Source organism: Bemisia tabaci, chromosome 2 (genome assembly GCF_918797505.1).
Source record: "Bemisia tabaci chromosome 2, PGI_BMITA_v3".
Taxonomy (NCBI): Eukaryota; Metazoa; Arthropoda; class Insecta; order Hemiptera; family Aleyrodidae; genus Bemisia; species Bemisia tabaci.
The window spans coordinates 65,565,537-65,836,952 of record NC_092794.1 but is presented as its reverse complement, the minus strand read 5'-3'; the positions used below and the strand labels follow the sequence as shown (position 1 = coordinate 65,836,952).

At 38.7% G+C, this 271,416-nt stretch overlaps 11 protein-coding genes across 29 annotated transcripts; 6 read left to right on the top strand and 5 right to left on the bottom strand.

Moving 5' to 3' along the window:
* Window positions 1-36,649: 36,649 nt before the first annotated feature.
* On the top strand, window positions 36,650-109,865 carry LOC109039805 (dynein axonemal heavy chain 3). Of its 13 annotated transcripts, none has more exons than XR_011899139.1 (68): window positions 36,653-36,845; window positions 38,709-38,945; window positions 39,499-39,626; window positions 40,526-40,664; window positions 41,701-41,786; window positions 42,502-42,771; window positions 43,341-43,466; window positions 43,996-44,191; window positions 45,317-45,530; window positions 46,931-47,145; window positions 48,141-48,331; window positions 48,835-49,019; window positions 49,412-49,556; window positions 49,886-50,024; window positions 50,447-50,591; window positions 51,434-51,645; window positions 52,232-52,431; window positions 52,804-52,981; window positions 53,329-53,591; window positions 54,068-54,269; window positions 54,767-54,970; window positions 56,329-56,443; window positions 57,585-57,783; window positions 58,729-58,897; window positions 59,446-59,639; window positions 60,142-60,270; window positions 61,053-61,254; window positions 62,190-62,420; window positions 63,167-63,317; window positions 64,174-64,334; window positions 65,128-65,403; window positions 66,898-67,018; window positions 68,312-68,526; window positions 68,944-69,182; window positions 70,011-70,194; window positions 70,662-70,847; window positions 71,539-71,765; window positions 73,057-73,234; window positions 73,776-74,012; window positions 75,039-75,278; window positions 75,841-76,001; window positions 76,630-76,770; window positions 77,559-77,721; window positions 78,560-78,682; window positions 79,744-79,935; window positions 80,990-81,183; window positions 82,197-82,404; window positions 83,956-84,076; window positions 85,259-85,398; window positions 86,968-87,169; window positions 87,891-88,049; window positions 88,891-89,039; window positions 89,567-89,803; window positions 90,855-91,046; window positions 91,605-91,766; window positions 92,115-92,251; window positions 93,236-93,410; window positions 94,249-94,455; window positions 95,680-95,887; window positions 97,567-97,817; window positions 99,239-99,396; window positions 99,798-99,954; window positions 100,219-100,407; window positions 101,208-101,416; window positions 101,779-101,950; window positions 102,795-103,070; window positions 103,844-103,891; window positions 105,489-105,577. XR_011899139.1 is itself a non-coding variant. In XM_072296083.1 (68 exons), exons 1-68 carry the CDS (start codon window positions 36,714-36,716, stop codon window positions 106,909-106,911), a joined length of 12,207 nt encoding a protein of 4,068 aa, XP_072152184.1. In that variant the 5' UTR covers window positions 36,653-36,713; the 3' UTR covers window positions 106,912-109,865. The 13 variants fall into 13 exon arrangements, 8 of the variants coding, with proteins under 8 accessions (XP_072152190.1, XP_072152184.1, XP_072152183.1 ...); XR_011899140.1 differs by having other exon boundaries at window positions 103,847-103,891; window positions 105,489-105,574; XM_072296083.1 differs by lacking the exon at window positions 102,795-103,070 and adding an exon at window positions 106,732-109,865 and having other exon boundaries at window positions 103,847-103,891; window positions 105,489-105,602.
* A 137-nt stretch (window positions 109,866-110,002) lies between these two features.
* LOC109039799 (phosphatidylinositol glycan anchor biosynthesis class Q) lies at window positions 110,003-128,222 on the bottom strand. 2 transcript variants are annotated; one of them, XM_019055467.2, is made up of 7 exons: window positions 127,051-128,222; window positions 126,360-126,495; window positions 125,491-125,635; window positions 124,588-124,780; window positions 123,995-124,109; window positions 121,725-121,956; window positions 113,638-113,811 (listed from the first exon to the last, which is right to left on the bottom strand). In XM_019055467.2, exons 1-6 carry the CDS (start codon window positions 127,840-127,842, stop codon window positions 121,763-121,765), a joined length of 1,575 nt encoding a protein of 524 aa, XP_018911012.2. In that variant the 5' UTR covers window positions 127,843-128,222; the 3' UTR covers window positions 113,638-113,811; window positions 121,725-121,762. The 2 variants fall into 2 exon arrangements, with proteins under 2 accessions (XP_072152195.1, XP_018911012.2); XM_072296094.1 differs by lacking the exons at window positions 121,725-121,956; window positions 123,995-124,109; window positions 124,588-124,780; ... (1 more) ...; window positions 126,360-126,495; window positions 127,051-128,222 and adding exons at window positions 110,003-110,131; window positions 112,141-112,230; window positions 114,985-115,133 and having other exon boundaries at window positions 113,642-113,811.
* LOC109039797 (uncharacterized) lies at window positions 115,259-125,637 on the top strand. Its single transcript, XM_019055465.2, has 5 exons — window positions 115,259-117,345; window positions 118,658-118,857; window positions 120,160-120,289; window positions 120,582-120,704; window positions 123,970-125,637. Exons 1-5 carry the CDS (start codon window positions 115,515-115,517, stop codon window positions 123,981-123,983), a joined length of 2,298 nt encoding a protein of 765 aa, XP_018911010.2. The 5' UTR covers window positions 115,259-115,514; the 3' UTR covers window positions 123,984-125,637.
* Window positions 128,223-128,644: 422 nt separating the features above from the next.
* Window positions 128,645-149,269, top strand: eIF3b (eukaryotic translation initiation factor 3 subunit b). Its single transcript, XM_019055466.2, has 13 exons — window positions 128,645-128,829; window positions 131,290-131,485; window positions 132,599-132,718; window positions 133,473-133,591; window positions 134,431-134,650; window positions 135,550-135,742; window positions 136,232-136,374; window positions 142,004-142,142; window positions 144,596-144,791; window positions 145,658-145,875; window positions 146,465-146,668; window positions 148,109-148,217; window positions 148,867-149,269. The coding sequence occupies exons 1-13, from the start codon at window positions 128,718-128,720 to the stop codon at window positions 148,962-148,964; spliced, it is 2,067 nt and encodes a 688-aa protein (XP_018911011.1). The 5' UTR covers window positions 128,645-128,717; the 3' UTR covers window positions 148,965-149,269.
* A 1,139-nt stretch (window positions 149,270-150,408) lies between these two features.
* Polr3E (RNA polymerase III subunit E) lies at window positions 150,409-161,490 on the bottom strand. 2 transcript variants are annotated; one of them, XM_019055439.2, is made up of 10 exons: window positions 161,302-161,490; window positions 160,280-160,381; window positions 158,892-159,043; window positions 156,954-157,147; window positions 155,554-155,738; window positions 154,629-154,836; window positions 153,934-154,038; window positions 153,087-153,187; window positions 151,766-151,929; window positions 150,409-150,726 (listed from the first exon to the last, which is right to left on the bottom strand). In XM_019055439.2, exons 1-10 carry the CDS (start codon window positions 161,335-161,337, stop codon window positions 150,429-150,431), a joined length of 1,545 nt encoding a protein of 514 aa, XP_018910984.1. In that variant the 5' UTR covers window positions 161,338-161,490; the 3' UTR covers window positions 150,409-150,428. The 2 variants fall into 2 exon arrangements, with proteins under 2 accessions (XP_018910984.1, XP_072152196.1); XM_072296095.1 differs by lacking the exon at window positions 161,302-161,490 and adding an exon at window positions 160,998-161,048.
* A 41-nt stretch (window positions 161,491-161,531) lies between these two features.
* On the top strand, window positions 161,532-166,295 carry Sirt4 (Sirtuin 4). Of its 3 annotated transcripts, none has more exons than XM_019055442.2 (4): window positions 161,532-161,607; window positions 162,084-162,326; window positions 163,502-163,820; window positions 164,906-166,295. In XM_019055442.2, exons 2-4 carry the CDS (start codon window positions 162,154-162,156, stop codon window positions 165,251-165,253), a joined length of 840 nt encoding a protein of 279 aa, XP_018910987.2. In that variant the 5' UTR covers window positions 161,532-161,607; window positions 162,084-162,153; the 3' UTR covers window positions 165,254-166,295. The 3 variants fall into 3 exon arrangements, with proteins under 3 accessions (XP_018910987.2, XP_018910986.2, XP_072152198.1); XM_072296097.1 differs by lacking the exon at window positions 161,532-161,607 and adding an exon at window positions 161,622-161,638; XM_019055441.2 differs by having other exon boundaries at window positions 161,598-162,326.
* Window positions 166,296-166,445: 150 nt separating this feature from the next.
* Window positions 166,446-181,187, bottom strand: Arc42 (Activator-recruited cofactor subunit 42). The gene is made up of 9 exons (XM_019055440.2): window positions 180,821-181,187; window positions 179,236-179,414; window positions 178,638-178,747; window positions 177,300-177,451; window positions 176,647-176,835; window positions 174,613-174,756; window positions 173,432-173,559; window positions 171,412-171,507; window positions 166,446-169,919 (listed from the first exon to the last, which is right to left on the bottom strand). The coding sequence occupies exons 1-9, from the start codon at window positions 180,840-180,842 to the stop codon at window positions 169,710-169,712; spliced, it is 1,230 nt and encodes a 409-aa protein (XP_018910985.1). The 5' UTR covers window positions 180,843-181,187; the 3' UTR covers window positions 166,446-169,709.
* A 553-nt stretch (window positions 181,188-181,740) lies between these two features.
* LOC140223857 (uncharacterized) lies at window positions 181,741-196,201 on the top strand. Its single transcript, XM_072296092.1, has 6 exons — window positions 181,741-183,162; window positions 185,046-185,196; window positions 186,012-186,163; window positions 187,159-188,744; window positions 189,384-189,647; window positions 192,136-196,201. Exons 4-6 carry the CDS (start codon window positions 187,160-187,162, stop codon window positions 192,447-192,449), a joined length of 2,163 nt encoding a protein of 720 aa, XP_072152193.1. The 5' UTR covers window positions 181,741-183,162; window positions 185,046-185,196; window positions 186,012-186,163; window position 187,159; the 3' UTR covers window positions 192,450-196,201.
* Window positions 196,202-196,339: 138 nt separating this feature from the next.
* Window positions 196,340-204,054, bottom strand: LOC140223858 (uncharacterized). Its single transcript, XM_072296096.1, has 4 exons — window positions 203,135-204,054; window positions 201,483-201,842; window positions 200,123-200,438; window positions 196,340-199,101 (listed from the first exon to the last, which is right to left on the bottom strand). Exons 1-4 carry the CDS (start codon window positions 203,136-203,138, stop codon window positions 198,372-198,374), a joined length of 1,410 nt encoding a protein of 469 aa, XP_072152197.1. The 5' UTR covers window positions 203,139-204,054; the 3' UTR covers window positions 196,340-198,371.
* Window positions 204,055-204,212: 158 nt separating this feature from the next.
* Window positions 204,213-214,087, top strand: LOC109039781 (U3 small nucleolar RNA-associated protein 6 homolog). 2 transcript variants are annotated; one of them, XM_019055438.2, is made up of 7 exons: window positions 204,213-204,361; window positions 205,217-205,336; window positions 206,123-206,249; window positions 207,034-207,174; window positions 209,226-210,173; window positions 211,472-211,739; window positions 212,488-214,087. In XM_019055438.2, exons 2-7 carry the CDS (start codon window positions 205,245-205,247, stop codon window positions 212,649-212,651), a joined length of 1,740 nt encoding a protein of 579 aa, XP_018910983.2. In that variant the 5' UTR covers window positions 204,213-204,361; window positions 205,217-205,244; the 3' UTR covers window positions 212,652-214,087. The 2 variants fall into 2 exon arrangements, with proteins under 2 accessions (XP_018910983.2, XP_072152194.1); XM_072296093.1 differs by having other exon boundaries at window positions 204,219-204,357; window positions 205,216-205,336.
* A 4,766-nt stretch (window positions 214,088-218,853) lies between these two features.
* Fbl6 (F-box and leucine-rich repeat protein 6) lies at window positions 218,854-243,196 on the bottom strand. Of its 2 annotated transcripts, none has more exons than XM_019055444.2 (9): window positions 243,022-243,196; window positions 238,920-240,358; window positions 238,170-238,336; window positions 236,117-236,286; window positions 235,085-235,228; window positions 233,701-233,865; window positions 231,278-231,500; window positions 229,400-229,556; window positions 218,854-226,682 (listed from the first exon to the last, which is right to left on the bottom strand). In XM_019055444.2, exons 2-9 carry the CDS (start codon window positions 240,038-240,040, stop codon window positions 226,424-226,426), a joined length of 2,406 nt encoding a protein of 801 aa, XP_018910989.2. In that variant the 5' UTR covers window positions 240,041-240,358; window positions 243,022-243,196; the 3' UTR covers window positions 218,854-226,423. The 2 variants fall into 2 exon arrangements, with proteins under 2 accessions (XP_018910989.2, XP_072152192.1); XM_072296091.1 differs by lacking the exon at window positions 243,022-243,196 and adding an exon at window positions 242,727-242,950.
* Between the last annotated feature and the right edge of the window lie 28,220 nt (window positions 243,197-271,416).

Here is a 271,416-nt window from a genome sequence, read left to right as displayed (position 1 = left end):
TTCCTTGTTCACGATATTTTAATTCCTACAAAAATGTCTGACCTGCCACTCAGAGAAAATTTAGAACCCGAAATTAATTTGGTATAAGATGCAACTGGTCGCGGGAAAAGCAAACGAAACATGCATGCCTCATTGCAGTTTACAGGAAAGAAGGGAGAGTATTGCGGCCCCGGAAGTTTCAGTCCCTTCTTCACGATAATTTCATGCCTATAAAAATGCCTTCCTTTTCATTCTGGTAAAGTTTCGTGTTTATAACTTGGAAGAAGATGAGACTGGCTAAAAAAAGATAGAAAATCCATACCCCCTTCTCGTTGACCACGGGGGAGCATAATGACACTGGAAGTTACAGTCCATTTTTTACGATCTTTCGTTCATTGCCGTGATATTTATGAATTAAGAGAAACTAACAGTCGAGAAGTCGATTGTCAGCTACTTTAAAGATCACAATCTGTTGCCACGATGAAAACTAAGAAATATAATAAAAGATTGATGAAATTGTTCCATTGAAAACTTGTTAGTAAAAATTGAAAGGTTAGTCTCTTAGAGAAGGTGTGAACCCCGAAAATTTAAATTACATACCATATGAGAGTCTCGCGGCTATCAATCCTGAAACACAAGAAAAGGAGGTCGTTAATATCACAGGTTGCATTGAAATGAGGAAGGACACTAGTCGTTAATTATATGTAAAGGACACACGCAATAAACTTCGATTCGAACGAACTCTGAAGATTTCTTCAATTTTTAACTGCTGTACTTCAGGAAAATAGAAAGGGAAAGGCTGTTTATACATAAATATACAGTAATTTTCCCAGATTTTGTTAAATGAAAGTAAACCACAAAAAACGAGTCCGACTTTGCGTACGCGAAAAAACTTCGTGCATGGGACTCGCAGTTGAGGTCATATGGATCTCTAAAGTTTTCTGATCACGCTTCCGAAAACTTGAGGTCGAGCTGCCGAAGTTCGGGTCAGACATCGAGGCACTTCGGAATGTACTGGAGTACTTCAGATGTGTGACCCAAACCCTTCGGTATAAATCGAAGTACTTCAGATGCCTGACCCGAACTTCGGCAACTGGACCTCAAGTTTTTAGATACGTGATCCGAAAACTTCAGAGATCCATAAGACCTCAACTTCGGGTCCCACGCACGAAGTTTTTTTCTCCGTGTATGTTGGGCTCCCATTTGCACGCACATCCCCCCGAAAGCTTACATGACGTCCGAAAATATACCTACTACCGTGTTGTCACTTTCCACCCCTCAATCGCAATTTATGGTCCGCACAGTCGCTAACATTGCGTGGCCGCACGAACCATGGATCGCGGGAGAGGCATCGCCCGGTAGCAGAAGAAATCGCGGTGGTACGCCAAGGATATACCAATATCCGGACGCTGTATTGGCTTCCGGTGAGTTTAAACGGCAGTTCAAAGTATGCATCCATGAGCAAAGCAATGAGGATGGGACAATGGGCCTGTTGCATGCAAGAGATACAGCCGCGCGAATAGACTTATTAGAGGTTAAATGATACGAAAATTACGATGGTCACATTAAAAAAGTCTGAAATACACTCCTTACTGCGCAATTTGCGTTGTTAGGAACGCGCTTTTTCAAATTTCCCGCGTCTGGGGGCAGTTTTCTAATCACCGGAAACGAGCAAACGGCGGGCTCGAAGATTTCCGGAAGATGCCGAGTCGTTGTTGTTGTTGTTATTTTTTTCCTTCAGTTTGTTTACAAACCCAACGTGATCTCTTATAGTGGTCCATATACGCTTTATGCGGTAACCAAATCGATCAACTTTTAAATAACCAACGCAATCCTTCTACATTTCCTTTCACGATATCACGAGCTCCGATTTTTAGGTTATGTTGTCAGTTTTAGTTGACCGGAAATAGCCGCGAGTTGCCGTTAATTGTTTCCGTAAGAAAACTGCCCCCAGACGCGGGAAATTTGAAAAAGCGCGTTCCTAACAACGCAAATTGCACAGTTAGGAGTGTATTTCAGACTTTTTTAATGTGACCATCGTAATTTTCGTGTCATTTAACCTCTAAAAACTCTATTCGCACGGCTGTATCTCTTGCATGCAACAGGCCCATTGCGCTAAAAATTGAATCGTGTTTTGATGGTTAATGCTCGTGAGATTTAAAACAAAAATCCGAACATCCAGTTCGTGCGTCCGAACGGAAATGATGCCTCATCAAAAAACACGGCATACGACGTCATCCACCGTAGTCGTGCCATACGGCGCGCGCCATGATCGATTTCTAAGGCGCATTTGGCGCCTGTGACTCACAGGCTGTGAGTGAGTCTCGTAAATATTCGAACAGCAGCGTTGGTATATGATGTGGTATCACACCGCTTGGAAGGAAACTCCTCTTTTCGGACTCCGGAGTAGGTACGTGATGTGGTATCGCGCGGAAATGAAGGGAAGTATTGGCGTTCCACCTGTCACACATTACTGACGTTTAAAATGTATGCATAATGCTCTTGACGTTAAATTCTGAAATCAAGCGCGTAAATATTGGAACAGCAGCGTTGGTATGTGATGTGGTATCACGCCGCTTTGAAGGAGAATCTTACCTTTTCACCTGTCTCGAATTACTAATATTATAATGTAGGGCCTACATTGTAGACATGATGCGCAACTTTACTTGAACTCCGGCTTTGGTATGATTTGTGTTATCACGGCGCTTCGACGGAAAATCTTAAGCCTCCCATCTGTCTCAAATTACTGAGGCTTCGAATGTAGGCAGTATGCCTAGCTGAATGCGGCGTTCAAGTATTAGAACTTCGCCGTTGGTATGATATGTGGTATCGCGCCGCTCTGCAGGCAAATCTTGGGTTTTCACCTGTCTCGAATTACGGACGTTCATGATGAAGCACATTTTATTAGTGGATGCGAGTGGATGTGCATCCAAAATCGGCGACGGATGCGAAATTTCCCTTATTTTACTTTTCGTATCCAGTGCCGTATCCAGTTTCCAGTTTGGTAATGAGTTTGGTAATAGTGAAAGGGGTGGTAATTTGATAATTGGTTTGACAGATAATGTATAAGGTAGAAGCGCATAAACACATTGCGGTGAATATCACGTTAATTCTCATTTTCCTTGCAAAATTAAGCGCATTTCCTGCGATGGCGAGATGAAAATCACATAATTTCTCAGGATTTTTATTCCAGGCAAATAAGGAAAAGAGCCTGCAAAAATCCTGGGTAGCAATGTTTACATTGATTCCTCCGTAATTTTTGACTCTGAATCCGAATTTCAACTTTGCACCAAAAAATTCGGACCGGAAAGTTGCCAAATTTGGCAAAAATGGCCTAAAATCGGCATTTTTCCGGATTATGGCCTGTAACTTGCTAAAAATTGATCTGACGATAAAATTAGTTATTTTCAGAAAAGAAACTCGTTAAACTTCCTATAAATAAGTTCCTATACGTTTTTTGCTCAAGTCAAAATCAAGCGCGCTGGCGGGCGAAATTTGAAACTTTTTAAAGCTAAGATTATCCTTCATTTTCGCGTGATACCACACCGATTACCTACTCCGAAGTCCCAATTCCATTGAACGATGAGAGAAGAATGCCTGCGTCTGGACTCACCACAAACGTCAGTGATTAGGATTACAGATATCTATGACAGGCTCACGATCACCTTCATTTTCGCGAGATACCGGACCACATACCAACTGCGTATTCCTATTCCATGTGCAATTAATTTTCGCATTCAACGATGCGAGCAGTGTAACTACATTCGTTAACATTAGTGGTTTGGGATGGGCGAAAAGCTAAGATTCTTCTTCAATTTCGCGTGATATCACATTCCTACTCCGGAGTTCGAATAGTTGCTCGCTGGATTTCTGCGTGTTAAATAGTAACAAATTACGCGCGTTTCACCTCAATACGGCGTGAAGCACGTGGCATTTCCAACAGATCCGTGAGATTCTATATAATTACGCGTTGTTCATCTCTGTGTCGCGCGGGATGCGTGTTTTTTTTCTTTCTTTCTTTCTTTTTTTTGCAACTTTGCAAGAGGAAATGAGAGATTACGCAAGAATCACACTGGAAAAAAAACACATTCGCTCTAGAGTCCAGACTCTTGAAAACATTGACAAGAATAAGGACTCTTGATTCAATCAGATTTACCTAAGCTTAAATCAAAAGGAAATCCACTCAAATTAAGGGGCTTGGTTCTTAATTTAAGCTTAAATCTGATTGAATCAAGAGTATTTTTTCTTGTCAATGTTTTTAAGAGTCTGGACTCTAGATCCAATGTGTTTTTCTTTCCAGTGCACCCAGTGTTCGAAATTCACATTTGAGTTTTAGGAGCTATGTGGCGCATCAAGCCCGATTTTTAGGCGCCATTGAAGATTTTTTAGGGATCGAATTGACTTTTTGCCTATATATTATGGCGCATTTAGTGAAAAGTTAGACGCAGGCTGTTTTCGTAACAGAACTAGAAAGTGGCTGTAACTTGGGGAAGACATAAGAACTAAGGATGAAATCGTGAAGAATAGAAAAAGCTTTCCCTTGTGATGCTGAAAATTTTGAATAATCACCTAAAAAGAAAATTCAGATTTTTAGGGGGCAATTTTTAGGGGCCACGTTAGCTCGGAGCCTTCATATTTTAGGCGTATTGGCGCGTTGGCGCCTGTGAGTTTCGAACACTGAGTGCACCGCAATGTCGCGGCGTGTACGAAAATTTTACAGCAGTTGAAAAACATTGAAGATTCCACAATTTTCACCTCAATCGCGAAAAAAACGCGAATTTAATATCGACGCGGGCATTATTTTCATGACCGTAGTAAATTCAGTTCAGAAAAACTCTATGAATCTCCTTCAATTTCGCGTGATACCATCACTCGATGGCCTTTCTCAATTGACTTACGTCTCAATGATGTGCGAAGTACGCGATATTTCCAACAGATTCATTAAATCCTGAGAAATTATGCGATTTTTATCTCGCCATCGCACGAAATGCGCTTATTTCCAGTAATTTTGCAAGAAAAATGAGAAATAACGTTATATTCACCGCAACGTATGTATGCGCTTCTGCTTCATACATTATCTGTCAAACCAATTTTCAAATTACCGCCCCTTTTATCAAACTCATTACCAAACTGGAAACTGGATACGGCACTGGATACGAGATATAAAATAAGGGAAATTTCGCATCCGTCGCCGATTTTGGATGCACATCCACTTGCATCCACTATTAAACACGCGAATCATGAGCGTCAATAATTCGAGACAGCACTGGAAAAAAAACACATTGGATCTAGAGTCCAGACTCTTGAAAACACTGACAAGAAAAAATACTCTTGATTCGATCAGATTTTCGCTTAAATCAAATCCGCTCAAATTAAGAGGCTTCGTTCTTGATTTAAGCAGAAATCCGATTGAATCTAAAGTATTTTTTGTTGTCGATGTGTTTTTTTTTTCCAGTGAGGTAAAAATCCAAAATTTGCCTGCAGAGCGGCGTGATGCTACATATCATACCAACGGCGTAGTCACACTGCAACATTCATAGCCTCAGTAATCTAAGACAGGTGAGAGGCTTAAGATTTTCCGTCAAAGCGGCGTGATATCACAAACAATACCAAAGCCAGAGTTCAAGAAAAGTTGCGCATCATGTCTACAATGTAGACCCTACATTCATAATTTTAGTAATTCGAGACAGGTGAAAAGGTAAGATTCTCCTTCAAAGCGGCGTGATACCACATCACATACCAACGCCGCTGCTCTCCAATATTTACGCGCATGATTTCAGAATTTAACGTTGGGTGCATTATGCATACATTTATAAACGTCAGCATAGGCGTAGCTAGGGGGGTCCTGGGGGGGGATCTCGTGCCCCCCAGAAATCTCGTGCCCCCCCCCCCCCCCCCCCCCAGAAAAACGGGATCCTCCATTCCTCACCCACCCCCGCTCTCTTCACCACGAGAGGTGGTCCCATGCCCCCCCCCATAAAAATTTCCTAGCTACGCCCCTGAACGTCAGTAATGTGTGACAGGTGGAACTCCAATACTTCCCTTCATTTCCGCGCGATACCACATCACGTACCTACTCTGGAGTTCAAAAAGAGGAGATTCCTTCAAAGCGGTGTGATACCACAAACAACGCTGATACCAACGCTGCTGTTCCAATATTTACGAGACTCACAGGCGCCAACACGCCAGATGCGCCTAAAAAATGGATATGCGCAACGTGGTTCCTTAAATGTTGCCCCCTCCCCTCTCAAAAAAATCCTAATTTTTCTGTTGGGTGATTTTTTTAAATGTCGACGCTCGGCAGCGGATTCTGACTTTTCATTAAATGCGCCGTGATACATGGGTAAAAAGTCAATTTGGTCCCTACAAATTTTCGATGGCCCCTAAAAATCGAGCTTCATGGGCCACATGGCCCCTAAAACTCAATCGTTAGTTTCGGACACTGTTAAGGAATGATACGAATGGGTCAGTTACCCTAGTCTCAGAATCGCATGTTCTTAGTTTCAGCTTAGAGATTAGCAAAACTCGAGTTAAGATCTTTTCGAACACCATGTTTCTACGTTCTACGTTCATTATTAACGGAGATAACGCCCAGTCGCCCATCGAAGGATATACGGTGTATGACGTCATCAGAGTATGAAACTTGCCTCCGAGTTTCAGGAGCCATGTGGCGCATCAAGCTTGATTTTTAGGGGCCAAGTTTACTTTTTGTCTATATATCAAAGCGTATTTAGTGAAAAATTAGACGCAAGGTGTTTTAGTTACAGAACTAATAGCTGTAACTTGGGGGGAAATTTCGAAAAATCACTGAACAGAAAAATTAGGATTTTTTTGAGGGGGGGGGGGGGGGTGTAATTTTATAGGGGCCACGTTGGCGTAGAGCCTTCATTTTTTCGGAGCCATGACCGATTTCTTAGGCGCATTTGACGCGTTGGTTGGCGCCTGAGAGTTTCGAACAGTGGACGTCATACACCGCGTTGATGCGTATCATGGTTGCATTTCCCTTTTAATTTCATAAAGCAGTGATATACATACACATTTGTACTGTTTACTGGGTTATTCTTCCTCGCAATTTATTTGGCTATTATTTTATGACTGAATGCACTTGCGCAGTGGATAATGTTATTTTACAGCATGTTTCTTCATAGGTGATATTTCTGCTGATACTGGACGTAAACAATTGGCTCCTGGACAAAATTTGTCCACGTTTGCTGTTGAATAAGCTGAAATCATCAAAATACGATTCTGTCAAACGCAACTGACCCCTTATTCAGGCCCGCCACAAGGCGTGGGGGGGAGGGGATATTGGGTCCCTGGTACCGGGGCCTCTGTCGCCCGCAACACACCACTTCGAATTCACCTATTGCCTTTGTCTCGTAAGGAAAAGTGAAAAATTCACCCTAAAACTTTCGCAAAATAAGAATAACCACGGCCCGAGCTGGGATGTGGCAGGCCTTCCCTTATTGTATCCTGCGACAATTGTCAACTGCAGAGGGAAAATGGATAACATTTGAAGACAAGAAAGGAAGAACTTTGACCATTTTTGCTGATAAATAAGCTGAAACCATCAAAATACTATTCTGTCCAACGCAACTGACCCATGTTGTATCCTGCAAAAATTGTCGACTACAGAGGGAAAATGGATAAAATTTAATGACAAGAAAGAAAGAACAATTAGATACGTACCAGAAGAGAGAGATGAAATTGCCCGACGCCAAGCTGTAAGCACTCACGACACCACACTTTCACTGGAATCGAACCGCGCACTAAAAAATTGGCCAAATATCGTTTAGATAGAGATAGTTAAAAAAATTCCAGATTCACCAGGAATTGAATCATGTGTGGTTAACTTACTTCAATTCTGCTCAGATAAGGCGTTTACAATAATACATGACATGAAAACAAGATAGGAAAAATCATGAAAATAAAATGATGATAATGATAATAAACGGCGTATCTTGAAACCAGAATAATACAACCACGAGAAAAGTTTCTTGTGGATAGTCAAAAAACGAAAAAGGGGAAGAAACCAAGCATACTTAATGCATGTTCTTCCAGCTCCAATATATTAACTTACAGATACAGATGTAATAATTTCCAATTATTTATGTTTTGATTTATTTGCTTGCTTTATAAGTCCGACATAAGCAACGTATGCTTCGTTTTTGTATACCTAATAAAACATAAATTGAATAGTTTAACGTTAAACCAGTATCGTAGATGCTAGCCATTAGCCGCATCAGCGCTTATAATTCATCGTTCGACTTGACGTGAGATTTTGATTTCGAAGCGAAAATCCGTGATTGTACATAAGAAAACCTACCAACAATATTTGCTGCCAAGTTTCATGTTTGGACATCAAATTTACTGCATCAATGAGGACTGAAGATTCGACAACTATTTCAAGGAATATTACAAGAAGCTAGAATTTTTCTGCCCCCCCCCCCCCCCCCCTCCAACCCGGATTTATCGGGGCATACTGAAAAGTGTCTTCACTGCCGTGCTTTCTTAAATCTAAAATTCCAGGACTTAAAGGCGGGATTTGATCTTCGTCGGCATGAAAGGTAAGTACTGGACTGGAGGAAAGAATTTCGAAGTTCCGCAGTGAAACTCACTGACTTTTCAGTGTTGGGCGAATATCCCTGACTTTCCCACGTTTTCAACGACTTATCAAAGAGCTATTCACCCTGGGATGTACATCTTTATCAGGGCTGCCGAAATTCTTACGTTTCCCATATTCCTCACTCACTTGTTCCGCATCGTTATAAATTTTCTCACTTGCTACTCATCGTTCTCCATTTTTCTCACTACGATTCACAGTTCTTCATTTGACTCACTTATCGCTCAATGTTTCTCGATTTTGTTCTCTGTTCACTCACTGGGTCTCGATTTTACTTCCCCTTTTCACTCTGTTCTCGATTTAACTCGATCTTCATTCTCCGTTCTTGATTTTACTCACTCTTTACTCACCGTTTCTCGATTTCACTCACATTTGGCTTGCTGTTTTTCGATTTTACTCACATTTGGCTCGCTGTTTTTCGATTTTACTCACATTTGGCTCGCTGTTTTTCGATTTTACTCACATTTGGCTCGCTGTTTCTCGATTTTACTCACATTTTGCTCACTGTTTCTCGATTTACTCACATTTTGCTCACTGATTCTCGATTTTACTCACATTTTGCTCACTGTTTCTCAATTTTACTCACTCAGTACTCGCAAATCGTGCGAGATGTGAATTCTTTTATAGGATCGATTATGACTCCATTGATCGCTCATCACACCGTGAGACACTACGGTGGAGAATTATTCTTGAATTATTCACAGATCATTGGATTACTCTCAAACTACTAACATTACACCCATTTAACTCGTCAATGCTTAAATTACTCACGAGTCGGCAGCCCTGATTTTCTCACTGAGAAGAATTGGATACATAACTCGCAACAAAAACAACAGTTTCCGTGACAGTTGGTCGTTACGCTGAGAAAAATAATTAATGTGTTAGAGAACAGCAATTACTGCTGTTATTAGTAATTCTGCTGCTGATTCTTCTCTGTCTGCTACGAACTGCGAATACTTCTTCCTCTCCTGCTGCCATTACTAATTTTTGAGTCCGATCGCCAGTTTGCTAATTTTCTCAAATCAAGGAATTTTAGCAGCTGCTGTGACTACTGTTGTTGCTGCCTATTGCGTCCTCCTTCTGCTGCTTCTTCTCTCTGATTTATTTCTTCAACTCCTTTCGCGTGAATGAGCATTTTGAGTAACAAGAAGATTTTAATTTTTCTAGTGTGACAGAAGGAACGATGGGGAGGATGTTACAGTTCTTCATGTCCCACATTCTCTCAGTCTTATCTGTGATCTGAAGCAGGGTGGTGGGGCGTTCCTTTACCTTATGGCCTGTGATTTAAGCAAGTGTTTCCATCATTGTGAATCTGAATTTCCGTAAAAAAGGTGTGTTAGATGCATAGAATGAATTGTGACTATGAAAACACTGACGCATCAATCTAGCTAAGCTCGGGAAAGGCGTCATTCACAGAAAACAGCAAGTTGCGTAGCTGTAATCCCACGGCTATGGCTGAAATTCGACGATCATCATCTTGAAATGGGGGACAGGAAGGAGGGATTGAGAATGGCACAAGATTCGAATAGTATTTACATAAAAAAAAGCAGAACAGATTAATTAATTAGACAGAGAAAAGCAGAAGATATTATTAATTACATAGGGAAAAGCAGCAGATATTAATTAATTAGATAGAGAAAATCAGGAAAGATGCATTAATTAGATAGAGAAAAGCAGGAAACATGCATTAATTAGATAGAGGAAAGCAGGAAACATGCATTAATTAGATAGAGGAAAGCAGGAAACATGCATTAATTAGATAGAGAAAAGCAGGAAAGATGCATTAATTAGATGGAGAAAAGCAGAATATATTATTTAATTAGATGAAGAAATCAGAAAAGAAAATGAACGGTACTACTCAAGAACTAACTGAACAAAAGGTTAGCTACTTTAATAAACTACTAAAGAAGAAAATGTAGAACACCTGAGAAATGGAGCTCTTGCATGTGTTAGGGATTTGCGACTGAAGTACTTATTCCTAAGTAATATTTCGCTCGAAACACGATGGTGCCACTAGTTTTCTCTAAAATCGATTCCCAAGCTCAAAAAAAGCTCTCAAAGTTGAGGCCGTAATGGAGGGGATGTTTAACACTGCCCTCAGAGTCTACCTTTATATCCAGTTAAATTTTCCATGCAAAGATAGGGAGCAAATACATTAGCAGGTTTGCCACTTTATTTGGAGACTCCGAAGTTGTAACCACGGCAATTCTGCTAATGTATTTGCTCCCTATCTTTGCATGGAAAATTTTACTAGGTGTAGAATTAATGGACTCTCAACGTTGCGTGGAATATCCTCTCCATTACAAACTGAACTCTGAGAGCATTTTTGAGCTTCGGAATTGATTTCAGAGAAAACCAATGGCACCATCGTGTTTTTCACGAAATTTTACGAATGAGAAAGTTGAAGTACTTGAAACGCAAATCCGTGACACTTGCAAAAACTCCACCGTGTTGGTTTTTTTTTTTTTTTTTTTTTTTTTTTTTTTTTTTTTTTTTTTTTTTTTTAATTTATATTTAATTTTTATTTTGATTTTGAGTGGGTGAATGTTGATCCCTTCTTCGTGGATGTTGCCTCAGAAGAGGGATGGAGAACCGGAACTGAGAGTGAGTTCGCGTGGTTTGTAGGACTTCAATCAATCCCGCATACAAATCAACCAATCCCCCATGCAAATCAGTCAATCCCGCGTGCAAATCAGTCAATCAGTATACAACTCAGTCAACCCCGCATGCAAATCAGTCAATCAGCGTACAAATCAGTCAATCAGCGTACAAATCAGTCAATCAGTCCAACAGTCAAAAAGAATATAAGGAGAGGAAGGAGTGGAAGGAGAGGAAGGAAAGGTGGGAGGGAGAGAAAGAAAGAAATAGAGGAAGAGGAGACTGGTGAGCATGCCCAGCCTAGGCATCGGGAGCCAATCCCGAGGTCACCGACCAAGGGTAAAAGGGCACCTCCATGGTGCCCGCAACCATCCACCGGGGTAGACGTGCGGCCGGGGCGGTGTCTGCAGATCGCTCCTCTAGCGCCCCCAGACGGTACAAGACGTCCGCCGACCGGATGGACGACCGCGCGCCGGGCGCTCCGACGAGTGCTCGGTCGGACGACAGAGCCTCCAACTCAACTTCACTTTCAGGCCGAGGTTAAAGGCCTCAGCCTGAAAGTGAAGCTGATACGGAAGCACTATCATCACGGTAGAGCAGTCGACGGAGCGTCCAGCGGGTGTCCACCCGCTCGTCGGACATCAACGACGTTCGCCGACCGGGCGGACGACCGCGCGCCGGGCGCTCCGACGAGTGCTCGGTCGGACGACAGAGCCTCCAACTCAACTTCACTTTCAAACCGAGGCTAAAGGCCTCAGCCTGAGAGTGAAGCTGATACGGAGGCACTGTCATCACGGTAGAGCAGTCGACGGAGCGTCCAGCGGGTGTCCACCCGTTCGTCGGACGTCGGACCGTAAGGAAGCACTATGACCGAAACTGACGGCCGTCGTCGTTGTTGTGCGTCACGGCTGTGAAATGCACGTCGCGGCTGATACGGAACTTCCGGGACCTCTTAAGGTGATTTGATGGACGCCATATTTTGTGTCAGAACGGCATGCGATACATCGCATCAATTAGTTCCATTTTTTCAGCTACTCGTCATTTTCCTCCAATTTTGAGATCGCAATTCTGTTGTCAGGAGACTAAAGCACTCACTTATCCAATTTTAACAAAGAAATTCAACGTAATAAAGGCGTGGTTTTTTCAGAGAGAAAACATCGCATTCGATACTGATATCGAAACGGCACTCGAATGCGATATTTTCTCTCGGAAAAAACGACGCCTTTATTACGTTGAATTGCTTTGTTAAAATTGGTAAGTGAGTGCTTTAGTCTCCTGACAACAGAATTGCGATCTCAAAATTGGAGAAAAATGACGAGTATCTGAAAAATGGAGCCAATTGATGCGATATATCGCATGCCGTTCTGACACAAAATATGGCGTCCATCGAATCACCTTAAGCTCGGGTCAAAATCACAGTGCGGAGCCCGGTTTCCACCATCAAATTGAGCCCATCAAAATTGATCACCGGTGGAACTGTGGGCTCAATTTGATCGTGGAAACGGAGCTCCACGCTGTGAGTTTGACCTGAGCACATACGCCGATTGCACAAGTCCCAAATGGGGACCGAGACGACAAGTCCCTCATCGTCTCGACTCCCATTTGGGACGTGTGTAATCAGCTCTTCTAACCTCTGCACCCTCCCTCTAAAAGGCACTCACCCTCGAGATTTTCTTCAAGTTGATGCTCAAATGCTGAAATACATTTTTAATTTTTACTTCTATTTCAAGTAACTCAAAAATTAACTTTCAATTATGACTTAACTCATTAATATTTCAATTACAGAGGTGTGAGTGGCCGAAGTTGCTAAGGCACCTCTTAAAAAAAAACAAAAAAAAACTACTAAACTATAAACTAACTACTACTACTACTACTACTACTATACTACTACTACTACTACTACTACTACTACTACTACTACTGCTGCTGCTGCTGCTTTTACTACTACTGCAGAAGATGTACATAGGAAGAAAGAAGAACAGTCGGTAGTGATGTCATATATCGGAGTTTCAGGCACGCAAGTTTACATTACGTCAGTCAAATGCATGTTTTTGCTTCTGTTAACACTGTTTCCGTACGAAGAGAGCGCATCCGAGAACCTACTTCTTTCAGATGCATTAGCTAAGGAAGTTGTTTAAAATTTGTTTGTTAGAAAAATATTAAGGAGAAAGAAAAGAAAAACCGCAAATTTTATAAAAAAGCACGACTAGTTGCAAAAATTAAGTTAGAAACCTTAAATTAATGTAAATACTGATAATCTGAAAACGTTCTCTTAGATAGCTCGAGCGAAAAATTGCGTTGGTTTTTTAATCGGGAGCTTCAATGATAATTTTATCCATTTCACGAATCAAGAGTAACATTTTTGAGCGATTTTACTCCCTAGAATTACAAATCATGGGGACAGGGCATCAATAGGATTCGAAAAGATAACTATGATAAAAACAAAACTGAAATATTGAATGAGAGATCAGCATTATAGCTACTTGAACTTTCACAACGACATGAAATAATGAGGCATTACAGTACTACGGGGGAGGGGGTACTGAGAGTACTAGGAACCCCCCTCTCCCCGTCAGAGAGTTTGAATTTATAAACTTCCCCCTTCCAATGAAAAATTTCTGGCTATTCCACCGCGCGGGTATAAAATAAAAACTACGACACAAGGACTCAAGTGAACTTTTAAAAGATCTCTGCAATGGAGCTAAAAAAAAAAGCTTATTTTCCCATTATATTGGCTTTTGATCTATTGCTACAGTGATGTGCGACAAGACACATGTGGACATGAAAAAAAAGAGAAGAGAGAAAGTTGAGTTCCAGGTGATCATTAGAGCGCGCAACCACTAGCGACTTTCTTTATGCACCGAGGGGGGAATAAGTGCCTCCTTTGATCAAGGAAAAATGAAAAAAATAAATCGATAAAAAGCCGCGATAACGGTAGATACCTAACTCTAAAAATACTGTTGCTAACTTGACAACTAAATTAAGAAGAGGTCACCTACCCACCAATAATGTTTATAGGACAAAAAATTCCCCCGGCTCCAAGAGCAAGTAACAACTGCCGTGATAAGGCTACTGAGAGATGGGACTGCTCGAGAGCCAAAGCGCTTCTCACCAAGAAAAGATGCGAGGAAAAAAGGATCAAAATTCGGAGAAACTACAATGACTTTCACGGCAAGAAAAAGTTGGGTTTCTGGATTTTACATAAAGATCAGGGCGATAATGGGCCAGGGCCACCTAGTGAATGCAGATTGTATGTTTCTGCAATCCAGAATTATCATCGTTCATCTACCCCACCGTTACTAATAGCAATAAACCTTTTGGATAAAATTGTTTTTATCTCTGAATCCCAAGTTGTTTGGGTTCACAGAGAGGGATTTTACATTGTAAAACTATAGCACTCCGATGTCAGTCAGGATCCAAACGCAACACGTAGCAGTTATGCATAATACCAAGCTTTAGGAAGTCCGTGAGAAATCAAGAAAATACCGGTTCTAATCGGTGCAGAAGTAAATGCGGGGAAATACAACAAATAATTTCATAAATTTTCGAAAATAATTCATAGAATTAATCAAATAATATAAATATGCCCCATTTAAAGTGAGTCAGCTCTTGAGAACACTGCTAATTTCCTTTTCTTTTTCATTTTTGAAGCATCCTGGTTTTTAAGACTTCTTGCGGTTCAAGGGTTAGCTTTTGCGCATTCTTAAATTGGACTGCATTTCGCAATTTGGAAGTATAATTTTCTGGCTCAGTTTAGAAACAACATACGTACAGTTAGTTTCCTTCTGCACATAAGTGTTTCTACAGATGAGCCAGAAATTGTAGTTCCAAATTGCAAAATGTAGTCCAATTACAAGTTCAATTACTCTCACTGACTGTTTCGTCTCTGCCCGCACACAGTGCGGCGATTTCGGCCAGACAATGAGAGCAACAACCGCCATTAAAAGTACAGTTTTTTACACTTTTCACAAGATTAGAAAAAATAAAAATAGGCAGTTTTCGCATGAGCTGATTCAGTTATGATGCATAATTACAAAAATACTTAGACACTCAATATATTCTGTTTAAATTCTTGTTTATTATCCTTCTTTTTTTCTTCTTTTTTCCTGTTATTGTTCTCTTAGCTCTCGCTCTCAGTTTCTGAAAGCCGCTGCGAGACTCAGACGCCACAATCCTCAGGGAGTGTATCTCTATGTGCCAGAAATGCGAAATCACTTTAGAAGAAAAGTACTATTCTAATCTAATGTATGTTGATGGTGTATGCCCTAATGACATTTACTTATCTAAGTAAATATAATTAAAACCCTAATACTGTGGCCCAAATACTGTAAGTTACAGGATCATAGAATAAAGCTGGGTCCACACTGTCCTGCGGGGAAATCGAAGCAAATCAGCAGTAAAACCTCGAACACCTATTCATCCTTTTACCAGGGATTTTATTTATTATTTAAATTTAATTTCAAAATTTCATTTTCATGTTACTGAACTCTTAATTTTTGTACATGAGAAAATTTAGTTTTTTTTTTAACTAACCATATAAAGATATTGGAAAGTAAAAATATATAATGATCCGTATACACTGCTAAATATATTGGTAAAATACTTTAGTATTTCTATGCATCAGCCTGAGCTGATAACTCTCCCACCTCCTTCTAGCACTATTACTCATTAGAGTTGTTTTGGTGACTTTCGTGCTAGTTTTTGGAATTTTTGGCCTTGATTTCCCCGCAGAGCAGTATCTTACCTAATTACTCCCATCGACTGTTTCGTCTCTGCCCGCACACAGTGCGGCGATTTCGGCCTGCCAATGAGAATAATACCTAAACTTTTACATTGCATATCTAAAAACGCGACACTTTATGTAATTTAAAACATGTCATTATTCAATAAGAAATCGCACATGGCAGCATCAAAGATACACCGAAGGTCTCCCAAAACGGTAGATATAATATGCAGTGGCAAAATATGAATTATCGACTATCGACATTCTCCCATTTAAAGATATGGTTAAGAATCGATTATTGAGGTGTTCATAACCCTCTTGATCGACCCTTTTCCATAGCTTTAAATAGCATAATAATCGATTAATCACAATGAACGACACGCTATTTGCCACTGCAGAGTGAATGATGGTGCGGCTGATGTAGATACCACACACCACACCCCCTAAAACTTAATCCCTATCGTAAACTGACAAGCGTGGTTTTGGAAAAACCTATGTGTAGAGATCCGGAGGTCCGGATAGGAGAAGAAAGTCCGATGTGTTAGCAACGTTGGTGATGATGAATTTCTCAACAAAAATCATTAATTCGCATGCACTTAACTTCAAAAATTGTACTTACAAAATTTAGCAGTAGAGAAACATATTGCCTTACAGTATAGTTTAGTGGCGTGGCGTGAATGATCGATTAGCGATAATTCTCCATTTGAAGCTATGGTAAAAGAATCGATTAATAAGGTGTTCGTTGCGAACACCCTGTTTATCGATCATTTTCCATAGCTTTAAATAGCAGATCATTCGACATATCGCAAAGCACGCCACGCCACTGTATAGTTCTCTAATGCTTTACAGATACTAACACACAACTGCAGATATGAGCCGACCGACCGGGATTAAATTTACAAAAAAAAGGTCATTAACAGTTAGCTCATTAGTATATAATTTGAAGCAATGATGATGTTCGATAATTTTTTTATTATTATTATTATTATTATGTTGAATGCTTCGTTGCAAACTTCCTCTCTCTGGGAGATTTCAAAGTGGCAGAATGCGCCTTTTGGAGGTAGAAATCAAATCACTACGCGACGTACTATCTCTTCAAAATTTCACGAGGAAAACACATCACTCAATGGAAAGTCCGGAAATCAAACATTAAACTACATATAAAAAAACAATTAAATTAGTTGAAAGGCAAGAATAAAAATTACACCTTTTTCATCAACTAATTTTCATTTGATCTATGTAAGAAGTACTTGTTATTTTTTCGTTCAAGATTTGATATTCGAACTTCCCGTTGTGTGAATATTTTCCTGCGTACGATTTTGAAGAGGGTACATGTGTGGCGGCCGTTCGGCTTTTTACTGCAGACTTCATGCAAACGGATAAACTTAGAACAGTTTTTTTTTTTTTTTTTTTTTTTTGTTTTTTCTTTTTGTTTTTTTGTTTTTTGTTTTTTTTTTTTTTTTTTTTTTTTTTTTTTTTGTTTCTTTTTGTTTTTTTTTTGTTTTTGTTTTTTTTTTGTTTTTTTTTGTTTTTTTTTTTTTGTTTTTGTTTTTTTTGTTTGTTTTTTGTTTTTTTTTTGTTTTTGTTTTTTGTTTTTTTGTTTTTTTGTTTTTTTTGTTTTTTTGTTGTTTTTTTTTTTTTTTTTTTTTTTTTTTTCGTTTTTTTTTCTTCGGCAAATTCACTTCACTTATCGGGTTCCACGCTGTGTTCATCCGCAGCACTGACCATCCAAATCCAACGACCATCCTCTTCTCCTTTTCCCATCTTGAGTGTACGACTAGGGTGTTTTTCTTGATTCATCGTTGACATTCGTTGCAGAAAAGTCACAGTCCTGACTGTTAACATTTGAGTAAAGGTGCTTCTGACAGAAGTAGGTCCTTACAGGCTACGAAAACTCTCCATTCCAGCCGTCGAATTCATCGACAAATTCCTCAGAAAAGCATTAGATATGCTCATCGAATTGATGGCTCTGCATCAAATATTTGTAAAGTGAAACGCTCATGATGACATGTAGTCCACGGCGAAGAACGCCGGTCTTGCTCAAATGACGAATAAAAGGTCCATGGACGCTGAAAAGTATCGGTGGGTGTGCATTTTTCTCCAAGCGAATAAATTGTAAGGTCTTTGATATATATGACATAAGTTAGCGAGCTGATGTTATTTGTCTGAAAAAACGCCGCGATTCCATTTATTGTGCTATGTTGATTTGATCAACATGCGTCACCAGTCGTTTCTACGAACCATGTTGGGCCCATGTTTACGGGGGCCCTTTGCAGCCCACTTGCTTGTTCCTTGAAAGTAAGAAGGAAAGGCCGCAACACTCGGCTTGCCTGTGGAAAACAGAAAAAGGCCACTATTCTAAGTCAGCATGCCTGTTGACAGGGAGAGGCTGCTTCAATTAAGGGACCAGCATGCCTGTCAACGGGGAGAGGCTGGCTTAGCGAGTAATGCCCAGACGTTTCTGTTGTAGTTCTGTGTTGATTAGATCAATGGTCCATGTGTCACCAGCCGCTGCTACATCCCATGTTGAGGCTATGTTTACGAGGACTGCTTGCTTGTTCCTTGAAAGTGAGAAGAAAAGGCCGCAACACTCGGCCTGCGTGTTAAAAGCAGAAAGAGGCCACAATTCTAAACCAACTTTCCTGCTGACAGGGAGAGGCTGCTTCAATTAAGGGACCAGCATGCCTATCAACGGGGAGAGGTTGGCTTGGCGTACAATGCCCACAGGTTTCTAGACGGTTATGGCTGCGAGGGCGCTTCTAGAAATTGCAAGGAAGAAAGAAAACAGGATCATATCCAAGGAACTTGATGAATGTTTGTAGATGTGCGGAGCATTTTTTCCGAGTGATGAAATTGCGGCGTTGATGAAATTTTTGACGAAAGTCGGCGAGCTGACGTTCGAATTCAGGAAATAACGTGCGTTGATTTCAATCTATTGTGCTGCATTGATTTGATCAACGGTTCGTGCTGCATTGATTTGATCAACGGTTCGTGTGTCATTGGTCGTTAGCTACGGCCCAGTCAGCTGAAACCTCGGGCCTAGAATTCAGTAGACTAAAATTCTTGGACCAGTTATATGTATTTTTCAGCGCACAGAGAGTTGGCAAATGCGAAATTTCAATTTTCAAATTGACAATTCAAAAAAAAATTTGAAGGACTTGAATGCCTCGAGAAATGCATGATGAACAATTTGATGAAAACAAAAAAATCTCGAGATGAAGTTCGGGACCCGTCTCGTCTCCTGTCCGGATGCCGGGATTTTGCACAGTCATGCAAAATACCAACGAAGTGAAGTCAGCATGAACTGTTCGGAGCGTCTGCAACATCGTATGAATACTTCCAACATTGCACCATCGAACGCGAAGATGCGCCAATTGCCTCACCATCGAGGCTACGTCAGCATGTACCGTTTGGAGCGCCCGCAAAGTCTGATGAATACTTCAAGCATTACGTCATCGAACGCACAGATGCGCATCGAGTAACGCCATTACCGGCGAAGGCTGCTATCCCAACAGGATATGTTCACAAACTTGTGAATTTTTTGCCACATCTATGATTTTCCGCGACAAATTGGCTTTGACTTGAACAGAATTTCACATTATTTAGGGAGAAATTCAGCCAACTGGAGATCAGAATATATCCTTGTATTCACATGAATTTTGTATGAAACGTATTTCGTGAATGTGTGAACGAATGTGATCTTACGACCATTACTTCTACTAAGAGTTTGATGACGGAAAATATCTTCTTCAGGATACGTTCATTGACCAAATTGAATCCAGTTGCCTTCTTCGAATAAAAATTCAACTAATGGTTGCAACGAAGTCCGGTTGAAACTCCCGTGAGCACACGTCAAGAGATGGGAAAAGGGCTGGAAACGTTGCGACGATAGGGATGATTAGCATGAAACCCACGGACCGAGAATAAACGACACTTATTTATATACAATTTACAACATTGCCATGGGAAGAGAAAATAGCCGCATGACCATTCAAATGTTGCCTCACCTCTCCCTTTTTTCCAACATTTATTTTCGGGGAAAGTTGTCGATAATTTTGTTTGAAATTTTCAGAGAGAATAGATTAAAGTTGCAAATGAAATTCCCTGAGGAATTGGAAGAAAAATATCAACAAGTTTCCTTGAAAACTGGTATTTTAACAAAGGAGATTTGGCAACGTCAGAAGGCACATACGGCGTTATTCTTCAGCAAGGCAGAACAATGAAGCTGCAGACAGCCCCTGCAGACTATAGGCATTTATACACTTCCGAAACCACGAGTACACGAGAATGGAACTTAATGGGCCTGTTGCAAACTTTTGCTAGAGCAAAACTAAGAGTTGTTTCTTATAGATAATGCCTCAAAAATCACGATGAGCGCATTGGCAAACTCTGAAATGCACTCATAACTTCACAAACTGCGTAAGAAATTTGCGGTTTTTTGAGCTTCCCGCTTCAAAAACGATACTACGGCACAGGTGAACATTTTGTAAGAGGAGTCGTTCCATCGTCGGCAATAATCATCATAGCCGACGCCAATCCGCCAAAACACGTTTGATGGGACGAGATAACACCTGAACTGGATTAGACCAGATAACAATCGGTGTGTTAACGTTCATATTTTCCACGCCCGAATTGATTGACCTTGAACTCTCCTTGAATTACGCGCGGAACTGCGTGCAAGCGTCGGCCATGATGAATATCGCCGACGATGGAGCGACTCCTCTAACAAAATGTTCACCTATGCCGTAGTATCGTTTTTGAAGCGGGAAGCTTAAAAAAACGCAAATTTCTTACGCAGATTGTGAAGTTATGAGTGCATTTCAGACTTTGCCGATGCGCTCATCGTGATTTTTGAGGCATTATCTATAAGAAACAGCTCTTATTTTTGTTCTAGCAAAAGTTTGCAACAGGCCCATTTTGGGAACACGAGCTAATTTCTGGCTTTTTTCAAAGACAACGTACGTGCCATTATAGTTCCCTCATCTAGATAGGTGCATTAACAAAATATTTAGAGATATTGATACTTAGTAATTGCAATCAAAAATTATAAACAAAGACTCTTCCTTCCAAAATTAATTTTAGCAATTTTTTCAAGCTAGCGGTAGAAAGGTCTCAAGTTAAGTTTGAGCTAAAACCCTCTCTGGTTGTCTTAAAAACGATCAAAATCGCTTTCAGTATTGTTTGTATCAGATGGTATCTTCGATCTGGGAATTACGTTGCTTTACTTGGGTACTACTTTTTTTTTTTTTTTTTTTTTTTTTTGCCATAAAAATGTAGCGTTTTGGAGAGAGCAGGAAAGAAAATTTTTCCATTTAAAAAAAAAAAAGAGAAAAAAAAAATAATCTTTCTTAAAACAGGAAGCAATTTTGATCATTATAAGACTAATCCCTTGTCCTTAGCTCATTCTGAACTCGAAACATTACTCGCATAAATTACGTCTAAAACATGATCAAATTTTAATTTAGGTATGTCTATGTACTGCGTCAGGTTGCGACCAGTTTTGACCAAAATTCCGGCAAATTTTAATTCATAGGGGTTTCATATCAAAAGAAGAAGAAAAAGAAAAAAAGCCAGCTATCTGACAAAAAACAATTAAAATTGATTAAAAGCGGGAGAAAGTAACCCTTAAACGCTGCAGATGGGGAAAATTAGCTTACAATTAGAGGAGCAGTTATCAACCTTCACTGAATGCGCGAACAACTGAACGTACAAGATGCGTTACATAATGTACAACTTTGACGCATTTTTATTTCAAGTAGAAGAAAAAAACTTATAGCAAGTTTTCATCGATACTTCAGTTAAAATCATACATTATAAACATTGCACACATATTTTAAAATCATAAACATAATCAGTTTCAGTAATGCCGCTCCGCGGCGGAGAAATTCATCATCACCATACGAAACTTGTTTAAACGTTTCCATTTGCATTACTTGCCTGCCGTCTACTCTACATTCCCCTCGATATTTTAACAACCGCGTTTGAGTATAAACACAGAAACATACTTATAGCTGATGTTTGCATTAATTGCAGAGCGAAAACATGACGAGGAAAATTAGGCGTCTAAGTCAGTGTCAGGCTTGCCATGTCGGAACAAAATGCAATACTTAAAAATAAATTAAGAGTCTATTCATGCACAATGTCACTTACATTACGATTACCAACAACGGTGTGATGTAACACGATTATATGGACTGCATTTTGCAATTTGGAACTATAAATTCTGGCCCGGTTTAAAAACAACGTATGTGCCATTAGTTTCCTTATGCACATACGTGTTTCTTCAAATGAGACAGAATTTATAGCTCCAAATTGCAAAATGCAGTCCACATGATTATGAGTAATTTTCTTGCAGACCGAGTTGCAATAATTTTTGACAGCGAGGCGTCATTTAACTAAAAGAGTTGCTAGCACCGAGAGGATCCTGACAAACATTAGAGTTGCTAAACAAGGGCTATAGTGGGAACATTTTGCGGGGGGGGGGGGGAGGGGGGGGTGCAAAAGGACACCTCGTAAGTCAAGGGACCTTAAAAAATGGGTAGGATTCCGCAGATCTATAGAGAAGCTCGGGGGATTTCTCGAGCTTTAAAGGGGATCTGGGGGGCCTCCCCCGCAAGATTTTGAAAAATAGAGTCGTCTCAGGAGCAATTCTGAGCTGTTCTTGCTATCAAATTACACAACACCCGATCTTATGTAAGTTCAGCTCATGCTATAATGATTTCTAAACAACGGAAACGCCTTCCGAATTGAGAACTAGGAGGGCAGGGAAGGGAGTAAATTTTTTAGTATCAAAATTCTCAGATTTGAAAGTCTAGAAAACCAATGATATTAATAACGAAAACCCCAAAAAACTACCCTCTGTCAAATCGACAGCCGATCTATGTTTGTTTAGATTCCTAAGCTTAAAAGTCATGTTCAAATTGAGGATGTCCTTCCTTGAAGAGCTTGATCCATATAAACTTTACTCTTAAAATAATTATTCCCACCAATTAAGTTCAAACTTCATACTGAACTAAGTGAGTTCCAAACGCAAGAAACCTCGCAAAGAGTCTAGTTTCATGATGCAATTTCGCAGAACTAAGTTTGAAATGAAATTCCTGATTCACATTAAACCATTGACAGAACAAAGGCGCAGACACCGATGACACGAAATACTTCATAGTAATCTAGAATACTTTGAGCGTAAGAAGACGCGTGACCAAAAGTTAAAGGCGGCTGAAACTAAAAGCGGCTAGCAAGTCGAAAAATCACCAAGAAAATTGTCCCGTTCTAAAATAAAAGTATTGAAGGGAGAAAATGCTGATTTTCTTAAATTTGTGACTCATTTTTCCTTGATAAAAGGATGGACTTAGCCATTTTACTAATATTTCCAGGGGCAAAATGCTGATTTTCCTTAATTTGTGACTGGTGTTTCCTTGATAAAAGGATGGACTTAAGTCATTTTACTAATATTTCCATCCTAAATCATGAATTGGGTTTAAGGCAATAAAACGACAGCTGATCGAAATCAGAACCATCCGAGTGATCAAAGATACCTAGAAGCTTTTCTCTTCTCATTTTTTTTAAAAAAAAACAAATTGAAACTTTCCGATCCCTCCTACACAGGCGACCTTGAATGATACTACTTGGGATTTATTCCGGCTTCTTTGAGCCTCAAGATGTTTAAGTTCAATGTTTTTAAGTTTGACAATGTTCCGCTTATCTATGCTTTCCTTAAACTCATATATTGAAGTCCTTATAGTGAACGTCCATTAAGCATCAGGACGCAAATCGGTGTGATACAACAACTCCTCAACAAATTTTCCAGTCTTTGGGAGCGTTTATACATTTCGTAACGCTATGGGGGGGGGGGGGGATCAGTGCCAGCGTTACGTAACCCTCTCAGTTGGTTAAAAACACAGAGAATTCGAAATGTATCATTCTCCATTCTTCACGGTACTGGAACGGTCTTCACGGTTTATCTTTACAAAAAATTCAAGAATGCAGCTATATATTCAATATCTCCCACAATTTTTGGGATATTAAAGGGATGTTAAAGAGTTACGTAATGATTAAGCGGGTCCGTGGTTGCGTTATAAATCTATATACAGGGGGAAGGGGGAGGGACAAAATGCCGGAAAAAAGCGTTACGTAACTTACGGACGCTCCCTGAACTACGACTCAAGATCATCGGTGAAGTTTCAAGTGAGCTATGATCTCTCAAATCAATTTAAACTGGTTAATTGAGTTAATTTGCTTTTAAAAGGGAAGAATTCCCGCATTTAAGTTGGAAATATGTTACCTACATGAGCTACTAACTTCATTATTACTATAAGTTCATGTAAATGTTTTTATCGCACTATTAAATTAGCAAACATTAAAATGACAAAATCAAACTTGTCTATATATTGATTCAAACTAGCAGGTACGCGTGTTCAGGAAATGCGTAGTGCTCAGAGACTCTTCGGTGGACAGTGCAAGAAGCAAAAAAAAAGTATGAACTGAAATTCTAACAAGGTCGTCATTGGTCAATATCCAGAAAAATGGCGAACCCAATAAAATGTCTTGAACTTGAATCTATGATAATGAATCTATTTACGAGGGTGGCAGACGACTCAAAAATTTGAAAAAACTTAAAAATTCTCGTAGAATGAAAAATAATTGTGATGATTTAGAGGAGCGATACTTCAGTCACCTCATTCATTCTCGACGACTTGTTAGATGGATATCACGAGAGTATGCGGCTTGAAAGATGGGTTGCATTTAAAAACTATGACATTCATTTTTAATTAAGCCGCTTCTTTCTTTTTAGCGACCAATATTTCCCGAGGAAATCAAGTGCCGGGAATGGAAAATAAGTAGCGAGAAAGATCTAGCAAACGTTTCCGGAACGTTCACAGTAGCCTGGAGAATTTGCACGAAAAAATTTTGTTGCTTCAACTGAGAGTGCTTAATGAGCGAAGCTCATAGTAATTTTAATCATTTATTATTATATGGGAAATTGTGAAAACGAGATTTAGAAGTGAAAAATTTAACGCTTGGTGTCGATGCCAGGCGGCAATTCCCATCAAAACACAATAATTTTAGCAGATGGGCCATCTGATAGTCATATCTCACCCAAAAACTGTTCAATTTAAGAACCAAGGGTATTCTCGTGCTTAGTTCGGTCAGTAGGTTCCTCTTTCGTGTGAAATTTATCAAATTTTTGATACCTGCAAATTCTCCACTACCGGTAAGATAAAAGAAGGTCGAGTCTCAGAGTAAGGAAAGCAGGGCTGCCAAAACACGAGATGGGACCCGGGACAAATTGAAGTGACGGGCAACTTGGGTGGGGGCAACCACCGCCTAGCAAAGGGAAGGTCCGGGAGGCTCCCCCGGTGAATTTTTGAAATTGAAGGTAAAATAGATGCATTTTTTAACTTACTCGATGTAAATTATTTCAAACCTTTTCGATAGCTCTAATTGCTGAATATGGCTTCCAAGAATTAAGAGAATAGATGCATCAGAGGGGCTCGTAAGACTGCAAGTGAGGACCCAAACTTGGTTAGTACGCAAAAATTGTGCTTACTCAAAAGGTCCAGAGACGGATGAACAAATTGCTCCGGTACCTTACCTCACAATTTTGAGCCACTTCGACCCCGGGCCCCAAGATTAGAAGACCAGTTTGCCCACCTCCCCCCCCCCTCCCCCTTCTGGGCGGCCCTGATTAAGACTCAGTAAAGTAATAGTAGTAGATGCTGCAGTGGAAGTAGTAGTAGTAATAGTAGCAGTAATAAAAAAATTGTATACATAATTATGTAAAAATCAATCTCTAAATAAGGAGACAAATTCAATAAAATGTTTTAAAAAACCATTTTTCCCATGAGCTGCATCCAACTTACGACTCATTTGAACCGATTATTTTCCAAATCACGTAAATAATTCATATTAAATAATTTAAAACAAAATACAAATGGAAGAATCAATATTAACTCTACTTCAAAGATGAGAAAAATGATTGACACAAAATAAAAGTGTAGAGAAAAAGGAAGTCGTAAGGACGTTATTAAATCTATTCCACATTCAAAAGTAGAGAATTTCTCTCGAGCATTGATAGACTTTTTGTTAATGACCTTTGACGAAGGGGTTGTTTTTTCTTCGTTCTCTCTGATGTTATCAATTATGTCCGATTTCAAAATAGCCTTCTACAGGAACACTCATTTTTTGGAATTCGAGGATTGTCAAGAAAGCGAATAAAACAGTTTTTCTTGTTTTTCTTGCATTCGCTATTTTGGCGCTAACGTAATTTGGAAAATAATCGGTTCATTGCATCTCGCGTTCAGAAGTACAAATTCGAGAAACTGCAAACCTACGTTTACCGCGTGACGCAGTGAGTCGTCACTTTTTTTCTTTAGGAAACAGGTGTGACATCTTAAACCACGAGACACAAAGTCGGATGCAGAGTTATTATGAAAGTATAATTTGGTGCCTTAGTAAAGGGTGAGAGGTGCATTCGGCCCCAGAAAAGTTCCGTTGGGTCCGGATTCCGTTCCGGATCGTCCGGAACGAAAACCGAACCGTCGTGCAAATCACAGCAATGAAGCCCAACCCAACGACCGCAGGCCAGCGTCGGCGGGAGTTCGAACGCAGACTTTGCCTCACGACAGCAGGTCTGCCCGCCCAAGGTGGATGGTATAAAAAATGAAAACGGCCTCCCAGCTCACCATCATGAAAAGCGCTCGTTGCATCAACAGGTTACGAGCACACTCCCGTCAAAATGAAGTCATCGCTGACCACACAATAATGGGAGTTTCTGATCGTAACCTGATGATGCGACGAGAGCTGGGTGAGGCCTCGCGGTTTGTCAGACCGTCAGATGAACAGTATAGGTCGAGCGATCTCTCGAAAGCTTTTTCCGGGGAAAAAGCGATCGACAAAAAGTTCGACCGACTGCCCACCCGACCGTCCAACAAACCACAAGCACTCACCGTTTGTTTGACCATCAAATGGACAGTAGGTCGAACGGTCTCTCGAAAGCTTTTTCCGGGGAAAAAGCTTTCGACAAATCGTTCGACCGACTCTCCAACCGACCGTCAAACAAACCACATGCACTCACCGTTTGTCAGACCGTCAGATGAACAGTATAGGTCAAACGATCTCTCGAAAGCTTTTTCCGGGGAAAAAGCGATCGACAAATCGTTCGACCGACTGCTCACCCGACCGTCAAACAAACCACATGCACTCACCGTTTGTTAGACCGTCAGATGAACAGTATAGGTCGAGCGATCTCTCGAAAGCTTTTTCCGGGGAAAAAGCGATCGACAAACCGTTCGACCGACTGCCCACCCGACCGTCCAACAAACCACAAGCACTCACCCTTAGTCCCGGTTTCCCACCACCCACCTTCGAAGACATCCACGCGGGAGGGATCAACATTCACCCATTGTTGATTTCCATAAAGTCATCTGATTGTACGAAAAATTTCGTGAGAAACACAATGGGGCCACTTGTTTTCTCTGAAATCAATTCCCAAGCCTAAAAAAGCTCTCCGAGTCGAGTCCGTGATGGAGAGGATACCCCGCGCAACCATGAGAGTCCACCTCCATATGCAGTCAAATTATCAATGCAAAAATAGGGAGCAAATGCATAAGCAGGATTGCCGTGGTTCCAATTTTGAGTCTCCAAACAAAGTTCAACTCTACTAATGTATGTGCTCCCTTATTTTCGCATAGAAAAGGCAGGATGTAGAGGCTGATTCTCAACGTTGCGTGGGATATCCCCCCCATCACGGCCTTAACTTCCAAGGCTTTTTTTGAGCTCGTGAATCGATTTCAGAGAAAACCAGTGGCATTATTGTGATTCTCTAAAAATTTGAAGTAGGTAAATAACAAAAATTATTCGACGGACGCCATTTTTTGTGTCAGAGCGGTGTGCGATAGATCGCATCGATTCGTTCCATAATGTCAGCTACTTGTCAGATTTTCCGAATTTTGAGATCGCACTTCTGAGTTGTCATGAGACTGAAGAATTCACGCACCAAATTTGGCAAATAAATTCAACTTGATGAAGGCGTGATTTTCATAAAAGAAAAATATCGCATTCGATACTGATATCGGAACTGCACTCGAAAGCTATATTTTTCCTCTAAAAATACCACATCTTTATTAAGTTGAATTTTTTGTCGAATTTGGTACATGAATTCCTCAGTCTCACGACAACAGCGGAGCGATCTCAAAATTCGAAAAAATGACAAGTAGCTGAAATTATGGAACGAATCGATGCGATATATCGCACGTCGCCCTGACACACAATATGGCGTCCGTCAAATCACCTGAAATCGCAAAACGCTTGCACATGCAAGAACTTAAAATTAATTAGGTAATTCAAAGGTTATTTTTAGTAAAACAGTTACAACACTAAAGATGATATAAGAAAAGAAAAGAACAGGAGAGGAAAGAAACAGAGTCAAGAACGATTTAGTTTTTTGCGATGCCAATTGCCATGCATTAGTGAGTAAAGTGAATAGGAAAAGTTAAAAATGACAACACTGAAAAGATAAAGTCAAATCGTGCTCCAATCTGCCTGTAGAAGCAAGGAAAAGGACGAGGGGCGAGGGGAAGGGGGGAGAGAGAGGGACTGAGAAGCGTCGAACACTTCTTATCTGACTCTTTGGAGACTAGAAGAAAGGTTGAGCTGGGGAAAACCTCGGCAAACGATGAACGAAAGATTCGATAAGGTAAGGAGTGGGGTCGCCAGTCTGGAGCCACTGGCTGAAATCTGCGAAGCCTGAAAGAATTCCGAGAAATTTTTGTCTGTGTGCGTGCCTCTGCGTCCGGTCCGGGCGGACGCAGGTCTGAGCTGATTGTGAGGGGAGAGGGTTTACCTCGCTTCCCTTCACCTTGACAAAATCACTTTCGCACTCGAACCTAACGAAAATCCTCTTTCTACTGAATTGTAAGATTGGAAAAGCAATAATCTGATGGAGTAACATTTCCTAGGGCCTTATCTCCTAGGGCATGGACGAATCGATGGTGTAAATCCGCAACTACGTTTCTCGTTTGCGGTGTTTGAAAATCTCCGCTCCTATTTGATTTTTTTAAAGAATAACAAATCAACATCATTGTTGAAATATAGAATTTTTCTCGCACATACAAAAAAAATCACGGCTGTTTTTAAGATTTGCCGTTGAGTAGTTCTCCATGTAAAAAATAAATTACGACAGGAGGTCTGTCACGTCGCAAACAGAGATACTTGGTTGCGAACTTACACCGTCGAAATTTACTGACAAAAATTAATTTTCCTTGCTACAGCAAATTATAATTATTCAAACGGGCGGGGCAAGGGGTGACCTCTATCGACCTTAGAATCATCAATTATAACATGATTTAAAAGTTACTTTAACTCACACTTTCTAGGGAGTCATTTGGGCTGGGGCAAATGAGTAAAAAGACCCCTCCCCTTTAAAGAGCAATTTTAAGAATTTGAGATATTTTCCGGAGATTTTTCTTGGCGCCAAATTTCGCCACCTCCGAACAACCTGCCCCCCCCCCCTCCCCTAAGGATTTAGTTGAAATGCCAAAGAAAATAAAGACTCACTTAGTCACACTTTAGTCTCAACTTACGGTAGAAATGTATTCAGAAATTTTCAGGAAAGATAAATATGAATATTGGTGTGTACCTAGATCAAAATTCGAAGGGGGGGGGGGTGCTTTTCAGGGAGCTCAAGTACCTAGTTTCAGCACAACGGGAAGTTTCGGAGGGCCTGCTCCGGGATGTCTAGGAATTTAGGCAATTTTGAGGCTTCTCTCACACACCAAAAGCCGTAAGCATAATTAAGGTTCTTGCGACATTGGAGGGGCACAGTTGTTCGCTTTTTCCCTCCGTCGCCCCCCCCCCCTTCATCTATCCTCTCACTCTCTTCAGTTTCACCTGCTGATGGGCCTAGTCGACAACAGAGGACTCTCACATGAGAAAATTTAAAAATAAAAAATAGGTAATAAAAAATCTAAGGATAAACTCTACCAATACTCATGGAACCATCTCAAGATTTTTCCTGTCTCTATATGCGATGAAATGAGAAGATATGTAGGGCCACTTAAAATAAAGCTACTTGCAACTGTGCAGATTATCTGATAATATCTGATATCTGATTATCTGTAATCTGAGGAGACTGAACACGATATTATTTTCATTAAAAGTACCTAGAAAATCTACTTTGAAACTTCCCAGATTAAAAGATGTTTTGAATCCGCGGAAACCATTTACAGGCATGAGGTGGCAAAAGAGGGGGGGGGGGGAGGGGAGGTTGAAAATCAAGAATTGGGCGCATGTGAAAATTATCAGACTCCAGTCTCAAAACAGGCTATTGCTGACTAAGATTATGCTGTAGTAAAACTTAACTAATTCAGAATTAATTCAGAGAATGAATCAGATTGATATATAGTTATGCTATACCTGAGTACATATTTTAGAAACGTGTTGGAAAAATGATCATGATAATAGTAAATCGCCGACTAGTCCGAAAATTAGAGGCATCAAGTTCTTTAGAGTGGAATAATTTCCGTTAAATAATGTGAAAAGAAGATTGAAAAAACCCAAAATTTCCACTTGTAAAATTAGAAAGTTAACAGACCTCGACTCAAAGCAGTTTAATCAGAAGTCTGGAACCCTCTCATTCTCGTGAATACATACCTACAATTCGCTCGGTGGCGTTGGAATTTTCGACTAATATCAGATCAGAACAATAATCTGTTGAGCTATGAATGTGCAAGAAGAGGTGCTAAAATAAGACGAGAAAATTCGGAGGACAGATCTTCGTAGATACCTACTTATTTGAATTTCGTTCAAGTCAAACAACTAAAAATGATTTTCTCAGTAGGTAATTACGATGCCTGCACGTACAAGATAATTATCTGCAGGCCTAGAAAAATGGAATACCAACAGTTGCTTCCGGATTAGAAGCACCTAGCTAAGGAACATAACATCAAGAGTTACCTATGAACTTGCTTTTAGCATTAACAGAAAAATAATTTGAACTTTAAAAATGGAGCAAAATAGACGTAAAGAAGACAGGACGGAAATGGATAGGTGAAGGAAGACGAGAAAGAGGTGAGTAAAATATATGAGCAACACACATATTTTGAAATCATGACACCAAATCTGAGCAGAATCTAGGTAAGTAATGTGCTAAATAGTTCTGACCTGAATCCAGACCGACGCCAAGACATACACACATCAAAGGAAGCTATGACCAGGTACCAGACTCCTTCTAAATGGTATGGAACAATTACTTAAATTAATCGTGGTGAGTAGATTGAGGAGACGCCGAAACACTTCTAACGCGAGGCCGATACTAGAAGTCCAGGAAATACCGCGAACACACACATAGAAATACGCGAACACGAGGGACAAACATTACTCCCGAATCACCGCCCCTACTCAACAGCACAACAGAAAATCCCGCGCGAATGTGTTCAAGAGAAAATGAAGAAAATCCCGCGCGAATATGTTCATAGGAAATGGAGGGGTTTCAGTGGTGTGGCGTAAATGATCGATTATCGATATTTCCCCCGAATCTGTGGTAAAGAATCGATTATTAAGCGAACACCCTGTCAATCGATCCTTTAAAATAGGTTTAAGTAAATGACAGATCAATCGATATATCGCAAAGCACGCCGCGCAAAATGTCTTTGACTCCACGCCGCACTGAGGGGTTCATTTAGAAGCACCGGAAATTGAAGAAAATCTCGCGCATATATGTTCAGAACTTCAGAAAAGAAGTGGTGAAATCCACGAGGGCACACCGAAACATCGGAAACTACGAAAATCGATGCAAATTTCAATGTACCGGATGTATCAAATACAGACTGCTGAAAATTCAGTTCACTCAAACGCCAGGCACGAATCACTAAAAATTTCGAGAAAAAACTCACAATGGCGGCAATCATTCAATTCAATGACACATTGATTGACACGTTTTCATGTACATTGCTGAGGAGTTATCGCGAAACACACGGGGCACCGAGCCACGCACGGCGAAGATAAATGCCGAAGACGACGAAACGAAATTAAAATACGAAAATCTATGGAAATTTTAGGCACCAGTTGCCTTCAATTCACTCCAACACCGGGCACAAGTTGGTAACTTTCGAGAGGATGAAGGTCTCAATTCAAGCGAAGAACTTATTCGCACGATCGTTTCCACACACGCACACCGAAGAGTTCTCGCAAAACAAACGGGGAAAGTAACGAGATGCGATGTAAGAGTTCGAAAGTCTTAAAACCTTTCATGAGGGAAAAATCACTTGCAGCCACGAGGACCTCACTCCGACCGGGCGCGAGACGTAAGGACCGACTCGAGCGAACACCGACAGAGCCGACAGAGAAGTGCCCCTGCCCAGCCGACGGGGACGGCCGAAACTTGATGAATCTGCATGGCACGATCGGCTTGGAGTGGGGCGGAGCGGAGTCGACTTCTCCCGATCACTGATTGTGATTGGCTCCCGCGAGGGTCGCACCTGCAGACTGAATCCTGTCCGTACGTCTCCGTCGGTTTTCGTTTTTCCTCCTTTCCTTCGAGAATTATCAGCGCGTGCCGCCCGAATTCAGACAGAGAGACGACAGGATGTCTGTAAATCTACCTTGATGTCTGTTACCCTTTCCCCAGATAGCAAGAACCCTGTTCGCATTCACTTTTCACTGCACGCCGCCCGATAGTGTGGGCAAAAGCATGAACATCCGGTGGAGGAAATCTTCTGAATTTGATCCGCTTATCTAGAATTTGACGGCAGGTTCTCTGCTGGAGGTCATCTTTAGAAGTTATCTGCTCTATTTTGCCACAAGAACAATGAGGATGTAGGATGCACTAATATCAATTGCGCTATTAATTTACAAAACATGCAAGTCAATTAATGGCTGTTCATAGTCGGAAAAATTCATAGGTAATACTAGTACCATAGGTATTTTAAAATATTTTATATTTTGAAAATACTAAGTAAAAATGCCTCTGATTTTTCTGTGAGCCTCTCGATGGGGGGGGGGGGGATGCACAAAAACTCATATAAAAACTAATGTCTGGTTTTCTCATAGAAAAATAAATTGTAAGCTGAGCACAACAACGTTGCAATCGGAGATAAATATAAGTACGCATTTTTTTTCTCTTTTTCCTCTTTATTTCAATCAATTGTATAGTTGGACTACGTTTTGCGATTAGGAAGTACAATTAATTTCTGGCTCATTTGTAAAACCACTTATGTGCACAGGGAAAACTAGTGGTCGTTATAATAAACCGAGCAAGAAATTTTAGTTCTGAATAATTGCAAAATGTAGTCCAATTTATGAAAATTCAGACGAGGGACTAGGAGAACAATAGACGCATAAGTGCAGTTCTTGATATTTCGAGGAATATCTGTACCTACGAGGTTTCAAAATTACATCGATTCTTATGGTGGTAAGATAAAGTTCAAACTGGCTTTTTTGATGCTGAAAAATTCGGAATTTGGGAGGGGATTTTTCATAGAATATCCACTACGACGAGTTTTACTTGAAATCATTAATATCTCAATTTTTTTCAAAAATTGCACTTGTGCGCCTTGTCCTCCTAGTCCCTTAAATAATATTGCGTTCATGTTTGTACATATTTATCTCTGGGTAAAGAGGCTAACACTTCCATTCGTGGGGGGGGGGGGATATATACGCTTGATCAACTCGGGGAGGTAGGGCTTGTCTATCACCTATGTAATGAATTCCGGGGAAAAAGATAATCTGGACCCGGGAGGGGGGGTCGTCGCCGTGTAACAGGTCTATACAGTGATTTAACTGTAAGTAGGTGGGTTCGATTTGCAAAAAAAAGGAGGGGTCCGGAAAAATTAATGGAATTTATGGCTCTTTAAAAAAAAAGCTTGCGCCAGACTGGGCTTGACGTCTGCCCCCTCCTCGCCCTCTAGGGCAAGCTAAGACCCGTTTCCCCAAGTAGCGTACGTAGTACTTAAACGGCACCTTAAGAATTTTCTACATAATATGTTCTTTTACCTTAGCGGCACAGACGGCCAATGTATACTTGGGGGGGGGGGGGGGTGAGGGGGTTTGAGCCCTCCAAGGCCCCCCCCCCCCCCCCCCGGCTACGTGCCTGATTGGTTTCCTCGTGAAACTTTCTTTAGTAGGCACCCTTATTTGAAATTTAAAATGTGACGAAATAATCATTAAAATTTGCAGTTTTAGTCAAAAATTAAATATCCGACCTGTCTTATTGTCTCGGTCCACTGTGCGACTGTGTTTTGCAGAATTGCAGAGAACTCAGCTTTATGTTTTTATATTTTTCAGCGGTGTCCACAGTGTCCGGAATGGCGCATTTGTGCTCCCCACAGATCGTTAGCCCCGTGATCGTGCAAGAAAGCTTGGCTGTCACATTTTTCGGGGTGCTCCTCGACGAATTTCAGTTCGCCAAAAAAAAAAAAATTACCGACGCAGAGCGAATTCCCGAACATAGATTGAACCCTGCCTACGTTAGTTTCCCTCTTTTCCCCGTGGGATCAATCTTTACTTTATCGAATGGCAGCCTTACACAATAATCACTGCACAAGTATTGCAATGATATAATACAGCCATCACTGCCACAGTAAGTCATTACTTTCAAAAAGTTTTCTTGATGACATTTCGACTCTGAGTAGGTAAAGGTATGAAGTTTCTGTGATAATTGTCGAAAGCTTCTTACCATTTTTCATGACTGAAATTGTTAAAAAGTGGGATTTTACGGGGTTAAAATCCTGAAAATTATCCGGGGGGCCCCGGGATTCCTCGCTGCAACTAGGGGGTATTCCATACCCCGCAGAACCCCCGGTGGGAGCCCCAGCCCCCTCCCCCGCTCCAGAACCTCATCCTGCATACGCCACTGCACACAGCTTTAAAATGAGACCAAGGGCAGGAAAATCCGACCAGCCTGTAGATTGTAGAAAATGTCGGCACGATAAGAATCGAAACCAGTGGTGAGGCGTGAATGATCGATAATCGATATTTCCCCATTTGAGCTGTGGTAAAGAATCGATTATTAGGGTGTTGCTAATAATCGATCCTTTTTCATAGGTTTAAATGGTAGCAGATCAATCGATATATCGCAAAGCACGCCACGCCGCTGATCGAAACTCGATATTTTACACAGTACTGGTTCAGCAGGGCCGGATAAAGCCGGGCCCCAAGCTTTGCGGGCCCCTGACGCTGGGTTTTTTTTTTGTTTTTTTTTTTTTTTTTGTGTAATGGGGATCGGGCCCGCAATTTGAGGAAGCCCGGCTTTCAAGGGGCCTAGCTTAGTTCCTCCTTTAGCAAAGATTATATTTCTGCATAAAGGAATTATGTAAGGGCTCCCGAAAGAGGGGCCCAGGGGTCAGAAATTAAATTGCAAAACCGCCGTAGTCACTATCAGAATCGGGCGAACAGATTCGTGCAATTTGTTGACAGCCCGGGTTCCGCGGAGTCAAGATTCGGTCGTTTCCGACTCGCAGGATTCGTTTCGTTCAGTCTTCCAGACTTGGCGACACCATGGCGCCGACCGCCGGCGAGTGCGACGGCCGGAAGGGGTGGAGGGGAATTCAAGAAACAGACAGATCCCTTATATGCTGTCCTTTGTTAGTCAGTTAATACGTGTTGGTCTAAACGGCTCTGAAGTTCTATTTTTTTGGAATTCAATATTTAACAGTTTTCAGAGGGTCTCGGGTCTCCTTTTTTCAGGGGAGGGGGTAACACCCCCGTCCGCATCTACGGTTGCATAATTTAAATGATGATAAAGTCAGTTAATTTCGTGAAATATTTCAAGAAATTTTGAAAAATTTGAGATATTTCACGGCCTCGACCTAATTGTTTTGCTTAAAAAATAACATAAAATGTAAAAAAAGGTCGTATCCTGCACATTCTAGGACTTGAAAATTAGCGCTCCCTGAAGCGTACAATATCAACAAAGTGGTGTAAAATGAAGCATTTACAGGTCAATTTTTTAAAAATTTTCCGGGGGAGTCCCCCCCCCTCCCGTGGGGACCGTCACCTTTTGGCCCTACGGGCCCTTCCGACTTCCAGCCGCCCGGGCCTTTTAGCTTCTATCCGGCCCTGCAACCCTGTTGGTTTCCGCAACCAGTCTGGTTGTGAAAACCCACACAAAAACTGTAGCGGACGGACAGAACCGCTGCGGGCTGCGGGTTTTAGACACGTGGATTACCCATTTGTTGTCCTATATACAGGCTACAATTATTCATTTTTCCACTTACATTTTCCAAAACATTTCTTTCAGCTGTCGTTACCTTAAAAATACGTTCATATTTCGTAATATTTTTTTTTTCTGTTATTTTATGCCTTTGTGCCAATTCCGTAATCATTTAGTGATCCAAATTCTGTCGTGCTACGGAAAAACGCCGTATGAAAATCCGAAAGTTGCCCAATTTCGTTCGATAAAATATTTATTTTTGAAGAAAGTTATGAATATTTTTCCTTTTTTTTCAGAAACTGTAGGTGGGAGGAAAGTATTAATAAGTTTACCAGAAAACTCACGTTTTATCAATGGAAATTTGGCAACGCCTGAAGGTTCATACGGCGTTTTGTTTTCCCTTAGCACGGCAGAATTATTCGTCAATCCTCAATCGTACTCGAATTCCTTTGGCCTTGTCAGACAAGACATGAAGGGGGAAGGGAGTTGTTGGGCGTCTGATTGGCTAAAAAAAGCGCGGGAAGATCAGATTGCATTGCTCAGACCAATCACAGACATGATACGACGACATAACCTACACCTACCCGTGAACATAAACAAAACAGCGTGTCGAGCCGTCGAGCGATGGAGCGACGTGACCAAAATGTATGTTCAAATCTCTCAATTCCATTTTTGTAGGGAGTTTAGTTTATAAATCGTCAACGAAAATCTGTTTTGATGATGTAACATGCAAGCTCTCTAATTCCTGGTTTCTGTGTTTGAGGTATGAGCACGCAAAGGTATGATTATATCCTGTAACTCCAGTTCCTCTCCTTCTAACAAGCCACTGAATTCCATGATTACTCATCCTAGCAACGGTTAAACATGCGGTAGGCCCGTAAGAAAAATCTTTGCACGGTTTGAGAACTGTACACATTGGTTACAAAATAATACTTCTAACTTCAATCACTATGGGTTGCTTTTATGTAACCAACTATAATAAAGCGTCTGTCGGTGCTTAATTCTCAGTGTGGTGTGTACTTAACTAGAAAATTAAACAAATTATGCGCTTTAAATCAGCAGCTTGCATCACATAATGGCAAGTGCTTCAGTGGAACGAAAGAGAACATTGAATTCACTCACAAATTGTGAGCGAAACGAAGAAGATGAACTCAAAAAGGAGAATCTCCATGATGAACTATTTCAGTCAGATCCATTACCTCCTCTTTTTGTAGATAAAGCCTGGACAAAATCAATTCCTTTCAAGGCATGTATTGCTTGGCGAATCAACTTATATCCTTAGTGTACTAAAGTTTGAACATTTCATGCTCAGTGTTATTGGACTCCTCTTGTTACCTATCCAAGTTACTTTTGTCCTCTGCTGCCCCGCCAAGGAAGAGGAACAATCTCGATGATGAATCATGAATAGCTCCCACTAAAAATCAACTTAAACTGATCACATGGAGTCTCATGGATCGGCCCTTTGTTTATCCTCCCTTTTCTCAAGTTTATTATTCAGTTATTCATAAATGTGACATGATATTGTTTCTCTGTACATGTAGAGTAAAGATTTAAAATGAAAAAACATGCGGTTAAAGTCTATCATTCCCCTACATACTTACTGCGCTCTTCCTTGGCAGGGCGGTACTGAAAACTGATACCGAAATGTGAGATTTTTTATCATCACTCAAGGCCTTGTCCCCCTGGGACACTCTCTTGAGATTTGTTGCTCAGAAGAGCTACACTTAAGAAGTCGAAGTGGTGAAAAATCTTGACCGAATGAATATCAATTCTCGTTTCAAGAGCAATTCCCAACTCATGATCCGACTGTCTAGTAGGATCATGGAGCAACTGAGAGAAGAAGAAGCAAAAGCCAACAGTATGTCAATTTTTTGTTCCCTTGCATGTTTTTTTTATCTGCATTCGGTTGGCTTTACTAATCATTTAATTTTGCTCAGTCTTCTACCGACATGAATATTGGATCTCCTATCTGGATTATCGGAATAGGAATTTCTTCTCTGGTTGTCTTTTTTATTTTTTATCTTTCTTTTTTGTCCTTTAATTTTTTTATCCTAGTTTAACCTTAGTACTTAATTGGTCATTTGCACATCTTGAAATAACTTGTTCAACTGAATCAGTGAGAACGAAAACACACCAACTCGGTATCTCGAAAATGCTCAATTTTCATTTAGGTAAGACAGCCAATTTTCATAAAGTTTAATAAAATTAGCGCATCTGTTTCAACTCGGACCTTTAAAGTGTCCTTCAGTGCTTGTCTTTCGGGACCAAAAATATTTTTCTTAGACTAACTTCTTCACCCACCGTGCAGTTTTGTGTGTGTCTTGAATACTGTCATTTTTTCGAGTCGGTGTGTTTTCGTTCTCACTGATTCAATTGTAAATTGCATTGTCTGTCGCAAGGATGTGAAAAGAATGTTCCGTGGAGATGGTAACAGTGACAAGTCCCTGTTGATTCCTTATTCAGGCAATTCAGTGCTCTGCTCAGACCAATCTCTTGATAATTGCTTGTGGAAGCAAAGCATTTTAGGTCATATCGGTCTCAATCTCCCCCCCCCCTCCCCCGAATTTTGTTTCTCCTTTATTTTCTTCACGTACCTATGCACTTTAATTAATTACATTGTATCCTTTTTCATTTTTTTTCAGAGGAAATATCGATTTTTCACTCCTGTAGAATTGATTTCCAACACTTATGCTCCAACTGCAAGTATGATTGGATTGCTTGATGTTCCACCGGTGAAGAGGAGACATAAATCGAAATCAGATGTGGTCGATGAATATGGAAAGTTACAGCATCCACCTCAATCTGTATCACAAACCAAGCATGATTCCTCAGCATCAAAAAAATCAAAAAAATATGAGCCTGGTGTCATTCCAATTATTGTGAGTATCTGTTGAAACATATATATTAATTAATTGAATCATATTGCTCCAATCGCTTTTTTTAGAAGAGGTTGGCGTACTTAATTTTTTAGAAAGCTATTTGCAGTCCCAAAGAGAATGCCAGATGCTAGAATAGATGTTATTACTTATGATGCTGCTCCACAAAGTCAACAATTTGGTTTTTTTAATTTGTGTGTCCGAAATGAAATTAGACTTAGTACTTGTCTGTCACATTTATCTCCATTTTTTAATCAATAAACTCAACTTTATTTTAACTATAGGAAATAAGTTGATGTTAAAAAAGTCATAAAAATGCGACAGTTAACAATGTTAATTTTGTTGCTAGAGCAGCAGTCTCGAGATTTTTTGGACAGGCTGTGCACTCAGAAATGTTGATCAATGATTTTTCATCGTGGTTTTTTAATCTTTCTTTTTTCGATGAAGTACCATGATCTATTTCATCTAAACATTCAAACTGTAAAATCATGCTGCCATCTCAGCCATCAGTGTTCTCAGGTATATTTTTAACATATTTTGTCTCATTCTTGCTCAGGACTTGCTCACTGGTGAATATGAAAGACAACAGTATGATCGCAAGCAATTAATGAAAATACAACAGAAAAAGAAAATATCCAAGCAACAGTCAGATGCATCTTTCAAAGCAAGAGAAAAAGAGATGAGGTAAGTTGATTGTGTGTGTGTGTTGTTTTTTATTGAATTTCTACTTCCAGAATGCAATTGTGGGAAGTGTAAATGACTAGGAATTCATTTCTGTGCATTTGTACTAATAAATATAAAATGAAAAACTGAAAGAGACAAGCGCCCTTCCGACCGAATCTTCGACAAGATATCCGCAGAAGTGGCAACTAACCAATCCATACATGTCAGCACAGTTACTATGATTGCTTTGTATAGGTCAGATGAGGGCTGAAATTGAATTATTTTATCAGTTGTTGGGATTTTTTTTTTTTTTTTTTTTTTTCTTCTTCTTTTATAGTAATGTGTGCACGGTATTGTGGGCTAATTTGAAGAAAGAAAAAGGCTTTGAAGAAAGTGGGCTTTTATTTGACTTGAAAAACTGTTAGTAGTTTGCATGCACCTTGTGAACACTGTGGCACTGCCGGAACTTCGTCCAATCTTGTTCAACTTAGCTGATTTTTGCAAGAGGTTTTTATGTTTCTCAACCATAATAAAGATCGCAGCAATGAGTAGCGTAGTTTTTAAGTTGCAGCATCAGTTTGGTCCTCTTTGGGATAGCCCTTTTATTTTTATTACTTTCTGGTCAAAGAGAGTTGTCTGTTTAATTAACTTCATTGAGTGTCTGCACTGATGCGTTCAAGTCATAGTTATTTCTAAAATCAGTAAAAGGAGTAGTTTTCTGGCCAGAAATTATTGATCTAGGTCCTCCTAAACTTAAGTAGGTTCTAGATTTGTTTTACAAATTTTCTTGGAGTTACCCCTTCCTTAAAAATATTTATATTTTGAATTATTTCTACATCTTTTTGTCCCTGCTCCTGTTTTTCTGACAATGGCTACCATTTATTTTTGAATATCATTATTATTCCTCTTAATTGCCTTAGGGGACTCAGAGAATTAGAAGCTGATTTACCTATGGATGTAGATTCGCAACGTTACATCCTCTGTGCTCAAGTAGACAAGGAACAAAGTAAACCGGTGAATAATGAAGATCTTGAGAAAATCCAATATTACACAAATGAGGTATGAAACTATTTTAGATGGTTGTTATAGTCCGCGCCATGAAAAGTGGCGGGTGAGGGGCGGAGCCAGTCGGCTGGTCCAGTCTATCGTTGAAGGGTTGAAGCGCAGGTATTGGCCCATAGTTGAGATGGAGTAACGACTAGGTCAGTACCTGCGCTTCAACCCTTCAACGATAGACTAGACTGGCTGACTGGCTCCGCCCCTCACCCACCACTTTTTGTGGCACGGACCATAGGCTAGTATAAATAACTGTAATCATCAAGTAGATGTACATCATATTTTAATGAGATAAGAAGCTGCAAATTATGCTGCTCTGTTGTGTATTTTTTGAGGCCCTTCAACACCAGTTACTGGGAGATGTTTCCAGTCAAATCTTTGATCTAACCAAGTCTTTGATGACCTTTTGTATTTGCTAGGTGTTTCTTGTTTGTTTTATTTGTGTAAATTTCCGCTGGTGTTAAGCTTAAAAAAGAAAGAATTCTGAGAAGACTCCCCACCCACTTCTCACTAAAGGGTTTTTTGGTGGAAAAGAGTTCCCTCTTTGCGTAATCTCATCATAAACTATCATTGAATTCAGTGCGAGTTGGAAGATGAGTGGACAGAGTGTTTACTTCTTGTGCGAAAGATTATGAATTCTTGTCCTTGAGTGATACTTTTTAGTTCGTTGTAATGAACATAAAAGTGAAAAACTATAGTGTGTTAGAAAGCTGAGCTTAATTATAATTCAATGCTGATTTGGTTTTTTCCCCAGCATTAATAGTTCTCAAGAAAAAAAGTGTCCCCCACCCCTCCTAATTTTTTCATCTTAAAATCCACAAAACTTTCTGTCGAACTAAGAAGTATTGAAGAAAAATTTTGAGTATTTTAAACTGTAGGCTCTGGACACTCTTGTCCGTAAACTAACTCAAAATCCACCCTCGTATATTGGTCTGCTATTTTTAAATTTATTTTCAGCATTTTTTACTTACAATTAACCACTGTATCTCGAGATTTTTATCTAAGAGTTGTAATACTGATGACAATGTGTAACTTCCAGTGTTTGGGAGATGATTTCATCGAGCCATACCCAAAAGCCTTACTAGAGAATGCCCTGCTTAAAGTATCAAGAAGCCTTTTTAAAAAGTGAGTATTTTCCTTTCTTTCGGAAAGCTTATAATTAAGTGATGACGAATTACTAAGGACTTCTTTCATTGGATGCTGATTCAGTCCCAATTTAGGACCAGTATATTTGACCCAAAAGAGGTGTTGCGGTTTATTTCTCTCTCACACAGGATTGCAACCAATTTGTGTAAACAGTAATGTACTCAGATGAAGGAGCGATGACTTTGGACTGCCAAAACATAGATGAGGTAGAGTAAGAGGTACGCAAAGGTTCCTCTATCTCCCCCTTACTTAAGCTGATTCTATTCTGAACCTGAAGACTGGTCAGATGACTCTTGATGTAAAACCCTATCATGTATGATGATGCAACAACTTAGTATCTCTTTAAACATTTTTGTCCCCCACCCCTCCTAATTTTTTCATCTTAAAATCCACAAAACTTTCTGTCGAACTAAGAAGTATTGAAGAAAAATTTTGAGTATTTTAAACTGTAGGCTCTGGACACTCTTGTCCGTACATTTTGTGCAAAATGTTTTGTGAATTAATTGGTATTTTAAACTTGCATTGTTAAAAAGATTAGTCGCATGATTTACAAGCTTCATCTACAGTTCACTTCAGGTTGTTATGTAACATAAGCAGAAGGTACCCCAAGGTAGTTCTACCCCTCAGCAAACAAAATGGCATCAGACAGTCGCTTGAAGAAAAGTTTAAACCGTATACCATTGCCTTTTTCTAGGTTCCACACAGAAATCATGAATATGGAAACACAAATTAGATCGGATTACTATTTCGTGATGCGAAAATTCATTTTGGATAACATCCTTCTGGATCCAAAAGAGTGGGAACGGCTGGGGATCAAAACTTATCCGATTGGCTTCCCAAGTTTAGTGATTCGTGGACCAGTTCCTTGGCATCAGAACACTGTGACGGCAAAACATCTCAATTTCCATAACCTCTTCATCGGAATGCCTGTTTTGAGAGCATTAAGAGATTTATGGGACAGTGAGTAAGTGAATTCCATCACTCATTCAACATTTTGTAACACACAACAATTATGTTCTCCTAATATTAAGCGAAAAAAACTACAACTACTGTCTTTCATTGCATGTTACAGTGGTACTAATACTGATTAGTCATGGCCAAGGCTGTGTAAGGTTAAATTGTCACCTCTCCAAACAGCAAATTTGGTATGCCCCTTTTTCATTGGGCAATGAGTGGAAGGAGGTTAGAAAAACACAGCAGTCTTCTACATTAAAAAGCAAATAAGTATAATTCGAATTATTTTTCAACGACTCAGTGTTGGAATGTTTTAGTTCAAAAACGACAGCATGGTCCAGCAAGGAGACGTGATGTGTTGAAAAATTCAAGTCAACCACAAGAATTTGTCAAAACTTAAAAAAATTAAAAACGCAAAGCATTTTGATGGCCCTACGGTAGTTGCTCCTCTCATTTGCATACTTTTTGTGCCCCTCTCAACAAGTCTAGTCATGATACATATGTATACATACTTTTGGCAAACCTCTCGATTACCTGGTTTTGCTCTTATGTATGTACTTTTTTTCTTGCTGATTTTAGATTCAAACATCTCTTGATCATATCAATTTCAAAATTGAAGCAGGTAGGATTCCCAATGCTTCCAGAAACTCTAGATGCAATTACTGACGAAATGTGTCAAGAAATACGAACACTATTAATAGAAATGTAAGCATTTGTTTTCATTAAATTAATCAGTGTATTTTTACCGCATTTTTTGTTAAAGTATGTTGAGTTTATCCTGTACCAAAGAAAGGATCGCATCAGTTAGGTTGCAGAGAAAATGAGGAAGTGCCATCTATCCATTCCAACCCCCATGGTGTCAGCGTAGGACAGTAATGCGGTTTTATAACGCTTTTCAGGGGACCAGTAAAAATCTTTGTTTAATGGAAGAAGTCTTTAAAGCAAAGGTTCATTGCGGCTTTACTGTAAATTTACACTGTTCAAGTTTTTTCTACTGTGTAGGTTAAACAATCCAAAATTTTTCCAACCATAGCAGAAAGGATAATTTTGATTCTCTGTTGTTTTTCTGTCACAGGGATCTGACTAACTATCCGCTATTTCTGTGAAGGATGTTGTTCATTGATTTTGCATTGTTGCATAATGCAATGTCATAGTTCATGATAGACTGGACTTTTGCTAAACATCCATACAAATTTAAAAAATTATAAGGAGTTTTTTTTTTCTTTACTTCCAGGTGGTTACCCAAAGTAGCAGATATTTTTCTATATTTACGTGATAGCTGGGCACCTATGGTACCACGTTCGAGTGAAGACTCTCTGAAGCAAGTTGAGAAGTTTTTCTCATGTGCATGCTCCATTATGTCACGTCAACTGCGAGCACTTGTCATGAATTCCCTTTACCACATGTTGGACTTCTTACTTCTCTATCAGGTAGTGTTGCAGCTCTAATATCTCACCTCTATATATAGGATGTTCATATTTATAAGTATAATTTATGGAGTTAGCTTGAAACAAATCCATCGGTCATAAGTGAATGAAAAATAAAATCGGAAATACTGCTCACTTTGTCATACATAATTTGATATCTAATTTTTATTAATATCAGGTAATATTATCTCTCCTCTCTTTTCACACCAAAGTACAATCTTTTTCTGTTATTAACCAGTAAAATTCATAAATCGAGTGCTTTTGACTTACTTTTGTGTACAAGCCAAGCGAATCTTTCAACCAAAAGGAAAAATATCTGTTTGAGTTCTCCTTATTTTGAAATAAGAGGAAGAAAAATCCCACAAGAAGTATGACACCAGCCGCATAAAAGGCTGTCCTGACGTTTTTGCCTATCTTTCGTTTGGAAATGGCTGAAAAGCAACATTTTTCTGGGATCTTACAAAATTCAGCTCTACTTTATTAAAATATGAGCAATCTGACCTTCCAGTGACAAAACCAAGTTACCAACAAAAAGTATGGATACCAAGTGGTTACAGTTTTTCTTTGAAAAAAACTTCATGGCACTTTCTCAAATTTTAAAAGTCTTGAGTTTTCTGAGACCAGCCAGGAGGAAGAAGTGGAAAATCTTCTTTTGACTCATTTTTACTCTTAGTATTAGGCACAAATAGATGAGACTAAACCTGCAAACAGAGTCTGGCCAGACTCTGCAATGCATTACGTTGACTCTTGACTTATTTATCCCTCCCCTTTTGAACCCTGATTTCTGTGTCCTGATTGCTCACCTTATCCACAAGTCTGTCCCTTGATCGGCAGTTGACTGGTCTGTTCTGCAAGTTGTTATCATGCCAGTGATGAATGTTGTCAGACCAGTAACCTCTGGGCTCAGTGACTTACAATCAATCATGATTCTTCACATGTGAATTATAAGATGTAATATGAGCCGAGAGAAAGAGCGCAGTACTGAGCTGTCCACGTCCCCATAGTATCCTCTTTAAAAGCCTTTAAGTAAGAGGGAAAGGAGTAAAAAGTATGAGAAACATGTTGAAGTGGCTGATAAGCTGATGGATGGTTGATGTCAAATATATTATTGATATTCTTGTTTTACAGAAAGGAAATGAAATTCAGGAAAATCACTATGAAGACATGATGTTTACCTTGAATCCAATGTTAATTGTTAAAGCAGTACCAGCGGTTGGTTCCACCCCTGAGATTCTGTTTGAGCCATCACTACTGGACTTAAAAGGGCTTGTGCAAAACCTGTTCTACAAAATAATTCGAGTTAATGATTTATTTCCTCGTGTTGAACAAATTATGTTTCCAGGTTAGTTGTTTTTCTTCTTTTTTATACAAATACCACCAGGGTGTATTAAACAAAATTTAGTAAAACAACTAAGCAACTTTATGATAACTAGAGGATACAATTCTTGCGGAGAAAGAGAAAAAAAGCTCCTGCTGGTGAGAAGAAATCAAGATAGGAATAGTTAAAGTAACATCCTAATCTTGTCACAAGGAAGAGATACATTTTTGTGGTGTTAAAATAAATCATAAACGGAACAAGTTGCTACTTTATGAGAATACAATGTCTAATATCTCCAGTTACTGTTAAAAATTTATTCTCATAATAGTTCTTCGTATCAAGTTTTTACTGTATTTCTGATTAGTTAGGTAGCATTGATTTGTTCTAAATAGTTAATAAAAGAAGGTGTCATAATTAAATTGATAATTTTAAAAAGGGCCATGTCTGTTTCTTTATTTATCAGGAAAAGAAAAAAATGTTTAGAAAGCAAGGGAAAACTAGGGGAAACGGTGAAACTCCCAAGCAATGTATTTCCTTTGCGGTATTTTAAAATCTCCACTTCTGTTTTATACTTTTTGAGGAGATCAAATCAACATCATTTGTTGAAGTTTCCACAGAATTTTTCTGGCTCGTACCTAGAAGAAAAATTATGGAAGTTTTTAAGCATTGATGTTGGGTTGTTTTCCATTTGGAAAATGAAGTATGACAGGAAGTCTGCTCCAATCAAAATATATGGTTTGGAAGTTTCCCTGTCCATATAAGAGTAAGTCTGACTTTAATGAGTAAATTCAGAGTGAAACAGGACACTTTAATGAATACTGGAGCTGAAGAGGGGGAAAAAATTGAAATGGAGGTGGCCCCTTTTTGAAATTATTGTCAGTCTTTCATGCTTAATCCTGAAAATTTTGCTTGCGAATGAGGATTCACAATTTATGTTCAAAATTTATTCTTGAGAAATAGTCACTGTTTATCCTGTAATAGGGAAGCACTTATTATTGTGTGACAAAGCATGTGACAAGTAAAATTACAAAGGCACCAATATTATCAGTTGTTTTCGGTTGCTAAAATTACTGAACAGTTTTCAATTTCTTTAGGTATGATAGACAAATCGAAGTGACCCAAGAACTTGGAGGCAAAATGAGAAAAATGCATTGCACTATAACAATACACAGTTATGATTGAAAAATGCCACCTGTTAATTTCAAATAGGGCCAGTCTCTAGGGAGATTGACCCTATTTGGAGTTTGCAAAATTTTTGGCAAACCTAAGAAAAGATGTTTCACAGCAAAACTAGCTGTAAGCATTCAGGGGCTGATTCACTCATCTATCAGGAGTAGATCTCTGGAGGAAACTCAATCCGTCCAAATTTTATAGATGACTCCTTTTCAAAATTATTGATTCAAGTGAACTGATTATCTTTTCAGAAATGAAAGAAAAGGCTCTTTTTTTACACTCAGTGCAAATTGAAGAAGAAGAAGTTCAAAATATTCTAAAGGTAGCCTTGCATAGCTTCGATATGAATACACTGGGTCCAACAGTCTATTTAGAGTGTTACAGGCCATATTTTTATATTTTTTCGGGAGAAGCCACATCCTCTTTAGAAGACTTTTTCAAAGTTGAACCATTCCCATCTCTAAGAGTAAGTCTGCAAGGTTCTATCTTTAGGAAGCTGAATGTGAATTTTAACATTGTTCATTATTTTCTTTTCGGTAGAATAATTTCTACTATTTGATGGATGCTGCTTGTTTTCAAGCTCAATTAAAAGAAATTCAGGGACATAAAGTGATGGACATATTTTTTCAGGTATAAAAATGTTAAATTTTCTTCCCAAGAACTTATGCCAAAATCGGCACCTTCTCTGAAGTTTCGCAAAGATGACAAACCTTTAATCCACCTTATCTAAAGTATTTTTGTAGATCAAAACTGTGTGGACATTAAAATTAGATGCTTGTAAGGGTGCTTAGCTGATTCATGATTAAAATACCTACCAATGCAAGTTGGGGCTGTGAAAGGCAATGGAGTTTTAACTAGGTGTAACGTTTCCTCAGTTCAAAATTTTCATACCCTTAAAACAGGATTTAAAAGAATGCAAAAACTGCAGTAAAAAAGGAGTGGTTCAAAATCATCCAAAGGCGATATCGAAATAATTGGAATAGTGAATTTCATTGAGTATTCATAGCAGGTACCAAATATGCAATTTCTTCGACGTCTATTCATTCATTTGTTGTAAAGCCATATTCATGGGTTTGAGCAGTTATGTGTTCATGTTCCAGATTGCCTCTGCAAGTTGTACAATACATCCCTAAACTAGTTCCTCTAATCATGATATTTTGACAAGAACCCTACATTATTTAGTCACTCTGTTTCAGCCCTATTTAAGCTTTTATAATGAATAAATGCCAAAGAAATTCCATATTCTTCAGCACCTTTAGTCAACCCTGCCACCTCTGCCAATTATCTGTTAATGAGTTCTTTTCAGAAAAGTCATCATTATTATCTGAAAAATATGTTTCAAATTTTGTTTTATTTATTTTGAAAACTTAGAACAAACTACAAACTTAAAAAACTTAAGATTTATCTGAATCTAAAGCTCTAGGAAAAAAACTCTTGCTGATACTTGACTTTTGTTTTCAGGATTTTGCAAGTCGCATCGAGAGCTATGACTCACTTAAAGATGAAGTTTATGATCTGCGACAAAACATCCCCCTGAATTTAATTGACTTGGATTGCACCAAAGTGAATGATACGCTGTGGAAAATGATAAGTCAGCTACATGAGACAATTACAGATTATTTTGCGAATGTCTGCCGCAATCACAACAGAGAGTAAGGTCTCTCTGTGTATAATCAAACAGAAAGAGTTGTAATCAGTGAAACAAGTTGGCTGGCACTCTGCTTTTGCGCTATGAATGCTATGCCATTCATTTTTTACATGCTAAAGGATAGGAACCAACATCTTAAAAGTATAAGGAGGAAGGAAAGGGGATGTAACCAATAATTATTCCAAATGTGTAAAGTGTGAAAATTAGGTAATCTTATCTAGAGGTTCACGAGGAATTGAGTTTTGAGTAGAGTTTTTTGAGAATTGAAAAATTGCGTTTACTTTAGAATCAATGCAGCCACTGCATGGTTTTTCTCCAATATCTTGATAGAGGGGCCCTTTGGCTGTGAAATCTAATATTTTTGCGCATTGATAATGAAGTAATTCTCTAGACAATTTAAAAGAATTCACAAATTTCCTAAGAAAACAATTCTATATCACTAGTGTTTACCGAACTCGGTCTTGTACCTGTTGATCAACTACTTTTCCTTTTTTTTCTCTTCCAAAGAATTGCTCTGAAATTTGAAGGAATAATCTCAAGAGTTGGTGATGTACCTGAGACTACAGCACAACTTGTAGAATTGACCAACTTTATCATTGAGAGTCGTGATGTCACCATGTTTGACCTGAAAACACAGCTCCAATATAGTGCAAAATTGATTTTATTCTTGATGACCTATGCACATTTGCCTGGTAAGTCTATTTGGCTCCAAGAAATTTCTAGGAACTCCTTCAAACTAAAAGAGCTTTTTCTGGGAAGTAAAAATAAATTTGATGTGAATTTTTGTTGAGTTAATAACTTTCTATGACGAAAGTCTAAATCAATCTGAGGCGATATCTGGTGCATTATCACTCATCAAAGTGTGCAAAACAAGCTGTTTGAAACGTACAAATTTTTGTCTGCAAAGTTTAAAGATACTGTTTACTACATTTTGTTTTAGCTAATGTCTCATCAGCAAATGTTAGAACAGCCCTCAAATTTCAGACTTTTAAATCAAAACTTCATCCAACTCTTTCAATTTCAAACTGCAATTACAACTACAAATAATTTTCATCTAAGTAATGAGAATGAACTCTAATTCCAGATGAAGACATATATTTGAATAGTCGTGTCTTTACATGGCCCAAAGATCTAGAACAGATATTGGAACTTTCAATGGTTCGCGTGTCTCAACGGCGAGATGTTGTGGAAGGAATTCTTAAAAATAAGCGAGCTGAGTTTGATTTGCTGTAAGTAAGTTAATACATTTTGAACATGAGAAAAATACTTAAAGTTGGAATACATTTAAGAGGAAGAAAACTTTAGAACTTTCAAATCTGTTGTAAGAGAAGTTGATCTCAGAAGTGAAATTTTCCTCCAGTACAAAGGACAGCAGTCCAAGCACCTCAAAAATAAAATATGTCACCACGGTCTTCGTGTTATTTCTGTCCATGCCTGTATTATAGTATTAACTAAAGCTACTAAAATTTTTGAGAAAAGAGTTTTGATTTTATGAGATACACTTTAGTTTAAGGCCTTCACTCTTTTTCATGGAAATGTGTTTCTATTTTGTTTTTAGGCTGAAAGAACATCATAAAGAATTAGAATATCTGCGCAAAAAGGACCCACCTTTGTTAACAATGGAGGAAATGGTTGATACGACAACTACAATTGAAGCTTTTGTTAATATTTTGGCAGAAGATAAAATAACAGCTGACGTAAGTTAGTCTCATTCTGATCAGTGTTTCTTTTGTTCCCATTCCTGTACCAATGAATATGTGATAAGCTAAAATGGGAGCTTTGTTGTGAATGATGAGGAGAGTAACTCATCATTGTTCATCAAATATTACGAAAATGGTACATAAGTGTGCTTTTTGTTGCCGTAGTAGATAGTTACAGGACAATTATTTTCACTAATTGAAATTGTCTTTGCTCTCCCAGAAAGTGTCCAAATATTGCTCTTGCTTTAATATTGTCTGTTTTTTCTTTCTCTCAGATGAAGTCCCACTGAGTTTTTACAGTACCTCTCTCACCTTTAATTTTTTCCCACAGTGAAAAGTTGCGTATGATTTACTTACTAAGGTGAAGGATGGAATTTTTTTCCAATTTTCTTATGAGTATGTTGTTTAAAATTTTTCAGTCTATAAATATGGAAGAAAAACTTCTAGAATTTGAAGTAACACCATTTCTAGAGTTGCAGAATATGCTCACTGCTGTGGAACCATATAATCAACTGTGGCATACCATCCTAGAATTTCATAAAAAGTATGAGATATGGTATAATGGTATGGAGTTTTTTTCAGTGTTAATTTTTTTTTTTTTTTCAGAAACTCTCTTTTTTATTGCAGTCTTTAATGCACCTAAGTTTCACCTTATGAGAAAAGTGGTCTTGACTGAATAGGCTAGTTTTTTTTTTTTATGCAGGTCTTTCAGAAAAAATAATTACAGGATAAATTCTTCTTCTATTCCCCCCTCCTTCTTTTCTGCACTTCTAACGCTAGACATTTTTTAAAAAATGCACTTAAATTTCCATAACCACAGCTTTATTTGAATGATTGGTTTCCATCATTCGGTCAAAAGTGTAAACAGAAAGTCAGCTCTCTTACTCATCCAGCCCTTGTAAAAATTTACTCGGAAAAGTCTGATGAGTCACCTCCTGTAGATATTCGGTTGACAAGTGATTGTCCATCAAAAATTGTTTACCCTTTAAATACTCTTTTTGAGGTACGTACATTTGGTATTTCAATTATATTCAGGACTTGAAAGCCAGTGAATGATTGTCAGTGGTAACTTGATTTATATCAGCAATACACAACTTAGATAATGTCGACAATGTTAGGCAAAAACATTTCTCATTTTGTTGGTTGTTATTTTGTAGTAATGTTCATCTCTTTTAGTCAAAACATTCTATCAGAAGTGTTCATTTTAAAGTTTAAAACTCAAGGATTTGCTGTTTTGCCAGGGAAAATCCAAGTTGTAAAAATTATTTGAATACAGTTATGGAAGAAAAATAGCCATTTTCACATAAGTTCTTTCAATTTTTTAAGGCAGCTTACGCTGATTGATACGAGGTATCGGTTGATCCCATTTTAATGTAAACTCATAAATATATTTATTTTTTCTCCAGGTCCATTTGCTAATTTGAACGCTGAAGAAATCAAAGAAACTGTTGACAGTATGTGGTCAATTTTGTATAAGCTGTCAAAGACTTTTTATGATGTGCCTGGATCAAAACGAATCGCAGAAATAGTGCGTGCAAAAGTTGAAAAATTTAAGCAACTTATTCCTGTCCTTCAAACAGTTTGTAATCCTGGCTTAAGGGACAGACATTGGGAACAGGTAATGACGATCTTCTTAATCCTTTAAACATTTTTAAAGTCGCATATCGATGGCAAAAGTGCAAAATTAAGTATCTCCGTTTGTAACAATACAGACTTATTGTCATCCTTTTTTTTTCTTTGGAAAACTAGTTTATATAATTTCTTGAAAACTGCCTTGATATTTTTTCTCTATTAGCTGAATATACTGTATAGATTTATAGAAGTCGGCTTATTTCTCTTTGAGAAAATAATAAAGGAGCGGAAATTTCGATTAACCAGGTTGGAGGTATGTGATTTCACACTTTTTCCATCGGTAGATGTTAAAGAATTCAAACAGGAATTTGTGTCCGTATCCAGTGAAACAGTTGAGAATTCAAGCAATATGTCATCATGTCTCAGCCTCGAAATTTTCCGCAGGAAATGACTCAAGAATCAAGTTAGGAGAAGCTAACAATTTTTTATTTATCTATCTATTTTTTTCCATCATCATTGAATGATTTTCTAAGACAAGCAGGCCAAAAAATAATACTTATTTATCATTTATTCATCTGTAATCATTTGTTTTTGTATTTATTTATTTATTGTTTTTGTTATGATCATGGTAGATAAGTGAAGTTGCTGGATTCTCAATTTGTCCTAGACCAGAGTCAACTTTAGCAGAAATGATAGACTTTGGGCTAATAAAATTTACAGGAAGATTAGAAGAAATCAGTGTCTCTGCAACTAAAGAATACGACCTGGAAACCAATCTTCTGAAAATGCAAGGAGAGTGGACTGACATAAAATTCACTTGTATACCTCACAGGTAATATTTGGTAGCCTGTTTTACTCTGTAATGGGTTTTTTCTTTTTCATCGGGTCTTTGTTTTTTTATCTATTCCCTTTAATATAGCAATTAAATCGGTATGCCAAATCCCATTAACCATTGCTGGCGGTCCTCATGGTGAACCATGACAAATGACTGGTGAATCAAGACGGAAAAGATTCTGCTGACAGGTCTATCCTTTTTCATTGCAATGTCATTGCAATCTAATGTCAGGTCAATCAGTGCCATTTTACCCCTTATTGTACCTGCCAAGGAAATTTTGAAGAGAATCAATTATCGTCCTTTTCTAATCTTGCCTGTTATTGCTTGTGCTTTGTCAAACAAGTGAACAAAATAATTTACTCTTCTCAGAGACACAGGAGTATACGTCTTGGCTAGTGTAGATGATATCCAAGTAATGCTTGATGATCATATTCTGAAAGCTCAAACAATGCGAGGGAGTCCTCACGTGAAACCTTTCGAGAGAGAAATGCAAGCCTGGGAAGAAAAACTTATTTCCATGCAGGACATATTGGATGTCTGGCTGCAGGTTAGTGCATGTTGTGATCTATTTCAATCCAACTTATAAAATTTGGAAGAAACCAAGAAAAATCTGATTGAATTTTCCAGATTTGAGATATTCTATAAAAATTGTAGACTAGTCATTCTGAGTAGCTGTGTTCATAATTATAGAGGTTTGGAATAAAATTTGCCAGATTTCAATGTGTCAAATGTTATAATCTGTAATTTATTTAATTAAAAAATGATGGATCTTAATTTTCAGTGACCCCCGTTGTTCAATCTTTCTCCTTCTGTTCTAAAATTTGAACCTTTGTAAATGCATCAGTTGCCTTTTCGATTATTGAATTCCTAGAACTACTTTGTGTAATTTTCAAGGTCCAAGCAACTTGGATGTACTTGGAGCCTATATTTGGCTCTGAAGACATCATGCGTCAAATGCCAGAAGAAGCAAGAAGTTTCAAAACAGTCGACAAAACATGGAAGCTTGTCATGTCAAATACTGTCAATGATTTGCATGTCATAACTGCAACTGACTTCCCAGATCTCCTCAAAATGCTTCGAGAAAGCAATCAACTCCTGGAAGATATTCAAAGAGGTCTCAATGACTATTTGGAGAAAAAAAGAATAATTTTTCCAAGGCAAGTCCTTTTCTTGCCCTGCTTGATTTTTGAGGTATTGTTAGTTTAGGGGGAGAAAGGGGAAGGACAAAAAATGAAAAAAATCTTCCATAAAGAAGATATACAGAGCAGGAATCATTATTTTGGAAAAATCAGAAAGAATACATAGACTCAAGGTTAAAGTTAGGGGTCGGTAAGATTAAGTAACAAGTGAAAAGAGTTTCAAATGACCCTTCTTCCCCTCTTTCCCCCCAAATTTTACTCAACACAAATAATACGAATGCACATTAACTTCACTTTTTCTTTCTTTCTTTAATCATACATTTCTAATATTTTTTCTTTAAGTATATGTACTGTTTTGAACGAATAAAGTAAGGCAAACGGGAATCTAGCAAGTGAACTGGACCCTCCTTGGCTTCATGACAGGGCTTGAATTTTTCACCACATTTTTTGATTTTTTTAGTTCTAATGAAACTATTTATGACCTTCTGCCACAGGTTTTTTTTTCTGTCCGACAATGAGTTGCTGGAAATATTATCGGAAACCAAAGATCCATTACGAGTTGAGCCGCACTTGAAGAAGTTATTTGAAGGTATTGATAAGCTTGATTTTCAAAAAGATGGCACCATCACAGGCATGATTTCAGCCGAAAACGAAAATGTCCCTCTGAGTGGAATTATCGTGCCAGCTGATGCCAAGGTACCAAATTTTAATATTGCAATTTTTTATCTTTTTTGCCCTTTAAGTAGGAATGTAATATAACTAGGTGTGATTAGCTCTCTACGTCAGCTGTTCTGGTTCCTCGCTATGTGAAGAACCTGGCAACATGCTTCATGTGTCGCAAAGCATGTGACTCAAAACACTCTCTTTTACTATTTTAATTACCGTCCTCATGTCATGGTGAGGTTTTGGATGCCTTTTCATAAGTTGTCGCTTGAAAAAGACAAAAGACAAAATTGCCGCTGGGTAACTAAAATGCTATAGGACTTAGTGCTCCAGGTAGCCTGTGACTTAGTACCATAGGTAAAGTGCTATAGCACTTCACCTATCAGGTTGTATTCTGATGAGTTACTGAAGTAGGATTTTTGATCGTTAGGAATATTAATTTTGTGGTGGCTGACTTTCTAAAATATTTTGGAAACGGTTTAGAGTAGTGGTATGAGCTAGAATCCAGCCTCTCGTTTTTCTTCTTTCAGGAACTAGTCGAAAAGTGGTTAACTCAAGTAGAGGAGCTAATGGTTCAGTCCTTGTGCGACCTCATCAATGTTTCAGTTCACACTGTCACAAGCCGACCTTGGAAAGAGTGGGTTATGGATGGTCCTGGTATGGCTATACTTTGTGCTGCAAGTGTAAACTGGACGAAAGAAGTTGAGCAAGCCTTCATAGAATCCACCCTAGAGGTATGTTACCCATGATTCACAACATGTTTTTGTTAGGATATAAATGTCACTTCCATTGAAAGTCTTCTAACTTATTTTTTTAGCTCGTAAATTTTTCAAATCATTATTTATTTTATCACTAATTTAACAGTGCATTATTATACATATACAAGTAATTTCTCAGACTCAGAATTTTTCTGTGCTCATTTTATGACTTACCACTGCGCTGTTTACTATATAAATTAAGACCTGAATAACACCAAATATATTGAACTCAGGACACAATTCGCTATGCTCTTAAAATATTTTAAAGATTTTGTGCCTTGATAAACAGTCTGCCTCAACTATTTTAAAGGTTTAACCTCAGAAACCCTGGATAAAGCAAAATTTGCCCCAAAACAGTAAAAGCCACTCTCTGAATTTAGTGGTTTGTAGCTTCTCCTTTCATATTCCATACAACAAACAAAGCAATAAACATGCAACAAGACAATAATAATAATAATGAAAATAATAATAATGCAAACAAGACACAGATGATATTCAGATCTCGTTCAAAATGTTTAAGCAACACTAAGATTTTTAAAATTTATTATTACTATTTTTATTATGTCCTTAACGTCCATAGCCTGAGGCCGGCTCTCCTGACTTCTTTCGGCGTTCCAACGCAACGGAGAGTCAAACTTGAGGCTCCCTACAACCAACTCAATAAAAAAGATAAAAATTTTAAAAATTGTTTCAAAGCTAAAAATTCACAAATCCCAATTATCCTAAAATGAAAATATTAAAATGTAAAATGTCAAAAATCTGTGGGTTTAAAATGACTATAAGTGGATTTGATTATTTTAGCGGTGGTAGTCATTGCTAATGACTGGACTGACAATTCTGCAGCTTCTTAAAAATGCTGCCTTTTACAGTTGTTGGTACAGCTCCTTCCTAAAACCGAGCTTTCGCAGGCTATCGAACAGCTTTTTAGGAACTTCTCCAGTGGCTCCAATAACAATAGGCACAATTATCACTTTATCCAACTTCCACAGACATTTAATCCCATCAGCCAGCGGCATGTATTTATTTATCTTCTCTGCATAGGGAGCTTGCATGTTTGGATGCTTGGATGCCGAAGGTACCGCAATGTCGATGATGAAAGCCACTTTAGCACCCTTTACAGTGAGCACTATATCCGGGATGTTGTTCTGTTGTCACCATCACTATTACCTATTCTCTTTCTTCCTCAACTTAATTCCTTTTTTTATATAATTTTGATGAATCCATTATTATTTCGAACTAAGGACATACAACATACATACAAGATAATTTTTAAGCAACCATTAAATTAGCCTAAGTTTTCATTCCTTTTGATTTTTCTTTTTCTTCCTCTGTAGAAGTGTCTTGACAGGAGCAATCAGCGAATTGATGAGCTCATTAATTTAGTGAATGGGAAGTTAACAGCTGGACACCGCATTACTCTTGGCTCTTTAATCAACACAGAAGTCCATGGTGAGAACCAACTACAATAACCATTAATACTTCCATGCTAAGCAAGAGATCTCCTGCAAATAGAAACTGGTCAACGTATCTGTTGTGAGTATGAAAGGCATTAGGAATTTGTTGATTATCATGTAGCTCTCAAGATCTCTGCCACACCCAAAATTCCGCTTTAAAATGGCAATAGTCCGTTCTAAAGTAGAAGCTAAAAGGAGTCATATCTATGAAGTTAGGGAACAGATAAAAGGTTGGTACAGCAGTTCATTTTCTTGTCACCTCTTTTGTAGAGCACGCCTGCTGTCACTGAAGAAGTAAAATTGAAAGCCTCATCATACAATATCTGACATTGATTAAGATTTGCATTACTTTTGCATTTTTTCTCTTTGCTGTTTATCGATCTATCTGATCATTAACACCGGCAATAGGAAATGAGATCCTCCTGTCACTATAAAGAAGTTTCAATTTTTATCTAAATTAGTCGATTCATTGCACTTTGACTGAAAGCGAAATCAAGGGGGTTGGTTTCTAACAAAGCAAAGTCAGTCTAGGTGATGCTGAGGGTGTCTTCCTCTTTCATCATGAGCCAAGTGCATTGATCTCCACATGTCTACCCTATTTTTTTGACTATGATTTTGAAATAGGATGCAAATTGCCGTCATAATATATTCACTATCTTTATCTCATATTGACAAGACCTCATATCTTGTTTAAAAATCTCCTCTTCTATCTCATTTTCTTGAAGGAGAACAAATCAATACCGTTTCTTGAAGTTTTCACAGTTTTCTTCACATAGAGAGGAAACATCACTGAAATGTTGAAGAATTGACGTTGTGTAGTTTTCCTTGTTCAAAAATGAAGTATGATAGGAAATCTGCTATGTTGTAAATTGAGATAAGTGGTCTGGTATTGATATTCATATGTTGATATGATTCATATGTGTGATATTCACTGTTGATATTCATATACCCTCTTAGGCTAAAAAAAGAAAGCTGCATAATCTTGAAAATACTATGACTGACTTCTTTTCCTCGTAAGACCTTTTGGATTGAGAAAAGATCCCAATCCTTTTTTGCAAGCATAGTTAGTTTTTTTCCTCATAGAAGTCAGTTAATGACACTTATCAGTCAAAATATAATATTTCCCCACTTTCTAGCCAGAGATATCTTGGAAGTACTAATTTCAAAGAAGATTAATCAGAGTGAAGACTTCTTTTGGCTCCGTCAGTTACGATATTATAGTATTGATGACAGAATATCGGTCTCAATGGTTGACACGACCATCAATTTTGGATATGAATACTTGGGAAACACTCCAATTTTAGTCATCACACCGTTAACGGATCGTTGCTACAGGTACCAAATGATGTCACTTTCAAGTACATAAGTACTTCATAGTTGTAAGAATCTTCTGTGAGATGTGAGTCTTATTTCTCAACAAGTACAGTTCGTAAAATGATCTGGAATGAGCCTTTGAATCAGTACTCTTTTTGGTCCTGAGCAGGCCAGCAGAAAATGCCTGGTGTGGCGATCTTAGGACCGGGCCTGCATGAGGCAGATCTCTCATGCGAAGCAAATCTTGGTATGTGAGGCAAGATCATATCTTCGAGCCAGATCTTTAATGTAAGGCAAATCTTGATTTGTGACATAAGATTATAACCTCAAGAAAGATTTTCAACAAATTAGTGTGTTTTTACTCGGCATAAACATGTATTATCCCACTTGCAGCGTCCTCAATCAAAGGTTTTTTTTTTTTTTGCTAATTGGGGATCTAAAAAATGCAAAAGGTCATTGTTTTTCTGATCTTATCTTGTTTCCTGTAGTAGTTTTGAGACTCTCGTAGGTACATTTGGACGTATTTATGCTAAAAGGAACTATGTTACACGCAAACTCTATGCACATAGTTCCCTTTGGCATAAATACGTCCATTTATTCCTCGCAATGAATGACACAAGAGGTGGCTTTAATTTTCTTCTGGAACTTCCTCGGAATTTGAGAGGAATTATTACCGATACGTCAGGAAAATTTCTAGTTTTATTTCATAGACTTTGGTTCCTCTCAGGATACTTTCAATAAAATACGAAACTGGTCGGTTCTCGCTTTTAGACTCACATCATTCTTATTATTTGGAAGAGGGGTAAAAAATTAAATTTGGGGGCTAGTCGAGAACATTAACTGAATCATGTGTATATGATCCTACATACATATACAATGCCTCATGAGGATGAACATGTAATACAAAAAACAATTTTTTAACACTTGCAAAAAACCTATAAGTAATAAAAGAGCCTTCTTTTCCAGAATAATGATGGCTGCTCTTCAATTGAATCTAGGAGGTCTCCTTGAAGGCCCAGCGGCTTCAGGAAAAACAGAAACTGTGAAAGCATTAGCCAAGACTGTAGCTAAACAGTGTATTATTTTCAACTGCACCGAAAATCTGGGCTATCGAGTTATTGGAAAATTTTTCAAGGTAAGTTTACCTATATTGAAAGACAAGAGTTCTGAAAAGTTTCTGAGTTCACAACTGAGTACCAAGTGAGATTGATTTTTTTTAACCGGCATTATTCTCGGAAGTGAATTATATCCACCTCTCTGTCATTTTTTTAACCCTTAATAGAATAGTAACGTGCTTTTCCAATGGATCCGTCCCATGTAAACCATCATGCAGGCGACAATATGTTCAGTACAGGCCTTTAGTCCAACTTCCTTGAATTTTTGTTCTATGCCAATCTTATTGCTTCATTTTCCAAGTTCCTCCTGTCTCTCTTTATAGTCGCTTCACCCCCTCCATTGGGGAAAATCAAGCCTTAGAGTTAGGTCAGGCAGTGGGTTTTTCAGACCTGTCAGCTGCTCTGATTTTCCTATCATTTTCATGTAGGACTTTGATTCATCAGATCTTTTACATAGGAAAATGAGCTTTTCTTTAACTGAGGTGAGGTTGAATTATGGTCCTTATCTTGCTTTTAGAGTTTCTGGAAAACCATTGAGCTGTAAGTAATGGGTATTCTCCTTTTTCAGGGAATCGCACAAGCAGGAGCTTGGTCGTGCTTTGATGAATTGAACAGAATTCAACTGCAAGTACTCTCAGTAATTGCTCAGCAAGTTCAAAACATTCATGCTGCTATCATTAGCAAAACCGAGCGGTTTATTTTTGAAGGAATTGAAATTACAATCAATCCATCATGTGCTATTTTTATTACATTGAATCCTGGGTATGTTTTATGCATTAAAGAAAAAATATTCGCCAAAATGTATCAACCCTTAACTGTTAAATGTAGGCGGCCGAAAATTGAGAAAACTTCGTTTTTGGTAAACAATAAATTCATGCAAATGTGGTAATTATTTTGCGTGCTGAGTAATTTTTTACATTGATGTTTTAAATTTTTGCCATCACGATATGTTTTGTAGAAATTTTCTGTTAAAGCATACCTAAAAATTTAAAAGGAACTCATACCTACAAGAAAGCTTGAGTAATTTGCTGACTGTATGATTTCCGACATTAGGGTGCGATAATAACATATTGTAGTTAATTAAGAGCGGGAGAGATTTTTCATCCTTTTATGGAATTAAAGGACCCTTGGTTGTAGAAAGCGATGCAGGCATGATGTAACCATTGTAAGAGTCATTCTATATTGGCCTTACAAACAAACAAAAATTCTCATTTGTCCTGCATATACATTTAAGTCCGTTTTCATTTTGATCATGCTTTTTTAGGACCATCGGGTGTCATCCTTTACCAGATAATTTAAAAGCTCGCTTTAGACCTGTAGCCCTACTGGTGCCGGATTTTACGATGATTTGTGTCGTATCCCTCTTTGCTGCTGGATTCCGCTCTGCCAAAAGGTGAAATCGAAAATCATTTTATTATATTTATTATAATCATTTCATCATCATAGAAATTCATTTAAAAAAGTGTTACTTACAAGGGGAACATCCCAAGCTGCTGCCTCCGATCAGGCCGGAAAAATTCCTATGAACTCTCTGGATGAATCTATAATAACCATCTTTCTTTGTTCTTACCAATGCCCCCTGGAAACAGCCTAAAAAATTCCGATGATTCTGGTTGAGCATGCGTTGGACACCCAGTGACGCTGCGCCGGGAGGGCTGGGCAAGGCGAAGCTGCGCCCAAGTGTATATATCCAGTTCAGCCATCAGTTTTCCGGTGCAGGAAGTGGCTCTGAGGTAGAGCACTCGTTCAATAACCATGAGATCCCTTTTTCCGATTCCCTATTGGAGGAGTCCATATTTTAAGATCAAATTTTATTATCTCACTCTTTTTCCATAACAGCATTGCACATCATTATTTAATAAATTGGAATTTAACAATAATTTAATTTACAATCACCATTAAACACAAATTAATCAATGATCAATAACTTCTTTAATTATAATCTTGCTATTCACTGTTCTTTCACATTTGCTGCCCAAACCCCCCCCCCCCCCCCCCCCCGTTGCCCACATCCCTCATGCTCTTTTTGTTGTTATGAAGAAAATAAAATGAAAATTACTCAGAAAATTCAATTTCAAAATGTTGATTTGCACAGGATCACAAAACAAAACAGAATTTTGCGGTGAGTTTTGCCGGTCAAAAAAGTAATTTCTTCTGTTTATCATTCAATTGCAGGTTGGCGGAAAAGCTTGTAACCACATGTGACCTTTGCTCAGCACTTCTCTCATCACAGTTTTTTTATGATTTTGGCATGCGGACCATCAAAACAATTCTAAATTTAGCCAGTGAGCTGAAACTCAGATTTCCCTCAAATGATGAAAGTTCCATTGTTTTGCAAGCAATTGTCAATGTGAACCATCCAAAAATGTTGTCACAGGTTTGGAAGTTTTTTTTCTAAATTCTACATTTGTTTATTTTTCTTTTTTTAGAAAATTGAAAAGTTCAAGGTTTCATAATGTAAAAAACCTGTAAAAGGAGGACTATCCTGCTTGGTCTGTCGCAGGAACCAAAAGTGGATGAAGTAATGTTCTGTAGCCAAAAGAAGAAGAAGGAGAAGAAAAAAAAATGTTGCTTTTAACTGATATTTCGGAAAAGTAAGGTACAGAACTGTACCCAACACTGATTTAGTCGCAACAAGGTTAGGGGCATAATGCATTTGCCAGTCAGGCCTTGTAATAGAAAAAATTGTCACTTTCTGGCCAAAGTATCACGAGCGCCGTTTGTGCTAAGGCGCTCTATCGTCAAACCTCTCCAACTTGTCCAATATTTGAACTAATGAACAGAATCACTTGAAAGTTTCATCTCAAACCCTTCTGTCATGAAAATTAATCCTTTTTAATTTTTATGAAAGCATTTGCAGAAGTTTCAAAGGAAAAATTAAAACAATATTGAGATATTTGGCAACGTAGCACTCCAGCATAATTGTGAATTTTGGCAGAAAAAGCGTACTTCTTTTATGTCCTATCGGTTATGAAGAGATAATTGATTTTTGAATTATCAATTCCAATAGTTCTGGTGTTGCCATTCAGTTATGGGGCTGTTCAATGATCCAAGGGAGAGTGACCAGCACGGCATTAAAGTCAAAGCAAAAAATTATTTAAAGGCCTCACATTCTAATTTTCTCGTCAAATTAACCACTGATAAACCCATGGCATAAGCGGAAGCTAGTATGAAATACATTATGCCGGTTAACTTGTTTATGATCTTAGTGCTTTTTTCAGGCTTGTTTCACCATTTCCTTTCTTCTAAATTCAATTCATCTGAACATTAAACTCATAGTCTTTTCATCTAAAGTTTCGATTTTCCTTTCAGGATATTCAATTAGCTTTGAATATTTACCGAGACTTGTTTCCAGACGCAGTTCCGATACCGGATGACTCAACAAAACTTGTTGATGCTTTGAAAAACAGTTTAAAAAAACACAACCTTCAAGCAACAGAATTTGTTGTTTCAAAATTGTTACAGTTGTATGAAGTAATAGTTCAGCGGCACAGTATTATCTTAGTTGGAGAACCATTCAGTGGGAAAACTTGCAGTTATCAGGTGTGTTTACTATATCATAAATTTTCCACACTGGACAAGACAAGACTACTACTTACACAAGACTTAGTACTTTATTATTACATGGTATGAACCTCCTCTGCTCTCTTAATTATCATTGTAAAAATCTGTCCTCATAGAATATTCTAAGAATGGCTTTTAAAGTTGTAAAAAATAAATGCATGTTCTGCAACGCTTCAAATAATATTTTTGTTTTGGGTAAAAGTGGGTTAGTTGCATACGCAATGAAGCAATGGTTTAATCTTTGAACCTTGCACAGATTTGCGGATGGAGATATTGTCCCTTTATAATTAAATAAATAAAATCATTAGCTGCAGTAGTGCCCTCGGACTACAATCTAAGAAGAAGACAATGGGTCGGTTGCAAAACTGAGGATGGACTCTGAGGCGTCCAAAATGCATCTTCCGTAGGTAAAAAATTGAAGAAGAAAAAAAAACCAGTTATTTTTTGAAAAAAAAATCACTAATTTATTCACTGAAATGTTTACGTCTTTTAATAGACTACTAATGAAAGTTTTTAAACCTTGAATTTTGGTTTTTTCAAAACAAAAGAAAGCTGCTCTCATCTTTTTAATTAATAAGAAAAAAAAGTTGGGGAGAAAAAGGAAAGATGCGCTTGGCTTTATAAGTGGCCTCTCTGTAACATAAAAGAATTTTAATTTTTTCTAAGTCAGGCATATTACAAAGCAGCTAACTTTTACATTTGTACTTTTTTTGTGTTAAAAACAGGTTCTTGCAGAGTCCATTGGTTACATCAAAGACACTACCAGTGAGAAAATGAAAGAAACAAAAATTCCTTACAAAATAATCAATCCGAAAGCTGTGACAATGGGTCAGCTGTTTGGCCAGTTTGATGCAGAGTCGCATGAGTGGTCTGATGGTAGGTTAAGCTTGGAAATCTTCCTGTTAGTTTCCTGGTTTTTCTGGATATCATGGACACTAGAGAGCCCTTGCACCTTTTTCTGTCTATGCTTTTTATGTCTTTGCTTATGTATTTTTATGGCTATGTTTTAGCCGTATACCCGAAATGCAGTCAATCTCAACAAGGGCCAGCCTTTATAGCCTATGATCATGTGGTTGGTATGTTTGTTGGGTATATTGTGCCTGTTGGGAATGTTGTGTCTGACCTGTTTCATAAGTTTAGTGTGTTCCATTTGTTTGATGTGTTTGCTGTGTTTGTTGAGAAGTAAAAAATATTAAATCCTAGCTATGGACCACTGTCTACAGCAAAAACTCTGTAGCTCCATTCCAGACATATTATTTATTTTGGAGACAAAATACTCCATTTCAAGAAAAGTTAGTTATCTTCTGGCTTCATATTTTCATCATAACTTCCCAGTGGTATAACACAGTTATTCTGAAAGTACTAAAGATGGATGTTTGCAACTTTTCTTTCAGTGGAACATTTTTTCAAAAATGCGTTGTGAAAAATGTGCCAAATCTGGAACAGAGATACAGCATTTTTGCCATAGGAAGCAGTGTATTCCTCCTTCAAATTCTATAGATGCGCCCTCAGTTGAATCGAGCTTGATTTTTTTAACATGTATTTTTAAAGCTATTTTAAATTATTTCACAATTAAATTTTGTCAACGGCAATGGCATGTACTCCAGGATGATTTAAATTTGAGCATTTTTTATGAATATTGCAAAATGTTGGGAAAAATGTTGGAACTTTTTTTTTCGTTACTAGACTCTCATTCCAGTTTACTCATTTTATTGTTTCATCTCTGTTCCAGGAATTATAGCAAACGCCTTGCGAGAATTTACCTCAGGTCCCAGTCTTGACAAAAAGTGGTTGGTCTTTGATGGCCCAATCGATCCAATTTGGATTGAAAATTTGAATTCAGTCATGGATGAAAATAAAAAGTTTTGCTTAATGTCCGGAGAAATTATCAAAGTAAACAGTTTTTCAACAATTTACTAAAATATACCAATTATAGTGAAATGTAAAATGCTCTACCTCTCCACTCATTCCTGTCAGAAGGAAGGAAGTAAAAACTAAATTTTAGAACCTTAGAAAAACGGGCGTGATAATAAACGAGAGAATGTAGATATAATTGGGACTAGAGCCCGATTTCCAATATCAAAATGGGTCTTCAATGCAACTGTTGAGTGTAACATTGATCAAAAAGTAGAGGCGTCCCTCAGTTTTGATCAACAACACTCAACAGATGCACCAATGACCCATTTTGATAATGGAAACCAAGCTTTAGCTAAGAAGCATGCACTTTTAAATTTTTTATATCTCTTCCAACAGGCGTTTGTATAATTTCTTTTGCTTCAGCGAGGCCTCTGTATCCAATAATATCTTTGTATTAGTACTTGAATCGCCTCTTTCCCTTATCTTTCATCCTCATTACAAACCAAGTTTTTCTCGTTCTTTTCTCGCAGGAATAATATCCTTTAAGTAATGTGAGTCAAGTTTGGTTTTCTATCTCGTATCGTTTATCTTTTCTTAGCATAATCTTATTCGATTACAAATCCCTACAGCTGTAACAATTTTCTTTTTTTCTTTCTCAAATTATTTTAGCAGGAATCTGTGGAAAGATGTTTTGAATAGTTTTAATTAATCATTCTAAAATACAGGAAACATCCTTTTAAAAGCTATCTACTCAGCTCATCAAAGCTACAATGTATATAAAAAAATTAAAAATATCAGGTATCCCTTTATTTCAATTGCTATGTTTCAGGTTTCAAACAAAATTTCCCTGATTTTTGAAACAAATGATCTAGAGCATGCCTCCCCGTCATCAATATCTCGCTGTGGAGTTGTATACTTTGATCCTAAGAATTTAGGATGGAAAACCTTGATGAAATCCTTTATCTGCACGCTAACAGAAAAATTGACATCGGATCAACTTGATTCCCTGTCGGATTTGCTAGAATGGCTCATCTCTCCAATCTTGAATTTTGTCCTAAATTCTTGCACTTTCTTTATTGGATCCTCAGAAATGCATTTATTTTCCGTAAGTTTATTACAGGACATGATGACTTAATTGTAAGAATAGCAGATTTTGAGTTTTCTTATTGTGAGATAATCACGTTTGTAGTTTTCGAAGCTTTGCACTTTGCCGCCCGTAGAACTGAGAGGATTCTTATAAAGATTTTCATGAAGAGCAACTCTTCCTGTTAAAAACACGCATTTTATGATTAATATAAGTAAAAAATTGAAGGAGTAACAGCGATTTGAAAAAAATGTGACATCTGCTATTTTTACTGAGAACGTTTTTCTATGCATGAAACAAAGTCTTCAGGAAGGGTAAGGCTGGTGAAATGATTGAAATGAACCAAAAATAAGTCAGTGATGAGTCATTTGATAAAATTGAACAAAAAACTAAACTGTTTGTAACTTCTACAATAAAAATAAGGAACAAATTATCAAATCAGAAAAAAAATCAACAATTCTGGCGAGACGGTCCTGATACGTATCATTTGAGTGTCAGCTGCAGCCGATGGCCGGTGCGCGGGCAGTTATTGCAAGTGCGTTCGAATCTTTATAGTGCTGCTGTGCGGCTGGGGAGAACAGTGGATTCTCATATCCACTGTTTTTACAAGTAAGGTGGTTGTCAATTCATATCTTGTCGAAAAATTGCGCTAGAAGTCAGAAACTTTGCACAGGCATTCTTGACGGCTCCAGAATTCGAAAAAAGAGTTTTCCTTATAAATGGCGGATGTCAGTGACCGCTATTGTCACATATAAGTCCTCAAATCTAGTTGTCAATCATCCATTTTCAAATTACATCTTCTTATTCTCAAAGATTGTTTTCATAAAAAGAGTATCCAGCACTAATCATACTAACATACTTCTCATCACTCCTTTTTTAACCATCCAAGTTATTGTATACTAAAACTGAGGTTTCAGAGAAAATTTAGAACCTTGACTCAATGCTCCTTGGAACCCCTTTTTAGGAGGTTCATTCATTTAGTGAAACTCTCATTTGTGTATAAATCCATGCCTAAGAAGTAATTATGACTTGTTGTCAAAAAGACGAAGAAATTAATGGACGGACCAACCTGTAATTAAAAACTGTTCAAGATTAATCTTGCAATCAACATAATTTCTAAGCATTTGCAAAATTTTCCTTGGTATTGACTCATTTCAGGACGTTCTTCAGTAAGTTAGGCTCCTTATTACCATAAAGATCAGCAAAATTGAAAAAAAAGGATAATAGCGCAAGCTGAGTTTTGAAATTTTGTCTTCGTTAATTAATTTTTTTTCAATTTTGCTGATCTCCATGGTAATGAAGATCCTGACTTACTGAAGAGTGTCCTGAAATGAGTCGATACCCAGGAACATTTTGCAAATGATTTAAAATTATGTTACTCGCAAGATAGAGATTCTGAATACTATTCATTTTCTAGAACAACACTCTAACTTATCTTAAAATTAATCATCCAGTTTTTATCATTGAAAACTACAAGCCAAAATATTCCTTTAATATTTTGTTTACAATTTTCAGAATTTTTCCAGACTCTTTTTATGCTTAATCCAAGAGGAGAATATCCAAAAGTCTAGCATTCAATGGGTTCAATGCACACTGCTGTTCGCAATTTTTTGGGGATTTGGATCTTTTCTAACAGGTTGGTGATACTCGAATCCATTGAGAACTCAGAAATGAAGAGTTTATTTTGTTGTAGAGCATATGTAATGAACAGATATGGTTTAACAGTTGCTCCTGTTCAGCGGTAATATATCAATCGACATCGTAAAGTAATTTAGGTCTTTATTTTATTCCCTGTTAGTCTTTTCCTCTCTAACCACAGCTAGCAGCAAGACTCCTACAGATTTTTATTTACACATCCAAGATGACCATATCCTATTACAGGCCTGTAACAAATTTAAGCTTGTCATTAAGGAGCTTAGTGAGCAATACTCTCTTAATTCAATCAATCATAATAATTTCCTTTTATTCATAGTGAAGAACAATTCTTTTCAAGTGCCTGAAACAGGATCTTTATTTTGGTCGTACTTGATGGTAGTGTTTTGGTTCAGGTGATTGTTATTTAGTCATCAATTGATTTTTGTAACGGTCGTCCATGGAGATTTAGGACCCCCCCCCCCTGCCCTAATGGAAAAACACTATATGGTATCATAGTTATATTAAAAAAATGGTAAAAAAAATCTATGCTTAAAAAACCATTGACTGCTTCCTCAAAAAAATACTGCAATAATGATAATTGATAGCCAAAACAATTCCTTGAGTTATATTCAAACATAGCTTTTAGTTTCATTTCTTAATTAAGTAGTCAGAGTAGGTATTAATAAGTAATTAGGGTTTGTTATAGAATTTCCCCTAGTTCCACAGATCTCCCAGTGGGATTTTTCAATAAACTTTTCTCTTTCTTATGGGGATCCTGAAGTTCCTGTTTCTGATAAGAAACTGTAAGACCTTATTTGTGGTTAAATACTAGATTTACTGGATCAATACATCATCCGTTGCAGCTAATATTTTTTCTTTCTGTATCAAAGTAAGAATGTCATAAGTATGTATGTATAAGCCGCCTTTACGGCACGCTAGGGCCCTCTGCGATGCCTACCCGTCACAGGAATCTGTCATGGTAGAGATCCTCCGGAAGCTGGCATCTCTCCATCTCTTTACAAATGCCCTCCACCCACCGTTTGACTGAACGCCCTTTCCGTCACTTACCTGGGGGGACTCACTCCAGCACCTTCTTCGGCAACCTGGTATCAGCCATTCAAGCCAGAAATGGCATTTGTAAATCGAAAAAACCATGGAGTTTAATGCGCTATAAACTGTAGCTATCTTGAGGTAGAATCTTGAGGACACCTAAGCTTTTATAAGGTTACTTAAAAAACAATGAAAAATCGAAGGGATACCAATTATGTTTCATTATTTTTATCTTGCGTTTCAGGTGATGGTAAAACTCTTTTTAACCGATATATAAGACAGCTTTGCAGTGGTGAAATAGAGGAGCATCCGAGACCTGTCAAATTCAAACTAACTAAAAATCAGATGTTTCCTGAAAAAATCTCCGTGTTTGATGCAGTGTATGACAAGAAGAACAATGGGCAGTGGATTCCATGGCTTGAAATAGCAGACAAAGCTCCTCTCTCTCCCAATGCCAAGGTACATATTTGCTTATCAGTGCTTTGTCATATTCTCATTGGAAGTTGAATTACTTACCGCAGTCTGCAGAAAGTGCTGCAAGCGGGCTCTGTCTTAGGATTAAGGGCTCTCTTGTGTTGCATGAAAATATTTTCACCAGCTGTTTTGAAAATATTCCAGCCATGACTAATTTTGAAGTAAAATTCACAAAAAAATGCTGAATTCTAAGGAAACAAAAATAAAAATGCTAAGTTTAGTAGTTAGTTGTCAGACTTATTTTACGGCTTTTCTCTATCTTCAATAGTCGTAGAGAAAGAGAAAGAAAACTTACCTTTCGGGACACCCTTGTATTGCTCTAATACAAGTAAAAATCTCTAATTTTTCAATATTCAAAGTGCTTTTACAATCTATTAATATACCATCTATGACTGTTTGCAGGCAAACTCTCTCATAATTCCTACTGAAGAACTGACAAAGCAGAGATTCTTTCTACGACTCCTTCTGAATTCAAGAATTCCAGTTTTATTCATAGGTCCATCAGGTACAGGAAAGTCTCTAACTGTCCTGGATCATCTGGCAAATGCTCCTAAAAACAAATTCATTTCAAACTCAATTAATTTTTCAGGCTGCACATCTGCAAATCAAACACAAGATATAATCATGTCGAAGCTGGATAGGTAAGAACTACCACTCAGTAAATTAACGTGAAGTATAATCAAGTTTAATCAACTTCAGTTGCTTGGTATGCGTATTTAATGAATAGTGAGACCAATGATATGAGCGAGATTCTGTCAATCTTACAAGGCCTTAGCCCTCAGCTCAAGGCTTTTTTTAAGAAACAATGATTAAGTGTAAATATACGCACTTCTCATTTTTATATTAATGTGGTCTATGGATCGGTGGAAGTTACACCCCTTCTTTAAAACTCTGATACATCCTAGTTAAAGTATCAGATAAATTATTATGAGCACAATAAAAGATGGCATACCGTTGCTCTTGCTTCAACCCTGCTGGCAAGCTCATTACTCAACAAGAGAAAATGCATCGTCACAGTGTGAACTACTTGCTCAACTGAGGTAGACAGAATGTTTCAATTTCAATGAAAACACAAACAAACAAGATGAAACTCGCTTAGACAAGTGTAAACTTGATCCACAACGTTGGAACATATTTGGCAATGTCTGAGGCTCATACGGTGTTCTCCCTTAGTCATTGGCGGATTCAGAAAATTGACAGCATTGTCTTTTCTCCATTTAAACCTATGGAAATGTATCGATTCTTGGAGGGGTCAGGTGCTCTAACAAGAATTTATTTTCTAGCATAGGTTTAAATGGAGGAAATCCGGTGTTGCCAAATTGCTGGATCCGCCTCTGCCCTTAGTATGGCAATGCTGAGCTGCAAAGGCCCATTTGTGTATCCATGTAAATGCTATTTGATTTTATCTCAGTGTAAAATCCGAGAGTTTCAAAAACCTGTAATGAAATGTTCCCTGTTGTGTACTTCAGGCGTAGGAAAGGTGTCTTTGGACCACAAATGGGGAAACAATATATTCTTTTCATTGATGATTTGAGCATTTCATCTAAAGATTCATTTGGAACTCAACCTCCAATAGAACTTCTTCGCCAGTGGGTCGACCATAAGCATTGGTATGATTTGAATGACAAAACCCGGATTGACCTCGTTGATATTGTAAGTTTCAAAAGTAATTTTACTGTTGTCTCAAAACTTAAAATTTAATTGGTTTGAAAATAATTATCACCTCAGCTGCGGTCTTTTTTCAAGATGTGTTTTACAGTCAAAGGAATATTATTTTTAAGACTCGAACATAGTATGCGAAAAATGCTGAAATTTTAATGATATTACTGATATTACGGAAGTCAGACCTTTAAGAGTGTTTTAAAATTTATTTGATTTGTTCAAGATTTATTTGGAAGAGGTACAAATTTGAAATTCTATTCCTTATGCTTTTTAAAACCAAAATAGTAAACATCACTGACTCCTGAAAATTTGGAGCTGCATTTATCTTGAACTGCAATGAAGCTCTGACAAACTTTTAAAAAAGATGTTTCATCATTCTGTGTTGTGGAAAATTTGTAAGAATTCGTCGCTTGGTATTTGTAATTTTAAGGAGTCCATTTGTTCTTTATTTCCTGCAGCTATTTGTCGGTGTCTCTTTACCACCTGGAGGTGGTTCTCATAATGTCTGTTTTCGGTTTCTCAGACACATGCTACCCATAGGCTCTGATCTTTTTGAAGACAAAATGATTCTTGGAATTTTCACAAAGATTTTAGACTGGCATCTAGCCAAAGGCTTCAATGAAAATATCTGTCGACTTAGTCAAGTGAGTAAAATCATTTTTTAGGATTGCTGTAGGTGAAGGGTTTTGAACTAAGAACATTATTTACATTCATTTGATAAATTGGTTGGATGCATACAATAGATTGGTAGAGCCAGACCCAGACGAGCAATACGGGACTATTGTGACTGTTCCTGGTGGGCCCGGTCTGTCACAGGGCCAATCCAATAGGAGAAAAAGAGAAAAAAAATAAGTGGGCAGAGGAAAGGAGAGAAGAAAAAGTTATGAGAAAATAAGCCCTAGACCCCTTTACTAATTGCGCTGGAAGGGAAGCGCTTTTTACGAATGGGACTGGATCATTGGAGCTCGGCTTCTCAAATTTTGAGACTTAAAATTTCTCAAACACTTTTTTTTTCACCCTCTTCATCAAATTCAACATCAGTCTGGATCAAGAGGTTGCATGAGACTGGATCGGGATCGTCGTAGTAATATAAACTATCCTGGGCTAGTCAACATTTATTTATTTTTTATCACTACTATTCATGTATTTAATTATATTTATTACTTGTTCAAAGAAAAATGGAATTTATAGAGCAAGAATTTACAAGGTGAAAAGTCAAGATTTTCTTATGGATCATGAAGTGTAAAAAATATTAACTCGGATTTCCTTGCTTTCATGTCTGCCCCATACGCTCAAATTATAAATTTTTTGTACATTTTTTTTCTTTTTTTTCAGGCAGTGATAAAAGCCACCTTACATATTTACAAAATGGTCACTTGCAAGTTTTTGCCAAGTCCCACTCAGTGCCAGTATAGGTTCAATTTACGAGATTGTTCCAGGGTTGTCAATGGAATTTTGCAACTACCTTCCACACGATGCCCAGAGTCAGAGAATTTACTACGCTTGTGGGTGCATGAAACTACGCGTGTTTTCTCAGACCGTTTACTTCAGGGGAAGGAACAGTAAGTCAAGAGTCATCCAGTCATTTTCATCTTGAATTTTCTTCGCAGAAAGAGGAACAAGTAAATCTTCTAAATTTCATGAAATTTGAAGTTGAGTTATTTTTTGTTGGTTTCAGATTATCTTGAAAGAATCTAAAAAAAACCAATTAATAATACGTATATATATTTTTTATCAGTATTACACTTTATTACCTAATTATATTTAAGAAAAAAATACTATCGAGTCATATTTATGAGATGTTGATGATGCAACTCCCAAACCACGCATTTCATTTGTGGTGTTTATAAATCTCTGCTCCTAATTAATTTTTAAGGAGAAAAAAAATCAACATTATTCCTTGAAGTTTCTTCAAAATTTACTTCGCTTAAAGAAGAAAAGAACAAGATTCTTAAGAATTGACCTTGAATGGTGCTCCTTTTAATTGACAAAGTGTGGGAAGAAGTCTGCAACATTGCTAACTGAGATGCATTGCTTGAAAGTTTCACTGTCAATATATATTATTCAATGGACCACTAGACAGGGTACGAATTTAAGCAATCTGATACATGATTCTTAACCAAAATTTCACCCTTCAAAACTACTGAAACCAACTCCGAACGAAGATATTAACGTTTTTATTTCACACTGGTTACAAGGAATTTGAACTGCCCGCTCACAAGAAACTCAAAGCTTTACGTAAGTCAAATGGCGCACTACAACGGTTTCAGCTAGCTTCTCAATCGAGCAATGTTCATTTCCCGTCATGTATTTTTCAAACTATAAGTAATTTGCTACAGCTGAGTCAATGCGTCAAGATTGAGGTTGCCAGATTTTTTTATCGCAGAGACGTTCATGATAACGTTTAGCGCGCGATGTGAATCACGTAGAGCATTGAGTTTTCATGAGCGGGTGGTTTGAATTCACGCATCAAGAATCATTAAATATCTTCGGAAGGAGTTGATTTCGGTAATTTTCGTTGTGCGAATTGTGTTCTACGTTAAATTCTGGTTCAGAGACATGTATCGGATTGCTTAAATTTGTACCTTGTCTAGTGGTCCATTATATCCATAAAATATGTATTATTAATTAATGTTTAATTTTTATTTTATACTCACGTTTTGGTGTGAGCATGCAATAAATCGAAACTGATGGTTTAAGGTTGAGAATGCGGTTTGATGATATTTTGTCCATGAGCTTACTGAAAACCATGTTTATTTTTTGGCTCATTTATTTTTATATTTTTTGTTCTTTTTTTTGCAAAATCATTCCATTCTATTGAAAATAGTTTTTCCCTTCGTTTCTCTTTTTCAGAAAAGAATTTTTTAATGCTCTAAAAGAATCCTCATTGACAAATTTAAAGTGCAATTTAAACGAGCTTCTTGCAGATGAAAAAACCTCCAACTGCGATGAACTGAAATTTGAACACCTCAGCACTTTAATTTTTGGTAGTTTTATGGAGCCAAGCTCTGAAAGAAAAGTGTATGATGAGGTAGGTAACATCAGCAAGTGAACTAATTTCTTAGCATTCATTATTGTATTTTCCTGCACTTTTTTACCTCACAAGGTGTAAATGTTTTGGTTAAGTTTAAAGTAACTTTGAATTTGTGAAATGCTTTTATTTTAAAGTTTATGATTAGAGAAGGGTCACAAAGCTTTGTGATGCCGCAACACAGTTATTAACAGCCAAGGAGGAGAAAGCAATACCATATCTCAATGATTCAGTACCCTGTGCTCTGCAGTGCTGTTAGCTAGGAAACAGGAAATCCTTGCAATTTCAACTTTCTCCAGATGAGATTCATGTAGTTTTTATTTTTTTTTTCAAAAAGTAACCTTGTTAAGCTGCCTTTTAATTCTCTTTTTTTGGAAATTTCTCACTTTCAGTTTCTGTCTAAACATGTTCTTTTGTCCCTTCCAAGGCCGCAGTATCCCCCGGATAGCCTAAACAACAGCCTAAAACAACATACAAAAAAAAAAAAGAAAAAAAAAATGTTCTTTTTAAGCTGAATCTCTTCGTCTCAATTTTGCTCCAGATCAAAGACATGGATGCTTTAAAAGAAAAAATGGAGTTCTACCTCAAGGAATACAACAGTTTATGCAAAAAGCCCATGTCAATGGTAATGTTCTGGTTTGCAATAGAACACATATCAAGAGTTGTTCGTATTCTAGAACAAGACAATGGTAATGTACTGCTAATCGGAATCGGTGGCAGTGGACGGCAGAGCATAGTGAAACTGGCCGCCCACATTGCTGACTACTCTGTTTTTCAGGTATGTTAACTTTCTTACTATTTGTTATTCAAGCAGATCAATAAACTAAAATGTTGTTAAAATATTGTCCTCGTTAGTAGGACAGTATAAAACTAAGCTGAAATGGAATAAAATGAATTTTCACCCGGATAGGTGTATAGTATAAATTGATTTTTTTATATTTTCTTTGTGTCTTGATATTGGACGAGCTCTAGGTACCTCCTCTGATAATCTACAATCCTCTAATTGTCTGACTTGATAAAGATATGGAAAAGGAATTGAATGATGCAATTGACTCAAGTTGGAGAGATAATTTAAGGGAGTAAAAGTTAGTTTTAATGATTATAATAAAATAAAATAAATAAACGAAAAAAAAAAAATAAAAGAAAACCTTCTATTTATATCAGTCTAGTAACCGCTGAAGAGATCTACTGGTTAGAAGAGATAAAGCCACCTTAGTACACTTTTGTATGTAAAATGTCATGAAAATCCAGCTGTGCACATCAAGAATGTGTATTATCTAATCCTCAACCTACAAGCGTAATCTATGAAATCAAGCTTTTTCAATATTGCATCCACAGGCAGTTTCTCCAAGTCATTAGCATTCAGATTTGTCTTGAGAAAAGCTTAGGAAAACCTAGAGGGAAGAAAAGTCTTGATAACTGCTACACATCTTTATCCAGCATGATTCTAATTAATTTAAAGCATCTGTTTTTGTGACCCAAAGAAATAAAGAGGAATCAAATGCTTTAAAAGTATTGAAATCATCAAGAGAAATCTTTCATAAAACATTTAAATTTACTTGATTACGTGAGAATGCTCCCATAACCAGTTTACCAAAAAACAAAGAGTGTAATAATCCTCGCATCAAAGAAAAATCTAGCTTGGCTTAGGCCTACAACAAAATTCGTTGGCCCTCTGCTTGTTTCATCTCATTTTTAAACACTGGCCTTATGTATCTGAACCGTTGAATTTAATCAACTCTCACTCAATAGTGTAATTTGTCCTTTGTGCCTGCTAATATTTGTTTGACTTTACTTTGGCTAGATTAATATCATAAAAAGTTATAGCATGGAAAATTGGCGAGAGGACTTGAAAACACTTCTCTGTAAAGCTGGTTGTGATGGCAAAGCGCAAACTTTTTTGATAGTCGATGGGCAGATTGTAGATGATTTGATTCTTGAAGACATCAACACTATTTTACACACTGGCGACATTCCCAACTTATTTGCTTCGGATGAAAAAACGGACATTGTTGACAAGATGGTGATTGTCTCAAGAGATTTGGTGAGTTGCATTGGCCAATTTACAATACCCTTGTATAAAATGATGTTAAGTTGATCCAATATTAACGTAGTTGTTAATAAATATTATGAGGACTGTACTGCTCCATTCCAGGCTGTGCTTTTCTTTAAGTGCAGCCATCGCAAGAAGCTCCTAAGAATTTCGTACGCAAAATTTATCGTGCCCATTTCAACCAAGAGAGACAAAGCAAAGGAGTTACAAGGAGCACAGGAGGTTCATCGTTACAATATCTCCTTGCACTCGGCAGTGTTGACTATTTCTATGTCCTCTTTACAAAATAGCGTCACTGCAATTCTATCAACGAGACAGAGACCTGCAAAGGTATTTACTGAACACTCGTTGAAAGTGGCAAAAAATTATTCTATTTATATTAAAGCAAGAAATTTTAACAATTAGAAATACTTGTTTTAAGTCATGTACATACATCCTTTTTCTATACAAGGCAGAAAAAAATAAAAGAGTAGCTTTGCCAAAATCATGCATTAGGATATCTTGTCAAATAATGTAGCCTATGATGGTTTTTTTTTTTTTTTATTGATTTCAGGGAAGCAAGATAGACACAACTCCTCTTGCTTTGTACAATTTCTTCCTTGAGCGTGTCAAGAGTAATGTTCGTTTTGCTTTTGCCATGTCACCAATTGGCAAGGTTTTCAGGCACAGAATACGCTCGTTTCCATTCTTAATTAACCTGTGCACAATTGATGGGTAAGATCAGCTCTCTGCTTACATATTATTATTCTGTGCTCAGTCAAATATTGTTGCTCTCAAAGATTATTCTCCTTATTTTTTTTAGTGTATATCTGAGTATTTTGTTGAAAAAAAAAAGAGAAAGAAAAACGATACAAAACGAATTCATATACTAAATAACTAATATATTTTTAAAGAGCTGGAATTATAACCTTTTACTCTGTGTACCTAGAATGTTTTTGACTCAAACAGTGCTTAAGGAACAATGGAAATTTACTTTCTGAACGATCCTCATGTTTCACTGCAGCAATGTAAACATAAACCCCTTTGGATGAGTGCTGAAAGGAAAGTAATAAAAGCGAATGTACAAAGACCAACCATTAGGCTCCTAAGCTTTCCAAAACGCCCACGATCAACTCAATTTGATCACTTTTGAAGCTATGAAAGATTTGTCAACAAACCAGGTGCGAAGGAATTTTCCGTTATTTGAAGCAATTTTTATTTATTTATTTTTACTTTTGCTGCCCGAAATTAAAATCCACTCTGAATGAAAATTTATCCAGCTTTTATGATAGGTGAAGAAAGTTTATTATTTAATATCCTCCTCTCATCTCAAAATAATATTATCAATACATGTTTTCATCAGTTTTTGTGCGTGGCCAGAAGATGCTCTTGAAAAAGTAGCTCAAAAATTGCTGTCAGATTCTCAGCTGTCAGAACAACAACATGGTCAGTGCGCTCTCATCAGCAAGGAATTCCATTTGTCTGTTGTTGATGCAGCCAAGAGGTGATTTTTTACAAAATTTTGTATGTTCTCTAGCTACTGTATTTTTTTCTGTCCTGCCTATCCTGCTCCCTTCCATCCCCTTCTTTGCATGAGACCACCTTTCAAATCAGAAGCAATAAAGACGGAACACATATCACTGTGAAAAGTAATGAAACTGATATTAATTGGATTGCATTTTGCGAAAAGGAACCAAGAGAATTCCTATATGTCGCCAAGATTGTGCAACTTTTTTTACCTTGCAAATATGAACTGATCATCTACACGAATTTTATCTTTAGTCATAAGTAATTCCTCTGTAAATTTAATTTTTCGCATGATTTAAGTAATTTCATTGCAAAGAATGTAAGTTGCACAATCCTAGCAACATTGAAATGCTCTTGGTTCCCTTTTGCAAAATGGAATCCAATTAGGAGTCACATTGACACGGCATACTGCTTTAATTGTTAGAAGGATGCCCATATCAAAGCATTTGTGGCTGTCTTTGTCTGGTAAATGATAACCTAACGTAAGCACCAAAATGCGCACAATACCCAGCCCTAGGCACTGTTGATGATGCTTGTGCAAAGACCTTCTTATACAGAGACCCAGTCATTATCGGCAACATATGTAGTGTAACAACCTGTTATGGCAAACTTTCCCAGAGATGTAGTGATAGTTTTTTCAGCCCTACTCATTCATATACAAAGATAGACGAGCATATTTTTTTGTTTTTCTTCCATCTAAATAATAAAATAGATGATAATGTGACATGAGATATGACTTGACTGTTCTTATTTCCTCCTAATTAGGTTTCATGATCTAACAAAGAGACCAATATACATCACACCAACTTCTTATTTGGAGCTTATCAAGACATTTCGTTCTCTCCATGGTATGAAAGTGGACGAAATCACTACTTTGCGCACAAGATACGAGATTGGATTGGAAAAGCTAGATTTTGCAGCCAGCCAGGTAAGCTTAGACAACATTTTCTGGATATTTATTAAAATACATTCTCTGTCAGCAAGCACCTCTGTTTTTCACTCTCCTCCTCGAGTCATCACTCAAATGAGTTTTCAATTTCAGATCAGAAGATTTGAAGGCCCTACCTCTAGCACGCCTTTTTGTCCATTTATGATATTTGTGCACTGCTAGAAACATGACCAGATTTATACATAGGCCTTGGAAGCTGCGGTCTAGGATGGCAAATTTTGGGGGGTGGCAAACAATGTGCGAAAAGAAAAACAAAGATAGCTGAGCAACACCGCTGCAAACACCGTGTTGCCGGAAGAGTGGCGCGACAACTTTCGATGCAATCCAGGAGAATTAGGTGCAAGATGATGACTAGTATGGATAAAAAAAATGGGGTATGAGGAAGTCTGAAAATCTGTATTAAATAATATATTGGGTATGAAATTTACGAACGGCATAAACTCCCCCCCCCCCCCCTTGATGACAAGATGTGAAAGCAGCAAAACCTTAACAGCCTCTGGGCAGCAATTTCATAACCCCGATCATAAAAAAATAAGAGAAATTTAAGCCACTGTCTATGAAATGTGAATAAGGCGAGTGTGGGAATGCCGAATGTGACACAGTAAAATTTTGCGCACAATACGTTGTCCTCCGTACGCTGCAAAATCAGTGTCCCTTCTTCACCATAAGATCTCTATTTCCCTACTTTTCACAGAAATATATCATGCTTAAATGGCAAATGTTTCGTGTAGTTTGAATTGTATTATTTATTTCCCACTATTTCCTACATTTTTAGTTTTCTATCTTTTTATCCTATTTCAATTTTTCCCCTCTTCAGGTTATCATCATGCAAAATGAGCTTCATGTTCTACAACCACAACTGAAGCTTACATCTGAGCAGACAGAAAAACTAATGGTGAAAATTGAACAAGATACTGTCAACGTAGAAGCCTCAAAGGAAGTGAGTAATTTTTTACTTTTTTTAATAAAAATATTGTATTCAATTTGGGTATATAAGTCGTCATCTCTTAATACTTGTCTAAGTGCACCTGCCAAGGGCAGTCCACTTTTTCATTTGACATATTTACAAACACGTTTTCCCGGAATGATATAAAGTCAGAGAAATTTAGGAAAGAAAAATATTTTTTCGTCAGTTTGCTGATGTATATTCTATTTTAAGTATTATTTTCCTTTGCTTGTGAACAAAGCAGAAGAATCTTGGGTTCAGTTTTAGGTTCAATGTTAAAGCTTGTTATAACGTAAACCATTGTTCAATCGTGCCAAAAATTTCAATTTTATCACTAAAAATTTTAATGGTTTCTATTTGACTGAAAACTTAAGCTCACTTTGTCTCCTCCCGCTCAAAGTATCACAAGCTCCATTCACGCTTAGACGTTAAGTTGCCAGACATCTCAAAGCAGTTTGAACATCTCCTTTTAAGAAAATTTCAGGAATTGATTTTGATGAAATATTAAGCAAAATTATCTAGTGATTCTGCGCATTAGTTTTTCTTTTAACAATTGAACAAGTTTGAGTAATCTGGCTATTCAAGCACTAATGGCGGTTGTAATTCTTTGGTCAGAAGATGGCGATTTATGAATGCTCAAAAAAAAAAAAAAAAAAAAAAAAAAAAAAAAAAAAAAAAAAAAAAAAAAAAAAAAAAAAAAATAGGTTCAATTATTAAATTCTATCATACTGAAAAAATGCATGGTCAAAGTTTAAAAAGTCAACTATGGAACTTATGGAAATTGTCTAAAAAAGATTTGATCTTAGTAATTTCTTTATAAACTGATCGGAGGACGCACACGTTGTAAGACAGTATGTTAGAGTTTTTTGCCAACAGGCATTAAAAGCTGAAAATCTCAATACAGAGGGAAAAAGCTCATATGAGCACAATTTTGCCTCCAAGAGATATGCTGTTTGGTGCATACTTTCTTTACCCGATCAAAGCGAGCTAGTGAAGTACCTCTTTCTCTTCATGATAGCCAAATCAGTATGTTTTGTTTTTTCTGTTGTTTGTAGATTGTGGCTGCTGATGAGGCACTAGCGAATGAAGCAGCAGCTGCCTCACAGGCTATCAAAGATGACTGTGAAAGTGATCTTGCCGAAGCAACACCTGCTCTAGAATCTGCCATCGCTGCACTGAACACTTTGAAGCCAGCTGATATCACAGTTGTCAAGTCAATGAAGAACCCACCTGCAACTGTTAAACTGGTACCTTTTCAATCGTCTCTGGTGGAAATAACTCTTAAGAAATCATTTTGCCATGAGTTGAATAGTCCCTTTTATTATTTTTCATTTTACGAAAAATTTATTGACTCTAAATATGGTGCAAAAGGTCGTTCCATCTCAAAGCTGGAGAGGTTGATCAGGAAAGATTTCTGACCCATGTTTTTCTATGTGACGTTTTTCATGTGGCAATTGGTTTAATGCTAGATTGTAAAAAATTAAAGTGGACGATAAACTCTCCTGAAAAGGGGTCTGAATGCAGGACAAATGGCTGTATTTTTTAAGGTTGTCCAAAATACTTGCAAATGGAACTCATGCAGGCATTAAGGATTAGTAATTTATATACTTCTTCCTTAGTATAATGTCGCAAAATTTTTCATTGGTACCACTGATTTTCTATGAAACAAACTTTCAAGCTCAAAAAAGTCTCTCAAAGTTGGGACTGTAAATGAGGGGACTCTCTATACTACGCTGAGAGTCCACCTCTATGTCTAATCAAACTCTCTAAGCTCAGATGAGGAGCTAATAGATAAGCAACGTTGCTATGGCTCCAGCTTTGGAGCCCGGAGACAAAAGGGCAACCCAGATATTTTATTTGCTCCCTATCTTCCTATTTATCCTATCTAATTTAATAGATTCAGAAGTGGACTCTCAGCGTAGCATGAGGAACCATCTCCATTATGGCTTCAACTTTGAGAGCATTTTTGAAGCTTTAAAGTTTGTTTTAGAGAAAACCAGTGGCATTATTGTGTCTCTTGAAAAATTTCACCCCAGAGAAAACACTCAAATTGCAAATCCTTCATGCACGCAAGAGCTCCATTGCTATCTTGTTTTTGTCGGGAAACTTGGTTGATGTAGAAAAGAAAGGTTTTTCTCGATTTTCCTTGATGCCTCAAGAGGTGAACAAAAATGAAAAATCCGTGTGACAGTCACTTTTAATTTAATCAGTTATCCATAACATCAATAGTTAGGTAATAGCATTTTTGAGAAAGGGCTATGCATTGACCGAAAATTGTATCTTTCTCATTCTTGTTTCTAGGTGATGGAAGCAGTGTGTGTCATGAAAGGAATCAAATCTGAACGTAGGCCTGATGCTAGTGGTTCTGGAGCTATGATTGAAGATTACTGGGGACCATCACTGAAACTCCTGGGTGATCTTAAATTTCTCGACAGTTTGAAAACTTATGATAAAGATAATATCAATCCGAGTGTAATGAAGCTGATTCGAGAAAAGTAAGATTATTGGCAAAGTAAATAACTAAAACTTATTGCGAGGTATTTCTTGCTGTTTCATAATTTGTACATAGAGTACTAGAGTTTACTAAACCAATCAAAAATTGGAGAGAGAGAGAAAAGCTTTATAATAACAACTGGAAAGTCAGTTGCAAGTAGTTTTTCATAACTTCTTAAATTCGTTTTCGTTTGTAACGCAAGCCTTCCATTCATTTTCCTCAGTAGAGATAGTTTTTCATTTGTGAATGAGATTGGAGTGGGGGCTTGCAAAGTGATCAATCAAATTTAACTTTCAATCAGTCGTTTGTTAATTGAATCTCTCAGTTCGAAAACGACCCATCTTGTAGAAATACAATTTTTCAGAAGATGATAAAAACTGCGTAACAGCCAGAATTGGAATATTTCTATGCAAAAAAATGAACATCATAAAAATCTGAGTTGGGTCATCTTTGAACTGAGAGATTCAATTGAGAAACGACATCACAGAAATAAAATACATTAGAAATATGAGAAGCTACAAAGACGCGTCTGCCTTAATGATCAAGACAAACAATAACCACCGAATGAATGTGCGTGAAGTTGGCATTGCAAACACAATCGTTAATTATGGGAGAGCCAGTCTCTCCAATGCCTCCTCCTTAACAAAACAAAGTTTGGCGGTTTTTCTTTCCCTCTTTATTAGGAAAATAAATTTTAAAATAATTGGAAGTTCTCTGATGAGCTATAAGAGCAACAATTCCTAAACATTTTGATGAAAAGCTTAAAATTGCATCTGTTTTTAATGTGGTTTCCTTGCCTCTATCCAACACATAGCTAAATGTGAGGGAATCTAATTCATAATTGTATTCAACATATTTTGTAGCATAATGTTTAAATAATATTCCCAAAGAAAAGATTACTGTTTCCAAAATTTTTTAGTGTATTTTGCTTATTTTTTAAATTTTTTTAAGAGTAACGAATAGTTTTCCTTGACAGCTTAAATGTTAGAGAAAAATTTTGAAATAATTTTCTAGGTACGTGTCAAATCGTTATTTTGATCCTGCTGTCGTGAAAAGCGTCTCAAATGCATGTGAGGGGCTTTGTAAATGGATCCGAGCTATGGAAGTTTATGATAGAGTTATAAAAATTGTTGGCCCAAAAAAAGCAAAGCTAGCGGAGGCAGAAGCGGATTATGCCCTTCAAATGGAGAAATTAAATGAGAAACGTGCTCAACTTCAAAAAGTGAGTTCTTCACATTTACTTTATTTATTTTTTTTATTCTTATTGTTCCATTTTCCTTGTTTACAGATATTATTTATTTTTAAAAATAATATGTATTACAGCTAACCCTTGACCCTGTAAATAGTAAAATATTAAAAAACAGCAAGTTATAATCAGTAAAAATTTGAACAAGGCATGAGTTTGCAAAGAACTTTTACCGTTTCTAATTTTCTACTAAGGCTGTCCCTTAATGACCAGGACTGGTGCTGTACTCAAAAACTAATCAACGGATTAAGCTGATTTTGGACTCAGTTGAAAGATGAAGTCAAAAGAAAGCAATTACGCTAAAGATCACTTCATTTCGATGAAAATTGACCAATTTATGACACTTTAAAAACAGGTTGTAAGTTTTAAGAAATAATTATTTTTAACAAATTCGAAGTTCAATCTCCATTTTCGCTTTCCTCTGGGTCTTCAAGTGCTTCTCTTTTTCTCAAATTATTTGCCTTCAAATCGAATACATTTTTCCATCAGCTCCTTCCATCTTGGCAAAATTGTCCTCTGGAAATCTTTTTGGGGATGCGTTTCAAGTATGCTTAGACTTCGTTCCTGATTGCGTCCTTTGATTCAAATTGCTTGCCGTAGAGAGCTCTCTTCAATTGCAGGAACAACCAAAAGTCGCATGGAGCGAGATCAGGGCTGTATGGTAGGTGCCTGAGGGTCTTTCCATTCTTTCACATTAAATTGCTGGAGGCGTTCGAGGTGTGAGGATGCGCGTTGTCCTGACGGAGCATCCAGGTTGCTTTCAATTGCGAACGTTTTCGCGTGACGTGCTTGCGAAAATCCGTCAGAACTTTGCGATAATTATCGTTAATCACCGTGGTTTTGGTTTTATCGGTTACAAAGTGCTGATAAACCATACCCTCTGAATCAAAAAAAGCAATTAGCATTTGCTGCCAATTTGTTTTCGTTCGGGAAAGATCACCGGAAAAATTTGATGAGTAAAAGAAAAAGAAACAAGTTGAAAAAAACGGTAGGGTATTTTCTCACAATTTGTTTTGCAAGTGTCATAACTTGGTCAGTTTTCATCCAAATTAAGTGATCTCTAGCGCAATCGCTTTTTTTTACTATGTGTTTCAACCGAGCCCAAGATCAGCTCAACCTTTGATTAGTTTTCGAGTTACAGCACCAGTCCCGGTCATTGTGGGACAGCCTTTGTATATCCCGCTTTTAAGTGAAATAGTCCCTCTTCAGTTCCTTTCTCTAAATGTCTTATTTTTAGTAAAAAAATTAATGACATTTATTAGCATTAAGTGATTGAAATGTGCTGTAAAGTGTATAGATTTGCAAGAACAACCCGACCTGAATAATAAATTGGTAGATTTCAAATTCACGAAGCAGTTATTGATTAAAAGCTCTGTAAACATCTTATGAAAAGAATGAACACTAATGCCGTGAGAAATGCCATGCCTTATGAGAATGCCAAACTCATGTGTTTACTCATCAAAAAATTTAAAAGAAAATTTGAGAGGTCATATTTTTTTACACTTAACTCAAATAATATTTTTTTAGGTGACGGGGAAATTACAAGCTCTCAGAGATGAACTAGCAGAAAAAACTAGAGAGAAAAAAGAATTGGAGGATTCAATTGAGCTGTGCTCGCAAAAACTTGATCGTGCTGAAAAATTGATAGGTACTTTGTCTCTAATTTTAAAATTTTATAAGCCTTATCTCTTTTAATACCACAAACAAACTAAGTTGATCCTCCTTGCTGCAAACGACGAACAAGTTATCATGTCTGTTGATCGCACGCTCCAAGACCCCTCCATATGGATGGAATGAGGCTTTTAATGAATGTGCTGTATTTTTTAGTGAGGATATGCACTATAACTCTAGCATATTTAGGACAGAGTGCAAGGGCGACTTGTGTTGCACGAGGGCTTGAAGTGCTCGAAAGGTAACATTCTCTTTCTTAATCTGGTCCGTACGGTGTGCACGCCAAATCGTAACTGCAGTATTGGAAGGGTTTAGTTTGAGCAGTCCACATCACTTGAGCTCATGCTATCAATTTTGTTTTTTTACTTTCTTTTTTTCTCATTTTTTTTTCTTTGCCTTTATCTTTCTTTACTTAACTTGTATTCTGTAATTATTTCAACCAAGATTCCAGATAGTTGAAAACTCTTCAATATTTTCTATCTCATGCAATCAAGAAGAATACTATTTCTCGTTTTTCCTCCCCTTATATTCTCTCCTTTTAGAAGTAGTCAGCTTTTCCATTCCCTGTTTCATGGAATTGTCCATTTCCGACTCATTGCATCCTTGGGTCCATCAATTAAACCAACCCATGAATTGGTCAAAATTCTGGCCATTCGGCAGATTATTTTATTTCTTTGGTGGAGCGTAATTTACATAATCTCCTCAAATTTCCTCTCTTTCCAGCAAGAAAGTTATTGTTCGTGATGGAACTTAGGCATATTTGAACTCTCTTTTCTTTACAAATTTTTAACCTAGATTTTCTCTTATATTTTTGAGTTTCTATTCTAAAAATTGAAAAACGAAAATCACAAATTAATACTCATACTATTCGCTCTACTGGGTACACTGCCTTCAATGATGTATAACCAATTGCAGTAACATCAAGTTTTATTTCTTAATGTATGGTGGATTCAAATCAGTCCATACGAAAAGTAAAAAATATAAATTTACTCAGGCAAATGGTCCAACCTACGCAGATCTGTAATAGATTTGTTGCCTTAAACAGCACTTATAACAGATTGATAATAGTCTCCTGTAATTTCCAACCATTATAATAATTACTTACGAATTTTCTGTCTCAATTATTCTGACTTGTCGGTTTTGGTTTTCCTAATCTCAGGTGGTCTTGGAGGAGAAAAAACTCGTTGGAGTGAAACAGCACGGCAGTTACAAGTGTCTCTGAACAACTCTGCAGGAGATGTGTTGCTTGCAGCAGGAATTGTGGCTTATCTCGGAGCTTTTTCTATCCAGTTCAGGAATGTATGCATCAGTTTAAACTCATTTTCAAGCAATTTTAAGTTCCTCATAAAGTGCCATGGATCCTCGTCTCTAGTTTTACTACCAGGCAAATTTGATGTATGAATTATTCCGTTTGTTAGGGAGAAAATAAACAATGAAATCGTCTAGTTTTTATGTTCCTTTTTCTCCACCAGATTAGATGCACAAAAAGTGTTTACACTAATGTGCAAAATAACCTAGTGTGTGTACAGAGTGTGGCACCCACAACAATAACCATTAATGTAAAGGTTAATTTAGCTTAGAAACTCATAAATACCGATGGAAGCTGCTTTTTGACCTGTCGGCAGTCACTGTCAACTTACTATATACAGGGTGATCCAAAAGTCCCTTCCACCCCCTCTAACTTTTTACCTAATTGAGGTAAAGATTTGAAACTTGGGGGATATTCCTAGGTCAAAGGGAGCTACTTTTTGGCCCCCCTAAAATTTTCAGGGGGCCCCCTTAGGGGGGCAACGGCCCCCAACTTTTAATTTTCAAATGGGAAGACCCCCTTTGTGATAGCTCGTTCGAAAGAGCATAAAAAAAGAAAACTTTTCGCGCAAACCCGAAGTCAATATCTCAAACCGTTTCAAAATGGCGGCCGGTTAAAGTTCAAAATGGCCGAAAATTCACACCGGTTATTTGTCGATGGATTTGCGCGAAAATCGGTATGTTGGGGTATTTTGACACGAGAAAAACGAATTTGACGTTAGATTTTCAAAAAAACCAAAATTTCCAAAATGGCCGACGGTTAAAGTTTAAAATGGCCGAAAATTGTCACCTCGGTTTTTTCCTGATGGATTTGCCTAAGACTTGGAATTTGAGAGTAGTTTGGCATAAGATAAACAAATTTGAACTTAAATTTCTAAAAAAATCAATTTTTTGTCATTTTGAACTTTAACTGGCGGCCATTTTGGAAATTTTGGTTTTTTTGAAAATCTAACGTCAAATTCGTTTTTCTCGTGTCAAAATACCTCAACATACCGATTTTCGCGCAAATCTATCGACAAATAACCGGTGTGAATTTTCGGCCATTTTGAACTTTAACCGGCCGCCATTTTGAGACGGTTTGAGATATTGACTTCGGATTTGCGCGAAAAGTTTTCTTTTTTTATGCTCTTCCGAACGAGCTATCACAAAGGGGGTCTTCCCATTTGAAAATTAAAAGTTGGGGGCCGTTTCCCCCCTAAGGGGGGCCCCCTGAAAATTTTAGGGGGGCCAAAAAGTAGCTCCCTTTGACCTAGGAATATCCCCCAAGTTTCAAATCTTTACCTCAATTAGGTAAAAAGTTAGAGGGGGTGGAAGGGACTTTTGGATCACCCTGTATAATCTGAATGATGCCTGTAAACCTCAGAATCATATCCAAATGATGAAGAATATCTCAAACCTTCATGTAACTTCTAAGTGAAAAGAAAAAAAGTGTAGAGTAGTATAAAGGTAATCAACCTTGAAACCTCATGGTTTACATGAAACATGAAATTACAAGATCTCATACGTTCTCTCAATTTTTTTCTCTACCTCAAACTCATAATTTTTTGCTTCCTTTTTTAGGAACTTGTCGACAAGTGGAACCAGTGTGTAATTGAGACAGGTCTAGCCTGCGCTGGTGAGTTTTCACTCATAAACACGTTAGGGAACCCTGTTTTAATCCGTTCATGGAATATACATGGTCTTCCTATCGACAATTTCTCTATTGAAAACGGCATTATTGTCTCCAATGCCTGTAGATGGCCACTTATGATTGATCCTCAAGGTTTGTTTTAATTGATTTACTCTAACGTTTTGCGCATTTTGCACATAATATTATCATATCACATTAGAAAAATTAAGGGAAGATATTTAAAAGATCAAATGAAGGTCTTCTTTCAAAAATCTAAAGTGAATACAAATGCTCAGGTTGTTTTCCCAATACCAAAACTGCCTTGATATTTGTGTCAAAGCAGTGAAGTAGCAGTGAAAGCAGATTCTGTTGAATGAAACAGCCAGCTGAATGGTCTCAAAAGAGATCATAAATGATGAAAGGAAAGGCGTGGTATCGTAAAGAAGAGAAGATCAAGAGATAAATGAGATTGAAGAGTGAGACGGGGAGGGAGTTCACAATTAGAAAGCATTGGACTGGCGGAGAACAGGAAATACAATGGAAAAGGGATGCTTCAATGAGGAAAAGCCAATCACACCAGGAGTAATTTGCCTAAACAAAAATTGATTTAAAAAGTGCGTGTCTATACTAGCAAGCTTGAAAAGAACTCGAGGTATTGAACTTTCTTCATGAGTCGCTAAAAATTCCTGATTTTAAACTGGTTCATTGTAAATGTTTTGAGCTTTTGCGCTTGTCACTTCACTATCAAGCCAACGTTGCTGATTTTAGGAAACCTATTTAGAATTTGAGGTTGCAAGGCTTCAAAGAGTGCAGCCTTGTATTTCGAAATCAGTTTCTTTCTAAAGAGGGCAACTTTTCTCTTTGAATTTTGCAGGTCAGGCAAATAAATGGATCAAAAACATGGAGCAAAATAATAATTTGGTAGTCATCAAATTAACAGACAAAAACTATCTTCAAGTTTTGGAGGAAGCCATTGGACAAGGCACCCCTGTTCTTCTTGAAAATGTTCTTGAGGACATTGATGCAGCCATAGGTATTATTTTGTTGCTGTTCAAAATCTAACCTTTTTTTCAAATGTACCCAGTAAATGTAGAAAGAAACTGTTAGTGGTAGAACCAGTGGTGTTATTATCTCTTTTGATCACCCTCTCAGACGGTGAAGTTGTTCAATTTGTATGTTTTCTTTTTTACCTTCATCGGTAGAGCATCATAATACTCATATTTACGTACGATTAACAAATGTGTACCTATGTATGTGTACCTATTTTGTCTTCAGAATGAAGGATGTGGTTTTAGTTACTGTACAAAAATTATTTGAGGAATTGCCAATTTGAATTGTGTTTTCATCATATTGGCAATCCGCAGTACCTAATGCCGCTGAATAGTGTAGCATCATGAGCAAAATTATTGCAGATTTGTGTATTTTAATTTTATGGAATTTGCAAAATTCCAAATTCCTCAAAACGCATCAGACAGCATTTAGTGAATCATCTACCAGAAATTGTGACAATACAGATTGATAAAGGTAACAGTTGCAGCATTTGCTCTCGGCACATTCTTTGCCTTTAAACGTTTTTTTATCAAGCCAGGGGAAAAAAGATTTTTGAAAACAGATCTCACCGATAAGTAATATTTTTCAACGCTGTTAAAAAAAAAAGCATAGTATTAAAGGTGCTGTACACAAGATGTGAAGTAATTTTTTTTATTGTTTTGTACGATAGATTTTTCAGGACATGAAGCTGTTTTTCTTTAATAAAAAATAGAACCTTATCCGGTTGAATGCTGTCTTCAGAATCAACTTGCTTTGCTTTTGCTTTTTCTCAGAACTTAACGTTTGCATAGCCTTAGACCCATAATTTTTGTGAATCCTTCCAGATCCAATTTTATTGAAGGACACAATCAATCAAGGTGATCAAAAGTATATCAAACTGGGCGAAAATCAAATCCCATATCACACAAATTTCAGATTTTACATCACGACCTGTCTACGGAATCCTCATTATTTGCCAGAGATTGCTGTTAAGGTAGAGTGTCTTATATCATAAGTCAGATTACTTCTTTTCTTTTACAGTGCTTCAGGAATGGGAATTCGCCTTGCATAATTTTTGCTTATGTCAGTTCACAAAATATTACGTTTGTAATGAGCGGATGGATTTTGCACTTCATGATTTCAACAGTTTTGTCACTTTTCATTTTTTGATTCCATTTTGAGGGAAGCTATAATTAGTTTACTCTTTTTTCCATCAGAAATTCATTTTTTTTTTTTTTTTATTTTTTTTTTTTTTTTTTTTATTTTATGAGCATATTTTTATATTTTTTTTTCTCTCTTTCTTTTAGAAGCAAAGTTATTATTTTCTATGGAGGTACATTTTTTTTTCTTTCATTTATTCCTCGATGAGCAAATCAATATTTTGATGAGGTGTGAAATTTATCATCAATCATGGAGTATTTTGCCTTTCAGTTAAATTAATGCCAAGATAAGTGTAAGTGGACTATCAAAGACTGAGAGGGTTGCTTGATCATGTTGGGTTCTTTTCATAATTGTGACCAGGTGACTTTGCTTAACTTCATGATAACAACCCAAGGTCTCCAAGATCAACTGTTGAGTGTGGTGGTATCAATGGAACGGCCGGAACTCGAAGAGAAGAAGAACGAACTAATCATTGAAGGAGCCAACAACAAACGAATGCTTAAGGAGATCGAAGACAAAATACTTGGTGTTTTATCTGCTTCTCAAGGCAACATCCTAGAGGATGAAACGGCCATTAAGATTTTATCCTCCTCGAAGGTTTGTTTCTCTACTATATTTTTTCATGGTATGAGTAATGGTAAAATTTTGTTTCACTTGTATTGATGAAATATCACTCAAGAAAGAGAGGTGGTTCCGCTTTGGCGTAGTGTCCATCAAAGCTGGATTTTGGCATGAGTGGCAAAAAAGCTGCTCTTGGCAACTTATGTTTTTTCGGCAGAAAGAGCCTTCACAGAAAAAAGTGTTATTGGAGCAGCAGCCCTATTATTGAAACTCGAAGACACAGCCCTATCTTAACCATCAAGTATATTGCATTTCAATGTCTTAGCGGGCTGTTTTAAACTTTCAATAATCGGCCCACAAGTCAGTGAGATATGCTGTAAATGAAAGTTTAAAGGAAAGCAAACTTCCATGTAAAATTTCAGCTCACTATGTCAATCAAGAGTTTTTCCGTAATGGAGAATTTGTAGGTGTCTGAAATTTGGGAAATTTCATGTTTAACATAACATTGCTACAGAAACTGAGCACGAAGGTACCTTGGATTTTAAATTGAACAATTATTGGAGGAAATATGATGAAATAACTTAATCTGCAAAAATAAGTGTGTTTAAACGAAAAATGCTGCCAGTGGACGTCACAAGGCGGCACATTTTCTCATTTTTAAAACTATTTATCCCCAATTTTCCAATTTAGAAAAAGATTATGAAAAGTGTTGCAAGCTCAGCTCATTGAATGAGAAATTCATCAATTTTTTTATTGCTCCAGATGAAGCAATAAAAAAATTGCATGGGAATTCTCTATTGTCAAGTCATGTGGGAGAGTCGAAAACCTCTTACTTTTCATTATTTGTGGACACATTTTATCAATTTTTTAAAATTTTTATTCAACATATCGTCATCCACTTGAAATTATCTTTAGTTCTTGTGACAAGTAACAAATAGCATTTTTCTCTGTTGTAATAATGCAGTTACATACACCAAAAATCATTTATAAATTTACAAGGAACAGTCAATAACCACTGAAGTCTCTATCTTTCATAATTAATTTTAAAACTTCCACTGAATAAATCATGAAAATCCATATCCAACAGGTTCTTTCAGCAGAAATACAAGCAAAGCAAGGTGCATCAACGCAGTCTGAAATGGCCATAGACTCAGCGCGAAATCTTTTTCTACCAATTGCTGAGTATTCGTCTGTTTTGTTCTTCAGTATAATTGAATTGGCTAATGTTGATCCAATGTACCAATTCTCACTTTTGTGGTTTTTGAATCTTTACAACCAGGTTTGTCTAAAAATTCATATAATTTTGTGTTTGTATACCTAGCCTTCTTTCAATGTGTCCTGCACATCAACGCTGTTTGTCGCATGTCGTAACATAAAAAAATACACAGAATTTCATAAGCACTAGGCACATTATATTTTTTCTCTCGGATTGAAGGAGTGTAAAAGTTCATGAGACCATTTTAGCCCCAACCACAAAAATCGATTTTATTTTCAAAGAGCTTGTCAGAATACACTCAATTCTGACTCAAATGATAGTCTTTACACATCACTACAAAATCCTGAAGGACCCTTGCTGGGGCAGAGTGATTTACTTTAATTCTACTCCGATAAATTGTTGCAAAAGCCAAAATCCAAATGCATCAGCATTTTGGTCGGTCCGAATTGAACGTTTTCGAATCAAAAGGAATTATCTGTATTGTGATAAGTGCCCCGTCATGCATTTGTAAGAATGGGTCCTAGAGCCCATATCACAATGAAGACAGTTCCTTCTGATCTGATTTTGTCTAATTTCAGAATACTACTGTATTTTTATGTATTGTTTTTATTTTTGTTCCAGTCAATCCTTAAAAGTGAACATTCTGATAAGTTAGAGGAAAGATTGGTCACCTTGAAGTATCATCTAACAAAAAGTGTCTTCCATAATGTTTGTCGGTCAATATTTGAGCGCGATAAGTTGGTATTTGCTTTCAGTTTAGTTTTAGGTATCCTCCGATCTAATGTGAGTATTTTTTCTGTCCGTTCAAAAATTAATCAGATTCACAAAAAAGATTATCATTTAATTTCGCATAGATTCTTAGAGATTTTTAAAATCTAAATGCTTTTGTCTTAATTCTCTATTTTTATTTCCAGTTTTGTTTGGCTTTATATCATTAATTTTTTACTTTGGTTAAATTTTCGAACAAAATAATGCAAGGAATAAAGAATAATGATGTGCATTTAGCTCCATGATCTAGTGTTATGTATTATTCTTTTGGCGGAGCAGTTAAATTTTACACTTTGTATTCTGTAAACTTGTGAGCGTAGGTATTTATATCATTTTAAAATTTTGTCATTTTAATTTTGACAGGGGAAGGTTAATGAAGAACTGTTGAAATTTGTTTTAATGGGAGGAGTAGCCTCCCAAATACAAACAGTGAATCCAGTCAGCTCTTGGCTTTCTCACAAAGCCTGGTCAGATGTTTTATCAGCTTCAGAACTTCCAGGGTAAGGATCGCAGCCAATCACAATTCATAAGAAACACATTTTTAAGTAAATGTATATGTATATTTAAAAAATAAACAATTGTGATGTATGAGGATCATTCAGTTTGCATATCAAACTTAAGCCTCCTGCAATTCTGATTCTATTTGCTATATTGTTGGTTCTTTGGCTTCACGCATTTTATGATTTCTCTCATCATGAAGCTGCATTAGTTGCGTTCAGTGGCGAAGAGTGAATAATCGATTATGGATGTTTCCCTATTTGAAGCTATGGTAAAGAATCGATCAGTAAGGTATTTGTTGCAAACACCCTGTTTATCGATCTTTTTCCATAGGTTTAAATGGCAGATCAATGATGTATTGCAAAGCATGCCACGCCACTGGTTGCGTTCAATTTGGATCAAGTCAATAGGTATACACACACATAGTGCAAGGATATAAAGTAATACGTAAATAAAAATAAAACATAATATTGAAATGAATAACTGAGGCTGAAATATGTTGGAGAAATCGGATCACTATGACTTGCATCCACCGTATTTACTGATGTCCAATACCGGCTGTCCTGGTAAGAGGGAGGGGAGATCAGCCTTGACACTTGGCTTTCCTGCCATCTGTTGAATCCACATTTTAAATTTCACTTTTTCAATTTCAATTGAATCATTCAATTGCTCCAGAATATTGAGTTTTTTTTACTTTTTCTGATGAGTGAGTGAGCTGATTGAGCCAAGCTGACGTGCTCCAAACAATTTTTGTACCAGTCTTTGCGAATCAAATTTTTACCTGCGCTGTCAAGGTCTGATTTTGTTTCATTTTGCCCCATTGGTTTTAATGCTTTGTACCAAATACTTCAAGACCACTTAATATAAATTGGTCGATTTTTAAGGAACTTAGGAAGAGAGGAAGTTTACTAATTTAGTGACATTTATATTATTTTTTGTGTGCTAAATCGACACTTTATTTTATTCTCTCTTTCTATCTCTCTCAGGATGCAAGAATTAAAGTCCACAATTGAAAGTCGTCCTGAAGACTGGAAAGCATTTTATGACTCTTCTGAGTCTGAGAAGAGCAGTATTCCAGTTCCTTTTCAAAATATTCAAGAAATCGGCCTTCTTGTTATCCTAAGGTGCTTAAGACCAGACAGAATAGTTGCAGCTGTCGAAGTAAGTCTTGTTTAACTTTTCGTTGAAGAAATTTTATTGGACAGTACCTATTTAAAATCATCTGTTGAACTATCTTGTGATACAATAATTGTCATCCTCCGTGGCTCAGAATCAGTTGCTCACTGATGGCATCACAGGGAATGGCACTGATGATCACATTCACGCTCTCATTACTGAACAAAGACGTAAAGACGGAACACTAGCAGCTGGAAATGAAGTTGCGCTTTCAATTGGTTGAAGGTATTGCGGCAAACATGAAACAACTTCAAAATTTAAGGAGGAGCAGGAACAATGCTGCAATGCTTTTCTTTTTTTTGTACCTAAAATCTTATCAATGCAATTTTCTCGGATTTTGCTGTTTTGTAAATATCTACAAACTACACTCAGTCAGCTGAAAGTAAATATTCTGTATGATAAGATTTACAACAGGTGCAGGGGCCAATTTTGTTGTTTGACTAGAAAAACCTTATTCCTAGGAACAGAAGGGAAGATGTTTCATTCATGCAGTACATGTGTTTATGTATTTTTGACTGCTGAATTCTAAAATGACACCTATATTTTTTCAACATGCACCAGTTTTCCAGTGTATTGCATTATCCCCAGAAGAAACTGTTTTTACCCAAATACTTTGATTCTTTGGAAAACTCCTAAGTGATGAAAAAAAGAGGATGACAATTTGGATTCAGAAAATCTATCATGAATCATCATCCAAGATTTTTGCATCATTCAAAAAGAATTCTCTGTATACCTGTGTTATCCCTTACAACAGGTTCTGAAGGTCCAAAGGTTTTTTTTTTTTTTTGTGATTTTAAATTTTTCTCATTACTGACTGTTTTAGATGCTTATAGCCAAAGAATTAGGGGAGGAGTTTGTCCAGTCAAGAGTGTACACGTTATCCGACTCCTTCAAAGATTCAAACTGTTGCTCTCCTATGATTTTTATTCTCTCTCGTGGTTTTGATCCCATGGAACAAATTTTGAAGTTTGCTGGTGAGAATGGCATCCAAGAATCAAGTTTGCTCACAATTTCTCTCGGCCAAGGCCAGGTAAATGGGTTTTTGCCGCTGATTTCTTTCTACCACTGTGATTAAAGAAAATGCACCCTGTTTGGTTTCTTTATTGCTTGTTATTATAATTAGAATTCAAGACTTATGCTTCCTCATAGACTGGTATTAATTCTTCACACTAATTGGTATCAATATCAATGATTGGGCTTTGTATTCCAGAATAAATATTCTCTCAACTTAGAGAGATTCTTCATTTGAACATCAAACTTTACATTGATGCTATTACACTAGTTTTGTTTTTATTTTTAAAAAAAACAAGGAACTTTGAACGTGGGTGCAGATGATTTTAGTTCTTGAAAATCTATGGTGATTTAAAGGTGCCATATGCCTGCTGAATGAAGGATAAATGAATAGGCGTATTTTTTCAATGTATTATAATATATTTAAGCTTATGGCCAAATATAAAAGCGATGTAGTGAAGAAGAAACTTACTACTTCTTTGTTTTCTTTGTCGGGAACTATGGTCACTTACTTCCTTTCTTTTTCGCCCGATGTAAATGTCGGGACCCGGTTGGTATTTCTATCAAACAGAACTATGTGCAGGGGAAAGATAGGGTGTGCTCGTTAGTGCTCAGGCCATAAGAATGAATGGGAAATATAAAGACGCCGTACGCGACCGCGACGGCAGCTTCGTCACCGTCGCTTTATATTTCCCATTCATTCTTATGGCCTGAGCACTAACGAGCACACCCCATCTTTCCCCCTGCACCTAGTTCTCTTTGATAGAAATACATCCAAATAAAATCTGTATGTATCTCAGACAGTAAATGGAAATTTAAGTTTATTAGCACACTAACTGTCCTTGACCAGCAGGCAGATCAAGAGGACGTCAAAGACGAAGTCTCATAATCATAGCCCATCATAGTATGTTGCACCTTTGCACTTTCCTCATTCCTGCTGTGAGTATCTCCCTGTGACCGGTGGCGTAGCTAGAAATTCTGGGGGGGGGGGGGGGGGTCCTTTAAACATGATGGTAAATTTACATTATTTTGTGTACGTCCCCGATAATATTTAATGTCTGCCCTCCAAAAGTAAAAAAAGTTATAATTAACGAGGCTAAAGGGCATACCCCCTAGACATCCCCCCCCCTCTGTCTACGCCACTGCCCATGACCACGTATTCGAGCTCTGCCAAATGATTGATGACAAAAAATATTCACAGGACCAGGTGACTTGATATATTATCTATGTTTTTCTCTTTTAGAATCCAATTGCCATCAACATGATCACAACGGGTGTGCAATCCGGCCAATGGGTCATTTTGAAAAACTGTCACCTAGCACCAAATCTGATGAGAGAGCTGGACAGGATATGTAGTGAAGTAATCAGCCTGGAAAAAACCAACCCCAAGTTTCGTCTGTGGTTGACCAGCTATCCATCTGATGTATTTCCAATATCAGTGCTACAAAATGGTAAATACTGGTCATGTGTTTAGTTAGACTTTGTTTTTTAATGACAATTATAAAAGCAAGGAGAATTTTTATGAATGTGCATTAAAAATTATTGCTTTGATTCTCTTCAAGCTCGTATCAACAATTGGTTTCTAAGCATGTAGCTCCTTAAATCAGTGTTATTGCAAATTATTTTGCACGGCAAAAATTCATTTGCCTCGCTGAATTTTGAACAAAAAGTGAAATCCATTTTTTTTCGTTTACATCCATTTTGTAAAATAATATCAACAACAGTCTACTGTAGTGATTATGTGTTAAATTTATAAACATTGTATTGAAATTACACGCCAAATTGTGAATTTTACAGAATAATTGCAAATTATTTCCCAATTTCACTTTTTAATGTGTAAATTCAATGAAGCAGTCTATACATTCTATAAGAATTGAACTGATGTTGTCGGGTTTTTTTTTTTTTTTTTTTTAATTTTATCAAAACAGATTTGTCATTGAATTTATTTTTTTAGATGTATTCTCTGGCCACCCCAAGTTTTAGATTCAGTATTCTCGAATATGCCGTGTCCACACACAACCAGTCCTCAATTTTAGGGAATGGCGAGATAATCATCTTATATCATATATAAGTATTAACGAAGAGATAGTTATGTGCACAGTCAGAAGAAGCTAAGAAAAAATTAAGGTGATTCGATGGACGCCATATTTTGTGTCAGAACGGCATGCGATATATCGCATCAATTGGTTCCATTTTTTCAGCTACTCGTCATTTTTCTCCAATTTTGAGATCGCAATTCTGTTGTCAGGAGACTAAAGCACTCACTCACCAATTTTAACAAAGAAATTCAACATAATAAAGGCGTGGTTTTTTCAGAGAGAAAACATTGCATTCGATACTGATATCGAAACTGCACTCGAATGCGATATTTTCTCTCTGAAAAAACCACGCCTTTATTATGTTGAGTTTCTTTGTTAAAATTGGTAAGTGAGTGCTTTAGTCTCCTGACAACAGAATTGCGATCTCAAAATTGGAGAAAAATGACGAGTAGCTGAAAAAATGGAGCCAATTGATGCAATATATCGTATGCCGTTCTGACACAAAATATGGCGTCCATCGAATCACCTTAAAACAAATCATTCACAGGGAGAGTCACAGGTCATGGTGAGATGCGAGGATCAAACCCAGAATCCATCAGACAATGGGCAATGCTAAAATCTCCAGGGCTTATCCGTGAAAACGGCAAAGTCAAAACCTAATAATTTCGTCAGAAGAAACTTCTGGCCATCCTCTGATCAAAATCTAGGTGGGACTTTACGTAGTCTTTCCTTGTTAGCTCCTTTCTAGAATGAGGCCTCTAATTTATAACAATATATTTCACTTTATGTTCTACATTGAAATAATTGCTTGAAAAATTAACATTTTTTTAAAATTTCAAACTTGTAGAGTTAAAACAAGCTGTCATTCGTCTATTTTTTTGCTGGTAAAATAGCGGGTGAACGCCTGTATTCATGGTTGAACTTCCAACTTTGAAGTTCTCAAGTTGCACAATACACATGGCAGAAGAAGGAGACTTCAAATTGAAAGAAGAGATAATGAGTGCAGCTCCTAATAATTATGATTTCAATCCTTATTTTATAAGTCTGATTTCGAATTTTATCTTTATAATGTATTTTTTCCTTGACCTTAGGTATCAAAATTGTCGCAGAGATTCCAAAGAATCTTCAGAGTAATCTCTTACGATCTTTGTCAATGGATCCTATCTGCAGCGAATCCTTTTTTCCGCTGACAGAAAAGAATGATGAGTGGTTCAGAATGCAATTCAACATTTGCTTCTTCCATGCTGTTGCCCAAGAGCGGTGCAAGTTTGGGCGGCTTGGCTGGATTGTGCCTTATGAATTCAATGACAGTGACTTAATTGTTGGGGTGACCTTCCTGAAGGTGAGATCTAGATCCTTATTTTTTTGTTCCTCTGAATTTTTTTAGTGTGAAAACAGACCCCTTTTCTGAAAACGAATGACATGATTTTTATATTTATTTGTAGCACAGCTGAAGGGTTCAGTGTATGAATATGTCCAGTGACATTTTCCTGATTTTGACAAAAACAGTTTTAAAGTTGAAAAATTACATGGAATCTTCTGGCCTAAAAGTAGAAGATGGTTGAACCGATATTGTTATGAGACTGCCCCTCATTGCGAGAGGCCATTATTGGCGATTTTTTCAAAAGGCATTTTTATAATATCAGCAATATTTACTGTTCCAAGAAACAACCAATTTTTGTGGTGCAGCAATGCTACAAGTACTAGAAATATAAGTCTCATAAGGTAGGTTTTACAAAGATTGTCCTAGATAACTGAAAATTCGCCTATTCTGAGACAACTATGGAAGGTATTAAAATCCAATTTACAAGAGATCATAGCGTATTTCTCTAATTTTTTATAAGTTTTTGTTGAGCTTATTTCGTAAGTATTCCTTTTTTTACATCACTTTTCAAGAAAAGAGAGAAGAAAAAAAAAATTCTACAATTTTAGAGCCATTTTTAACACTCAAACTCCACTTTGCAAGGGCACAACATTTCTCCAAATAATGTTGGCAATATTTTAGATGTAAAGTATGACTTTTCTATTGAAGTTATACTAAAAACTGTCCAAGTTTGTTGAGTTTAAAGATTAGCTGATCAGAAATTGTCTTGCACGCCAGCGCAAGTTTGCAGACAGATGTTTTTTGCACTGAGTTTGTAAAATTCAAACAATGGTATGACCATGTCACTTGCATCTTTGTTCTTCGTAGATCCACCCCTGAAACTTTCTGAGAAGTGACAGTTGCTGATAAATTGAATCGAGTAAGTCGTGCAAGCACTGTTTTCAGATCATATTAAGGTTTTAATGAAGATCAAGGAGTCAGCAGTTGACAACTAAAAGCCCAGAAAACAGAGCCACATTATTGAGTTCTGGACAATTTTGGATTCTTATTCTTTAACGTTCAATTGAAAAAAATGTATAGTTTGAATGATAACCCTTTTGCACCCTTGTGTACAGTTGCCAGATTTATTCTCAGTTTTGTTTTGTCCGTATACAGTGAAAGAAGACGAAGAAGGAGAAGTTTATATCACATGTCACCAAAAAATCATAGTAAAAAAGTGAATTTTTTACTCAATGAGCTGTACAGAGGATCGTTTGAGAGCTAACAAAATATGGTACAAGCTCTCACAAACTGCATTTTAATATCCTTAATGGTTTTCTCAAAACAGACTACCTCTCAGTATTTTTTCACTGCATAGCAATCCCTGCCCGAAGGATAATTTGCCTTCCTCGCTGAGTCGCTTTTTCTCTATGTCTGAAATACATTTCTTTATTTTTCAGTCGCTGTTGATGAAGTACGATGTTTTAGAGAAGGAAGCGTTGGTATGCTTACTGGAAGAATGCGACTATGGCGGTCAAATTAAGGACAATCTAGACAAAAATTTGCTCAATTCCCTTCTCAACACATATATTTGTTGTGACTTGCTTGGTGGACCTGTGTAAGTTCCTTTCCCTCGTCATTCAGCAACATTTCCTCAAGGAAAAATAATTGAGTCAAATAGATCTCGACGGAAGTTGATAAAAATAGCAGAAAACTCTTTCATCATTCCTGCAAATTAATCTAAATTGATTCTAAATGAGCTTTATCTTCTTTCCTTGCCCAGAGCAGGAAGTTTTTTATACTGCTCTCCCATTTGAATATTGCTACTCATTGACATTGCTTGATGTCTCTCTTTAAACAATTGTCCGTATTTTTTTGTCTATCACTTAACATGCACTCAGGAAAATACTTTAGCAAAAAATTCAGAATGTAATAATTATTCTAAGCAGTAGTATGCAGTAAGTAAGTTCCTGGTCATCAAAAATCACTCAGACTATCTGGTTCTTATTGTTAATCTAGGAATGGGTGTCTACTAACAAAGGAAACAGCTCCAGAGGAAATCAATCATGAAACTCTGATGAAATATGTCTCTTCGTTTCAAAGTGAAATGCCACCAGAAGTGTTTGGTTTACATTGTAATGCAAACATTGCTAAAGAACAGAATGAGTCCTTCAATGTAAGCTTTTTTTCTATTTCATATTATAAATTATCATAAAAGGAGAGATCTATAATGTCTAGTAGCTTCTTGCATTTAAATTTTTTAGTAGTTGAGCATTGAAAGTTCCTTGGTCACTAATCGAATAAAATTCATAAAATTTAGATCATCTGAGTCCCTAATAAAACAGAAATTGTCTTCCCGAGTTTTTCTCCATAAGAGATTCTCATCTCTGACAAAGATTAAATTTCGAGTCCAACTAAACTTTTGTTTTTCTCTACACAGTTTTTGATGAATGTCATGAAAACTCAAGCGCAAATCAGTGATGAAATGTCAGAAGAAACAATGAGCAAAGTTGTAGCAGATAAAATATCAGTCATCCTTGAAAAAGCCTTCAAACCATTCAAGTTGGAGGAAGTCATCATCAAATTCCCACCAGATTATAATGAGTCTCTGAATAGTTTTTTACTTCAGGTAATTATTTTAAATGTAGAAGAAATGAAAATAGACCGGATTATTATTCAAGGGTGAAAACCTCTTGAGGGCATCAGTACTTAATTTTCCTGATCTTCCAAAGAATGTGCAAGGAAAAAAAATACCGCTCTGAGATTTAGGTCATTAAAGAAAAAAATTCATTAAAGTTTTCAGAGGGACCTCTTCAAACAAATAGGACTAAACAAGGAGGTATGCTGAGGGTCAAGTAATGATCCGTGTCTCTTAAGCGATGAGTCGGGAGGTTTCGAGGAAGTTTGCCCTAAGATGGGCATATTTCAGGGAAATTGGACCGTTTTGATATCACTCCTTTAAAGCGATGGATCAAAACGTGTTCCAGTCCATCATACCTTATAGGTAGGTATTAAATTTTGTTGCGCGAAAAACTTGGGGTGTACAGTATATTGCATAGGCATCAAGGGGGAAATTTGGCCGTTTTCATATCACTTAGGTACTTTTAAATGATGGATTTGGGAGGATTAGAGCAGTTTCAGGAGGAGTCTGATGTCAAATCATAAGATCAAATTTCTTCAAATTGAGTAAGAGGTAGAGCCATAGTCTCAAATTTTGCCTTGCGAGGTTTCCAGATTCCCCTTCTCCTAAATTTCTCTTTTTTGATCTTAATAATCTCACAGTTGTTCTCTTCAGAAATAGTTATTCGCTACATGACAAGTGATGGTGAAACTTGGGCGTAAGTGGCAAGCAACCTCTATCATTTACAAACTACCTCTTTTTTGTCTGTTTTCTTGTACTCATGCTTTTTTGCCGTGTTTCTCTTGCAGGAGTTAGAGCGATTCAATTCCCTCATGGAAACTATTTTGAGTTCTTTGGAAATGGTACAGAAAGCAATCAAGGGTTCAGTTTCAATGTCACTGGAACTAGAGGCTATCTTCACTGATATGTTATATGATAAGGTTCCTAGTTCATGGATGTCTAACTCTTACTTGAGTTTGAAGACTCTTCCAAATTACATCAATGATTTAGCTGATAGGTGAGGCCGCAATCGCAAATTTTCTGATTTTCGCGATACTAGCCTTTCACCTCACACCCATAGGCTATTATGATATGTATAATTTTAATGCCATGTTCAGTTTTAAAGATTGAAGCCTGACTTCATCTTTTGAAGGAACTTTAAAAACTTCAAAAATAGGTGTACCAAAAGACACCATGCGTGAAAGGTAATTTTTAGGAGTCACATGCAGATGCCAGTGAGGCTAAATGCTGGCCAATTAAAGGAGGGTATGTGATCATTTTGAGCACATTCTTATACATTTTTTAACGTATTTTTATTTTTGCCTGGCTTGGCTCAAATATAAAGCTTAATGTTAACAATTTCGAATTTTATTTTTTCAGGATAAGATTCTTCTTCTCTTGGGCGAGCGGTCACATTCCTCTGGTCTTCCCTTTATCTCATTTCTTCTGTGCTCAGTCTTTCATCGCTGCCGTAATGGTCAATTACTCACGTGTCAGAGGAATTTCCATCAACGAGCTAGAGTTTAAGTCTGAATTCATCCGCACAATGCCAGTATGTATCCATGATAGTTTTGTAAGGACCAGACCCTCTGGATTTCCATTAATTTTTCTGGTTGCGTATGGAAAAAAAGCAAATCACTTTCTCATTCACTGTTACTCTTATTTAAACTCATGTCAAGTTTATCAAACCAGCAATAATGGTATTAAATATTGATGTGAAACTTCAGAAACGCGTATCTCATTTTCAGAGTTGGAGACTTCTTGTTATATTTAATATTCCACATTGAAAACTAATGAACATCATGTCTTGAAAACTCCAATGATTTTTCTCATCTATTTAAAGAATATTTTGTGAAAATTTGAAGCGATGATGTCGATTTGGTTTTCTTCTGATATATGAAATAAGATCGGAGATTTTGAAACACCGCAAGGGAGATGCGCATTTTTGCAGTTTCATGTTGATAAGTTTTGAAGTTTTGCAAAAGTGCACATTTGGATGCCTCGAACGCCTAGAAAGTAGACCCTTGGTGAGAGGGAATGGGAGCAAGAAAATTTGAATATCTCGGCAATCTATCGGTAAAATATATAATAATAGTTGACCTACGGCCAACTATCATATATATAAGCTCCAAGACCTCCTAATTTTGCGTAACTGGTGACGCTTAGTTCCAGCGTTCTACCGGGCCGATTTTTATGATTTTTGCGGCTATCGACGGGCAATTGTCTCTAGATAAGCCAACTCTTTTCAGATTTTCAAAATATGGCCCAGGTTTTTTTATATTACGTGGTAAAGTTGCGAATTCTCCCATTTAAACAATGTAAATTTATACTTTTTGTCATAGTTCGTTTGAGCGTTCTACCGAGCCGATTTCTATGATTTTTGCGTAAATCGACAGGTAATAGGCCGTAGATGAGCCCGCTTTAATCAGATTTTGGAAATAGGACCCAGGTTTTTTTAAAATCACGTTATAAAATTGAGTGAATTTACGGAATGCTCCGGGACTGCTACCGCTATGCGTGGGAGGATGCGCAGTGGTCGAGGAGGTTGCGCAGTAGCTGGGTAGCCTGCGCATCAGCTCTATACTTATCTACACAAGATTCACGCCGGACACCTCCTTACGTGCGGTGGCCGAGTCGTCTATGTCATCAGATGCGTCCACTCTGATCACGGTGTGAGTTCGATCCCCGCCTACTGACTATATTAATTATTACCTGACTATCATTGTTCGTTGTTTTACTGCAATATTTCATCAAGCAGTCATTCCAAAACGCGTCCTTTTGACTTCAAAAAAATTTTTTTTTCTTTATTCATCAAAACCAAAAATGATTTCATTCTAAAAGTAAAGTATACCTCATATCGTAATTTTTTAGGGGAAAAATAAAACTTACACTGATAGAAGGGTAAAAAATAGGGCCGCGAAGCGGCCCATTGATGGCGCGGAGCGCCTTCGGGGGGTTGGGCCGCGTAGCGGCCAGGGGGCGTAGCCCCCTAGTAAAACTATAGCCTGCTTCAAAGCTAGAGAGTATGACTAATAACAGGCTTTTTACAATTTTACTCTACACGGAAAAAAATAAATTGCTGATTCAACAATTCAATTGCTAAAAACAGTGAGTGCAATGTTTCAACGTAGATTTTACAACAAAGAAATGCTACTCTAACCACATTGTAAACTAATTTAACCACGGGGGTGGTTAAAGTAGCATTTTTTTGTTGTAAACTCTACATTGAAACATTGCACTCACTGTTTTTAGCAATTGAATTGTTGAATCAGCAATTTAATTTTTTTCCATGTATTTATAAAATTTGCGAAGAAAAAAATAACAAACTAACTCATTGGGAGGCCTTTGTATGTTCAGATAATGTTCCACTTCTTTGCAAAGAAATAAATAATGTTTTAAAATTTAACATTAGATCAACTCTTTAATCTTTTTATTTCTTTTGCAGCAGCAGGGGCAATTAACGAAAAAAGAAGAATCTGATATTTTCTGCCAGGTAATGGTTTCAATTTTTCTGGGAGTAATGCACAGGGTAGGTGGGGGTTAGAGTACGCATTTTTTGGTTTTTCCTGTATTTCCATGACCAAATCGACTTTAAAGGTAGGAAAAGTGATCAGGCACCTACTGCAAGCCCTTGCGCGCAAATGCGTTGTCCGAGTTTAGAAATCAAATCCATGGCCGTGTCGAATTTTTTTTTTTTTAAAACATCTCCTGGGCTCCAAATCGCTGTTAAATCCCGGAAAGCTACTGAAATTGGTCTGAAAGAATTCCAATAGTGCCTAACCACTCTTACTGTAAAAAAAAAATAATAATTCAGTCTCCACAAGCTCCCAAATAATTTCCGAAGTCAATTTTTTTTTAAAGAGGAAAAGAAAAAAGTTTAATTGCCCAAATTGAACAAAGGAACATAAAAATTTATTAAGATACTGAGTTGCATACATCTTCTATTTTGAAGTTCCTTTACAACCCCCCCCCCCCCCACTACGTCCCACTTTTGGGTGCATACTTTTGCCCCATTCTGGCTGCGTACTCTTGCCCCATTTGTAAACATTGGGCAACATAAACTAAAACTTTGAGCCCAAGGTGCGAAAACAACTACGGATTATTAAAGCCAACACTGTAACACTTTGATATGGTGCCTGTCCGATTTTTTCCATCAACTATTCTACTCACAACAGACAATTCAAATACTAAAACAATCGATCTTCTTCGCACGAAAAATGAACTTGCTTCATAATTCCGCCAAAACACATCCACTTCGCACAAAACTTCGTCAACAAGTTAAACTCAGTGTTGCCAACAACCAGCACCCGGTGCCATCATATATTCAAACAAGGCGTGCGAAAAAAGTGCGGTGCGTACTCTTAGCCCCACTTACCCTATGTAAAAGACATTAGAATAGACACCCGGTCTCTTAAAAGTTATGTCCGCTACTAGTCCAATAGAAATAAAGTTGTGACAAATAAAAAAAAAATTCAGAAAATACATAGTCAAGAAAATTAAGTTTGGTGGGAAAAAAGGGTCAGGATGGTTTAATATCTAGTTCTGAGCAAATTTGTTCGATGAATACAATCCTTAAATAAGGATTTATTAATTATTGTTGATCTATAAAAGAGCTCTAGAGTTTCAATATCCAAGCAACTTTTTGGTCTCGTGACAACCTTATGGTTTCTCATTTAAAGCGGATGTTAACCCAGTAAATCATGATGCAAATCTATAGAGGAGGATGAGACATCAAAAGTGCTGGCAACCCAATCCAAATACAGAGATCACTGTCAGTTCATTATGTTATAAATTCAACTTAGGGGCCTCCTCTGCTAAATGGACTGGAGTTCAATGATGCAACACATTCACAGCTGTATTTTGAGCACCTGTCGTTGTGCTTTTGATTAACGCTTAATTTGTGTTTGCAGTTCTTGGCCTTTTTAAAAGAAATATTTTTCATCCAAATTGAGGTGTGAAACAGAGCAGTTCGGTTCTACACCCTTTGGCTATGAGAAGGAGAGTCTGTTCTCAAGAGGTGTCTTAAAATAATTTGGCAGTTAAATTGAAAAACTTCGAAAGGTTAATTTGCCTCTCTTGTTTCAATTTAGGGGCTGTATTTGGAAGGAGCTCATTTCAATGCCGACTCTCAATCTTTGGTGGATAGCATCCCTAAAGTTCTGTTTGAACCTTTGCCATTAATTTGCTTTAAACCTAGAGAGAAGGTAAGAAGTTGCTTTATCACATTTTTATCCTTTGCTGACTAAATCAAGAGTTTCTCTGAGAAATCGCACAGATGTCTGTTTTAACATCGATTGCCCACAGCTTCTCTTCAAAGCCTGCAAGTGCATAAAGATTCTTCATTTCCTTTCTAATCAATGACAACCAGTCACTACTTATGTCAATAATTGGACCGAGTTTATCAGAAAGGAACCAACCCACATTTGCGAAAAAACTGAGTTGAGAATGTTTTTGAGTTTCACTAGTCGTGTATTTTCTCCTGCTAAAAAAGTCGAAAAACAGAAATTAGCTTGTGAAAAGAGGGGTTAAAGTTAATTTTCTACCTTGAGCCTTATGCAGGAATGAAACTTCATACCTCTTCTTCTCAATTCCAACTTAGATAATGTGGATTGGTTCCTTCCTGATGAACTCGGATTCTAACCTCCTTTTTCATACTTAATTTCATCACTGAGGAGACACCCTAGTTTATTTTTGCTCGTCGTTCTGCTAATTGCAATAGACACAATATCGACGGTGAAACTACCTAACCACGTATCTCGGTTTGCGACGTCGCAGACTTCCTGTCATACTTTATTTTTTAAATGAAAAACTACTTAACGTCCAGTCTTGAAAATTTCTGTGATTTTTCCTCTTCGTGCGGAAAAAATTCTGTGAAAATTTCAAGGAATGATATTGATTTGGTCTACTTCAAAAAAATAAAATGTGAGCGTAGATTTTTAAACACCGCAAACGAGATACGTGGTTTGGTAGTTTCACCGTCGATATGTTGTTGCTCCTCGGACGTAAGGGCTCCCTTTCCTTGAGAGTCCCGAAAAGCATGGAGCTCAACGAAGAATAGGGTTAACATGGAAATTGAGGTACATCCTGATGTCAGAGGAATGACCAATACCTGACTCTAGTGGATATGCTTGGTAGAGGAACAGATCTTAAATTATACAGGTAACTTTTGACCTGATCAGCTCTACGAGGTCTTTTAGAGATAAGAATATGAACTACAGCTTCCAGTAAACCAGTTTTCAATAACTGGGATCGTTTTCTCTAACTAGAGACCTACTTCGACAGTAGTTTTTGACAGCCCATGAACATGCATTATTTCTCATTTTTTTGTTTCAGAAACTTAATTCTGGAGAGAACATTTTTGAATGCCCTTTATACAAAACTAGGAAACGGGAAGACTTACAGTCGACTAGACTCTTCACAAAAAATTTCATTTGTCACCTGCATATGAAGACTTCAGAAAAAGCATCTCATTGGATCAACAGTGGTGTTTCGATCTTTTGTGAAATTGATTAATAAAAGTTTTTGCATAAGAAAGACTTCATGTATTTGTTTGTCAGCAAAGCAGATGAAACGGGATTTTGTTTGTATGGATGTCGCAGGCAAATAGTAAAGTCAGGCATTTTGTCAAATGCCCAGGCGAAGAGTCAAATATTCTAACTTTGATTGAAATGCTGCTTTTTTCCCTAATTTTTGACAAAATAATTAAATTCTCCTGTAAGAAAAAAATCTCAGTAAAAATTTGCATAGCACAATAGTATTTTAAACCATTTTTAGCTCCTGTAAAGGCACTTATCTGGAAATTTTCAGCATGTTATAAAATACAGAACTTTTAGAATTTCATCATTTAAATTAAAATATGAGAGACAATTTAAGACGAAGAGACAAAAGGAGTTTGTAGGTTTGATGAGTTATTTTCCAAAAATATTGAAAACTCGCGAGCTCTTCGCCATAAATTCACAAAATTTTATAGACCATCAAAATTTAACTATCTGCCTAGGCATTTGACAAAATGCCTGATTTCACTATTGGCCTGCAACATGGATAAACTGAGACTTCCTGTGCAGCAATAACAAGGAAACTTTGAAATGCTGTTCTGAGATTACAGTTTTTCGTCTAACAACTAACTGTACGAGGTCTGTTAGATTAGAAACCGGATTTTGGTCATAACTAGCCCACAATGCGTCCGAATTAGGTTTTCTTGAGCTTTCCTGATAGCTGGAAATATACTCAAGAACGCTACGTTCACAGATTTTGTTTATTTTGATCAGTGTTTATTCTGTGTCATCTTGAATACGAGTAAGTCAGGTGCGTTTTGCGATTTTATCATGCGATCACTGACAGAGCAAAGATTCAACATTAAATTTTGTTTTAAACTCGGTATACCTTGTACCGAAACTTTTGGTATATGCTAAGAAAAGTTTACCATGATCATTGTATGAGATGTTCCCACTGTTTTGAATGGGTTAAACGATTCAAAACTGGTCAGGAGTTCGTCAAAGATGAGGAGCATGGGAATCAACCCTCAACGGCGACTGTCATTTGTCACGTGGAAGAAGTGCGGGCAAAAGTGCTCGAAAATGGTTGTTTCGAGCTTGTTGAACAGAGTAATATTTCTGAAGGCTCGTACATACAATTTTGATAGAATATGTAGACACGCATCGAGTTTCAGGTACACTTGCCCCTTGATTGTTGTCCGTTGAACGAAAATCCAACCAAATGTCTATTTACCTTTAGCTGCTTAAACGTTCTAACAACGATCCTACATTTTTGGATAGGATAATTTTCGGTGACAATACTTTAGTGTACGGCTACGATATGGAGACGAAACTCCAATCGTCCTTGTGGGTTGAAAAATGTAGTGCAAGACCGAAAAAAGAGAGACAAGTTCGGTCAAACATAAAAATCGCAGAACACCCTTGAGGTTGCCTTACTTCAAGTCACATACCAACGAAGCTAATTATGATTTTTCAAATTTGTGAACGTAGCGTTCTTAAATATATTTTCAGCTATTAGAAAAGCTCAAGTAAACGTAATTTGGACGCATTTTAGGCTAGTTATGACCAAAATCCGGTTTCTAATCTAACAGACCTCGTATTTCATGATGATAAGATTTGCAGGAGGTTGCATAAAAATACTTATCATGTTCCTGATAAAAGTTGGAATGGAACCCTCATATTCTTTGGTTGTAAACCAAGCACGAAGTTGCCTGATATGCCGCAATCACACGCTGAATTTAGCAGCTGAATGTGGAAGTCGACAGTCATCGCCCAACGGCTGAAATTTAGCAAATTCCAGTTATTTTCATCCAGATGTGTAACAAATCTACTTGAACAGTTCAAACAAATTCAAAATTGGTCCGATGGTAGCTGAATTTTGCGCGTCACGCGCAAAATTCAGGCATCGGGCCGATGACTTCCACATTCAGCGTGTGATTGCAGCAATAGTCCAGTCAACGATGAAAAAGAAAAGGTTTGCTGTAGAAAAGAGCTGAACTTTTTTCCATCGACTAAATGCCTGAAGAAAAATGCTTTTCAGGGAGTCCTCACTTTTACCATTTCTGCTTGACCCTGGACTCCCACCAACAGGAAATATCACCCCTTTTTTGAAAATTTCGTAATTGGTGGTCTTATTCAGATTATCATGAGCATGTTTTATTTGAACACTCCAGTTACATGGGAAGTTTGAGATATGATTCAGTTTTGCACTCAAAAACCAAGTAAAATTGAAAATATGGGGAAAAATTATAATTCAGGAAAGCATTATTTTTTAAAAAAAACTGATAATGGTGAAAACCATTGAGGCGTCTAGAACCATAAGGAGCGAGAGCGACCATAACTTCTGGCTGTTTTTAACTCTCTAAAGTTTCTTGCTTGATGACAGAAAATTCACAAGAAAACATGCGCGTTTTCTCATTCTTTTCAGCATTAAAATTATAGTGATCGCACAATTTTCAGCATGGCAATAGAGATTGCCCGTTCTGGTTCTATTCAACTCATGTGGGACATCTTTAGGAAAGGAGCTGTTAAAGAATCGATTATGAATACAGCCCTTAGATAGAAGAAAATAATCCTTCAAGTAAAAGGTAAGTCCTGTAGAGGACTTGAAGCATCGTGGTCCATTCCAGATAAAGTTTAAGGCAAAAACTAATAACTGCTTACTAGAGAAAAAAATCAATCACTTTGTAGATAGGAGGGCGAAATTAACTGCTGAGGCATTAACAGGTTTTTCATTTCCTCTTGGCAGCTTTTGAACTACGTTACAAAGGAGATGACTGCACTACAGCAAATTATGACTGACCGGTGGGCTGATGGTCGAAATTGATAGGCAAAGAAAACAAACAGAAATGAGAAGGATCCTTTTGGTGGAAACCGATAGTTGCAATAACATAAGAGGTAAGTGATGGAGTAACCAACAGCAACCCACGAGAGACCCTACATTTAGTCAATTTTTCTCCATTTAGTCTGTAAGAACCACTCGTTTCAACCAAGAGGATCCCTCCATAGTTCTCATCTCTTTTTTGTCAACCAATTTCAACAACCAGCATGCAAGGGCGTATTCTACTAAGAGACAGCTTCGAATTTGAAAAAAATAATAAAAATCGATGTAAAAATAGTCACATTTATTCAAAAGATGATGAAAAACTGTACAAAAAAAGGAGATTAGTCAAACAGTGCGAAGCCCATGTCATCATCAGAACCTTCAGACTCTTCTTTCTTCTCCTCCTTCTTTTCTTCTGCAATAACAAAAATAAGAGGAAATAGGTTAATAGTAGTTTTTTTTTTTTTTTTTTTTTTTTTTTTTGAAGAAGCACTCAATCTTTGACTCATAAAACAGTACTCCTCTCCAGATGAGAGATCAGTTTCTTGAATCGACCATGAAGAAATGTGCAAAATTTCAAGACTTTTACACCAGATAATGAAACCATTGCGAGTATTTTGATTTAACTGAGAAGTTGGTTTCTTCACATTGAAATTATCGTTTGAACATTCTTAAGTCATGCAATCCGTTGATTCTTATTTTTGATAAGTTTCAATTATACTGTTTTTCTAGTATGAACCAACTACATTCACTACTGGGAAAAAAAAAAACATTTCTCAGATCAAGTAAGAATCATCATTCAGCTCAGCCGAAAGATGGTGATTAATAACTTTCATCATCATTGAAATGGGCATTGGCAAGAAATTCGCAGTGGAAGATGAAAACACCAGTGCATGTACTATCGCCGAATTTAGTTTCGCGCATAGGGCGCTCCAAATCAAAGGTAAACTGTGCGACACTCACAGAGGAACGAGTGCGTCTTCATGAGAGCGTTATCAGGCAAAACGCCGCACTGTCGCTAAATAGTCACCAGAGACTCTGCGCGAAACTAAATTCGGTGATAGTACATAATTCAGAAGCATGAGGATAGTGAAGTGATTAGGTCAGGTGAAATCATGGGAGCAGTTTGACTTCACAATTTGATGAGCAAAATCAGGTGAAAATCAGGTGCAAAATAATAGGTAACCAGTTTTCATGGAGCGAATTTTCAATAAATGTACCAACTTCTCAAATATACCTAAAATGAATTATAATCACTAAGAAAATAAACAGGAAAACTAGCACAAAAACTCTCATCAGAACATCCTGTGATTATTTTTTCCATCATTGCTACACTGACAGGTTGATTTTGACTGTAGATACATCTCTAATTTTTAAACATTATCGATTTATGTGGATCCGAAATTCATCAGGTCAAAAAAGTAATGTTATTTCAGTAACATAAGCCGGATTGTGATTTTGAGAGCAGGTAATAGTGGCATTTAAAGGAAAGGGATGCTGGCTAAACCAAAGATTAAGACATAACTGCACCGTCGTAAAAACAGGTTTTCTACCTTGAATTACAGTTAATTATGGCTTTGAGATAAACTATTATCAAGAAATAAGAGAAAAGTGGTAAAGACTGATTGGCAAGAAATTTCAATGAGAGTATGAAGAGGAAGAGCGTTCTCATTACCATCACTGAATGGATCTAGCAAAAAATCTACGTTAGAGTTTAAAAAGAAAGACAGAAACCGCTCTTTCAATTATTTTGACAGTGAGAAATTAAATATGGAAATTCGTTCGCTTCTAATCGAATTGGTCAGGAAAGAATTGATGAATCTTTCAGGCAGGCAAATCTATAGAGTTGCCACACATGTATTTGGATTAGCTTTCTCTCTCATTGGAGTTGCTTAAGGTGATTCGTCAAGCTCAAGTGACACAGTCTAACTGGCATGCGATATATCGCATCAAATAGGTCAGAAATCTTGGCAGATTCTGAATTTATAGCGACAAAAAGAACGGTGATCCTAAAGAATCATTCTAAGCCCAAAAGTTTGCAAAATTCAGAGAGTTGAAAGCAGAATAGTGTTAGGGAAAAAACCTCCCATTCAATACAGAAATCAATAGCTTTTGGTAAAAATTCAGAATCTGCCAAGATTTTTGACCTAATCGATGCGATATATCGCATGCCAGTTAGACCGCGTCACTTGAGCTTGACGAATCACCTTAACGGAATTCAACGACAAACTTGATGGTTTTGTCCGACTTTTTCACAAAAGAAAACTACTGCAACCATTCTAAAATTCCTTGCCATTGCCCCATTCCCAATTTTCCCTAAATGTGGCAACCCTGCATAGCGGCACATGAAAAATACAACACCATGGAATATAAGGATTTGAATTAGGAGAGGAAGAGGCATCAGGTCATTGAGAATTACCATACCTTTCTTTTCAGCAGCAGGAGCACCACCGGCCGGGGCACCAGCAGCTGCGACAGCTCCACCAGATGGCATTGAAGCTAACTTCGTTTTTCCTGCAGGGCAAGGAAAAAAATTATGGATAAATTAGCCTGAATAGAAGCTTCCAAAAACAGCTTTGAAATCAAGTATTGATACCTAATAACTGCGACAGCTTACGAATATTGATTATTTACGAATATGATTCACAGAAAAAGCATATTTTTTTGTCAAATTACACTAGAAAGGGGGAGGAAAAGAATAGACAAATGACACATCAGAGATTGGCACCGTTCAACATAAATTTACATGGTAACCAATGGGACAACTGATGATTGATGCACCTAAATTGATATGACATTTGTCTATTCTGTTCTTTCCCCAGTTCTAGTCAACACAAATCTGTTGAAATTGGTAGAAAATTGTTTTGTGAGCGATTACATTGATCGCTATTTTAGAGTTATTGCAGCCCTTCATTTTACGGTTGCGATTCTTTGGCACATCTGAGTTATTAGATAACTGGCTGTGTAATTTAAATTGTAATACTCATAAAAATATAGGAGGGAGCATTCATTACACTATCAGAATCATGAGAGGTCAGCATGAAAGCTCTAAGACCCTCCGAAATAAATATTTTTTCATCACGTAGTTAATGAAGCTCTCGTTATCTGTTAAATACCCTCGACTGCGTCTGATTAGTGAATCAAAAATTCACAGACATTTTCTACACGACTGTCCTTCATACAATTACCTATAACTTTGGCTAAATGATCAAGCTTGATTTTAATGGTCGACATTGCATACACTGACAAGTTTGCTCTTCACATGTTAGGCCGACGTCATTGAAGTATTATTATGTATTTCATTAACAGATGAGTAAATACAAGGATGATCCTATATTTTCTAAATAGCGAAGGGAAAGAATCATAGATGAAGGACACCATCTATATCACGCACAGGGCCCAACTTCAGGCGGGAGAGACGAGATAGGTAGGGGGGTAAAGATACGCCTCCACCTGAGTGGATGCAGCCTGGTATGTCCGTGCAACTCCCATAGAAGGGGTATGGCCTCGCGTCTGTTTTCTCCAAGGGTAGTTCGCACTTGTAGAAATTCAATAGCACTCGAGGCTGCTAGCAGTATGACTGGACAGCACTACATGCGATCGGGTTGCCTGGCGTCTTGCCGAAACATCCAAATGCACTGTTTAGATTGTGTTTAGGGTCCACAGCAAATACATTAGCAGGGTAGCCATGGGAGTCCTCAAACAAAAGGCGAACCTGTTGATGGATTTGCTTCCTATCATTGCACAGAGAGTTTTCTGGATATAGAGGTGGGCTCTCAGGGAAGTGTTGGATATCCCTTCCATCATGACCAGTCTACCTGGTCGCATGGTCACGATGTTTTGAAACCCATGACTGTGATAATCAGTGACTCGTAACTTGGAGGACAAGAATAACTCTAACGAAATTATTTTAGCCCATAATTACCTTCAGCAATGATGGATTCAAGGTTCTTCCCCTTCAACTCATTCAAAACCTTCTGTAACTTGACGGAGTCAGATTCAATACCAACTGAGCTCAAGATTTTGTTGATGTCTTCTTCAGTTGGGTCTTTGGCAGCCAAAGAGGCTAATAAATAGGCAGCTACGTAACGCATTCTGAAAAATGAAGACAAAGATCCTCAATTGATCTAGACACCACTATTGTAAAAGATTTAAAGCTAACCTGACAAAGTAATTTAAGAGGTAAACATTTGACTCAGGGGCGATTATTGGGATGACATCGACTCTATGTCGCCGCTTTGTCGTGTAACGCCATCAACTGAGTCCCACTCAGTCGATGGCGCGACACGACAAAGCGGTGACATGGAGTCGATATCATTTCAGTAATCACCCCGTTGGTGCTATTTACTACAATGATAATTGTGTGATATAACAAGAGATAGAAGGCAGATGAATGACGGAGGATGAACAAGATGTTCTAAATTAACCTAAAAATAGTTGAACGAATTCCTGCTTAGCATTCCTGGCAATTGGAGAATGTGTGATACAAGTGATATCTCCGGGAAACAAAGGGAAGCTGCCGGGCTACGTTCGGCAGATTGCATCTGTTTCCACTCTTACCCGCCTATTTTCCATACGGTGACATACATTTGATAATTTATTCCTTCATTTAGAATGTGACTATGCCCTACAAATGTGTTTCTTTCCATAAAACTGGGCAAAATATTCAACTGAAAATTCCACACCCAGAATAAATTCACTCTCTCAAGTAAAAACATCAACTTTTCTAAGTCCTCCCTGTACGATCCCGTGTGTTCTCCGCAGTTACGAACATTACACCTCAAACCCATGACCAGGAATGCTGGGTAGGAATTGGATGAACCCTCTCAGCCACTACACAGCGTGTATTAGAATAAGTTCGGACGAGTTTTTAAGTAGTTTGCATTAGAGCGCTAGGCCAATGTAAGGAGAGATACTTCTGCTCGCTGAAAACTCTGTAGGCTTCTCAGCGCAGCTACACAGTACAGCGTGGTAAATTACATCTCAGCCGCAGTTGTGAACGAAAAAATACATTCCATTGAATGCTCGTAATACCTAGTAATCCCAATGGGAAATAATTACAAATAAGCTAAACATTAGATGATGGAAAACAAGGGTAGTTGAGAAAAACAGCGTAGCACGTGGCGACCACGACCTCGCCGCCTGTAATCCGGGTTTAAGTTAAGAATGAAAAGAATAGGAAGGGTTCAGGAACGAAATTTTAACAGAAACATTGAGTAGACAGAGTTAGTGGAGAACAAATAATAATTAATGAAAATAAAGACTTACTTTAAGTCTCAGAAGTTTTTCTGTGACACGAAACGTAAGGCTACCAAAATTTGACAGTGTACGAAATTTCAAGATGGTGGCCGAGGCCGACCGAAGGAGGAGAAGGAGCAACGAAGGAGCGCCTGTTCCAACTCCGAAGATCATTGGTCGTGACGTACAAATGACGTAGACTAGTATCAGCCAATGAGAAGCTAAATGTGTTATCACTTCCCACGCGTTATCAGTTGTTTTGTTTATACGTATATGTGCAGTTGATTTTTGTAACGAATTTATATTGTTTATATTTACAGTTTGTGGAAGATTTCGGTCGTAAGTAATCAGCAAGAAAGAATTTAATTTTTGCGCTCTAAGACACATTGCCACCGGCACTCCATTTAAATAATAAAATTTTATATTTTTCAGCGGAAACTACTTTTGATCAGAAATTCGCAGCTATGTTAGTGGAAACATAAGACATTCAGCTCCGCAAACCGAAACGTGTGGAATGATTATGTAAATAATATGTAGTAGAGTCAATTATTTTCTTTTCAATGGCCTCCTCATGTGTCAAAGAGACCACAATTTACCACTGTGACTCATCATCCATAATTGCCAAACCATCCAAAAAGCTGAAGATTTGCTCCAAACATGTTTTAAAAAATCCTTGCCAACAAAATAAATCACTCACGGAACATGAAAGTCCTATTCGGCCACATAAGACCAGTTTAGGATCCAAACAAGCTACAGATAAACAACCACATTTCAAACAGAAATTTCAAGAACTATGCTCTTCTTTTTCTGATAATGGAGCACTGAAAGATAATTGTGCCTTTTTAACAGAAGAAACTTCCCGTGACAACTTCTGCCATTCAGATTGCAAGGGAACATTGCTCAAAGTTCAAGCATCAAATGTCTCTCAGACGAGCAGCTCTCTCCAAACTTTGGGCCATGATTCTGGTTTTCTTAAACCCTCATTTGCCGCAGTCAATCGCAATTCAACTGGTGCTCAAATGAATTGTCAAAAAAGAGTCCCAAGCACGCAGATGAAGGAGTCTAAGCCTGTATTTATTACTCAAGCTCATTGCTTGTCGGATATATCAAATGAAAACCTCAATAAAAAATACTGCATATTCAAGAGAGAAAGTAAATTATCACCACGTCATGGTAACAAGAAAGTTCTTTCGACAAGTAGTGATAAAGAAAACCAGACCCTAAGTTCTTTTGTTAAAGATTTGAATACTGTGACTAACTCCAAGCCTTTTCCAAGGACTCAAATCCTCATCTCCAAGCCTGAAGAATTTCATAATCATCGCAAGAACCAGTTTGATCTGCTGCATACTTCTTTTTTACCCCTTGAGGAACCTATTGACAAGACGACCTCAAATACAGAGATCAATAAAGTTATTTTTGAAGAAAAGAAATCTCTGAATAAACTTGAGTGTTCTGAGCCAGATTTCTCACTTTCCGTCCAGCAGTCAGAGAGCTTAGAGGTGGCTGACACTGACCCTACTGTGGGAAAATGGAAGTCTCATTATTTCTCCCCAACCACTGCCTTTCATCAACTAAATTCAACAAGAGAATCAGCCGAAAAGTTGTCTCATTTAAAACCAGTATCAGATCATGAGAGGATCTCCTCTTTAATTTCAAAGATGCCCTCTCATGAACGAAGCATGTGCATGGATTCCACGATCAACTTAAATTTTGAAAATCAGAGCACCAGTGAAAAAGGTTTCCATGCCCTCAGTAAGGAAACTGCTAAATTTCCTTCAAATGAGTGTGACATTCTCTTCTCATCAGTTGCGGAATGGAAACATTTTTTTCCATGTGACAACAGTTGTGATGGGAAATCGAACAGCTCTGACTCAAACAGTCCGTCTGAATTGACAATTGCTACCAAAACGCACAATTTACCTGCTTCTAAGAATTTTCGGTCAGAAGCTAACGAACATAATTCCTATGTAAATCCAAGAACCAATTCAAACTATGGATCAAAAGCTTCACTCAAGAAAACCATTTGTTCGCCAAAGATATTTTCCAATTTGAACCTCGTTGCTGTAAAGGAGGAATCAATTCAACAACCAGCAGAACATTCCGATAACATTCAGCAATGTAAACCCAATGTAAATTACTTGAAAATATCGATGAAAGAATCCTGTTCTACTAATTTCAAAATTCCATCCCAGACAGTCAAACAGTCAGATACAGAAAACCAGGTGGCAGTGAAAAATATCACCAAACTATTCATCATAGATTTGCTAAGAGTAGCTCCGACTCCTCAAAGAAATCACTATCTGTTCAACTATAAAATTATCCACCGGGTGGATGTTTTTGGTGTTGTAACAGGAGTTCGATTGGTGGGAGATGATAAAGTAATATATGAAGGTGAGTTTTTTGTTGTTTTCAAGAATTCATTTCTTTTCAAGAAATATGTGTAGACTGCCGTATGGAGAGGAAAAACAGCACAATATTTTTTTGCGATCTACTAACAGAGTACCGAAAAGTTATATTTAGGCACAAAAAGAAAGTGTTTTAAAGGAGTTCTTGATGCAAAAATTCTCTCTCTTGGCCGTTTCTAAAAACTGCTGGATTAGCAAAAAATTTGAATTTTAGGAATTTTTCATCATGTATTTATAAATTCAATTGCCATTGAAAGGCGAGCACTGATCAATCGCTCCAAAAAGTGTACAAAAGCAATTTTCTTTCAGACATCAAGTTCTGATTGGCCTCTTACCTAAGAATGAAAGGTAAATTGTTCAATTTCTATGCTTTTTAAATAATTTAGTTCCCCTCTATCCAAAATTAGTCCATTAAATAAAAGTCAGAAACAACATTTGAGACTCAAGAAACAAATATTGAAATTCATTGTGGGTGGACGACTCCTTGAGGTGCCGCTTTTCAATGAACATTCTCAAGCTGGAAATTAAAATTTAGCGAAATTGACCTTTTTTAGAATTATTCATCCATTAATTTCGACAAGCATAGGTCTAATGATGTACTTTTATCAAAGTGAAAACAGCGCAAAAAATTTAATTTTGATCCAATAACTCCTTCAAGCTCCAACCCTATGCATCAAACTATGAAAAATGAAACCTGAAAAAGTCGTCTTCGGTACGCTTTCTTTTTAAGTATGTTGATCTGAAACCAAGAACCCATTATCCTCTCTATCGATTTACAAAATCCAAAAATTGTGTTTTTTTACCTCTTCTCCCTTTCCACGAAGCTATCACGGAACTGTCACAAATTATCCATCTCTCGCATGAAAGAAGCATCTCGACTGCACTGTTTCAATATTTTTTATTCATATTTTACTTTTTCATAGGGGAATCATTGCATGAATCTGTTTGAAATGCCTTGGAATTTTTTTTCACTTTTGTGATAAAAGAGATTAAAATTTTCAGACAAATTTGTAGGATGAATCCTCCCATAAAAAAATTTAATGTTCAGGGAAATACTGAGACAGCAGAGACGAGATGCGTTCCTTTGAGCGCAGAACAATGTTAATCTATCTATTATACAATAAAATGTAATCTACTCAATTATTTTTATTCGCGTTTTTTATATTCTTAAAGGTAAATAGTAAAATTAAATCTCTCTCGAAGAGATAAAATAAATGATTCATCAAAATAATAGTTTCCCCATAAGATTGTTGAAGATTCAGTGTAACTAATCTCTCATTTCATGTTCTTAAATATAGTGGATGATGGATCTGGAACTATAAGTTGCGTTCACAGTCAAACAAGATTAAAAGCAAAAATACAAAAATTGAATTATCTCCTAAGTTCAAAGAGAAGGGATGAGACTTTAAACAATGAATCATTGAATCAAACGGAAATCACCATCGCAAACAATTCCACCAAAGAGAAAAATTCCGATGAGGATACTGCCCTAAGAAAGGTAAGATGTACATCAAAATATATTCAGGTGGTGTTTACTAAAGTATGGAGTAATTTTATTAGCTCAGAGGAGGCTCCACTTTTGAAGATTTATTTATTAGTTTTTATACCTTTCCTTAACTTTTAAGACAAGGAACTTTCAAGCTCATGCCCCTAAAAATTCTTTAAAAAAATAATTATCAGGAAATGTAATGCAGCTGCACTTTGAACAGAAAAAATGTGATGAAACTGTGTAAAAAGCCATTTAGACAATCATGAAATGCAAAAGGGAAGTGATAATACCACACTTTGTTGTCGAAAGCAAGAAGACTGTCGTTTCATTTCACAATCGTCGTTTTTTCCCAAGATAGAATTATCCAAAATGAAATGATTGCTTCATTTTTTTAGTACCTACAGGGTCCTGATAAATGACACCAGTCATTCTAAAATGTTGAAAGATGCTGGTGGTTCTTATGCTGACTGTCCTATAGTAGCAAATCTTTTTGAAGAAAGAACTGAAAAAATCTGAAATGGAGTTTCAACAAGCTTTCTTAGGACAGCAGTACTTTCTTCTCTTTCGTTTAAGCAAACAATGAGCACTTTCAAAGAATTTGAGGCCAAGCCTTGTCAATCGCAGCTCATATTATCAGTAAAGGTTAGGTGCTGGACATTTGTTCTTACATCTGGGACCTTCCACTTGCCGCGAAACAGTTAATAGGAGGTTACAAATACATCCTTTTACTTAGCTGTATTTTAAGTCTGCTAATTTTTTCCATCATTAAGTTCATAGTACATATTGATGGCCGAAATGCAAGTCAACGTATCTCTGTTTGCGACGTTGCAGACTTCTTGTCATACTTTCTTTTTTCTTTAGAGAACTAGTCTACACATTTTCTTGAAAACTACCTTGATTTTTCCTCTCTGTTAGCAGAATATTCTGCACAACTTTCAAGCTGTCAAGTTGGCTAAATTCGCTTTGAAAACATGAAATAGAAGCGGAAATTTTAAAACAAGGCAATGGAGTTACATGGTTTTGCACTTTGACCATCAACATATTCCTGTGACTTATGAATCAAAATAAATTGAAAATGAGGCGAAACGACTCGGCGCATTTGTATTTTCAAACGATTCAATAAAAAAAAAAAATAAAATAAAATAAATCATGTGACTGATTATCAAGTGAATCATTATAAAAAAATGTATAGCTTTCCACAGTGCAAACTGAATCCCTCATCAAATAAACCTTACATTTCAGGAGAATCATCAAAATTGACCAATTTTGAGTTTCAAGTCTTTGAAGAATATTTCCTTTTTTTTCTTACAGTTCCAACTTTGTATGGAGAATCATAGTGCAAGATGTGAAGAATTTATTTTCCAAATTGGTGACACAATTCAAGCTAAGGGAGTCCTGTATGATTTTAAAGACACTATAAGTTTTTATGCCTACAACATTCGTATCCTTTTGTTTGTCAATATTATTTATTATTGTTATGTAAAAGTTTTCTACTCCTTTCAGTGAAAAAGGTGAATAGACAAGTCAGAATCATTCCATAGTCTGCAATTTTTTCTGATCTAAAATAACTACACAAAAAAAAAAAAACTAGTTCTAGTGGTCTAGGGCACCCTTTATTATGACTGTAATATAATACATAGCTACCTTGGTACATTTCTGAGCCCTCCTTATTTATTCTTTGGGTTCTCTAGGACAGCTTTAATTTTTTGTGAATTCCTTAACTTTGATCACAGGTAAAGTAGTAAACATAGAGGAAGAAACAGTCAGATACTTGCAATTGGCTGCTCTTTACCAGACTATATTCTCAGAATCAAGGATGATTGTGAAACCCGAAGTTACAGCTATTGAAGACACTGGTGAGTAGTCTTAAAAGTTTCACAATTTTTGTGATTTGAACTGCTTGCCTATTTTCTTCCAATGTTAACATCGATGAAAATTCATTATTTTCAATCACTTCAAGTCATCATTTGTAGAATCTAATCATGTATGTTGTCAAACTTCAACACCCATAAAATTGATTTTTGCAAGTGATTTTTTGGGTCCTGTCTCACTTTGACATGGAGTACAAATCGGACAAGTCGATCAGAGGCAAGACGGTTCAATTTCCGTACCTTTTTCCTTCTACCATGGCTATAAAGAGGAAATCTTACCCAATCCGCCTCACCCGCAACATATGCCCAAAATTTGCATATTATTCCAGTATAATGTACACTTGAAACTCATTTGGTTTTAAGACAGTCAACTTTCATTCTAGAAATATATTGTCTAAGCCCTGCAAAACTTAACAGTGAGGGAACAGCATTTGATGACCATGTAAGGGACGTCTGAAAATTTTTCTCCCCACTTTTTAATGTTAGAACCATTTAATATTTTTTGATGGATTCTCTTGCTTAAATGAGAGGCTTGGAGGACAACGCGCATAAGTGCTGTTTTTGCTATTTCGAAAAATACGAGTTTGAAGTTTCGAAATTACTTGGATCCTCATAGCTGAAAAAACGTACAAACTGACTTTTTGTTGCTTAAAAATTGGAATTTGAGACCGAATTTTTCACAGGATATGCATTAAGACTAGTTTCCTTGAACTCTTAATTGCCTATCTCAATTTTTCCAAAAACTGTGCTTATGTGCCTGTCCTTTAAGCCCCTTAAATGTATGTTTTTGAGCTTTGTTCCCAGTAATGATAAGAAAAATACTATAGTACAAATTATTTTAATGAAAATTATTAAAACATAGTTAAAACCGGGAAATTATCTTGTCACTGTGTTAGTTCTTCGAACCCACTCTTAGACTAGTTCTGAATTCAATTGCTTGTACTATTCAATTTTGATTATCTTAATGAGGTATTTAATAATGTATAAAAAATGTATTATATTAACCTTAAAAATTTATGAGGAACTTAATCTTTCACATTTTTCTATATGGTGTAAATAAGTCGTCCAAATGCCAGGCTTCGAATTATGTGAGGCCAGTCCACCTGTCGGGGAAATTTCACTGCATCAGGTATACTTGATTTGATAATGGACCAGAGTGAAGTGGTAACTGGAGCAATGCTGAGCACAACATGGTTGCTGTGAGAGTTGATTGACTTTGGTCTCAGGTCAAAGGAATCTGGAATATGCAAATAAAATTCATGTCATATGATGAAGAATGATTAAATGGACTGCATTTTGCAACCTGGAACTACAATTTCTGGCTTATCTACAAAACCACTCATGCACATAGGAAAACTAATGGTGCTCATGTTGTTTCCAAACTAAGCCAGAAATTATAGTTCCTAATTGCAAAATGCAGTCAAAATGGACTGATTCAGCCTCACTATGTAATACGTAGCCTAAAATTTTTTTCATTTTACATGATTGGCAAACGTTTTAGAAAAATTCTTATTCAAAAGAGCCAAAAAGTGGTGTTTTTTAGCCCCTTTTTGTATACCCGAGTGGGTCAACGGGACAAGGCTCAAATGAAAGCTTATGGTAAGGCAAACTTCCATGTAAAGTATCAACTTGAAGTGACCCCTCGTTTAGGCTGTACAGCGTTGCCAATTTTCTATTTTTATGCGCTATACTCAAGGAATACTGGATCATCATGGTTCAACAGGCTAGTACACCCGAGTTGGTCAACAGGACAAGGCTCAAACGAAAGCTAATGGTAAGGCAAACTTCCAGGAAAAGTTTCAACTTGAAGTGAAACCTCGTTTAGGCTGTACAGCGTTGCCAATTTTCCATTTTTATGTGCAAAAATTGAGGAATTCTGGATCACCATAGTTCAACAGACTAGTACACGCGAGTTGGTCAACGAGACAAGGCTCAAACGAAAGCTTATGGAAAGGCAAACTTCCAGGAAAAGTTTCAACTTGAAGTGAAACCTCGTTTAGGCTGTACAACGTTGCCAATTTTCCATTTTTATGTGCTAAAATGAAGGAATTCGGGATTAATAGTCCATTGCATCATAATTAAACAGACTAGTGCATCGGTCTACGAGCTAAATACTACCCTGAGATGTGGGCGAGGCTCTTTAGTATGTGAGTATATTCTTCATAATGTAAAGTAGATTCTTAGAGAGTTTTAATATGTTATGTTCTTTTGTTTTCCTATAAAAACAAAATAAAGAGTAAATTAGGTATTAAGGAAAGCAAATTGGACCTCATTTTTTGATCTGAAACTACACTTTCTGGCTCATCTGTAAAGCTTAGGTGCATGGGGAAACAAATGGTACAATGCGTTGTTTCTAAACTGGGCCAGAAATTTTATTTCCGAGTTGCAAAATGTAGTCTACTTAACTGAATCTAGTTTTTGTGCAAATGATGAGAGGATGGTGAAAAAAGAAGAATTTTTTTAGGATCCATAAGATGATTAAAAACAGTTGAATCAAAAAATTTGGAGAATATCCAGCCTAAATTGTCATTCTGCAATCTTACATTCAGGGCCATTCAGTCTGTTCGAGAGGGTCAACTTCCAACTACAATTTTTACATGCACGATGGACGAATTCAGGTTCCTCCTTGACACCTATAAAATCCTATATGTACTAAATGTATAACACAGTTGGATTATCTCTTACTCTATTTTTTACACAAGTAAGACTCATACCAATGCATGAGGGTCACAGGAAAACTAAATTTGCCTGTAGCATGACAAAAATTTTTTTTTAAATCAAGTATTGGAACAAAAATGTCTTAATTGCAAGCTGCAGCCTTGATGAAAGCATCTTAAAACTCGACAGGCAGGTTCTTTATCTCTGATAAGTCATTCAACCATAAATAGACAGAGATAAGATAAGACCGTAGGTACAGCAGACTTCTTTAAAATCTTCCCATATTCACAGTGGCTGCATTTATATTAATAATGAAAACAGGTGTTATCATTTTACTGAGGGCAAAAGAGTACGAAAGTCAGAGAGCTACTCCAAAGTATGTTAGGATTAAAATCATAATTTTTTTTTCAAAATTTTTGGCATCATCAATTCTAAAGCATTGAATTTGGAGGTTGCCATAAAGCGCCAAAATGTAAATTCTAACATCCTGGGTTGTTAAATCTCTTTACAAGCTTTTGCTTTTCTGTCAACGACTAATGATGAGAAATTATTTCAGTTGTACTCATACAGTGTTTTTCGCCTTCTTCCTCAGATCATTGTGAATGAAGAATACTTACTGGCCATTCGTGAGCTGTTGAAGAACCATTGAAATGTAACGAAGACTGGAAGGGTCTGCAGGAGAAGGTTGATTCGTGCCAATAGACCTCCCACTGCCACCAGTATCATTCGCAACTAACAAAGAAAAGACTTTCATTATCGTCTCCATAGTTTAAGGTGAAGTTCTCATGAACTTTTTTTGAGATTTTGAGAACTCAGAAGTTAAAAGAGTGACAAGTTCCTAGATTAGTGTTAAAAGATCAAAGTTGAAAAATTATAAAAAACGAATGTCTATGGATTTATGGGTGGTTTCGGATTCACTTTTTTGCTTTCTCTCCCCCGCAAAATTTCTTCAACCTTTTATTTCATTCGTTGAACGAGCTCCGTTTTTGTGGCTCCTTTGCAAGTTATGATAATCATATTAGTGATTTCGGCTTTTTAAACATATGACTGCAAATTTCATAAGGATACTGTATGTTGTCTATTGATCATAATATCAATTCCGCTTAAAGGAACTTTATATCAAAATTCAGGGGACCATTTATCACCAAAACCTCAATTTTCAGCAGATTTTTTTAGCCAAGTGTTTTACCCCTGAGATGAGAATACTTACAATTGCAAACATTAAATAATATACAAAGGTGGTTGGTAGAAGGAAAAGAAGAATCGTGAATGCCAAAGTTCCTAAGAACAATGTCTCAGTGGTATAGGGATCTGAATCCACTTGTCCTGGCTCTGGATTTCGCTTGCGCCCAATCATCACCCGCAGGAGGTAGAATAGGAATGTTAATTGGAGATTAAACAACCTGATAACAAATGCAAGAAAAAATACCTATTACTACTTTAAAAAAGTATTTAATACAAGAGTTGAACGGATTACATGATGTCCATGAGCATTAAATCATTCATCGATGAAAATTTAGGATAATAAAAGGAGAATTTGTAAAAAGTAGAACATCTAATGAGACACGGAAGTAAAGGAAAGAGGCAGGGCAGATCTGTCATGCTAAGAAAGAACGCCGTATGAACATTCAAGAGTTGCCAAATTGCCCCGAATAAAACATGTATTTTTGAAAACAATAATGCGTATTCATCCTTGAGAATTACAAGCAAAATTGTCTAAAAGATTTAAGAAAAAAATTCCAAGGAAATTAAGTTTTTATTGAAGGAGATGTGGTAATGTCTGAAGGTTCATAATGCGTTCTGCCTTAGCACGGCAGAGATGAGGAGATGGTTAAAGTGTGTCAAACTCAGAAACCTGGTTTTCATCTCCTCACACTCTCAAGTCTCATTAGAAGCCTCAATGAAATGAAAATGTCTTGAATAAGATTTAGATGAGCGGCTTACTGTCAGTTTTGAAGTTTTAACATCATTCATTCTGGGCATTCCTTCTCAATACCACATTGATTCAAGATGACTAATAGTTATTTAACATAGATATTTTCTTGGTAATACAATACATTACATTATCTAACAATATTTTTAAGGAAAATATGAAACTAACAAAAATGCAAACCTGGCAGCATAAACGTAAATGCAGTAGATGTGAAAACTTGTAAACATTAGGAGATCGGATAAGATTGAAATTTGAAAAGATAATCCAAGTAAACCGATTCGCAAGAAGGCTGCATAAATTATCTCTAGCCCTGGTCGGGTGACAACTGCAACATACATACAGTGGAAGGTAAGAAAAAAGTTATGACGTCATGTCGGAATTTTTGTCTATAATCGTAGAGGTGTTGTAAACCAAACTCTCGTCTAATGAATGTCAGTCATCTCTCCCACATTTTATGAATATGGATAAATAATTGATGAGAAAAGGGAGAGGGAAGAGTGGAGGGTGTTAATGAAGATAAATTTACGAAATGATTTTGATGCATCTGTAGTTTGTTAGCTGTGAGCGAGCTCTGAACAGTCATGTGCCTAGGTTCCCACTGAGCACTCGCCCATGGGACTAAGAGGGGGCTGCTGGTTACTAACGTACCTAACCTTGTGAGTCACTCCGCCGTAAAAGTATTGAGCGAAAGTATACTGTGGACTGGCGTCAAAAAAATTGCAGGAAAGAATGTTTAGTGTTCAGCAAGGGTTCGTGCTATTTGATTGAACGAGTCTTCATTTTCATAGTCAATTAACAACTTTGGATGATCCTCCTAATTTTGGACATTCGTTTCCATTTCAATCATGCACTTAATTTCTTACATAGCTCAATACTTTTACAGCGGAGTGACTCACAAGGTTAGGTACGTTAGTAACCAGCAGCCCCCTCTCAGTCCCATGGGCAAGTGCTCAGTGGGAACCTGGGTAGATGACTGTTCAGAGCTCGCTCACAGCTAGCAAACTACAGATGCATCAAAATCTTTAGAATAAAAATATATTACTACTTGCCTAAAAAGGACCACCAAAGATTGACATGGTATAGATAAAACTGTCCAAGCAAATTTGTTAACGGAGCATTCAATTTAAGTCCAGCAGGGCTTCCCATCAACCAGTGAATAATGATGCGCAACTTCATAACAATATCCTGAAAACAAATTTTGGAGAAAAAATTTAGATGCAATCTTTTACAAAAATTTAGTAAAACTTCATATTTAGTCTTCACATTGTGAAACTCTGTCCACCTCAAATAACTTTCTGTAAAGAGGGAGAAAAATCTTGCTCTATCAAGAAGAATCTGATGTGAAAATTGAAGGTTCAATAGGCAAAAATATGGGTTGCAGAACAAGATCTTAGCTAGGATGAAACGCCACATGTGTCCCTAGCCTAGGGATAGAAGACACAGCATGAGGCACACTCTCTTTTTTCGTCACAGCCTATCAACAGGACCCTTTGGTTCAAATAGACCGGAGACCTAAAACCCTCTAAACCCCCCCCCCCCCAATCCTCCCTCTGTGGAAATCTGCCATTTCCCCAATGGACCTCATGAAATTCAATTAATTGGGCATGGTTTTGATTCAGTTGTGAATTTACACTACTTAACCCATCATCCTTAAAAATTTTACAATGAAAAATAATCCTAATACAAACATTATGTATCCAAGTAGTTTCTAAAATGTTGCTAAAAAGCAATAAATGGTACCTCTGACAGATTCGCCATCAACTGGAACAGCTCATCATTTGTAAAATTCTCCATCAGGTAATAAAGGGTCAAGATTCCCAAAATTGAATCCAGAACTCTCCCGAAAATGTAGTTTCCTGCTTTGAGAGTGAGTTTCTTCTCCGTAACATACGTTGATATACACCAGATGACATTTTCAAGGAAGCAAATGAAACGACAGCAGATCCAGAAAATTTTCAAAACAGGAAAAAGCTTCTGAGAAATGCAGAGAACAGGCTTCAATAGTCTTAAAGTATAAGACAGACATTGCAGTAAAGTAGAACGGGGAAAATTTTCTACAGAGCTATTCCGGATAGTATCATGCTTCAAGTCTTGTAACAGGCTGGTTAAAATTTTAAGGTGCTCCACATCCTCTATTTTGCCTGTGATTTTGCTTGGACTGGCAGAACATTCCAACAATTCCGACGTTAAGAAGGCTTGAGGGTCATAAATGATTGATATGACTGATGAACAATCGCTGAGTAAATTCCTATTATGCCCAATTGCATGATGTATTAGGAGCTCTTGATTCAGTAGCTGCACTTGGAGCCAATGTCTCTCTGAAGAGAACTTGAGTTCACCATTATTGTCAGGTCCGAAAGATCCCAAGTATTTCAACCCGGTTTTCGATTTAAGTGGAGATCTTTCTTCATTATGTCCTAAAACATAAAAGACAGTTGATCCTTCTGCCAGAGTTTGAACTATTCCATATAGAAAACCATTACGTGCTTGATAGAGATCACATGGTAAGAATATGATTGCTAATTTCGTCATAGGTTCGATAATGCCTGCAAGCACATTCAATACAGTTATGTCTTCTTGACTGACCTGTTACCCTACAATCTTTAGTTATGATCGCAGCAATTTGATTATCACTCATGCCCACTCGAAAAGAAGGGATCCGGACACATTTAAAGCAACTTGCGGGGAACAGGGATTCTTGATTCTTCACTTCTTCAGGTCAGTCCTGTTCTAGGAGGATATAAGTAGAAGATGTAATATCGTTTTCCTCAAAATGGGTACATGCGGTTGCGGTAAACTGAGAAACCGGACGTGGAAAAATAAACATTGGGTTAGCTGAAAACACTTTTGTCCACTTTTTATCACTTAAAATCACTTATCAGCAGTGGCCCTTATCAAACTTTTGTTTACGTCTGACGTCTATGGAGAGGGAGAACCTGGAGAACCTACTTGGGGAAAAGCAAAAGCCATGTTTGTGCCGCACTTCCCTACTCCCGGACTGGCATACTTTTTTTTTTAAAATTAACTTTTTGGAAGGGCAGAGTGACCTAAGCTTTTAAGAATTTTTCAGGCTTTTCTAACTAAGTCCAAGAAATCCCATTCGGAAAACGTTAAAAATGGGACCCCTTTCAAAACGGTATTTTTGGCGGGCTCTTTAGAAATTAGGCGTGATGTAAAAATGTACATCGGTGTACCAGCCAATGAGAATAAGGCTTGCTTGTGACTGCAGGACCCAACTTTGTCACGATTTTCGCTTATGACCTAGGTTTGCCGCCGCCGCCGCCGCCGCAAGCTGTTCAGTGGGAGTGGTCAGTCTGTTCAGTTTAGGTTCATCCTTCATCACTTCTCATGATTACTGTGGCTGTGAGTGTGTGAAGTGCGTGCGTGCCGCTGTGAGCCTAGGCGAAATGGCCAAGAAAGACAAGGCAGCTCAGCAAGAGAAGAAAAATGAAGCGAACGAAAATGAAGAGCCGAATTTCAGCGATGAAGAGGGCTTTGTAGACAGAATATCCGACCAAGGTAAATTTGATGTACTTATCATCTTTGCATGGTTAGGTATGCGGTATTCAACGTGCCGACATCGGACAACCATATGTAGCGAAATCACGCAATTCCCGCATCCGAGCATTTCTCAGCGCCCGCAACTACACTCGCATTAGAATTACTGCCCCACTCTCTTACAGGGTAATTTCTCTGTTCTCTGCTGTATTTTCATAATTTTGGGTCAGCGCTGGGTGTTCATGTGGCTGCTAGGTTAGGATATTCCCCTGCCAAGCTGTAAGGTTCTCCTGTTTCAGTTGAAGAATGTTATCATTAATAAACCACTTATGAGCAACTATCAGCTATCCTTAGCGGAGCTAGTCCTGACGTCCTTGCATCAGTTAGCGACTGCTTATTGAAGAAAGATCATTGGCCAAGGATTCCGATGTGGCGGAACTGGTGTGCAACATATCGCATTGATTAGAGCTCATGTATCATATGTTAAGATAAACGCCAAAGCACATATTGTTTAAGTCATCACTCTTCAGTAGTGCCATCTGTCTAAATGTATTAGCCTGTTGAGTGGTGCTGATTCAGAGCTTATCAAAGATTGATGTTTGTCTCAACATATGATGTGCAAGCTCTACGTCGAAAATCTCCACTGATTCTGAACTTTCAGCCCGAGTATGGACTGTAGCCCCTGCGCCTAAGCCTAATTAATTGTTCTATACCACAAAATTGACCAAATTCAGAGTACTGAAAGCAGAATCCTGTTAGGATGGAAACTTCGCCTTCGATACAATTATCATTTTCCGTATCAAATGCAAGGTTTTTCCAAACGAAATTCTCCTTTCATTTTTCTGAAATAGTTCATTTTTTGGTCTAGAATGATTCTTCAGGCTTATGGGCAGGGGGAATTGTTTGTATTTCATCTCAAAATCTGCGGAGATTTTTGACGTTATCAGTGCGATATATCGCACGCCAGTTTGACCCTGCCAAAAACCGTAATGACCTCAAGATCATCTTCCATATCATGCACTTTATCTGGACCGCACCAGGGACCACCAGTAGCGAACTGAGCAAAGTCAACGACCCATACCTGGCCATTGATTTTCGGTTCTGTTGCAGATTTCGAAGATTGCAAGGGATCCAGTGTTTGAAACTCACAGGCGCTAACGGGTCAAATGCGCCTAAGAAATCGGTCATGGTGCCTAATAAATGAAAGCTCTGCGCCAACCTGCCCCCCTAAAAATTACCCCCCTTCCCCCCCCAAAAAAAATCCCAATTTTCTGTTACGTGATTTTTCGAAATCTCTCCCAAGTTACAGCTACTAGTTCTGTAACTAAAACATCTTGCGTCTAACTTTTCACTGAATATACCTCGATGTACAGGCAAGAAGTGAATTCAGCCCCAAAAAATCTTCCATGGCCCCTAAAAATCGAGCTTGATGCGCCACATGGCTCCTGAAACTCAAAGGTGAGTTTCGAACACTTATAGGCAGGGCTGGATTTAGCTTTTTGCCGCCCCTGGGTCTGCAATATTTCGCCACTATATTGTCAACAGTATCCCTTCCTCCCCCTCCCCCTCTCCGCACTCCCAACTTCCCACGCCATCTCATCTTGCCCCCCCCCTCGTGCGCCGCCTGGGCGCGTGCGCGTAGCTGCTTCAAAATGCGCCGCGAATATACAAAATGGAATGGATGGATGAGACAAAAATAAAATGTGGAGACAAAGTTGAAGCTAGTGTAGCTCAATGTATTAGTTGCAATGTATTTTCGGAAGATCAGGTTAAAAAGTTTTTCTCCGGGTTTTCAGTTTAGCAAAGCTATCAACCAGAGCATCAACGTCTACATTGATTATCAAGTCTGCCTCGATGTTTAAAATTGCCGTGTTGTTTAGTATCACTCCAAAGAACGATCATCCTAGCGCTCAAGGCCGGACCTAAGGGGCGGCAGCTTTGCCGCTCCCGTCAAGCGTCAACTCCCTTCCTTCATACATTTTGCCGCTCATCTTTTCACTTCGCTCCGTCTCTGTCTCCATTTTTTCCTTTTTTCTCGCTTTAACTTTCAATTAATCCAGTGCCAAAATTTGCCGCTATGGGCAAGTGCCCCAGTGCCCTATAGGTAAATCCGGCCCTGCTTATAGGATCTATTGCGAACGATTTTCTGAAGTGCCTCCCCCCCCCCCCCCTCATGATGACTTTTTATCTCAAAGTGAAAGCATTAGGGACTGTATAAGCATAACTCAAGGTGCTAAACCTTGTTTCGATGAGAGGAACCTATTTAGCAGTGGAAATTTGGCTTGGAATGTATGTTCTGCCAACAATGATGCTAAATGTTTGTGAGGTTACAGGAATCATCATGTTGAGTTATAGTAAGTATATGAAAAGGAAGGAAATGGTGATGAGACCATCTTTATTAATAATTTATGCCCAACTTGTATATGACAGCAGGTGTGCTTGAAGAACCCTTTTAAAGTTTGCAGCCATATCTCTTTACAGATTTATTGGGTGACATCTTAGCTGAACGTCCCAAGGAAACAGATGGTGTGGAATCCATCATAGTTGTTGACAAAGGACCTCGTGTTGAACCTGAGAAGTTGAACAAGTTCAAGAGTGTCATCAACTCTTTCTTCTCTGAACCAGGGCAGATTGTCAGCGCGTATTATCCTGTAGGCGAAGATGGCAAAACCAAGGGGTAAGTTTTTCTTGATGTGCGTTTGTTCACTGAATTCAGTCAATTTTTTCTCTTATTAAACTTGTGTAAAATACCTATAATTTAATTTTGCAAATTTTATTACCTTCAACCGTATCCCTCTCCTCTCTATAAATGGTAGATACATTTCGCCCAGGAGGCGGCAGTACAACTAAAGCTAAGAAAAATGGGTCATCAATGGGACAGTTCAGTGCTGCTCATCAAAATTAAGAGACACTGCTACTTTTATATCAATGTTAATTGCAATCAGATGATCAAACTAATGTCTTTTGATACTCAGCTGGCGATTTATGTCGATTTTAACTCATAGGTGCCTCTTAATTTTTATTGGCAACACTTTAACAGACGCATCCATAACCTGTTATGATAGGCTGATTTTAACCATGGAAACCAAGCTTTGAGTATTCTGAGCAAACCTGATTCTGGACAATGCATTTCGAGTGGAAGTTTTAAAGCTTTTTACAGATTACAAGAATTCTCCAAGAATTAACTCTAAATATTGACAAAGACTTCTCTGTCTTTCACCCATGGAACTCTTAATTACAAGCAACTTGTACTCAAAATTTGTTAAACTTGAGTTTGGAACTTTAAACATGCCTCTCAGTCTCACCAAATTCATTGAAGGTCTTGTGGAAATTTCTAAAGTCAATTTATGAGAGAGAAATTGACGTTTTAAATCAGTTGATTCGAATCCACTGACGGTACAGAAGACCAAAATCTCCTTGGGTCAAATTTTTCATAGAAAACAAAACTTTATCCTTGGAAAGTAGAAGGATCGACCTCTAGGTATGAAACTTTGTCACCCTTTATATGCAGTATTCGTTGAATTTTCAAGAAATTTTGGCAACTAGAGAAACTTTCTCAATCACAAATTTGCTCTTATTAGATGCTTTCCCAATTTGATTTCATAAGATTCTGGTATTTTTGCGAGCGTTGAGAATAAATTGAACACCGAACTCAGCAGTACATGTAACAATATGGTAACATATAATCTCAACTGTGTCTATCTGCATTTTGTCCTCTTTTTTTTATCTTTCCCTCTCATCCCCTCTTTTTCTCTTTTTCCCTTATTTTCATTTCAATTTTGTGTTTCAGATATTTTTTCCTTGAATATGCCAGTCCCACCATTGCTCAAAATGCAGTCAGTATCTACAACAATGCACCATTGGACAAGAATTATACCTTTGCTGTGAATCCTTTCACTGACTTTAAGAAGTAAGAGCTTGATATTTCCTTCCCTTAATTTTATCAGTTTCATTTCAGTGTTCTTTTAGCAGTTTCTTCTTGTTGTTTTTTTGTTTTGTAAACTTCATATTATGTTCTGATACCTGTTAGGAATTCTGAGTGTGTACTGTATGGGAAAGATACAAACACTCCGAAGAGGGACGGATTTTAGGAGATTTCTTGGGAAGCAAAGATTTTAGGAGCTGTGAAAAGTGAAAGTTGATGTTCCATGGTAACTGGGTAAAAATGAACAAAATCCAAGAGTCACTGACGATTCCATTGCATACTTTAAAAATTGTCAAGGCAACTAACCACTTGGCAGGAAGAGAGAGGGAAGTGAACATGATTCTGAGCTACCAATGATTCTCGGATTGCAGTATTTTTCACCTGATTTTCATTACGATTCTTTGATCCTTCATACTTCTGAATTGCTTGTTTTTTCAGAGCCAATAACCACTCGTTGGTAACAAAACTTATCACCAATGTAAAGATTTTGTGAAGTAATCACCTCACATCATGAAATGCATGCTTACTTGAATATTTAAAGAACATATGCTCGCCTCTTCTTTTCAACTTATCAGATACACTTCAGTCCTGTCTGTGTAACTTAGCTGTAAATTAATTTTTTCTTATTCTTATTCTAAAGTTCTAAGAGTCAGTCTCTTTATTTTTACATACATTTCAATATTGCTCAAACTTAGTCCTTGACTTTCATACTAATGTGTAACAACTCATTCATTCCCAGGTATGAGGAGATACCGGCTTGGGAACCACCAACGCCTGAACCGTACAAACCACTCCCTAATCTCCAATACTGGCTTTTGGATCCAGATGCCTTTGACCAGTATATTGTCAGAAATGATAGTAAGTTTGTTTATCTTTCTTTGTTAAGCAATTATTTTTGCTCTTTCGTCGGAATGTACAGTCAACCAGCGGCAAAAAAAAGGAATCCTGATTTGAAAATTATACCTTCTATGAATTCATTGAAGTGAATGAAGTATGTGACTCTCTACAACATACTGACAATGTGTTGTAAGTGGGCTGTTTGGGTTTCCTTCAAAAAAGCAGAAATTTGTCCTCAAAGTGAATTGTTCGGACTATGATTGGATAAAAAACTGATCGACAAGTTTTTTAACTCTTTTTTAAAAAAAAAAAATAAGAAAAAAGTCTGTGCTCTATTTTCTTAGATCTTGTAAAATGAAAAAGTTCTGAGTTTTTTTTTTTTTTTACTACTTCAAATACACACAAGTAGTAATCCTTGCGCTTCCCGTTAGATCCCCTCCCCCCTCCGTCCCTACCATGTACCAGCCCAAGTCAACCGTTGTTTGAGACCATCACACTCGGGTCGCCTAGCCGGGAATTGAACCCGGGACCTCCTGATTGTAGAGCCAGCACTACAACCACTATACCACAGGATGCTGACATACAGGAGTTGTGGATTGAATGAAATGCAAGAAATAAATCAGTTGTCACCACCTGCGAAACTAACTGATGCTGTGCTATTTTCATTGAAACCCACAAGTGAACAAAAACCCTTGGTGTTAATGCCTGGCTTCTCCTTTAAAGTCGTCTCACCAAGTTCATTGTTCCAGGTATTTTTTTTCCTCTTTCTTCTAGAACCTCTTTCAACAAAGCCCAGAGCTGCGTGCAATAATATCAGTAATTCTTGTATTTTAACATGTAATTGGTACTCTGTCTGGCAGTGAATCTTGTTCAAGTTTGGCATAATACTCTACCTCAGCCGCAAGTGATTTGTGAGAAAGAAGGATGGACTGAAACGTATGTGCAATGGTCTCCCTTAGGAACATACTTGGTAACGTTCCACAAACTTGGTGTTATTTTGTGGGGTGGACCAGAATGGGAGAGGATCATGCGTTTTCATCATCCTGGTGCCCAGTTTGTGGACTTTTCACCTTGTGAACAGTAAGTAGATACTTTGGTGTGTATTGAAATATTCTTAGCCTAGTTTCAAGTAACTGCTAAATTCAAGTTTATAGCCCCCTGTGTGAGATGTTGAATTGGTGATTTTTCTTGTGATGCTTTGCTATGGAGAGAGAATCAAAATTTCTGCTCGGAACAAGTGGAAACCTTAACTTCTGATGCTTTTCTAAGTTAACCACTCCTCCTTTGGGGATTCTTCATAAATGCAAATTGAGGAGTGAATTTTAAAACCATATGAATTGAGGTTCGTTCCAAGGAAAAATTAGATAATAAGTAAAACTATCAGTAGCATCCCCTCTCCTATTTTCGGTTCTTTTAATCGACAATTGGTGGGTAGGGGTTGTATGTAACACCGTGGGGGTCATAAACCCTGAAAAGGCAAAATAAAGTCAGGTAAATTGGGGTTGAAACAAACTCTGCACCTTGTCTCAGAAGTTGGCAGATTTTAGTGAGTGAGGTCTCAGGTGTGATCTATCAATAGACAAAATTCGAGAATTATGTAGGGGGCTATGAACAGGTACAAATGGTGCTTTTATATCAAACTCTTTATGGAGCCGTCCATCAATTACGTAACACTCCGGGGGGGGGGGGGGGGGGTGTGGCTGAGTAAAGTGTTGAGCCATTTTGTTTTTATGTATTAGTGAATAGGGATCTATGTCGCTAAAGCGTCACAAGGGGAGGGGGGGTCAAAAAAGCCAAAATAGTGTGTTGCGTAATCTATGAACGCTCCCTAGTGGTTTTTTTTCTGTTCGCAGTTTACTTTTTTTTAAATTGTCTCGACAGTCCCTGCTGGCAGAGCCACACAATGAATTACGTCTCAATGAAAAGCTGAGATGGGCATTTGTATTTTGATCTTCATTTTATCTTCTTTTTTTTTCCAGATATATGGTCACATACTCTCCACAAACTGAGAATGTCAACAAGAAATTAATTATTTTTGACATTCGATCTGGAGCTGAAATGAGATCCTTCAGTCTGGAAATGCCGGCTATTTGGCCCATTTTTAGATGGTCCAAAGATGACAAGTATTTTGCCCGAATAACTCGTAATTTACTCAGTATTTATGAAACACCAGTAAGTACAGGCTTTTTATGCTATTTTCTTTTTTAAAATGTTGTCCAGCCATTTCCTGTCAAATCATATTTTGGCAGGACCAAGTTTGAGTTGACTTCAAAGGAAATTTGAGTTAAGCTCCAGTCCCATAATTCAGAGTTTCACTGGAAAAATTTAACTTTTGCCATGTCATAGACATTTCTATGGAAAGTCCAGAAATAACTATGTAAGACTGAGTGTGTGTCACCTAACATGACAAATTGTTGATCGTGGTAGCAAGGTCTTCTTGCAGAATTGCAAAGTTCAATAGTGGTTGCGATATTACCACGTTCAATTTTGCTCACAAACATTTGGGGGGGGGGGGGTGGGGGTGGACAGAGTCATAGCTTTCCTAATAACCTTTGCCTTTTTGAACATGACCCATGATCCTGCATATTTTGGACCATTGCTCCTGTCATTTAAAGTGAATAAGAGATTTTTAGAAGTACTAAATTCAGTGTCGTGTTTTAGTCTTTTGGATTATTGGACAAGAAAAGCATCAATGTCTCAGACATCAAGGATTTCTCTTGGTCACCAACTGACAACATCTTAGCATATTGGGTTGCTGAGTCGAAAGATGGACCTGCTCGTGTTGTCCTCATGGAAGTTCCCAGGTGAATAATTTTTTCTTCTCTGTCACAATGAACCTCTAGACAGGGTAAGGAATTATGCTTTTCAGCAAATGTGCTGTCATCAAAATTTCATGTAGGTGACATAAAACACATTGGAAGCTTTCAAAATCAATTTGTAAGCGAGATATAAAAGTTCGTAGTTGACATCGTAAACAGTGAATTCAAACTTCCCGCTTGCAAAGAAACCATCATCAACGCAGGCCAGATGAGGCATTAAAACCAACCTGTAAATCAGGCAAATAAGGTGATCTTGGTTTCACACACATTGTTTCTCTACTCTGATAGAGAGGCATCTTTAATTTTGCCAAAAAAAGTTAGTGCATAGGAAAGTTTTTTCATTTCAAAATGTACTGAAATTACTTAAGTGCGCGATTTCCTTTAAGCAACTTTGGTTTCTCTGTAAGCGGGAAGTGTGAATTGATGTAGACATGAACTGTTATTTTCAACTTAAAAGTTGAATTTGGAAAGTTTTAATGCATCTTTTGTATTCTACATAAAATTTTGATTGGGTAATAAATATTGCGGCTCTTGCTGCATACGCTATCTAATGATCCATTCAGATTTTCGCCTAAAGGCCTGATTTCCAGTTATGCAAAAGAGGCATCCACAGAACATTTACTTTCAAGGCCATGAGCCTCAAACATCAAGCAGTTTTTTTGTCTTTAGTTTAAATTTTGCTCAAATATTCATCAGAAGTACGTATTTTTCAGTTTTAGTCGGATAAATTTTCATCTGCCAAAAGTTCAATTCAGAATAGGTAAAAATTGAACACCAAAGCTTTTTTCCTCTTCTCTATAATGAGCTTGTTAACCTGTTTCTAATTCTTGCATTTTCGGAAACTGCATTGTCTCCTGATCACGCAGTAATTTTTTCAGATTTTTTCGAGCCGTTTTTCCCTCCGAAATCGACTTTTGAAGTTCGAAATTTTAAAATGCCGCGTTTGCCCGCGCTTTAGCGGCAATTCAATATGGCGCCGGAATTACCCCCTGGCTTTCTTGCCACACATTCGACCGGGCGCCGTCAGCGGGACCTCTACGCGTTCGAATATCGAGGCTAATCAAAACAACCAACTGGCTGTTATCAATTTCATCTTCTGACAAAGATTTCTCTAGTTTTTGGCATATTTTCTGAACTGTTATTTGTTCAACTAAAATATCTAACCCTGCTTTACAAATATCTCGACCTGCAATCTCCTTGAAACGTTGGGAAATCCGGAAATAGCTTCCAAAACTGTGTTAGTTATATGTGTGTGTCCCTATCACTTAAGTATCTAAAGGCTTGGTTTTTCAGTTGAAATCACCGTGTTTTCGGTGTTGGGGTTAACATTGCACACGATTTTTACAGTGTTTGTGTTAGTCAAAATATACTTATAAGTGTTCTTCTAATGATACATTTTCTGCGGTCATACATAGATTCTTGCACTTGCAACCATTGGGTAATCAAACAATCTTCACATTGGACGGGCTTTTTGCTGCTAGAACATCTGATACCAAGCACTTACTCTAAGATTTTTCCTCCTTTCTTGCGAGTGTTAAAGTCAGTAATCTGTATATTTGCTCATTAAGTACCTCTACTTGTATATCCACATATTCTTTCCTTTGCTGTTGTGAATACTTCCTCATGACCAACTCCCTTTGAAGTCTGATAGTGTAGTAAATTATGCTTCAGTTATCTGAGCATTTATTTACTAAAAAATCAGTTCAAAGGAATTTTCTTCGACATGGATCTCCATTCTACCCTGGAACTGTGTGTGCCGGCACCAACAGACCCTTCGGCAAAAGCCGTTAAATCCTGAAATTGAAAGGTACGTACCAATAATGTTCAAACTAGAACAGAAGTAAATTTGCTCCAACGTGCACATGACTTGTTTTAAATTCTTTGGAACATATGTAGTTTTCTCATAAAAAATGTTTGCGGTGTGCAATGAATGTAATATCCAGTAATTGAAAATCACAAAAAATGTAGCAAGTGTTAATTCGAAGGCACACCAAGGTATTCTCTTATCACTGGATTGACATGGAAACCTGAGGTCTCCATTTCACAGCAGAAATGTCTAGGTACTGATCAAATTATGAGTCGAAGAAAATTTGTCTAGATTTTCCTTCAGTACACCCATGAAAACCCTTAAAATCAATTATGTAGATGGATGCGCTAGCCAACAAATTCATGTGATTGCAATATTTTAAAGTGGATGCCTCCAGTTGGTAGATTTTCTCACCTCATTTTACTGTCACCATTATCTTTTTTTTGTCTCAATCTTTAAACTCAGTTGCTTTTTCATAATGATATTTCAAGGATAAAGAGCCTTATGTATTTCATTTCAATAAAGAATTTGCAAGAAAGAGGGAAGAACAACCACGAGGATCGTCCAGAGATGAGTTTACCTGTTCAATATCTCCTAAACTGAGATAGGTACTTCGAGAAAATCTGTAATAAACTTTAAAAAAGCCAATACTCTGGGCTCTCTAACGCGCCATAGATTTTTAAATTTGGCTTGATAGAACTCTAGAAAAGTGGCTTTTTCTGAATCCACCTCCTCTCCGCACAGGTCCAAAATTTTACAGAGCCTCATTCGCAAATGAGCCACTGTGTCTATCGCTAATTTTGAACCCGTGCGGAGAGGAGGTGGGTTCAGAAAATCCCACTTTTCTAGAGTTCTATCAAGCCAAATTTAAAAATCTACAGCGTATTAGAGAACCAGGGTAGTGACTTTTCAAAGCTTATTACAGATTGTCTCTACCTATCTTCGTTTAGGAAGTATTTAACAGGTAAACTTACTTTCTGGACGACTCTTACTATCCGCCATTAGAAACCATATACTTAGGTAATCGAAATTGAGAAGGGAACTTACAAAGTAGTTAGCTACTCACCTTTCATCTTCAGGATTTTTAATAACATCCATTTATTCAGAGTCAGGGCATGCATCTTCACAAAATTTGTATGTAGTTCCATGTCGAAGAATGTAACTTAAAACTGACTTTCTGGTAAAACGCTCAGCATAGTGAGCCATTATTTACCAAAAAAAAATCAGGTTCAAAGTGAATCAAAGTCATGTGGAGGATGTGATTACGTAGAAAATGAGTGGATGAGAAATTGAGATTAAATCACTGATGTTATATCTCGCATTGAGACAAACTATCAAAGAATGGCACACACTAGCAATTCACAATATACCTGTTAATAATTATGGAACACTGAACAGTTTAATAAGTTTACGGTCCCAGAATAGAAAATTGTCGAAGGCTATTTATTCTTGGGTGGCTTCCTAAGAGTAAACAAGTGATACCTACATGTAATATATTGTGGATATTTCTTTAAAGAGAGCCATTAAGGGAAGGACATTCGATTACTGATTCTATTTAGATTGCTGTAAATGAGAAGTAGGAAGTTTTCTCCAAAATATTTACTTCCCGAAACAAAGCACGAGGCTTCGCATCATGAAGCTTCGGCATGGTCAATAACAGTGTCAGGATTTGACCGGCCGATCTGTTGTTGTTTCTGAAGTTTAAACAAAAACTATTGCAAAAACATATGCACTCAACATTTTCAAGAAGAATTATTCCCAAATTCACTTCACTACCATGGAAACTCAGTATCTCAGTGTACTGAAATGACTAAGTAAACTAGCACAAATTTGGTCAATATTTTCGGATTTTCCAACGTTCCAAGGAGATTGCAGGTCGAGATATTCGTAAAGCAAGGTTAGATATTTTAGTTGAACGAATAACAGTTCAGAAAATATGCCAAAAACTAGAGAAATCTTTGTCAAAAGATGAAATTGATAACAGCCAGTTGGTTGTTTTGATTAGCCTCGATATTCGAACGCGTAGAGGTCCCGCTGACGGCGCCCGGTCGAATGTGTGGCAAGAAAGCCAGGGGGTAATTCCGGCGCCATATTGAATTGCCGCTAAAGCGCGGGCAAACGCGGCATTTTAAAAGGACTACGTGCAAAACGGGCCATTTGGGGCTCGGGGTGGATACCTTTGAGACTTGCCCTATTCATTCACCTAACAATGCCCCATCTTTTCCCAAAGTTTCAAGCCCCCCAAAAATTTTGGGGAGACGCGGTGGGGGGTCAAAGTTAAAAACCGGCAAAATTTTCGAGAATTTATTACGCGAAAACCAAGAAGTTTTGGAAAACGCGGTTTAAACGAGCGTATTCAGCGTGACGAGAGCTTTGCGATGACGAGAAAATGTATAACATCATAGGGTTTTGTCAACTTCAGCTCGAGTTATCGCCTCCGAAACGCCGGAACGCTCAAAAAAGACCCCTTATTTTTTCACGTTTGGGCCGATTTAAAAAAAAGCCATTTTTGTATTTTGATGAAAAACTGATATGTTGTTCCTGACTCTCTGTAGCCCCTCTGGGTCTTTACCGCATGCTGGGGAAATGTTTTGGTCGCGAGTTATAAGAGCGGAAAAGAGCGAAGGTCGGGAAAATCGGCTATTTTAAACTGAGCGCGCGGCGTTGATCGGAGGGAAAACGTCCCCTCCCACTCAGTTCGGCGAATCACACTCCTCTGCCGACCTCGCATTGTTGCCACATGTCTCCTGATCCGTCGCCGCGCGCAGTTTAAAATAGCCGATTTTCCCGACCTTCGCTCCTTTCCGCTCTTATAACTCGCGACCAAAACATTTCCCCAGCATGCGGTAAAGACCCAGAGGGGCTACAGAGAGTCAGGAACAACATATCAGTTTTTCATCAAAATACAAAAATGGCTTTTTTTTTAAATCGGCCCAAACGTGAAAAAATAAGGGGTCTTTTTTGAGCGTTCCGGCGTTTCGGAGGCGATAACTCGAGCTGAAGTTGACAAAACCCTATGATGTTATACATTTTCTGAAAGCTCTCGTCACGCTGAATACGCTCGTTTAAACCGCGTTTTCCAAAACGTCTTGGTTTTCGCGTAATAAATTCTCGAAAATTTTGCCGGTTTTTAACTTTGACCCCCCGCCGCGTCTCCCCAAAATTTTTGGGGGGCTTGAAACTTTGGGAAAAGATGGGGCATTGTTAGGTGAATGAATAGGGCAAGTCTCAAAGGTATCCGCCCCGAGCCCCAAATGGCCCATTTTGCACGTAGTCCTTTCGAACTTCAAAAGTCGATTTCGGAGGGAAAAATGGCTCGAAAAAATCTGAAAAAATTACTGCGTGATCAGGAGACAATGCAGTTTCTGAAAATGCAAGAATTAGAAACACGTTAACAAGCTCATTGAGTTATTAGTTTAATTCTGATGCAGTTAGTCATTTAAATCTTTCACTTAGAACATAATTCGGACTCACAAAATATTTTACACAACTCCTTCATTCAAGGCACCCTATAACGATGGTAACACAGTGCTACTTCCAGCTTGCCTTCACAAGAAAATTTTTTCGTTTACTACATAATAACTGACTTGTAAGTAGTGTCACTAATGCTGTGGAAGTTTTCCGCATCTTGCCACTACTGTGAATCATGTATGTACGATTTGCATGGTAGGAAACAAGGTGAAGCACCTCGTTCACAAAAGTAGCAAAGTAACTCTCTACACGATTCCTAACTGTATTTGTATCAACATTTTTGCAGCCCTCTCTTTTAATGTTGGTTTTATTATTTTGATCTCTTTTGGATTTCAGTCGTAAAGAACTTCGTACTAACAATGTTTTCAACGTAGCGGACTGTAAAATCCATTGGCAGAAAAGTGGAGATTATCTTTGTGTCAAAGTGGATCGATACAGTAAAATCAAGAAGGAAAAAAATGATATCAAGTACAGTGTAAGTACCTTTTGATGCTCAAGAGCCTCTGTGCTTTAACTTACCTCAGCTAATGAGCTCTATTTTGTGCAAGTATCGGTATCAGCAACCGGTAATCATCTCATGATTTTACTCCGATCTATCATTGGGACTTTAGTGGATCCCCTTTGGGCTTTTGAGGCATGAAGGCCCCACAATTGAATCACTGAGAACGAAAACACACCAACTCGAAAAAATGAAAATAATCAAGACACCTGCAAAACTGCGGAGTAGTTGAAGAGTTAGCACAAGAAATAGATTTTTTGTGCCGAAAGACAAGTACTTCAGGACACTTTAAAGGTCCAAGCTGGAACAGATGCGTTAACTTTAATGACCTTAATGAAAACTGACTCTCTTTAATGAAAATTGAGCATTTTTGAGTTACCGAGTTGGTGTGCTTTCGTGCTCCTTGATTCAATTGACATCGGAGCCAAAATTTGCACAATGAAAGAACACGAAACAGAACACATAATAGACTTGAACACACAACAGTAATTTTTTAATGAATCAATTTTTGCTATTTAGCTGTAGAGTCCACGCCAAAAAAAATTTACTCATTTTTTGTGACAGAAGATCCACCATCTTGATTTCTCCATTCACTTTGCATGTCAAAGTGACGTCAGGCGATCTTCTCTTGCAGTCTAGAAGTGCGTTAACTTATTTGGCATGGACTCTACTAACTTATAGTGACAACGACACATGCTAAAACTTGCTACATGCCACTGCCTTGTGTTGATATACAGTAAGACTTCAATGCATCGAATTGCTATCTAACGGATTCCATGCTTGAATGTATCGATTTGTCAGTCTCTTGACATATCTTAAATCAAGGTCTTACTGTATTAAAAAATTACTCTTGTGTGTTAAAACCTTACATTTGTTCATTGCCATGTGGTAATTTTGGGTTTAGTGTCAATTATGTGGCCTCTATGCCTTGTAGGCCCAAAGAATCCACAGAATTCCCAACAATAAATCGGAATAAGAGCAAGATATATCTTTCATAAAACTTTGTTGCACTCAACAATTCATAAAACATACATTTTCACAGATATATGAGCAGAGGCAAGTTTAGGAATATTGTATGGGCCCCTTTACATTCAAGATAAATTATATTTTACTCTTAATCCGTTTAAAAAAATGGTCCCCAAAAACTGGAAGCTGGTTTCCTGCGCATTCGCCTAGTCACTCGCAAATACAATTATGATTGTTGAAAAAACAGTCACAATTTTGTTTCCAGCATTGTAGGGAGCACAACTATTACTTTAATCCTAAAGCCAGTCAGCACGCCTTAAAGTATTGCTAAATGTAAGTTTAGATCCCGGAAATAAGGGCTCTAGCTGATTTTTACTATGCTTATGAAGTTCAATCAAATCAACAAGAAACGCATGAAATAAAAAAATTACTTTATACAAAACTTCTGGGTGCAAGCTCAAACAAATTCTTGTTTATACACTCCTTGATAAGTTTCAAAGTTATGCCAATGCGCAAGTTTAGAGCACTATCATCGTGATTTCTGAAAAAAGCTGTTTTTCGGCCCACCCCCAGGCTTCTATTTGCCCTCATTGGTCACAGATTTTTCCAGCTACAATGAAGTTTACTAAATTAAGTGTGTAATAAATAATATGCATAAATGATAACGGTCCAAAGAAGCACTAAGCTAACGTGAGCAACTGAGGCCTTGTCTCCACGGGACGTTTTCATGGGATTTTTCCCAAGTTCGAGTCGCAGGAATGAAACTTCTGGGATTTTTCCCAGTTACCGTCTCCACGGGACGGGGCTCTTTGCAGTCCTGCGACTAGTTTGCGCGGGAAGATAAATTAGTTAAAGTCGAGTATTTGACCGGGATTAAAATAATAATTGCACTCAATTGACAATTAGACACATTTTTTAACTAAACAAACATGAACAATGTAGTAATGAATAAAATATCGCACAATTCGTTTTCACTTCTTCTTCTTCTCTCAGTGGGTCCTAGGGGTACAAGTACCATACTTGGTACTGGGAAAAATATTGATTAACTCAATATTTTTCCCAACTTCGTAAGTGGGATTTTTCCCTGGGACAAATCCCGCAAAACGGCTCGTGGAGACAAGGCCTGAGGAAGGTCAATGAAGGAAGGTTTCCCTCTTGCCAAACGCAGTGCATTGCAAAGCTTCTCATCCCGCTCTCAAATGGACTACATTTTGCAGTAAGGAACGACTATCTCTGACTCTCCCCTAAAAGCACATATCTGCATAGAGAAACCAATGACATGTATGTTGTTTCTAAAATGGGCCAGAAATAGTGGTTCCTTATTGCAAAATGTAATCCAAATGTCCTTCGCTGGACGCTGGTTCACCATTCTGCTCCATCAGTCAATGTATTTATTGGCAGATGGGTCGGGAGGTTTATGTAGTGAATGAATCTGACTTTTTTCTGTGTTTTTAACTTTACAGAAAATGTACTATAACTTGGAAATATTCCACATGAGGGAAAAATTGATCCCTGTTGACAGTATCGAAATTAAAGAACAAATCCATGCGTTTGCCTGGGAACCTGTTGGCAGTAAATTCGCAATTGTTCATGGAGAACCAAAGAACGTCACTGTTAGCTTTTACAATGTTAAAACAAAACAGGACCCTGTTTGTTTGAGTAAGTTTTTTTATGTTTTGATTTTCAATGAAACCCAATTAAAATTGTGCTGTTTTAAATTTCGCGTTTTGGAGAGGATGTTCAAACCTAAAGGAGCCCTATACCTAAAGCAAGACAAGGGAAACCTCTAACAGACAAGAAAAAATCATTGGTTACAGAAATTCACTTGATAGATCCGGGTTTCCGGCAGTGAAGGAAATCTGGAAAGGGAATATACAGCAACCTGGGAAAGTTAGGCAATAGGAAAATGCTGCAAATTTTGTGAGTAGCGCGTTGGCTCAGCAGTTTCAGCCTGTGTTGTCTGAGCGAGTATGAAAAAGTTTCGAGTGCCTTTTACATTAATTTGAATCCTCAGAAGCTAAAATTCTCGGATGCATTCTCTCCCTGTGGATGCAAATCAAAATAATGATTGATTTGAGACTAGCACTAAGCTGCAAATTTCAGCTGTATGAATGAACTCCAAGTCAGCTTGATTACCGAAGACTGAAGTTGAAAATTTCCTGGTACATTGGTTTTCAATATTTTTGCTTTTTTTTTCCAAAAATATGTAAGAAAAAAATAATTATTTAAAGTCCAATGGTTGGTACAAATTTTTGTAAGCGGACCAGTTTGAAAAATCCCTTTGCAAACACATTCAACAAGTCAAATTCTGTTTCATGGGACACTGAAAGATTTTGCAGAAACTTGAAAAAAAATTCTGATTCAGCCAAATTATGATAAACTTAGGGGCTCAATGAAATTTTCTCCTCATGAGATGATGAATTTCTTTTGACACTCAAACTAAGATTTGACATTGAATCGATTTTGTAACTACCTCTCTTATGACTTATCCTCAATTCTTTTTGTTTTTTTTTTTTTTTCTTCAGAAAAGTTTGAAAAGCGAACTTGCAGCCACTTATTCTGGTCTCCACATGGTCAGTTCATAGTTCTTGCTCAACTCTTGGCAGATAGTGGAGCTCTAGAATTTGTGGACACCAATGATTTTGCGTCAATGAATACCACAGAGCATTTCAACGCCTCAGAGGTTGAATGGGATCCAACTGGCCGCTACATTTTCTCAGGTGTGCCTCAGTGGAAGTCGAAGGTATGTGTGATCGGAGTTTTTTAAGGAACAGGAATAGTCCTTTTCCCTTAACTCAGTGAAAAACAGTTTCGACTGGGTCAGTAAAGTTTCATTTTTTCTATTGCTCCTTCTTTACATATGTGTATGGATGAAAGAGATAACTGTCAATTAATATAACTGACAACTAGAAGGGAAAAAAGCAAGTTGTAACAGTTGATACCAAAGTTACAGACTTAAGTATACATAGATAATTATTACCAGTTTTTTGTAGTATTCATATTTTTGCTGAAATTTATATACCTTGGGAAAATCTGATAGGACATGTTTCTAAATTTTGTTAATCACGTTTATGCAAAAAAAAAGAGAGAAAAAAAATATTTGCCTAAATTTTAGTTCATGTAAAATGTTTTTTCTGTAGCTAAGACCAGATACTCCACACAGGTGGCAGACTTGGCAGATTTTAAACTTATAGAACTTTTGAACCTAATGATATTAGATTTCTTTTGTGGAAGCTGGAAAATTCTTCCAAAGATTAGAGTTGGAATCATTGCATAAAATTGCGAGTAATAAGTTTTCCCAAATTTGACAACTGTCTGTGGTTTAATTGCAGATTGACACTGGGTACTGGATTTGGTCTTTCCAAGGGAAAATACTTAAGCGGTACAATACTACATCATTCGTTCAATTTGCCTGGAGACCACGCCCACCAACTTTACTCTCTCCGGAACAACTGAAGGACATCAAGAAGAACTTGAAGAAGTACACTTCAGAGTTCGAACAAAAAGATAGAACTCGGATGACCAAAGCATCAAAGGTGAGATTCGTGGTTCAAATAGTCAGATCAATTGTTATAACGGTCTTCTTTGGTAACGGAACAAGCCTTCTACAATTAAAATTGTTCCTAATGCCAGTCCAAAAGGAAAAATTACCAAGTGATTGTACTTTAAATATCTAAGAAAGCGAGAATGAATATTTATTCAGGATTTTAGCAGTGCTCTCATTCTCTGATCGGATTTATTCATCTTATTGCGGTATCTAACTCATATGATGCTTAACGCATACGAGGACTTACATGTAACACTAGCGGATGTCGAGTTTTCACATTTTGAGAAAATCGCGTTTGAAGTTTTTGAAGCTTTGCACTTTGCCGCCTGTAGAACCGAGAGGACTCTTATAAAGATTTTCATGAAGAGCAACTCTTCCTGTAAAAACCAAACTTTTTACGATCTTCTACGGTCATCGCAAGTGCGTTAGAATCTCCGCAGTGTCCTGCCGCGCCAGCTGAGGAGAACACTGAGGACAGTGGAGTCTCATATCCGCTGCTTTTACAAGTAACATGGTTTTCAGTTTATATCTCGCCGAATAATTATGCTGGAAGTCTGAAACTTTGCTCAGGCATTCCTGAGAGCTCCAGAATTCGAAAAAAGCGTTTGCCCTAAAAATGGCGGATGTCAGCAACCGCTATTGTTACATATAAGTCCTCATATGTTGCTGGTGATCAGCTTGACTCAGGCAGAGATGTGAGAAATCTTAACTTAAATAAACAAACAATCTCATAATCTGTTATCAATCTCCCTCACGTATAATTCCAATCAATTTAAAGCAATTGATGTTGCTGTCTTATCTTAATGAGGAGAAAACAGATAGAAGAATTGCTTGCCCACATAAAGTAGGTTTTTTTATACATTTCCCTCCGATTAAACCTAATTTTGAGATGGATTGAAGGAAGAAGGCAGAAGGTAGGGCAGAAAAAGAAACTGATCTGCCAGGTTTGAAAGTGTATGATTCAGTTTATGCTCATCATACATTTTAGGATGCCTTTTAGCCATCTCTAATTAGCCTACCAAGATTTATAAAATGTGATTTTGCCCATTGAAGGTGTACTCCATTGGCTGCATCTGCAGTGTCCAATTGACCCACTGTGTCTTCAATTATTCAGCAAAAATCTTCTGAAGATATTGTTTTACCCCAAAACAGTTCCTTCCAGTAAAATTGAAAATCACTTTAAAATCCAGTGTTTGATAATAATAAAAACAGATTTATCGATGTATGGAAATTGAACATTAACAGTTTATTCATTTGACAGAGTTTATTCAAATTTTAAAGATCAGCGTCAAATTTTTCAAAGTGTTCAAACTAATGTAGGATCCACTTACTTCTATATACCTATGATTGTCATCGTAAACTTATATTTGTACAAGTTTTATCTTTTCAAGGCATTTTCTCCTCTAAAACAACTCTTTAAATGTTCCAGGAATTAATTGAGGCAAGATGTAAACTAATGGATGAGTTCAAGAAGTCAATAACCAAACGAATGCAACGGTGGAAGGACAAGAAGAAACGACGACTGGAACTTCGTAATCGTAAGTACTCTTGCGATGTTCTGCATCAACACTGTTTGATATTCTGTTTGAAGGCAAAGACTAGATTAAATGTCAGGATAACATTTTCCCAATCGATGCCACAGAATGACTTGTTCTGAAATAGTTGGAAAGAATCTCAGGAAATCAGATTTTCAGAAAAGTGCTGAAGGGTGAAGAGTGTTAAAGTCCAGTGTGATTTGCTGTCGAATTAAAAAATTTGTTTGTTCTGTTAAATAATTATTATAATATCATACAGTTTGTATTTTTCAGGGCAAAGTCTACAAGTTGTACTTCTGATAAACATTTGAGATGCCTATTGCAACAGTCTCTGCTCCGAAGTCCCTGAATCCCTCTCTCTTCATTTAACCCTAAAAGAACTTGATTTTAAAAGTGGTTTATGAAAACTTTTTAACATTCAACACCCTTGAAACTTCATGGAAATGTCGGGGAATTTTATGTCCTAAAACCCGAGAATGTTTGGGAATTCCAAAATCAAAGAAATTTTGTCTGAGAAGTGAACCTGTAGTTTTTCCCTTTTAGGAAAGACGTCACGAACAGCTTCTGCCATATCTCATTAACATGGTTGATAGATGACTGATAAATCAAGTCACTGGTTCCATCCATTGATTATTTTTCCATCTTTTTGCAGATGTTGATACTGATGACTTGGAAGGCGCTGACGCAGGAAGTGTAGAAGAAGAATCAATTGAATTCTTAATCAAAGTTGAAGAAATCCCTGTGGAGTAGTTGGCTAGGGAATCTTTTGTTTTCAATTACCTTGGCTGTGATACCGCACACGTGCTCTAAACGTGTTTCTGTATATTTAGTCTTGGTAATCGTTAGTCAATGAAATGGAAAAGCCACTTCTCCAACAAATGATGCTCAGCTTTTTTCTACCATCTGTGCTACATTTCATCGCTGGAATTCTGAACTTTTTACTTCTCTTATTGTTTTTGCTGAAAGCTGACTTTCTTTCTTGGTTGTGGCGTTTACCATCCTTCCCTGTTTTTAAGAACATGTTATTTCTAATAAATCTTCCTTTTTTTTTAGAATTCTCTTTGTTCTTATTAAGTCAAAATCTGTTGTTATCAGTAAGCTGCATTTGCGTAGGAGCGGAATCATCTGAACAGTGCATATGGATCAAGAGCAATGTGTACATGTACGCAACTTAAAGACACCCTTTTGCAAGGAGTTAGTAACAAAATTCCCACAGTATAAATCCTAAGTTAGGTTTTGAGACTGCGTTTAAAACTTTTTTCCAGTTTTTTAGATGATGAAATTTTTTTAAAGTAAAGAAAACAAAAAGGTTGCAATTTTTATTTCTATCAAAACCGGTTTTTTAAGTGGCCATCTTATTTTGCATCTAATGCGTGGTCATGAGTTCTGGGGAAATAAATGGTTTGGGAGGTATGAAAAATTGAAGTTGAGACTGCATGACAATCGGATGGGAAAATTCTGAAACGCAAGATCCACAGCAACAATTGCAACAGTTGCTGCAATTGGACATTACTCTCTCCCCCTTACATGCCCTGAGCATCGGTAAGGCAACTGAATATTAGCGAGGAAGTGAAGTCTACTCAGAGCCTCTTTATCTGCAGTGTTCGCATTTTGGCTTTTTTTCAGAGAGTCACAGGATAAAACTTAATCATAGGCTTGAAATTTTGACTATCATATGCAAATACCTGGTATAGTAAGGATGAAAATACCATTTGGGATAGAATTATACACCTTAATTCAAAATCTTATACAGTTGACAAAAATCAGTGATTTCCTCACCGAAATTAGTGACGTTTCAAATTACATAACTTTTTCAGTATACACTTTTGTGAATTTTTTGTAACTGTTTTTCTCTGTGCCATAAATGTAAATCATTGCATCTTCTCTAAAAAATGTAATTAGAAGTTCGTTGGTTTTACCATTAGCAGATGATAGTCAAGGTTTTAAGCCTCTCGTTGGGTTTCTTTTTTGCCGTAAAATATTTCAGCAAACTGCTGAAATTGCCATCATGTAGGATTAAAAAACTAGTTTTTAATTTCGGTAAGTAGATGAATTCAACTAAAGCTGAAAGGACTTGCTCAGAAGGACGAAACCTTAAGATTGTCATCTCCGCTTACGTGATCTTGGAAAAAATTACCTCCAATTTGGAATTGGAACAAGAAATTGTTATAAGAATTAGAGAGTTAGACGGATATTCAGTTTATAAAAGAAACATCATTTATTAGACAACTTGTATGAGGGAACATTTGAATCTACTTCACTTAATGATAAGTCTCTTTTCCTCTCTCGTTTTTTGGGTGATGATTTAACAACGGGTGAATCTTCTTTATCAGAACCGCTAATTGAGTCAACTCGCGACCTGGAATTCTTCCTAGGTCGTGAAGATGTAGATGAGTTGGACGATTTTCGCTGGCGTGTAGGAGATGCTGTTAGATCTGACTTGAAACTTTGCAATAACTGTTTCAGTTTCACATCCCACCACATTTTTTGGCGCTCCACAGTCTCATGAAAGCTGAAACATAGGTTAAACCAAAAATTAAAACGGTTTAAGGACTATAAGAACTGATTCATACTGATCAATAAGTCCTGATTTAAAATTAGTTTCAGAAACTATGTAGATGCAAAAGAAATTTGGTCACTTACAGAGCAGTCAATGACCTTGTCAATACTAGTGAGATAAAATATTCAAAAAATCTGTTTCCTTTCCTGATGATAAAATCCACTTAGAAAATTTAAAAAGAAAATATGTACATCAATTATGAACAGAAATGTAGTTATTTGCTTCTTAAAATATACTAAAAAGTGTGAACATATTTTAGAGAGGACTGGTGTCAAAAGTAAGACGTTGAATGAAGAAAAGACACTTCAAGGGAAACCTTGTTTTGAGAAGTAAACGATTGAAAGTTGGAATGTTGTTCCTGTCAACATGTTTGGCCAGATGTTGTACAATTATTTTTTGATCAAAATATAAATCCTACGAAAGTCATTAATATGTAATAAAATTAATAAATAATTGAAACTGAAATGAATAATTAAAGCTGCTGGATGAAGTGCCCTTTATACATAAATAGGGACAAGTTATACAGAATAGTTTGATCTCATAGTTCATTTTTAACTTTCTTCAGACGTATCGTGTCCTTTTACATACTTGGACGTGATTACAGTATGTATGCTCCTTCTTTCATGCTTTAACCCATAACTGCAACTGTTTCGGCACTAATTTTGAACGGATTGATATTTGTAATTAATCATAAAGAAATGGCGAACTTCATCAAAACATCTGCAACTACAGTGGATGATGAACTTTTGATCTTCTAAGTAAAATCAGAGAATTTGTGGTCAATAATTGGTCACAATCACATTTAGAAGCGCAGCAATGCCTGGCTCCCGGCATTGTATTTCTAACAATATTTTCATAATATATTTTGGCCTGCAACTAACTAAAAAAAAAGTACACAAATGTTACTGATCTAAAGGCCTTCTGTTTACTTGAGAGGATACGTCAGAAAAAGAGGAGGTATATTGTAAATAAGGCAAATTTTCAATCTCACCTTTCCATAAAGCTGACGTCAGGAGGTAAAAGCAACTCCCAACCTTTGTGCACTCTGAATCTTGCTATTGATGTGAGTATCGATTTTAATTCATCTGGAGGAAGTTTTACTTTTTCTGTGATGTCTTTCCTACTTACATACTCATTGACAGTAAACAGATAAAGCTGAGGAAAGAAAAACATCGATTAAGCTACTAACACTTGGATAGTTTTACTGAACATAAAGAAAATTAAAAAAATGAATGCATGTGGAAGGGTTGATCAGCGAGCAAGTTTCCCTTTGCTTTTTCTTGAGCATAATTGATTTTATAGTCTGCGACCTCGAAATGTGGCGGCTAAGGGGCAGAGCCAGATGAACAGCTCTAAGTATCTTCTAGGAATTCATTGGCTTCGGCAAGCCCGGGTCCTTTGTGCGTTCCTATGTACCAGACCTACGTTTCAACCCTCAAACAATAGATCGAATTGCTCACCCAATTCTGCCCCTCAGCCATCACTTTTCAAGTTGTAGATGATGATAAAAAATTCAAATATACCACTTACAAGCGTATACACTGAAAGTTTCAATAATGAATTGGTTTTTGTTTTTAAGCCAACAATAGAATTTCCCGATGACAGTATTGTAGTTTCATGATTACAAGCTTTCTTCAGTAGACTACATCAAGCTTCTAAAAATATTGAGGAAATATCTCGAAGTTCACCCGCAAAGTTTCTGTTATTGAATGTCAAGCAGAAGTCCTTAGAAAAAGTCTCTGCATGAAATATTTGGAAAAGCTTTAACAAAAAACATTTCTTGAGATTTTTATTCACAAGACCTTAAGGCGAACATTGAGATATTTCCTCAACAGCGAGCGAGGCTCGCCTCAAATTTGCACAGTGCTTGCCACAGACTCGAGGAGGAAAGCCTGGCAAAATGACATTCCAAGCTTATTAAAGCTTCATCCAGAAATAACAAAAAAATGATTTTGCAAAAAACAAAAAAGCTGTTAATTGAGAGTAGAAATTCTAACTGTCAATCCAAAAATGAAATCGAAACACTTGGGAATTCAGGTAAGTGACTGATTTAATGGACAATGCATCTATTTTTGTAAATATGTGCTAAAAGGGAGAGTAAGTATTACTTATTATCATTCTGATATTTACAGAGTCTCAATTATTACTTATATTTTAGGAGAATGTTTAGAGCTGCCACCTTCATGAACAAGAGTTATCTTTCATGATAAATTCTTGTCAGTAATTATGTGTTTGAAAAGTTTATTAGAAAACAGCAAAAATTAAGACATCTTTTCACAGTTTTTCGCTTAAAAAAAAATTAGTCAACTCACGATATAGTCACGAGCTCTGGCCATAATTTCATTAGGAACGCCAGAGTGAGAGCTCACACTACCTTTTGGGTATACAAGATCACTCCTGACCACCCAGTTACCTGAAAGCATATGAATTGAGAGTGAATATTCATTACTCCGATAGATAAAAACCTGTGAGTCTAAACTGATAAAACTAGACTAAATTCAAATAATCGAACCCTACAGAGCCTTGCTCTAGGCTTGTAGTGGGAACAAGGTCAAGTCAAATCAAAGCTGTCTGCGGCTCCCAAATTTCAGCCGTTTTCATTAGGCTTTTGTGTTTTGTTGGTTATTCTTCATAACTCTCGAACTGTTTGTTTCCCCGGAACCCAGAACCCTTCAGTTAAAAGCAGAATAAGACAGGCAATTTAAAAAACCTATTTTGGTTCAGATCATAAATTAATATCTTTATGATATCTTTGTCTGAAAAAAATTATTCTTTTCAAAACCTGAAAAACTGTATGAAATATGGCCTGAAAATAAAATGTTGAGATTTTTTCTTCAAGAATTTGAAGGTATACAATTTTAGACTATTCTTATTGAAAATCGGTCTTGAAATCTTTTCTTCGTTTGAGAAATATTTAAGTACTAATTTTCCACCTCTGACCCTCCTTCCCACCCCAGGCATCCCGGCAAAATTTTTAGGGGGTCTGGTTTGGAAAAATAACAATTCAAGTATGAGAAATCAACAGTGTGAAGGAAATCTAAGGGGGAAATGTTTTTTTTTTTTTTTTTTTTTTTTTTTTTGCATCAAGCTCTTTCTATTTGCAGTAAGGAGCGGTTGAGATGGACCTATTTTTGCACTATAATGTAAAGAAATTCTTACCTTGTACTAATACACTGACTTGTTGCAAACTGCGTAAAAGCTTCGCAGTGTCATCTTTGTGGACACATAATAAACTTGCTAACTGTTTAACAGTAATAATTCGCACTGAAAAAAACAAAAATAAACAGCATTAGAGTATCGACTATCATGCTGTCATTAATGAGGCTCAAAACTACTTCAGCTAACATTACACTGGTCATGATGAGGACCACACAAGATTGAAAAGTTGAGGATTAAAAGTTCGACCGAATTTGAAGATTCTGTAAACTTGATAAAACTAAATTCTAAACTAAAATCGGTTTTGGTTTACTATCCCCCCGAAACAGAGTCAACACTAACTTTCAATTGTTAGCACTTACTTTGTAAGCCCAATGTTTTTATTAATATGGCTGTCACCTAAAAAGTTTTGCAGCCACTACTAGGATGATGAAAACTTGACCAGCTATTGGCGCTATCAGTTTAACAATTCATGTTACGACTTATCAACTTCAGTTTATTTTTTCATTTTAATTTGCTTTTTTTGGATGATTTTAGTCCCAAAACAACCCTTGGGTTAAAAATGGCTATTGGTATGTAATCTTTAGAGTAGCAACCAGATTTTTTTAAAAAACAATGGGCTCAAAAGGAAGGGCTAGTGATGAGCTTGGCTCCTATTAGAAGTGCCTTAAACGAAACTAAATTTATTCCTACTTTACCATCTTTAATGACTATTTCAACTTGCTCTGCAAGTGACTTTGTTTTGATGATGTTGAGAGACATGACATTAGAGGGCAGATCTGGTAACTGTACACTTTCATCCACTTTCATTACTGGCGCCAATGTGTCCAAATATTGTGATATTGATAGACAAAGAGTATTGACTGCATCTTCTTGTGAAGATCCTGATAATTTATTTCTTTCTACCTGCAACAATTTTGTTGAAAGTAAGGAAAAGTAAATAATAATGCGATTAAATAAGATCATAAAATAATCGTTCAAACCTATCAAACAAAAAACACTATTACACTTACAGCCCACAAAATGTCATGGCTACAGCAAACATAAACAAGAACTGTCCTTTTCCCTTCTTTGTTGTTCTCTTACTATTCTAATCATTTAGGCAGTCATCAAATTTGTGCAACACTATCAAAAGGTGCAAAAATTAAATAATCCTTAATCTTAAAACTTGCTTGCTGCTCAGACTCTTTCTTGCAACACGCCTGGCCAGGAATTTCTGGGCTTCCCTTGCTTGTGACCTGTTTGACAGTTAGACCATGGATCATCTGAATCCAATCCATCGAATACATACTTTCTCATTGAACCCGATTCTCATTTTCGAGGCTCACCAAACAGATTGTTGGTGCTCACTGGGATCATTGATGAGATCCAACTTGTGCCTGCAGTGAATCTGACAGGAGGCTCTGATTTCGCGAAATTTTTCTTCATTAATAATGAATATGTGTACATGAAAGTCACATGCACGGAATTGATTTATTTGATGACTACCAATTTTTCAATGAGAAAAAAAAATATTTATAATCCCACATTATTAAAGGAATACTGTTTATTGACACGGCTTAGTTTATAAGAAGATAATGAGTTGCTATGGTAGAAACTAATTTTTTTTCTACTTGAGCTTACCTCAGCTAGTCTACTATTTTTATCATGGAATTTGGTCGTATACCATGCTTCTTCTGCACTTTTAGCGGTGAAATAATTATAGGACCTTTCTCTGGCACGCTTCATTCGTTCATTTTCACGCCTGGCAAACTTTACAGTAACTTGTTGTGCCTGAGGCTCGTCATCTTCAGTCCCTGAGAGTATTGCTGAAAGAAAAATTCCAAGTCAGAAGTTTTCAAATTTATACACGTCTCACACCTTGTTCATGCTTGTTCATCTATCTCTTATCAGTGAGCCAGGGTTTGATAAAAAATTGAGATTTTCCATTTATGTCTGATTAGCTGGGAGTAGGCAACAGGGCTAAATAATGGGACAAATAACCCTCGAAATCAGGGAGTCCGATTTCTTTTCAGCTAAGCCCAGAGTGGAAAAAGAACTGAAAAATGAAAATCTCTGAATGATAGCTTAAATTACAGCTGAGGATGCACGGAATTCGACAGTTTTATTTTGGTTCTCTAGCACTAACAATTTGCAAAAAAATCAACAGGAGACCTTAATTTCTGGGTGACCCTCGTACTTACACCTCGTAGCTTCAAATTAGAATGGGTCTGTTGCATGCAAGAGATGCAGCCAAATAAATATTCTCTTCAAAGGTAAAATCGCACGAAAATCACATTGCGCACGTAATAAAAGTCTGAAATCTATTCCTTAATGCGCAATCTGTGTAGTTTGTAACGCGCTTTTTCAAGTTCCCCCTCGTCTGCGGGCAGTTCTTCTCAGTCAATGTCAACCATGTTTAAACAGGCATAGGAGTAAGAAAAACTAGCTTGAAGAGACAAAGATTTTACTAACTTTTTCTATTGTGTGATTTTAATCATTTCCGAGCGATTGTTTCCTTTTTTTCTGTATTTTGCAAAAACCAGAGTTTTGTATCAATTGAAATCTTACGCATGGAGGGTTTGAAAAGTTCATGAAGTTGTTTGTTTATTCAGGTTAGGTCTCTCTCCTAGCAACTCTGACAGCCAGTCAACAAGAAAAACTGCCGACAAACGCAATAAATTTGAAAAATCATGTTACAAACTACAAAGATAGCACATAGTGGAGTGGGTTTCAGACGTTTTTTATGTGCCCCGCATGATTTTTCGGTAAATTTATTCTTGGAAAATGTATTTAGTTGGCTGTACCTCTTGCATACAACAGACTCATTGTATGTAAAACAAATTTTTTTTTTTATCAATCCAATGGCATTAATTGTCCTTCAAACATCACGGAAAGAATTGCAAATGATGTAAAGCCTGAGCTGGGAATTGAAAGTACTGGATTGGTCATGTTCTGGTGCTGTTACTTTGAATACATGTGAAAAGTTAAATAATATCAAGTTTACTAAGTTACAGTCTAATATATTCATAATTTAACCTTACAATCATTTGACTCTTGATTTGTTTCCTTGACCTTCTTGTCTGCTTTGTCATAATGCTGAAAAGAGGGCTGCAAGCTGATAATGCCAGTGACCGGGGAAACGAATAGTTTATTATCCTCCAAAAATCCGACAGCATAATTCTTCGTATTTTGCAACATACGCTGTGATTGCAGAACAACTTTGTCCATGTGTCCGCTGCACAAATGAGACATTAAAAGAAGTTTATTTAGCATGAAGATTCGAAAACACATTGACACATGAATAGAGGCATCTGAAGCCCATACAAATAGGTTGTCTTAGAATTTCTCAGACTGATGCTGCTATTTTGGGACTAAGATAGCTTTTAAGCTGATCTTTGTCTCATTTAAAAGCTTACATTATTTATTCATGCCTGGACGACTAAAACCAAAAGCATCCCTTTTGTCCAAAAATTGACAAAATTATTCCGTTTGAAGGGAGAAAGTTAAGTAACTTATGCTTAAAGCAAGGAACTTTTTTCTCATCAAAAAGTAAAATCATCGACATTCACCATCACTTTTGTTAATGATGTCAGCCTGTCATTTGAAGTATCCATTTTTATGACCAAAGCATTTATACATCCTGCCATTTTTCCATTAGCATCATTCAAAATTCTCCTTTTAGAATCTTATTTTCAGATATTTTGAATTGTTTCACCTAGTTGAGAGTTTCAGTTGCTGAAAGCATTACCACATACAGTAATGAATATCATGATGCTGTTCTTTCAATGTTTCCTTCATTACAAATAGAAAATGTGTTTTAAAAACACTCACACAAATTAAGGGCGCCTTCCTAACTACATGCATGAAAAATTGGGAGGGTGCCTGTGGGCTAAAACATTTCAGACTGCACTTGCTTGCTTCTTTTTGCCATCATTACTATGGTTACTACATGGGTCTGGTGTAGACTACACACCACTACCTAGTTGATTGTAATGTTGGAATGTATTTTTGCTCTATAAATTTAATTGGAAAAACTTATATGACTTTTGGCACTTGAATCATAAAAACTGTCAAACTTCAGCAGCAATTTTACTCCTGCCGTTCAAACCTCACAAGTTGATCAAATTTTGAGCAAATGAGATGTATTTGGTCTCGGTTGATCAGGAATGATGTGTATGCTTTAAAATGGGACCAAGATAATCTTAGTAGCGATCTCAGTTCAAGGATCACAGCCTGGAACTTATGGGATTTGCTATGTAGTGTCGTTAATTTTTGAATTGCTAGAAATTGCAAAATTCCATTTCCTTCCCTGGGTTAACATGCCTATCCTGCCTATACTTTCATGTAGGTTTTACTAAAAATCACGGATAGTAGTTTTAAAAATCTAGTTAGAATACCTTTTAAAATTTACTTAATTAATGGCAATAAATAATACACGGTATGGGTTTTCCTCCATTGAGGATCAGATAATACAGCTGACCAAGACAAGAACACCTTAAATCACAGCAAAAACAGCAATAAAAACAACGCTCAAGGTTTCAAGCGAGTCCTTTTCCCCTCGAGAAAGAGTGTCTACTTGTAACTCTTCATCTGAATTCCTTCCTTTTCCATTAAAGTTTTCTTGCTTTTTCCTTACTTCTCCCAAATTTTCTCTTTCTAGGGGTTCCCTACAATCCCTTTTTTTACTTGTCTTATCCTCACTTTTTCCTAGCACTAGATGCATTTAAAACTCTGATAAAGACCTCCTGGGGTTATTCGGTTCCATAATATAAATTCCTAAAGAACTACCTGAAAATCACCATCATGAAAAAGGTGAAAAAATGTAAGAATTATGATAATTTTGAGTAGATAAGGGATGAGACGGTGATTAAGCAAACACTATTTACTTCTTAAAATTCCTAAATTACTAGGATATCATGTAGATTGGAAGTGAAATTCAGTGAGGAAGCGGTGCATAAATTTGTAGCAAACATTAGTACCTGTTGAAAAACTGATTCTCACTAGCCTTATTACTTTTAGTTCCATCTACACTTGTTGCTATCATTTCACCTTTGCTTTGGTCGTAATGTACACTGTGTGTATCAAGTATTAATTCCATTCTCACCTCCTGATGAACTGGTTTCACACAAACCTAAAAATCAAATAAAAACCATAAGTAATGTCAATGCATAAATGTAGTGATGAGTCTACAAGCATTATTGCTGCCTTCTGTCAAAACTGAGAGAAGAATTGATTACTACAGCAAAATCTCTTAAAAATCATTGTTAAACTCTGAGCTTCACTCATCAGCACCAAACTTTAACTACCCAGGGAGCTTTGTCAATTTTTGAAGTTCCTGCTTCAGAGAGTATACAAAAATATGGGTTTCATTTGATACAGATGAATCTCTGAGATTTGACAACTGCACATGAGACCCAAGATAATAACCATTATAGGACCCACCTTTAACCTTCATTGAATAAGCAGTTGGAAAAAAAAAAAAATCCACATCTATACTTTTCAAGTTAGGTTTAATGACAGGTCGACAGCAAAACTACCAGACAACGTATATTGGTTTGCGCCGTTGCAGACTTCCTGTCATACTTTATTTTTGAAATGGAAAACTGCTCAACATCAACTCTTGAAAACTTCTGTATTTTCTCTTTCTGTGCAAAGGATACTCTAGAAAAATCTCAAGAAATGATGTTGATTTGTTTTCATTGAAAAGAATAAATTGAGAGCGGAGATTTTTAAACACTGCAAATGCGATACCTGGTCTGGTAGTTTCACCGTCGAGGTAGTATTTATAATGTTACGTTTCCAAGTAGAGGCTTCTTCATCGGACCATCGTTTCCTTGAGTTCTTGATTCTAGGAGGTTCATATGATCATATCAAATCAGATCTTGGGAAAAGCATACTTTCTGAAAAGAAAGCTCAAAAATGTCTGCGGAAATTGCATAAAATACTTATTACTTTAAAAATGGATTTTTACGCATTCTGTATTCTATCAGAAGCTCCTTATACCAATTTTTTACACTGGAATAATATTTTCATGGTTCATCTATTTATAGGTGTGACATGGTGCAAAAACCAGGTAGGTTTATTCATGCCTAGGCAAAGGTGATCTTGCTCAATTAGAAATGGACAGATCAAGATCTTTTTGAAAAAAACCACAATCCGCTAGATTCCTCTGTGCATATTGTGAAAACTGCCAGAAAGTTGCAATTTCCCTGTAACAAATACAATTCTTACCAGCAGCAACATAGAATGACAAGTGGTGATTATTGTAAATAAATGATGATGGGTTCCTCTTTTTCAGTGGCAGAATCTAACTTCAGGATCTATGGACCAACTAGAAAAGTAAATGTGAGCTGATAAATTTTCTCACCTTTGTAATATCTGAAGTGCAGTATCCATCTCCACAAGGTTTTGTAGGGTACTGATAGACGTAAAGCCTGTCTTGCAAGGCATTTGATAGGTATACAGGAATCTAAGTCAACACATAACGAGAAATAGTGAAATTAGGCATTGTCTCTGATGGTGATGGAGATCTGGTCAAATCCGTCTAATTTTAGAAACTTGATCTGTTGTCTTTAAAACATAGGTTCAACCATTTCAAGATATGTACCTTTGAAAAAATGCTTTTTAAGACATGACAAAAGCAGCATGCTGAGGCAGAAATTAGAAGTGAGTTAGTAAGATCATCCATGCTAGGGATGGACGCTTATAGAATTCGAATACAGTTATTCGAAACATTTCGATTGCAATTATATGAGAATCAAATCTTGCCATTCCGAATACTTCGCGAGCGAATATACCAATATTTTCGATTATTGTTTTGATTTTTTTGAACTGTGGAACGTGGTGCTGTTAATGATAGAGATAAATGACACTTTTAACTCAGACAGTCAGTCATTCCCGTGTGGAGTGGTGGACGAGTTTTAATTAGTAATGAGATTAACAATAGGGATGGACAGTTATCAAATTTGAATGCGTCCAATATTCACAACTTATTGATTGCGATTATTTGAAAAATTGAATCTTGCGATTTCGAATACTTTGGAAGCGAATATTCGAATGTGATGCAATTATCGCCGTGCCAATACCTATAATATTCAACCATCCCTAATCCGTGCGCACTAAGAACTGTATATGCACTGATTATTTAGATGACACATCCACTCAACGGTTGTAATCTGGGCAAATTTCACTCTGTGAAGTTTGAACGCCAGTTCAAGGAGTGCTGAGTGCCCATTGATAATGAGCCAGATTGTGTCGCTCATTAGCTTCGCATAAAGAGGAATGACAAAAAATGGTATTGCATCATGGCAAAAGAATATTCATCTACATGAAAAACACGATTTGAGATCTATTCATCGGTTACTCAGGAGAAAAACCAGCAAAACACACCTCTTTGATGACAGGGTCTTCATCACTTGTAGACATTATGGAACTTATAAAATAGTGAGAAGTGTGTGGTTTCGATTCGATGGAACCAGCTGCATGGAACTAACACTTCATTCACACTTTAAAAACTGACACATCACAGCGGACGAAATAATTTACTGTTGGTTCTAAAGGGATGATTGAAAGGACACTCTCGCAGATTTCGTGACGAAGAAGAACACCTTGTCATCCACACAGCGTGTATGGCGTGAATAACCTCAAAAAAAAAAAAAAAAAGAAGACAATAAGAACATAATGAACGAGTAACAAGTATACGAGGCAGCTTTTCCAGTCTATAAAAGTAATTGATGTTAATTTCAGTTTTTCTTCAATTGATCAAAGTGAAATTTAGCAGTTATTTACCTCAGTTTCAAGGCAATTTTAAGAACCAGAATTTGCCATGTACTCACACACCACACACATTTGACAACAAATTTTATCACTCATATCCTTTACAGCTTTTCTGCCAGAAATTTAATTAAAATCAATCAATTCTGCATTACAGATAATTTAAGGCTTACCAAGTTTCATTGATTTACTTTCAATATTTGTTAATGACTTGAGCTCGCATTTCATATGTGCCCTCTTCAATGGAGATGTAAATCGAATGAAGAGTCATCATTGACATTCTCAGGTACCTTCAATTGACGGCAACACATCATAATTTTTATCTGAAAGCTTAATTATTTCATAATGAAGACATTATGTAAAACTAAATACATCTCTGTCATTGAATCATTTATCAGTTTTACAAATAGGAAAATTACCACTTTTATTCCGAAACACAAACCACCCAACGATGATGACATTTTGAGAATGCAGAAATTTTTATTATGGCATAACAAAATAGTTGTGGTCACTGGTGCTGGCATATCTACAGAAAGTGGTATTCCTGACTACCGATCAGAGGGTGTTGGGCTGTACGCTCGCAGTAATTCGCGACCCATGAAAATTCAAGACTTCATCAAATCTGAGGACTCTCGCAAGAGGTAATATTACTTCAAAAGATTTATCATCTCTAGGTCACGAAACTAATTGACCTTGGAGCTATGACTCCACTTGAACTTTGTATGTCTATAACCAAAGGTATTCAAGAATTTTTTCATGAAAGTCAAGAAATTTTATTTCATTCAATGATTGGAACACCTTGAAATCTAGTCAGCATATCAATCCTCCTGAGAACCTGCCTAGTTTCTTATACTGAAGGTACTGAGGACTACTTTTTTTATTTTAGAGCAGCACTAAGTGCGCCAAAGGGGACCGGTGCTTTGTGCGCAACTTGAATTTTCATATAAGCCATTGGGGGCGGATGCCTCTGACTTTATGGAAAGAAGATTTTCAGATCTGACTACAAAATGATGAAAATTATTTGAAAGCTCTTGGAGACCTGAATCTTCAGAATGCTAAAAAATAATACTGATAGCACTTTAATGGGATACTTCAACTGCAACTGTGTGCCATGTTTTAATGTTTCTTGAAGTTGTTGCTGTGGCTTAATTTTTGTCATGAAACATCTCTAGGTAACAAATACTTACTGGCTCCTGTGGAAACCATTAAGATTTGTCTTTTTTCTCGATTTTGAGAAAACTCCGGAAAATAAGCATACGCCTCTCAATTTCAGGACAAAATAAAATGAAGAATTTCAATAGCAACTTACTTATTACAATGAGAATTTTTTTTTTTTTTTTCTTACTACTTCAAATAACCCACGAGGGCTAATCCTTGCGCTTCAGTTCCGTCCCCCTCCGTCCCTACAAGCAGTCCCAGGCAACCATTGTTTGAGACCCTCAAACTCGGATAATTGATAATAAGGGAACCAATTTTTATTTCCATAATAACTTTATAGGGGCCGTAAGTAGTTCATTTTCCTCTGACTGTCTTTTTCTTGTTCTCTTTCTTCCAAAGCTTTAATTGTGCTGTAAAATTCTGTAATATCCAGGTTTTTTTCTCATTTTCCACTCATTTCAGCCACGTACTTAGTTTTTTGTTATTTCTGATTAGCGCATATTTCTCTTTTATTATGATGAAACCTAGTAGCAGTCCTCCTTATCTAGCTTAAACTTAAGTCCAAGTAACTAATTTAAAATGTGATGTGTAATTTTAAATGAAAAAAAAAAAAAAAAAAATGTCCGATCTATAAAAGCTTTTCTGTTCGATTTGCCAGGTATTGGGCCCGGAATTATGTCGGATGGCCTCGATTTTCAGCCTTCCAGCCCAGTGCAACTCATTATGCTGTTCGAGATCTGGAATTGAAGCATAACAAGGTCACTTGTGTCGTAACACAAAATGTGGATCGATTGCATTCAAAAGCTGGAAGTAAAAAAGTAATTGAAATACATGGATCATCTTACGAAGTTATGTGCCTTAGTTGTGACTTCAGAATTGACCGCCAAGACTTTCAAGAGATTCTAACATCCCTTAATCCTACAATGACAGAAACATCAGATTGCATTCGGCCTGATGGAGATGTAGATCTCTCGGAGGTTTGTTAGATTTCATGATTTTTAAGTTCTTAACTATTACGGATTTTAGCAAAGATTTCCATGGGATGGAATTAAAATTGCCAGCTTCTGCAATACATTTCTAAGACTGACAGATTAACAGTTCAAAATTGCTCCTTCATCATTGCAAGTTTCTTTGCCAAATTTCAAGATGTTCCATCCACCATATTAAAGAATTTGTACAATTTTTTGAAAATGATACCAAAACTTGTTACAATATGGACACATTACATCAAAAGTTGACACAGAAACTTGATGTGGTATAAGGCGCATTTTTCATTCCTTGTGGCTCCATTCAAAACCTTTTTTCTATATTGGTACTATTATCAAATTTTCAGCTTATTTTTTTCAGCATTGAAGTAAGGAAAGATGGGATAAAATTACTTGACTCCTGTATCAGCCTGGGGCCCTGAGTACAGCACATGAGATCTGAGTCTGTTCCTAAAAGTGGAGCATTTAAATAGGAATGAAGGCACTTGATATTTATTCTGTAGGACAGGGGCCATTGAAATAGAACTTAAGAAAAATAAAAAAAACCAAAAGAAAGCAGTCCCTGTAAATCACAACGAGGGACCATTGCTTACAATTTGAATTAACACCAATATAAATTTAATATTCCTAGATGTGAGGATACTACTTTCTTTTCTTGTTGTGTTTTAAGAGAGATGCGTTTTATTTAAATCAACCAAAACTTTTTAAATTGTGCATCTTCTAAGCGCAAGTCAAGAGTGAAATCATCATTCAAACATTGACCATAAAGATGAAATCAATCTTTTAATTGACCCTCGTAAAATAAATCTTTTCTGATGCTAACACCATTGAGCCAGGTTTCGTACAAGCCCTGTAAATTGTTTAATATATTTGTACCTATTTGCAAATTTTTTCCTAAATCGTAAACAAAGTCGCGACCCATAACGTTTTTGTGGTTGGCACTGCACCTACTATCTGTTCTTTGAATCGGAGTATGACCTTTATGTCTTGTTGATTCTCATACTTTTTTGTTCATCTATTTTCAGAATTAGTGCAATGGTTGAATTTTGTTCATGCCAAACAATTATTTTTTGCAGGAGCAGTATCAGAGTTTCAAAGTGCCTCCATGTATGAAATGTGGGATTGGTGCCCTTAAACCAGACATTGTTTTCTTTGGTGACAATGTTCCTAAATTACGTGTGGAGAAAATCAGACAACAGGTGAACAATAGTGACTCATTACTGGTTTTAGGTACTTCATTGACTGTATTTTCTGGTTATAGGATAATACTTCAAGCTGTAGAACTGAAACGGCCAATTGTAATAGTGAACATTGGTGAAACTCGTGCTGATCCTCATGCAACTATAAAAATTGACTCTATGTGTGGTGATATTCTTCCTAGTGCTTTGAAATTTGATGTATTGGAAAATGGAAAATCATCATGAGGATTAATATTAAAGTTCTGGTTCCTTTTTTAAAGGACATGCTTGGAGTTTTTTGTTTGCTAAAAGAACCAACATTTTTGCACAAAATAGGCTAACATGGATTTTTCAACAATGAATTCATATGCATCTCGTCTAGTGGCCCTCTTGTGTCATTTAGTGCAGGTCTTTTTCGATTTATCAGATGGAACCATAGTTTTCATAAGGTTTGGGTTACTGCAAAAATGTTCAGTTTTTCTGAGCATAAGATTTGAAGTTCAGAATGACAGGTCTTGCCAGCATCAGCTGAGAAGCTGATGACTGAACCCTTTAGACATACCTTCACAACATTGAATAACTGTTGGAATTGTTCCTTGTCCAACATGATACTGAAGAAAATCGTTCAAAATATTTGTCGCCCCTGATGGGGTAGCCAAAAAGCCATGAAAAAAAGCCAGCAGCTCTCTATTCACCATACTTTTTTAAATTGATACAAAGGTACCCATTAGTAGATGGATTCTCTCATAGCTAAAAAAATGTCCTCCTATTGTCACCAGAAATGATAAGATATGTAATCTCTTAAGTTCCAAAAATGGATCCCATAAGAGAGTAGGTTCAAGTGAAATGACCTTGACGTCACTAATCATGAATAATCCCTCTCAGCAGTAGCGGATAACTACCTCGCACTTGTAGGTGTCCATTTCCATAAGAGAAACTGGGATCAATTTCTGGCCTTGAGTACAGTAAGTTTGGTAGTACAGCCCGATACATCGGACTTTTAAGGCTCCTTTTCAATTTTACACTTCCTACACGTTTGCTGCCAGAACTTATGAGTCTTAAAATTTAATACATCTGTTGTGTTCTTAAATTAATCATTGATTTCGGAGTTAGATTAAGAGGACAGCATGACATGGTGAAGTTTTTCAGAACTAGTGATGAAGATTCTCCTTAAGATACTGCATGTTAAATCTGTCCTTGAAAAAATACATTTTTCTTGTATTTGTTTCGTTTTGAATGTTGTTGTTGTTATTGTTGATTCTTATTAAAAAAAATTGTATAAGCGCAACTCACTGTTAATCATTCTCCTAGACATGAACTCTAGGATGGAAGTTCTGCATGGACTTCTGTTCTTTTTATCATACTTATTCCCTCCGATAAATGAAAAATTTGAACTAGTAAAAATTGAAAGGTAGGCCAGGAAAGTAATTTACTAAAATTATGTGCTTCAAGATATGCATTTATTTTTTTTATGTTCCATACTTTCACAGTATTTTTTTCCCTATATCTTAGAGAACATAAGGCTAAATTTTTACCTTCTTCTTATCCAATTTTTCCATGTCTCTGTCAAACCAGTGCCTCTTGGTACTAGAGTTTTTAGAGTATTAGAGCTAAAGAGGGTCTTAGAGGTAATGTGCGCGTAGTTGGCAGCATTTTGTCACTATGTTTTTCAGAACAGTTTCAGAGGTTAAATGTGACTGAACAATTGTGATAGAAGGGGTCATTTCATAGGGTAGGAAATTTACGATTAAAGTTTTTTCCCCAAACCCACTGGGCCCAACTTCAAAAAAAATGTCAAGAAATAACCCTTTGCTAGCCTTCATAGTGATGTCAAAATTATCAAAATTCCAAGAGAATCAATTTCTTTATTATTCAAAAATATGTGGCATGATAAAAATAAAATACTATCAGTTTGGTTTAAAAAAGTATAAAACCCATCCATCAACTTAAATACGAGAAGAAAGATTATAAAAAGAAGGTTATGAGAAAAAAGCTCTATTTGAGGACTGCTATATGGACGGAGTTAAACAGAAAGGAACCAAGCCACATCGGAATCGAACCGAGAAAAAGAGGTTTAAAGTTTAGCTCCTGCATAAGACTCAATGTAAAAGATAAACTTCAAGTTCAATTTCTGCAAAATTTGATCCAACAAAAACTTTGAACTTTTGGCGATAGATAGTAGAGCAGTGGTTGAGTTCAAAACCACTCATAACTCAATTTTTTCCAAAATGTGGGTTGGTTCCTTTCTGCTTAATTCAGTCCATATAATCTGAAGTTAACTTCAGAGGGCGAAACCTCACAATGCTATTGGTCTTTTCTTTTTCCGACGATATGAGATAATACAATAAAAATGGAAAAGTTGGTTAACTTAGTTTCATGATTAGAGGTAGTGCAACCGGCGACAAAAAAAAAAAAAAAAAAAAAAAAAAAAAAAAAAATCATACCTATATAAATATTCAAGTAAATGTAATTTACGGCAGCCAAATCCATATGCGTGCCTAAAATTGATTGAAATGCATAAAAAAGAATGGCTTTTAAAGTAAGCTTTGATCAGCTCTGAATGACAATGCCATGATTTTGAGATGGAATACATTTCGCAATTTGGAACCACAGTTTCTGGCTCATCCGTACATACTCTTAGAAGCATGGGGAAACTAATGAAGCATGCGTTGTTTCTAAGCTGAGCCAAAAATTGTGGCTGTTATTCAGAATTCAGTCTAGATGAGTCGGAGCACATTTTGGCACTGAAAAGAATACTGACAGAAATAAAAATGGTGGATATTCTGTCACCTTCTAAACAAGGTGCACTCTACCACAGGTATGAACAAACAGGGTGCCGAAGTAGCAGCGCTGAGAATATGGGCCATCGAGTGACATCGCAAGTTGTCCCATCTTTGCCGCACAGTTCAAAATGACCCTCTCCAAGATTCTGGCAGATCTGGTACCTTCAATAAACTATTAGATGAATTTAAAAAAGTGAAAAAACTCAAAATAACGAAAAACTTGACTATGAACACGAAAAAATAACACGAAATTGACGAGACCCACTCTCAGAATAGAAAGTGAACAAGTTTTCAATATGGCGTTGCAGTCGTACCATTGGACGCTGTCAAATCTACGTGTTCTGATGACTTTCTAAAATTCTATTTGTCCATACCTGTAGTATAGTGTACCTCACCTTCTAAAAGTTGATTAACTTATTTGACAAGGACTCTACTAATTAAAGAAGGATTCCTATGAGGCAAATAAAGACTCCTTCCTTCCCCTCTCTCAGTTTTCCTGATTGTTCTCAGGTCTACTTTTCAAGAAAATTGTACTAATCAATTAATTCAATCATTACATAAAGTTAGAAGAAACCCCTAATCAAATAAAAGTTTTGGACTCCTTTCATTTACTAAGAGCGGATCCTATAATTGTTGTTTTCCTTCTAACCAACTGGATTAATAAGAAAATAAAGGTGTTTTAAGAGCCAGGCCAAGAGCTAAAAAAATGTGTTATGACTAAAAACAGTTCTACAGGCCTTAAAAAATTTATAAAACATCAAGAACTTAACTTAGTAAGGTACATAAAATTCTTACAACATTTAAATCAGTCTATTTGATAATGGGCACTCAAAAATAAATTCAGTTTATATGATAATATGACAAAAAATAATTCATTTTATCATTATTTTTGACCTAAAGTTACCTAGGCACACACTGCAGCTGAAAGGACACCAAATGCCTGCAGTATGGGTTCTACATGCACTAAAGAGAGGCCTCACATTCTACTGGTGCATTGACTTTTGGTAGATCTTTGCAGGATTTGAATATGTTACTCCCTTGATCATTTTGATCTTAGGTCCTGCTAAATGGTAGAATATTTCCCATGTCTCTTTTTGTAAAACATACTGCTAGTAATAATAAAAATAAAATCAAGCTTTGCTACGCTTAATTCGGACTGACCTTAGACATGGTGTTGAAAAGAATAATCAGAGGCGAGTGTTTACAACGCTTTTGATGAAAACCCTTTTGATTAAGTCGCCTATCTGATTGAAAGCCCAGTGGGAATTTTGCTCATAAGGATGACGGGAGTTAACAATTTGGTTTTATCGAATCCTACTTCAATGAGGTGTCACTTCAAAAGGCATGACCAGAAAAGTATAGACTAGTGTAGGTGAACAGAAAATTTTGCGTTTTAAGAAAAGATGGAATTTAGTAAAAAATCAATATAAATCATACATAGAGCGGATCAGTCTTTTAAAAACATGCTTGATATTGTGAAAACTTTGACAGCATAACTTTTCTAACAGCAGTTCATAGTTCTGAAAGGGAACTTAGACTGAAGTAAAGTAGTAGCTTCTGAGATTGAGCCAATACTCACTGTTCTGATTTGTCCTAATTCCCACTTAACATTTGGATAGAGGAATGCACCAGCCAGGTTACTTGATAGTTTGTGTTCTACACTTAGGAATTAGTTAACGTATTTGGTATCCTTTTAAAAAAACTTAGCCCATTCCCATGTTTTTGGAAGTCAATGCAATACATTTTTAAACAATATGCTGAAAACCATGATTCATTACCTTCCAAAAATTTTTTGAGCAACTGTAAATTTAAAGACTCAATAAAATTGAAGCAAATATGTGCAAAATTAAGATATTTAAAACAGCCGATAAACTCACTATCCTTCAACAGCGGCCATCGAGTCATTTCGTAGAGCACTTTCATACACCATACTCTTTATAGACATTTCCAGCAATAACCAACTTTTGAATTTCTGATGTTCCTTCATAAATTTCAGTGATTCTGGCATCTCTGTAATGTCGCTCGGCTGGCATGTCAGACACATAACCCATTCCACCAAGAATCTGAATTGACTGATGAGCATTGTAAGTTGCAGCTTCTGATGCTGCTAGTTTAGCCATTGCAGCTTCCTGTAGACAAAATACATGGTACTTTGATGAATTTTCAACAAGATGAATTTTCAAAATTAAAATAGTCTATAGTTACAGGTAAGGAAAGATACACACTATTTTACACTTTGAAAGGATTTTGAAGGCACGGAGGAGAGACTGTTTTTAGAAAACAATTTATTTTGAATTCAAAGTGAAAGATTTATCTCTCTAGTATATAATCAATGGCGACTTTTTAAATGCTTAGTCTCACTTGTCCTTCACCTGAATCCTCATTCATTCTCACAAGATTAAGACGGTCGAAAAAGTAAGGCAGACTGCCTCAACTTTCTGAAGCATTCTCATCAATAACTCAAAAGATATTTGAGGTATACTGGACATGAAACAGAGCAAATTTAATAACACTATTACGAATAATTGAATACATTGTCAGGAAAAGGCAACACATGTACATGTCCTTCACTGCCAATCAAATCCTCGTATCTTTCTGAATGCATCTACGAAGTTTTGTGGCAAAATCTTGATTTTTGCGCTTGATATTAAAAATCAGTTAAAGCATATCACCGCATTGGGAGAAGGAAAAAGGGCATATGACTGAGTCCTGATTGCACTAATTGGGTAAAACGGACAAAGTCACTGAGATTCATCAAAAGGTTCAACAGGTTATCTCAGCTTGAAAAAATGCAGAATTCTAGCAGTTTTCCACTCAAGTAGTAACAAGATTTCTCAAGACAATTAAAAGATAAGGAGGCATTTAGTTTGGAAATGCGTCATTCACCAGTGAAAGACAGTATCCACATTCCCCTATTATTATTGTCAAAAATCAACTCCATCGCCAACATGTTAATATGTGTTCTTAGCTTGAAATTTTCTTCAGGTCATGTGCACCATAGACCTATACTTGCCTTGAGCCCTTATTCTTCATATTTCTCTGATTTTTCTCTGTTCTCTGCAAATTTATCATGAGGTGGAAAGAATTTCTTTTAATGACTATTTTTACCAACCAGTCAATTCAGGAAATCAAGCAACCTAATGAATCTAACGAGCCCCTCAGGGTGTCCCTCCTTTTTGAAATCTGAGAAATCTAAAGCCTTTTTACGCGCAAAGCGAGCTACAAGGAGTAAAAATAAGTGGCCATTTTCTCTGAAAAATTTCACACAATTTTAAAAAGTTGCTCAAGCGCCTTAAAGGACGCAAGCTTTTATATGGGAGATGGAACAATCGGTGAGTTTGAACCTGCAGTATGAAGGTTGCTAACAGCCAATAAAGTGCTCAAAAAACTACTTTTGGCGAGCCTCTGAGGGCTGCAGGTCAAACCAGAGTTTTTCTCAGGGCTCATTTATTCATATCTCATAGATTTTTGTGAGTTGTAATCCATACAACCCGAAATTTTGGTACGGTATCGTCAAGCGATTTGCAGAAAAAGTGATTTCCAAAGCAAGGAGCTTAAGGAGATGACAAGAGGCGAGGAAAACCCTTTTCTATCTGAAGGAAAGTGAAAAACAAAGCATACCTTTGTATATGGCTGATGATTATCTTTCAAATACGCAGCTCTCCATGTTAGAAGTCGTGCACTCTCTACTCGCAAAGACATGTCCGCTATCTTTTGCTGAAAATTACATTTAAAAAAATCATAAAATGACTCTACCAAAAAAACAAAGAGTTGGCCTATTTTTAGGAAGTAGGAAGATAGGAGAGAAGATGGAGAAAGATTCATAAGAACTTGTAACTTTAATTATTAGCTTTCTAATGAGCTGTGAGCTCATTTCAGCAAAAATTTGCTTTTCAAAGGCAATTTTGTCCAAATGTTGAAAAAAAAACTTCAAAATTTTCAAGCCATTTTTGGTTCTCCACTTCCACTCAGTATGGCACAGCAACACTGGTAATTAAGTTTGCAACCTCCTAGTTGTGTGATACAACTTTTTCAATAAACTTATCATGAAAACCGTTGATGTTTGGGTGGTCAAAATATCTGAGTATCTGCGTTATTAGCACCACGCATTTTTGAGGATGAGCAATGTTTGCACTTGTCTTTGTTTTCCCCAGAAAAGCAGGCAACAGTGATATTTCACCCATATTTCCTGTCACCTTAGTTTATTTGACTTTAAATGGTTAAGAGGGATGATAGTTGCAGATGGATAAAATCAAACAAAAAGTGAGGGGACCAATTCAACTCAACAAGTCAATCAGTCAGTATCTTAGAGTCTGATAAATTGGGCAACGCTGTCAACTCCTTGACAACTTTGTATTCACTGAGCTTTCAATAGAAACATATTGATCAGATTTCTGGAAAACTAACAGACTAAAAGTCACACCATAAAGCTGAAAGATTGTCAATTTAATCCTCAAAATTGATTTGTGAGATCAGTAGAATAAATTAATGTACTGCTATTCTAGAACTATGCGTACATCATGATTTAACCACAGAAAAGAGGGCTCTTCATGCCAAATTGATGGCTTTAGTTGGAAAACGGGTACATTCATTGCCACATTTACATAGAAATCACTGAGCATGTTTTAATTTGTAAAAGAAAACAGAGCTCAGCATTTCTTAATTTTCGATGAATATTTTGGAATGAGTGGAGACAATTAACAGAAATTTTTGAAAAAAATTGTCGACCAGTTTTTTTTTTTAAAAAAAACAATAAAACTTAAGCGGAGATTTAAAATGCCGCAGTGGGAAGTATGCATTTTTCCATGGTTAGCATTGATAAAATCTAGTAATATACCGTGAAAGAGAGTTTGATTAATTTTCTCAGTATATTTTCATTCAGTGACACAAATATTTTTAAACCAACTGACCTGACTATAAGTTGTTGGTGAAGTAAAAAAAAAATATTTTTGCTCTCACAGGTTGATTTCATACGTTTTACAGTAAAGCAGTTGCCTCTTCTGACTAAAATTTTTTCATTGACCAATTATTAAATTAGTTAGTGGGGTACAAGAGATGCAGCCAATAAAATAGATTTTTCAAGGAGAAAGTTGCAAAGAAGTCGCGTCGAGTACATTAGAGAAATCTAAAATGCACTTGTTCAAAATTTGCAGGATCCATCTGGATCCATACGACACGATTACAAGTATCTCGCATACACAAGTGCTTTTTTCTTAGCAGCCAATAATTTAAAAAAAAAGAATTTCACGAAATAGTATCAATCTTTTGAGCTCTTAATTTTAATCATTTTAAAGCAATGATTTTTGTCTTTTTCTTCTAAATTAAGAGAAGACAGATGTTTTGAAACAAATAAAATTACACATTAAAGAGATTGACAACAGCTCGCAAGATTGCTCGTTTTTCCAACTGCATATTCTGATATTTCTCTCTCTGCAAACTTGGTTGCTAACAATTAAACAGGAAATGCCAGCTGATACAGAAAACTTGAAAATGCATGATACGCACAATACAAATTGAGAATTACAGAGTGGATTTTTGATAAATCTATTGGCTTGACGAGATTTTCATGCAGCTTAACCTTTGTTTGATCTGATTAACTAGCTGCATGTTTTAAGCTTGAAAGACCCGTTTTAATTTGTACCTGAATGGCCTGAAGCTTAGTGATGGGATTTCCGAAGGCGGTTCGTTTAGATGCATAATCAACTGCACAATCTAAGGCCGCTTGGGCGATTCCTAGAGCTTGAGAGGCAACGCCAATACGACCTGCATCTGGAAAAGAGGAATAAACATACTTAAAAAATGTTTAGGATTTGATGAGGAGGAAAAGAAACCCCTGCATCGACTACCAGACACTGCAAGAGTAAAAATTAAAACTTAATGGGGAGTAATGGAGTTGATTTGACAAAGGAAGTTTTAATGGTATCTTGGGCTCCTTCAAACAATTCGCATTCTTATTCTGCTTGTTTGGTATTTTCAGTAAATAAGAGGAAATCACCACAGAATACACAGAGTCGTAATCGAAATGGAGGAGCTAGCGCCACTTTTGAGCATTTGTCAGTCACCGAATTCCATAACTTCTGAGAAGTGCCGGGTCATCATTTTAATGCATGATTGGTTGTTTTCAATACATGGATACCTAGCCTACGATACACCATCCAATGTAACCTAAGAGATTATGAATTATCACGTATTATACATTGCCATTTTGAATCGAAAAGGTGACCGAATCTCAGTGCACACACAGCTTAGAACTTGTCGACCAGAACATGACCCCAGTTCACTTCAACATATTCGACTCTATGTACTCAATGAAAATTGCAGATACGATTGAAACAAGCCTATAAAAGAGCTTACTAACGAGCATTGGAAATTCCCCACACTTGAAATTTTTGATACAACTGATATTAAAACAATTCTGAGACATGCTACACTTTTTTCCCCATCCTTTTTAAGATGCTACTCTGAGAGATTGACTAATGATGACATGCTAGTTGGCTTTTGAGTGTGACAATGATGCCAGTCAGCAGCTGATCAATAGGGAAGTTTTTTTTTTTTTACTTGACTGCGCTGCAAAGTGGTGTGAGAGTTTTCTTCTCCCGCTTGGGTTTAGGGAAAAAAGATTTCCCCATTGACCAGCAGCTGCCTGCCATTGTTGCCATATTTTACCAAATCAAAAAGTAAAACATTTGGAGTTTGGAGACTTTTGAATTATTTGTAAGAAGCAGAATGCAAACATAAAAAATTGTATGATTGTACCTTACCCAAATCTGATAACGAAAAAGAATTCTGTACTTTTTCCCAACGATGATTGTAATTACATACCTAAGGTCATCATCGCTATCTTGAAACCCATACCAGGTTCTCCTAGAAGATTTCCTTCAGGTACTTTGCAATCTTCAAAAATTAAACTACAAGTAGAGGAAGCTCGAATCCCCAATTTATCTTCTTTTTTCCCCAAAGATAGGCCTGCAAGGAAATAAAAAAGGATTGGTGTGTTAGATGAGGTACCTAGCATGAATCAGATCTTACAAGGGGAGACTTTCGATTGTCCTCCCTGGCTTCAGTCCAAATTTCCTATGAAGATAGTGTAGCTTAAAATAATAACCTCTTCTTTATATTTTAATGTCCAAATCATCTATCATGTCTATCAATGCCCAACGTTTTTGGCATATGAATTTTAAAGATGTATATTTTTTGTGTTGACCAAGAAACTGTGACCCCTGTCTGACAGGTGAAACTGGTACCCTCTTGACACAGGGAAATATAATCGGCCCTACGACTTGTTGGGTAATAGTTATGCAGAACTTTCCGTATCTCTGCGGCACCATAGCCTTTCATTGTATTGCACATGACTTTTTTTCAAATAGCATTGTAGTGGGATTACCCTCCATTGAAGAGTGCTTATATTAAAGCGAAGGCTATTCGGCTAAGGGTACCGACATAAATCTATTCGTCTAACAGTACCCGATGAATAATTCTATTCGTCTACCAGACTTTGATTTTTACGTATATGTATTAAAGATGATATTTCTCTTATAAATTTTGGTGAATTAGAGACTATAAATTGTGAAATGGAAAAAAAACCCACACTGTAAAGATATATTCTCCATTTTTAATTTAGTATTTAATACTCTCATTTTAATTCTGTAATGTCTACTCGTCAAATAAATAATCATAATACTGAAAATAACTTCACGTCAATGATGCTTCTAATACTAAAGGACTACTCGGCTTAAGAATCATCAAAAGATTCTTTTTTCGGTGTGGGCCTTATGTAAGGGCAGGTTGCGTGCTGTTCCTTTGTTTCGGAGTTTCCACAGTTTGGTCTCGTCAACGGCGACGATAGTTAATAAGGCCTTCTACAGTTATGCCCCTCTAAATTACTTTACTCTTAGAAATTTTAGCGTCGTGAAGCGCTCTGCTCTGCACTGAACATTTTCGTCAGATGGAGATGCAACCACAACAGAAACCGAATGCCTAGTGTGGGAATAGCTCTCTGCACTATGATCGTTGTGTGATTGGCAGCAACAGATTCCGAAGTGTCGCGGTGTGAATAGATCTCCTGCACTTTATCGTGTTTAGTTCTCACAATACTGAAGATTCCAACGGACACTACCATAACTACAATATTGTACATTGTAGCACTTATGTACTCCGTGTAATTACAAAAGAGCACCATAATGGCGTGACTTGTCCATTTCGACCAAGAAGGCTTGACATCACATTTTAGTAATTAATGTCGCGATGCGTCCCGTCGATTAGCCATTTTATCATCTACGGACCTCAATACCAATTGTTTCATCGTACGGTACCAAAGATCGAAGTACCATTTATCCTCGCGGTACCAGTACCACGAATACCCATCCATATTAATTACATTCTATAAACCCTGGAAGTGAGGGCCAAACTCAAATTATGTACATAGTGCCTATTAAAAAAATTCTAAGTTGATTTTCATTACATGGGTGGATTTCTGTAATCGACAGAAATATAAGTAATTATGGGGCTTCTTTAATAAATTCATTTACAATATTTATTATCGAATATTCATTAACATATTGAGAGCTGAAAAAATACTGTCTAACAGACAATTTTGGCAAAAATGAGTTAGCAACATTGCCCCATTCTGCAGTGTAAAATAAGCAAGTTGATATTAACAGTTTTTTTCCGATGCCGTATGGAAGCACTTTAATAACGCTGTAATGTATGACAAAAATACAAATCCAACCTTAAAATTACAAAAATAGCGAAGTTTTTTCTTCATCCTGCAAATTCGTCATTATAGTCATATAATCGAAATAATGGCTCAAACTCTTAATTCTCAGCTGTCAAAATTACAGGCCTCTCCATACATACCATTCGTGGGCTTGGATGAGATGAAAGCACTAATCCCTTTGTGTTTTTTAGCTTTGTCCGTTGTAGCAAAAACCACTGTTGCTTCGGACTCAAATCCATTGGTGATCCAAGCTTTTGTGCCATTTAAAATCCAAGAGTCGCCATTCTTTTTAGCAGTTGTTGAGGCTGCTCCAGCATCACTTCCATTACCTACATGACAAAATATGTACACAAAATTCCAGTAAATGGTCTGTTGCACATAAGAAAAATGTTAGCATGTTGAAAAATGAGAGAAAAAATGTAAGCATGTTGAATTGTTGGAAAAAATACAATTTTGAAAGAATAGGTCCATGAGTAAAGTGATCATTTGTTAATAAAATACCAAAGTGATATTCTGGAACAATCAAATTCATTCCACTGTGCTTGAAAATAGTGATAAGGATCCGCTTTCAAATACTGAATACAGAATAAGTCTACAAATCTTAAACAATGCACAATAAAAATTCATGAGTTGCATGTTTTTACACAAAAAATCTTATGTTGTTATTTCTTTAATTACAGTGTTACAAAAATGTTTAATATTCACACAAGATCAAGAGATGCAAGTGAATGGGGGACGCTTAAATAGTGCCTATACTGTATGGAAAATTGAAAAAGAGCAATTAGTTTCGTACCTGGTTCACTTAGAGCAAAACATCCAACTCTTTCTCCAGTTGTGAACGGCGTAATATATTCTTCTTTTTGTTTGGAGGTTCCGAATTTCAGAATTGGTCCTAAGTAAAGAGAGTTGTTCACACTCATTATAATTCCAGCTGAGGCACAACCCCTGTATTGTCAGAAAAAAATTACCATTAAATGTGACAAAAAAGTGATAAATGGATTCATGATGAACTAACTTCTAAGGATGAACTTGCTGCTTAAGTTGATGATGGATTATTCCGCTTGAAACTTAGACCAGCCATGCAAGCCACCAACTCTGCCTTTGACAGCAATGATTTTTCTTCTTCTTCTTTTTTCTTATCAAAGCACCAAACGGTTCATTTGGCGAGTGAAAAGGTGAAGAGCTCCCAATCTGAATACTTAATATGGTAAATTTGATTTATACTGTAAAAGATGCTAACAGCCTGGGTGGCATTATTGAATGGGATTAGCTAAATCTGGGAACTTACAGGTAAGAATCAAAGGCGAGCTTGTAAGGTTAAGCTGAGAAGTGTTTTAAAGAATCAATGTAAGGATTGATCCTGATCATCGATGATCAAGACGGACATCATTGAATAGTTTTTTTACTTTGATTTTAAAGCATTTTTTGTGGGGAGGGGAGAGATTCACCTTCACGAGGCTCACAGCAATGACAGGACATGGGGCAGAGGAGAGAAAGGGAGACGTCATTATTACCCCTCAAATTTTTGCTGCTGAAAATAAACCAGATACAACCCTGTTCTCAGCATGGTTGATATAGACTTGAGAATCGATTTTTCACAAAAAAAGATATTGCTTCCAAAAACTGAGTCGGCATTATTTTAAGATTGTCAAGTGCCTTAATACATGTTGGATGGCTTGTTTTAAAAAGAGCCTAACTCTGAGGGGGAAAAATCTAGAAAACAGAGAAAACTGAAATTAATCGAAATTATCGGTGAATAGAAAATGTTTTCGGCATGTATAATGAAATTCCTGAAAAAGCTCTGTAGCCAAAAATTTAAAACTTATAGTAAATAATAATGATAATAATAATGCAATAAAACTTTATTATGCTCCTTTCAGTTGACGTATCAGTCAACTTTGGGGTTTGACACTTCCCGAAACAAACAAAAATCCGTTACTATCTTTCTTATGCAAAACGGAAAAAAAAAGATGGGTATGACCAGATAAACAACTTTTCTGCAATACAATAGAATTATCAAAGTTTTCTTGCGGGACAGTTTTCAAAGCAAGAAATTCAATGAGTATAAAATAGTTTTACAATTTTCAAAAAGTAGGGGCACCTCAAGCAAATAATTAACAAAGAAATCTACCTGGATATCTCCTCCACTCCAATTGCATAAGCTAAATAATCCAATCCAGTTCCACCAAGCTCTTCAGGTACTTCCACCGCCATTAAACCCAGCTCTCCCATCTTTTGGATCTAATGAAAATAATAAAAAAATCTTAGATTCAGAGGAAACTCTCTAAAATCCTTCTGTTTATCGAAATGACAAGAAAAAAAAGAATGAAATAAAGATTTAGAACAAAAATTTAATAACTTTAACGTTTACCACTATCCACAATAATTTTCTTGGAATTTACATGGAACACACTAAAACGCGTCAGTGGAACGGGATAAAAAAGTTATGTGTTCCATAGCTATCCTCTGCGGTTCGGATAAAAAAAAAAACCTTAAAAATATTTCATTTTAGCCACACAACTTGGCCATAATTGTTGTCACATGATGCTAATTTTAGGGGAAAAATGCTGTCAGCGGTAATTAAAATCTCTCTTAAAGAAATCATGCTACCAAGCTGAACAAAAAGGGAAGGCTTGTTCCGACTAAAATATAAAAATATATTCAACGTTGATAATTTTGAGTGATTTTGCCATCACTCGAGTGAAAACTTGAAAAAAATTATTATGCACCTGCTCTTTGGGATAGAGGTGCTCTCGATCAAATTTAGCTGCATTGGGTTTCAGCTCAGCTTCAGCAAAGTCTCGACATGTTTTGTGAAGCATCTGATGAGTTTCAGATAGTGCAGATATAGATGCAATTGTTCTTTTACCAAATTGCTGCTGATGCTGGCGCCAAACTAGCCTCATACCTGTAATAACAATATATTTCTGTGCTTTATTCATCATATTTATTAGGGAAAGGTAGAATAAGAATGATTTCTGAAGTCCTGGCTGAAAATGTCCTTCAAACCAGGTACCTCTTCAGGGTGTTGCTTGATTTGTACCCAGTTTTTGTACTTTTTTTAGGGCTATATTTCTAAACACTAATTCGGTATCATTGGTAACACTTTAAAAAGATTTACAACCTGACTGTGATACAGGAAGTGTACAAGCTGCCATGTAGGAGCCCCGAGAATCTGAAAGATTTTCTCAAAAGTTAAATTCAATTATTCTTTGATAAAATGTTCTTTACGACTGTTATATTCGTCCTTTATGACCTGGATTGTTATCAAAGTTAAAATGAATGTAATGTCGAGAATGATTGGAAAATTTGACAGTATAGTTACTACACACTTATGGAAATTAGACTGGGCTTTGAACATTGCCTACGAGAATGGAGAGGCCGTAACTAATTAGTTTTGTGACGTCAAGCTAGTAGATATTTACCGAAAACAACAAGCATCTCCGGGTCATCGATGAGTGAGGCAATCGCTGGGTGGACCAATCACAGTGGCCCTCGACGGCCGAACTTGCGTGAGTGGCGCGTTTGAATCTAAGTGGAGTAAGTAACAATTTTCGGTACCTATTAAGCTTTCATTCCCTCGATTAGCAGACAATGACATAAATGGATTAGTTAGTTGTCTGGAGTGAAATTTCATCCTCTTTCGAAAGGGTTCTTATGAATTTTTGCATCAACCCTTGAGAAGATATTGGCACGAAAGGTACACGCGTCAGGCATTCTCCCATAAGAACACATGTTAAACCGCAGCTGAGTTTCAACTACTAGCGTGACGTCACAGGAATGTCGTTACGGCCTCTCCATTCTTATAGGCAACGTTTTGAACTATGCTTCAATCACTTTTCTTTATTGATTGCCAGTGTCATAGTCATAGTACTTGATGCAGTCACTCTTCTTCTTCAAATCTGATCTTGAAGTGCGTTGTTGAAGGAAAAAGTTCAAGATCATTTGAAGCGGAACTACCCAAGGCCGCACAGTTAGCATTGTTGGACTTCATTAAAATACCTGATGACTTGCATGTGTGCGTGTGAATCCCCCAACATTTCTACCGAACGCTCAACAGTCTTGCTTCATTAGTGAATCCATCAAGTTACATTTACTTAATGGACAGAAAATCTAGATAGAATTGGCCGTGCTGACAATAATATAATCAGAGTGCTGATTATTTAAGGTTTAGAGCAGCCCGATTAGACATAAAATGCATGATTTTGCATGGTTAAGATAGGGTTATGTCTTGTCTTGCGCCTACTTGGTTTCAATAATTGAGCCGCAGTAACGAGAGGCAATTCTCGCGACAAGTTGAAAGAAAGTGCTTACCAGGTAAAATAACTGAAGACATCTCCAACCTGTATTGGGATCTTGGAAAACTGAGAGCTCTGCAGCAAGAAGTAGATTGTGAATTTTACAAGGTTTTATCACACTTTTTGTTTGAGTGGAAAAAAATTGGAAAAGAGGATAACTTTGACAACATGACAGCACAACACAAATCCGTTCCTAATTGTGTAAAAAACTTGCAGAACTACAAGATATTTCAGTTCTCAAGCAATGGTGGAGATATGTAGAAATGTTGCAAGAGTTCAATTTTCAACCTCCGATGATTTCGTAACACTCTTAGATATGCACTAATTTGAAGTTAACACTTATCAGGGAAAATGATGAAAGTGACGGCTAGTGATGGCGATTCTTGGATCGATCTTTCAAAAGATCGATTCTCTGAGATCAAAAGATCGATAAGATCGAATCGATTCTTTCCCGCCGATCTTTCGCGTGGATCGATTCTTTCAACCTAGAATCGGATCGGAAGAATCGGTTTCTATCATTCCTAACTTTTGGTTTCTTTTCTCCTAGAACCTATCAACTTGATTGAAAATGAGGACAAACATTTTTTCTGAGAGCTTATCGCACATAATCCTGCTCAATTTCCTTCCTATGAGTCCCGATCTTCTCCGATTCTTTTCAGCTCTTTTTGCTTATACACAAAAGATCGGATCGAATCGGATCGGATCGGTTCGGGAACGATCATGTCACGTGACGATTCGTGTAGATCGGATCGGAAAAGATCGGATCGGGAAGATCGGATCGGGAAGATCGGATCGGGAAGATCGGATCGGGAAGATCGGATCGTCACATCACGATTCCATCGGAGAAAATGAAAATACTAGATAGGATCGATTTCAATCAAAAATCTTCACACACTGATTACTATTCTGTGATCAACTATTATCAGACAAATGATTTATATACATAGAGTACAATAGAGTCGCAAAGTACTGGAGCGCCGATGAAGCCAATCCATTAACAGGCGTTTCCGAGCCACGTGTGCTCCGAAAATAGTGAACCATTTGCGAACCCAACGGCATTTTGTAACACGGCGGCTTATGGAGAAATCAAGAATTGCTTGTGTTTTTTAGGTATTTTATAATTCAATCAGCATTAATTTTTGCAAATTTTGCTATTTAAAGGTAGTCAAAGCCATAATGAATCCATTGATGTATATTACTCCTGGATAATATTCATATTGGGATTTAATTTCTGACTTATACCAAGTGTGAACCAACCGGCATTTCTTATCACGGCGGCTTACGGGGAAAGCAACGACTGCCTGTGTTTTTTCGACATTTTTTATTCAATCGATATTAATTTGTGCAAATTTTGCTATAATTAGATAGTCAAAGCCATAATGAATCCATTGATGTATATTACTCCTGGAGAATATTCATATAGGGATTTAATTTCTGACTTAACTACCAAGTTGTGAACCAACCGGCATTTTTTAACACGGTGGCTTATGGAGAAATCAACGACTGCTTGTGTTTTTTCGACTTTTTTAAATTCCATCTATATTAATTTGTGCAAATTTTGCTATCAATAGATATTCAAAGCCATAACGAATCCATTAATGTATGTTACTCCTGGGTAATATTCATATATGGACTTAATTTCAGACTTATTACCGGCCTACTTAGCTGATTCAATGTGTGTGGACCTAGCCGACGAACGGAGCCGAGTCGGGAGTGGGGAGGTGGGGAGCGCTGAGCGCGAGTCTCTGCGTATGCGTCGTCGCTAGTCGCCGCACACTAGTCTCCGGAGAACTGGACAAAACAGCCTCGAAAAGTGACTTCAACGGCGATCCAGTACTTTGCGACTCTATTGTACTCTATGTTTATATATGAAGGGCCGTTTGTAACTAAAGATAAAAATGTTTGCAATATATAAGAAATGATGCAATATATGAAATATTCAAGATATATAGGAAATTTTGAAATATATATACGGAACTGTCGTAATATATTAAAAAACTCTAATTATATAAGAATTAATGTGTGGATAAATATGAAAACCATGTCAAAATATACAGTGAAAATCGTGCAATATATAGGAAATTTCTCCTCTTTTGTCCAAGTGAGGTTAGCGCTCATCGGTGATTCGGCGGTGTTGCATGATTGATTTTAAATTTTCTAATTAATTTTCCCGTTTCTTGTCGGCATCTGGACCGGACCAACAACAAAACAAACGTGGTCCTTCGTCAACGTGCAACGTGTTTGTGGTTCTTTTCCCTCCTTTTTCAAACTGTATTCAACAAGACAAGTAAGAAGTGAGATCGTGTCGAACTGTCGCCCGCTGTTTGTGCCTTGCCTTGATGAGGATTACCTGTTAATGTAAGTATTGCCATTTACCTACGACTTAGAATTAGAAGTCATTGTTGAACTTAGTAATTCAGGCAAGTGTGACTGCATGCCAGTCCTCCATTCTCGTAGGCAACGGTCAGTCAAAATGAAGTTTTGGACAGAAGTCCCAACCACTGGGCCGATTATTGAAAATTACATCAGCCCGAAAAGACACTGAATTGCAATATATTGCATGGTTGCATAGGGCTATGTCTCGTCGTATTGGGTTGACACAGTTTCAATAATCGGACTGCAGCAGGGGTGCTGATAATGATCCATCATGCTCCCTCCATCCGCTTGAAAATGACCATTTCAAAGGTGACAGGAGAGAACCTTTTTAATCGCAGAAAGTCCTAGTAAACAAGAAGGAAGAGGTCACAAAATTTGGTGGGAAATTTTGTGTTGAGTCCATGCTTTATAGGTGTACCCTCTCTTTCAGCCTGTTTCAGGAGATCTTGTGTAATCAATTCAATATCGAAATGACATATAAGAATCAAGATCGTCAATTTCCTTTCACTGTCTACAGGTGCGTAAACTTATTTGGCTGCTTCACCCGATAAGTTTTAATATGGGAAGCCGGCCGCCAGGTGAGGGGAAATATGGAAGCTTGGAACATTCTGCCCCTCTAGGTGCAAGGGCGAATAGGGGACACTATTCACTATGAATTAGGAGCTCAGCCATTGCATGGCATTTCTTTTCTAAGACCTATATTCCTAATGCTTCTTCCTGAACATGAGCTGCAGTCACTCAAGTAGTCCAATTGTACATTCAATGATATTCGCTGGCTAAATCGACTGTCATCAGTCGCCTACTGCTGATTGTACGGCCGCTGTGCTTGCGCCAACTGTCAGATTGTGCAGGTGGGAGTGCTAGTGTCACAGCAGCTATTGTCATGTCCATTGCACCATGATACTGAGGGTCACTGACATTTCTGAAAATTTACGGACCAATCTGCAGCTGTCAATCTTGTGTTGTCACAATTTAATGTTTCGTATTCCGCAGTGGTCGGCTGTGTCTTCTGGCTCAAAAGAATAAAACATATCCTCCAAAAAAATTTCGTGTTTAAGTTAGAAATGCTAAAAAAGAGAAAATTCTGAACAATGTCTCTTTTCATTGCTGTGTGCTATTCTTAAGATTCAAAAATCCATCCCCAAAACCCACTCCCTCTTCAATTGACTTTTGAGGGCATGTTTACATGTGTAACCAATTGATATCAATTTAATCTCATCTGTTTGATGTATCAATTACAATAGATAGGAACAACCCTGCTGTGTTACCGAAGAGAACTATAGTGCTAAAATTCTTGGAGTTATGTTTCGAAATGACCTAGTGAGAGGCAGCTTCTTCACTGAATGATATTCTTGGATTGTTTGAGTTTCTCTAATTTGACTAGTAGATTAGCAATTTCTTTAACCTCCCAGATCATATTTTTTTTTTTTAGAAAAGGCAAGAGATCTACATACATAAGTGGGATCAGAACCTTCTCCTTGTTTCTCAGCATTCTGACACTTTTTACTGGAATTTTATATATTTCTTCTAAAGTTTTACGGATACTATCTTTAGCCCCAAGGAAGTCCATGGGCATGCCCCCGCACACAACCCTAGCAGCTCTCTCCTCTTTAATCTGATGGATGATGTAGGAAATTTTTTTTCTCTTAATGAGCGTTCATTGGTTTTTGTAGTCGTTGATGTCTTAGTTCGCAGGGACTATTCGGTAGTCCCTTGCACTCAGCGCACTTTGATGGAAACTTATTGTGTAAACATTTGCAATTGATTACTGCTGTGCGACTACATTTTTTGCAAAGTTCAGCTGTTTCATTACGCTCACAGATGAGTAAAACACATTTATTAATGTTTTTCCTTTTCTTTTACAGGTAGAGAGCCTGCTGCACGTCTATTATTAACTCTTAAGCCACTTCCGGATTTTTTTACCGCAGGGAAGTCGAAATCACACACGAGTGGTGGGAACCTGTGGAAGTTACCACATATATTGCATTTCCTTGTTATGTCGCACAAATTGTACGGGTGAGCTAACTGTTCAGTTCATGAATGCACATTACTAAATTAGTTCCAGGCAATGTAGAACTTATTCTGCGCAAGAAAAAGATTTACCAGAGATCATATTGTATAGTGTTGAAACTTGGCAACACACAGGGCCGGACAGCGTAGAGAGAGCATGACTTGTCCGGACCGCAGTGATAAGCAAAGTCCCAAATAGAAATTGAAGACTTTTCAGTCTTTCTCTTGTACACTAATCCATTCTCAAGGAACAGGTTTTCACTACCATCCTTCGATTTTGGAAAACGAGCCACATTATAACCCTGTTTGTATTGTCCTAGAGAACAATAGGGTCAATTAAAAACACAAGAAATGTTGTTTCTCAGGAATTCTCTTGTCTGTCCATGTCGCAATTGTCGAAGAAGCCTTCAGACGTCACCATTCTAGAAACCACCAGGGAAAAATAGGAAATGGAATTTTGAGGGAAAACAGGTAACTTGACGTTGACTGTAGAATTGTTTGCTTTTTCACTTCCTTTAACTTAATAAATTCCTTTTCATCAACCCTGAATTCTTTTCTCCCTTAATTTTGTCAGTAGACTTACCATAGCTACTACAATTTCTTTAATTTGACGTTCATTGGTTTTTGTAGTCGTTGATGTCTTAGTTCGCAGGGAATATTCGGTAGTCTCTTGCACTCAGCGCACTTTGATGGAAACTTATTGTGTAAACATTTGCAATGGATTGCTGCTGTGCGACTACATTTTTCCAAAGTTCAGCTATTTCATTACGCTCACAGATGAGTAAAACACTTTTATTAATGTTTTTCCTTTTCTTTTACAGGTAGAGAGCCTGCAGCACATCTATTATCAATTCTTAAGCAACTTCCAGATTTTTTTTACCGCAGGGAAGTTGAAATCACACACGAGTGGTGGGAACCTGTGGAAGTTACCTCATATTTTGCATTTCCTTGTTATATCGCACAAATTGTTCAGGTGAGCTACATGTGCCTGCTACGTTTTCCTGAAGATTTGCTAGGAAAAAGAATGAGTTAATAAGGAAAGTTACTGCCTATTTTTCTCTAGTTAAAATTATTATCGATAACTCCTACCTCGTATTGTTTTGTTTGATAAATTAATGGCATAACAAATACCTTTGTTTGAGTCAGGCAAAGTGGAACTGAAGGTGAATTGTCAAATTTTTCAGTATAAAGGAAAAATCCAAAAGAAAAAAAAATGCTCTATTGATGATTTTTCAGTTTTCCGGTACTGGAGAGTGATTGTCTTAGACCTCTGTGACCAATGAGTTGTAATGTGTCATTTTATGGAAAGAGTCAGGGAAAACACAGGGAATTTGAAAGTTGAAATGAAATAGAAACTCTAATCAGTGTCATCTACCAAAGAAATCAAAATTTTATGAAATAGGCTCTTTGAAAATTTTAAATTCGAAAATTTTATATTTTTACAATGTATCATTTTTTTCAAAACATCTTGTCTCCAGTTTCAGAATAAAACTAAGATCAAGTTTTTGTGACAAACGGTTGAGAACTTATGGCTGTCATGAGTTATCTCCCTGTGATTGAAAAAATAAAAAGAAAAGTTGTAAAAAGTCAAACGAATAGCCTTAAAACCTACAATTTTGGCGACCAATTTTTTTCAATAGGTAGAATCACAATACCAAGTATGAAGAGAATCCTCATTGTTCGGGTTCAAAACCTCATTGAATGGCTGTGAAATGACCCAAAGACTTTTCTGAGTTTCTTTCCTGTTTGGAGAAAATTCTGTCAAAACATCAAGTGACGAATTGATATGTTCTCCTCTAATGAGATATAATGAGAGCGGATACCATGAAACTAGACTATCAAGATACACGTGTTTGCATTTTCTTCTCTCCTGTAGGCAAAAGTATGTGTATTCACCCAATCGCTGAATTCCAGTTTAAATGGATTATATAAATAATTAGGTTTAACCATATTTTTTTCTTCTTTTAGGATGGACTCACATGAAGGCAGGTACATGAGAAGAGTCAAGGAGCTACTGGACGAATATGAAGCCACGCAGCCTCGACGATCTAATCAGAATTTACAAGCAGAACCTACAACAACTCAGAATCTGCCACCCAATCGTACTGCTCCTCCTCATAATGAACAACATCCCACCACCTCTCAAAATTCGCAACCCAATATTATTGCTCCTCCTCGGATTTTTCCAAATGTCAGCACATCTCAAAATATGGCACTCCGACAAACTTTGGCACAAAGAATTGAAAATGTCACCTCCAAAAAATTTTCACCATACAGCATTTCAAAAGCCCAATTTCGAGCCAGACCAAAAACTCCAAGCAGGCGTTCAGTTAGCGTCGAATTTAAAATTCCAAAAGTCATCCTTTTGCCTGTTAAATCACATTTTCTATCCTTGAATAAAAAGCAAAATTCTTTTATTGCTAGTCATAAATTGTTCCGTGACAACTTGATGCTTCTGCGGACCGACTCTGAATCAGAAGTTAAACAGAAATTGCGCCAAAGATTTGAACCATTGCTGAATAATAAAGATTTTATCATTGTTAAGTCAGAGGGAGATGTCCTTGTAGAACCAATTCTAGATGTGCAGCAATGTCTCGACGGGAACAATGTTGCAGAGATCTTCCTGCGGCAACAGAAAAAAATGTATGTCATACCATCTGTCGACTTGGATCCAAGGTACACAGGCTCGGATTGCCCCTTCTTGACACATCTTTGTCAACGTAAAGTTGATGAATTTATGGAAAGAGATGAGCAGGAGGAAGAGAGCGAAAATGATCAAAGTGCGTTTGAATTTATGGAGATCCTAGATCCAAAGGATCAGAGTGAAGATGATCAAGTTACGCCTAAGTATTTGGAGAAACACGATCAAAGGGAAGACCATGGAGATCATTCATATGCAGCTGCCATCCAAGAAAGCCTAGAAATTTCAAAAGAAGGCATAATGCAGACATTGAAGAATCAATTAGTCAAAGAGGATCAAAGCAAGTTAATTGTTGACAGGGGGCATCCCTTTGAGTCCGCCATCATATGGTTTCAGCTCCCAGGCTTTGATCACAGGAAGAACATCTATGTTCAGTTTACCAACACATTTGGTGGGAAACAAGAAGGGGTGAAGCCTTTGACTGAAGGTGGCATCGATCTAGGCGGACCGACTCTTGAGTTTTTCCAACTTTCCATCGATGATGCATGTCATTCATCTCTTTTTGAAGGACCGGAGGAAGCAAGGTTCCTGACCTTGGATGCTGATGCGGTCTGTGAGAACAAATTTTATCATTGTGGACTATTATTCGCCCTCTCGATAACTCATGGAGGCCCTGGGCCCAACTGTTTTGCGCCAGAGTTTGTTTCATGCCTGGAGAAACAATCTCTGTCGGACAGACTCTTGTCTGAAAACGCAGTTTTTGACGTCGACCTAAGGAGTCAAATCGAGACTCTGAAGAACATCAACGCCATTGATTCACTCAGAGACTTTGTGGTAAACAACGGAATCGTAGGCCTGGCTGGAATAAACACGGTGATCAATTCTCTTGATGAAAAAGATAGAGTAACAGAAGGTAAGAAAATGTAATTATCGCAGTTTACCTCATCTTTTAATGTGCCTTTTCAAGGATATCCGGTTCTGGTGAACTGATGCTTAATCTGAGCTGTGGATTTCATTGAAAACCTTCTCATTCTTCTCATTTTTTCTTCAAGTCTCTCTCTTTTTTCCTAAAAAGAATGTTGCTCTGCCTAATTCAATTTTTTTCCCTTTTTTACAAGAAAAATTATAACTTAAAAAGAAATTTGGAGTTTAAAAGAATCAAGGTTAGACAGTTATTGTGATTTTACTTTTCACACCATGAGGGTCTAAAATATATACTGAAATGCTGTTCTTAGCAAATTGATGGTGCAGACGGGTTGGTTTGTTTCAAGGCTACCCTCAACAGTCATCAGTCTCTACGACCCGACTTGCTGTTATGCAATAGAGCTACAAGTCGACAAGCCAATGTCACTTCACCCACATGTTTCATGAAGAGTTATTTAAACTTTCAGGGGTAAAATATTATAATGAGGAGCATTTTCACAAGGCACACCCTTGTATCGTCAGAGAATAGTCAGGGAATATTACCTTCTTACCTTTGAAAAGGCAGGAAATTGTTGAAATCCTATATACTTGTCCCCTGTATTTATGCAACTATTTTGGTCTGTTGCAGCATGCCTCAAATTTATTTTGATCCATAGACTGGAAGCTGCTTTCAACCAGTTTGTTAAAGGATTGCAAACGTTTAATTTTCTTTCGACCATGAGCCGTAATATGCCTTTGCTAAGAGAGTACTTTGAACCGTGCCAAACTATGTTGACCGCAGAGGTAGTGCTGGCCACATTTTTCATTGTACGGAGTAAGGATACCTCTGCAGAGTTCGAAATTGAAAATCGAGTCCTTATGTATTTTCAAAATTACTTACGAATTCTCGAAGGTGAGTTGGTGAAACAAATTCCTCTCAATTATAGCTTCTTTCATCTAACAGAAATCAATGAAAAGCTCCTTCATTTACTACCTGAATCAAATCGGCAGTTGTACGAAGTCATTACTTATGATCGATTACTTTTGTTAATGCATCTACCGCATTATCTGCTTTTGATAGATTCTGGTTTTGGAGAACTGCAAGTATTCACTTAGTATCATACATGTCTTCTATCATCTGGTCCGATTTGGCAATCATGTGTGAGCAAAGTTCTAAGTGGACCCCTGATTTTATTGAGGTTCAAGCAATAGATTTTGGCACCACAAATTACCAGGCAAAGAAATATGCTGAATCTAATGAAAAGAAACCTTTGAGTGAACATCTCAAGTCTATTTGAGTTATCATATATATTCCAAAAAACTATTTTAGTTCTTCATGTTAATTCTATTTTCTAACTTTAATTGGCTGTTCTTACATCGGACCTGGCTCAAACTAGGCTGGATAATTAAGCTTTTACTACATTTATTTTTCAAAATAACAAAAACCACAGATACCTAATGAGACTCAGTGATTTTGAAGCATCAAAATTTTGTGATGTTTAAACCATCTGACTGAAGTCTTTCATATACCCCTGAGCATTGTTCCTCTATTTTTCTTGAGGTGAATATTTCAATTTTTTAGAAAAAAAGGATGTATGTGGCTGCCATCACAAAGGGCGTGAAACGATTTTGCTGAAATTCGATAAAAAACGGGTCTTAGTCAATTGACACGTTAATTTAAAAAGGTGCCTTAACATATATTGCCATTGACACCTTAATATCATGACTTTGACTCAAGTAAAAGAGTTTGTATTGTTACAGAATTATATTCAACTTCTTATTTACTTATGCCTGTTTGTAAAGCTATAAATGATTGAAAATATTTAAATTACTATTAAAAACTCACTCGCACAAAATAAATAAAAACGACCACTGACTCATTGGGTGTCAGCTCAAGATGGAGGAAAGCCCCGAAACCGGTCTGTCATTTTTATTTATTTTGTGCTAGTGAGTTTTTAATAGTAATTTTAATATGTTTAATCATTTTAGTCTTGTACGGTCCCTGTTCACGTCTTTTTTTGAATGCTATAAATAAATACCATCTTGTTCAGACCTAGAATGAGTGTGAAAAGTTACAGAGAGTCTTGTCTCCCGTATTTCTTAAATGCCAGTTTAATATTCACTTCTTCCCTGATGGGGAACTGAAATGCTGGATAATGGAGCCATGTGTTACCAACGACACATACTCAACATTTAGTCAGATGGGCACCGACTTTCACATAGTGGCGGTGAAATTGCATAAATACATCTCGTTTTGCAGGGTTGTAAAATTTATCCTCCACTTTATTTATTTTTAAATGAGAACAAAGCAGGCTCATCGATTGAAATTTTCATAGAATTTTCCTCACTAAGAGAAAAAATACTACTAAAGTTTTCAAGTGATAACGTTGAGTAGTTTCCCATTTTGGAAACAAAGTATTTGTTTAGGTAAGTGGTACAAGTCTCAAACCAAGACATATGTTTTTGCACTTTCGCTGTCCACACATAATGCCTAGTTATGTAATTTACAAAAAATCAATCTCCTTCATGTAGCAGCAGGACCATAGGCTTATTTGTAAACGAATTATAATTGTACAATCCTACCCTTTAATTGCATGTTCCGTGGTCGGCTCCTTCACAAATGTGTGCTCCATTATAGATATGTGCTTTATGAAAACTAGTTCAAGACTCCTACATTTTAGTCTTACAGAATATTATGGCATCCAAAAATTGTGGATGATAGCAGGCCACTGCTGAAAGTCATTTTATAATGGAAAATAATGCTATATACAGTCAGTGGCGTGGCGTGCTTTGTGATATATCGATTGATCTCCCATATAAACCTATGGAAAAGGATCGATAGCCAGGGTGTTTACACCTTAATAATCGATTCTTTACCATGGCTTCAAATGGAGAAATATCGATAATCGATTAATCACGCCTCGCCACCGATTGCGGTGTGGTGAAGAATGGGAAAAAGATATGGAACCGGAGGGAAGCCTCGAAGGCATACAGCTATCACCGACTGGCCCGACCGTGGAGACAACGATGAAAGTAGGGGAAAGAGGAAAAGAGCAAGAAAATAAACGTGGGATTCCCAATCGCTGATAAGTCGTGAATGTAGAGTCGGTGCGAGAGCTATTATTCTGTGGCCAGTATAGCGGTGCACTAAAGTGTATGGCGGGTTACGGAAAACTATTTTTCGCAGGAATAACGATCCCGCTTGTACAAGAAGTACACCGTACAAGTTTGTTCTCTAGAAGAATTGATGCAAAGCATGTATTTTACAATTAAGTTAGTACGCTTGTTTTTGATATTAATATAGGGAATAAGCAATTTTTAACGAGAAACAAGACGAACGGACTTCCCATGAAAGGTCATTGCTATTTCATCATTAATGGTATGTGGTAATTATGTTTCAGCTTCAGACAAACAAAGGTTGAACTCTGCCTACAGGGAGCACAATGAAGAAATGTTGCGAGAAATTCCGACTTTATCTTCTGTTTTAGCCTTCACAACAGGACTAAAACGAGAACCACCCTTTGGGTGGAAACTCCAGCCAGAAATTAAATTCCAACACAGCACAAACAATGATGAATCTACCCGCTACCTTTTGCCCAAAGCAAACACATGCTCTGCCGTTTTAGAGTTGCCGGTCATCCACAAAAGCTTTGACACATTCAAAAAGTTCATGAACAAAGGCCTAACTTGGGGCACTACGATTGAGTTAGCCTAGGTGGAATATGTAATTTACGAAGTTTTATCACTGAAGGAGTTGTTGCAAACTCCAGCAACAGCTGTAAAGATTCTTGCAATGGGTCAGTTCCTCATCACAGAATCGTATGTTGATGCTTATGTCTCGTAAAATGTACGTAAAAATGATAAGATCCGTCCAAATGTCAACTTTCTTCATTGAATATTAATTGAGATATCGGATGTGTTTATTTTTGTTCTCAAGCGTCCTCAGATAAGGTCGCAATTAGGAGGAGAAAGTGCCTCACAATTCTTGATCCATGTCTCGAAATTGTATATCAACCAATCTATGGTGCTTAACAAATAATTTAACAAGATTTTTCGGTTTTTGGCTACTCATAATGCAAAAACTAAAGTTGAGCTTTTAGCCGACATTACAAATATATGCAATGATTGCCACTCAGGCCATGCTTTAGTAAAGAAACAATGTGCAAGAGGATGTTAATATTTTGCACAATGCACATTGTTTTGTCACTAAAGCATGGCCTGAGTCGCAATCATTGCATATATTTGTAAAGTCGGCTAAAAGCTCAACTTCAGTTTTTGTCAAATAATTTAATGAACACTACAAGTGTCATGTTCCATTACCATTGTTCTTATCTCGATACCATTGTTTGTATCTTAATTAGTCTACATTTTGTTTAGTTTTTTTTGGTTGTATCTTAATTAGTTTAAATTTTTAGTCTTTTGCTACAAGACTTCCAAGTGCTGTTTTAGCTTGTAAGTATAGGTAATCCTCAGCAGTACTTATTATTAGGATTTCGACTTGAAATTATTTATGGTAAAAGGAACTTTGCACATTGTGATGCAAGCCTTGTTATGTGTCCATTCTTATGGGTCTCTGAGCTAATGTCTCAATGTAAAAAAGTTCCTTTCAGCATAAATATGTCCAATTCCTCTCGGTTGTTTTAACAGCCAGCATTTCCTTTACTCCTAATTTTACATTTTACCAAGTTTCTTAGTATTTCTTACTCTTTTTTTTCACTCTGATGCCACTATTTCTCAGGTAACAGAGCATTCAAAGAAGGCAGAATATTTTGTCTTTTGTTCTCAAACTTTAAAGACTGTTATTTTAGTTTCTAAGAGTATTCTCATTACTTAGTATTTAAGCTCGCTTGGCAGCTCTAAAAGCCATTTTTTCTACCTCTTTTTACTATTTTCCTGCCTTTTGTATGTTTGACTGCATAAATATTTAATTGTTTTGAAACCAAGTTAAAGTATTTAAGCTCGCTTGGCAGCTGCCAAAGCCATTTGTTCTACCTTTTTTAATAATAATTCTTTCCCCACCTTTTTTATGTTTGACTGCATAAATATTTCATTGCTTTGAAAGGAAGTTAAAATCTTTCAAAGTTTTTGTAGGATCTTGAAAGTAGTCGGAATGTTGAAGTGTTCATTAAATCCTCAGTTTATTGTTAATGAATATCTATTCTCAGGATTTTGTAACTATATTGGTGATTTTAAAAAGCCATTTCCTATACCATCAACCTGTGATGTGTCGAACTTAAGTGTTGATTTGATTGTTTTCTCTCTAAGCCAAATACAAAAGAAAATTTAATTTAATCTAGATTTTTATTTTTTATCCAGTGTTTTTTAAACGAATTCCTATCGATAAAATTATTGCCTAAATGTGTGCATTCACTCACTATTTTTGTTATTTTATGGAACAAATTCAATTTTTTGCTCAGTATGTGCTGGAAATACTTTCTTGGGTGAATATAAAGCTAAAGTGGATCAAAGTTGAAGTAATGAGTTACTTCATTTGAAAAAAATCCAGTTAATTAATCTCAAATTATTTTTGTGAGTGCCTGCAATATAGTTTCAAACTTTTTCATTGCTCTCAAAATCGTCTCATCTAAGTGGGAAATTTTTGACACAGCCAATACTGAAAATTTAATGTTTTGCAGTGTTATTTCTGACACTTTTAATTTTACCTTGACTTTGCTATTAATGAAATAATTTCAGTATGCCAAAATGGACCACCGGATAGGTTCAAAATTAAGAATGAAAATTCACTTTTCTTTTCGATATGGAAATAAACATAGCCACAAACTAAAATCAAAACGCAGCTGAAAGCAGAAATAAGGTGTGGAGTAAGTAGGCAAACTGCAGAAATTTCTTGGATGACAGGAGCCAAAAACTACAAATGCAACAAGTACCTATGTAGACAAAAGTATCCGCTAAAATGGTCTGTTAGGAGAATGTAGATTCTGGATGGGCTTGGAAAAATGGAACCAGCATTGGAAAGTCAGAAGTCCTGCATCAAAATACAAAAACTTGAGTTTTCGTGCTGGCGCTTTTGCGATTTACCTAAAAAGGGCATACCTCAGTGAATGTATTCAAAAATCATACTGCGGTGATCTAACTCTTAAAAAGATTATTCCTTTCAGCAACAGATGAACATTACTACTATAGAAAATCTTTGGGCGACAAACCGGGATGGTTTCAGTCCAGGAAATTCCTTTTGTCCATTCACTCACCAGAAAAAATTGTTTTTATATAATTTTTGTTAAAGTAACAAAAAAAAATTTAAAAGGAAATTGAGCCAACAAAGACTGGATTGATGAAAATGTAAAAAAATCTGGGAGGAAAACTGACATTTTTTTAAAAATCTATTAGGTACTTAAAAATTACTATCCTTCTTCCCCTATTTACAACTTAAATGCAGGTTGAACAGAGAGATCAACCTGCTTTCATTAAATTCATTTACTTCTGCTATTAGGCATGACACGCTTCCTATCAACTCATTGCTTTCTCTGTTATTAATTCTGTTTTGTGTTCTGAGACTTTCTGCACTGGAATTTAAATTATTTGTTCTTACTAGCTAAGTAAAATAGTAGCAACTAATGATTGAGAACTTTCAAGGGATTTTCCTTTAGAAATTGAGGTATTAATGACTTCGCAGGGGGATTAAACTGGTCTGAAGGAGGAACTCCATTATTCTTCTTATACACGTGATGACTTTTGATTCAGGGCCTGATTTGTGCACAGGCTGCAGTTTCGGGCGTCAAAATTTAGAAACGTTCGTTGACATTTGGGCCTCTCTCCTAGGTTTGGACGCTAAGCTTCTGAGTTGGCATAATTATAGAGGTTGTATAGAAAAATTAAATAGAAATTAACGAAGAAATATTTCATAATTTATTTATTTACTTCATCTTTGGTACATCTACTCCCTTTGGGGATTGTACAAGTCATCACAACAATATAACATTATTTTTTTTTAAAATATACAATTACTTACTGCCATCAACAATCTTTGGCAAACATTGAGCTTCTTAAAATGACTGACTCTCTCAGAGGATCATTCAAGTAGCACTTGTAGTTAAAAAGCTAATATAAGTCTAAATAAAAAGAGATATCAATTAACATGATATTATCATAAGTTTGATGAGTTAAATATGGCTACTATGAAAGCACAAATTATCGATAAGTCTAATGAAACTGCAGAACCAACTTCTTGTCAATAAATACATGTTATTGTTAATATTCATGACACTTTCTTTCCAATGAGGGAAAGGAAATGGATAGATACCTGTTGAATTGGGTGGAATCACTAGAAACCAGAGGAAGCTGTACTATCATAGACGTATTTACCGTAATGTAGTCGTATTTACCGTGGTCTAGCATTGGCCTTAGTATACCCTTCAGCTCGCCCAGAGGGATTACCTTCAGGAATCCCCAGACACACCACGTGAAGTCTGACACTTAAAAAAAAAAAAAAAAAAAAAAAAAAAACACCATGCTCTTATCATCACGAGAATTGATTATTGGATAAACACATGGTCTTAATGTGGAAAACTATTAATAGAAAAAGTATTCAAAATCCATAAGAGAGCCTTAAGAACTATCTTGAAACTAAAACCTCTCAAGTCCTGTAGAACTCACTTCAAGAGGAGTTGCCTACTAACAAAGCCCTCCCTAATTATCAACTGTTCAATCATGAATTTTGTGAATACTAAGCTAAATGTTGACAACTTAAATACTAACCACCCATTTCTCACCAGAAATGCAGCTTCAACTGCCCACATGAAGGTTAGCCCATGTCCTCAGAGAAGGCCTACCTTTCACGTTAAACTGCCAGTAACTTTGAAGAGTATGATCAACCAAATAAACTTTAAAAATAAATTAACAAAGCTTCTAATTGATGGTGAATATTATGAAGTAGGCGAGTACAGGAATGAATGATTGAGTAGTAGAAGAAGTAAATGTTCAATCTTTGGCGAATTTGTTACTAGCCTCCATGTGCAACCAAAACAAATCAAAGTTATTATTATGATTATTATACTTTATTTCTAGTGAGCCCTAGTGTTAAAATGAAACAGTAACTGAATCGGCGTATGCGAAAACGTCCGATGTCCAATACAGTGTTTCAGAATTTGAGTCGATGTTTTTGTCGTAACTTAAAGATACAAGATGGCTTAAGACGTAAGGAATGTAGAACAATTCTATATAAATATAATCCCCCAGGTATAATTAAACGTTTACAAAAGAGATCGATCTTATTCATCAGTGTTGTGAGGCAAGAGAAATCACTGCAATAATTATGAAAATCTGTGTTGGACAACGGACGTTTTTACATGAGTCGATTCAATTAAAGGGTGACAGGAAAATCGACACTGTAGGAAACCTAATACATAATAATACAAAAATTTAAGAAGGAGTTGCGATTGATTCTATCTAATCTGAGGTGGTTCGGAGTGGGCAGAATGAACGAGACGTAAAAACCTAAGACAAGACACAGTAGGATGTTTTTTTAAAAATTTCACTTACTTAATCAGCTGAAAACAATGATGTTAAATAAGGGACTAATTAGAAATAAAACATATAAAAGAAAGTCTTGGGAACTGGAGGACTCATTTGTAATGTTAAAGTTTCTGTTAACATCGCATTAATGCAAAAACCTAGAGCAGAAATTGAGTCTTGTTAAGACATTTCGTTTTTAAACATCAAAGCACTGTCTGAATGAAATTGTTAAGGTGTTTCGTCAAGCTCAAAAGGAGTGGTCGAACTGGCATGCGATATATCGCATCTTTTAGGTCAAAACTCTCGGCAGATTTTGAATTTTCAGCAAAAAAAAGGACAATAGCCCCTGCGCATGAGCCGAAAGAATCATTCTAAACCCAAAAATCGGCAAAATTCAGAGAATTGAAAGCAGAATAGTGTTTGGAAAAAAACCTCGCATTCAATACAGAAATCGATAGCTGAATCGAATGCGAGGTTTTTTTCCAAACACTGTCCTGCTTTCATTTTTCTTAATTTTGCCGATTTTTGGGTTTAGAATGATTCTTTAGGCTCATGCGCACGGGCTATCGTCCTTTTTTTTGCTGAAAATTCAAAATCTGCCGAGATTTTGTACCTAAAAGATGCGATATATCGCATGCAAGTTTGACCACGTCACTTGAGCTTGATGTATCACCTTAAAGGAGGTCCAAAAACTACACGAATACATACACACGATGTATACACACATACAACTACACGATAATATGTAAATACTGGGACAGCCTTCATTCAGAGGCACGGCAAATATTAGAACAACACTAACATGGTAGCGGATTATGCTGAATGGAGAATTTGCACACAAAAATAGTACTGCTTCATCTGAGAGTACCCAATGAGCTGAGCTCACAGTATTTTTCAAAATTTTTTTCTGACATGGGAAATTGGAGAAAAATATATTTAAAAGTGAGAAAATGTGCCGCCTTGTGACGTAATCTGGCAGCATTTCCCATTTAGACACATGTATTTTCCCAGAATAGGTTATTTTGTCATATTTTCTCCAATAATTGTTAAATTTAGAAACCAAGGATATCCTCGTTCTCAGTTTTCCTAGCAGTATTATTTTAAAGATGAAATTCACAAAATTTAAAACACCTGCAAAGTCTCCATTTCTCACAATAATGTAAAATCAATTAAAACTTTGCACAAGGGAAAGGAAACCGTTGAGACCATCACTGCCATCATCTAGCAGAGGATTGGGAACAATGGTTTGAGCTAATTGTTGGAAATTGACATCATTAGCAATATCATCATCATCATCATCGTCATCATCAGATTGTTCAGAGCCGTTCGGTAAATCAATATCCTCATCCTCCCTGTCAACTAAAGATACCACTGCCCGATTACCTGTTAAATACAGAGCATTCGGGGTCATGTTATTTTCAGTTGATAGAGGGTGATGATTCCATTGTTGGAGAAACTGGTCCAAACTTCTCTGGATGCGAGGTTTGAAGATGTACGCTAGGGCTAGCATATGTACTTCATTACCAACATTTAAAATTCCTTGCAAACACAGGTTGGAAAAAAAATTCTTGAATCGAAGGGAGACTTTATTGACCTCACCCCAGAATCGCTCAATGCGTTGATTATGCACCGAACGCCCTGTGATGAAGCAATGGGAATCTACTCCTCTACTCTGTAACATGAAAGTAGCAACTTTCACGTTTTCTAAGCCTTTATCACTCCGCACAACTTTGGGAAAACCATAACCTTGGACAGCTTCCTTAAAGAACTGAAGGACCGTGGTAGACTTTTTATTTGTGGCACACTTGATATAGATTGCCTTCCGACTGTAGGCATCAACGCAGCCATGTATATAAAAGCTATACATGTTGAGTTTTTCATTTCCATCCATACTCCTGAAAAAGAAGAAGGAGAAAAAAAAATGTAAGAGGGCGGAACTAAAAGGATTTAAGATTCTCAAAGAAGTACTATCTACCAAGAAATTCTTATAAGAACCATTCAAGAACAAGAAACTGAAAAAGAATGTATCAAAATAGAGGATCAAGTACTGATTATATCATTCAGGTATTTGAATTTGTATAAAGTCCTCCAAATGAAAAAAAGAAACACTAAGAAGTGGCCTGAACTGTACGTAACAAGGTGGAGAAGCCAGCACCGGCACCAGCCAAACCAGCATCATTTCTCCACCTTGTCCTCCACATGTTAGATTCAATCTAGTCTTATTTTTCATTCAGGATATAAAAGTAGAGACTAAACTTGTCACCGTTTAAATCTATAGTCAAAAATCTTCAAAGCAGTCACCTTTTTGTATGACAGTGACATTCCAATGGAAAATCGTGAAGTACCTAATCAAGTTAAACATTGGAGACTTGAACCAGTCAGTAAGTAGTGGGAATTCAATGCACAACTACAAAACCTGTAAACCCATTTTTGGGGAGGAAAAAATTCTCATTTTTCAATAAATTCGAGCTCTTCATCTTAAAGCAATTGCAGACAATATTACCAACGACATTTTTGGAAAATTTTAGTGATTTTCCTTCTCTTCATAAGGTATATTCTGTGAAAACTCCAAGCCATGATGTTGCTTGGGAGCTTGGGTATCCTTTTAAAAAATAAAGGAGGTGCCCAGATTTTGCAACAATGCAACCGAGATACTCATTTTTAGCCTCACAGCAGCCAATCTAAAAGATGTGTTTTCTGAAAAATTGATTCTTCAAAGATTTTTATTTGAATTGACCATGGTTATTTTTACTATTATAGAGAATATTGCTGACAGAGTTACAATAAAAGACATACTCACTGTTGTCTGGATTGTCTGTGAAAAATGTCAGTTGAAAGGAGCTTAGGAAAAACTGCAGTGGAAACAAGGCTTTTCTCCTCAAATGTACCTACTTAAGAATTAAGAGTAAACCTTACCAAAGGTGATTTGGACCTGGAACGTAAAACTTTTTCCGTTTCGTTTTTAGTCTTTGACGGAAAACGGTTCCAACAGGATCCACAGCACGGAGGGTTTCTCGAATTTTTTGGCGAGGTGCAGTCTTTCCTATGGCTGTAAGATGGCCTTTGACGTATCTTGCCCCACATTTTCGATTCTCTTCCTTTAGATCCACGACAGTCTGGAGCAACTCCTCATCATCTATTTCTTCACTACGATAAGTTTGAGTACTGTAATTCCTGTAGAAAGTTTGGCGACTAATTCCCAACACCGCACAAGTTGCCGTGATAGACAAACCTACATAAAGGAGAGACAAACAGATAACTGATTTTTGTGTTATTGAGAAATTCTAGTATCCAGTATCATAACCGGGAGGAGAAATGAGAAAGATATTTCACGTAAAGAGTGTTCATGACATTGGTAAAAAGGCTTTCTTCGATTCTGAAAGAAGAGAAAGTGATTTTTTCCCTCCATCAAAACATGTGTAATCACATTGTCTTGTGTTGACGTCATTTCAGATGTCTAAAAGGGATGTCTATTTGACACGGGCTTCGTGTACTTTTCTGAGCTTTGTGGTCTACTTTTTTTAAAAATGTGTGCAAAAAAAAGTCCCTGTCGGAGGTGTATCTCACCTTTAACTCCAAAGATTGGAGGAGTCCATTTTTTACACAAAAAAGTGTTTTTTTTGGTTTTTTTTTTAAAATGAAGTTTTATTAAAATACTTCCAACGGCATTTTTAAGTATCAGAAGTTATAAAATGAATTTCCTATTTTTTAATACGGAAGGACACTGAGACAAAGGGAGAAAAAAATTAATTATACAGCTTTGTTTTTATGGTCTACCTACTTATATGTAAGCTCACAAAAAGCTGAATCCCATCGTAAAGGGGAGTTTGCAGTAGGTTCCCAAGTTTTAGACATGGCTCAGGCCCAGGTACCTCAAATGAATAAGGTGGCAAGATGACTTCTATCTAACTCTTCATGGTCAGTTCACTTCCTGTAGGCTTTTTCTACCTGTCCGATCCTCTCGCCAAAGAGGCCAAAATATGTTCATTCTCGGTTTGCTCCATGGAAAATAAAGGAGCATTTGAAAGATATACAATAGCCCAGTTAAAAAGTTTTTTGGTCGGTGATTCTTTTGGTTTGCTCAAATTTGCTCTAATACAGTAAGCAGCACAAGTTTTAGCTGCTTAAAGATATGCAAACACAAAGGCTGTGAAACAGAGACTGAATGTTATTGCAAGTCTTCTACGGTGAAAATCATTTTTCAATAAAGAGGATTATTCATATGTAAGGAAGCAATTTTGAACTTAGGAAACAATAATGAGATAACTTAACAAACCTGATTTAGCGCAGTTATCCATAAATTCTTGGTCAACTTCCAAGGATGGCCTCCCACCCGCTGACATGTTCTTTTTCACATAACATGAAGCAGTTGCTTCTTGTACCTCTTCAGGATGATGGTAGTTTATATGGTCATTTATGAAGTTATCAACAAATGATGCAAGTCTTGAGAGCTGATGTTTCATCTCATCTGGAGCATGTTGTATTAGGTGTTGAAGCTGATCAGCTATTGTATGAAACTTGCTCATGGAATGGCTCAACAAAATATTATCTCCATTACTAGCGTGGTTATGTCCCTTTCTTAATTCTTCCAGGGCACCTTCTACAAACTCTTCTATTTCTTGAAGAACTGATTCACCTTAAATAGAAAAATACAGCAAGGTATAGGTAACTATGTAATGAACACTTTTACTGACTAGGGAACTTCTTTTGGATTCTTTGGATCTTCGTTCACCGCTTCACCGCGTGAAAGCGGATATTTTTTTAAATGAAATGGTTTGATTTTTAGTTCCTTTAATGAGCCATTGAAAATGAGGGGCGCTGAGGCCATGTTACCCGCATTCTGATAGATGATCAAAAGGTACATGCTGTAAGCAAAGTCTGTGTCTATGGAGGTGACTCTATTTGGGGCTTGAGGTGATTAGTTCCTCTGGCTTAGTCAAACTGGCATGAGTTTTATCGCCTCGATTAAGTAGAAAGTCTTGGCAGGTACTGCATCTGCATTTCTAAACGTGAAGAGAATATTTACTTAATTGATGCGATGTATTGCAAGACATTTCCAGCATAGCAGAAACTAGGATGAAACACTTCAATGCTACGACACACTACAGCCTTTTTTATCAAGTTCTCCTCATAACTCAGTACCAGTGATAGGACATTGGTCTTCCTTTAGGAATAGAGTCAATGCATTTGGTTTTTTAATTAACACACTTACGATTTACAATATAATGCACATAATGCTGTATTCAGATGCTACGTCTCCAGGTGTTGGGGTGAAAGGTGAAAGACACCATTTTAGACTGTTTTCTTGACATGGTAAAACCATGCAGAATTATCCTCCTTTAGCCTCCTATAAGGCCTTGTCTCCACGGGACGTTTTCATGGGATTTGTCCCAGGTTCGAATCGCAGGAATGAAACTTCTGGTATTTTTCCCAGTTACCGTCTCCACGGGACGGGGCTCATACAGTCCTGCGACTAGTTTGGGCGGGAAGATAAATTAGTTAAAGTTGAGTATTTAGCCGGGATTTAAATAATAATTCCACTCAATTGACAATTTGACACATTATTTTAACTAAACAAACATGAACAATGTAAGTAGTAATGAATAAAATATCGCACAATTCGTTTTCACTTCTTCTTCTTCTCTCAGTCGGTCCTAGGGGTACAAGTACCATACTTGGTACTGGGAAAAATATTGATTAACTCAATATTTTTCCCAACTTGGTAAGTGGGATTTTTCCCTGGGACAAATCTCGTGAAACGGCTCGTGGAGACAAGGCCTAGGCCTTGTAGGCTTATTTTGGAAATGATTTTGAAAGGCGGAAAATCCACTTACAGTGTGTGGAAAACCTGATTAGTGGAGCGGCCTGACTCCTAAGGGAGTTTAACTTTCAATATGACGGTCAGAAAGAAAAGTAGAGGAGACTTACTCATTTCTCCGGTAGGTAAATCCAATTCGTAAATCAAGGAAGCTCCACGAAAACAATTGTGATTTGTTTTAGTATGCTCACAGACACTAAAATGTAAACCGAACACTGCTTAAATGTTTCTCGTAGAAAAACTAATTCGTAGGAGTTCTTCTCCATGCCTACTGTAATTTACAGACACGCATAACCTCCCTACGGCCACACATCCACGGTTGTTTTTGTTTATCAATACAACGGTTTTAAAATTCACAGCAGTCAACAAAGGAACGAGGAAGAATCCAAGAAGAATTTAATTTAATGGAGAAGTGGCAACACCGCCGAATCACCGATGAGCGCTAACCTCACTTGGACAAAAGAGGAGAAATTTCCTATATATTGCACGATTTTCACTGTAAATTTTGACAAGGTTTTCATATTTATCCACACATTAATTCTTATATAATTAGAGTTTTTTACTATATTACGACAGTTCCGTATATATATTTCAATATTTCCTATATATCTTGAATATTTCATATATTGCATCATTTCTTATATATTGCAAACATTTTTATCTTTAGTTACAAACGGCCCTTCATAATTTATATTCATCCATTATACGTTTGTTTACAAATCCACTCCACGATGCACTAAAAGATCGTCACGTGACGATCTTGAATCGATTCAGAATCGTCACATGACAAATTTAAGCATATGTTATTGGCTCATTTTGAAAGTTCAGATCGGCGGGAAAGATCGGATCGTTGGATCGATCTTTTGAAAGATCGATTCTTTTGACCCGATCTTTGAATCGGATCGATTCTCCCTAGCCGATTCAGATCGATCCAGGAGAATCGATTCTCAGTCGAAGAATCGCCATCACTAGTGACGGCCCGCGAAATTCAGCGAGCTAGGACCGCGCTGAATCCACAGAATATCTATATTCACATCACAACACAACCGAACACAAACGTGACACGAACTAGATCACAAACTTGAAATTTGTCACGAACCAAACGATCTTTGGAATTAAATGATTCCGCGAACGCAGCGAACGGCTCACCCGAACACGTCGAATTTCTAACCTCAATATTTGTAATATTTTGTTTCGCACTGTGACTGATCCGCATGCATGTCAAAATAATGTCTGTTCCTATTTTTCTAATTGCAAGCTCGATACGATAGCTTGTGTAGGTGATTAAAAAGTTGAAACTGAATTCAAATCGTGGTTTCTCAGCAAAATTTCTTCTGGTTGGTATATTCGTTCTCTTCCTCAAATCATGCTCTACTTATTTCATGGTATGTTAGAACGAGCTCATCACATGTCATGAGTTTAGGCACATTTATTATAATTTGACAGAATTCACAGATCATTGGAATTTTTTTAAATTTAGATGGCTGGTTTAAGTAAACTTTCCAATATAATGAGGCACATGCCTTGTTGCTGCAAGCCCCATGCAGATGGTCAAACTGTTCATCCGGCACAATCAGACGGAAAGTCGTAAAATTTGATTCATTTACCATTGTCATGTGAGATCGTCTAATGGCAATCTGGTATCTCTGTTAGCTTCTGGTTTGCGGAGATACAGCTTTGGCTGATGTTGGGTGGAGGATTTTGTTTCAAACTCCGATCCAATGGGATTATTATTTTGAAGTTTGACTCAAGGTTGAGGGTGCCGCCAGATTCAAGTTTCCATTCGACTTTTCGTCTGAATGTTGTACTCATCTGTCTGTTTCACACAACCTAATTTTTCTTCGGACAAATGTGATTTGATCACCTGGAGTGGGCGTTACTTACTTTCTCCAAGTTAATGCCAGATTAAAGTTGTCTTTAAATTAATGAAGGTAATGAACAAGAAGATGAAGGAGATTTCCAAGCAATGAAAACATTTTCTCGAAAGTTTGGTGCTAGGTTCAGTTAAGCACACTACACACACTGCTTTACACCTAAGTATTGACCATTATATGTGGAGAATGCAGATAACTTGTTTTTTTCAAAATTTGTAAGCTATGTTTCTTTGGCTCTTAACCACTACTATGCAATTAAACAATACCATCAAGACCCTTAGACTTTTGTGGATAATTAATATTTTTTTTTCTTGGTAGAGACTTTGTAGAGAAAAAATCCGACATCATGGCGGAAGTTGCAGAGTACCGTGCGGAAAGTATGATTTCCGAACTGGAACAAATGGAAAGATTACAAATTTTTGATTCCAACAAGATTAAGTAAGTTTCCTTTTTTTAGCATTTACTAAGGCTTAATCTTCACTGTGCAAGTGTTCCAGGATTTTAGTGGAACTATTCCATGAAACTAGTGTGGAGAAAATAATTTCGAACAGGAACAAAAAAGTAGGTAGAAAAGAAAACTCAGCAATTGAAATTATTTATTGTCATTTGGAGCAGGCCTTTTTCTTTTCTTAAAATGACAAATTGCTATGTAATTCAGGGTTTAATTACCAAGCTTTTACAAAAACTCTTCTTTTTGAAAAGGTTTTTGTTGTAACCTTTTACATCAGGGAAATTGGGGACTTCAAAGTCTCTCTTTCCTATAGGTTTGGTGGCAAAACCCAAAAAACTAGTGTTACTTAATCATGGACGCAAACTTGTCACGAGAACTGCTCCAAGAAATTAAGCTTTTTTCACTCACTTGTAACCACAGTAAATGAAGAAATTGTGAATAATACCTTTTAAATAATATAATGTTTATAAACTGTATGTTATATCAGCCAAAATATCATGACTTTAAAGTAACAACTCAATATTTGCAAACAACACAATTTTTGCTATTATGAATCACAGTTGCGGATATTTAAGCCAATTTTTTGAGAGGAACTGTTATAGCCTGCTCCTCAAGGGTTAGGTGATCAATGCCCTCCTTCAGAAAATTGCCCAATTTTATTCGAGGAAGTTTTGTCCTCACTGCATGTCAATATCTGCAACCGTACCCTAGATATCAATAAGTATCCTGACCTTTTACATACCTTGTATAATTCATGTCTCACGTTTTTGTAGGATAATAACAAGAAAGAGGAAAGAATTTGAGTATGGACTCCAGAAGAAGACTATTAAAATGCGAGACTACTCACGCTACATACAGTATGAGATGGACTTACTGAAGCTAGTGGCTGCAAAATTGAAGGTAAGCAATTGAAATTGCATTTGAAAGCTGATACGTTTTTATGAAATCTCCCTCAAAAAACATTTCAATATTTGGAAAGGTCCTTTTAGGAGAAAATTAGTCTCAGTGGTTTTAGGTCATCCTGGGTATTCAGCTGATTAATGTTTCAATCTTTTTAGTGTATTTTCCGAAGAAAATACAGTATTGAATTTTCTACTGATGTCAGACCTGGACTGCAGTGGGACCAGGCAGTATCTTCACATGCGAAGTATACAAGCAATTCAAAAATCCGTTTTTTTGTTCTAATCAAAAAGTGTGTATGTGCTTGAACTTTTTTTGACATCTCATAAACTGAAACAATACCAAAAACGTAGTTTTAAAATGAAAAGTGGTAGTTATGTCCTCTAAAATTATCAAGTTTGCAATATCAGACAATTTTTACCTCAAATCAGAATTTGAGATCTCTCTTCTTCAAGAGATATTGAGCCACAGAGGTTCCATCATTGACTTTCCTTAACTCCTAAGCTCCTTGCAAAAACTTTTAAGAGTCCGAAATGTTGAAAAATGGTATGTTCAATCAAGTATGATTTAGTGCACTATGTTCAAAAGAGTTGAGGAGGGGGGGGGGCAGAAATTGAGGTGTTTTGAATTAAGCGCCTCATTTTTCTCTAAATTCTGACATGAGTTGGGATGTTTCACTTCAACCACCCATTTCTATACATAATGGTGCTATTATTAGTTCTTTTAATTGCTTTTTCATGTCGTACAACATGTTCAAATTGATTACTACCAATTTTTGTTTCAGAGGATGAAAATAAATCCCAAGACAACTACTATTGAACGATCTATTGCCAGTCGTGTCAACAAACTTTTCACTGAGGTTATAAGGCGGTTTCCAGATCAACTAACTGGATGGTTTTCATACGTTCAATTTTGTAAACAAGTGGTAAGGGATCTTCCAGTGCTTTATACATGTGGTTTTTAAGTCCCCAAATCAATGCAGGGATGGATTTACCCAAGGAGACAGTAGGCATTCTGCAGGGTGAACAAGTTAGGTAATAAATGAATTGATACAAATCAGCTATTCATGCTGAAATATCACAGGGTCAAGCTGATATCTTAAGTCACCAATGCTACCACAAGCTCCGAGCCATGGCTAAAAACATAAAATGTTTATCTTCATTTTAGGGTTTCAAACCTTGGTAGATGTTTATTTTTTTAAATGAAAACCTAACAGAATGTAACCAGACAAATAGCAAACAGACAACAAACAGCTAGTCCAAACCCTAAGCCCTCGACACCCAGTGTTGCAGCCGAAACTATTTCCCTAGGAATGATTCCAGCTTCCAGTGTTATTCGTGCAGGTATACTAATGTGAGGTTTAGGTTTAGCACAGTTGGCTTGGACTCAGTCCCATCTGTCTCTTTTCCTAATTCATTCTCTAAAACAGATACTTATCTTTTCTAAGTTGAGCCAACCCTACATATGATTGTCTAAATCCCTAGTCGACTGCCCAGACAAAACGATCTTACTGGCCCGTGAGTGTACTAAATAGATGGTAGACATAGGGGGCTGAAACAGCTATAATCCTGCAGGAGTTCTCTATTTTTTCCCTCCCAATTGTAAAAAAAAAGGCCTGGTGCAATTTTCTATAGAAGTTGTTAAATTACTGAAAAAAACTTAGAGAAGAACTGTCGGTTAGTTTTTATTTAAAGGTATGCGAAGCATGAGCATAGATTGACTATGTTACCATTGGGGGAATGTATTTTTGGACTTTAGCCATCGATAAAGGTTCTTTAAAAGTAAACTGTGCAGAGAGACTCGCTAATAAGGGTAGTGAAGCAATCTATCAACCTCCCAGAGTTAGGTCACTTCCTTGCAAAGCCGTCACAGTAGGCCTGTTGCAAACTTTTGCTAGAGCAAATATAAGAGTTGTTTCTTAAAGAAAGTGTCTCAAAAATCACGATGAGATCCTCGACAAAGTCTGAAATGCACTCATAACTTCATAATCTGTGTAGGAAATTTGCGTTTTATCGAGCTTCCCGCTTCAAAAAGGATACTATGTCACAGGTGAACATTTCGTTAGAGGAGCTCGTTAGGGCAGGACCTTGTGCTCCCCTTGACCTACGCGCAGAGGCATCGGCCACGATAAATATTGCGAAACATGTTATTGAGCAGGGGTTGGATGGAACGACTCCTCTAACGAAATGTTCACCTGTGACATAGTATCGTTTTTAAAGCGGGAAGCTAAAAAAAATGCACATTTCTTACGAAGATTGTGAAGTTATCAGTGCATTTCAGACTTTGCCGATGCACTCATCGTGATTTTTGAGACATTTTCTACAAGAAACAACTTTTATTTTTGCACTAGCAAAAGTTCGCAACAGGCCCATTGTTATCAGGCATTCATTGCGTAGCTCATCAGAAGGTTAGGATCAGTCTGCCAACATAAGAATTCCTTGAGTTGTTTGTAGACCTCAAAACTCCTGATACTCTGTGCATTGAGAGATGTTGATTTCCCTCTGTACCATCCCCCCCGGTAGTGTCAACCACTTGTTGTTCTCAGAATTCATTCGATCTCAGAAATAAAACTCATCGCAATTTGAACAAAAAGTATTAGGTTTTATTTCTCGGTCAAAGTGATCTCCCCCAAAATTGGGAAGGTCCCAAAAATAGTTTCCTTTAACTTGTAGGGTTTCCCAAAATATTAAGTTTCTGTCCTATCTTTCAAAAGTTACAGAGGTAATGTGGGACTCATGTATCATCCTGTATGTGCTACAGCAGGTGTAGTGTCAACTTGTAGTTTCTTGTTTCTGATAAAATCCAAAAAAATTTGGCCTCCAATTCTTTCATTTCTCTGTGAGGCACTTTGCCCTAGTGTTTTGGAGAATTTTTATTTAATGTGTCGTTATTTTTTTTTGTCTGCGCATCAAATTATTTGAATGACTCAACCAGACCCAAGAATGTTATTCCAACATTTGTTTTTCTTGGTTTCAGGGCTTTTATAGTTGTGCCAGCCGTGTTCTAGAACAGATGTTGGAGGTTCACCATGATAAACCTCAGATTTTCAGAGTTGCAGCAAAATGCGAATTCGAAGATTTCAATTCCATTAATAAAGCTAGGAAAATTTTAACAAATGGTTTGCATCTACACAAAGATGACAAGTTACTATACAAAGAAGCATTTTCATTAGAGGTTAAGTATGCAGCTCAAAAACGCGAAGAAGCTGCCAAAGTCAATGCCTCGGCAGACTCGGATCCAATATTGAAAGGAGGCCTTGTCAGAGTAATGTATGATTCTGCAGTTAAAAACATAAATGACATCGACTTTATGATTGACTTGCTCAATATAAGCCGTAAACATGATTTTCTAGCAGAAATAAAAAATAGCATTGTAAATGACATGATGGTCCGGTTCCCTACTGATGAACTAACATGGCATACAATTGCCAAGTTAGAATTAAATGAGCGGAATATTGATGGAACACAATCAGTGCGAGAGAGAATAGAACGGTGTATAAATTCTTACATAGAAACCCTGAAGAGACTTCCTACGGATCGTATGTGGGCCTTCTACCTAGACACGGTCATCGAGCTAAACAAAGACTCCAGTTCAATACCTAACTTCAAAAGAAAAAAACTGCGGGAAGCTTTCCGTAGTGGATGTGAATTGAATAAATTGACTGAAAATCATTACCTTTATTGGATAGAGGTTCTACAAAATGAAAGTAAATGCAGTGAAATCGGCACAATCCTAGAAAATGCAACTAAGTGGATACCAACTTCTGTACCTCTATGGACTGAACGTCTCCGGTATCATTTCTCCGAGGGTCAGGAGGAAATAGCAGTCGAAGTTTTCAAGAAAGGCGTTCAAATTTTAGGAGAACAATCTTTACCTCTTTTAAAAATTGCAATCCAATACTGGCAACTATCTGATAAAGACAAAGTAAGTTCTTCATGGTTTTCTTTTGCCTGTTCTTTTTTTCTGTTTGTTTCATTTTACTTTTTAAAAAGTGAGGGAAATTTTCTAGAGAGGGGAGGCAGATTCTGTTGGAAAATTGAGCGGACAAGGCTTATAACTTTTTGATCATGATAAATGTAGGTAGTGATTTTTTTCAAAATCGAAATATTTCCATGAGGAAATTCTGTAGTCCACTCTCATGACTAGCCATAGAAGGCTTTTTTCTCCCAAAAACAGGCAAGAAAACAAAATGTTTAGTCTCTTTAGTCCAAACTCAGCCATCTCTGTCTGAAATACTGACCCCTAAAGTTTGGATTGACTATATTGATGCAGAAGGCAGGAGCAAAGATGTTTTCAGGGGTGATAGAGGATAGAACCCTAGGAAATCGAATTGGACAGCCCCAGAACTTCCCCATTGAGGAAATCCCCAATTGAAAATCGAGTTTTTGTTGGTTTGATATTGCCTACAGATGCATCTTGCTGGGAAGTGGCATGTAGAAAAACCAATTTTCATAAAAAACATTTAATAGGTCCAGTCATTCTCGAAAATACTCAAGTGCCCAAGCGCTAGGTATATATACTTGCTTATCTTGATTTGATTCAGTTTGAATCGCTCATTCATTATCTTGGATTTTTGAGAATAAAGGGTTGAAGATTTGTTCCTTCCAGCCAAATGTATCTTGGTTTTTTTTAAATTTTAAGTTTCTGCCTTTAAAAGCAACATCAGTAATATGATGAGCAGTCAGTAAGTTATTATTGCATTCCACGTAGAGAAAGTGTAAATGAAAGTTTTCATGCTAATTTTGGCTTGAAACACAAAATAATTGACTTGAAATAGAGAAAATATGTTGAAATAAGCCAGTTTATTCTCAAATAGACTCATGCGTTAGCTCGCTTTTTCCTTCTTTTTCCGTTCAAATTATAAGAAAATTTCTGAAACAACCTCAATCTGATTTTTAATTGAAATCTCCTCACATATTCATTTTTTTGACCTCCAAGATTTAGAATGTGTCGATTGTCGAAAAAAAACAGTTTTTCCTCAAATTCTAGAGCTCAATTCTTTTTGAAAATGACCGACTCGAATGTATCCCTTTATTTTCTTAAACTGTTTTCACTGATACCGATCCTTCAGTTTTAACCGAGAGTATTTTTAGAGAAAGACTGATCTGATTCTTCAATAGAAAAAATTGTTTCGGGTCTTTGAACACTTTCAAGGATGAGACTCTGTTAAGTGGTGACCACTACTTCTTTCTTTAAGTCTGATCTCTAACCCAATTTTTTAGGTCAAAGAAATATTTGAAGGAGGGGTTCATTCAAGCCATGAGTGTATTTCCTCACAGCTGAAACCTATGTACCTAGAGTGGCTAGCTCTCACAAATGGCATGAGTGCAGCTCGCAAGATGTATGATTCCTTATACTCAATTCCTCCTTTCTGTGCTCAACTCCATGTGAAAATGGCTGAAATTGAAATTATGCGACCTAGTCTTGCCCTGAAAAGAATTCGTAATGTCTACGAGGCAGCATGCCGGCAGTTTGGGACAACTAGCACAGGTAATTGCTTAGTTTAGTTGCCAGTACTCTATACAATGCAAAAAAAAATCTTGAGCTAATGTAAAGGACTCCTAAAGGGGACCCAAGTCGAAAATTTCTTGAGAAGAAAGCTAGCAAGAAGAGGATAGATATGTTTAAATGCATGCTAAATAGCCCAAAAAAGAGATGAGACACAATAGCCTGAATGCTATTTTTTTTAGCTTCTGTTCCAGTTGAGAATGGGCACGTAATTAGCCCGAAACGTCCTGGTTTGTTTTATTTCTCCCTAGCCTTGTATCTAGGCTCATAGATTTTCACTCTGAGAAATAGAGAAAGTACTCATTTATTATTATTAAAATGTCTCCCAAGTTGATTACTTTTTAGTCCCTTAAAGGGTAATCTTTGATGTGGTGCAACTGAAAGTTTGAATTAATTTTAATCGTATACATACAGTATATTACAGAGATTGGAATTCCATGAAGTTTGCAAATGAGTGGTATCTCATGCAGTCAGCCAAAATGTTCTCGATTTTGGCATGTCCTCGGCTTTAAATCATCAGCGTGTTTCACAAACCTGTCAGTTTGCCGTTTTTTTAACTGGTGACTTTCATTTTGCTTGCTAGTGGTTAGTTAAATAAGATGTGATGTCTCATGACAACTCCTCAGTTTCATGTAATTGAAGCTTCTGGAATTATAAAAAATGTCTTACAGCCTCGTCACTTAAACATTCTCTCCTTTTTATCGGTCATTTGTGTTTTCTTTGCTTGCAGACTTCTGGTTGGAATATATTAAACTTGAGATGATGCATGGTGATCCGTCAGCCATCACGAGCATCTACCAGCGCGCAGTGTCATCCTTAAAACCTGCTTTTGTCGACACCTTTGAACGAGATTTCAACTTATTGAAAACAAATACTGTCTTGTCATCAAGCTGAGATCATAATCAAAACGTCCCTCAGTTTGTTTCAAAATAAGTCTGTGAAAGCTTAGAACGAAGGCCCTTTACTGAAATTATTGTTCTATAATCTGCAGACCAATCCTTGTCCGGACAAAGGAGTTTGCCATACTTAAAAAAACAACTGTGCATCATTGCTATTAATTAGCTTTATTTTACCAAGCTTCCTACAATCCATATTGGAAAACTATTGTTTTAGTCAAAATAACTCTTTTAGCAATTGCAATAACAGACAAAAGGGTTATTAAGTGAAATTATGAATAATTTCAAATTATTATATTATTATCATTGAATTTCTTTTTTCAGTTAGCTCTCTCATAATATAATATCCTTTGGTAAATCAAGTTAAGATAAAGCGGATCTGGCAATACTAGTTCTGCCAAGACAAAACCTATTTTAATTGAATTGCACCGACAAAACTGTAGCTATTTCTTTTTTTCTTATTTTGGTCATGAGGATTGCAAAGCAATTGATGGAACAGTGAAGAAATAATTTTCTAGCAAACACAGACGTCTCAAGGTTAGCAAAGCAGGGGTGCAGAAAGCTGTCAATTGCAACTCGTTTGGTAACCAAAAGAGCCCAACTTAATTTCAGTCGATAGAATTTGAGCTGTCCTTCCAACTGCAACCACTATCAGCTCGTTAGCTGCATTTGTCTCCAAGTAATGGTGCTAGTCTTTGTGATTTTGGACGACCTTTTTGTGTCAAAACACTTGGTTAACTCATAATTTTGGACATTTTTTGGATCATTTTCCACTCCCAACTCCTAATTGCATTTGAGAACATTTTTATCAGTTTATTTAAACACAAATTTTCTCATCTCCCATCTCTTGGTGCATCATAGAATAGTGTCTGTATCTGGAAATTGAAATTGAAATTAAAATATTGTGATCAAGTCCACTTTTCACCCAACATATTCAGCTTCAGTCCACGCCAAATAAGTTATGCACTTTTAGACTGCAACAGAAAATCTGTCTTTTTGATTCTTGCATATACTTTCGATGCTAAACTGATGCCACAAGATCTTCTGTCGCAGTCCAAGAATTCCAAATCTTATTTAGCATGAACTTTTAGAATGAACTGTGTTTGAGAGGTGAAATTTACTTGAAGACCTGTGAGACAAGGTTGTGGGTGGCACACTACTCTCAGTTTCAGGAGAGTCCTCCTCAAAAGAACACAAGTAATGGCAATATTTTTGTAAGTAAGTAATAACACCGCATCATCAATTGAAATTAATGTTGTTTTACTTGTGTAAGATTGTATACATAGATTTACACTCATATTTACATAAAATACATGTACATTATGGTCAAAAACTTGCATTTAAATGTTCTAACACCAAACATGGTAGGCCCAGTTCAATGATATCTACATACTTTGTTACAATTAACAAGATTAAATGTTTCTCATTTTTTTACATTGTATTTTCTCTTTCTGATCTTTGAAAATTACAAAAAGAGGAAGTCAAACCCTATCAGTGTATGGAATTAGTATAAAAAAAAGCAAATTTTTTTTTTGGTCAAAGAATGATTGCATGCAGAATTTAGCTTAAAACCCATACATGGCATTCAATCAAAGACTTTTGAAGTATCTTCCTTATCAGCTCTAGTATCAAATGCATAATAGTAAGGGAAAAGAACAAGAAAAGAGGTACCGTTTCTGTGATTTTGTTTCAAATATTTTCTCCTGAAATCTGGTAAGCTTTGTGGCTTTAGGGTAAGCCTTTTTGTAGGAATGATACTACAATTCTATTTTCTTCACTGAACTTAATAGAACTTTCCTATGCATACTCTCTTCAGGAAATATAGGTATTGCCCTCTTCTGTGATCGCCAGGAATAGATTCATCTTTTTCATTTTTCTTCAATGTAAAACTCCAGCCTAATTATCAAAGTTACTTAGTTATGATCAAATTATGACAGTATATACTGTCAAAAGTTGTTCAGTGTCTGTCTTCCTCCAAGAGCAGATAGGGCAAGGCAATGTGGAGTTATCTGCAGGGGGTACCTTTTAAAAAAATTTTGTATACTATTATATTTCACCGTCGCCCATATCGTCAAATTTTTTGCCTCTGCTACCTCAAGTCAACAATTGATTTTTGATCAGTTATGATTGAGTGCATACAATTCCAAAAAATAAAAGTTAGTATCGTTTGATCACTTTCACTTGTAATAGAATTATGTTTTTAAGGCTGGATATTATCGATGATCAAACTAAAGCAACAAACAATCAAACAACATTTATCCAAACATTTAAGCTTTCGGTCCAATTTTAATGGAGGTATTACTATTTGAAGAACAGTGGATGATGCCATCCACTCGGACAGTATATACCTTGGTTTCTTCTAATATTTTTCATTAGTTGCGATGAATAAAATTGACATTGGTTTCACCACTTGCATCATTGATGAAAACCTAATGGAGGAAATCAAGGCATGCACTAACTTTTAAAAGATGCTATCTTTTCGTTCTTCAAATGAAATTATTATTGTTGATATTTGACACCAAAACTTTATGTTCAAACATATTATTCGATGAGTTGTTGACTTGAGTTGAGATTCGACTAGTAAAACACAATTATGTCTTTCATGCTATTGACTCCTTTTGGGAGAAAGTAAAATACGTTTCTTCCATGTAGCTTTCTCGTTTTACAACACTTTTTATTGGATGGCATAAGCTCTACTAACTGAAGCAATTCCCCTCCCAAACATCGCAGCCGTTTTTCATAAATTTCATGAACCTACAGCAGAAAATCATTAACATCTGGAATCCTATTTAATGTCGAGGAAACCGTGCATATCACTCATAGCCAGATCTAATGAAGAAGGCGAATACGGAGAAATGCCTGCATAAAAAGTTAACAATCAGTCATGGGTGGAACTCATTGAGTGTATAAGGGTGAAATTATAATAGTTAGATGTCAGGGATGCATTGATTGGGTTATTAGGCGTTCCAAACCTCATACAGGCAGAGATGGGTGTACCACAAGCTGAATATCTCTGTACAATGTGGGCTTGGGAAAACCGAATTATTCACATTCTCGATATTTTTTGGAGGAGCTTTGTATTTACATGCGAAAGTATTTGGTAGGCAGTTGTCTCCTAATGCTAGACACGAAATGTAAAAATTGCAAGTTACATTAAAAGTAATAGGGCCACTGGGTAGTTTTCTCGCATTGGCTTGAAACGAAAAATATGTGGATAAGACCTTTGTGCTCTAGGCTACTATTTAAATTCTGGATTTAATTATTTCCATTCGAAGCGGAAAAAATCATGTTCTTTGAATATAGTACATCATTACAAAAGAAAATACAACAGAATATCATCAGGTTAGTTTCGAACAGATTTCTTTTGGGCTAAAAAGGGAATTAAAGGACACCGAGCTGTGAAAGCTAATGTGATGTGAGGAAGGATACCTCTTTTGACACAATCTTCTTTTCAGTTAGAATAATGGAAAGAGTAGAAACTTCTTATTATAAGAGTATTTTTCCCAATCCATGCTTTGAGATATCCAACCGATCAGTGATGTAGTATGAATCACGTAGATACAGTAAAAATTAATTAAGTATACTGTCACTAAGTAAAGGATTCTGCGGGGTATTCCAAGAAGAAATGGGTGCTGTTAGTTTAGAATAAACAATTGAAGTATGACTTAAGTTCCCAGCATGATTTTGAGCCAAAACTTAGGAAATAAGCACTGCCCAGTAACTCTCAAAATGTGATCTGCCAAGGGGGCTGAGCATCCAAAAGGAGAAAACTAATGAAGAACATAACTCACTGTTTTTGGTTCGATTAGGAGTTTGGATTGGATTTTTTTTTTTCTTTTTTTTTTTTACAAAGGGAAAACTGAAAAACTGCACATCACAGCCGTTATTCCTGAGCTATCTAATTTAATGTAAGGTTTTCGATCATAATAATGGTATCCTATGGATGTTCCGACATTGACAGGAATAAGTATTAGGTCTGCCATGAGGACAATGACTGTCCTATGGGTTATTTGCAGAACTATCAGCAGCGTGACTTCCTTCCATTGTGTGAAGTCAGAGAGCTTGAAATTTACTTTGAACTAAGGTACTTTATCATGAAATTGAGGGATACTAACATCTTGTTTTTTGGGTTTGCATTTCCACTGTGCACATTTACCGAATTGATCTGACTAACACTGTATCAGGATATTCGGAAGTTTTTTGTAATCAAATACTTCAGTTTGGTTACAAATATATTAATTAGATTTACAAAATAAAAGGAACTTGTTAATTGATAAAAAAAAAAAAAATATTGTAAAAAACTGGAATACACTTAAACAGAGACCATACTGGAAGATAAATGGAGAGAAAAAACACTACGGAAGAAAGGCTCCTTTGTAAGTTCTTGTAGAGGAAAAAGCGACGATTAGAGGAACGAGCTGATATCAAGAGACAGAACACAAATAATTATAATTATTTGTATACTTGGATACTTGAATGTGAAGTTAATAGGCAGGTCCATTGGCTGTAGTCTCCTATACTTTAAAAGCAAAATCTGAGAATATATCTCTTCTTAAGGAGTCGTGATTTACAGTACACAAGAGTTTCCTTTAAACTGGGCGTTAAAAATAGACTTGTTAAACAGAGGAAATCAGTAATGGTGGAGTTTCCAGACTCCAAATTTCACTTGCAACTCATTTGAAATAATAGTGCATAAAATCAAACTTCATAGAAAATTCAAGGATACACCTCTCTGATTGCAATAAAACATAAGCCTGTACCAGTTTGAAGAAACCAACAATATCCATTAGATAGAAGGTTTCCACTCGATCTTATCTTGAGAACAACTCAAATTAAAATGAAGGGAAGTATAGGGGCTGACTGCTAAATCCTCGTATTTATCAGGAATTTGACCAAAAAAACAGCCACCTGTTGCCAATATTAAGTATCAAGGTTTAACCAGAATACAAAGAAATATGTTGCAAATAAAAGCTCCCTAAATGGCCTGTACAGGCATTTCCTTTTGCCAAGGGCAATTTTTTTTTTTTATCTAAAATAACTGCAGGTTCTGCATCTTAAAAAGGTAATGAATTTTGGTGGCAAAACACCACTGCAAATAACATCAAATCAATGAGTAACGTGGTCAGGCATGGAAACTGAGCATTCCACTTGAACTTTTTTAAGACATGCTCAGATTTACTGAATATTTGGTTATTGATTGGAAAAAACGAAAATGCAATGAAGAATGAAACAAAATCGGATACCTAGGCATATCTTAAAATAACTTCTCAGCTTTGTTCTCACGATTCTTCACTGAACAGAAATAAACTAAGGGAGAGGTTCTGTACACATTTTTAAATATTATTCATAAACATCTTTTCCAAATTTTGTGTTGAGATAAGCGAACTTTCGAGATTGAAAAATCAACATGCTCTCCGGACAGAGGAAACGGTAATGAAGGGCTCCTTTTTAAACATATTGGAGGAATGGACTCTTTTCCAATTGAATATTTAAATGTATTCATTTTAAAAGTCCGTGTGATTTGAAAAAACAATTGTAGCAGCGTACCTCTTTCCACCATCCACAGATGATTGGAATAGAATGGAATCAGTATTTTCAAAAAAAGGGGGAGCTTTCCAATTTATGTTTTTTGCTTTTTCTTGTATTTTTCTCCAGTAGTCCTTACCATATTACCTGAGAGAGCCTCTTGGAACGTGAGTGACAGGTACACAAGAATGTAAAAGTCACATAAAGGGAGCGTCACAAAGTGGTGGGGAAGGGGGGGGGGGAGTTTGAAAAATTGGACTTTTTAAAGTGCTGATTCAGTGATAAAAAAGACAAATGCTTAGTCATGATAGCTTCTACAAACTTCATATTCCGGAATAAAAAAAGGGGGGAGAGACAGAAAGGAAGGGAGAGAGAAATTCACCTATATAGACCCTCATCCATAGCTCAGAGATGATAATAAGCATTGAAAGTGCACTATGCAACTGGATGAAAAAAGAAGAAGGTGTAAAAATTTAAGAATATTCCATTTGTCTGCTTCATTGGTCAATTTAAAAAACTGAAATGCTGTTGGGGCTGCCTGTCAGAGACAAAGGCTGGAGTCTTTCGACATAAGAGAGCCACTCATGGATGGACACGAGTCAATATACTTTGTGATTGACCAGCAAATTAAAGTGACTGATCTTGGGGGAAGAAAAGAAGAAAAAACATGAGAGTAAGGCGTACTTATAAGAATTATGATCTTTGGAGTTTTAAAATATACAATTTGTTTGTCGGAGAAATTTCATGATTTAAAATAAACAAAGCAGAAAGACATTTAATACATGGCACTTTACACAGTGAAATTTACTAGTAAGACCATAATACAAAATAAGACTATACAAACAAAATTTTGCAAAACGGCAATTACTAATGCATAGTGATAGACTTGCAGTATAAATAAAATAAAAAAGTAACAAATTGAAGACAGAAAGTTGAGAAGAAGAGTGTTTGAATCTTTTCATGCATCTGGACAAAATTTACAAAGAACAAAATCTTACTCAACTGTTATATTATCATTTTTAACAATTAAATAATGATTCAATACTAATTTGTTCAAATTTATGTTAAAATAATATTTACAAAAATTTATTGACAGACTAAATAAAAAAAATAAATAAATAATTTAACAAAAACTAAACATTTTCAGTAAATGAAAATTGCATTTCAGACGTATGCGTATTAACTGCAGCCTGGAGCTACAGTAACCAACTACGTGGTAAATACTCAACCAATCTATGATCAAATTATTCTTTTAAGAGAGAAATTCAACTAATTGTGACTGTCCACGGGGAAAGGGACCTTGATCCAGTCTATGAAAACACAGAATAGAGTTAGTAAAATCATAGCACTGACACATGTCTTGTGAACATCAACATCCTGTGTGACATCAACTACCAAAAATGTCAAGCTGAACCAATGGCGGTTTCAAGTTTGTAGTTCAAAAAACACAGTTCCTAGAAAAATCTGTTTTAACTTTGCATATTCATAGCATTCAGATCAGAATGCAACTCAAAGCCCTCTATTGGCACAAAAATAAACTAAATGACTTGGAATTTCATCTCAAAGACGCAAGGAGAATTTTCTGTTAAAATATCAGAATCTCTCCTTCAACCCAACTCAACAAAAATCACCCCACTGAAAATGTTGCCTGCATAGACCCATTCTCCGTGGAGGGGCACAAATCAGTCATACTCACACTCCTTTCCTCTGACCATTCTGGAAACTTAAGTTAAAATTAGAGGAAGAGAAAAAGAGAGATAGACAAAGAAGGAGACACAAAGAGGGAAGAGAGGTGAGATTCTGAGAGAAGGATCAGTCTTGTAGCTTAACAGAGAACCTTTTTCCAGAATGAATTCCGACTTGGTCTGTCACCAAGTTCTGCAAAGATCACTGCCAGATGCAAAGAAACTTCACCCGCAAGATGGAATTATCACTATAAAGTTAAAATCAAGATTAATTTTGGCCGTTTATTGACCTCTGAATGTGTGAACTGGTTACTTCGTCGCAATTTCTCATTAGAAACGAAGTTATCAAACCCTCATTACGGCTGACAAGTGTTCAGAGGAGACTAGTTGACATCAATCCCGCCACAAGGGGGGGGATACTGGGTCCTTGGTACCGGGGCCCGGGCCCTGGAGGGGCCCGTGATGCAGGTGACAAACCACTACGAATTCATGTGTAACCCTCGTCTTGTAAGAAAAAGTGAAAAAATTACCCTAAAAATTCCGCAAAAGGTGAATAAAGTTTCAAAAACACGCTAGGGCACTATTAAATTTTTCTTACTTTTTTAGAGATTTCTATCTATTTTTAAGATTTTTAGTATATTTAGAATGATATTTTTAGTAACTGCGTTTCATTTTCTTCCGTTGTCGGATGCTAAGAGCCTCCTGTCTGGGTATTCTCGACTTCAATGGCTCAACTCCCTTGCCATAGACGTACGAAAGGGGAGTCCAGGGGGGCCCGGCTCCCCCTAGAATTGAAAAGTATCATCTGCCCCCCTCAAAAAAAAATTTAAAGATGGTTTTGAATGTAACAATTCGAAAGTATTCGGTGCTGAAAGTAAAAAAAAGGCGTAATTTTCTGCAGAAATTGATGGAAAATCTCCATCATAAGAGCTTCAAAATGCGTCTAAATAGATTTAAAATTTCAAAAATTTCCCTGGGGAGGCCCCCTGGACCCCCCCCCCCCCCGTGCTAGGGGCCTGGGCCAGAAAACTGGCACCAGGGCCCGAGGTGGGATGTGGCGGGCCTGGTTGACATTCAATACGATTTTAGTGGGGTCAAGACAACTCCCTCAATTCCGACTTTTTTAAGGCGTGACAACTTTACTTTTCATCAACAGCGGCAGCAGAGAGGGCAATTAACACTGACAAATACATCTTTAGAAAATAATCAACATGAGTCCTATTTTAACTATAAGGATCGATAGCCGATAAAAAGGTAATTTATTTTGAGGGTACCATCTTGATACTGTAACAATATTTTCTACTTAGAAGACCGAAAGAATAATGGATACTTGCTGTGAATCTTCTCTGACAAGTAAAAAAATGTGATGTGGTCATTATTTTGAAAGCCTTACTTTTCTTAAAATACAAATTAGAGTTCTTGCTTTGCTCAGAAATGGCCGATAAAAACAAGAATAGAATGGAGGAATATAGATTTTGAAACTCATAACATGATTACTATAGTGTGTAGAAAGGAGATAGAAAGTAAATGGCTGTGGAGAGAAAAACGCGTAGTAAAGGCTGAATCAGGGTTACTTTGCAGGAACTCAAGTATCTTATCTTGTAATGATAAAACCAAACACAACAAAAACAAGAGAGCATATAAAGAAAATAATAGGTAGACAGAAGATGAACACTTCCAACAGCTTCCTAAGCCACACTCATCACACGTAAAGAACTTTGTTTCAGCATAGGGCACCTAACTTATCTAATGCGATGTTAGTCCTGCTACATTCATAACTCTGCACACAATATGTGTAATTGAAACTCTTCCCTTCCTCCGACCCAAATATATGATAAGAGTATCCGATTAACCTCCATATACAGCGCAGGCACAAAAATGGGGGGTTTAGCTCAATTATTAGGGTTTCTAACTTGAAAAGAATTAAGCACATGTTTTGGAGCTTTTGTGTCAGGTCAGCTTTTCTGTCAAAACAGTGTCAAGGTCACTTTCCATCATGTGTAAGATGATATAATTTGCCTTTCCTTGCATGTAATTTCCCTTCAAGTTCATAAAATAAAGATTGATAAAAAATCAAAATTCCTAATTCAGCAGCCTCTTCCTCAAGTCCCGCGGGAAGATGAAGGCAAAAACACACCCTGTAAATGGCTCCTTGTAAATTCGAGAAACAGTTTCAACTTTTGGAATGAAATGGTTATCAGCAAACTGAGAAAGACAGGAATCTAAAGTGTTTACCCAGTGCAGTACAGATGCCAAACATATATGTACATGACCGCTACAGCTCCCGCTTGATGACGTGAGGCTGCCATGTTTCGTTTCAATTCATAACATTGTGCAGCCACACTTACAGAGATTAAACCAAGGGAGAGCAGGGTGGGAACAAAAATTTTGCTTGTCAGGGTTTCTAAGAAAAAGGAGTGATTTTTTTAGCCTAGGAAATTTTTTTCAGTTAGGGATCTCACAGTCTTGTTCACTTAGCAGAGTCTATCGGTCTGGAGCTTTGCTCTTGGGCAAAATTTGTTACCACTTGGATTAAAGACAAAAAGAGGACCAGCCAATGTAACTCGCTTGCCAAGACTCTCTTTTAGCAGCGCCAAATAGCAAACTGTGCAACATTAAGATTTCAATCCCTGAAACTTTGGTCACATGGAGCTTTGCAAATTTGGATGGTTGGTTTTCAATTGTGCATGTGAAAATTTCTTAATTTTTGTAATTTAATGCAACACGAAGCCAAAGAAGATAAAAACAACACGGTTATAAGCAGTCTAAGAGTTGCAAAAAAAAGGTATCTTTGTCAACATAAAACTATCATACATTATCAGTAATCAAACTAAGCACTGTGAATGCAGGACAGAGTCGGTAAAATTTAACAAGCATTTGAGAAAAACTAGGATAATTTAATTTCTACTAGTTGTTTACTAATACTTTCTTGCCTTTTTGAAAAATGATTGAGCCAGAAAGGAAGGGATTTTTGGAGTGAAAAGTCCAATTCAAGGAAAGATGAGATTGCTGAAAGGGGTCAGGTTTGCAATATTTGCTGCAGAAGTACCCAAAAAGTCGATAAATTGAGTTATACAGATTACTTCAGAGAAGGAAATTGTGATTTTGAGATGAAAATAGTACAAGTTTGGAAAAATTCGGTTCAGGAAAGTCTGCTTTACTCGACTGTCTATTTTACTTTTATCAGTGACAAAGAAGCCAGCTCACATCTCCTCAACATTTTGCAAGAGTTTCTCTTTCACTTTTCACTCTTTCACTTCCTTTAATTGAGTTCTTTGTTAAACATAAATAATTATCGACGGTGTAAGTCGGCAATCACATAACTCGTTTGCGGTGTCTAAAATCTCCGTCTTTATGTTATTTTTTTAGAGGAGAACAAATTGACATCATTCCTTGAAGTTTATGCAGAATTTTCTTCGCACAGAGAAGAAAAATCATGGCAGTTTTAAAGAACTGCCGTTGAGTAGTTTTCCGTTTAAAAAATAAAGTATGACAGGTAGTCTGCGACGTCGTAAACCAAGTAATGTGATTGCCAACTTACACCGTCGTTATGTTTCACTATCATGCAAAAGTTAACAATTTGAACTGATGGATCAGTTGAGCTCAGGAGGGTTCCATTGCAAATGACTGATCAACACAGTGTATGTTTGAGAAAAATGATAAGTGTTCACATGATAGAAGCCTCCTCAATTAAAGAATACAGGGTGTACCAACTAAGTGGTGACAAACTTTCAGGGGTTCTTCTATGGCTCAAAACAAACATGAAAGTCCCATGTCAAAATCCTCTAAGACACGTGGTTCTCGAGTTACGGGGAGTTCAATTCTTGAAAAAAAATACCGTATTACCGTACGCTGCTCAGGACGTACGGTAAAACGGTATTTTTTAAGACCTTTACCGGTACGGATCTTTTTTTAAGCTCTTGATGAGTACTTTACGAGACAGCAATTGTTTTTGGGTTCCAACTATTAGGATGCCACTGTGACGTCATAATCGAACACGTACGGTATTTTTTTTAAAAAATTGAACTCCCCCTAGAGGATTTTGGTAAAGGACTTTTCTGTTTGTTTTGAGCCATAGAACAACCCCTAAAAGTTTGTCGCCACTTAGTTGGTACACCCTGTAGACTACAAACACAACACTCCGATACAATAGCAATCGTTTTACAATGTAATTTTGAAATTTATTGCAACCTGTGTTACTCGGGTAGAAGTCAAATTTACCATATCTTGTGGTCCATTAAATGCTGTTCATCTCGAAAAGATTTATGAGGATTTAGACATCATTGAATGAGCAGGATCTGCTTATTAACAGTATCAGTGAAACAAATAGTTACCATGAAAATTTTGTGACTTTAAGTAATCTACGTACGGGTAAATTATCTCTAAAACTAAACCAGAACCCATTTGAAGCGCAACAGAGGGAAGACATGTGAGCCAAATAGTCTTCAATCAATATTTTAGTTACCTTGATATTTCGAGTGTCAACACTTAGATGGAATTTTTTCTGCCTAGAGGTTGTAGATATTGAACATACAAAGAAAAGGAGGCATGCTGATCTTTTCCACATTGAATAGAAGCAACAGAATGTGCTCCTCCACAGCACTACATACAATAAAAATTACTGTCTCGTCTGAAATTTGGGCTTAAAACTTCCTAGGATACACCCTAATGAACAGTTACTGAAAAGAACTGTAAAATAAGGTCTGAGTAGGTAACTGTTCACCGCTTGTAGTAAGATCCAAGTACAACATCCCTTTTTGCCAAGGCACACAATATCATACTCAAGAATGATAAAAAAGTGTGCTTTACCTTCAAATTACACAGAAAACTGTCGAAAAAATTGCAAAATGGGAGTTTGCACTTCATTATCAACTGCATTCTGTAAATTGATACATTGAATGGGAGGAGTTCATTGATCTGATAAACTAATGTAATATAAATATATAAAACATTCAGGTTCCTTAAATTAGTTCACAGTGGGGGCTCTCCTGTGATGAAACATTGCGTTCTTTCAAAAAACATACTTTAAAACAGTGATTTAAAAGGACACAAACTAAAATAAGAACTTTTGGCTCTCGAGTACAAATGAATATGTGTGAGTGAGATGTACAGTGAGATTATTGGAGCGCATAAGTGTGCCAAGAAGCTAATAAATTTTTCCATTTTTTTATGAGATGAAGAGTGGGGAAAAGGGACTACGACAAAATTCCATCGAGTGTGCCATTAATGAATTGTTTGTAGCCAATTCTGAATTGACAAAAACTCTGGGAACCATCTTGAATTTATTAGTAGCAAAAAGAGATGTTTTAAAAATACAAATTAATGAAGTAATTTCGTTTTAAAAAGTCAAAATCATTGCAACAGTTAGTAATAATAATCTTCACCTTGACACAACCTGTTCATAAAATATACATTGTGAGCATCCTAAAGGCAATGAAATGTGGTCAGCGGCTAAAAGTAAATTCAGGCATTCAATGTAAACTAAATTAGAATCAGTGGATGATAAAAATGTATTTAGTGAGACAGAATTGATTTGCTTATTTTAAAATTTCCGATATTTTAAATAGTTGGAATTAATGATCTTTTAAATACAATTCTTATGAATTTCAGAATATATACACTTATTAAGATGATGCTTAGTGCTGAGATCTGATGTACAACATGTAGGAATCATTACATGCTTAAAATGAAACTAACAATGATCAAAAGCCATAAATAGTTAAAATGATGTTGTACCATAAATTTTTTTACAGTGATACACAATTCTGATAAGAAGTATATTTTGTAATTCTTCATTCTTGAACAAACAGTGGGTGATGGAAAATCTCGCTGTTCAGACTCTGAGTAATTAGGCTGGCTCTAATGGAGACAATGTACCTTTGGTCATTGTGCAATATGCTGTCTCATACCAATCAGAATAAATAATTAAAAAATTGAACACTTTGAAACATGAAAAAGGACTTCTTCGGACAAGTTCAATACATCTATGTACTGTCTGGATTTGAAAGCAAGGAGCTCTGCTTACTTTTCTTCAATTGAAAATGTACCCAATGACTAACAATGATTTAATGCTGATTAAGTTCTATCTTAGAAGTGTGATGACCTGAAGTAAAAAATAAGGCGAAACACACAAGGGGATAAAAGATACCTTTCACCTTTTCCTCATTCTATTTTCTCAAATTTTACTTTAATCGATAACAATTGATCATAAGTATGAAATTCTTCATACAATCAAGACTATGCCTCTCCAACATTTAACATGAGTTTGTTTCTAACAAGGTCGAGAAACAAAAACAAACCAACTGAAATTTGAAGCTAAAGATTTTTTAAACTACTTGCCACTTGTAATCTGTTCCCCCAAAAGAATACAGGAATTTTAAATTGTGTCACTGAGGGCACAGGAACAAACAAATAATATCAGGAAACGGCAGAGATAATGGTAACTAACAGCATGCTGTACGATGACCAAATTGCAAGACAACAGTTGAAAAAATTTGCTAGGATAAAATAACATTAGAAAAAAAGTTAAGAAATATAATAACAAGGGTGTAAACATTCTTTACACAGTAACAGACGGAGAGGCAACATTCGGTTTCTCCTGAGAAGTATTACTTTCTTGTGATTCATCTTGCGATTTCTCATCTTCTTTCACTAAAGTATTGCGTAATTCTACTAATTCATGTCCTTTGTACGCTCTCTTGATTCCGCGCGGAAGACCACGGCATGATGTGAGATTTAAAGATGCTAACAGGGGACACCTGGTCAAGACTGCTTTCACTGGCTCCAGACTGACTGAAGAACCAGTTAGATCCAGCACCCTGCAATACAGCACAAATTGAGAATAGCATTAACTTAAACCCATTAGCACCTTAAATACTCGCAAAATCGCAATTGATTGATCCGTACTTTGATTAAAATTAAATGTATGACACAATACACCTACCTAGAGCATTACACCTGCTTGCCATTAACTATACTAAAGGGACTTAAATGTCCCTCAGACACAGCATATTGTCTACTGCCCACCACTTCTTTCAGGTCTTCCTTAATTTTCAACCTATCCAATTTCTTAAATGAGTGAATTCAGAACAGCAAGATTTTGATGGTGGAAAATACAAGTTGGATGAACTAAATCCACATTTCAGGAGAGACAGGTTGGTAAACTGTATTTTAGGGGCCCACCTCCTCTTGAGCCCTCTTTGGAAGGTTGATGCTCACTTTGCCACTAAATGCCAATTTTCCCCCATTTCACCCTACGTTTAAAAAAAAAATTTGTATGGAAATGCAGCATTATCTTCATGAAAAAAGCACTTCACCACAGCAATAGGGACAACAACTTTCCAAAGAACTACATACTTTTTGCTGCGTAGATGGGATAGTTATAATCCTCTCCAGAGGTAAAGCTTAATTTGGCTGAAAAAAATAATATTTCATGGAAAGAAAAATAAAAGGAAGAGAAAGATAGTAAAAGTTGAAACAAATTAGTTCAATTCTGATCTTTCTTGCCTGTTCTTTTGTTGGTACAAGTGCAAATAAAGAAAGTTAACAAGGGTGTCTTCAAGAGTTCCCTGCTTCATGCTTGAAAAGATAGGAAATGACAAATTGCAAAAAAGACTAAAATAATAATAAAGACTTATCTCAACTACCTGTTAGGTTAGGTTTAATTTCAATTTAATCATTTTTTCCTATAATTTTGAGCTATTTAAGTTTATTGGTCTACTTGGGAGGGAGGAAAAAATTGAATCAACAGAAAACTTATTGCTAAGTGATTCAACTTCAATGGGCCTGTTGCAAACTTTTGCTGGAGCAAAAATAAGAGTTGTTACTTGTAGAAAGTGTCTCAAAAATCACAATGAGCACATCGGCAAAGTCTGAAATGCACTCCTTACTTAAAAACTTACGTAAGAAATTTGCGTTTTTTCGACCTTCCCACTTCAAAAACGATACCATGACACAGGTGAATATTTTATTAGAGGAGTCATTCCATCCAACCCCTGCTCATAAGGATACTACGCAATATTCGACATAGCCGGCGCCAATCCGCCAAAACACATGTGATGGGACTCTGATTCTAACCACCTGATAACAATCGGCAAGTTTACATTCACATTTTTCTCGCTTTGTTAGATATCCACCTTGATTGACCTCATGCTCTCCTCAACTTGCGCGCGGAAACTTCGGTCATGTTGGGCAGGGATTGAACGGAACAACTCCTCTAACGAAATGTTCACCTGTGCTGTGATATCCTTTTTGAAGCGGAAATCTTAAGGATACGCAAATTTCTTACACAGACAGTGAAGTTAGGAGTGCATTTCAGAGTTTGCCGATGCACTCATCGAGATTTTTGAGACGTTATCTGCAAGAATTAACTCTCATTTTTGCTCTAGCAAAAGTTTGCAACAGGCCCATTCGAGCCACCGACGAATTAGGTTGCCATTTTTCCCATATAATCAAAATATAAATCAAGAGCAAAAATGATTTTACTGTAGTTCCCATTAATTTGAAAGACAATAATTGTGAAGACAACAGTCCTTCTTCAAATTTGATAAAAACAAGCAAAACAGGACTTCAGATGTGGCAAAAAAAAAGTACATCAGGACGTTCCTACAACAGGAGAGAAATCTGCATTATTTTGGACAAACATACCCGAAAATTCCAATTATGGACCATTTGAGACCATTTTAAAGTTAGAGAACGATAAATCACAAATTTAAGGAAAACCAAGCTTGAGTTTGCCGATGCTGTTGGCAACTGTGAAAACTATCAATTCCAAACGCTTTTGACTTAATTTTTACAGCAAATTATGACTTAAAATGTTGACTCAATGTTCTCAAGAATAATAAGAAGCATTTAGCATTGACAATGAAAAACTTAATTTTTAACCTCAGGGGCCAACCATAAATTACAAAAGGCACTTTTTCCCATTTTTAGACCCCCCCCCCCTCCTCGTAAGGAAACTTAAGGTATCCCTTTCCCCCCCCCCCTTCTCTAAAAATTACGTAAGGCTCGACTGACCCCCCCCCCTCCCTTTTTTTCAGTTATTGCAAATCTAAAGCATTACGTTTGCATTTAGAAAAACAATTAAATTTTTAGTCCAAAATTTTTATTAGCGATCAACCTGACGAAAAATGGATTTTGATTTTTGACATTAAAATGAAGTCACTACTCATTATCGACAGAGGAGGGAATCGAGAGAAATAATAGGAACATGATCCGATCAGTCAGCAGTCGGTTATGTGCTGATTTCCTCTATTTCATCTTAAATTTTATTATCAACCTGACAAGTCATGGATTTTTGCATTTTCTTTAAATGTAGGCTGGAAAGCTCACGTAAGGCTCAGCCCTATCTCCCCCTCCCCCTTGTAAGGCACAGTAAGGCTGTTAAAGACCCCCCTCCCCCTTTGACCCTTTTGTAATTTATGGACGGACCCTCATATCGGTTTTTTGGGGGGGCTTTGAACGGTATGAATTTGCACATTTTGTCTAACTTCATCACAGATGTACTTGCTACATTGAAAAATAAGCCAAGATTTACCTTAGGGGAGAGTTTTCAGCTTGCTCAGCTAAAACACTAACAGCAGTATCCAGCGTCCTTGTATTTGTACTCCATGCCAGATCAACTTCAGTTAAACTATGCGACCACTTTTGACAAATTAAATCTAACCCCGACTCATTTCGAGTTACGTAGCTCCCTAAAAAAGACATGCAAGATTAAAGACAATGACAGCAATGAAAAATTGGGCTTTATACAACTTCATGGATTTTTGCAAGAAGGTACATACATCCGTTAGAACTTTTAAAAATTGCCACCTGTTCATTTTAGTTCTGCTGGGGGAAAAAACTGTTAAAATTTCTTTGGAAACCTCACTAAATGTGGTTATTTCTCCAGAATAGAGGCTTGCAGTTTTCTTTCCGGGAATCTCCTCTCCTCTGGTCATACTTGTTCACACTAGTTGTTGCCAGCTGAAAGAGATACTTTGGGCAGTTTTCAAGATATTTGTCGTTTTGTGTGCAAGAACTAAAATTTTGCACACTCTCATCGGAAACAAGCAATTGTGCAGCACTTCTATTCCCCTTCCCATCAAGTCCACTTCAGCGCCTTTTCTCTACCCTGCCAGCCTGCAACCCATACCTTTGCTACCTTGCCGCTTTACCTCTCATGCTCACAAAGCTGCACTTTCTCTTCACAGCGCCGACTCTAGTCTTTAGGCCTTCTTCTTCATTTACACCTTCCGAGTTCATGCAATGAGTCAGTGACACTCATTATTCATTAATTCATTTTCTAAAGGTACTAAGCTCCAAGGAATTTTTTTAAAATTTTTTTTAACCCTAAATGATAAAGAAACTTTGTTTTGAAAATGCCAGAAATGGAACCCGTTTGAAACAATATTTTTGGCGGGTGCTGATGACGAAGTAAGGCAGGGGAAAAGGCGCTTGCTGATTAGCTAAACTCATTTTCAGGCACCGCCATGCTACGTCAACTTGACTGTCAGCTTTTGCTTAGCTTTTTCTCCCCTTTGAAATGATTTTCCAAACTTTTTAATGAAATTTTAGGCTTTTACACACAATTTGAGAAACTAATTTTAATTTCAAACAACTAATTTACAACCTTGCAAAAATTCCTTTTTACAACCCCATTTCACTACATGCATACTTGCATCGGTGATAGGTCAGAATGTCCAAAAGCATATGTCCAGAATAAAAAAATGTCCAATTTAAGAAAATTCTATGAGTAAAGTGTCCCAAGTGCCTGGAATGTCCAATAGCAGTACCATCGCCAAAATTAAAAATGCCCAAATGACCAGTTACTGTGAGTCATCCTTAATATTACCATTTACCTGCTGGTAAAAATTCTTCATACTTCCTTGTCACTTTTGTCTTGCGGCTCGTTGCTCTTTCAAGCATAATAGGCTATCCCCTAGGATAAAGTGGAATATCGTCTTCATCTTTAAATTCTTGATACCGCTGGACGTGCGTCAAATTTTTTCACATTTGGACACTTTTGCTTGTGGCCATAATACCACTATCGGACATTCCAGATAATTGGACTTGGTTTAGATATGGACTTTTTTTATTTAGGACATGTTGGTACTTCAGACATTTGTCTTTGGACATTTTGTCCTATTACCCTTACATCTTTGATACTTCCAGTTCGTCCAAAACCAATGGGACAAAACTGGATTTGACTGGTCAAATCCCACACTTTTAAACGCTTACAGGTGTAGACCAAAATATAGCAGTGAATGCTAGTTTTGACTTGTCAGTTCGTATTAGAAAATATGTGGATTTTGACTACAGTATGAGCACAGAGCTCCTTGTCTTGACAAGAACAAATTTCAAGAGTTAGTTTGTATTGATGGATAACATGAGTTAAATAAACTCATAGAATGTTCTACAAAATAGGAAAACATACCTGAAAGATAGAGATGAGTCAGGTCCCACGCAGAAACTCTGACAAGACTAGAATCAGTTACTCTACTACAGCCTCGGACATCCAATAATCGCAATTTTTGTGCATTTTTTAGTAATCTCTCTAATGATTCATCATCAATCATAGGTTCTGTAGTTGTGCTCAATGTATTTGAGTTGCTTGCTGCGCTTAGTTCTTCTAATAAAGGAAATCCTGGTGACGCTGCCTGCAGAAGAAAAGGGATTTTAGTTTTCTTTTCCTAGCAATGTCAAACTTGCAAAGGATCAGTAATTAATTGCAAACAGGATAAAATGGTTAAAATCCTCAAGTGTTCTTATGAAAATTATCAATTTCGTAGTACAATTTGACTATCAATATTTAAAAACGAAACTGAGATGGAGGGCATTGAAGAGAATTTATTGACTAATTTTGTTGTAATATACAGGCAATGTTTTCCAACATAACTCGGGAGTTTCATCAAAAGGTGTCTCAATTTTTAGATTTGCAACATAGAGAGGGCTCGCTCGGTTCAGCCAGTGTCCAGCACTTCTCTCTATTTGGCTCTAAAGTAAAAATTAGACAATTTGGACAGCATATTCCGTTTTTAAGCCTAAGGGTAACCATTCTATTATGCATCACTTCACAAAGATCCTGTAAAATAAATGATTGCCCGTCCATTTCTGGAAAATATTCCTCTGACTGATAATGATTGTAATTCCTCCCACTAAAGTCAATGAAATTTGAGTTTCTTTGATGGCCACGTTTCATTCTAGGATGCACAAATTTGGATGTCAATCTAAGTCACCTTTGATGGCTAGATAACAACAAAAACGCCAACTTAATCATTACCGTTGACAAGCTTGAGTACATTTGGGCTACTACATCCACGTATTAACCCAGTGACAAATAGTCAATAGGACCGCCGGCTCTTTTCTCAATCAAGAGGTGTAAAAAATTCCCCATCTTGAGATTATAGCAATTCAATGCCTGTGGGGGAAACTCAGGGCTGTGAGGAGATTTTTTTTCCGGCTCATTATTATTGTGAAGCAAGTATAAAAATTACTTTGAGGTAAAAACGCTGCATCAGCATTAGGAAAAAAGCATTTCTGCTTGAACGTTATACCAGGATTTTATGTTAATACCTACAAGCAAACATTTGTAAGGAGGTTTCAAAAATTTTTATGAAAGGGTGGGTGCACAGAACACTGGCATATAGATACCAACTATCCATGCATAATCCGTATTTTTTGGTACATGGGAAATTTGTTCACAAACTTAGTTATTTCCTGTCAGGTAAAAACCATGCTAATTTGTTGAAAAGCAGTTTCTTTTTAAAAATAAATGTATGAAAGGATTTCATAATTTCTTCATTTTTCAATGGATCACTAGACAAGATGTGAATCTAGGCAGTCTGATTTTATTCAGCACTGGTTACGAAATATTTGTGGATTTTCTGCTCAAAGGAGAAACCAGAATCCTCGTGAATCAAATCACACGCTACAAATATGTTTCCACTTCAAATTTCAAGAGGAAAGAGATTTGCGCAAAAAGATGACAGAAATTAACTCCTTCTTAAGATTTTAACATTTTTATTTGGCACTGGTTGAAAAATATTTGAATTTTTTGCTCAAAGGAGAAACCAGAATCTTAGTGAATCAAATCATGCGCTTCAACAGTTTTCGCAGAATTCTCAATTGAGCAGTGTTTGTTCTCCGCCCTGGGTTTTTCAAAGTGAAAACAATGTGCAACAGCTGAGCTGCAGTATGGAGATTGAGGCTGACATATATTCTCACCTCAGAGACTATTACGGTAACGTTTAGAACGCGATTTAACTCCGGAAAGTTCCTAACTTTCATTCACTCTAAAATTACCGAATCCACTGACTTTCTTTGGACTTTGGTCAAAACCTCCTCTCAGATTATTTTTCTTTCACTACGCTAACTTTTACTTGACTGCCAACAAAATCTCTACTTCAGCAGATTAAAATAAGAATAAAGGTACTTGGAAGTTGTTTGCACTCTTATAAATGGCCGTGGCTGAAATTGCAGAGCTGAGGCGCTTATCGCAAAGTTCTCTGGCTTTCCTATGAATCCCCTAATTTTCCCGGTCGCCATACATCCCCTGACTTTCTAGGATTTCCAGATTTCCGGAGAATCTGGTAATCTTATCCATGAATTGTATAAAGGTTTCAACCTGCTGAGGATTGATTGTGAGACACATGTTTGAATAGGTGAATCTTACTATAATTCTTGTAATTCCCTATTCTTTTACCAGCTTCTGGAGTTGCGCAGCCACAACTCTGACCTGGCATTAGAAAAGTTCAGCAAGGTTTGAAGGAAAATTATTTTTTGGTAATATCTTTCCTTCCGGAAAACTCTTAAATATATGAAAAACTTGGGCTTGGAATGGAATCATGAATTGGTTACCTGCTCAATGAGAGGAACAACAGCTAAGGCAAATTGACTATTGGTGATCCGAAACACCCTTAACTTTTGACAGCCTTCTTGCAGTTTTTCAATGTGGATGAGACCATTCATAGCCACTGTCCTTACATTTGACATATCCAGCAATTGAAGATTTGGACAGTGAGTCTGAAGCACAGGAATTAACATTGCATATGAATAAAAAATGGGAATGAAAGAAATGATTTTCAAAGGAATAATTGTGCATTGTAATTTAGCAATATTCTTAAAGCGCTCTTGTGTATGTCTTTCATTGATACTTTGATTAGATTTTACACACAAGTGATTACAGTTTGTTGTCATATAGCTGTGTCATTTCAGTGGGGGCAACATCACTTAACTAAACCTTCCACCCCCAAAAAATATACTAGGAGTTTTGGTTTTTGTGGTAGAATTAACAGCTTTTCTTCTAATGTTCAAACAGACATGAAATCCAGGTATTTTCTGGAAAAACTCAGCCCAAGTTGGATTACATTTTGCAATAAGGAACCACTATCTCTGACTCTTCTGTAAAAGCACCTTTCTGCATAGGGAAACAAATGGCATATATGTATGTTGTTTCTAAAATGACCGAGAAATAGTGGTTCCTTATTTCAAAATGTGGTCCAGTTTAGATAAGAGCTTTCTTCGTAAGTGATAGTCTGTAATGCGAGTCTTGAGGTAAATTTAAGTAATCTAAATAAAGCTTCCCAGTCTAAATCAAAATCAGACTTACTCATCTGCAGGTCGATTGTTGAATCGTTATCGAATGATTCTGATCGATAACTCCCTATCTTCACAATGCTATGTATCGATCAAGGTCATTCGATAACGATTCAACAATCGACCCGCTGGGCTGGCTTCTAGTGGATCAAAGTACGGTTCCTCTTTCACACGGTCATAATACTATTAAGTCTTTCATTTTCAAAAGTATGTCCTCTATTTACAGTTGCATTGAAATTTTTGCTATTCAATTTTCATTTCAAACACTCTCCTGTCTCAGAAATTCCCCATGAGCTGCCATGGATTTTGATTTTTACTGCCGATTCCTAACCTCGCTCTCTACTGAAAGGTATGGTTAGATGGTGTTGGTATGAGGCACTAATGTTGAATGACTGCATCTCGTACACAGACAGGTAATATGTATGAGAGGTAATCAGGTTAAAATATTTAAATTTTGAAACTTCACCTTGGCTTTCATTAACACGACAGGTGGCATTACTATCACACAGTTAAGTGCTAAAAGCTGACAAAAGAATAGCACTAATCACATATGATCAGAACAGTGATCAACATGTTAACTACCTTAGTAAATTAGTACTTAGAGGGATCAGAGATACGTATGAGATTAACAAAACAGGATACTTACAGCTAGCGCATTGATAATTTGAGGAATTCCACTTAATCTATTATTTGACAATATTAAGGAGGTACAACGTTCACCCATCTCTTCAGCTAAATAAAGTAAGGAATGGAGTGATACAGCACAATTTTGCTTCGATCCCAGCTGTGGCTAAATGAACAGGAAACATAAAACCAACATGAAAAATTTGGATTTAATTGTCGAAATGTCTTTTAAAGTCTAATTGAGAATGCTTTAAGTTATGGTAGTTTTGAACTAGGATGTACAGATTAGAGAACAGCGGGGCGATCATTGAAATGCTATCGACTGTATGTCGCCGCTTTTTCGTGTCGCGTCATCGACTAAGCATATGCTTAGTTGATGGCGCGACACGACAAAGCGGCGACATAGAGTCGATATCATTTCAATAATCGCCCCGCAGGAGATTGTCGATGGTTTATTTCAAAATATGCATTTCCGCCTAAAATTAAGCTACTTTTTCCCCTTTCAGACTCTTTAATTCTTTCTTCAATAATGTTGAAATAGTTTTCTGACATTACTGGAATCAAAAACGATTATTTTACCCTAAACAGCGCCTTACTTGAGGCTTTAAAAATGCTAATCTTTGCAATTTTTACCAAGTGCAAAAATTTTATTTTGAGACATGATCAAAATAGATCATTTTTTTTTTTTTTTTGAATTGGCGATAAAAAATATTGTTGTTCCATCGAGATAATATCTCCAGCATATTTCCTGAAAAGTTAATTTCATGAACCAAGCTTCGCTGGCAGCCAGTTCTAAAATAAAACATGAGAAGCAAGACAAACCCACACAGATCAGTCACTGCACATCTCTTTTGAGATCCACTTTCTACACACCATAGCCCGTCCGACATAGAATTGCCTCATCCCAAGATGATCTTATGAAAAAAGCATTTCTTTTAACCCTCCAATCGTCAATATGCAGTAAGGTATCAGAATTGGTCCACAGAAATAACTGACCTCTTTCTAAGAAGGTTAATTTTCTAAAAGTGGGAAAGATAAAAACTGAGATACTCACATTGATGCCAGATAAGTCTAGTCTTTGAAGTTTCTTACACCTCTCCAAAAGAAAGCGCAAGTGTTCACTACTTAGTCCTTCCCAACCTTGGAGACTTAGACCACACAGATCTGTACAAGAGCTTGTGATTTTATCCAAAATAGCTGGAATTCCGTTGAATTTCCAACCTCCTGTGAGAGTGCAGTAGAAATGATTTAGATTCATTGTTTCAGATATAATGTTTCAGTAAACATAGTAGGCTCTTCACATTTTAGTAGTATGTTTTATGATACATGCTTACTGGATATACTCCTCAATGATTATATCCTTTTCTTAGATGCACAACCCCTTCCTCTTTAATCTTCAAGTTTAAGCTCAGGATGCCTCAGCAACAGCAACAATGACTAAAACGTTCTAATAATCAATGGGATGTCACTAAGCTTAAGAAATTGATCTACGTAAGAACGTTTGACAAGGAGCGTACCTAGCACAGTATTTCTAAAGGACTCAACATTAAATTTTAAGACTCCCTGTGTAGAAAAATACCCCTGCTCAAAGATGTTCAATCAAGTCATATGAGCCATGTACTTATGGATTCATCTCATATATCTTAGTTGTTTTATCGACTGACTTATGGCCTCATTTAACAGTTCATATTTGAAGGGCTGGGAAGACAAGGCGCATAAAAGCCATTTTTGAAAAATCGAGACCTTCAAGATTTCAGGTAAAAAGGGTCTAAGGGCATATTCAGTGAAAAATTTGCTGCCGGATTCCAATTTTAAAGCATCAAAAAGTCATCATTCAGCCATTAGGATCCATGTAATTTCGAAACTTTGAATAGGTATATCTCGAAATAGCAACAACTGCACTTATGAACTCTGTTCTCCAAGCCCATCATTTGTCACATGATGGGGAGCAAACTGCAAAAGGTATTGTCAGAGAAAATTATCAAAAAATGGAACTCAATCTTCTCTTATTCCCCCTCTTTTGAAAGATTAAAATCATCTGCATTTTAGATTTTGATCAATCTTATTTGAGGCATACGCTGTAAAAGTGACCAATATGCGAATTTGCCCCAATCAGCATTTCTGATTCTGAGTGTCCTGGACTATCCACCCTAACAGTATTACTTATGGGGATATCTGAAGTCTTGAACTCAAAAAACCTGTTTAAGTTGGGTCGACAGGCACATCAAGTCACGAAATTGTTGCCAGGGCTTTACTAAGAGTTGTACTATAAGTACTTAAAGTGACCTAATGTCGAGCGAAACCTGTATTTTCAAGGTAGCGAAAAAGTTGTTCCTGACCTTGAGCTCAAAGGACTCAATTGATCATGCTCACATATTTGAGGTCTCAAGTAGTCCCGAACAACATATCCGAAGCTCATTGACTAAGTCCTTTGGACCCAGCATGAAATCTGACGTGGGACACTGAGAAAACAGGCATTTCCTAGGATTTTGGCCTTCAGGCCTAACTTCATGCCTCCATTTTGATGCTAAAAAGTGTATTGCCGAAACTTGGATGTTTCAGAAAAATAAACGCCATCAATTGAAGAAGATCAAAAAATCTCAGACTAATTTTAGCCCTTATTGCTACCTCTCCTTTTCACAAAATATTAATTGAAAATGGAAAAAATATTAATGGAAAAATATGATAGAGATTTTCAAGACATTTTAATGATTATTTTTCTGATAATAAAAAAGGAGAAAAAAAATCTGCAACACCGTGAACCTAGAAATGTTGTTTCCGAGTTTAGCCATGGATGTGGCAGGATTTCATGCATTCTGACCTGCAGCCATAATCCTTGACCTCAGCTTATCCATTTCATAAAGGAATTTTTACCTTGCATTCTGACTGGTTGAAAAGAAATTCGGCTTCACAAATCACACCAAAGTCTCAAGCACAGAAGTGTGAAGTAGTATCTGCATCGCAAAAGGAATAACTCGGGAAAAACAATGTTCATCCGTTCAGATGTATAGTTTTCTCGAAGAAATTGCAATCTAACAAGGACGCGTTCAACAATGCCAAAAAAAATAAAATTCTAAAGTTACACTGTGATGTAAGTCATGACTTACCTAAATTAAGTTCCTGAACATTAGCCAAACGGTTTTCACAAAGCCAACGAAAGTTAAGTTCATTGACGATAGGATTTTTGGAGACCCATTTGCTGGACAGATCAATATTGTGCCATAAAGTTGGATCACTTGCCACTCTTCGCCATAATCGACAAACTCTTGATACTCTGAAAGCAGGCAACAACAGATGGTGTTTTTAGAATCGACCTTTGTCACAATAAAAAATTGAGTATGCATACCACTTCAAATAAAGGTCAGTATTTAACTGATAAATAATCTTTCATAAAATTTTTGACCATTGGAATGATGTACCTTTTTCACACTTGGGGTGTAACCCACTGTTACAATGTTTAAAGATGTTCTGTTTGTATGGATACTTCATAAAAAATTTTGCATCTAATTTTTGAACTGTGGTGGAAGACTTTAAAAAATGCAATTGTTGGAAGTGATGATCAGCTCTTCTGGAGACAAGCAAAGTAGATGCTCAAGTTAAAAAATACTCAAAATGTGAGGATAACCGATTTTAAAAGGCAGAATTATCAGTTTGTAACCTCAGGAGAAAAACCTATTTCAAATTTCATTCCATAAGTGTTTCCAAAGAACACTCGACGATTTGAGGTGAAAACGTAAAATGGAAAACTCTCCTTAATGAGTGTTCCTCGACTAGAATCAAAATTTCTGCAATTTCATTTTAAGATTGTAAAATTGTAAAATAAGTTTGGATAACAATTGATGAAGTAGACAAATTACCTCACGAGGAAAGGAATGCAACCGTCAGTTTCCGTAATGATTCTGAAAATATTCTTCAAAACTTTGTCTGGCAACTTCTCTCCCCAAACACTTTGTTCTTTAGGTTCTTCATCAACTTGCACAATCGCTTTTTTACTGTTCTTTCGCCGCCTGAAAGGAGGAGTCGGAGCACTTTTCAGAGATATTTTGATTTTGATTCCGTTGACATCTGGGGCTATTTCACTCTGATAAGTTGGTTTTCTACTTTTAGCTGATGTTGACGAACTGTGCTTTTGTTTGCGGTGACTGGTGCTTGATGATTCACTTTTCCTTTTCCGGCCACTTTTATACTTTCTCTTATCTTCTTTCTCAGATTTTATCTGCGAACTTACATTAAAATTACTAGAAGTTTCTGGTGTGATTTCAAGGTTTTCTAGTTCTACTCTGGGAGAGAATTTGTCACTATTGACACTTCGCTCACTTCCTGGAGTCGTTTCAGTTTCAATGGACCTTTCACTCCCGGTTGTTCGAGGTGTCAACTGACTTGCTGGTGTTAATGGACTAACAACACAATCACTAACACTGGAACATTCACCATTACGATTAGATTCAGCAGGTGATGTAATAGAACCATTAACAGTCAATTCTAATTGATCGGGAATGTGTTGAGGTGTCACAGGGCTGGGCGTCGGAAAGTTAGAAAGAAGAGGTGATGGAACTTGGTTCTGGAAGGGGTCCATTACTGGAGGCCAGCTGTTCCCTTTTTGACTGAATGAACTCAGTTCCATACTGGGCATCGATGGTGCTTGTTGCATAGACATCGTTCCCTGTACTTGCTGCATCATGTTTAAGTTGCTGAGGCTGTTGAAATCATTTGTGCCATAACCGTAGGATGGTCCACTACTCATCGGCGTTATTTGTGATATTGAACTGGAACTTGTGCCGAGACAATTGGGTTTCGGATCACAAATTTGCGATGGTATCAATGTCGGGTTACAGGTGGGAGCAGGCACTGGTGTAGGCTCAAGAAGAAAATCTTTGAGGCAGTCTGTTTCATGGTCTGAATCCAGGCCACCTGAGGTCAGTGTCGGTGCGAATAGCGCATCATGGTGATGGAAGCAATCTCCGTTTCTTTCATCCATTATTGCGACGCCTGATTAGTTCATGCTACTGGTGGGAAGGTTTGCTATAGTTCTTTATTCAAATTTCACTTTTTTGATGTTATTAACATCTTGCACAATGATAAGATGTCCATCACAGGAACTACCCCATTATAATGAACTACCCTGCATCTAGCTTCATTGAACTCAGTTAAAATGTTTTCCACTAACTTAAGAAAAAATAACTTTGCTACTGAAGTTTTTAGATTACAAATGAATCACTTTAAAATACCCAATCATAAAACAAACGAGCGACAAAACGGAGTGGAGAATATTTTGAAGCCTAAAGTCCACGTTTTCCTGAAAGCCAAAAAACAGAAAACAGAAAATTAAAAATTACAATAAAGTTCAGTACCTACCAGCAACTATTGTCAAAGGAAAAATAAGGAGTGAAGTCTCAACTATTACTTGAAACAGGGGACATAACAGGGGGGCTTAACCCAGAATCAAGTTAGAGTAGTCAACGATCTGGCTTTCGCCAAACATGTCAGCCTTTTAAAACATTTTACTGGCATCCAACAGGACTACAGAAAATGACAAAATGTAAAGATTTTTGGATAAATACTGACTCACATCAGATGATTCGATTTGTGACTGACGCTAAGGGACATAACTGTCAGTTATCAGCACATGTTAAAATTTCCACACAAAAATTTCTTCACTTGAGCGGAAAAAAATAGTACCTATCCTTTTTAAGTCATTAGCATTTTTGGAGAGTTTTAGACTTGTCTCAGACATTTATTTATTATTCTTTGCAAAATTAAGTCATCAGTATCTTTGAACAAAATGCCTGGCAGTTTGAAAAATTTGAAAAAATTTTGTGAAAAGCAGCTTCTGTTCCTGAACAGTAATTGCTGCCTACATGTATCAAACAGGAATGCAGAAAATGTGAGCCTTCAAAATTTTTGCAGGATTTTGAGAAGAAGCTACTAAATATTTCAACTCAACAATTTGAAGGAAAGAAACAGTACTTAGAATCGGAATAACTAGAAGAAAACGCTTAAAATTGAAATCGAAAAAGGCTGCAGCTTTCCATACTTTTGCAACCTTTCTGGACATAACTGCCACCTCATATTACCTAAATGGATGTCATTACTAAAAACTATCTAAGGTTAAATTTAGGCATTTGGCTATTCAAAAAACATCTTCACCGGGGTTTAAAATTTAAAGCAGAGAAGACTCCAGTAGTTGGGTGTAATTGCTTGAGAAAACAATTGACTATACAGGTAAACAACGGAGAGTTGAATGATAAAAAGTTGATAATAGGAATTGATAAACTGATCCTGTCTGAAGTCAGACTTTTACAAGCTTTTTCAGCTTCAAGATCAGCAATGATTACTTCAATAGTACTGAAAACTTTTTGGAGAGAAAATGTACTAAAATTAAGATGATTCAACGCTAATCATTCATAATACCCCAAATTTTCTTCAGATGTGAAAAAAGGTTGTATTCCATGGATGTTGGGAACCAGGAGTTTCAAACTTTAAAGGTTTGCAAATTCACAGGTTCAAATATGACAAGAAAAGCTACTAATATTTCAATAATGCTGGAAGGGAGGGAAACATGCAAATCCTTATTTACTTGTTCTGAGGGGTTCAAACTTGTGTCACAAGAGAAGAAAGACTCTGCTTGGAGCACTATCTAATAATTGAACTTGCAAGCAATGAATGAACAATTAATTACCTAATCAATCTTCTCTTTCCGAAAACTAAAATTCTCATTCTAATGCTGACAAAATAGTATTTACTTAACAGCAGCTAAGTAAATTCGAGTCTCTAAATTCAGATTAATTTTTGCCAACCCTACCTTCACCTCTCCTTCACTACTACAGACTAGCCTATCATCTACAAATAGACTTATCTCTGACTCCCTCACCACTTCTCTCGAATCATTTGTATACAGCTGAGACAGTAAAGGTCCTAACCTACTGACTTGCGGAGCTCCTAATTCTACACACATTTCCTCCAATAGTTCATATCCCCACCTAACTTGTTGCCTTCTTCGGCTCAAGATTGAGGAAAGTTTAGGATGAAAATTCTAGCATAGATGAGGAAATTGAAAGGAGCATGGAGCAAAGCACAGTAACCCGACAGATTGATAACATGGCTTAATTATCCACCTATGAGAGCGTCTAGCAATGATATGTTACTACCAAGACTGGCTTGATCAAAAAGCATGATGATAATTTTTGTGTACTACCTTGACAGAAGCTTGCAATAGCAACTCAGGGAACCAAAAGGGTAGAATTTAATACTTCTCCCCCGGTGAGATGGCAATAGGTGAAAGCTAGGTAACAAATCTAGACGAAACATCATAGAATTGAACCACAGAGATAAAAGCACTTATGATGCTATTGCACACATACCTCAACATTGCAAACTTACAAGAACTTGATAAGACATTATTGTTTGATCACTATCACAATGCACAAGTAACCTTTAGAGAATTCAGAGAAATGGTACAATAAAGCAGGGAATGAGAGGCTATGTACATATTAAACCACCAACAGCACTAAGACACAGAAGTCCACTTGGACCTAAAATTGATAGTGCAAAGACGTAATATTAAGAGCTATGTCTATTAAATGATGCAGAAAGCGCCCTTTAGCATTTAATAATAATAAACTGATCAACTTGCTGGGATTTATGAACTTGTATTGACAAAATACCTATAATGTTTACAAATTCTCAGCTGTCAAAGGGATTAACCTCTTCTCTTCAAAATACAGTAGTTGGCATTCGGAAACTGCAAAGGAAGTTACGGACAGTCAAACGAAAATAGTAGCTGCATGATAAACAGACTTTGCGGAGTGGAGTCAATGTTAAAAAGGGGTTCGTTAACAACGATTTGGAAATGGGTGAAATATTGTAATAGGACTTTCGATGTAGATAATGTAGGCCTACACAGGCCAGGAGTACCACCTAAATGGAGGAGGCACAACGTGAAATTGGTGTCCTACTTACTTGAATCGCCGCTCAAATAATTATGTTTTTAACTGCCGAATCGGTAAAATAATAAAGTCAACAATTTTAAACCACAAAACTGATTTAAACTCACTAATCCCATTTCGGAGCGGTCGTAGCTAAGCCAATGACCTTCGACCGACTGCAGCAGCAGCAGGAAGCAAACTAATGGCTCTATTGTCAAATTCAAAAGTATTTGTGATTGGTCAACTTCGAACTTCTTATAAAATCTTCTCAACGCTCTCTATACACTATCAGGAGACTTACATGAAGACTTATCACGAATGCCTGCTAAGCGCCTTTTCCATTACTTATCGTGTGAAATGAGATCGGCATCGGATCCGAGCCTACTGTTACGTTGTTTCTTTAAATTTAAGTACCTTCATTCGCATTGATCCCACGTACTAGTAGGTACTTAGTCACAGGAAATGACATATAACTTACCTTTTTAGTTCTTATATTTTGCCAACTTAATCGCGACGAAATAGGTGTTTCACTCAATTTGACGCAAATAGTCTTCATGGCCAGCGTTTTGGGACACAATTCAATTCTGGGTCAAAGAGAACTATTTTTCGGCAGATCCAAAATTTTGGGGGGAATCGGGGGGGGGGGGGGGGGGATTCCCATAACTTGCACACTTACGCGGGAACACGATGCGGCTTTGATGAAAAACAACGCAAGTCCCATGGACAGTTTTCTTTCTCTCTCGCTCTTATTCGTGAGCCACCTGGCTATTTTCTGTCTCTCTCACATACCTAAGCGTCCCGCCTGCCTGTTTTCTGTCTCTCTCGCACACCGAAAAGTCCTACCAGGCGATTTTCTATCTCTCTCCCACACTTAGGAATCCCGCCAAGGGCAACCGAGGGTGCAACCACTCTCAGAGAGTCGCGGGGGAACGCGACGCGACTTTGTCGTAAAAACAACGCAAGTCCAGCCGGGAGATTTTCTTTCTCTCTCGCACTTATGCAAGTGACGCTTGCCTATTTTCTATCTCTCTCGCACACTTGAGCGAGCCGCCTGGCTGTTTTCTATCTCTCTCACACACCTGCTATGCGTCCCGCCTGGCTGTTTTCTGTCTCTCTCGCACACCCAAGCGTCCTACCAGGCGATTTTCTATCTCTCTCGCACACTTAGGCGTCCCGCCAAGGGCAACCGAGGGTGCAACCACTCTCAGAGGGTCGCGGGGGAACGTGATGCGCCTTTGTTGTAAAAACAACGCAAGTGCAGCCGGGCGATTTTCCTTCTCCCTCGCACTCATGCGAGTGACGCTTGGCTATTTTCTATCTCTCTCGCACACTTGAGCGAGCCGCCTGGCTGTTTTCTGTCTCTCTCACACACACCTAAGCGTCCTACCAGGCGATTTTCTATCTCTCTCGCACACTTGAGCGAGCCCCTTGGCTGTTTTCCGTCTCTCCCACACACATGAGCGAGCCGCCTGGCTGTTTTCTGTCTCTCTCGCACACCCAAGCGTCCTACCAGGCGATTTTCTATCTCTCTCGCACACTTAGGCGTCCCGCCAAGGGCATACCGCGGGTGCAACCACTCTCAGAGGGTCGCGGGGGAACGTGATGCGCCTTTGTTGTAAAAACAACGCAAGTGCAGCCGGGCGATTTTCCTTCTCCCTCGCACTCATGCGAGTGACGCTTGGCTATTTTCTATCTCTCTCGCACACTTGAGCGAGCCGCCTGGCTGTTTTCTGTCTCTCTCACACACACCTAGGCGTCCTGTCCTACCAGGCGATTTTCTATCTCTCTCGCACACTTGAGCGAGCCGCCTGGCTGTTTTCTGTCTCTCTCGCACACTCAAGCGCCCTACCAGGCGATATTCTATCTCTCTCGCACACATGAGCGAGCCGCCTGGCTGTTTTCTGTCACTCTCGCACACCCAAGCGTCCTACCAGGCGATTTTCTATCCCTCTCGCACACTTAGGCGTCCCGCCAAGGGCAACCGAGGGTGCAACCACTCTCAGAGGGTCGCGGGGGATAGTGATGCGCCTTTGTTGTAAAAACAACGAAAATGCAGCCGGGCAATTTTCCTTCTCCCTCGCACTCATGCGAGTGACGCTGGGCTATTTTCTATCTCTCTCGCACACTTGAGCGAGCCGCCTGGCTGTTTTCTGTCTCTCTCACACACACCTAAGCGTCCTACCAGGCAATTTTCTATCTCTCTCGCACACTTGAGCGAGCCCCTTGGCTGTTTTCCGTCTCTCTCACAAACATGAGCGAGCCGCCTGGCTGTTTTCTGTCTCTCTCGCACACCCAAGCGTCCTACCAGGCGATTTTCTATCTCTCTCGCACACTTAGGCGTCCCGCCAAGGGCAACCGAGGGTGCAACCACTCTCAGAGGGTCGCGGGGGAACGTGATGCGCCTTTGTTGTAAAAACAACGCAAGTGCAGCCGGGCGATTTTCTATCTCTCTCGCACACTTGAGCGAGCCCCTTGGCTGTTTTCCGTCTCTCTCACACACATGAGCGAGCCGCCTGGCTGTTTTCTGTCTCTCTCGCACACCCAAGCGACCTACCAGGCGATTTTCTATCTCTCTCGGAAACTTAGGCGTCCCGCCAAGGGCAACCGAGGGTGCAACCACTCTCAGAGGGTCGCGGGGGAACGTGATGCACCATTGTTGTAAAAACAACGCAAATGCAGCCGGGCAATTTTCCTTCTCCCTCGCACTCATGCGAGTGACGCTTGGCTATTTTCTATCTCTCTCGCACACTTGAGCGAGCCGCCTGGCTGTTTTCTGTCTCTCTCACACACACCTAAGCGTCCTACCAGGCGATTTTCTATCTCTCTCGCACAATTGAGCGAGCCGCTTGGCTGTTTTCTGTCTCTCTCGCACACTCAAGCGCCCTACCATGCGATATTCTATCTCTCTCGCACAAATGAGCGAGCCGCCTGGCTGTTTTCTGTCTCTCTCGCACACCCAAGCGTCCTACCAGGCGATTTTCTATCCCTCTCGCACATTTAGGCGTCCCGCCAAGGGCAACCGATGGTGCAACCACTCTCAGAGGGTCGCGGGGGAACGTGATGCGCCTTTGTTGTAAAAACAACGCAAATGCAGCCGGGCAATTTTCCTTCTCCCTCGCACTCATGCGAATGACGCTTGGCGATTTTCTGTCTCTCTCGCACACTTTAGCGAGCCGCCTGGCTATTTTCTGTCTCCCTCGCACTTATAGGCTTCCTACCTGGGCGATTTTCTATCTCTCTCGCACTTATACGCTTGCTACCTCGGCGATTTTCTGTCTCTCTCGCACTGGAAACGGGGCAACCGAGGGTGCAACCACTCTCGGAGCTTCGCGGGGGAACGCGATGCTGCTTTGGCGGAAAAACCACCCAAGTCCCGCCTGGCTATTTGCTGTCTCTCTCGCACTTATAGGCTTCCTACCTGGGCGATTTTCTGTCTCTCTCGCACACTTTAGCGAGCCGCCTGGCTATTTGCTGTCTCTCTCGCACTTATAGGCTTCCTACCTGGGCCATTTCCTGTCTCTCTCGCACACTTTAGCGAGCCGCCTGGCTATTTTCTGTCTCTCTCGCACGTATAGGCTTCCTACCTAGGATATTTTCTGTCCCTCTGGCACTTATACGCTTGCTACCTCGGCGAATTTCTGTCTCTCTCGCACTGGAAACGGGGCAACCGAGGGTGCAACCACTCTCGAAGGGTCGCGGGGGAACGCGATGCTGCTTTGGCGGAAAAACCACCCAAGTCCCGCCTGGCTATTTGCTGTCTCTCTCGCACTTATAGGCTTCCTACCTGGGCGATTTTCTGTCTCTCTCGCACACTTTAGCGAGCCGCCTGGCTATTTTCTGTCCCTCTCGCACTTATAGGCTTCCTACCTAGGATATTTTCTGTCTCTCTCGCACACTTTAGCGAGCCGCCTGGCTATTTTCTGTCTCTCTCGCACACTTTAGCGAGCCGCCTGGCTATTTTCTGTCCCTCTCGCACTTATAGGCTTCCTACCTAGGATATTTTCTGTCTCTCTCGCACACTTTAGCGAGCCGCCTGGCTATTTTCTGTCTCTCTCGCACACTTTAGCGAGCCGCCTGGCTATTTTCTGTCTCTCTCGCACTTATAGGCTTCCTACCTGGGTGATTTTCTGTCTCTCTCGCACACTTTAGCGAGCCGCCTGGCTATTTTCTGTCTCTCTCGCACTTATAGGCTTCCTACCTGGGCGGCTTTCTATCTCTCTCGCACTTATACGCTTGCTACTTCGGCGATTTTCTGTCTCTCTCGCACTGGAAACGGGGCAACCGAGGGTGCAACCACTCTCGGAAGGTCGCGGGGGAACGCGATGCTGCTTTGGCGGAAAAACCACCCAAGTCCCGCCTGGCTATTTGCTGTCTCTCTCGCACTTATAGGCTTCCTACCTGGGCGATTTTCTGTCTCTCTCGCACACTTTAGGGAGCCGCCTGGCTATTTTCTGTCTCTCTCGCACTTACAGGCTTCCTACCTGGGCGATTTTCTATCTCTCTCGCACTTATACGCTCGCTACCTCGGCGATTTTCTGTCTCTCTCGCACTGGAAACGGGGCAACCGAGGGTGCAACCACTCTCGAAGGGTCGCGGGGGAACGCGATGCTGCTTTGGCGGAAAAACCACTCAAGTCCCGCCTGGCTATTTTCTGTCTCTCTCGCACTTATAGGCTTCCTACCTGGGCGATTTTCTGTCTCTCTCGCACACTTTAGCGAGCCGCCTGGCTATTTTCTGTCTCTCTCGCACTTATAGGCTTCCTACCTGGGCGATTTTCTATCTCTCTCGCACTTATACACTTGCTACCTCTGCGATTTTCTGTCTCTCTCGCACTGGAAACAGGGCAACCGAGGGTGCAACCACTCTCGGAGGGTCGCGGGGGAACGCGATGCTGCTTTGGCGGAAAAACCACCCAAGTCCCGCCTGGCTATTTGCTGTCTCTCTCGCACTTATCAGCTTCCTACCTGGGCGATTTTCTGTCTCTCTCGCACACTTTAGCGAGCCGCCTAGCTATTTTCTGTCTCTCTCGCACTTATAGGCTTCCTACCTGGGCGATTTTTTGTCTCTCTCGCACACTTTAGCGAGCCGCCTGGCTACTTTCTGTCTCTCTCGCACTTATAGGCTTCCTACCTGGGCGATTTTCTATCTCTCTCACACTTATACGCTTGCTGCCTCGGCGATTTTCTGTCTCTCTCGCACTGGAAACAGGGCAACCGAGGGTGCAACCACTCTCGGAGGGTCGCGGGGGAACGCGATGCTGCTTTGGCGGAAAAACCACCCAAGTCCCGCCTGGCTATTTGCTGTCTCTCTCGCACTTATAGGCTTCCTACCTGGGCGATTTTCTATCTCTCTCGCACTTATACGCTTGCTACCTCGGCGATTTTCTGGCCCTCTCGCACTGGAAACGGGGCAACCGAGGGTGCAACCACTCTCGAAGGGTCGCGGGGGAACGCGATGCTGCTTTTGCGGAAAAACCACTCAAGTCCCGCCTGGCTATTTGCTGTCTCTCTCGCACTTATAGGCTTCCTACCTGGGCGATTTTCTGTCTCTCTCGCACACTTTAGCGAGCCGCCTGGCTATTTTCTGTCTCTCTCGCACTTACAGGCTTCCTACCTGGGCGATTTTCTATCTCTCTCGCACTTATACGCTTGCTACCTCGGCGATTTTCTGTCTCTCTCGCACTGGAAACGGGGCAACCGAGGGTGCAACCACTCTCGAAGGGTCGCGGGGGAACGCGATGCTGCTTTGGCGGAAAAACCACTCAAGTCCCGCCTGGCTATTTTCTGTCTCTCTCGCACTTATAGGCTTCCTACCTGGGCGATTTTCTGTCTCTCTCGCACACTTTAGCGAGCCGCCTGGCTATTTTCTGTCTCTCTCGCACGTATAGGCTTCCTACCTAGGATATTTTCTGTCCCTCTGGCACTTATACGCTTGCTACCTCGGCGATTTTCTGTCTCTCTCGCACTGGAAACGGGGCAACCGAGGGTGCAACCACTCTCGGAGGGTCGCGGGGGAACGCGATGCTGCTTTGGCGGAAAAACCACCCAAGTCCCGCCTGGCTATTTGCTGTCTCTCTCGCACTTATAGGCTTCCTACCTGGGCGATTTTCTGTCTCTCTCGCACACTTTAGCGAGCCGCCTGGCTATTTTCTGTCCCTCTCGCACTTATAGGCTTCCTACCTAGGATATTTTCTGTCTCTCTCGCACACTTTAGCGAGCCGCCTGGCTATTTTCTGTCTCTCTCGCACTTAAAGGCTTCTCTACCTGGTATATTTTCTGTCTCTCTCGCACTTATACGCTTGCTACCTCGGCGATATTCTGTCTCTCTCGCACTGGAAACGGGGCAACCGAGGATGCAACCATTCTCGGAGGGTCGCGGGGGAACGCGATGCTGCTTTGGCGGAAAAACCACCCAAGTCCCGCCTGGCTATTTGCTGTCTCTCTCGCACTTATAGGCTTCCTTCCTGGGCGATTTTCTGTCTCTCTCGCACTTGTAGGCTTCCTACCTGGGCGATTTTCTGTCTGTCTCGCACACTTTAGCGAGCCGCCTAGCTATTTTCTGTCTCTCTCGCACTTATAGGCTTCCTACCTGGGCGCTTTTTTTTTCTCTCTCGCACACTTTAGCGAGCCGCCTGGCTACATTCTGTCGCTCTCGCACTTATCGGCTTCCAACCTGGGCGATTTTCTATCTCTCTCGCACTTATACGCTTGCTACCTCGGCGATTTTCTGTCTCTCTCGTACTGGAAACAGGGCAACCGAGGGTGCAACCACTCTCGGAGGGTCGCGGGGGAACGCGATGCTGCTTTGGCGGAAAAACCACCCAAGTCCCGCCTGGCTATTTGCTGTCTCTCTCGCACCAATAGGCTTCCTACCTGGGCGATTTTCTGTCTCTCTCGCACACTTTAGCGAGCCGCCTGGCTATTTTCTGTCCCTCTCGCACTTATAGGCTTCCTACCTAGGATATTTTCTGTCTCTCTCGCACACTTTAGCGAGCCACCTGGCTATTTTCTGTCTCTCTCGCACTTAAAGGCTTCTCTACCTAGTATATTTTCTGTCTCTCTCGCACTTATACGCTTGCTACCTCGGCGATTTTCTGTCTCTCTCGCACTGGAAACGGGGCAACCGATGGTGTAGCCACTCTCGGAGGGTCGCGGGGTAACGCGATGCTGCTTTGGCGGAAAAACCACCCAAGTCCCGCCTGGCTATTTGCTGTCTCTCTCGCACTTATAGGCTTCCTACCTGTGCGATTTTCTATCTCTCTCGCACTTATACGCTTGCTACCTCGGCGATTTTCTGTCCCTCCCGCACCGGAAACGGGGCAACCGAGGGTGCAACCACTCTCGGAGGGTCGCGGGGGAACGCGATGCTGCTTTGGCGGAAAAACCACCCAAGTCCCGCCTGGCTATTTGCTGTCTCTCTCGCACTAATAGGCTTCCTACCTGGGCGATTTTCTGTCTCTCTCGCACACTTTAGAGAGTCGCCTGGCTATTTTCTGTCTCTCTCGCACTTATAGGCTTCCTACCTAGGATATTTTCTGTCCCTCTCGCACACTTTAGGGAGCCGCCTGGCTATTTTCTGTCTCTTTCGCACTTATAGGCTTCCTACCTAGTATATTTTCTGTCTCTCTCGCACTTATACGCATGCTACCTCGGCGATTTTCTGTCTCTCCCGCACCGGAAACGGGGCAACCGAGGGTGCAACCATTCTCGGAGGGTCGCGGGGGAACGCGATGCTGCTTTGGCGGAAAAACCACCCAAGTCCCGCCTGGCTATTTGCTGTCTCTCTCGCACTTATAGGCTTCCTACCTGGGCGATTTTCTGTCTCTCTCGCACACTTTAGCGAGTCGCCTGGCTATTTTCTGTCTCTCTCGCACTTATAGGCTTCCTACGTAGGATATTTTCTGTCTCTCTCGCACACTTTAGCGAGCCGCCTGGCTATTTTCTGTCTCTCTCGCACTTATAGGCTTCCTACCTTGGATATTTTCTGTCTCTCTCGCACACTTTAGCGAGCCGCCTGGCTATTTTCTGTCTCTCTCGCACTTAAAGGCTTCCTACCTGAGCGGCTTTCTATCTCTCTCGCACTTATACGCTTGCTACTTCGGCGATTTTCTGTCTCTCTCGCACTGGAAACGGGGCAACCGAGGGTGCAACCACTCTCGGAGGGTCGCGGGGGAACGCGATGCTGCTTTGGCGGAAAAACCACCCAAGTCCCGCCTGGCTATTTGCTGTCTCTCTCGCACTTATAGGCTTCCTACCTGGGCAATTTTCTGTCTCTCTCGCACACTTTAGGGAGCCGCCTGGCTATTTTCTGTCTCTCTCGCACTTACAGGCTTCCTACGTGGGCGATTTTCTATCTCTCTCGCACTTATACGCTCGCTACCTCGGCGATTTTCTGTCTCTCTCGCACTGGAAACGGGGCAACCGAGGGTGCAACCACTCTCGGAGGGTCGCGGGGGAACGCGATGCTGCTTTGGCGGAAAAACCACTCAAGTCCCGCCTGGCTATTTTCTGTCTCTCTCGCACTTATAGGCTTCCTACCTGGGCGATTTTCTGTCTCTCTCGCACACTTTAGCGAGCCGCCTGGCTATTTTCTGTCCCTCTCGCACTTATAGGCTTCCTACCTGGGCGATTTTTTGTCTCTCTCGCACACTTTAGCGAGCCGCCTGGCTACTTTCTGTCTCTCTCGCACTTATAAGCTTCCTACCTGGGCGATTTTCTATCTCTCTCACACTTATACGCTTGCTGCCTCGGCGATTTTCTGTCCCTCTCGCACTGGAAACAGGGCAACCGAGGGTGCAACCACTCTCGGAGGGTCGCGGGGGAACGCGATGCTGCTTTGGCGGAAAAACCACCCAAGTCCCGCCTGGCTATTTGCTGTCCCTCTCGCACTTATAGGCTTCCTACCTGGGCGATTTTCTATCTCTCTCGCACTTATACGCTTGCTACCTCGGCGATTTTCTGGCCCTCTCACACTGGAAACGGGGCAACCGAGGGTGCAACCACTCTCGAAGGGTCGCGGGGGAACGCGATGCTGCTTTGGCGGAAAAACCACTCAAGTCCCGCCTGGCTATTTGCTGTCTCTCTCGCACTTATAGGCTTCCTACCTGGGCAATTTCCTGTCTTTCTCGCACACTTTAGCGAGCCGCCTGGCTATTTTCTGTCTCTCTCGCACTTATAGGCTTCCTACCTAGGATATTTTCTGTCTCTCTGGCACTTATACGCTTGCTACCTCGGCGATTTTCCGTCTCTCTCGCACTGGAAACGGGGCAACCGAGGGTGCAACCACTCTCGGAGGGTCGCGGGGGAACGCGATGCTGCTTTGGCGGAAAAAGCACCCAAGTCCCGCCTGGGTATTTGCTGTCTCTCTCGCACTTATAGGCTTCCTAACTGGGCGATTTTCTGTCTCTCTCGCACACTTTAGCGAGCCGCCTGGCTATTTTCTGTCCCTCTCGCACTTAAAGGCTTCCTAACTGGGCGATTTTCTATCTCTCTCGCACTTATACGCTTACTACCTCGGCTATTTTCTGTCTCTCTCGCACCGGAAAGGGGGCAACCTAGGGTGCAACCACTCTCGGAGGGTCGCGGGGGAACGCGATGCTGCTTTGGCGGAAAAACCACCCAAGTCCCGCCTGGCTATTTGCTGTCTCTCTCGCACTTATAGGCTTCCTACCTGTGCGATTTTCTGTCTCTCTCGCACACTTTAGCGAGTCGCCTGGCTATTTTCTGTCGCTCTCGCACTTATAGGCTTCCAACCTGGGCGATTTTCTATCTCTCTCGCACTTATACGCTTGCTACCTCGGCGATTTTCTGTCCCTCCCGCACCGGAAACGGGGCAACCGAGGATGCAACCACTCTCGGAGGGTCGCGGGGGAACGCGATGCTGCTTTGGCGGAAAAACCACCCAAGTCCCGCCTGGCTATTTGCTGTCTCTCTCGCACTTATAGGCTTCCTACCTGGGCGATTTTCTGTCTCTCTCGCACACTTTAGAGAGTCGCCTGGCTATTTTCTGTCTCTCTCGCACTTATAGGCTTCCTACCTAGGATATTTTCTGTCCCTCTCGCACACTTTAGGGAGCCGCCTGGCTATTTTCTGTCTCTTTCGCACTTATAGGCTTCCTACCTAGTATATTTTCTGTCTCTCTCGCACTTCTACGCATGCTACCTCGGCGATTTTCTGTCTCTCCCGCACCGGAAACGGGGCAACCGAGGGTGCAACCATTCTCGGAGGGTCGCGGGGGAACGCGATGCTGCTTTGGCGGAAAAACCACCCAAGTCCCGCCTGGCTATTTGCTGTCTCTCTCGCACTTATAGGCTTCCTACCTGGGCGATTTTCTGTCTCTCTCGCACACTTTAGCGAGTCGCCTGGCTATTTTCTGTCTCTCTCGCACTTATAGGCTTCCTACGTAGGATATTTTCTGTCTCTCTCGCACACTTTAGCGAGCCGCCTGGCTATTTTCTGTCTCTCTCGCACTTATAGGCTTCCTACCTTGGATATTTTCTGTCTCTCTCGCACACTTTAGCGAGCCGCCTGGCTATTTTCTGTCTCTCTCGCACTTAAAGGCTTCCTACCTGAGCGGCTTTCTATCTCTCTCGCACTTATACGCTTGCTACTTCGGCGATTTTCTGTCTCTCTCGCACTGGAAACGGGGCAACCGAGGGTGCAACCACTCTCGGAGGGTCGCGGGGGAACGCGATGCTGCTTTGGCGGAAAAACCACCCAAGTCCCGCCTGGCTATTTGCTGTCTCTCTCGCACTTATAGGCTTCCTACCTGGGCGATTTTCTGTCTCTCTCGCACACTTTAGGGAGCCGCCTGGCTATTTTCTGTCTCTCTCGCACTTACAGGCTTCCTACGTGGGCGATTTTCTATCTCTCTCGCACTTATACGCTCGCTACCTCGGCGATTTTCTGTCTCTCTCGCACTGGAAACGGGGCAACCGAGGGTGCAACCACTCTCGGAGGGTCGCGGGGGAACGCGATGCTGCTTTGGCGGAAAAACCACTCAAGTCCCGCCTGGCTATTTTCTGTCTCTCTCGCACTTATAGGCTTCCTACCTGGGCGATTTTCTGTCTCTCTCGCACTGGAAACGGGGCAACCGAGGGTGCAACCACTCTCGGAGGGTCGCGGGGGAACGCGATGCTGCTTTGGCGGAAAAACCACTCAAATCCCGCCGGGCTCTTTTCTGTCTCTCTCGCACTTATAGGCTTCCTACCTGGGCGATTTTCTGTCTCTCTCGCACACTTTAGCGAGCCGCCTGGCTATTTTCTGTCTCTCTCGCACTTAAAGGCTTCTCTACCTAGTATATTTTCTGTCTCTCTCGCACTTATACGCTTGCTACCTCGGCGATTTTCTGTCTCTCTTGCACTGGAAACGGGGCAACCGAGGGTGCAACCATTCTCGGAGGGTCGCGGGGGAACGCGATGCTGCTTTGGCGGAAAAACCACCCAAGTCCCGGCTGGCTATTTGCTGTCTCTCTCGCACTTATAGGCTTCCTTCCTGGGCGATTTTCTGTCTCTCTCGCACTTATAGGCTTCCTACCTGGGCGATTTTCTGTCTCTCTCGCACACTTTAGCGAGTCGCCTGGCTATTTTCTGTCTCTCTCGCACTTATAGGCTTCCTACGTAGGATATTTTCTGTCTCTCTCGCACACTTTAGCGAGCCGCCTGGCTATTTTCTGTCTCTCTCGCACTTATAGGCTTCCTACCTTGGATATTTTCTGTCTCTCTCGCACAATTTAGCGAGCCGCCTGGCTATTTTCTGTCTCTCTCGCACTTATAGGCTTCCTACCTGGGCGGCTTTCTATCTCTCTCGCACTTATACGCTTGCTACTTCCGCGATTTTCTGTCTCTCTCGCACTGGAAACGGGGCAACCGAGGGTGCAACCACTCTCGGAGGGTCGCGGGGGAACGCGATGCTGCTTTGGCGGAAAAACCACCCAAGTCCCGCCTGGCTATTTGCTGTCTCTCTCGCACTTATAGGCTTCCTACCTGGGCGATTTTCTGTCTCTCTCGCACACTTTAGGGAGCCGCCTGGCTATTTTCTGTCTCTCTCGCACTTACAGGCTTCCTACGTGGGCGATTTTCTATCTCTCTCGCACTTATACGCTCGCTACCTCGGCGATTTTCTGTCTCTCTCGCACTGGAAACGGGGCAACCGAGGGTGCAACCACTCTCGGAGGGTCGCGGGGGAACGCGATGCTGCTTTGGCGGAAAAACCACCCAAGTCCCGCCTGGCTATTTGCTGTCTCTCTCGCACTTATAGGCTTCCTACCTGGGCGATTTTCTATCTCTCTCGCACTTATACGCTTGCTACCTCGGCGATTTTCTGGCCCTCTCGCACTGGAAACGGGGCAACCGAGGGTGCAACCACTCTCGAAGGGTCGCGGGGGAACGCGATGCTGCTTTGGAGGAAAAACCACCCAAGTCCCGCCTGGCTATTTGCTGTCTCTCTCGCACCAATAGGCTTCCTACCTGGGCGATTTTCTGTCTCTCTCGCACACTTTAGCGAGCCGCCTGGCTATTTTCTGTCCCTCTCGCACTTATAGGCTTCCTACCTAGGATATTTTCTGTCTCTCTCGCACACTTTAGCGAGCCGCCTGGCTATTTTCTGTCTCTCTCGCACTTAAAGGCTTCTCTACCTAGTATATTTTCTGTCTCTCTCGCACTTATACGCTTGCTACCTCGGCGATTTTCTGTCTCTCTCGCACTGGAAACGGCACAACCGATGGTGCAGCCACTCTCGGAGGGTCGCGGGGTAACGCGATGCTGCTTTGGCGGAAAAACCACCCAAGTCCCGCCTGGCTATTTGCTGTCTCTCTCGCACTTATAGGCTTCCTACCTGTGCGATTTTCTGTCTCTCTCGCACACTTTAGCGAGCCGCCTGGCTATTTTCTGTCTCCCTCGCACTTTTAGGCTTCATACCTGGGCGATTTTCTATCTCTCTCGCACTTATACGCTTGCTACCTCGGCGATTTTCTGTCTCTCCCGCACCGGAAACGGGGCAACCGAGGGTGCAACCACTCTCGGAGGGTCGCGGGGGAACGCGATGCTGCTTTGGCGGAAAAACCACCCAAGTCCCGCCTGGCTATTTGCTGTCTCTCTCGCACTTATAGGCTTCCTACCTGGGCGATTTTCTGTCTCTCTCGCACACTTTAGAGAGTCGCCTGGCTATTTTCTGTCTCTCTCGCACTTATAGGCTTCCTACCTAGGATATTTTCTGTCCCTCTCGCACACTTTAGGGAGCCGCCTGGCTATTTTCTGTCTCTTTCGCACTTATAGGCTTCCTACCTAGTATATTTTCTGTCTCTCTCGCACTTATACGCTTGATACCTCGGCGATTTTCTGTCTCTCCCGCACCGGAAACGGGGCAACCGACGGTGCAACCATTCTCGGAGGGTCGCGGGGGAACGCGATGCTGCTTTGGCGGAAAAACCACCCAAGTCCCGCCTGGCTATTTGCTGTCTCTCTCGCACTTATAGGCTTCCTACCTGGGCGATTTTCTGTCTCTCTCGCACACTTTAGCGAGTCGCCTGGCTATTTTCTGTCTCTCTCGCACTTATAGGCTTCCTACGTAGGATATTTTCTGTCTCTCTCGCACACTTTAGCGAGCCGCCTGGCTATTTTCTGTCTCTCTCGCACTTATAGGCTTCCTACCTTGGATATTTTCTGTCTCTCTCGCACAATTTAGCGAGCCGCCTGGCTATTTTCTGTCTCTCTCGCACTTATAGGCTTCCTACCTGGGCGGCTTTCTATCTCTCTCGCACTTATACGCTTGCTACTTCCGCGATTTTCTGTCTCTCTCGCACTGGAAACGGGGCAACCGAGGGTGCAACCACTCTCGGAGGGTCGCGGGGGAACGCGATGCTGCTTTGGCGGAAAAACCACCCAAGTCCCGCCTGGCTATTTGCTGTCTCTCTCGCACTTATAGGCTTCCTACCTGGGCGATTTTCTATCTCTCTCGCACTTATACGCTTGCTACCTCGGCGATTTTCTGGCCCTCTCGCACTGGAAACGGGGCAACCGAGGGTGCAACCACTCTCGAAGGGTCGCGGGGGAACGCGATGCTGCTTTGGCGGAAAAACCACTCAAGTCCCGCCTGGCTATTTGCTGTCTCTCTCGCACTTATAGGCTTCCTACCTGGGCAATTTCCTGTCTCTCTCGCACACTTTAGCGAGCCGCCTGGCTATTTTCTGTCTCTCTCGCACTTATAGGCTTCCTACATGGGCGATTTTCTATCTCTCTCGCACTTATACGCTTGCTACCTCGGCGATTTTCTGTCTCTCTCGCACTGGAAACGGGGCAACCGAGGGTGCAACCACTCTCGGAAGGTCGCGGGGGAACGCGATGCTGCTTTGGCGGAAAAAGCACCCAAGTCCCGCCTGGCTATTTGCTGTCTCTCTCGCACTTATAGGCTTCCTAACTGGGCGATTTTCTGTCTCTCTCGCACACTTTAGCGAGCCGCCTGGCTATTTTCTGTCCCTCTCGCACTTAAAGGCTTCCTAACTGGGCGATTTTCTATCTCTCTCGCACTTATACGCTTACTACCTCGGCTATTTTCTGTCTCTCTCGCACCGGAAAGGGGGCAACCTAGGGTGCAACCACTCTCGGAGGGTCGCGGGGGAATGCGATGCTGCTTTGGCGGAAAAACCACCCAAGTCCCGCCTGGCTATTTGCTGTCTCTCTCGCACTTATAGGCTTCCTACCTGGGCGATTTTCTGTCTCTCTCGCACACTTTAGCGTGCCGCCTGGCTATTTTCTGTCTCTCTCGCACTTAAAGGCTTCCTACCTAGGATATTTTCTGTCTCTCTCGCACACTTTAGCGAGCCGCCTGGCTATTTTCTGTCTCTCTCGCACTTATATTATTCCTACCTAGGATATTTTCTGTCTCTCTCGCACACTTTTGCGAGCCGCCTGGCTATTTTCTGTCTCTCTCGCACTTATAGGCTTCCTACATGGGCGATTTTCTATCTCTCTCGCACTTATACGCTTGCTACCTCGGCGATTTTCTGTCTCTCTCGCACTGGAAACGGGGCAACCGAGGGTGCAACCACTCTCGGAGGGCCGCGGGGGAACGCGATGCTGCTTTGGCGGAAAAACCACCCAAGTCCCGCCTGGCTATTTGCTGTCTCTCTCGCACTTATAGGCTTCCTACCTGGGCGATTTTCTGTCTCTCTCGCACACTTTAGCGTGCCGCCTGGCTATTTTCTGTCTCTCTCGCACTTATAGGCTTCCTACCTGGGCGATTTTCTATCTCTCTCGCACTTATACGCTTGCTACCTCGGAAATTTTCTGTCTCTCTCGCACTGGAAACGGGGCAACCGAGGGTGCAACCACTCTCGGAGGGTCGCGGGGGAACGCGATGCTGCTTTGGCGGAAAAACCACCCAAGTCCTGCCTGGCTATTTGCTGTCTCTCTCGCACTTATAGGCTTCCTACCTGGGCGATTTTCTGTCTCTCTCGCACACTTTAGCGAGCCGCCTGGCTATTTTCTGTCTCTCTCTCACTTATAGGCTTCCTATCTAGGCGATTTTCTATCTCTCTCGCACTTATACGCTTCCTACCTTGGCGATTTTTTGTCTCTCTCTAACTGGAAACGGGGCAACCGACGGTGCAACCACTCTCGGAGGGTCGCGGGGGAACGCGATGCTGCTTTTGCGGAAAAACCACTCAAGTCCCGCCTGGCTATTTGCTGTCTCTCTCGCACTTATAGGCTTCCTACCTGGGCGATTTTCTATCTCTCTCGCACTTATACGCTTGCTACCTCGGCGATTTTCTGTCTCTCTCGCACTGGAAACGGGGCAACCGAGGGTGCAACCACTCTCGAAGGGTCGCGGGGGAACGCGATGCTGCTTTGGCGGAAAAACCACTCAAGTACCGCCTGGCTATTTGCTGTCTCTCTCGCACTTATAGGCTTCCTACCTGGGCGATTTCCTGTCTCTCTCGCACACTTTAGCGAGCCGCCTGGCTATTTTCTGTCTCTCTCGCACTTATAGGCTTCCTACCTAGGATATTTTCTGTCTCTCTGGCACTTATACGCTGTCTTTCTCGGCGATTTTCTGTCTCTCTCGCACTGGAAACGGGGCAACCGAGGGTGCAACCACTCTCGAAGGGTCGCGGGGGAACGCGATGCTGCTTTGGCGGAAAAACCACCCAAGTCCCGCCTGGCTATTTTCTGTCTCTCTCGCACTTATAGGCTTCCTACCTAGGATATTTTCTGTGTCTCTCGCACACTTTAGCGAGCCGCCTGGCTTTTTTCTGTCTCTCTCGCACTTAAAGGCTTCTCTACCTAGTATATTTTCTGTCTCTCTCGCACTTATACGCTTGCTACCTCGGCGATTTTCTGTCTCTCTCGCACTGGAAACGGGGCAACCGAGGGTGCAACCATTCTCGGAGGGTCGCGGGGGAACGCGATGCTGCTTTGGCGGAAAAACCACCCAAGTCCCGGCTGGCTATTTGCTGTCTCTCTCGCACTTATAGGCTTCCTTCCTGGGCGATTTTCTGTCTCTCTCGCACTTATAGGCTTCCTACCTGGGCGATTTTCTGTCTGTCTCGCACACTTTAGCGAGCCGCCTAGCTATTTTCTGTCTCTCTCGCACTTATAGGCTTCCTACCTGGGCGCTTTTTTTTTCTCTCTCGCACACTTTAGCGAGCCGCCTGGCTACATTCTGTCGCTCTCGCACTTATCGGCTTCCAACCTGGGCGATTTTCTATCTCTCTCGCACTTATACGCTTGCTACCTCGGCGATTTTCTGTCTCTCTCGCACTGGAAACGGCACAACCGATGGTGCAGCCACTCTCGGAGGGTCGCGGGGTAACGCGATGCTGCTTTGGCGGAAAAACCACCCAAGTCCCGCCTGGCTATTTGCTGTCTCTCTCGCACTTATAGGCTTCCTACCTGTGCGATTTTCTGTCTCTCTCGCACACTTTAGCGAGCCGCCTGGCTATTTTCTGTCTCTCTCGCACTTTTAGGCTTCATACCTGGGCGATTTTCTATCTCTCTCGCACTTATACGCTTGCTACCTCGGCGATTTTCTGTCTCTCCCGCACCGGAAACGGGGCAACCGAGGGTGCAACCACTCTCGGAGGGTCGCGGGGGAACGCGATGCTGCTTTGGCGGAAAAACCACCCAAGTCCCGCCTGGCTATTTGCTGTCTCTCTCGCACTTATAGGCTTCCTACCTGGGCGATTTTCTATCTCTCTCGCACTTATACGCTTGCTACCTCGGCGATTTTCTGTCTCTCTCGCACTGGAAACGGGGCAACCGAGGGTGCAACCACTCTCGGAGGGTCGCGGGGGAACGCGATGCTGCTTTGGCGGAAAAACCACCCAAGTCCCGCCTGGCTATTTGCTGTCTCTCTCGCACTTATAGGCTTCCTACCTGGGCGATTTTCTGTCTCTCTCGCACACTTTAGAGAGTCGCCTGGCTATTTTCTGCCTCTCTCGCACTTATAGGCTTCCTACCTAGGATATTTTCTGTCCCTCTCGCACACTTTAGGGAGCCGCCTGGCTATTTTCTGTCTCTTTCGCACTTATAGGCTTCCTACCTAGGATATTTTCTGTCTCTCTCGCACTTATACGCTTGCTACCTCGGCGATTTTCTGTCTCTCCCGCACCGGAAACGGGGCAACCGAGGGTGCAACCATTCTCGGAGGGTCGCGGGGGAACGCGATGCTGCTTTGGCGGAAAAACCACCCAAGTCCCGCCTGGCTATTTGCTGTCTCTCTCGCACTTATAGGCTTCCTACCTGGGCGATTTTCTGTCTCTCTCGCACACTTTAGCGAGTCGCCTGGCTATTTTCTGTCTCTCTCGCACTTATAGGCTTCCTACGTAGGATATTTTCTGTCTCTCTCGCACACTTTAGCGAGCCGCCTGGCTATTTTCTGTCTCTCTCGCACTTATAGGCTTCCTACCTTGGATATTTTCTGTCTCTCTCGCACAATTTAGCAAGCCGCCTGGCTATTTTCTGTCTCTCTCGCACTTATAGGCTTCCTACCTGGGCGGCTTTCTATCTCTCTCGCACTTATACGCTTGCTACTTCCGCGATTTTCTGTCTCTCTCGCACTGGAAACGGGGCAACCGAGGGTGCAACCACTCTCGGAGGGTCGCGGGGGAACGCGATGCTGCTTTGGCGGAAAAACCACCCAAGTCCCGCCTGGCTATTTGCTGTCTCTCTCGCACTTATAGGCTTCCTACCTGGGCGATTTTCTGTCTCTCTCGCACACTTTAGGGAGCCGCCTGGCTATTTTCTGTCTCTCTCGCACTTACAGGCTTCCTACGTGGGCGATTTTCTATCTCTCTCGCACTTATACGCTCGCTACCTCGGCGATTTTCTGTCTCTCTCGCACTGGAAACGGGGCAACCGAGGGTGCAACCACTCTCGAAGGGTCGCGGGGGAACGCGATGCTGCTTTGGCGGAAAAACCACTCAAGTCCCGCCTGGCTATTTTCTGTCTCTCTCGCACTTATAGGCTTCCTACCTGGGCGGCTTTCTATCTCTCTCGCACTTATACGCTTGCTACTTCCGCGATTTTCTGTCTCTCTCGCACTGGAAACGGGGCAACCGAGGGTGCAACCACTCTCGGAGGGTCGCGGGGGAACGCGATGCTGCTTTGGCGGAAAAACCACCCAAGTCCCGCCTGGCTATTTGCTGTCTCTCTCGCACTTATAGGCTTCCTACCTGGGCGATTTTCTGTCTCTCTCGCACACTTTAGGGAGCCGCCTGGCTATTTTCTGTCTCTCTCGCACTTACAGGCTTCCTACGTGGGCGATTTTCTATCTCTCTCGCACTTATACGCTCGCTACCTCGGCGATTTTCTGTCTCTCTCGCACTGGAAACGGGGCAACCGAGGGTGCAACCACTCTCGAAGGGTCGCGGGGGAACGCGATGCTGCTTTGGCGGAAAAACCACTCAAGTCCCGCTTGGCTATTTTCTGTCTCTCTCGCACTTATAGGCTTCCTACCTGGGCGATTTCCTGTCTCTCTCGCACACTTTAGCGAGCCGCCTGGCTATTTTCTGTCTCTCTCGCACTTATAGGCTTCCTACCTAGGATATTTTCTGTCTCTCTGGCACTTATACGCTGTCTTTCTCGGCGATTTTCTGTCTCTCTCGCACTGGAAACGGGGCAACCGAGGGTGCAACCACTCTCGGAGGGTCGCGGGGGAACGCGATGCTGCTTTGGCGGAAAAACCACCCAAGTCCCGCCTGGCTATTTTCTGTCTCTCTCGCACTTATAGGCTTCCTACCTAGGATATTTTCTGTGTCTCTCGCACACTTTAGCGAGCCGCCTGGCTATTTTCTGTCTCTCTCGCACTTAAAGGCTTCTCTACCTAGTATATTTTCTGTCTCTCTCGCACTTATACGCTTGCTACCTCGGCGATTTTCTGTCTCTCTCGCACTGGAAACGGGGCAACCGAGGGTGCAACCATTCTCGGAGGGTCGCGGGGGAACGCGATGCTGCTTTGGCGGAAAAACCACCCAAGTCCCGGCTGGCTATTTGCTGTCTCTCTCGCACTTATAGGCTTCCTTCCTGGGCGATTTTTTGTCTCTCTCGCACTTATAGGCTTCCTACCTGGGCGATTTTCTGTCTGTCTCGCACACTTTAGCGAGCCGCCTAGCTATTTTCTGTCTCTCTCGCACTTATAGGCTTCCTACCTGGGCGCTTTTTTTTTCTTTCTCGCACACTTTAGCGAGCCGCCTGGCTACATTCTGTCGCTCTCGCACTTATCGGCTTCCAACCTGGGCGATTTTCTATCTCTCTCGCACTTATACGCTTGCTACCTCGGCGATTTTCTGTCTCTCTCGCACTGGAAACGGCACAACCGATGGTGCAGCCACTCTCGGAGGGTCGCGGGGTAACGCGATGCTGCTTTGGCGGAAAAACCACCCAAGTCCCGCCTGGCTATTTGCTGTCTCTCTCGCACTTATAGGCTTCCTACCTGTGCGATTTTCTGTCTCTCTCGCACACTTTAGCGAGCCGCCTGGCTATTTTCTGTCTCTCTCGCACTTTTAGGCTTCATACCTGGGCGATTTTCAATCTCTCTCGCACTTATACGCTTGCTACCTCGGCGATTTTCTGTCTCTCCCGCACCGGAAACGGGGCAACCGAGGGTGCAACCACTCTCGGAGGGTCGCGGGGGAACGCGATGCTGCTTTGGCGGAAAAACCACCCAAGTCCCGCCTGGCTATTTGCTGTCTCTCTCGCACTTATAGGCTTCCTACCTGGGCGGCTTTCTATCTCTCTCGCACTTATACGCTTGCTACTTCCGCGATTTTCTGTCTCTCTCGCACTGGAAACGGGGCAACCGAGGGTGCAACCACTCTCGGAGGGTCGCGGGGGAACGCGATGCTGCTTTGGCGGAAAAACCACCCAAGTCCCGCCTGGCTATTTGCTGTCTCTCTCGCACTTATAGGCTTCCTACCTGGGCGATTTTCTGTCTCTCTCGCACACTTTAGGGAGCCGCCTGGCTATTTTCTGTCTCTCTCGCACTTACAGGCTTCCTACGTGGGCGATTTTCTATCTCTCTCGCACTTATACGCTCGCTACCTCGGCGATTTTCTGTCTCTCTCGCACTGGAAACGGGGCAACCGAGGGTGCAACCACTCTCGAAGGGTCGCGGGGGAACGCGATGCTGCTTTGGCGGAAAAACCACCCAAGTCCCGCCTAGCTATTTGCTGTCTCTCTCGCACTTATAGGCTTCCTACCTGGGCGATTTTCTGTCTCTCTCGCACACTTTAGCGTGCCGCCTGGCTATTTTCTGTCTCTCTCGCACTTATAGGCTTCCTACCTGGGCGATTTTCTATCTCTCTCGCACTTATACGCTTGCTACCTCGGAATTTTCTGTCTCTCTCGCACTGGAAACGGGGCAACCGAGGGTGCAACCACTCTCGGAGGGTCGCGGGGGAACGCGATGCTGCTTTGGCGGAAAAACCACCCAAGTCCCGCCTGGCTATTTGCTGTCTCTCTCGCACTTATAGGCTTCCTACCTGGGCGATTTTCTGTCTCTCTCGCACACTTTAGCGAGCCGCCTGGCTATTTTCTGTCTCTCTCTCACTTATAGGCTTCCTATCTAGGCGATTTTCTATCTCTCTCGCACTTATACGCTTCCTACCTTGGCGATTTTTTGTCTCTCTCTAACTGGAAACGGGGCAACCGACGGTGCAACCACTCTCGGAGGGTCGCGGGGGAACGCGATGCTGCTTTTGCGGAAAAACCACTCAAGTCCCGCCTGGCTATTTGCTGTCTCTCTCGCACTTATAGGCTTCCTACCTGGGCGATTTTCTATCTCTCTCGCACTTATACGCTTGCTACCTCGGCGATTTTCTGTCTCTCTCGCACTGGAAACGGGGCAACCGAGGGTGCAACCACTCTCGAAGGGTCGCGGGGGAACGCGATGCTGCTTTGGCGGAAAAACCACTCAAGTACCGCCTGGCTATTTGCTGTCTCTCTCGCACTTATAGGCTTCCTACCTGGGCGATTTCCTGTCTCTCTCGCACACTTTAGCGAGCCGCCTGGCTATTTTCTGTCTCTCTCGCACTTATAGGCTTCCTACCTAGGATATTTTCTGTCTCTCTGGCACTTATACGCTGTCTTTCTCGGCGATTTTCTGTCTCTCTCGCACTGGAAACGGGGCAACCGAGGGTGCAACCACTCTCGAAGGGTCGCGGGGGAACGCGATGCTGCTTTGGCGGAAAAACCACCCAAGTCCCGCCTGGCTATTTTCTGTCTCTCTCGCACTTATAGGCTTCCTACCTAGGATATTTTCTGTGTCTCTCGCACACTTTAGCGAGCCGCCTGGCTTTTTTCTGTCTCTCTCGCACTTAAAGGCTTCTCTACCTAGTATATTTTCTGTCTCTCTCGCACTTATACGCTTGCTACCTCGGCGATTTTCTGTCTCTCTCGCACTGGAAACGGGGCAACCGAGGGTGCAACCATTCTCGGAGGGTCGCGGGGGAACGCGATGCTGCTTTGGCGGAAAAACCACCCAAGTCCCGGCTGGCTATTTGCTGTCTCTCTCGCACTTATAGGCTTCCTTCCTGGGCGATTTTCTGTCTCTCTCGCACTTATAGGCTTCCTACCTGGGCGATTTTCTGTCTGTCTCGCACACTTTAGCGAGCCGCCTAGCTATTTTCTGTCTCTCTCGCACTTATAGGCTTCCTACCTGGGCGCTTTTTTTTCTCTCTCGCACACTTTAGCGAGCCGCCTGGCTACATTCTGTCGCTCTCGCACTTATCGGCTTCCAACCTGGGCGATTTTCTATCTCTCTCGCACTTATACGCTTGCTACCTCGGCGATTTTCTGTCTCTCTCGCACTGGAAACGGCACAACCGATGGTGCAGCCACTCTCGGAAGGTCGCGGGGTAACGCGATGCTGCTTTGGCGGAAAAACCACCCAAGTCCCGCCTGGCTATTTGCTGTCTCTCTCGCACTTATAGGCTTCCTACCTGTGCGATTTTCTGTCTCTCTCGCACACTTTAGCGAGCCGCCTGGCTATTTTCTGTCTCTCTCGCACTTTTAGGCTTCATACCTGGGCGATTTTCTATCTCTCTCGCACTTATACGCTTGCTACCTCGGCGATTTTCTGTCTCTCCCGCACCGGAAACGGGGCAACCGAGGGTGCAACCACTCTCGGAGGGTCGCGGGGGAACGCGATGCTGCTTTGGCGGAAAAACCACCCAAGTCCCGCCTGGCTATTTGCTGTCTCTCTCGCACTTATAGGCTTCCTACCTGGGCGATTTTCTATCTCTCTCGCACTTATACGCTTGCTACCTCGGCGATTTTCTGTCTCTCTCGCACTGGAAACGGGGCAACCGAGGGTGCAACCACTCTCGGAGGGTCGCGGGGGAACGCGATGCTGCTTTGGCGGAAAAACCACCCAAGTCCCGCCTGGCTATTTGCTGTCTCTCTCGCACTTATAGGCTTCCTACCTGGGCGATTTTCTGTCTCTCTCGCACCTTTTAGAGAGTCGCCTGGCTATTTTCTGCCTCTCTCGCACTTATAGGCTTCCTACCTAGGATATTTTCTGTCCCTCTCGCACACTTTAGGGAGCCGCCTGGCTATTTTCTGTCTCTTTCGCACTTATAGGCTTCCTACCTAGGATATTTTCTGTCTCTCTCGCACTTATACGCTTGCTACCTCGGCGATTTTCTGTCTCTCCCGCACCGGAAACGGGGCAACCGAGGGTGCAACCATTCTCGGAGGGTCGCGGGGGAACGCGATGCTGCTTTGGCGGAAAAACCACCCAAGTCCCGCCTGGCTATTTGCTGTCTCTCTCGCACTTATAGGCTTCCTACCTGGGCGATTTTCTGTCTCTCTCGCACACTTTAGCGAGTCGCCTGGCTATTTTCTGTCTCTCTCGCACTTATAGGCTTCCTACGTAGGATATTTTCTGTCTCTCTCGCACACTTTAGCGAGCCGCCTGGCTATTTTCTGTCTCTCTCGCACTTATAGGCTTCCTACCTTGGATATTTTCTGTCTCTCTCGCACAATTTAGCAAGCCGCCTGGCTATTTTCTGTCTCTCTCGCACTTATAGGCTTCCTACCTGGGCGGCTTTCTATCTCTCTCGCACTTATACGCTTGCTACTTCCGCGATTTTCTGTCTCTCTCGCACTGGAAACGGGGCAACCGAGGGTGCAACCACTCTCGGAGGGTCGCGGGGGAACGCGATGCTGCTTTGGCGGAAAAACCACCCAAGTCCCGCCTGGCTATTTGCTGTCTCTCTCGCACTTATAGGCTTCCTACCTGGGCGATTTTCTGTCTCTCTCGCACACTTTAGCGAGCCGCCTGGCTATTTTCTGTCTCTCTCGCACTTACAGGCTTCCTACGTGGGCGATTTTCTATCTCTCTCGCACTTATACGCTCGCTACCTCGGCGATTTTCTGTCTCTCTCGCACTGGAAACGGGGCAACCGAGGGTGCAACCACTCTCGAAGGGTCGCGGGGGAACGCGATGCTGCTTTGGCGGAAAAACCACTCAAGTCCCGCCTGGCTATTTTCTGTCTCTCTCGCACTTATAGGCTTCCTACCTGGGCGGCTTTCTATCTCTCTCGCACTTATACGCTTGCTACTTCCGCGATTTTCTGTCTCTCTCGCACTGGAAACGGGGCAACCGAGGGTGCAACCACTCTCGGAGGGTCGCGGGGGAACGCGATGCTGCTTTGGCGGAAAAACCACCCAAGTCCCGCCTGGCTATTTGCTGTCTCTCTCGCACTTATAGGCTTCCTACCTGGGCGATTTTCTGTCTCTCTCGCACACTTTAGGGAGCCGCCTGGCTATTTTCTGTCTCTCTCGCACTTACAGGCTTCCTACGTGGGCGATTTTCTATCTCTCTCGCACTTATACGCTCGCTACCTCGGCGATTTTCTGTCTCTCTCGCACTGGAAACGGGGCAACCGAGGGTGCAACCACTCTCGAAGGGTCGCGGGGGAACGCGATGCTGCTTTGGCGGAAAAACCACTCAAGTCCCGCCTGGCTATTTTCTGTCTCTCTCGCACTTATAGGCTTCCTACCTGGGCGATTTCCTGTCTCTCTCGCACACTTTAGCGAGCCGCCTGGCTATTTTCTGTCTCTCTCGCACTTATAGGCTTCCAACCTAGGATATTTTCTGTCTCTCTGGCACTTATACGCTGTCTTTCTCGGCGATTTTCTGTCTCTCTCGCACTGGAAACGGGGCAACCGAGGGTGCAACCACTCTCGGAGGGTCGCGGGGGAACGCGATGCTGCTTTGGCGGAAAAACCACCCAAGTCCCGCCTGGCTATTTGCTGTCTCTCTCGCACTTATAGGCTTCCTACCTGGGCGATTTTCTGTCTCTCTCGCACACTTTAGCGAGCCGCCTGGCTATTTTCTGTCTCTCTCGCACTTAAAGGCTTCTCTACCTAGGCGATTTTCTGTCTCTCTCGCACTTATACGCTTGCTACCTCGGCGATTTTCTGTCTCTCTCGCACTGGAAACGGGGCAACCGAGGGTGCAACCACTCTCGGAGGGTCGCGGGGGAACGCGATGCTGCTTTGGCGGAAAAACCACCCAAGTCCCGCTGGCTATTTGCTGTCTCTCTCGCACTTATAGGCTTCCTTCCTGGGCGATTTTTTGTCTCTCTCGCACTTATAGGCTTCCTACCTGGGCGATTTTCTGTCTCTCTCGCACACTTTAGCGAGCCGCCTAGCTATTTTCTGTCTCTCTCGCACTTATAGGCTTCCTACCTGGGCGCTTTTTTTTTCTTTCTCGCACACTTTAGCGAGCCGCCTGGCTACATTCTGTCGCTCTCGCACTTATCGGCTTCCAACCTGGGCGATTTTCTATCTCTCTCGCACTTATACGCTTGCTACCTCGGCGATTTTCTGTCTCTCTCGCACTGGAAACGGGCACAACCGAGGGTGCAACCACTCTCGGAGGGTCGCGGGGAACGCGATGCTGCTTTGGCGGAAAAACCACCCAAGTCCCGCCTGGCTATTTGCTGTCTCTCTCGCACTTATAGGCTTCCTACCTGGGCGATTTTCTGTCTCTCTCGCACACTTTAGCGAGCCGCCTGGCTATTTTCTGTCTCTCTCGCACTTATAGGCTTCCTACCTGGGCGATTTTCTATCTCTCTCGCACTTATACGCTTGCTACCTCGGCGATTTTCTGTCTCTCTCGCACGGAAACGGGGCAACCGAGGGTGCAACCACTCTCGGAGGGTCGCGGGGGAACGCGATGCTGCTTTGGCGGAAAAACCACCCAAGTCCCGCCTGGCTATTTGCTGTCTCTCTCGCACTTATAGGCTTCCTACCTGGGCGATTTTCTATCTCTCTCGCACTTATACGCTTGCTACCTCGGCGATTTTCTGTCTCTCTCGCACTGGAAACGGGGCAACCGAGGGTGCAACCACTCTCGAAGGGTCGCGGGGGAACGCGATGCTGCTTTGGCGGAAAAACCACTCAAGTCCCGCCTGGCTATTTGCTGTCTCTCTCGCACTTATATTCTTCCTACCTGGGCAATTTTCTGTCTCTCTCGCACACTTTAACGAGCCGTCTGGCTATTTGCTGTCTCTCTTGCACTTATATTCTTCCTACCTGGGCAATTTTCTGTCTCTCTCGCACTTATACGCTTCCTACCTGGGCGATTTTCTGTCCCTCTCGCACTGGAAACGGGGCAACCGAGGGTGCAACCACTCTCGGAGGGTCGCGGGGGAACGCGATGCTGCTTTGGCGGAAAAAGCACCCAAGTCCCGCCTGGCTATTTGCTGTCTCTCTCGCACTTATAGGCTTCCTAACTGGGCGATTTTCTGTCTCTCTCGCACACTTTAGCGAGCCGCCTGGCTATTTTCTGTCCCTCTCGCACTTAAAGGCTTCCTAACTGGGCGATTTTCTATCTCTCTCGCACTTATACGCTTACTACCTCGGCTATTTTCTGTCTCTCTCGCACCGGAAAGGGGGCAACCTAGGGTGCAACCACTCTCGGAGGGTCGCGGGGGAACGCGATGCTGCTTTGGCGGAAAAACCACCCAAGTCCCGCCTGGCTATTTGCTGTCTCTCTCGCACTTATAGGCTTCCTACCTGTGCGATTTTCTGTCTCTCTCGCACACTTTAGCGAGTCGCCTGGCTATTTTCTGTCGCTCTCGCACTTATAGGCTTCCTACCTGGGCGATTTTCTATCTCTCTCGCACTTATACGCTTGCTACCTCGGCGATTTTCTGACTCTGTCGCACCGGAAACGGGGCAACCGAGGATGCAACCACTCTCGGAGGGTCGCGGGGGAACGCGATGCCACTTTGGCGGAAGAACCACCCAAGCCCCGCCTGGCTATTTTCTGTCTCTCTCGCACTTATAGGCTTCCTACCTAGGATATTTTCTGTCTCTCTCGCACACTTTAGCGAGCCGCCTGGCTATTTTCTGTCTCTCTCGCACTTATAGGCTTCCTACATGGGCGATTTTCTATCTCTCTCGCACTTATACGCTTGCTACCTCGGCGATTTTCTGTCTCTGTCGCACTGGAAACAGGGCAACCGAGGGTGCAACCACTCTCGGAGGGTCGCGGGGGAACGCGATGCTGCTTTGGCGGAAAAACCACTCAAATCCCGCCGGCTCTTTTCTGTCTCTCTCGCACTTATAGGCTTCCTACCTGGCGATTTTTCTGTCTCTCTCGCACACTTTAGCGAGCCGCCTGGCTATTTTCTGTCTCTCTCGCACTTATAGGCTTCCTACATGGGCGATTTTCTATCTCTCTCGCACTTATACGCTTGCTACCTCGGCGATTTTCTGTCTCTCTCGCACTGGAAACGGGGCAACCGAGGGTGCAACCACTCTCGGAGGGTCGCGGGGGAACGCGATGCTGCTTTGGCGGAAAAACCACCCAAGTCCCGCCTGGCTATTTGCTGTCTCTCTCGCACTTATAGGCTTCCTACCTGGGCGATTTTCTGTCTCTCTCGCACACTTTAGCGTGCCGCCTGGCTATTTTCTGTCTCTCTCGCACTTATAGGCTTCCTACCTGGGCGATTTTCTATCTCTCTCGCACTTATACGCTCGCTACCTCCGCGATTTTCTGTCTCTCTCGCACTGGAAACGGGGCAACCGAGGGTGCAACCACTCTCGAAGGGTCGCGGGGGAACGCGATGCTGCTTTGGCGGAAAAACCACTCAAATCCCGCCGGGCTCTTTTCTGTCTCTCTCGCACTTATAGGCTTCCTACCTGGGCGATTTTCTGTCTCTCTCGCACACTTTAGCGAGCCGCCTGGCTATTTTCTGTCTCTCTCGCACTTATAGGCTTCCTACCTGGGCGATTTTCTATCTCTCTCGCACTTATACGCTTGCTACCTCGGCGATTTTCTGTCTCTGTCGCACTGGAAACAGGGCAACCGAGGGTGCAACCACTCTCGGAGGGTCGCGGGGGAACGCGATGCTGCTTTGGCGGAAAAACCACCCAAGTCCCGCCTGGCTATTTGCTGTCTCTCTCGCACTTATAGGCTTCCTACCTGGGCGATTTCCTGTCTCTCTCGCACACTTTAGCGAGCCGCCTGGCTATTTTCTGTCTCTCTCGCACTTATAGGCTTCCTACCTAGGATATTTTCTGTCTCTCTGGCACTTATACGCTTGCTTTCTCGGCGATTTTCTGTCTCTCTCGCACTGGAAACGGGGCAACCGAGGGTGCAACCACTCTCGAAGGGTCGCGGGGGAACGCGATGCTGCTTTGGCGGAAAAACCACTCAAGTCCCGCCTGGCTATTTTCTGTCTCTCTCGCACTTATAGGCTTCCTACCTGGGCGATTTTCTGTCTCTCTCGCACACTTTAGCGAGCCGCCTGGCTATTTTCCGTCTCTCTCGCACTTATAGGCTTCCTACCTGGGCGATTTTCTATCTCTCTCGCACTTATACACTTGCTACCTCTGCGATTTTCTGTCTCTCTCGCACTGGAAACAGGGCAACCGAGGGTGCAACCACTCTCGGAGGGTCGCGGGGGAACGCGATGC

Bases quoted from the DNA above. Each gene is read 5' to 3' on its own strand.
- LOC109039805 (XM_072296082.1), top strand. From the start codon at position 36,714: ATGTTCAAATCTCTCAATTCCATTTTTGTAGGGAGTTTAGTTTATAAA. The intron at 52,432-52,803 runs GTAATATTTGGT...TACTCTTCTCAG, and splicing joins TTCACTTGTATACCTCACAG to AGACACAGGAGTATACGTCT. The intron at 58,898-59,445 runs GTAAGTTTACCT...CTCCTTTTTCAG, and splicing joins TTATTGGAAAATTTTTCAAG to GGAATCGCACAAGCAGGAGC.
- LOC109039797 (XM_019055465.2), top strand. From the start codon at position 115,515: ATGGCCTCCTCATGTGTCAAAGAGACCACAATTTACCACTGTGACTCA. The intron at 117,346-118,657 runs GTGAGTTTTTTG...TCTTAAATATAG, and splicing joins TGATAAAGTAATATATGAAG to TGGATGATGGATCTGGAACT. The intron at 120,290-120,581 runs GTATCCTTTTGT...CTTTGATCACAG, and splicing joins TTTTTATGCCTACAACATTC to GTAAAGTAGTAAACATAGAG.
- LOC109039799 (XM_019055467.2), bottom strand. From the start codon at position 127,842: ATGACGAAATTAGCAATCATATTCTTACCATGTGATCTCTATCAAGCA. The intron at 124,110-124,587 runs GTAAGTATTCTC...TTTCTTTGTTAG, and splicing joins ATTATTTAATGTTTGCAATT to TTGCGAATGATACTGGTGGC. The intron at 121,957-123,994 runs GTAAGTATTCTT...TGCATATTCCAG, and splicing joins CAACAGCTCACGAATGGCCA to ATTCCTTTGACCTGAGACCA.
- eIF3b (XM_019055466.2), top strand. From the start codon at position 128,718: ATGGCCAAGAAAGACAAGGCAGCTCAGCAAGAGAAGAAAAATGAAGCG. The intron at 131,486-132,598 runs GTAAGTTTTTCT...TTTGTGTTTCAG, and splicing joins GAAGATGGCAAAACCAAGGG to ATATTTTTTCCTTGAATATG. The intron at 135,743-136,231 runs GTAAGTACAGGC...GTCGTGTTTTAG, and splicing joins TCAGTATTTATGAAACACCA to TCTTTTGGATTATTGGACAA.
- Polr3E (XM_019055439.2), bottom strand. From the start codon at position 161,337: ATGTCTACAAGTGATGAAGACCCTGTCATCAAAGAG. The intron at 151,930-153,086 runs GTGAGTTGACTA...TTCTTTCCTCAG, and splicing joins CCAGAGCTCGTGACTATATC to CTTTATCTGTTTACTGTCAA. The intron at 150,727-151,765 runs GTGAGATTGAAA...CCTATGTTTCAG, and splicing joins GACGTCAGCTTTATGGAAAG to CTTTCATGAGACTGTGGAGC.
- Sirt4 (XM_019055441.2), top strand. From the start codon at position 162,031: ATGAAGACATTATGTAAAACTAAATACATCTCTGTCATTGAATCATTT. The intron at 162,327-163,501 runs GTAATATTACTT...TCGATTTGCCAG, and splicing joins TCTGAGGACTCTCGCAAGAG to GTATTGGGCCCGGAATTATG. The intron at 163,821-164,905 runs GTTTGTTAGATT...TATTTTTTGCAG, and splicing joins GAGATGTAGATCTCTCGGAG to GAGCAGTATCAGAGTTTCAA.
- Arc42 (XM_019055440.2), bottom strand. From the start codon at position 180,842: ATGTCTTCAGTTATTTTACCTG. The intron at 179,415-180,820 runs GTAAGCACTTTC...TTGTTATTACAG, and splicing joins GTCTTCAGTTATTTTACCTG to GTATGAGGCTAGTTTGGCGC. The intron at 178,748-179,235 runs GTGCATAATAAT...TATTTTCATTAG, and splicing joins ACCTCTATCCCAAAGAGCAG to ATCCAAAAGATGGGAGAGCT.
- LOC140223857 (XM_072296092.1), top strand. From the start codon at position 187,160: ATGGACTCACATGAAGGCAGGTACATGAGAAGAGTCAAGGAGCTACTG. The intron at 188,745-189,383 runs GTAAGAAAATGT...GGTCTGTTGCAG, and splicing joins AAAAGATAGAGTAACAGAAG to CATGCCTCAAATTTATTTTG. The intron at 189,648-192,135 runs GTGAGTTGGTGA...ATTATGTTTCAG, and splicing joins TTACTTACGAATTCTCGAAG to CTTCAGACAAACAAAGGTTG.
- LOC140223858 (XM_072296096.1), bottom strand. The intron at 200,439-201,482 runs GTTTGTTAAGTT...TCCTTTATGTAG, and splicing joins GGATAACTGCGCTAAATCAG to GTTTGTCTATCACGGCAACT. The intron at 199,102-200,122 runs GTAAGGTTTACT...CTTCTTTTTCAG, and splicing joins CCAGGTCCAAATCACCTTTG to GAGTATGGATGGAAATGAAA.
- LOC109039781 (XM_019055438.2), top strand. From the start codon at position 205,245: ATGGCGGAAGTTGCAGAGTACCGTGCGGAAAGTATGATTTCCGAACTG. The intron at 207,175-209,225 runs GTAAGGGATCTT...TCTTGGTTTCAG, and splicing joins TTCAATTTTGTAAACAAGTG to GGCTTTTATAGTTGTGCCAG. The intron at 211,740-212,487 runs GTAATTGCTTAG...CTTTGCTTGCAG, and splicing joins GTTTGGGACAACTAGCACAG to ACTTCTGGTTGGAATATATT.
- Fbl6 (XM_019055444.2), bottom strand. From the start codon at position 240,040: ATGGATGAAAGAAACGGAGATTGCTTCCATCACCATGATGCGCTATTC. The intron at 231,501-233,700 runs GTAACCAATTCA...TTTCTTCTGCAG, and splicing joins TTGTTCCTCTCATTGAGCAG to GCAGCGTCACCAGGATTTCC. The intron at 226,683-229,399 runs GTAAATCTTGGC...GCTGTATTGCAG, and splicing joins GCTGAAAACTCTCCCCTAAG to GGTGCTGGATCTAACTGGTT.